The sequence below is a fragment of the Mauremys mutica genome, chromosome 16 (genome assembly GCF_020497125.1).
Source record: "Mauremys mutica isolate MM-2020 ecotype Southern chromosome 16, ASM2049712v1, whole genome shotgun sequence".
Taxonomy (NCBI): Eukaryota; Metazoa; Chordata; order Testudines; family Geoemydidae; genus Mauremys; species Mauremys mutica.
This window is the reverse complement of record NC_059087.1, coordinates 5,302,605-5,543,970: the sequence shown is the minus strand read 5'-3', so window position 1 is coordinate 5,543,970 and position 241,366 is coordinate 5,302,605. Positions and strand designations below refer to the sequence as shown.

General features: G+C 41.4%; 4 protein-coding genes and 1 long non-coding RNA gene across 7 annotated transcripts; 3 read left to right on the top strand and 2 right to left on the bottom strand.

Annotated features, from left to right (window-relative positions):
* Window positions 1–473: 473 nt before the first annotated feature.
* On the top strand, window positions 474–17,822 carry TRAFD1 (TRAF-type zinc finger domain containing 1). Of its 2 annotated transcripts, XM_044990351.1 has the most exons (13): window positions 499–572; window positions 1,632–1,724; window positions 2,341–2,403; window positions 4,514–4,649; window positions 4,725–4,778; window positions 5,905–6,319; window positions 7,913–8,179; window positions 9,139–9,209; window positions 9,871–10,098; window positions 12,859–12,988; window positions 14,042–14,354; window positions 16,332–16,404; window positions 16,803–17,822. In XM_044990351.1, exons 3-13 carry the CDS (start codon window positions 2,354–2,356, stop codon window positions 16,845–16,847), a joined length of 1,782 nt encoding a protein of 593 aa, XP_044846286.1. In that variant the 5' UTR covers window positions 499–572; window positions 1,632–1,724; window positions 2,341–2,353; the 3' UTR covers window positions 16,848–17,822. The 2 variants fall into 2 exon arrangements, with proteins under 2 accessions (XP_044846285.1, XP_044846286.1); XM_044990350.1 differs by lacking the exon at window positions 1,632–1,724 and having other exon boundaries at window positions 474–572.
* A 2,941-nt stretch (window positions 17,823–20,763) lies between these two features.
* HECTD4 (HECT domain E3 ubiquitin protein ligase 4) lies at window positions 20,764–129,138 on the bottom strand. Its single transcript, XM_044989845.1, has 76 exons — window positions 128,753–129,138; window positions 108,820–109,337; window positions 105,327–105,416; window positions 104,799–104,929; window positions 102,117–102,225; window positions 100,613–100,751; window positions 99,499–99,669; window positions 98,600–98,792; window positions 95,198–95,359; window positions 94,969–95,082; window positions 92,770–92,910; window positions 92,151–92,383; window positions 91,488–91,633; window positions 88,782–88,852; window positions 84,418–84,523; window positions 83,546–83,666; window positions 82,299–82,427; window positions 80,966–81,090; window positions 79,570–79,723; window positions 78,580–78,680; window positions 77,350–77,548; window positions 75,766–75,885; window positions 74,419–74,523; window positions 73,410–73,573; window positions 71,845–72,078; window positions 71,331–71,523; window positions 71,060–71,164; window positions 70,532–70,620; window positions 69,794–69,969; window positions 68,547–68,682; window positions 68,256–68,397; window positions 67,963–68,129; window positions 66,815–66,961; window positions 65,726–65,910; window positions 64,708–64,861; window positions 63,286–63,566; window positions 62,691–62,880; window positions 61,153–61,234; window positions 60,180–60,382; window positions 59,906–60,041; window positions 59,051–59,233; window positions 58,784–58,954; window positions 58,216–58,385; window positions 57,620–57,735; window positions 54,332–54,435; window positions 53,880–54,041; window positions 53,623–53,771; window positions 53,245–53,324; window positions 52,956–53,119; window positions 52,123–52,360; window positions 51,512–51,648; window positions 51,230–51,356; window positions 48,726–48,863; window positions 48,172–48,308; window positions 47,858–48,018; window positions 46,662–46,843; window positions 44,552–44,757; window positions 44,044–44,174; window positions 43,550–43,755; window positions 42,051–42,230; window positions 39,188–40,491; window positions 37,596–37,803; window positions 36,446–36,669; window positions 36,210–36,361; window positions 35,833–35,939; window positions 34,754–34,877; window positions 33,703–33,893; window positions 33,150–33,296; window positions 31,863–31,982; window positions 31,561–31,716; window positions 28,992–29,095; window positions 27,843–28,064; window positions 26,243–26,409; window positions 25,734–25,929; window positions 24,729–24,951; window positions 20,764–24,038 (listed from the first exon to the last, which is right to left on the bottom strand). The coding sequence occupies exons 1-76, from the start codon at window positions 128,912–128,914 to the stop codon at window positions 23,902–23,904; spliced, it is 13,248 nt and encodes a 4,415-aa protein (XP_044845780.1). The 5' UTR covers window positions 128,915–129,138; the 3' UTR covers window positions 20,764–23,901.
* Window positions 32,782–35,969, top strand: LOC123350925. Its single transcript, XR_006573879.1, has 3 exons — window positions 32,782–33,033; window positions 34,781–34,891; window positions 35,851–35,969. It is a non-coding gene; the product is annotated as an uncharacterized LOC123350925 (long non-coding RNA).
* A 2,274-nt stretch (window positions 129,139–131,412) lies between the features above and the next one.
* Window positions 131,413–203,654, top strand: PTPN11 (protein tyrosine phosphatase non-receptor type 11). 2 transcript variants are annotated; one of them, XM_044989871.1, is made up of 17 exons: window positions 131,413–131,489; window positions 144,987–145,036; window positions 165,310–165,432; window positions 167,741–167,935; window positions 169,168–169,360; window positions 173,293–173,409; window positions 174,006–174,119; window positions 184,634–184,730; window positions 185,259–185,338; window positions 185,468–185,626; window positions 189,267–189,398; window positions 190,826–190,980; window positions 191,153–191,220; window positions 192,105–192,256; window positions 195,717–195,829; window positions 197,239–197,340; window positions 199,897–203,654. In XM_044989871.1, exons 4-16 carry the CDS (start codon window positions 167,847–167,849, stop codon window positions 197,309–197,311), a joined length of 1,542 nt encoding a protein of 513 aa, XP_044845806.1. In that variant the 5' UTR covers window positions 131,413–131,489; window positions 144,987–145,036; window positions 165,310–165,432; window positions 167,741–167,846; the 3' UTR covers window positions 197,312–197,340; window positions 199,897–203,654. The 2 variants fall into 2 exon arrangements, with proteins under 2 accessions (XP_044845806.1, XP_044845805.1); XM_044989870.1 differs by lacking the exons at window positions 131,413–131,489; window positions 144,987–145,036 and adding an exon at window positions 158,470–158,605.
* Window positions 151,928–156,134, bottom strand: RPL6 (ribosomal protein L6). The gene is made up of 6 exons (XM_044989872.1): window positions 155,931–156,134; window positions 155,732–155,830; window positions 154,498–154,641; window positions 153,791–153,839; window positions 153,004–153,188; window positions 151,928–152,118 (listed from the first exon to the last, which is right to left on the bottom strand). The coding sequence occupies exons 1-6, from the start codon at window positions 156,108–156,110 to the stop codon at window positions 151,966–151,968; spliced, it is 810 nt and encodes a 269-aa protein (XP_044845807.1). The 5' UTR covers window positions 156,111–156,134; the 3' UTR covers window positions 151,928–151,965.
* Window positions 203,655–241,366: the final 37,712 nt, after the last annotated feature.

Genomic DNA, 241,366 nt, shown 5'->3' with positions numbered 1-241,366 from the left:
CCAGCCACGCTGCCCAAAAGTAAAAAACGGATGATCTCCTTTTCTGCCCCATCAACAGGAAAAAGTAAGGAATAGACAATTTAGAGTTTAGTTTTTCAAAGTTGCAATGCCAACAGAGACTCCCTTTCTTACTGCATTTCAAAGGCTTGTGTCTGGCACCTGTGTAATATTGTGTGTCTAGTTATACACACCTTCCCTCAGGTTCATTCCCCTACAGCTTGGAGGCCTGCCCAGGAAAGTAATTTACTGTCATTGCCTGGAATCCTAACACCCACACCCCGCTCTCATCACTAAACTGCTCATCCTCAATCCTGGTCAATCCCAGGCACTTTTTGATAAAAGGAGGGAGGGGCAATCACGAGGGGGCGGAGCCTAACTCCAGTGACCCCTGTATTACCCAATCCAGCCATGGTGTGGGCGGGGCCTAGCAGAGCTGTAAATGGCGGCTGCTTCGGCCAATCAGCTCGTTAGCCGAGTTTCAGTTGGCCAATAGGGAGGCGGGGAGCGGGTGTCGCCGGCGGGTAGGAAGCAGGGCGCTAGGCTGGGCCCGGTGTTTGGTTTCTGAGGCGAGGGTGAGTCGGGGAACGGGCCGCCAAGGGAGAATGAAATGGGGCGGGGGGCAGCGAACTGCTAGGCACGTGCTTAACCGTGGGGGGCCTGGTCCCCTCAATGGCCCCGCGGAGCAGGAGGCTGGGGGCGCTCGGCCCCGCGCCCCCCCCCGCATCCCGCCCCCTGCTCGGGCCCCCGGGGGGCGCTCGGCCCCGCGCCCCCCCCCGCATCCCGCCCCCTGCTCGGGCCCCCGGGGGGCGCTCGGCCCCGCGCCCCCCCCGCATCCCGCCCCCTGCTCGGGCCCCCGGGGGGCGCTCGGCCCCGCGGCCCCCCCCCCGCATCCCGCCCCCTTCTCGGGCCCCCGGGGGGCGCTCGGCCCCGCGGCCCCCCCCCCGCCGCATCCCGCCCCCTGCTCGGGCCCCCGGGGGGCGCTCGGCCCCGGGGCCCCCCCCCCCCATCCCGCCCCCCGCACGGGCCCCCGGGGGGCCCCCGGCCCCGCGGGCCCCCCCCCCGCATCCCGCCCCCTGCTCGGGCCCCCGGGGGGCGCTCGGCCCCGCGCGCCCGCCCCCCCGCATCCCGCCCCCTGCTCGGGCCCCCGGGGGGCGCTCGGCCCCGCGCCCCCCCCCGGCATCCCGCCCCCTGCTCGGGCCCCCGGGGGGCGCTCGGCCCCGCCCCCCCCCCCGGCCTCCCGCCCCCGCCTGGGGCCCCCGGGGGGCGCTCGGCCCCGCGCCCCCCCCCGGCATCCCGCCCCCTGCTCGGGCCCCCGGGGGGCGCTCGGCCCCCCCCCCCCCCCCCGGCTTCCCGCCCCCTGCTCGGGCCCCCGGGGGGCGCTCGGCCCCGCGCCCGCCCCCCCCCGCATCCCGCCCCCTGCTCGGGACCCCCGGGGGTGCTGGGGCCCCCGGCCCCCAACTGACTCTGAGGCCCAGTAGGTGCCGCTGGGTACACATGCAGCTCGTGCACAGAAGACCCTGCCCCTACCTTGCATCGGTCTACGGGTTGCGTTATTCCTTCCAGTTTTTATACTAGAAATGCCAGACCGTGATTATGGAGACCAAAATCCTGCCTCTTTCACCTGTCTCTAGGGTAACTGGAAGTCTTGAGCAACGTTTTGGCTAGAAGTGGCTTTTATACACTGGAAAAAATCTGTTCTTTGAAAGAAACGTCACCTAGTCTATGTTAGTGTTTTTTTGTTTTAAATATTATTTTTGGTATCAAATAAATATGATCACCTGGGGCAGGAGTCAGGGCTTTTCCAAGTAAAATTTTCACTTATCTTTACTAAGGCTTGTCTTCCTTAAGATATTTTTGTTGATCTCTTGAGTGGTGTCTTAATTCTAGGTCTTGCTGTATATATTTTATTGGCTAAATTATGCTTTACTGTCCATAAACAGTCCATAGATTTGCAGAGTTAATATTTTACCCTTCTCTCTCTCTCTCACACACATTCATATATATATATGAATGTGTGTGTGAGAGAGTGTTGTTTTTTTTTTGTTTAAGATAACACTATCCACATCTCAAGGAACAACATCTGCAGGAGATCATCCTCACTAGCTAGCTAGGGTTCCTTACACTCTTAAGAGCTGCTTGAAACCATGTTTAATAATACAATTTGTTTCTAAATGGTGGGAGAGTCTTGCTCATTGCTTGAGAAAGCAACAATTTGTAATAATGGAATATGTGATTTAATGCCGGAGTATCTGAAGAAACAGGAAGTAGCAGAATGAATAATTGTACTTGTTCTTATGAACAGAAATGAAACTGAAAATGTTTAATTGTCCCTTGCTCCAGCTTTCAAAAGAACATGGATATGGCTGCAGTTAATGATCAGGAAACCCAACTGTGCAGCAATTGGTAAGAAACAAATGTCTGGCACTATTGGCACAAGTGTATTGTATGTTGTTACAATGTCCCTACATAAACTCATAGAAACATGCTGTATTGCTGTCAGATGTCTTCAGAGATGGAAGCACCAAGTGGTATATAAAATTGTTTCTAATGACCATACAATAATAGAAAATATTCTGGTAGGCACTTCACCGGTATTCAGAATTTGCTGTGTCACCTTGAGAACAGCAGAATAATATTAATGGAACCTGCTGCTAGTGGTCGCCTCTCCTACTCCACCCTAGAAGAAGCAGAAATCAACTAAAACTATTGGTTCTCCTTCAGAGAATTTTTTAAAATGTTTCTTTAAAATCAGTTTCAAGAAAGCTGAAATATACAGGATTTAATTTTTGTGGCTTATTATAGCTGTGTATTTGTCATACATACAGAATATCATTTTGCTGATGTCTCAGCCTGTTGTGGTCTTAGAAACAGGTGGGATGAGAATGAAGGGTTATTGCTGTTGTTTTGGGAGGGGCTAGGTTTTTATCTTGTGGCAGGGAAGGTAAAAATAATTGTCTTGTTTGGGGGCTGATGAGTTCACTTCTGTGCTTGTGAACATTGTGTCCCTTAAAAGTCAAACTCCATCTTGAACTTTACTCTACTTCCTCTATCAAGTTGATAGTGGGAGAAGTTAAAGTACTTTGCTTCCACTTGGACTGATTTGCCATCTTTGCTTTTATGGCATGGGTTAGCCTTTCAGGCACTCTCCTCTGTTTCCCCTCTCAGGACTCCTCAGGAATACTTCTCCAGTACTCCTAGGCTCAGAATATTCATACTACATAGTGGCGGTAACTTCAGAGGCCCAAATAAGCAACAACACAAATGACATCCACCCACCTAGGCTTAATAGAAGTCTCTCATCCTTTCTGGGCTTTTCCCATCTCCCTGCTCCTCGGCTGGGACATCACCTGCAGGGGTGCTGCCCTCTGCCTTCCTCTTGCTCTAGAGCAAGGGTTCTCAAACTTCATTGCACCATGACCCCCTTCTGACAACAAAAATTACTCCACAATCCCAGGAGGGGGGACTGAAGCCTGAGCCCACCCGAGCCCCATTGTCCCAGGTGTGTGTGTGTGTGGGGGGAGGCAAAGCCCTAGGGCTTCAGCTCCAAGCAGGGGGCCTGTAACCTGAGCCCTGCTGCCCGGGGCTCAAGCTTCAGACCTGGGCCCCAGCAAGTCTAAACGGGCCCTGGTGACCCACTTTGGGGTCCTGACTCACAGTTTGAGAACTGCTGCTCTAGAGACTCCTCCTCCCATGATCCAGGCCTCCTGGTTTCTGACTTGTCTCTCTAGAACCTGCAGAGTTTTCTGCTTCAGCCCATCAGAGCCCCACCTCTGCTTTCTGTGTTCCTTTCCTTCCTGGTTTTTCTAGTCTCCCTCCCCTTTAGGGCCCAGGCTCTTTCTCTTAAGCCCAGTTTGGGGTCAGCTGACTGGTCTCAGGTGCATTGTACTCTTCCCTCTTAAAGGGCCAGTGCTACCCTTACACACTTTTCAAATGGCTGAATGGATTTTTCCCTCCTGTAAGTCTGCCTGCACATAGCTCAGGATAGAGCAATAGGTTTCTCCGCAGTAGAGTAAGGTAGGGATTCCTCACTTCAGAATAGCAGGGATATTGCATCTTTTGTTGGTTGAACCATTGATCAATATTGCAGCGTAGCTGAAGAATCTGTTCTCTAGCTTTGCCCAGTGGAGGATTGCCTGACTTTTACACTATGGCGGAGTGCTCTTTGCAGAGTCTGTAACTGTTACTCCTGGTCTGAGAGCCTGGATCTGGTGGTGACTGCCTGAGTATGCTGCAAGGCTTGTCTGTTTTCCCCAAAGCTGGAGTTGAACAGAGTTTTGACTTAATTTGATGAATTGGGAGACTTTGGGTGTCTAACTTGGTAAGTGTGTGTGTTCTAGGACTACACGTTGTGTACAGTCAGGTAGGCTTTTTTCTTTTACAAACCTGAATACATGGAAACTATGAATTCCTGAAGGGCTTATTTGCTTTTCAGGCAGCTCTCTTGAATCCTAAATCTGTTTGAGTTTATTTTCAGTGTAATTTGTAAAGAGTAACTTTTTTTGTATCCTTGTAGCAAAAAGGCTATACCTGTAGCTAACTTCACCATCCATGAAATCCACTGTAACAGAAATATTGGAGTGTGTCATTTCTGCAAGGAGTCTGTCCCTAAATCTGAAATAAAAAACCACATTGAATCTGAACATGTGCAGGTAATAAAATAAATTCTACTCTAAAATAGCTGATTTTCATGAAGTGCATTTAATAATTGTTTCTGTTTATCCTAGGTTACTTGTAAGTGTAATATGAAGATGGAAAAATGTCACTTAGAGGATCATGAGGTTGGTATATTTGGTTTTTGCTCTTGATAATACTCTAGTGTATTTCCAGTACTGACACTAGAGCCTTAGTGTTCAGATTATAGCTACTGTGCTAACTGATCTTGGGTCTGCTCTGCTCATGTTTAATCTGCTTTCTAAATCCATGCTAATCAGTGATACTCTTGTAAGAGGCTAGCTGTATTAGTTTGAAGTGGTGGTACTCACATGCCTAATAAGCAGCTCCAAGCCCCTCAACAGGAGGGAGTTTATGTACATCAGTAGCTTAGGTTGGTGGCCTAGGTTTGTCCCTAAATAGTAGTTAAGGCTAAAAATTCTGCCTGTAGCTATAGTTGCATTGAGCTTGGCAACTTCACTTTTCAGTTTCGTCTTTATCTCAGGTGTGGTTGTTGTTTTTTTTTTGTTTTTTCCCACCCTGACGTTTATGCAGGACCTAAGGATTTGTTTTGTCTAAATAGTTTTTAAAAAAGCATGGAACAATAAACACTTACTTCCTATGATTTTCTTATTTACAAATTGTCACTGGAGTTAACATTGTCAGTGGAACAAAAGTGTGTCACAGGAAAATGGGATTGTGCTTCAGCATAAGCATCAAATGCAAAGCTATGGCATGGGGAGGGATGCAAAGGGAGTTGGACCACGTGGCTTATTTTAAAGCATGCAGTTTTGATCCTCTTATTTCCTGTTGCAGTAACTTACTCAAAGCACTTCATGCACTATAACTATTAATGAAGCAATATGAACAGTGGCGATTGGGACAGTTAAGTCAAAAACACAACCAAAAAAATCCACTTTGAGTGCTTAGTTTTTTAGGGGTGTTATGTTGAAATATGATGTCTAGTAAATGCATGCTTCCTTTTTCCTGTATAAAATACACTGAACTTCCAGTGAGACATACTGTGTATAACTACTCAGGAGTTTGTACCCCCTGTCTTAAGTAGTAACTTACTACTTAAGTCTTATTTTATGGGCTGGTTGGCTTCTAGCTGAAGACACAATCTCTAAAGCAATTTGGAATGCATCTCTCAGTAATAACACAGTGAACTGGGTACCTTCTTTGGGCAGTAAGTAAGCCTAGCATAACTATAGACTGGGCATATATCAAGAGTTATTCAATTTTATATTTTAGGCATCAGCATGCCCTCTGCGTCCTGCAGTTTGCCAACATTGTGAGATAGAGCTTGCATTCAATAAACTTCAGGACCACGAGGATTACTGTGGAACTAGGACTGAAACATGTAGTGAGTGCGGTCGCAATGTAATGGTGAAAGATCTGAAAGAGCACCCTGAAGTTTGTGGGAAGGAGGTGGAAGAAAAAAGAGTTAGCCAACCAATGTCCCGTTATAACTATAAAGATGAGGCTGCAAATCTGTGTACCTTTCAAACCATCAGAAACCTTCTGAGTTCAGATGGCTATGCTGGGCCTCTGCAGAGGATGTCCGGCACGCAGGAAGGCCGATTTTATAGCAGTTTTGGAGGAGACCAGGCTTCTAAGAATATTAACAGAAGAAATGCATCAACAATGCAGAGAGATCAGAACCGAGGTAAAGTATGGACAAGGGAAATAATTATACATTCATAAGTTTTATTTTTACCTTTAATTTAAAGTTAGGTAACTAAGTGGAGTGAAAGCTCTATACTTGTGCACTGTATGGCAGTGTTTCCCAAACTTGGGACGCCTCTTGTGTAGGGAAAGCCCCTGGCGGGCCAGGCCAGTTTGTGTACCTGCCATGTCCGCAGGTCTGGCCGATCGCGGCTCCTACTGTCCATGGTTTGCTGCTTGAGGCCAATGAGAGCTGCTGGAAGCAACACGGGCCAAGGGACTTACTGACATCACCCATAAAAAGATCAAATACGCCTTTTTTTATTTTGATCTCGTATTCAGCTTGTCTAACTCCCAGGAAATGCACATGCCAAGGCTGCTGTTGCTGTTAATGACTGGCTTGTGTTTAATGGTCTTCAGAACATCATCTCTCATTTTTGTTTGTTTGTTTAATTCATCACCTGGAAGTGTCCTGTACTTTGTAAATACATAGTTTAATGGGGTAGAGTCTTCCAACACAGATGCGTTGCTAAAGCATGTTTTAAAGTAAAGTCCTAATCTTATTGAACACCTGTATCTTCATTTAATGAGAAACTAAGAAAGCTGAGCTTAAATGGTATAAAGAAATGTGCCTTTTAAAAGAGATGTACAATTTAAGATTGCAGCTTCAGTGCATAAATATAGGTCTCTAAAATCATGATCAGCCATATCTTGTATATTAAAAAACACTTGTTTTTTAAAAGTGAGTCACTGAAGGAATTGTCTCAAGCCACAGGGGTGCAGAAAAGTTTTCACAGCTTGCATGCTGTTTTACTAAATGTACTGTATCAAATTGCCATACTAACTTACAAAATAAAGCCTATTGTTAGAACCCCACTGATTTCAGTGTACTGAAATCTCCATGTGGGTGCAGAGATCAGAGCATGTAAATGTCATTGCAGGCATTTAGAGTCTGAATACTCCTTCCTGAAATGTTTTTAGAGGCCTCGCTTTGTACGGCCATAATCCCACTAACCTGTATCTGAGTCAGGTGCTTGCATCAGTAGGTGAATGGACTTTTCTCAGTGATGGACTGAAAACATAAGACTGGTTACAGGTTCATAGATCTTTATGACTAGAAGAAACCATGCTGAACTACTGTGACCTCCTGCATGATACATGTCATAAAATCTCCTCCAGTAGTTCCTGCATCAAGCTTACAACTTCTGGTTGAACTAGAGCTTATTTCTTAGGTGTTTAATTGTGATTTAAAGACTGCAAGGGATGGAAAAAACATGATGTCCTTTAGTAAGTTCTTTAATTTAAAAAATTGTATGGCTAATAAAGCCCCTCCTCCTCTCAGGCTGGGGCGGGGGGGAATACAGGAAAGGGCAAGGCTTAGCTTCCCTTAATTCATCCCAAAATGTAAGTCATGAAGTGTCTTTCTGAGGCTTTGGCAATCTGTTTTTAAAACTAGAGTGCTGTGTGTGGGGCCCAGTTCTGCCCTCGTTTGCATATGTGAACTTCTGTTTTATTTACTTAGTCTGTTCTTAAAATCATAATTACTTTTAAACTATGTAGTTGATACTTACAGCTTCTGATATTTTTGTTTAAGAGGATGAGCTAGAACGGCTGGAGAGGAATAAAAACACGGAGTCCTCTCTGTATGGAGAACAGAATTCCAATTTAGACTATATGTTAGCCCTTAGCCTGCAACGTGAGAATAATCCACACAACAATATTGCAGCTGAAATTCACAGTGACTTCTGGAAGAACTTCTACTCCAAAGAGTCCAAGCCATCTGAGCAGCTTAATGAAATAAACAAATCAGATACTTTCTCCCATGATCTTTTGTCTATTAACACTTCGGATCAGCTAAAAAGTAAGTTCTTTAAAAGCCTTTCTTCATCAACAAAAATCAAATTAATTTTTTTTTATCAGGGGGACTCTGATGACTAGCTCCTTGGAGATATTCTGACTTTCAGTACCAGAACAGTAGCACTTTGAGACTTTCTAAACTGCTTTAGATATCTCCTGCATCTGATGTAGAAATTCTCTGAATGTGCAGAAAAGCCTTCCCTATTCTTGGAGACTTTCCTTCCTTTTTGGAACTGTATCTTCAGCTACCTCAGTTTTTGACTGTACTGGCTGCTAAAATAGCAACATTTCTATTTATAGACAACAACTCTTAAGAGACTATTAAGTAGTGAAATTTGATATTGGTATCTGTCTATCCCAAAGTTCCTTTCTTACCAAAAAGATTTTAAATGGATAAGACGAGAACAGCATATTAATATGGGAAGGTAAGTGACTTGTTTGGAAAACCGTATACTAGCAGATTCAACTCACTGTAGTTCTGCCATGTCTTTAAAAAATAAAACCAAAACCACCCTTATTCCTGCTTGTATGGAGATGTAACAACTGAGTAGGTGACGTTACATTTAAGATTAAACATGCTAAAGAGGAACTCTCCTGTATTATCCAAGTGCCAGATTATTTTTAAAAGAAATTGTGTGTACTGTGTAACATGCATAGGCAGGCAGATAATAAGGTTTGTGGGGTTGTTTTTTTTTGTATTGGGCTTAGGAACAGTGAGATTTTGAGGGCAAAAAATCCTTTTCAAACTTTTTTCTAAAAAGTGACCTTTTTCCCCCCCACCCCCGCTTATAAAACTCATAAATGTGAAAGTAGAGTGACTACTGCCCTGAGACTTCCTATAATCCCTCCTCTGTCATGCAGAACGAATGATCTCATGGATTAGAAATTCTGAAGACAGGTTGGTTAGTCTGATTGTTACCCCTTTTTATGGTAGGGGGTTTAATCCTTTTACTTACCTCACAGATGATGATATCATGTTGCCATGTGAATTCTGTGAGGCACTCTACCCTGAAGAAGACCTGATTCTCCATCAGGTTTGGTATTTCTGTATTCTATAATAATAATAATACTTCGCTCTTAAAGTGCTTTTTGTCAAAGGAGGTAAGCATCATTATCGACATTTTATAGGTGTATATGCAGGAGGCTTACTGAAATGGATGCTAGCACTTCTGAGTACAATTTCTATTTAGAAACTGAATTTTGTTGGAGCAGTTTAGCATAGTTAGTGGGAACACACTCCAGCAATGCTTACAGGATGCTACATCTGCATAGAACCTTACAAAGCCTAATATTGAAATGTCTTAGTAAACTAAAAATACTAATGCAAAACTTTCATCAAAACATCCACTGTGCTGTTCCTTGGATTAGCACTAGAAACAAATTTAACTTTCTTGTTCCTGCAAAGTGAAATGCCAGTACAAAACCATATACATTGTGAAAAATAACATCAGTAGTTTTTGAATTCACTATGCATAGCAACTTACTTTGAACCTTATTGTCCCATTGACTGGATATCTGAAGTGGAATATAATTTTGGGTGGCTTATAATACTAAGGGTATGTACTGGAAATAGAGGGTGGATCTGTTTTACTCTGTGAAATGGCAGTATTATTGTCAGTGTTGAAATATTACTTAGTACACGAAGGCTTTGTAAGTATAACTAATTCCTTCTTTCCAACATTGCCCATGTAACAGACTGGCTGTAACCCAGCAAGCGCCTTTGCTTCGTTCAGTAAAAGAGGTTCGTCCCCAAGTCAACAAGAAGAATACAACAGACATGTTAAAGATTTCTTAGACCAACTGCACAGCAGCAGATCTACATATCCACAGCAGCAACAAGCTGTACAGACCGAAGGGAGCATTATCATTCCATGTGAATTCTGTGGCATTCAGTTAGAAGAGGAAATACTCTTCCACCACCAGGTACAAATGCTATTTATAGGATGGAATTCTACAAGACCTAGCAAATCTGACTCCTTAGTAGTAAATATTGAAATCATGGTAATGCTCAGAGGCTGCAGTTGGGATTGCAGATGCCAGGGATTCACATATTTGTCATTTGAATTTGCCCTCTTTCAACATAGGGGTTATGATCTGTACCCCAAGATGTTGGCGCATACTGGGGCTCATGTTAAAGAAACAGTTGTAGAAATAAATAAATAAATATAATTTCAAATAATGGAGTCTGAGCAAACAGCATTCAAGCAATATAGCATAAATCCTCACATTTTAGGAGCTCCTGACTGCCACCTTCTCGCTCCTTCACTATAATACCTTCCTCTGCATGACCACTTTCCATCTCTTAACAGTGAGGGCAAATCATTCCGCATAGAGAACCATAATGTCTGAGTTCTTGAATCTTTCTCCCATTGGGTTCTTCTGAAGGATTCACAAGAGACCTATTTTATTTCCCTATCCAAACCTGAACTCCTAACATTTTAATTGTCTTACACTTCATTGTCTTGGCCTCTTGCTCATGCACCTGTTGAATTAATGCACATGAATGAACAGATTCAATTATCTGATGCAGAACTTCTTGAAAGGGAAGATGACATGCGCACAGGTCATCTGAGACTAGAGTCTGACCTAAATTCAGATACTGTTGGCTGATGTATTCTGACTTCATGATGTATTTGGGTTTAACTACAGTTCAGTGAAAAGCTGCCAAACAGATGACATTTTGCCATAATCACACTGTTGCAAACTTTCCTGTCACAGTATGTTCAGCAAGCGCCTTTGCTTCGTTCAGTATGAGCTGTAGACTGTCAGAGGTGTGACAAAAAGGATATATTTTGCAAACTTATTTAAACCTTCCTATGCTTTTTTTTGTCAAGTGAAACCCTGTCCCGAAAATGTATCGCAGAGTTTATACAAAGGTTGTTCTGCTACTTAACTCAAGAGTCTGCCAACACTGCTGCAGCATGGCTTCCGCTTGTTTAAATCGGGAGGGGAAACGTGTGTGTGTGAGAGAGACACACTAGGCCCACTAATTCACTCTGGCAATCTCTTGAAGAAAGGCCACTGCCATCAGTATGAAGGGATGAAATGTCTTCCTATGAACTATATTTAAATAGTGCTACAAATATACAAAATGTCATCTTCACGGAATAAGTCAGTCTCCACTGTGACGAGCTTAGCTTAACACAGACAAGATCAAGCATGGAGTAGGAGCTAGGGGCAGGCAGGTATGAGGGCTCTGGTAGAGGTAAGACTGGGCTGAGTGGCCAGTTACCATGCAGGTGGGATGGACCCAGCCAGAAGGGGTAAACTAACCTGCAAGGTGTGAAACTGAGAAGGAATGAGGGGAAAGTAAGAGAAGATGAGACCAAACCTGCAGTCTTTGTACCTTCTACCTCCTCATTCCCACATATAGATCACAAGCCTGGGAGACAGAAGGTAATGGAGACGTCTCAGGTGATAGAGAAGGGAGGATATTGAAAGGAATTAAAGTGAACTGGAAAATGCATGAACCAACATCCTAATGGGATGGTTTTGTAGTGTCCAAGTATGTTGACAATTGTGCCATGCAAAACAATGGAGTGGGGAGCAGTTAAAATGTTCTTGTCCCTGTGTAGATCAGTTATGCATTTATTTTTCTAGGAACAGAGAAGTGGTAATCTTACCTCCTTGACTTTGGTAGTAATCTTTCAAAGTTAATTTGATAAACTTGCCTAGCTTACCTCTTTGCTTTATAGCATGTGCTCCATAGTAGAGGGAGTTTCAGTGCATCTTGGATCATTGTTGAGGGCTGAGGTTTTCCACATCAGGTTGATTTCTGCCTTTTGAAAGTAGAAGGACATTTGGATAAAGTGCCTTTGTGCATCTGATCATAGTATGCAGTTTGGGGCTCCTTCAAAGTATCTTGAGTGACTGTGATTGAGCCACTGTCACATACAACTTTCTCGTCATCTTGGCCTGTGGTTCTCAGATTTAAAAGGGACACCCTTCTATTTACAATCCTCATTTTTGTTTTTAAACCTCTTGTGCTATAGGTAATCCCTAATATGTGTAACTGAAAGATGGCAAATATGTTCTGTTTTCAGTTTGTGCATTTGACAGCAGCTAGTGCAGTCAGTTTCCCCTCTTTATTGAAGCTCTTTCACACAGCAATAGAGGGAGAGAAACTATATTATTAAAAAAAAAAATTGTAAAACTTAGGGAAACTGGCATTAATGCTCTGGGGTGGGAGTAGCACTTGATGATACTTCTCACTTGGCTTTTTAAGCTACATTGATGTCAGGGTGACAATATTCCTTCTGACTTTCCTGCTGATGAGGTGCAAGGTTGCATTGTCACTATAGCAGCAATGCAGATTGCCTGCTCACGTGCTTCAGCTGGCTTGGAGGGATCATCTCTAAGGATGACAGGCTAAGCATTGACTGGACATGAAGCATGACACCAATTATGGTGTGGTGACTTCTACTATAGGAAGTAGACTGAGGTCATCAACTCCATCTTGCATAGACCACATGTCAACTAGTTACTATTTCTGGGCTGTACTTCAACAGGTGACCTAGAAGTGAGGATGTGAGCATGCTGTTATCAAGCCAGTCTCTCATTCTTTTCTCAAAACACATCCTTACTTCCCCATGGCATTTGAGGGAAGATGTACCCTTCAAAGCTTTCACAGGAATTAAGTGTTCTCTAAGTGTCCAGAAACTATCAAAATCTCTCTTGCACTAGGACCAGTGTGATTTACGCCCAGCCACTGCCAGCCCAGGGGCGGGATTGCCATCCTCGCAACTGTTGCCTCCCAAAGACAACTTGGAGAGATCAGAATCGCCAGAATCTAGAAGACGCATCCGGCATCAAGGTATTGGCAAAGTACAGATTTCCAGCCCGTGCTTCTTTCTATTCATGCTTTTAAGATAATTTTCTCCAACTGCAAAACAGAACAAGAACAACACACGTTTTAATCTAGATAAGGACTAGAATTTCCTAACTCCACCCATATACCATTGTTCTGTTTCACGTGGCGTAACTTGCAACATACATTAAAAATGCTACTAAATCATAAGCATGGAGCCCCACACAAACAACTAAGGAGAAACTTGAAATTACTAAACCCTGTGCAGCAAGAGTGGAAACTGACAAGTCTGATTATAGTCTGCGTATGTTGCTAGCGCCATCTGTAACTATTGCAGTTGTGGGGAAATTAATGAGGGGGTGAACTTTGAATTTCTTGCCTCATCATCAGTTTTTATTGCACCCTTAGGGTCAAATTATGTAGTTAGTTGCATGGAGAGAGGTTTAAGTGACAGTAGAAATCATACATGGATATCAGAGGGTAGAAGCTGATCCTGAATGTTTACTAAATTAAAAAAACCCAACACATCACAGAACAAACTCCATAGCGCATGTATTATCTTAAATTGCCAAAAGGAAATGGACTAGTTTACTTAACTTGTGTATGGGGTCACCCAGTGTGTTGGTTGAAGTTAGTATGTAAATTTAACTGCTATGGCAGGTAGTGACTTTGCCCATAAGCCAGTTTTAAAATGCAAGTAAAGCAGCTTTTTATGCTACCTTCCCTTAATGAACAGATGCCCAGAACTTTGACCTAAATGCAATCACGGTACCATGCTCTGTGTACCCTTTTAAAACGGTACTACTAAAGGAAGTTGTCTAAAGCTGCTTGGAATTTTGGGGGAATTGTACTAGTCAGTGAAGACAATATTTCTATGGTGCAGTTCTGTTTTCCCAGACTATATGGTATTGCGTTAAAAATCTGGGCTATTGCTTTGAAATCCAGAAGCTTTTATCAAGGTGTTTTGTTTTTTGCCTCTTGTTCTGATCTTTGTTCCTTGCTTTGATCAGTTATTTCATTGCCGTTCCTAGTATGCTTTATTTACCGACTTTCCTTTAGGAGAAATTTCACCTCGATATCTAGAAGACTTCAGGCAGCAGAGCCTTGCCCATGCTGTACGAGAGAGCCGATCACTAAGCAACTTGGCAGTTGCCAGAAGCGTACCCTTGACCTCTTTTAGTGCTGTAAGAGCTAATGATGCTCTGACTCAGAAAGGGAAGTCCAGCAACTTAGATGGCAATGACAGAAGACTGAGAAGCAGAGGCACAGCTGAATCTGGAACAGGCCCCAGGCCAGTTGTGCGATCCACGCAAAACATCCACCCTGAAAGCTACGTTCCCAGTTTCCCAAGGGCATCTCCAACACGACCAAGGTAGCTTCTCTGCTCAATGTGGTGGTGGAAAGAGAATTTTTAGCTTTAAGCGATTCCTGGGGATGCATCCTTATGAATGGACAATTAGTCCATTCCGATCTAGCTCTGCTATGGTGAGGGTGAGGCAGTGCTTCAGGGCCTGTTTCTGCTACTGCAGACATCAAAACTTGACAGAAGGAGAATTCTGCGTCCACTGGTGGTCTCATCACCCCACCACAGATTCTTGTACATTTTGCCTATGGCTGGGGTAGGCTGCACTTTGACTAGCTGATGTCTTTTTGGGTTTGTAGTAATGAGTTTAAGAAAACAAGTTTTCTAGGAAACTGTTTTATGGCACCTATTTCTAGGGCTCTACCAAATTCGTGGCCATGAAAAATGCATCAGACCGTGAAATCTTGTCTTCCCCCATGAAATCAGGTCTCTTGCATATTTTATGTTAAGGCTGCAAGTTTGTCATGGAGGTCACGGATTCCATGACTTCTGCAATGTCCAGTGCAGCTGGCCTGTGAGCTGCCTGAGGAGCTCGGGCAGCACCTTGGCCAGCAACAGCGGCCGCTGCTGGAGCAGTCTCAGGCCACTGCCCCATCCCCTCCCCAGCAGCAGGAGGAGTTTTGGGTTGGGAGGGGGGCAGGGTTTGGGGCATGGCAGGGGGTGAGGGCTCTGGGTGGTGCTTACCTTGGGAGGCTCCCTGGAAGTGGTGACATGTCCCTCCCTGAGTTCCTAGCTCCATGTGCTGTCTCCACCTGCAGGTACTGCCCCCATAGATCCCTGCAGTTTCTGGCCAATGGGAGCTGCAGAGCCGGAGCTTGGGGTGGGGGCAGCGTGCGGAGCCAGGAGCTGAGGAAGGGACATGTCGCTACCTCTGGGTAGCTGCCTAGGGAGACTGCCAGCCCCTCAAGCACCTGTGGTGTCCCCTATGAGCACCCGTGGCACCCCTGGGGTGTGCCCCCTCCTCTCTCCCAACTGCGTCCCTCCTCCCCCCCCCCCCCAAAAAAAATTTAGTCAGGGGTATATCGTACAAGTCCTGGACAGGTCATGGGCCATGAATTTTTCACTGCCTGTGACCTGTCTATGACTTTTTTTTACTAAATAAAAATACCTGTGACTAAAACGTAGCCTTAACTATACAGATTTCATGGGAGAGACCAGTGTTTCTCAACTTGGGGGTCCTGACTCAAAGGGAGATGCAGGGTGGGTTTACAAGTTTTTATTTTAGGGAGGTCGTGGTATTGCTGCCTTCAGAGCTCGGTGGCCGGAGAGCAGCAGCTGTTAGCTGGGCATCCAGCTCTGAAGGCAGTGCCCCTCCAGCAGCAACACAAGTAAGGGAAGCAGTACCACAACCCGGCCCCCCGACAATAACCTTGCAAATCCACCCCTACTCCCCCCATAACTCCTTTTTGGGTCAGGACCCCTTCAATTACAACACCATGACACTTCAGATTTAAATAGCTGAAATAATGAAATTTACAGTTTTTAAAAATCTGACCGTGGAAATGGACTGAATTTGGTAATACCCTATGTATTCAGGTACATCTTTTACATGCACTCTCCTTTTTCATGGAAAGGAGTCTAATCTTGTGTGGAAATGTCATCGTGGTGGTGGGTTTTTTTTTCCCTTCTAATATTTCAGTAGCATTCTTGCTATTGGGATGCCACTGGTTAGAAATAGTTCTGTCTTTAACACCTACGTCCCTTGCTCCTGGGTTCAGCCTCCAGTATGCACGGCCGAAAGCTCTGCGAATTCTGCCCAACATTTAGTATCAAAGTACCCAAGGTGAAATAGTGAGACACCTTGTTCTCTGATCCCAAGATTCAGCAGCTTGGGATACAGGCCAAGGGTGAGTTTTTGGGGGGTTTATGATGGAACTCTTGCTCATTTAGTAGGAGGACTGTGCTCTTTTCTTAAACCAGTTCCCATAAGAGGATTGAACTTGTAGAGCTGCTTCATCTAATGGTGTCAACTTCTCTCCTCTGCAGTGTGAGAAACGAAGCAGGCAGGAGTCCTAGGACTGCAAATGTTCCCGTCAATTTCAGAAACAGGAGCACAAAGGTAAGTTTTTTTCAGAGCTCTTCCCCGATACTGGATGGCCTCTTTTCTGCGTTTCAGTGGCCGACTAAAAGGTTTAGTTTATTTTTACTACTGTCTTTTTTGAGCAGCCCGCATCAAGCATGACTCTAACATGCAACACAGGTCGTTGCTAGTGACTCACTCACTGCTAGTAGAGCTCACACTGACTGTCTGTTGTCCTCAATCTCACCTGGATTGGCGAAGAACCACCCTTTCTGCTAATATACCATTGCTTGGTGTTTGCAGGAGTCTGAACTCCTATACTTCCTTATAGGACTTGGGGCGCTGTCCTTGCTCAAGTCTGAGAGAGCATGTTGTAATTCAACTTGTCTGTTTTAAAATGACATGTACGTTTCACTTACTGTTTCCTCCTTACACAGGCAAAATCCCAGAAACCAGAGTCTGGCCATCTTGAAGAAGAATAATCGATCTTTTTATGAAGCGCATATTTAGCACTTGAAGCTCTCTCACTATGCACTATAGTACTTATTTATCCCAGCGCAAGTACTTGCTTTGTTGCCACCATCAATGGGGACTTTCTATTAACTTTACAATTTTTAGGCAGTGATTTTTTCTATAATTGTTTGTTTTTAAAAGTTTGTGAGTAACGCATACTATAGCCGCTGTACAGAAATGTCAAAGTGTAAATTTTATATTGCTGCTATCTGGGTGGTTAAAACTGGCAGTATCCTAAATCAGTCAGTACTCAGAGGACCAGTCTGTTTTTATCTCATCTGCTTGTGTATGTTTCAAGAGGGATTTCCTTTTAATGTGCTCGGCCTTGGCTCAGCAGTGTGCAGCAGAAGTAATCCATTGCTTCATCACTGAAGTAAATGAATAGATGTCTGAGCAGCAACCCTGTTAATCAAACCCAAAACAATCAGCCAGAACTGCTCTGGATGAAGAACCTGCCATAGTAAGTTACTGTAGCATTCAGTACTTGTCTGACTCCTCAGAGGTCAGTTGCAGAACACATGTCTCTGTAATGAGCAGTTGATCTTAATGATGAACTTCAGTGAGGTTTGGGATCAGGGGATGAGTTTAGTGGCTTGGCTTTAAACCTATTTCCCCTTCAGTCATTTAGCTTGCTGCTGTTGGCAGTAATTCTGCATTAACTATTTCTACAGTCAAGACTTTCCTGAAGCTTTCTATCTGGTCAGACCTGGCCTGGGAATCAGGTGGGGAAAGTCATACAGATTGTAACTTACGGTGGTTCTGTCTTCCTATCTATAAGTCTATTAAATACCAGAAGTGCCCAGTATTCCTAAGGGCATCCTCAGATGAGATTGTGATCCACAGTGTGGCAGCTTCAGTCCCACGGGCTTCCATTCTCAAACTGCTCTTTTGCTGTACTGGAGCCCTTACTTTTTAAATTCCTTGTAATAAAATTTGTATCTACCGATCTGTCTCTTGTTCTGTAAACTGAAACAGTCTAGGCAGACACTAAAAGTGACTGAAAACTCTGCTGAGCAGAATGGGTTGGGAAAACTACTCTTCTGGGGAGAAATTTGCTAACTTTTTTCATCAGCCATCTTTGGTTTCAAAATGTCCAGCTTATTCTTCAGTTTAGCCATAACTGTGATTGTGGCATACTATCTGGGCACACCTACACTGTGGCTATCTTTCATTGCAGTGTAGACAGTTGGCCTCTGTTTAGCCACAGTGGCACTTTTTTGGTTCTTTTACTATGTTTTTCAATTTGGGGCTTACATTTAAGTGAGCCTCTATTATGGTGTCTTTAAAAAATTTCCATACAGCTTGCAGGGATTTCACTTTTTGTGCTGTGCCTTTTAATTTCTGTCACTAACTTCCTCATTTTTGTGTAGTCCCTGAGATTAAATGCTACAATGTTGGGCTGCTGTGGTGGTATCCCTGTGGCAGGGAAACCACCACAGCAGCCCAGTTTCATTACATTAGGGTCACTATTACCAAGTAGTCCAGCTATATTCACCTCTGGGACCAGATTCTGTGCTCCACTTAAGACAAAATGAAAAATTGCCTCTCCTCTGGTTGCTTCCAGGAGTAGTTGCTCGAAGAAGCAGTCATTTAAGGTGTCAAACTTTCTCTGCATCCCATCTTGAGGTGACATGTACCCAGTCAATCTGGGCACATTTTAAATCCCCCATTATTATTCAGTTTTTTATTTTAATAGCCTCGCTAATCTCCTTGAGCATTTCAGTCACTATCACCATCCTGGTCAGTAATCTGTCCCTACTGTTATATTCCTATTAGCGCATGGAATTACTATCCATAGAGATTGTGGTACAGTTTAGTTAATTTTAAATTTTTACATAGTGCCACTCCCCCAAGCAGCACAACCTGTTCTATCCTTCAGATATATTTTGTACCCTAGTATTATGTTGTCCCATTGATTATCCTCATTTTACCAAATTTCTGTGATGCCTATTCTATCACTAGCCTCATTTAATATGAGGCACTCTAGTTCACCCATCTTGTTGTTTAAACTGCTAGCACAAGTATATAAACACTTTAAATACCTGTCACTTTTTAGCTGTCTACCATTATATGATGTAATTGAAGGGGACTTTTTTTCCATTTGACTTTCTCATCAGATCCTCAAGATGGGATGCATAGATAAAGTTTCCCAGAGAGTAGTAGTTAGTGGTTCAGTCATGCTGGAAGGGCACAATGAGTGGAGTCCTGCAGGGATCAGGTCCAGTTCTGTTCAATATCTTCAATGATTTAGATAAAGGCAGAGAGAGGACACTTACAAAGTTTGTGGACAATACCAAGCTGGGAGGGGTTGCAAATGCTTTGGAGGAGAGGATTAAAATTTGAAATGGGCTGAAGTGAAGTAGGATGAAATTAAAAGAACAAATGCAAAGTGCTCCATTTAGGAAGGACGTTGCACCCATGAAATCTGCCTAGGAAGGAGTACTGTGACTGGAAAAGGATCTGGGGGTCATAGTGGACCACAAGCTAACTGAGTCAACAATGTAACACTGTTGCAAAATAAAAGCAAACCTCCTTCTGGGATGTATTAGTAGGAGTGTTGTAAGCAAGACATAAGTAGTAATTCTTCTGCAGTGATTAGGCCTCAACTGGAGTATTGTCCAGTTCTGGGCACCACATTTCAGGAAGATATGGAGAAAGTGCAGAGAAGAGCAACAAAAATGATTAAAGGCTAGAAAACATGACCTCTGAGGGAAGATTGAAAAAACTGGGTTTGTTTAGTCTGGAAAAGAAGACAGAGGGGAGATAAGTTTTCAAGTATGTAGAAGTTGTTACAAGGAGGAGAAAGGAAAATTGTTTTTCTTAACCTCTGAGGATAGGACAAGCAGCAATGGGCTTAAATTGCAGCAAGGAAAATTAACTGTCCAGGTGGTTAAGCACTGGAATAAATTACCTAGGGAGGTTGTGGAATCTCAATCACTGTCTAACCTGCTCTTAAAAAAATCTCCAAGCACATGTCAGGAATGCTCTAGATAGTTAATCCTGCCATGAGTGCAGGGGACTGGACTAGATGACCTCTCAAGGTTCCTTCCAGTTTTATGAAATATCTTCCATCCTCTCCTCCTTACTAGGGCATAGAGAATCTCCATTAATAGAGCCTCTCCTGTCAGCTTTCCCCCAGCCCTTAGTTTAAAAAATGTTCAATAACCTTTTAAGTGCCAGCAATCTGGTTCCATTTTGGTTTAGGTGGAGCCCATCTTTCCTGTATAGGCTCCCCTTTCCCCAGTTCTTAATCTAAACCCTAAGATAAGGGTTCTAAAATGTAAACTAGTTTTTTATAGGCACATCTCAGATTAGGAATTAATGGATGAACAATACAAGTTGTAAATAGTAAAAGTAGCCACAGGTTTCAATGTTTGCAGGGAAGCTGCTTTCTTAGAGCAGTTGTATTTTAGCAATGGAATGGGAACTGGTGCCAAACACTGCTGTGTAGACAAGCCCCCGCTGTAACTGCTTTACAGCCAAACTTCTGAGTGGAATGAACAGCAGACAAGCTGCTTGTCACTCAGTACCATCCCTTACGGCAGCTGTTGCTGCAGGACTTTCACTGCAAGGCACCATTGTCCACACAGGATGTTATTCTGCAGTCACACAAGGGCTTGCCAGGCAGAAACTTGTCCTGGGGACAAGTCTGTACTGGTGCCATTCAGTGTTATGCCTGGGTTACAGTGGCAGATGGTACTGATAAGGAGGGCTCAGTCAGTGTCAGGGAGGTAGCACTGTCAAAGGTTTTCCTTAGAAAAGTCACATAACATCCTTGGTATTACGTAAGTTGCTTCTGCCAGCAGCACACAATGTAACTAAAGCCAGAAGAAGCAGAGAACTAAGATCTAAGTTTAGAAATAAAGACACTGTCAGGATGCTTCCACCCAAAGTAAGCATTTATTAAATACAAGAGAAGCCAATGAAAGGTATTAAACAAGTGGCAATCAACCTGGCAATGGTAGTTTCTGGGGCAGAATACTATGGCTACATCTCTCATTCTCTAGATGAGGTCTAATTGAATACCTTAGTCATGGGGAAATGGTAGGGTGAAAACTTGGAATAAATTAACTAAAAGTGCTGAGCTGCCACATGGGTTTTCTCTACAGGAGCTGTACTGCATTCTTCCTCTTCAAGAGAAACACTACTAGGGTCTGGACTTGACTTTCCCTGTTGTAAAAAATACTTACACCTCTGCTGGAAAGAAATATAAAGAATATTAACCCATAGAAGTAGGGTTTAAAGAAGAATTTCTAGTAGTTTTAATTCTCTCTGAAGACGCAACTTCAAGGTCAGGTTTTCTATGTCCAGCCTCAAGTAATAAGGACACAAAATACAGCTAAAGATGGCTGTGGAGCCTCGTTAAGGCTGTGTATGGTACCAAGATGGACTCCTTGCAGGTACTAGAATAAACACCTGACAGTTTCCACTGCTCTGGATATTTTTACATTCTGAATGAGTATCCAAGTAAAATAAAAAAAAAATCACAAACTAAGGTGTGCTTAGAAAGACAGGCTTACTCCAGGGACTGCCAGGTTCACTGTGAGCACAAGGAACTAACCACGATTAGAAAAGCTTTAGTTCAAGGTCATTGTCACCGAAGCCACAACAGCATTTCATTCCTTTAACCTGTTCTTCCTACCAAGGGATCACACCATTCTTCAAATCAGTCAGAAGTAGATGAAGGTTATTTATTGTTGACACACTTTGCCTGTAGTAAGAAGCTTCATTTACACAGCAGGGTGTAAACAGCATTGACTAAAAGTTTGTTAAATGCAACCATAAATAACTATAATAAATAATATATATCAAGTAACTTTACAGCACACATTTCAGGGCCAAGATGTGGATATGCTTTACTCACATGTGCTTTCTGGAAGGAGAAGCAGAAACATTAGCAGCAGTTATCTTACTCACAGCTGTAATCATATCATAGGAAAGGATTGGCATACCAAAGTCCTCAAACCCCTACCAGTGAGGTATTTGACTGAATTTTGAGTCCACTCAAGTTGTTAGGGGTTTGAAAGGAGATACTTAAACAGTACAAAAATGCTATTCAAACCCCAGAAAGAAAACCAAAGCATTTAATTGTCAGCAAAAGTCGTTCTGCTCTGAAACTCAGATGACATTGTTCATGTTCCCCTTGCTCAGCATCTGTTTGAGAATGCACTTTTTGGATGGGAATAAAGCATTTCAAGCAACATATTGTGCTTAGTTTTCCTCTGGTCTTGGTAAACTTTACACGTTTGCCTTACTTGGAATGATATTTCATCTACATCTATGCTTCTACCAGAAAGTGGACAAGATTCAAGAGTATATATTATTCCTACGTGTTTCTCAGAGGCGAGGGGGAGGGGAATGCTATAGAATGGTGACAGTTCTCCTAACAGGATTTGGAGCCATTGTATGCCAACTACTACTACAGCTGTTACACACACACCCCTTTCCATTCAGTCTCAGAACAACACACACACACACACTTAGTGCCTTTCTCTGTTCTCACACATCCAGCTCTCCAAACATATCACACATCATAATTCCCAATATTCACAGTAATATACAAAAAATACAGCTTTTCAATTCCCATTACAACTGATAAGCCAAACAATTAGTGTATGTCTGTCTTCTAAAGAGACACGTAATACCAACCTTAAAGTACAGTCACACACACAGTCATAGACCTTATGTGGTTAGATGTGCACCAGCAGGAAAATGACTAATCTGTAGCTCAGTACTGGCACTTAACTTACATATAGTACTGAGCCAAGAAGTACAGCAGTAATTTCAGTGTTCTCTTCGGTTCTTGAGCACAAATAGGTTTTTCATACGAGTTCAGTTCTAAATGGTTTATGAAGTGATGCCTCACTTTAAATACACCCAATAAAGGGCAACACTTGTTTGCATTACTGAAGGAAGCTAGATGTGGCGTGTTTTACCGCTGCAGAACACATTCCATAACATACAGAACTGTCACCTCCCCATATTACACCATTATCTTTCTATATAAAATAGAAGCTACATCTTCAATTCAGCAACCGTATGTCTTTATCCCTCTTCTAGGTGTCACATTTTTAGGATAATTTGCTTCCTTTTAGATACATCATTTTTGAGTACAAAAACCAAATCACAGGTGCTTTAATCACTTACTGGTTAATATTTTGAACATGGAATGTGGTATTTTATACACCATAGAGAGAATCCATTCTTTCTTCCAGTATTTAAAAATCAAAGATCAGTGAAGAAATTTTTGTTAGTAGGTTCAGTATCAATCCAGGAATGGCCCGATTAGGACCTAACTATCATATTCTTCCCTGTTCTGGGTTTTTCAGAGTTATCCAACTCTGAAGAGGAAAGTTTGAAAATAAAACATTGAAATTTACTGTGGCAGTTACCAGTGTGTCTGATTTGTATTTAACTAGTTAATCAAGAACATTTCAGGATATGTAAACACCTGTAATTGGGAAGCCTATTTTCTGTTACAAAACCTGTGTGTGTGCGCGCGTGCTGGAAGTTCAGTGTATCGAGTACAGAAAATGAACTCTCAGCTTTCATATGAGAGGGATGTTGTGATTTAAAAAAAAATAATTCTATTTTTGTACTCAGAAATGTTTTAGAGGGAGAATGAGCTCTAATCATTTAGATCTGAGCTCTCAACCTCAGAATAGCCAAGTTTGCTGTGTTTGCATGGGCAACACAATTTTAAATTACAAAATTAGAAATGTACATGTTCAAAGGTCTTTTAAAATTAAATTATACACATCAAACCAGTCTGTACTAAACTATCCTACAAATATTCCACAAACAAGGCAGCAAAATAACCAGTCCACCACAAAATCTACAAATACAAAATGTAAGTCTTCCAGTAATTACTGTAATGGGAACAAAAGTTCAGAAAATAAATTAGTCTCCAATTCTTCATGTACTGTCACTGGAGGTATTTTCAGGTGAATCACAGGGTTTCCAACAGAGCGGACTCATGAAATGAGTCTCCCAAAAGCATCCCTAGTCTTGGTCTTGCCCAACTCAGCCACTAAGTGGATCCTCTCTGTAGTGAACAGCATACCGGAGCTTTTCGAGCATTATATCCAGAGAGGAATATTGAGGAAGCTTTATCATGAACATACATGTTTCAACACGGATGTACCGAGAATCTGGGGAACCTGTAAAGGAACCACATGAAAGACTTGTTAACAGGCTCTGCACTTTGAAGATCTAGTTAAGTTTCTTTTCCAAGAATGTAATTTTCACACTGTTGATATTGACATGTATCAAAGTAATGGAATCCTGTAAATTCTAGGTTCAGGAGACCCACCAAAAAGCCCAATGGAATTTATACTGTTAAGTTTGGTAGGGCCGACACTTGGCTACAGTATCGTCACTTGAAAAGATATTCTGCTCTAAAGGAGCCACATCACGAAATTCCACCACATTCCCTGCCCCTGCGTACATGGCCAAAGGGCAGGTATTTGGAGTCTTCAGAAGATTTATTTTTGCTTGAAGCATCTTATTAGGGCATGGCTTAAAAACAGCCACATTATCTCTCTTGTCATAGTTACAACCATTTCCTAACTGCAATGTGCTTTCTTCTGCACCCTTGTCTACACAGTGGGGTAATGCACACGCTGGGGGTGTGATTTCTAAAATACACTAACGTGTGTGCTAACTGGTCCGTGCACTAAGTTAAACAGCACTCCATATCACGTTAGTGCACTTTACTCCACTGTGCAGACAAGCCCTGAATCTGTCAGCCAAAGAATGTTTTAAAAGGCAGTAAGGATTTCAAATCTAAAAAAGGTCACAAGGTACGAGAGGCTGATTTTATTTATACAAATGTACAGTAAACAACATACCTGCAGCTCCATCTGGGGGTGCAATTTTCATGGGATAAGGTGGGACATGTGCAGTGTCTGGCCCTCCATCTTTACATGGACATGTAAAGGGGATTCGTTCCTGGTTGCAGGCAAACTTGATGAATTTGCAGAGTTCTTCCTGAGTAAACATTTCTAATGCACCCCAGAAAAATTCAATATGTTGGTCTGTTTCCATCAGCCCCACCTGGTACATGGTGTGTGCCTACCAGAGGGAAGGGGACAGGACAGTGAAATTAGATACAGATGAAGAACATGATGTGTATTACTCTCCTTTTCACATCTTCCATCACTTTTATTTTAAAGCAGCAGCGATAATGGAAATCAAACACAGCAGGGTATCCTAACCAATCAGTTTTACCAGTACAAGTTCCACTAGAAATCGATTCACTCAAACTGTTGCACTGTGTACAGTGAGATGTGCCTGGAATTTTGTACCATTCTATCCCAACTGCTTCTATAACAGACTGACCTTTACACAGACCCTTTCTAAACCGCTTCCATGCTGTGTTTTTGTGCACTGTTCTATACCAGCTCAAGGCTGCTGCTGTTGCAAGGCAAACACATCTGAAGAGATCGCACAATATTTTAATACAACGAATTAAAGGTGTTTGATAATGTAAGCCAAAAAAACAACCCCTCTTTGTGGTGCATTGCCTATAACATAACATTAATGTACTTAAAGACCAATGCCAACTAATTCTGAGAAAGTACATTTGCAGAAATTATCCTGCTATATCCCGTGATGGAATTTTAAATAGCTAATGTAATCTTAGCCAAAGAGGCAGATATTGAATAGAGTTTGGTGACGTGGACATTTTTAGAGTTTGATAATTTAAATATTGATTTTAAACAAATTTAAGCCCTGCCTGAAAAACAGAATTGTAGTTTTTGTTGAAACAGAAGCAACTGTGCCAGAAGGTGCTTACCAGTTCGTTACCTTAACTTTAGACATGTACGTTCCAAAGGGACCTCAGCCCAACGTACCTTCAGGAACTCCAGGTTAATGTAAGGTAGCCCACATGTCCTTAGCTCCATTTCTAGAGGAGTCAGTGTTGTTAGAAGCTGCAGGGGTATAATCGACCCCAGGCCAGCACGCACAGCTGTCATGCAGTCAGGATTCTGCAGTTCATGCAGCCTCAGATTCCGGATTGCTGTTGCATATATGTCCTTATTTTCCCAGCTGACATAAGGGATTCAGAAAGAAATGAGTCAGAAGAAAAGTCTTACTCCCCATTACAAGCTGCAATCCCATTTCCTTGCTTTCATAGCTGTGACTGCACACACACAACATGCAGCTATGACTACTAGGAAATGGTCACTGTGCAGTACTGCTCAGCCCTCCATTATTTACAGATGCACAGCGGGATGCTGCAGGTTCCCAGCTCCTGCCAGTCAAAGGTACCGGTATTCCCAGCTTTCACCATTTAGCTGGTGGTTGAAAAGCCATCACATTTACCCTCATGAAACACCCTCCCAACAATGGTGTTACTCACATTACGGGAATGTGCCTGCCTCTAGGACACAGCTCCACCTCCTCGCCGGTCATGCTCAGGTAGGTGAACTTGCAGCACGGTTTGTTAGGACAATCAGGGCTCTCTGTTGCTAGATGCTGGGATGCAATTTCAGCACACAAGGCCTCCAGTTCGGTCTCATCGTTTATCTAGGATGACACGTGATAATATCTAGTAACTTGCACTTTACTGTGCCTTGCTCTTGTTAATCTCTTCAGCCATCACGCCAACATAATGAGTAAAAGGGCAGGTGCCGGCTTCCTCATTTCCCCAGGGGTGCTCGACCCCTGCCCAGCCACAGGCCCCGCCTTCCACAAGCCCCACCTCTTCACCCTGTGCTGCCCCCTCCCCTGAGCACACCCCGCCGTTGGTCTGCCCCCTCCCGCCGTTGGTCTGCCCCCTCCCGCACACCGGTGAACAGCTGATCCACAGCAGGCAGGAGATGTTGGGAGGGAGGGGGAGGAGCTGATCAGTGGGGCTGCTGGTGGGTGCTGAGCACCCACTATTTTTTTTCGATGGGTGCTCCAGCCTCGAAGTGCCCAAAGAGTTGGCGCCTATATCATCCAATGACCATGGCACAGGCACTGAAAGGCACCCTGTCCACGGGTAAGTGAGCGCACGTGGGTACGAGGCGCAAGCACTGTACAGATTACGAATGTGGTATGAAATTTCACATGCTGCATAAAGTAAAATATTTAAGAAGGATAACGAGCATGTCACTTGAGCTGCATTCCAGCTGTGAGGATCTGCTGGGGACTCTCTTAGAGGTTATGCTTTAAAAACCCCAAAACTATCCCTGTGACTCACAGAATGTTTTAAAGATAGTGCCAGCCACTGCTGCATTTCCTTTACTGTGCTAACAGCTACTTTGTGCTGTGCATAAGGACAATTAAAATGTCTATTAGAAACGTGGGGTTATGGGAAATTAACATTTGCCAAGCAGAACACCAAGTTATTAGGAAAAGCAATGTTAGTTTTCACATTTTTAAGGGAATATTATAAAGAGTAATTTAAAAACTAAAGGGCATTTCACAGACCATTTAAAGTTACTACTGTTTTATAGTTCTGCTGACAATTGTGCACCGTACTAACATTTGTGCATGGGATCGCCTACTGCCTGCAATGTTTCGAAGCTAAGAGCTGAATTATGTAATTGATTCACAGCATTAGGTTTCTCCAGATTACTGAATTGCTGGCTAATGAGTAAAACCTGTTGCTACCTAATGTGGAAGCCCTACCACAGTTGATCGTGGCACCTACAGATAAATTGTAAAAGTTAAAAGTTCCTAGTCTCACTGTAAGCAGAGCATGGCCATCCTGGGAGGGATGACAACGTATGATTGAGCGGCTTTCCCATGCCAGCAGGATGTAAAATGACTAAAACTCAGGGTTTCATCCTGCAGTTTCATGCATGATGACAAAGCTTTGCACCCACATGGAGCCGTACTGGCCTTTAACAGGAGTTTGAAGGATCAGGCCCTCAGGCAGTACAATTATGGCAGGGTTTGCTATCAGCAGCTAAGGCCCAGTGCACAAGGGCTATGGGTAAAGAAGACAAAGAAGAAAAGAGGGGAAAAATTACATTTTCAAATTTTTTGACATAATTGTAGGTAAGGATGTCAGCTTCCTGGAGATCAACATCTGGATCCAGTGGTTCTCCTACTAAGGTCTTCCAGAAGGAGGGTAAGAGATCCAGTGGAAGAGGAACGTCAGCTCTAACTGCAATGCCCAGCAGCTGTCCAAAGAAATGAAGCAACTGCTCTTCCGCATAGGTGATAGGACTAGGTGTCAGAATATACTTCCCCTTAATAAAACAAACACAAACATTGAATGATTAGAGAAAACGCCAGAGGTGAATATTTTCAGGAAGTAAGAATTGGCAGATAAGAGGTTTTCAGCCACGTTGAAGCCTCGTTAGTTGCCTGGAACAGAGTTTCTCAAAGCTTTGGGCCCGAAGATACATAAATGTTGGCCCTTAACAACACATTGGGGTGTTGAAGGGGGCTCTGCTTTGAAAAGCTTGGGAAATGCTGGCCTAGTTTTTTTGTATTAGCTTTAATAGTTTAAGGTCTGAAGCATGAAAATGGTAAACAGCCCTGCGGTAGTTTGCATACAGAACTGGATTGTGTTTCTGTTTATGCAGTCTGCTCTGCCCCACCTCAGCAGCACTGCAGGGAAGGAACCATGCCTCAATGTCTGAGCTCTCTGGGACAAGGACCATGTCTTGTCTTGTTTCTGTAAAATGTCTAGCACACAAAATAGGGGCCAAATTCCAATACCCTCACTCACACTGAGTTGGGTCTTACTCCACAAGTAGCACTACTGATTTCAGTGCGGACACTTGTGGAGTAAGAGTGGCAGAATCTGGCCCATAAATAACTTCTCATGAAGAAATACAAGGGACACTCTTGAAATCCAACACTTTAAAGGGTGCTTTGGAGGAGATGAGCTTTGTTCTCAGGTCAGAACTACAGCATGTAGCAGACAGACAAGCACCTTACTTCTTGTGGCCATTTTCTAAACACCATGCAGGGGAACTCACCTACACATTCCCTCCAGTCATTAATGGGAGTTGTATGGCTAACTCCCACATGCATCACTTTGAACCCCCCACTAGTTGTCAGCAATTGAGAGCATTCTAATCCTGCCCTAGTCACTGCGTGCTGATAGCGAGTGTGTCCTTAGTAAGAGGAAAGCACTTTTCTATGAATTCGCCATGGGGATATCGTACCTTATTCTTATTGACTGCAGAGCTGGGGCACAGCAAGAGCAGGGAAAGCGAGGAGCTCTGTAACTCCTTACAGACTTGCCACAGGAAGTGACGAAACGAACCACCTGAAAGAAAGAGGCAACACTTTCACTCTAAGGGTACGTCTACACTACCCGCTGGATCGGCGGGTAGCAATCGATATATTGGGGATCGATTTATTGCGTGTAGTGTAGATGCGATAAATCGATCCCCGATCGCTCTCCCGTCGACTGCTGAACTCCAGCAGTGCGAAAGGTGGAAGCAAAGTCGATGGGGGAGCTGCAGCCATCAATCCAGCGCTGTGAGGACGCAAAGTAAGTCATTTTAATTCGATCTAAGATAAGTCGACTTCAGCAACGCTATTCTCATAGCTGAAGTTGCGTATCTTAGATCAATCCCCCCCACCCAGTGTAGACCAGGCCTAACAAACCACACACTCCCTCTGGCCTCGCTCCTGTTGCCTTCTTGTCCACAGTGTACTATCTCCCTGAAATCAACAAGTAACTCCAATTTCTACAGGTGAAACATGTTTCATTGTGTGTAGGTGGATAACCAAGAGTGAGGAAGATGGCAGCCACCCGTAACCTGTTCATGTGCATGTCTGCACTGCCGTTGTTTAACTGCAGAAGAGAACATTCAGTGGATTGCTTTCCACTGCATTCTCAAGTAATGGTCTTGTCTTCAACCGCTAGCTGTTTATTTAAGGTTATCTGGAGAGATGCAGAAGCAGCAAAGAATCCTGTGGCACCTTATAGACTAACAGACGTAGGCTGTGGCTACACTTAGCACTTCAAAGCGCTGCCGCGGCAGCGCTTTGAAGCGCTAAGTGTAGTCAAAGCGCCAGCGCTGGGAGAGAGCTCTCCCAGCGCTGTCCGTACTCCACCTCCCTGTGGGGAATAACAGACAGCGCTGGGAGCCGCGCTCCCAGCGCTGGGGCTTTGACCACACTGGCGCTTTGCAGCGCCGCAATTTGCAGCGCTGGAGAGGGTGTGTTTTCACACCCTGCTGCAGCGCTGCAAATTTGTAAGTGTAGCCAAGCCCGTAGTATTGCATCTGGAGAGATGCAATACCTTTGTTCTTCTGCTTAGACTTCAAGGAGAATTCATAACCTTATTAAGATGGAATTTATTGTCATAAAAACAACTAGGAGTCCAGTGGCACCTTAAAGACTAACAGATTTATTTGAGCATAAGCTTTTGTGGGTAAAAACCCCAGTCCTTGTTGTTTTTGTGGATACAGACTAACACAGCTACCCCTCTGATACATCATATTTTCATAGTGATGGAACATGAAGGCAGTGTACTCACAATATAGTTAAATACAATGGGGAAATACTGCTAGAATCTTAAAGCAAACCAAGTTAAGTATGCATCACATCAATCTATTTACAGGTATTGTTAGTCATCATAACTGTGTGTCTTAAAAAGAAAAGATGGATCTAATACTTTGAGGGGATACTTCAAACAGCTCTTTAATGACATTTCTGTGCACCTCCAATAACTTCCTGCCATTTGATAGAATTGAGTAGTCAGTAGTGGGGAAAGTTTAACTAGAATTTCCATTTTTCCATCTCCCATGCTATATCCTGTCATTAACCTCCTAAGACAACCCATTAGAATCAGTACATGGAGACTGCACCAATCTAGCAAACAGGAATTGATTTTCTTTTCTCAGATAGTTTGTTCTTTAAACCTCCCTTGCAATTGCATATACCCCGAGGATGGCAACAAATCAGTAAAACAGGAAACTTCTTCCTGGCTCTTATACCAGTATCTCTTGGAGATGCCACCCAACAGTATGTAGCACTGGGGAAAGTGTCTCTAAGCCAAAGTTTAGTGATGAAGTCATTTAGATAAGCCTCTCCCTAAAGTCAGTATGTTCAGAAAACTAGTTGGCCTCAGATATGATGTTTTCCCAATTTCTTTCTAGCATAAGAATAAAGCATACCAGGGACTAGCATTTCATGTCTCCAAAGAAAAATCTGTACTATATAGCAGATTATATAAATTAAATATAAAGGTCTACTCAGATAAACCAAACAACTATCTGATAGCTTAGACCCCAAACTTAGGCTTTTGTTTTTCCCCTTCAAAAAAAGGGAAACTTTTTTTTTAAAATTAGCTTAATTTAAACCTTTCCCCTGAAGTGTCTGCAACTCAGCTATTGTAACATGTGGTTAATCAAAAAAAACAAAAAGTGAACCTGACCAGTGTACTCTCACTGTCCCAGCCAAGTTGCACTCAAATATCTAACACAAAGTGTTGGGAGAAAAGGAGACATATCACAGAGTCAGTCGTCGTTTAACAAAAATAAAAAGTTCTTACCTAACAAACATTCTTTTAAGTAGAGCATCGCTGTTGCGTCACTCGGGTTCTGTCCCTGTACTACTTATTCAGTCTAAACAGTCATTAACTTTTATGGAAGCTGGTCCAAGTAAAGACGACAAGCTCAAGTCATCTCTAGCATTAGTTCTGCCTGCCTCCTTTGGGTACATTCTGATCAACACGCCCAATGCTACGTGTCACTACTGTTCTGTCAGACTGTAACTTACTTGTTCCATGAACCTCCTCTCCAGTGAAGCGAATGTTAAAGGCGTATGTGGGATCACCACCACTGGCTAGTTTAACACAGAGCTGAGAGGACGGCACACAGGCTAGCTGCCTAGCTGCCTGGCAGAAGTAGGAATTTTCTGAAGAACGGATCTCCCCTATTTAAAAGAAACATTTTTTAAAAATGAATCTACTTTGAGTATTTTGTGTTCATAAGCGAGTGAGCTTGGTTATTTTAAGACCAATTTGAAATCATAGGCAGTAAATGAAAATAAATTTTAGAGAGAATAAATCATGCACATACCTCCCACTATTTCTAATGGATCCAGTGTGATTTCTGGGGCTGCATGATCTGCTGTTCTTTGCACAGTGGCATTCAGCACTCGATTCATTACAGTCACCTTTGTGTCATAAAAGATTAAACCTAAATAAAGAAATACATGTTTATGTCTACAATTGGTCCTTCTGTAATTTTATTTCCTGAAATAGTCTGATGAACAACATTTTGGGACTGATTTAATCTTCTGTAAGCCTCAGTCTAAGAGCTGGCCAATCCAAACAAACCTTTGGACACTTTTTGTATTCAGAGTTAATATTTATTGGAAGACACATGTCAAATAAGTACTTTATCACGATATTTCTGTACAACAGATTTCTTATATTAGATGAGTATTTCCTGTCAGCCAAACCATAAGCTGTGCAAGTAAGATAGAAAAGCACATTTCTAAATAGCTTTCTGAAATCTGGCATGCTCTGAGGGTGATACTAATGACAAGAAGATATAAATAAGTGTGTCGCATGGCATCCCAAATCCAGACGCTACGCACAGACAGAGACTGTGAACACTCAACTTTCATACCTTAGGTTTGCAAGTGCTCTTTTCTGGTTGGGTAGAAGCAAAGATCCAGCATCAGCTATTTCTCCAGAGTAAATGAAATGACTGATCTGGCTAGGGTAGCCTAAATCTTTTACTCATTTTATGATTATTGGAGAGTCTCATGAAGGCTTCTATCTTTGTAAGCCTATCACTTCTGCGGCAGTTAGCAGGCTCACCAGTTCTGGAACCCTTAACTATATTGTATGCTCCTGTGACTAACATACCACTTCAGCCTTATTGTCAGTTCTATTGCGGTAGCACATGGAATCCCTAAGCAGGACAAACGTCCCTTGTGCTAGGTATTGCACACAAACGGAACAGCCTGTCTCCATCCCCCAACCTTACAATCTAAATATTTATGTTTGTAGTGAGATACAGCAGCCTCCTCGTTACAGCAATTTCTATTATGTTTTCAGGGTACTTCAGCAAGGTCATTTGAAACATAGCACTGCCCTGGTTGGTTCTCCCTTACTCATGTGCTCACGTCGTTCTCAGACAGTCACCCCATTCAGTCAGCATACTGGGTTAGCTGGTTGAGAAGCAAAGTCAAGGAGCTTTTGTCACTATGGTGATCAGCTCTCTATCTCCGATTTCCAAGGTAAGTGTGGATTAATATTTTCTCCTATCTGTACCAATTAGAGAATCCCCAGAACATGCTAACTTCCCCCAAGCATCAGACATTCACAGAACTCATGCAGTCCTAGAGACACTGACCTTTGGCCTCTTGCAATAACGCAGCAATACTATTAGTGTACATTTCTGTCTGTCGCAGCTCCACCAGTGGTAGGAAGAAGGTCTCCAGCATGGTGTTCAGAGACTGAAGCAGTGCAAAACGCAGACGTAGACTTTCAATAGGAACGTCTAAGATGGGGAAAAAGTTCAGAAACAGAGAGGTAAAGGACAGGACAGGAGCCCCCAAACTCATCACACCAGCACCCATTCTGGCATAGTGACCTAGTGACCACAGACTGCATGGGCCCTGCAGAACGAACTACCCTCATGTCCATTAGAGGCAGCCCCCGCAGGCTAGGGTAGAGACACACTGACAGGGTTTTGTGTGGGGGAAGCCTGCACTGCCATTGCTTATGCTGTTCCTTTTCTGTGGTGACCCAGAGGACTTCAGTTTCCAGGGCTGTCAATTCAGTGCTGAATTCACAGCCCTTCACTAAGTGTTTCACACTCAATCCATAAGCAATCTATAACCACGAACTGAAGAGGAATACAAGTGTATGAAGTAATAACTAGAAACCCCCCAATTTGTGCATACTCAGCAGACAAGAGACTCTGGGATCAGCTGCGTCAGCTGGATCCAAGTAAACTTCATGTGGGTGCAGTCGTGCTGGGGTAATTGCAAGATGGCGGCAGAGTCGGTTGATGTACTGCACAAGGGCTACGTCCATTTCCAAAGTCCACTTCCGGGATGCTTTCTGGGCATGTCTCGTGTCAATGCAGGCACACCTGAAGAACAAGGGGATTAGAACTGCTACATGCAAATGCTCCCCTGGACTGTATTAACCATGAAGCCAGGGGGTTTTAGGTCTCTCCCTTTCCCTAAGTACAACTCCTTTAGCCTAGAGATTACAATGCTTCAGCTATGAGGGAGAACGAATCATTATCATCCCCCCTTGCCTGACTTTCATCACCTGCCTACTAGGCTTACTGCACTGGGCACTCTCTACTCTGAGCTCTTAAGCAGACAAGGGAGTGGGATATAGCAGGCAGGCAATTTGCAGCTCAATACCAGGGAAGAGGATCAATCCATTTTAGGGACTTCTCTGCTTTGAAATGGTAACAGGGAAGAAAGTAACATGATGACTAAACATTCTACTCTGTACTGGCTCCTTCAAAACAAGTGGAGAAATCTACCGAAGCAGTTTCAATACCAGGATGCACAGAATGCAGGTCCGATGTAGCACAAAGCCAGAGAAGGCCAGTTTAGGCAACAGCTGGCAGTGCACTTTTTGACAGATCAGTTTATTGGGGATTTTGGAAGTAAAAGGGACAAAATGAATTAATTTTGTTTAAACCAGGTTTCCACAATTCAGGTGTGATCCTCCTAGCTAGCATATGCATGTGGGAGCCAGGAACATCATCCTGGCAGCTGAATATGAATCGAGTAATATTCTAAGAAACTTGTATCCCTTAAGTAACATTCTAAGAAACTATTTAACAATTCTAGGTTGAGGCATTGTAGCCATGTCCAGAAGTGTACTGAACGTTAATACGTTTCAGACTACCTGTAGTAAAACTGATCCATTCCAAATACGTTCAGATTAAGCACTGAATTCTATACCACTTTTACAAAACATGTATCGCACCTTTCAAAATGAAGATCATATCCACAGGACAAAATAGCTCTCCAGACACTACGGATGTCCTGTTTGGCTCGATCAACAACAAATCTGTGAAATCCATCCAGTGTCAAATACTTCTCTTCTGGAACTGACAGCAGAAAGGTAAGTATCACACAATTAGTAATTTACCAGAAAAAAATGTATATCAGGCAGGCTTATTTCCAGAGTGTTTGCTTTTGTCTGGCTACCCTCAACTCACAGCGGAAACTCAAGCTACCTGCCTGCTTCCCACTGGTCTTGTCCTCTCCACAAGGGACAACTCCAAGACAGCCCTTCCCAGAAGAAAATCTGAAAACATCAGGGTTGCTAGGGTTTAATCCAGTGTTCGTTTCTCCCTTATCAATGACTCCATCAAGGAGCATTTCTGCCTGAGAGGGAACGCTATGCTAGCTTTCCTATAACCTGACCATGTGTTTCCAAAAGCGAAGGGTGGAGCCACAGAATGAACCCTCATTCTCAAGCCTTGCTGGCCCGGGAGTGGACTATCAAGTGAGAGCCTTGCACTCCATTCCCCTGCCTGGCGGTACCAGACCCGAGACTGCCATGCTAGTTACGCAGCATTTCTGAAGCTTTTATTTCAGCTTAATAGATTACAAAAGTCTTACTACAAAGAAACCAATTCCACACTAAAACTGAGGAACACACAGGGCAAGTCCCATTGTTCAATCACATTCTGTCTCCATTACACATTGCCTTTATACCCGAAGCTCTTTGGACGTAGAGGAAGACTAGTTCCCTGCCCCAAGTGCTTAGTACGCCGCTGGCGCTATAATAATCATCACGTGTCAAGTTCTGCCCTCATTTACCCCACGGACTCCAGATTCACACTGATACAAGTGAGAGTGGAAACTGGACCAACATTTGCCATTAGTTTAATCTTTTAGACAACATGTAAATTAACCTCATTTAAAAAAAAGACAAGTGGTCTTTCATTTTTAGTCTAGAAATACCTGGCCAATTGACATGTTTGAAATCTTTAGCCTTTGATAGATAGCTTGTTTTCAGAGATAAAGGAATGAGAAGAATTTCTACATAGCCCTTACCTTCTTGTTTCTTTGTAGGAGACTTCTCTGGGTCCTTCTCATCAGGTTTGCCCTTCTCTGGAGATTTTGGCTTTACAGTAGGTTTTTTCTCACTTAAAGCTGTTCTGCTGTGGGACAGAAACATTTTTTTGGTTAGACTGGACATTTCCTTAAATGACCGAGTGTGGTATCAGTCTAAAATATGAAATATTGTTTAACGTAATAAATGATTTATGCCCTCAAAGCCATGAGTTATTTTAGGTCACCTCTTGATTTTTTATATTTTCTTTTAAAATCATCTTCTGCACACCAGTATGTCAGAACACCAAAAAGGAAAAGCTAGTTCTGTGCAGAAAAGTCAGCTGTTTTAGGACTGCAGAAAAGTTCAAGGCACTAACCTGACACTATTGAGCACAGACTTTTCCTTTGCAGGTGGTTTAGTAACCGGACGTTTGGAGCTCACAACTTTCACTGGATGTTGCTCTTTGCCTGCCTTGTTATACTTGCTCTTGTCAAACTTAGGCTTGGGGACACCGTATTTCCTTAAAATCTTCCAAAATAGAAATGAATGATTAGCCAATATTTTCAAATTACACCAGGAGAGTAATTAAAGAGGCGTTTTACACACAGCTACCTGAGTGAGTTGGTCCTCCAGCACCTTCTTTGGTGGGCGGACATTTGTGAAGAAGACATGGAGAAGGTTTCCAGGAGTCTGGGAATTTATTTGCTCTTTGCTCAGATAAATATCAGCAACTTTAATGGGTTTCGCTGGAGTTAGGCTCAGCGTTTGTTCAGAGTGAACACAGCTCTTAAATATTTCTGAGAGGACTTCTCGAGCACCTGGGACCAATTTCTCACCTAATACAAAAAATTGCAATACAATACAAATCCAACATAAAAAGAGAGTTTAGAGTCAAGACACTGGGAAGATGTGTTTCTATTCATTCACTATATTATTAAAAAAAACTTGTGCTCTAAAATACTAGACAGCAAATAATTTAGAAAACAGTACACAAAGCAGTCATGACATTTTTAAAAGTTCAATTTATGGTGCTGCAGACTGTGCCTTCCATTTATTTTGATCCACTACATTAGTGTAATTTTGAGCGACATCAACAATTGATTTAGTTATCCAGCAGATCCCCGGGTGCACATCACAATTTGCATAGATAGTGTTTATGTCAATAATTGTTTATGACAATAGTGTTTATGTCAATAATTGAATTAATTGTTCTCTGAGGCCAATTCCCCCCTGCCTCCATCCCCCGATTAATCTTTTCTCCCCTTCATTTAGAATTTAGGCCCCATCCAACTGATATAATTTTCTATAACTTTCTATGATTTGATTCAAGAGGTTTTGATCACATTGTTAGAATAAAATTAACCATTGATTGATGTAAGTCGAAGACTATGGGTAAAATTCTGCTCAGTTACTCTGGATTTGCCCCAGCGTAACTCCGTTCAAGTCAAGGAATAGTTTGGTCTAATAATATTTGCAAATGGGTTAAAATCACAATTTTTTTTCCTGTCAGCTATTAAATAAGTTAATCATGAATAATATTTTATTTAGTATCTGACCAGCTTTAGCGATTGTTGAATGTGCTAATTGTCACAAATCCCCTCCCGCTAATCTATTGGCAAGTAATTTATATGAGAACAATTTTTTCCATTGTCAGTCAGTCTGTCAATGAATTATTCTGGATTTACACCAGCATAAGTGAGAAGAATGTGACCACTGCATAAAACATGGAAACAAGGTATTTACCAATATGAAAGATACACACCTTTTATCGATTTATCATTAAAATAGTCTTCTAGGACTGGGCTCCCTTGCGTATCAAATAAACTCTGATTTACAGTAGATACAGTTAAAATCTCCTCAGTTGACATTTCCATTAATTCATCTTCACCGTCCAGACTTGACAAACCAATCAGATCACTACTGTTAAATAAACTGGCTCGGATTTTCTCTATTTTAGCTCGTGACCTTATCTGTGTAAATAACGAAAGTAGTTACAAGGAATTCTGATGGGGAACAAATTATCTGTCATTTATATTGGTTAAATCTTGCGTTCTCTTTTCTTGCAGAGGTTTAATGTTACACATGTGCTACACTAATCCTCTGATACCAGAATTCAGATTTACCTGGCAATACATACACTCTAAGAAGTGGGTTCTTTGAAACCACCACACCCTGGGTTAATTACACAGGCCTCTGAGCAATGACTATTCCATTTCTTACATTTGGAGGCAACTCTCAGAAGCCTTGAGATACGAAAATATTAGTTCTAGATCAATGTGAAGGTTTCAGGTTCACCTGCAGTTCTCCTCAACTGTGCAGTAATTAGAAAATAGCTACATAAAATTGGCCCTTGGAACCAGAGCTATTGTTCCATCTCCCTAACTTTCTTGGAAGCTGTGAATATCAGTAATGCACCATTACTGGAGTAGCTACAGACCAGTTGTAGGGTTCAACATGATTATGTTACCAATTTCCTTGTACAGGGTCTATTGCTTGTTTGTTTCAATGTTAATATCTTTGGCTCAATTAAAAATTAAGACAGCTGAATACATTCCTTTGGAGTAAACTATATTTCCTTCTGTAAGAGGAGCTGAAACACAAGCCTAATTCTGAAGCTGCAACAAACTTGAGGCAGATGTTACTGAAAGCATCTGGAAGCCCGGGGGAGATTTTTCAAATATGGGATTTAGGAGCACTAGACTTTCAATAGCATTTGCAGTCCTTTGGAAAGGAGAATTTTAAACAAGCAGATGTTAGCCCAAGCATGCCACCCTTTTGGCAACAAAGTTCAAAACCATAATACTGATGGAATCAAGTACATTCTTCAAGTCTACTAAAGTAACAGACTCTAAAAACCCGCAGTGACTCTACACTGTTGCATTCAGAAAGGATGTTGATTTGAAAGGTTCTGATAAAGGCAAGAGAAAGTGTTTAGAGTCACTGCACTGTGATCCCTGGGGCAAATCTGAAGATAATTTAGTACAAGAAAGCACAGCCATCAAATTCTAATTGGAATGCGTTTTATGCTGTGTCCTAGTTTGACAGCATAATTTGTGCTGAACTATTCCTTGTTTATAATACCTGCCACTCTCCATCCAACATACAAAAGTGAATTATTCAAGTTGTAGTATTACCCCCCCACGGGTCTACATGGAAAGGAAACACCCTCTTTGGCCCTGTGAGTCACCCCCACAGTGTGGTATAGAGAGAAGTGAGAAACAAGATTTGTTTTGTTTTTGAGTTTGGGGGAAGACGGTTACTAGAATTGACAACATTCATTTAGGACAAAATCTGACCTGACTGCTGCAAGAAAGGGAGCTACAAATGAATCCCTCACTGCCTGAAAGCTGTTACCTCCACTACTGCAAAACCCTTGATTGGCCGTGACATCAGTGGCTGGTTGTCCAGTGACGTGACAGTGTACATTGATCCAACATCAGATACAGACGCTGTTTCTACATTGTCAAGTGGTTCCCCAAGACTGCCAAGGCTGCCAAGGCTTCCAGTGCTGCAAAGTGAAAGATCTAAACTCTCCTGGCTGGAAACAACATGTGGCTCTAGCAGTCCTGGTGGAATGGCCAACTCCAGTGAAGCTTGAAACTGGTCTACAGAAATATCGCTAATTGTCCGAGAGATACCCTGCGAGCTGCAGAGGGAGGCCTGGCTTGTTGAGGCTGAGGCACTAACACTCATGGCAGGTGTGACGCTGCTAGAACTGCTGATATCGAGACTGTCTGCACTACTAGATACAGTTGGTTTTTCCAATTCAGTCCTACATTCTCCTCCTCCTGCTTTGTCCTTGATTTTTTTGGGGTCCTCTTCCTGCAAAGGGATGTAGATTTCATCTTTGAAGACTCCACCATGTGCGTTACATGCCTTCCGGATTGCACTTCTGACAATACCCTCCTCTAAGTGAGTTGGTATTCCAGAAATCACAAGTAACCGACTATGAGCTGTTGCACCCACTAGTGCCTGGCAAGCATCAGCTACAGCATCATTTGTCACACCTAGCCCTTGTGGATCCTTTTTAGTTAGGTGTCTGAGAATTATAAGTAAGGTCAGTGCTCTATGAAACCATAACATATCCTCGGGTTTGCTTCCTCCTATATTGAGAATTGCAGTGTCAGTCTCAGCAGCTCGGGATGAAGACCGTTTACCTGAAGACGATGTCTTTTCCCGCTTCATTTTGACCTTTTTCCTCTTTGACAGGAGGCTTGGGCTCTGGGGCGTCTGCCCCGGAGAAGATGAAGAGGAGGAAGATGAATCACTTAGATTTGGGGCATTTGTGGATGACATCACACTAGCTGTTACACTCATGTTGATTGGCAGAGTCACTTCTGCTACAGCTAGACAGCCTTCCATCAGAGCGTGAAAGTAGGTTGAAAATCTTCCCTGGTCAGCCACTCCCACACCAGAGCCACCACATGCATTTCCAGACACCCAGTTTTGAGTTTCTTCATCGTATAGTTTGTGCAGTTCTGACTGAAGAGCCATAAGCATGGCTAGACAGGGATTTAGCTGAAGTGCAATGGAAGAAGACAACCCTGCTGGGTTCTTTTTCTGTTCCAGATTATGAATTTTGCGAAGCAACTCTCCCAAGAGATGAAATATCAGTTCCTTCACACAAGCTGCCATGTCTGTTGTCCAGAGAAAGTTCCCTATGTATGGAAGACAGACAGACATGGGAATTAGATTTATTCCAATGTGACTGGATTTATTACATTAATTATGACAATACCATTCAATGAGTGTAAAATCAAGCGAGGCCACTTACAAATCCATGGGGACATTCTTCCCACAGAGACATCTTCATGCAACCAACAAATACATAATACTAGAAGGTCCTATGGCAAAACAAACCTACATTTTGCATCACTCAAGTTCAGCAGGCTTTAAATGCAGCACCTTCATTAAAATTAAAAAATGACAGAATACAACCTGATCAGTGGGCCTGTGTTTGCTGTAATGTGATGGATGTCTCCACATTTTCAGTTTTTGTTATACTCCAGATTTTTCAATTCACAACACATAATTGCATCACAAGAAGCCGTTAGGGGAAGCTGGAGGTACTGGCAACTGGGTAGGGATAACTGAAGCTTTGTGGCATTTGGGGAAGTGTCAGAGAGCATTTGTGATTACGGGCAAGGCTACAGTGTTCAAAGTAATTGTTAATTTTAATAAAGTTTGTCAAACCTGCAGTGATGACTCCTGTGAGCCCGGCTCCCTGCTCTGGGCGTTATGACCTGCCCATGGGGTCACAATGCCACTCCAGTTTGGTGCATACAACTGGCTGGCGATGGAGATGGAGGAGCGGATGTGCCAAATCTCAGTGGCGCTGTGACCTAGTGCACAGGGTTACCATGCCCAGAGCGAGAAGCAGGACAGGAGCTGCCACTGCAGGAGGGAGCGGTGGGCTCACGCTCCAACAACCCCACGTCTCTCTGATTTTTTCATGACTCTGGGTTTCTCCCTCTTGCACCTCTGCTGTGAAATTGACTAAAAATTTGAATGAAAAATCATAGATTTAATTTTGGGAGAAGACCATGACCTGGATATTTTCTTAAAATGATCAGTAGAGAAGCAGTTAGTGTTTATAGAATTTCCCATCTTTAAGGTTTCATAGTTAATAAAAGGAGATAAATACAAGTTCTATAAACTGCCACACTCATGATTTTAAGCCTTCTGGAGACTTAGGAGGACAGCACTATAGCAGTTTACACTCTATTTAGTTTTACAAAATTGTTTTCACAACCGTGCATGCTAGATTTTTTTTAAATGAAAGCTCAGAACGGAGGCTTCTGTGGCAAAAAGTTGGCTGCAGTACTGGAGAATACACAGGGTCCTGGTTACTAAGTAACATTGTCAACACATCCGTGCATTGATGAGATAAGGGGTAAAATTTTCAAAAGCTCTTAAGTGACTCTTAAGTCTCATTTTCAAAAGTGATTCAGGCACTTAGGTGCTCTTGAATATTTTAACCAATGTACTTAATAGATATCAGCTGGAAAATCTTCATGTGATTTTTCTAGTACTGAGTTTATTTTAGAATTTGGCATTATTAAACCATGCGAATGCACACTATTTTAGAGTTTAAAAACCATAAATTCCATCATAATTACTAAAGAAAGCTTAAATACTGTATTTTTTTCTTTCTGAACAGTCCAGTTGATCAGCTGTTTCATTGTAATTAAATACTCGAGAAATGCTGTACTCTCACCTAAAAGTTCCACCATTTGCAAGAGAACTGAAGCAGGGATAGTATCCAGCTCATCTTCTGATTTCACATCACCATCCTCTGATTTCCAAGTTAACAGCTGTTCTGTAAACGCCAGAGCCAGAGGGAACTCAAGCGGAAGAGAGTGCAAAACTAAGACAGCTCCAGGAGGGGGGGATACTCCTTAAACAAGATGACAGAGGAATTCCCATTACAATTCTATAAACTAGAAGGCAACAACTGTGTCAAGAAAAAGCAACGTCTTATTAGGCCAGGTTCAAACACTGTTTTACATTTTTCTAAGCTCAAGAGTTTGTTAAGTGAGGTAGTTCATTAAATCGACTAATCCTCTCATTAAACAGAAATGAAAAGACAGAAAAGGAAAATATTAAGTTAATGCTGTAGCCCAGGGAAGCCTGAGCAGGAGCCAGAATTTACCAATGTACATTGCCAAAGAGCCACAGTAATATGTCAGCAGGCCTCCATCAGCAACCCCCCTCGTCTCCCAGCGCCTCCCGCCCACCTGCCGATCAGCGCCCCCCCACTTCCCTGCTCCTCCTGATCAGCTGTTTCGTGGTGTGCAGGAGGCTTGGAGGGTGGGTGGGGAGGAACGAGGGCATGGCAGGCTCAGAGGAGGGGGTGGGAAGGCGTGAAGTTGGGGCAGGGCCTGTGGCAGAACCAGGGGTTGAGCAGTGAGCACCCCCCTCCACATTGGAAAGTTGGTGCCTGTGGCTCCAGCCCCGGAGTCGGTGCCTATACAAGGAGACGCATATTAACTTCTGAAGAGCTGCATGTGGCTCCGGAGCCACAGGTTGGCCACCCCTGATGTAGCCAATGGTTTCCTGAATATTGGCAGGACATTCGTGCTACTGCAAAATGGAATACAGGAACCCTAGTGACCAGGAGTGGTGAGACTTGGAAGAATTTATTGAAAGAAAACTTGTTCTTTTGCCCTCTTTCCCCCCACCCCCATGATTATAAACAAACCAGGCTATTTCTTCTACAGGCTGGAGGGAAGAAGGAATGTTATTGCTATCGAAATATTTTCAAGGGGCCCTGATCCTACAGTGACGAGGGCCAGCCATATAACTATCTATGTAGATAAAACTAGGTTAAAATGTGGGATTTCAAATAACAAAGCACCAACCTGGGGCAACGGTTCAGGACTGAACTTAGCAGAAAAAGTGCTGCCTGTTCAGTCACCAGTCCCAATTCCTGCAGCGTGCAGAGGGGAGACCCCCCTGAAAACACCAAGTACTGACTGACTTCTGAGAAGTGATGAGATTGCAGTGTGAGGGGGTGTAAGTTTAGAACTGCCCGGACGAGATCAAGCCTTGCCTGTTTATTTAGTGATGGTAGATTCCTATTGCCTGGTATTTTCTGATACCTTGCATAGCATAGTACCCACATGAACAGAATGTAGGTTTGGTGCTGCCTGAGGAAACTCTGAGAAATAAGGTGATTTAGCCTGTCCTCATTTTGAAAAGACTAAGAACATTTACCTAATTTGATGTGGACCTTGTCAGTGGAGATAATCACTGAAGGATACTGATTGGTTATTGGGGGTGGTGTCAAGCCTGTGTTGGTTGGAGAGGCATCCCGAGGGTAACATACTGCCTCAGTTAGGTTTAACTGACCGTTCCTTTTTATTTTATGACCAAGACCATAGACAAACACTCGAGCCCACGGAGCCTTATACAGGGAGGAGCTAGAAAATAACCAGAAAACAAATTAATTAATTAATTTAATTAATTAAAATTCATAAAAACCCAAACTTAAAAAGGACACAATCAAGGGGTACTTCACATCCTTCTGCACTATCATCCCCCACCTCTCCAAGATAAATCCTTGGAAAGGTTTGTGTGGAAAAATTAACACAAGCATTACACAGAATTCCCAAAGAGGTCTTAGAGAAAGGCAGATCACTACCCAGGCCCAGCAGCCTACACAGGGGCTCTTTATAACTGGTTGCTCTCCCCCTTCCTTAATAACTTACTCTTTGCGGAATCCAGACTGACTTTCCTTACAGGACACAACTACAAAAGCAGCCCCAGGAAAATTAACATCCATATTGACTTTGGACTCTGAAATAGGGAACTCTTCAGCGGGGAATTGTTCTGGTGCAGTCTGTAAAATGACATTTAACAATGAAAGCCTCGGAGAAGCAAAGCAATAAGCCAAAACCCCTTCCTTGCCCCTTATTTTACAGCTAAAAATAGTACTGCAGACTAGTTAGATAACTTGAGAGCATTCATTTCAGTACTACACAGGCTATCCCCCTGCACGTATTCACATGACCAGACAGCACTGCAGTGTGTGCAGAGAAACACTGCACTATGATTAACAGTATTATGTATTTAAGGACAGTAATACTGATGTAAAAATATTCTGGCAAGAAGAAAGGCAATCTCTCTAGAGGAAAAAGATTAATACATATTTTAATAAATTCACATTTTCTTTACATTACTATAAACATTCGGAAAGCATCAAAAAATATCATTTACCTGCAAGAAGGAACAGATTTGTTTAGTTAGTTCTAACAGACTCTCCTCTCCTTGATGTAGTGTCCGAGTGATGGCTACAGTCAGCCACTCCCTGATTTGCTGTGAATTGCCCTGGTAGAAAAGGTCTGTGGCAGAACAGTTCTGGGAATGGATACAATGCTGTAGGGACTGGGCCAAAAGAATAGAACTTGAACTGATTGTTCCATCTGTAAAGAACAAATGCAATACACTGCATATTTTGGAAGATCTCTGAACTTATTAGTAGTCAGACAAAGGAACTCTCAGATCACAAGCCTTTATATCTGCATTCCTGCCCAAGTGCAAGTCCTCCCAAGGTTTAGCAGTATAAGGAATTCTTCCAGGGCCAAACCTGTGCCCCTGACACTGCTGACACAGAACTGAATGGAGGGTCGAAGGCCCAGACTCATTCTGTCCCAGCAGTATTCCAATCTCTACATGGATTCCCCCAGGAAGAAAAGCAGTGGAAGGGCTCCGGGGCCACCCAACTGTGCCCCACCCTGGAAGCAGTCAGATAGCTCCCCACCCCACCGGTCAGATATGGAGACATTGCTTCCCCCAACGCCGCATGATGGCCAGGGAGACAGAAGGGGCCGAGTAGCCCCAGTTTGAGGGGTTCTTCGAGGCTGTACAATGAGTCCATGGCACTTGAGGTTTCCCCCCGCTCATTCGATGAGATGAAGCGGGGAGAAGTGGTGTCCCTGACCTCAAACTTCTCCCACCCACAAACAAGCTATTTTTAGAGGGCTCCCTATCACTGCCTCCCTTACAGACTGCTGCTGTCTACTAAGTTACTGCAGGAGCTATGGAGGGCCAATTTGCAGTGCATGGCGGCACTAGACAAAGCAATTCCTACAGAGCCTGTTTGCAGAAATCCCGCTCAGCGAGGTGCAATTATACACATTAACATGATGCAAATTACTCACAGGTTAGCTAAACAAGGCCAGAAATGGAAAAAAAATATTGCTAAGAAGGTAGGAGAAGCAAGGAAGTATGGAGGGAGGGTGTGTGCTTAATTACGAGTATTTAAATTGTAATCTAGAAAAGGATCCCAAAGCCATGCAATTCCTCAAAATACTCTGTACTCTGCAGAGGAGTCACACATGATGCAGCCTCTGAGAGAGCTAGTCCAGTCTCAGAATGATTTGTGGGAGGGAAGATCTTCAAGTGCTTTAGATTAATTTTAGGTATTAACCACCTATTTTTAAGCTACTTTTTAGTTCCTCCTAAGTGCCCTGCCATGTTGTGTGCATCTCTTAGCATGCATAATGGCATCTGACAGGTTGATTTCCACCACTGACACAGTTAATTTAACCCAAGATCTTTTCCCAGAATTCGGCCACATGCATTCTCTTAGACTCATGAGGAATTAGTTATCAGATTCATAAAACGCGACAAAGAGTCCTGTAGCACCTTATAGACTAATACCCATGAAAACTTATGCTCCAATCCATCTGTTAGTCTATAAGGCTCAACAGGACTCTGTCGCTTTTTACAGACCCAAACTAACACAGCTACCCGTCTGATACTTGTCAGATTCATGATTCTGTTAGGAAAAGGATGAACTGTTCTGTATAACTGGAGACGAGTTGAATTTTGAAAATGAAGTGACCCAATGGCAGCTATATACCTATACTGAATTCAAACTGTACAACGTTTTCAGTTTCTCACAAGTATCCCACAAACGAAAAGAATAGCAACATATTAAATGGAATCTATTTGGGGGAGGAATAAGGAGGGAGAATTCCTTCCTACAGCTTACTTTTCATGAGATCATCAATAAACATTTGCAATGAACACACCTCAGTTTAGCCCAGAATTTACTTAACTGCTTTACATGGTGGTTAGCCCTTTTTCTACCTGCTCATGAATCTAGTAAGAGATTGCTTATTTCATATGTTCATGCAAGTTTGAAAAACTTAATTTAAAAGCAATAGCACTTCAGGGCTTCATGAAACAAATTGAAAATTGTCAGTTTCAAGAAACTCCTAAACTTAATCAGTCTTTCACACAGTTCTTTGTGAGCACACACATTGCTATACTACGGTATCAAACGCAAATGAGCTGCTGCACTTTTCAAGTATTATTTTACCAGGAAGGGGTGGCGCAAGAAGTTGGTTGGACAGCAGCTGCAGGTGCTCCAGGGTGATGTCACGGATAGCAGGAATATGAAATAGACGAGTAAACATATGTGGAGATTTGGGGGCAAAAATATTGAGGAGAGCCATGCGGCAGTACAACCGCGCAAGTGAGGCTTCACATCGCAAAAGTTCTCTATAAAAAAAGCAAGAAACAGAGTTAATTAAAATAGGAACTATACCTACCAGCTTGATTTTTGGACCCAAAACAGACGTATGAACTTAAAAAACAGCAATAACTTATTAAGTAGAGCCAAATCTTCCTTATTCACTTTGGAAAGCAAATCATTAGTGACTGAATAGGTAGATTCTATATGAGAAACTCTAAACTTCTCACTACTGCTTATCCAGTGTTAGGGCACCACCAGGCCACAAGTTTAAAACCTCTATGGTGCTCTTCATAGTTGTGGGGGCCCATATGTACGGATCTGATGACAGGAACAGAGTCCCCTTTACTCGCAACTCTGATACAAGGGCAGTGAACAAACACTCTTCTCATCTCTAGAAAGAGATTAACTAAAACTGAGGCATCGATCACTTTATGAGCTGATAGCCCTTTTTGGCAAGGTAAAGGTATAAATTCTTCCTACCTAAAATTCCCTTTGCTTTCAGTTGGGACCTCAGATAAGTTAGGTATCTTCTACTAGTGGTCTTTGCTCTTACCACTTGGTCCTTCAAGTTACGAGTTCAATCCTGTGAAGGGCCCTGAGGTCCCACTGAAGTCAGTAGGAACGTGACGTGTTCAGAATCACACGGGATTGAGCACATAGATGATAAACAGAAATTACCACCAACACAATAAGTGATCATACTAGACAAGATGTTTTTGCCCTTGCCAGAGCTAAATATTTATGAATAATTTAGAGATCATTCTTGTTTTAATAATGCCCTAATCAGATCATCATAACTCCTTTTATAAAAAGATGATCTAGCCAATACTATGTGGAGATCCAATGACCTCTATTTAGGTCTAAACCTAGTGAGTGTACTAAGAAGGTGTCAGAAGTTTACTTGAAATCTACTATTTAATGCAAAGCTGCAGTAAGTAATTAATTTTACAGTTATGAAACACTACGTTCATCCAAGTAATAAGCATGGAAATACTGATATATTATGCGCTCTAAATACACTAAATTAATTTCTTATTTACCTGTGAATTTGGATGTTTGTATTATCCAGAGTAACCAATCCATTTGTTGCAGTCCTCCTATAGCCAGCAGGTGGCCTTTCTAACATGTCAATAGGATACCAGTATCTTACCAACACACCTTCACTTCTGAGATAAGTCTCTACTTGCACCAATTCATTTACCTGAAATGTCAAACACAACGCCATCTATACACTGGACACATCTTTACTCAAAGAGCAGAAAACAGCATCTTACATGAACTAGCATGTTTTACCACATAGATCAGAGAAAAATGCTGTAAACCCATTAAAAAACTTAAATATAGCTTTACTCACTGAATCAACGTCCAGAACAACACCATGGAGACCAAATGTCTTCAGCATCCCACGAATAGCAAATTTAGGTAAAGCCGTTCCCACAGCATTGCTGGCCACGTTGTTACTGTCTGGGGAGCGAGTCACCACTGTGAGGCCTGGAGACAAAGGAATAACATGTCTTCAAAACATCATTTACAATGAGAAGGTCCTGAATAAACTAACAGTATATACAAGCTGACTCCTACCACCCAGAGTCCGATAGACTAATCTTTGGCTCAGAATGCACAGGCTGTAGCCTTAGCACACCCGATTCTGCTATTTGGTGGGTTGTTTAACATTTTCACTTTGTGCACAACACATATATTGACAAGTGATTCACTTTTTTAAAAAGTTATTAAAAAGGCAAAACAAAAGCAGTGATTTAACCCCTCCAGCTCTATCCATTTATTGAACTAAAAAAGTTGCAGCCTTAATTCAACCAAATAATGATTTTGTCCTGTGTGCGCCAAGGTCAAAGGGTGTTCAGTCCTAACTTTTCTCCTACTGGCAAATAAAGATTGAAATAGACATACCTTTCCGAACTTTATCAATAGTGAATTTATTTGCTTCATCTTTGATATCCTCAATGGTAGGAAGATAGAGGTCTCTTGGGATACCACCATTTTCCTCATAAAGGAATTCTACTGTTTGTCGGGCTATATCGACCATTCCTGATAAACAGAATAGCATCTGGATTAGACGCTGGCCTTGGTCTTGTAACAAACCACACAATCTTACAAATACATTAAAACATAGTCTCATCTACTCATTACAAGCCAGATTCCGCCACCTCACTCCACACTTTGGATAAGAGACAGCAAAAACTGGCCTAAAGTCTAGCACTCAAAAAGTCTAAATCAATATCATACTGATTTCTGGAGAATATTTATAGAGCTAATCTGTTTCAGGAAACAAGTTTGTTTACTACTGATGATAACTATTTCATAGTTAAACTAAACGTTTACCTGCAGACTATAAACAGAGTTCGGCAACCTTTGGCACACAGCTCACCAGAGTAAGCCCCCTGCTGGGCCGGGCCGGTTTGTTTATCTGCTGCATCCACAGGTTTGGCCGATCGTGGCTCCCACTGGCTGCGGTTCGCCGCTCCAGGCCAATGGGGGCTGCTGGAAGCGGCGCGGACCGAGGGATGTGCTGGCCGCCGCTTCCAGCAGCTCCCATGGGCCTGAAGCAGTGAACCGCAGCCACTGGGAGCCACAATCGGTCGAACCTGCAGATGCGGCAGGTACACAAACCGGCCCGTCTCGTCAGGGGCTTTCCCTGCACAAGCGGCGGAACAAGTTGGGAACCACCGGATTAGAATAATCGCAAAACAAACTAAGAAAGAGCATTATAAAGGGAAAACCACAGCACAGGAGCTTGTTTTGATTTTATCAGAACAGAAATGTTTATCTACTCAATTGTTCATGACTTTTTTTTTTAAAAGGAACATTTTATTTTAATCTGCATGAAGAAGTGACTAGGAAGCTCAGTGTCAGGTGACTAGGAACAAAGATATACTCAGTCACTCACATGCTAGCTGCTGGATAACTTTGACCTACCAAGTGCAATTAACTTGTGAGTGGCAATGAAATAAAAAAAAAGACTTCTAAAGCACCGAGGAGAAAGACTTATTTACAAAGCACATTTGTCATGGAATATTCAGGCTGATTGGTCCCCCATACATAAGCTGTGGGAGAAGGCTGTTGACTCTCCTGCTGAGCAAATAATTGCACGTGAGGCAGAGCTGCCAAACTTGTACTGAAATGAAAAGTCTTTCTGCAGCATTCCACTGTGTCCAAATCACTAGTTTATCATGGAAGAAGACACATCTTGGGAAAAAAACCTAACACTAGAGCTAAGGTTTCTAGCCATAAAAATAAAATGAATTAGCATACATCTGATAGAGGTTACACTTTGCCAATAGCTCCTAAATAGCAAGTAAAATCAAGTATCAAAAGCAGATACACCATCAGGAGTTCATGAAAACTGTGCAACATTTTGTCAAGATCTTTTGGTCCTTAATCAAGTAATTTTGATTGAAAGAACTTCGATAGAAAAGTAAATGAAAAAATCTCTGATAATACAAGATTATACAACTAAAAATAATCGGTCATAAAATAGAGAAAGTAAGGTACCAACAATAACAATTTTAGTGTTCAAAATTAGCCAAATTAAGCCCTGAGGTTCCCATCCTTGCCTGGCAATGGTTTCCTGAAGAACCAGGTTAACATGTCAGCAACCCGTGTCTATATTATAATGGTATCTATATTATATTGTAATGGTTAGATCTTTGCAATGAAAAATGTAGAACCCTTTTTTCAAATGAAAGTAGTGACTCTGTCGAATACAGTAGAATGTAGCAAAAAATGCTAAACTCCCCTTAAATCATGTAATACATTATTATTGCTGCTGCATTTGTGACCTTTTGTGCCTGGTGCTAAAGCCTGGTTCTGGTTTTTTTGTGGGGAGATTTCAATGTGGTACTTACACAAACTCCCTCTTACAGGTTGTCCCATCAGCCCCTATTCCTTGCCCAACTATCTCATAAGGGGGTAGAATGTTATTAAGCTCTATTAAATGCTAAAAAGCTGCCAACCATTTCAATCATCTATAACCTTTCTTCTTTCTAAGAACACTTCCCCACAAGTTTCATATTTCAGCCAGTATTGATGTAGCTGTGTCTAAAAAGTGTGTTTAGGTGGCTTTTTAAAATCCAAACTACTACATGTTTTTCTGTTCTCAGAGACTCGTAGCTCATAACCTAAAAAACAGAAAAGATGTTGCAGAAACTTTCCACAATTCTCTACCCCCCACAAAATATCTCACTTTTGAGCAGAAACCAAGCTTGGAAAATATTTGCCCAAAAGAAGAATGTTTTTGTAAGTTACAAGCATGTGAAAAACAGAAGACAAACTGTTTTGCAGCCTTGACTCTATTAGGTGCAACAAGACCAATCCAGCTCCCCCAGTTTCATTCCTGCACCTGATATATGCCACAAAGAATTATGACCCTAAAAAAAAACATTTGATAGTAATACCTAGCTGTAAAGCCCCTTTAATCTGGTCTAGACCAGACTTCCTCTCAGCTTCATTGCGAAACCGTCTTCTAATTGTAGGGAAAACTTTAGTCTCCCAGGCTTTAACCAAGAGAGCATAGTGATCCTCCTGGGAAGAGAAGTCAAACAAAAAACAAATGGCATTTAGAACATGAGATTTAATGGAAACTATAGTTTCTCAAATAAAAAAAATCAGTCTTTAAATACAAGATTTATAGTTAGAGAGCAGGCTCTGTAACATGTGAGGTGTCCCATCTTCCTTACCCGGGGGATGTCGTCATCATCATCATCATCGCTTTCGTCGTCTGCAATAGCAGGGGGATGTGGATCTGGGCCTGATGTGAAGAAGTTCTCATAGCTGAGTTCCATTTTATAATGACAAGAAGTGTCACTGTCATACTCTGCAACCAACCAAATTGAAATAATGAACTCCCAACCATTGCTAGACATGCTGAAATATTTCATGACGTTCTTCAGATATGCTGCATTCTGTGGTCTCTCTCCAATCACTTGGTGGAAGTTACTTAAATGCATTTTGAGGTAGCGTAGCACATTGAATAACTCAATCAAGTGAAGCATCTAACTACATTGAGAGCCCTAATAAAATAATTTTTCATTATGGTTACTTTAATTCAGAACAATTTGAATGCTTTATTCTATATAATGTAAAAGAAAGATAACTGATATTTAGACTGCTTTGTCTAAAATGAAATGAGCATTTATCTGCCAATGTCTATTGTGCTTTTTTAACTATTATTGTATTTTATCTGGGCAGCACACTGAGAATTTCAATTAGAGAACATTTAATTGGATTTAGATTGTTTTACTGAAATAAACTGAACATGCTATTTAAATGTTATGAATGATCACTTTACGTTGCTGAGCTGTGGCAACAGCAGCAATTCTACAAGGAGGTCCATGGGTTCCAGGATCAGAAGCTATGCTGGTACCAGCATCATTATCACTATCGGAAGCCATGGCAAAAGGCAATGCTTCAAAGTTGGCACTTATTTCTTCAGCTAGGTCAATGCACAGATCAGCAGCATTCCTGTGAGCTTGTCCCTCAGCATAGGCAAACTGGCGAGATCCAAAGTTAGCACGGACTTTTGTATTCTGTAACAAAATTCAAATAAAGCATAAGAGAAGCAGCTTTTGTTTTAAAGTATTATTTTAACCCTTTGATATGATCTTCCTATTCTAAACCTTGGCCACAGGATGAGATCCCCACTGGTTACTCCTCTAGTAACCATATCCTCTAGTGATACGGATTTCCTTGCATTATTGACCATAAATTTTAAAGAATAAGTGTGATAACACACAATTGCTAAGTATAAGCCTGCTCAATACAATCTTTAAGTTTTAATTGTTCAGCCTGGTACTTTCAAGATACAGTCACTGGGACAAATGCCATTTTCAGCAAGGTCACTGTCAAGATTAAAGTGAAGTAATAGCCAAGGAAGGCCTATTAGTATATAAAGATTAACTCAGTCTCCTCATCAGACCAGCTCTACTTTATTGTCCTGATGGGTGAGACTAGCTCCCATTAAAGGTATACGCACATTAGAAAGAGAACACAAGTTTTAACCCAAATCAATAAATGAAGGTGAAAATGATATTAAAAATATTTTATGGTTTCCACACAAGAACATTGACTAGTGTTGATGAAAGTCAAATGCATCCCAAGTACGTGTTTAATTGTTAAACCTGCCTTTTTCTGAATGTGCACCACCGGCCACATTCCACCAGAGACATCCTCCAGATAAGGCCCAAGTCGCTGTCCACAATACGTGAAGTACACTCTTCCTTTAGCTGGCTGTCCTGGAGGGGGAGGAGTGCCTTCTGTTCTCTCCCAGCCAATTCCTGCTATATCACCTAGAGGAAAATAGAACACGACCAAAAAGAAACAAGGATTTTTCTGTTTTTCATCCATTACCTTGTTTATATCTAAGAGGTGTTAGGCTCTTTCAGCTAAGTAAATAAGCTGAATTCTGACATACCAGGAGAAAGGGTCACATCCAGTCGAACACTCTTCCACTGTAGCAAGCTGGAGCCATTGTAATGCACAGCTCGTCCATTACTAAGAAAGTAAATGTGAAGAAGAAAGTTAAACATAAAAGAGCAGCCCTCTACGGTAAAAAAGTCATTGTAAATGACCATCAGTTAGCACTCAGGTGGTTGGTACATACTGCTAAAATGCAACTGGAGCTCTCCTCATTTTGATAAGGAATTACTATATTTCAAAACTTTAATCCCTCCATTGAAACTATCCATTCAGCACTATTCAGGAACAAAAAGCGAGCCAGTCCAGAGGAGCTTATACTCAGTTTATGTAGTGTACCAGGCTGTAATTTTTAATGAACACATTTGCAACATACTTATGAAAAAGACATGTGCCAACAGGATTTGTCCACGCGCCGTCCCGCTTTTCTGCTTCAGTTGCAAACCCAAATGAAACTATTGGACCAGTGTCATCATCTGTATCTCCATAGGAAACTATTTCAATCTCCCAGTAAAATGATGGGGCCTAAGGAAACAGCCATACAGAAAATTTGTTGGTCATATTTAAAAAAAAACAAAAAACAACTGAAGGTAAAACACCACAGAAATTTGCTCCATCATTGTGATTTCTTACTTGTACTGGAACTGGGGAGGTAGCGTAGATAAACGTGCCACGAGGCAGTCCCCCGCCTGCACTAGGGTCAGCCAAAAAGGTCACAGCTGTAAGATGTGATGAGAACATGCATGCTCGCACAGGTGGAAACACTCTAGAAGGGCTCCAAGTAATCTCCTTGGGCTGTAAAACAGGTAAAGAGTGGTTTAGTCTGACTGCATTTGAGGTCACAAGCTAGATTTCATTCTACTGAAATCCAGTGTCCAAGATCTGCTATGGAATGCATACTCGACCCAGCATATAACAAAAGTAACCAATATGTTGCATTCAAGAATGTTTATGTGTGATTAATTTTTCTTTTTTCCTTTAAACCACAGTAATGGTTTGACTCCGGTGATCCTTAGACCACCATATGAGAAGCTGAATCCATTAGAGAAAGAGCCAGAAAAGCAGCACCTTGTTGATATGTTTACCTGTCTTCGGTCTGTCTGGAGTGGCGGAGGTGGGGGACGAGCACAATCTCGATACAACATTCTTAACCTTTCACATTGCACTTCTACAACGAGAAGCCTCTCCCCTGTAACAGTACAAACCAAACCAACACCATTAATACTGGGAACATGAGAGTTTAGCTGGAGACAGTCATTTGAGATCTAAAGATTACACCTATGCTAACAATCTCTAAATGTCACAATCAGGTCCATTTCAGAAATTAATCTTTCCCTCACTTCTTCCCCCGCCCCATTCCAAAATCAAAAAAACCCAAACTGAGTACACCTGAGAATGGAGTACACCTGAGAATGGCTTATATTTCAGCGAAAGCCTCATGTATGAGGGGAATTAAATGGAAATTATTTCCAAGTAACAGCGAAATTTCATTTTAGGTTAACAAAAGCAGTTGATCTGCATTAAGGGCTGTCACTCCATCTTTATCAAGCATGAATGGTAAAGAAGTACTACACTGCACTACAGCACCTAACATCCATACTGTGGAAAGACACCCTCATACCTACACCCCACCGTCGTTATTCAGAATGTCCTTGTTTTGTTTAATTTTCCTTATGACAATACATGTTTGTGTTAAATTTATTTAAAATAAAATCAGTGAGCTTGTTACAGCTGCAAATGAAACTGACTAATACACCATCAAATCAAATTATCCTGTTTGCTGTTAGGTAGTCAAGATGCTTCAATGCACTGAAGTCTGTAGGATATTTTCTGGTAAGGGAACCTTGAAGTTATAGTTTGTCCATTTGATCATGGCCAGTGGAGATACTCACTAGGAATAGAATAGATTGCTATTAATGTTAAGCACAGTACTGCATTGTTTGTAAGTATCTAGAGATTTGGGGTACCAAGACAGATATGGAAGGTGTTCAACATTTTCTGAAAAATGAAGCTGCGTTAAGTGTCAAGTTGGGTGCCCAAAAGCTGAGACGCCCTAAATCACTAGTTATTTAAAAAACTAGGCCACGGAGCTTTGGCTGAACGAGAACAGATAAACCTTCTCTCCTATTAAAATATTTAACCTGCGGTTGAGCTGACACTGGCATGAAGTGCATGGCTCCCCTAGAAGCTGAGTGTAGATAGTGCTTGAGCTCTTCAGGGCCTAGTTAACATTTCCCTGAAGGTACTATACTGTGCACAGACCTAACTCTGGAAGCCAGGGAATTCCTGACCAAGGAAAACACTGCATTTGAGTTGAGTAAAGGGGATTTAACCTAATCTTCAAATGACTACAAAGGAAGCAAACACTCTAAAACTGAAATTTAAGTTAGCATCCAGAACAGTAAATCATACTTTTAAAATTTACATAATATTCCTTTTAAAAACTGAAATGAGTAAGAAAAGCTGAAGGTGTAAAGTAACAATTTCTCCTGGCTATTAACTATTGTTACTTTATCTGTAGGTTTGTCTGATACATAAGTCAACATGTTTTCACTAGTCCCTATACAGATAAAAAGATTGGGTTAAAACTCTCGTTAAAGAAACTACGCTATTTAAGTCACCTGTAATTGATTCAAAGGTTTAAACTTAATTTCTGATTACATTTAGATTTGGAACATTAGAAGCCAATGAAAACAGTATCTCCAAGACAGCATCCGCTTTGGGAAGCAGGGGAGCCATGTCAGTGATATGGGGAAGGGAAACCTTAAGGAGAAAAGACAAATTTTGTCAGGCAGGAAGAATTATTTCTTTTGTGTTTTATTTAAACTAACCACACTGAGTATATTCACTGCCGGGAACAGTATCATATGTCATAACGCAGTTCTACAAAGCCAATATATTTTAAAGTGAAAGATTAAAAACAACAAACTTGTAAGAATAAAAGTTCCAAAGACATCAGTGGAGTAACCTGAATGCTGACTATTTTTATATTACTGTTAAACAACAGTTGGGGAGAGAAAGATTTACAAGACAGAAAAAGGCAGAAATCAACACCAAAGTGACTGATAATCTCCCTGAAGTTTCAGTAAGACATTTCAATGTTAAAAAAAAAAAACAGTCAGATTCACAGCACCATTTAAAACAAAAAATATTTGGAAATTTACATCACCAAATCACCCTGAAACTAAATTATGTCAGGAGTCGATATCACATAAAAACGTACAACAAAACAATGTCACTTATTGCAGGTTGTTCCACAGTAACCAGCAATCAGGTGTTGAAGAGGATGAATTAACTAAAAAACTTTGGTTTTGTCTGCATTTAACTTGTAGTGTCTGGTCACCAAATATTTATATTGATAAATAAATAAAGATCTACTGGAAGTTAGTTGTGAACCAATAACCCAGCATGAGCATGAAGCTGGAAGTTAATTTAGGGCACAGGAATAAATTATGCACACCTAATTTCATATCGGAAGCCTAACAGAATTCCATTTGGTTCTACAGTCTAACAGCTTCCTTTTCTTCAGTCCTTTTCCTCCACTTAAGAAGCTCTGGCTGTATCCTTAATCTGTGCTCGACCCTAGAACTTCTGCTGGGTCCAAGTGCCCACCCATAAACAGGAGAGGAGATCGGGAGGTTAAAAATAAGGAAAGAAAATAAGTGTAGTCTTTAAAATAGGCAAGAAGAGAATAATGAAGGAAAAACAGCAGCTTATACTCATAAAAAAACCTATGGCGAAATTAAAAAAAAGTCCAAGATTTAGAGACTTCCCTTCATCTCAGTTTGTACATTAGTATGGATGGATACGTTCATGTAAATACCACAGCTAATAAATAAATCACCATTGCAGCTTACTGATAAAATTATAACTTTTCACAGTTTTGAGTAATTCATCTGCAATTTCATTCAGTCTTGACTTTGCTATTGACTAAAACTGAGTATACTTGCACCCTGATGTACGTATCAATACAAGAGAGGCTTCCTGGGAAAATTCTGATAGTCTTTATCAAAAACAAGACACAAAACCAGTGAACCAGCCATGAGACCAGAGTATTATGAGGGGGGGAAAACTTGGCGGCCGTATTCACACTAGGTGTAAATCCACTGCCTTTATACCTAAAACCTAATTTTAAGAAGTCAAGCTATTAGCCACCATGAATTTATTTAGATCTCTGCAACTGTAATAAGCCACATTGTATTATATTAGTAAGTGCTATTAATACTGTCTTCCTTTCCTTAGTATTTAAATAGTTCACTTTTATTTGGGATATAGCCTAGTATCTAAAGTTTAAAATTAACCTTACTTATCTGTTATCTCACTGCACTGACAAAATACAACAGTAAAACTGTATGGACATGTTAAATACATACCAGGGCTGCACTCTTGTGCCACCAGGTTAAGAACTTCTACAGCAGCTGGACATTGTTGTATGAATTCTTCACAAAACAAACTGTCTTCTAATAGCTGGGCCATCACCAGGCATGCTCTTAATGTACAAAAAATAAAAATAAATAAATAAAATGTATATATGTGTATAAACATTAAAAATGTACATTATATGGTGAACTCGATGTCAATACTTGTGAAAATAATTTCAGGACTAGCCTCAACAAAATGCGTATTCTTGTCTACTTCTGTTTGTTTAGCTGTTCATTGGGACTGCTGCAGAAATGACTTGACCAGCTTCATGTTAATAAAACACCCAGCTCAACAGGTTGCCAAGTCCACTCCTGGCTTTGGGCTCCTTATTAGCAGTGAGGCCATTGTAACAAAGTCAGTTAACTTTATTTCCTTTTGGAAACTAATATAATTCTTTATTAAACACACAATTGTTCCATGTAGCAAAATGCCAATATTTACATAGGAAAAACAAGCCTCAAGATGACCTCAATTGGCTGGAGCATTTACATTTTGTACAGCACCTTGTACACTTAGAGCCCTTTATAAATAATGAACAAAACCTCACCTTGTTCTTATTTCTCCAAGGAGCCGGACCACTGCCATTACTGGAGTTGAGCCATCTCCTGTTGCAGGAAGTGAGGTATGAATAGATAGACTTCCCTCCTGAGGAAGCAACATGGACTGGACTGCCTGTACTACCTTCTCAGTAATGGACAGTTTATGAAGAGGCAATGCCTGATGGTGGTGGTGGTGGGGGCACGGTAAAAAGTTAAATTCAAGTAGTTAGTTTCTAAGACATGAGGGCGTTTCATCACCTGGAGTTAATTCTCATTTTGTACTATCACAAAAACAGCACCAGACAAAAATCACAAGCCAAAAGGAAAGGTAACACAACATGCTATGGAACATCCTTAAGTGCTGAAGGATGAATAATATAATGTTATTTGGATGAGAAATTACATATAAACATTGCTATGAAATGTTTAAAACAATGATGTAAACGTCACAAGTCATCTTTAACCAAACATGAATTAGGCTTTTACATGCTGCAGATTGTTGTCGTCGTTGTTTTAAATCACAGTATAATTACAATTTGTTATTACACTTAATGTTGGATTTTAAAATGACCTTACCTCAGATCTTGGAACACAGAGCCTAGATAATGGAATAGTTAATGTGTCTGATGCTTGTGAGGTCTTTCTACAGTCTATACTGGCAGGTGGAAATTTGACAGTTGCTATACCTTCCTGTTCATTAATAGAAGCCACCACTCCAATGCTTCCTGCTATTCCTCTACCCAAAACCTACAAAAACGAACAAGGAAGTACAACTTTAAAATTGTAAAATGATCAAAAGAATCACCTCTCATTTGAAGTATAAAAGGAAAAGAAGTTAATTACCTGCACTTCAGAACCTATTTTAATTGTCTCTTTAAAGCCACCAAGAGCACACAGTGCAGCCACTGCCTGTCGAGCAATTCTTTGAAGTTTGGCAAGTTTCCTGCCACTGCTGCTCCCATTCTCCAAGATACTCTCTGCATATTTCCCAAGTTGTGGAATGTACATCAGAGCCCGAGACAGAACCTAAATATTCAAAGCAGAAATATCGGTCAGGAACGTGTAGGCACTGAGGGCACAGCTGAATTTTTTAAAAATACACCAGAGGAACTATTTTAATTTTCAAGTAGTAGTATGCTGTCATACTTTAAAATAAGATCTTTGATCAGTGAGTAACAAAGCCAGATTCCATTGCTGATTCCCACATAACTGTTAGAAGTGCAATGATGTGTCATCCTCTCTCCAGCATATAGCATACATTGTGGCTGCTCAGGCTAAGTGCAGTGATGTGTCGTCATCTCTCCAGCACATAGCCTGAGCAGCCACGATGTATGCTAAGCGATCTGGAAGCAAAGACTTTGTCCTCCAACCATTATTTTGGCCCTTAGGGATCCGGGTGAGAGAGGATTGGTCTGTCAAGGCAGGATGACTGCCTGAATAAACAGTCTTATGAAGTATAAAAAATGTAACACTGCCATTTATCAGCAGTCAATTCCTTGTTTCCAGATCTGTTTGGACAAATTCTTTCCCCCATCCTCCACCCATTATTAGGACAGATAGTATCTAACTGGATAGTGACAATTAAAAAATATATATTAAACACGGAATCAGGAGAGGAAGGAACGGGCTCAGGAATGCCAACAGTTAAAAGTTGTACTGTGCATCACACATTTAGATATCTAATCCTCCATTGCTTACCTTTTCAGCCGTTGTTGTCCATATTTGAGCTGCATTTGATTCTGGTGCCATCAATAAGCTGTGAAGCAGAGCAATCACCTCTGCTGCCATACTGTTTGCTACATGACCACTGATAAATGGGCGCACAGGATCTGTTCTGTATAGAAGAAAAATGTCACTTGCCCAATAAATGCTTCAATTGTTACCCCTGCCCAACACAAGTGACTAAAAGTTACTCTCTACATTCCTACAAAGACATTCATGTTATTTTGAAGACTCCACAGTGAGTTTCTACCTGGCAAGTTCAGAATTCCTCTCCCTGCAAATGGAGGTTTGAGCAGTTTTCTTTTTGTCACCAGTTGACAGCCCACTAGTGGTTTCTGGACTGATAGATTCAATAGGTGGCCCGACACTAACAATTAGGCCAGATTGTGCCCACTTGGTAGCCTTTCGAAGAGCTGCAGCAGCCTCTTCTGTAATAACCTCACAGCAGCCACTCTGAAAAAGAAATATGGAAGATATTCAAAGTGACTATTTAATTAGCTCTATTCAGACCAGTCAAAACCCAAGCTAGCCAGAGCTAAGGGAAATCATTTATCTGACAAATTTTAGCTTCCCCCCAACCCCCGTTGTGGTATAACCATAAAGAAATCAACACTTCCTCAGACTGTATTCATTATTCACATTGGACAGTTTTTTGTTTGATTTCATTTTTTTTAATCGATGACTTGATCAAGGAGTGGATTCAATACTATTCGTTTACTCGGTCAGATAGTCACATGGTGGTATTTCTGTTCTTTGATCGAAGAATGCATGAGTACTTCTGACACAAATACTCATGAGTATGAATTTAAAACCAATTTCCTTTAATATTCTAACATGATCTTTGAAATTTACTTTTTATGGATTTTCATCCCAGTAAAACTTGGTCTCCTTAAATACTTGTGAAAGAACACAAAACCATGACACAAACACGTTTGAGAAAACATTAGTGGAAATATTTTTGCAGTAAAACACAACACCTGTTTTTCAAGGATTTACATATGCATGTCAATAACATTATAATGCTAAAGTTTATGAACAAGTTTTCTTGAATTTCACTTGTTTAATATAAATATTTAGCCAATAATTTATCTTTTTGGAAGAGAATTAAATTTAGTTTTCTGATTTTTTTTTTACAGAAGGCTTAAGAACACTGGGGTAGTGAAAATGTTGACTGTCTAATGATTTCTAAGTTGTTAAACAATTATCTTTATTACTTTCCTTACTTTAGTCATGTCCCGATCCATCTTCACTACTTTCTCCATGTTAGCTCCAGTGCCAAGTCGGAATGGTCGACCTTCTGAACTACTACAAATGTACGAATAAAACCTATTAAATGTGGCTTTACTATGTAAAATTAGTGAACTAGCCATGCTTTTGTTCTAACAGATCTCAAAGCACTTTAAAGCCTTTATTTACATGAAGAACTCAACCAGCTCTGTAGTGAAAAGAATTCTCTCCAGTTGAGCTGCTTACTATCACAGCAATTCTAATGAGTTAAGGACACATGATGGGAAGATTACCATTGCACTGAAACTGCAGCAGAAATGGAAGTATATAGAATGTAGTTATTCACACTGCAATTTGGCGATGCTACTGCAGTTAATTCCCCTATTTTTACAAAAAAAGTATCATGAGTTTTTTTTAGTGGCCATGAATGCCTAAGAGTCTTGGATTTACATTTCATCTGAAAGAGAGCACTGCTGGCAGGAATGGTTTAAGAACACTGCCTGTTAACATTATACTGAGGCAGTGGCTCAAGGCTGACTCAGAGCCAGGGGTGTCATCTAATTAACTACCAACATCACTTCCTCCAACACGCTACTTTTATTTTGGAGGGGTCTCTTGTGAGTTTTACAGAGATCAAAGTCTGAGTTGGTATGACTGAATACTAAGATCACTTCTGTAGTTCTAACAGAATTATCCTAACGGAGGGCCTTACTGAGAGTAACATTTAAAATAATTTTTCTTCTGGTGATTCTACTATTTGTAATATCAGTTTGTGTTGTGGACTTACAGGAAGATCTTCAAATTTTCTGACAGAGTACCATTTAAGTAGTGGGTCCTGTTTTAATTCTTTTTAAAACACATTTGAAAGTTTTTTTCTGCTCTCCTGCTGTGGTTTCTGAGCAGATCAAAGAGCAACACTCCCATAACAGGCTGTGACTTCTCTACCATCTCCCTCCCTCTTTGCATATCTGCCTCTGAAGTTTCAGCTTTGCTGCTGTGGTCACTGGTTCACACACTCTTGCAGGTCCTGGGGAAGAATATGAACATACGCTTCCCATAGATTAGTGCACAGATAAGGTCACTATATTAGTGAATTAGACTTGAAGTGCATTTGACCATCAACAAAGTAATGAACCTGACTATACACCAGGTGCTGTCAAATAAACAAAAACAAATTGGTGAAAAGAAAAGATTTTTCTTCCTCTAATCTATAAGTAAAGTACAAATGGAAATTTGATTTTTGAGCTGATGGTGTCTGTGCATCAGTGGGCCAAGTTTGGGGAACTGTGGTTTAACACTCAATGTAGGTGTGTGCATTTCTATTTATGTAGCTGCACATCACCAAAACTCAATCTTGGATAAAAATCCCACTATTTACGAACAGCAACAGAAAACAGAAGTTGAAGCATTTTGCTTTTGCTCAGTTATTATCATCTCCAACACAAAATCTTCTTACAGTTCTGGCACTGTATAGAAATAAAGATGGAAACCCCCAAATTGCTTTGTTAATTCTAATCCACTGAGTTAAAGTTACCTCAGTAAGGGCTGAAGGACTTCATGGGATGACTGATCTTCCCGTTTGTGAATAAAAATAGAAAGTTTACCATCCACTGCCTCACTCTCTTCTCCAGGATCTTTATCTCCTTTTATGGAATTTTTTGGGCTGGTTTTTGCCAAAGTGGTATCTGGTTCAGACGCAGTTGGAGACAGCACTGTCTGACATCCTTCAAGCAGAAAAGAAAAAGCACAACAGTCAGATACTTTCAGGATTGTTTTGAAGTCAGCTTCCTTAACAAACTTTCCTGGCTTTAAAAGCATTGCCTTTAGATTTATATGAGCTTTCTTTCACGTGTCTGCAATAAGCACCCTATTCAGAAAATTGAACTACACTGAACAGTCAGAATGCCAGAGTTATAGAAACATGCCTACTTCTAGATATTCGAACTCATCCTGCTGATAAATTTTCGGCAAGTTAACCTTCTGAACACTAACATTTAATACCCATTTATCCTAATTGTGCCTTTTGTCAACACACACCTCTTGCACAATAATGCATTATTTCTCAAGCTTGTGACACATTTATTACACATAATAAGAACAAACATTTAGACATGAGAAACGGTTAGCACCTGGCACCACATAATCTGCCAATTTTGCTAAGAGTAGTGATGCAATCTTGGAGGCTGGGTCACTGGGGTCATCCTGTTCACTGTTCAGGGAGGGCACAGAGTAACTCCATGGGGGCAGTTCAACATTTCCACAGTCTTCTACACTCATGAGAGGAAGCGCAGCACGACACAGCTGGAGGATTATAAGGACGAGTTTTGGAGAAGGTCGTTGGTCCAAAAGCAGTGAGAGAAGTTTGGACACACAGGCTGGCTGGCTCAGGATAGCTTTACCTATGTGACTCCTGAGATAAAAGAGCATAGTCATCTCTCTGACTGGAAAACAGGAAAGTTAAATCATACTCCTGAAATCAAATACAAACTATAAGATGACATCCTGCCACGGGTAAAGGGATCTTTCTGGAGATACAAGATTATGTTATTAAAGCCTGTACTTAAAATTAAACACATAAAATGGTCCATCAGAGTTAAGCAGTAATCAATTTCAAATGCAAGATGAATGATACCCCATTATTTCTCTTTGGTGTCTGGAGCCTCTTATACAACTCCCATAAAAAATGTTTGCCTGTTTCCCATATAATCCCTCATAAAACAGCTCTTGAAGATAGTTCCATTATTTGAGATTTCATGACAAATTTTAGAGCAAAACAGCTTAAATGTTGCTATTTTGTCCCATTAATCCTCCAACTCAAAAAAATCCAAGAAAGCTTCCCTAGGCACCAAAGCTTATAAACATAAGAGCAACTATGAAGTCTGTGATATTCCGCTCCACTAATCGCCTTTGTAACATGTAAGTACTGTATTATTTCAGTATGTACTCCACAGCCCAGAACAAATACGTTCTTTAGCTATGGTATTACTGCAGCTGGGTGTCACTTTTCATCAACAAAAAGACTCCGTACACAGTAAGATGCCAAAAACAATACGTGAGACTGCAGTCTTCATATTCAATCTTTCAGTTGTTCCCAGTGTACAACTCCTATTGAGGTTAATAAAAACTATACCAAGGACAGCAGGGTCAGGTTTACAACGGCATTATACTGAATGGTTTCATTCTTAATGAATAAACTATTACTCCGTTACAGCATCTATCTTAAAAATATGCAGGCATGTGACACACGTAAGCTCATTAATGTTGTCAAACAAGTCACTTGACTCTGCCACACAGAGTATAGATTTCCATTTCAGAAAGTACTACTGGACGTCTGCACACCCTCACCTGCTGTCAACAAGGGATTGATCCTAAAATTTAACAAAAGTGTGTTTATGCTGCAGGCCACATTTCAAAATAGCCCCAAGCTTTTGGAATGGTATTGAAAGAGGTGTCATTATCTTTAATATTTCCATTAGAGGAAATGAAGTGCTTTCCAACACTGGACAGTAATCCAGAAAAAAAAAAAGACTTTATTGAAGTACTTCCAGTACCTTGACAGGTCATTAAGAAGGCTAAGTACATCTTGCAGTGCATCATTTCCAGCGGCCTGATTACCACAACATTCTGTCGCTCGTGCCAGGTGATTGGTAAGAAGGCTGGAGACTTGACGAGCCAGACCAGAATGAACAGCCTCTGTTGAACCACCTTCAAAGGTAATGCAAGAATGTACAATTGTAAATGTATACATAATAAAAAAAGTAATATATTGGAAAAACCTAGACACATTCATTTACAGTACAATAACTGCTTACAAAAAATCATTTTGAGTTCAAGTCAAACCTGCAATAACATCTAGTTGCTAGGTAACAAATGGACATTCAGTCTTATGACACAGTGTAGTTGAACATACTATTCTATTTATGTGGATAATATTTAAGTGAGTAAGTTTCCCACCAAAGTAATTTTGCTAATTTCACATAAAGACACAATTTAGAGAAAACCCAGGCTCCAGAAATTTCAGATGGGTATCTAAACGTACGTACTGGTTTTCTATAAATATAAGAATACGAGAGTCAACAGAACTTTTTCAAGTTCACCAACAGCCTGTCAGATTAAAAAAAATACTGAAATGACAAAATTATTCCATTGGAGTTACACCAAAGAAGAATTTGAGCCATTGCATATACTGTTGATTAAACCTGACGCTAAGCCACTCAAGCCTCTCCCCTTTTAAAAAATTCTAGAATGAAAAATTTCGATTCATTTACAAACACCATCCCTCCCACTCATTTTAAAATCCCATCTCAACACTATTTGTAAATAAATAATAACTAATATTACCTAGCTCTTATCCAGCCCTTTTCATCAATAGATGTCAAAGCACTTCATAACTTTTAATATAGATAATAAAATATTTTATATTTAATAAAAAGAATTATTCCTAAATGTCAGTGGCTGGTCAATGCAAGATTTAAAAAAAAAAATCTATACTATTTCCTCTCATACATGAACTCAATGTCCAGCAGCAATTTTAAAATAGACAATATGTAATATCAACACTGCTCATACCCTCTTCTTTTTCCCATTCAACACAGCGATTGGCTAGGACCTGGAAGGCAGCCCAAGCCATAGTAGCCACCTTCTGTTTTTTAGTCTGCTTTTCATTTGAGCTGGATTCTGTCTGGCTGCTTAAACTACAGAGCCTGTCCATAAGCTGCACCAGGCCACTGCGTACCAAGCACTTCTCTTCACTCCTGTTCAGAAGAACAAAGAATTAAGTATCAGAGGGGCAGCCGTGATCGTCTGGATTTGTAAAAGCAGCAAAGAGTCCTGTGGCACCTTATAGACTAACAGATGAATTGGAGTATGAGCTTTCGTGGGTGAATACCCACTTCGTCAGATGCAAAGAATTAAGGTTGTACTGCAGTAACTTCTCAACCGTTTTCAACATACACAAGCTATCCCACATTTCTCAGCATATGTACTATATCTATTTATCAGATCTTTCATTGTAGCATTAGACAATTCAATGTTTCCTCCATTACTTTAGCCTTAGAAGGGACAAAATGTAACAGGATATTCTCCGAGTTTGTCATCCAGCATTATCTCTGAATGTCATGGTGCCAAGCTGTTCCTAGTAGAAGCTTAAGTGCTATATAAAGGGTTATTAAATCTATATGCAGTCTACAGAACATCATTTTGAGTTATGCCACCTGCTAAAAATGGAAGACATATTAATCATCTTTATTTCATGCCTCACCATTAACAACAGTAATATTTTAGATTTGTATAGAACTTTATAGGTTCAAAATGCTCTCATGATGTTCATTAATCCTCACAACACCCCAAGAGATAGTTGGCTAGGTACTATGCTTACTTTAGGCAAACCGAGAAAGCTAAAGTGTCTTGCCCATTGCTACAGAACAAATCAGTGGCAGAGCCAAGACTCTCACTCTCCCAATGCTCACCCTTGTGCTTATTCCGCCAGAATACACTGCCAGGAGATATTACAGGATGATTTTTAAAAAACAACAACAAAGTCCATTCCACCCTACATAATAATACTTCCCTTTGAAGCAACATGTAACTATATGGCACAACTCTATAAAAAGAATCTAACCATTCTTTTCACTCTCCTTGAAGCAAAACCTTTCCTACCTTGTATATGGTATAGTGCACAAGAGGCCAATGCTATTTGCACAAGCAATGGGGTAACGAGCACACAATGAAACCACCGAGGTCATGGTCTCTCCAAAGGCTTCTTGGACTTGTTCCACCATCCCGCCACACGTGAGTTCTTCGATTCTGTTGGAAGTTATATATTTGAAATCATGTCTTTTTGCGTCAAGTAAAATTAAAAACTTCCAAAACAAAGCTACAGGAAATCGCCACAATTTGAAAGAATTCATGAAAGATCTGAAGACAAAATTCTATACCAGATTTATATAAAATGTAAGAAATGCTTAATGCTACGAAATACGGCATTCTTGTTCTGCTCCCCAACATGCATACAAAATACTGACTTAAATCACCATTCTGGCTATACTGCCTAACTGAGAAACTGGCTCCAGACGCCCAACAAACTATTTGAATTTATTTTTACAGTTACATAAAAAAGTTTTTATAAAAGAGCCTAAATCCGATATTGTTACCTCATGCCGTAAAACCCACTCGTTCAGATCTTACCGATTCATTTTATTTGGTGTGTGTTTAGATTTAAATCACAAATGCAAAATAATCTCTCTCATGCTTTATGTGTTCTTGCCGTTAGTTGAAAACACGTCATACAATTGTTAACACCTGAACATTTTACCTCCCTAGCCCTGCACACAGCCACTAGGCCGCAACAACATAATACAAACCAAATCACTCAATTCTCCTAAGTCAGCAGTTCTCAACTAATGGGTCATTGTCCTAAAGTGGTTGAGAGGTGCAGCAGGGATCGTGGCGGTGGGGTTACAATTCCTACTTCTTTCCCTGTCTTTAGTTATACACTGAGATGAACTTGCTAAAAATCACTTGCAGCTAGTCCTCAAATAGCAGTATCCCATAAGACTCTGTGATACCTGTACTTTCTGACAGGTGATAGGACCTACCAATTATTCTGAAGCACTGTGGGAAACATTAAAAGGAATTCCAAGATGCCTCACAAGAGGACTGGTCATAACAAAGTCTGAGAACTCATGCCCTGGGCATGGAAAGCCAGTTATCTCCTTAGTTGCTGTTGGTGTAATGCAGTACCACTCCTTGCACAAAGCACACCATCCAGCCCCAAAAGTTTAATAAAGTTCTGAGGAACAACTTACCTTGGTCCTCCTTGAAGTACCATAGTCACTGGACCCACAAGATGTGTAACACCACCAACCCGAACTGCTGCTGTTAGGAGCTCTCTCATATGCACCAGTGCCTGTTTCCTTGTGTTCCCACGACGCCACCTGGTCTGAGCAGCTAACAGAAAACTGCTACTGGATACCTTATAAAGAAATGTCTATGTTTTACTACATAAGCCCCGCATCTGTACCTTTCAACTTAGATTAAAAACTGATGTTACATTTGTGCTTGGGCATATAAGGGATTTAGCATGTTTAACATGACATACCGCTTGGTCAGGATTTGTCCCAATGAAAGCAAACAGCTGCCCTAACAAGACACTGTATGTAGGTTTATCTCTGCTATCTTCGATGGTCAAAGATTGAAGAAGAGTAAAAGAGCTACTTCTATGACTAGTAACATGGCGCCGCCTATGGGAAAACAGCACTTGTTAGAGAATTTAAGAATGGGCTGGTCTATGAAAAATTTTCTTCTAAAAACATGGTACATTATTAACAGAAATACAGAATATACTTTTAGGTGTTTCATACAGCAATTTAGTGGACTACCATCTGCATACCTTTGACTTGATCTAGTGAATTCCAAATCTTCATTTCCAATCATTTCTAGGTCAGAAGGTGCCGACATGCTACGAAGGAAGACAGGCTGGCGGACAGCATGAGATATCACTTTTGTTTCAGATGCTGATTTACAAGCTGCAATGTTATAAAACAAAGTTCTGTCACTGCTGGTCTTGAAGTGTAAAGCAATTTCTAAACAAATTAGGAAGCAAATTAAAACAAAAACAACATACACAAAACACCAAATGCATTTCCCCTAACCCCATGCAAGAATCTGAAATTCCATTTAAATGGCTTTTCTGCTGGCAACCTCATACATTTTTAAGTTTTATTTCAAGGTACCTGGTTTTATTTGGATTATGTGTTTTATTATTACTGTGTGTAGTATTTACATTTTAGGAGACTGCAGTATCATTGAGTCAGCTTTAGGTAAGGAAAGTGGAAAATATGTAATTTCACTTTTATTTTACATCAGCAATTCAGAGTGTACCTAATAAGTTTTGGATGAAAAAGAACAAATAGTTTCTATAGACCCAGAAATGTTAATTAACACTGGGTCACTTCCCTTAGAAGTTGTCTTCCATCCATGTTTATCTTAACATTTCAAGACCATCTAATTAACGAGTAATTCTTAAAGTTTCTGCATTTCATTTTTACAGCCAGTTTCTACATTAAGGCAACCTCTGATAGAAAAAGTTATTGTAGACGGGCTACCAACCTTCTTAATCCTCTCTCTTTACACCATCTAATAATAGTCTTATAATGAAATATTTACTTATAACGTGAAATTGCAGAACCTGGAATTATTTATCAATAGGAAAGGAGAGGAATCAGAGGCGATTTGATTGAGGTGTGCAAGATTATAGTAATCAGAAGACGTAATTATTTTATTTTTAAAATCAAGCTATATAAATGAGAAATTTAAAAGACTAACAGACTATGTTTGCAATATAATTATTATTAACGTTGCAAATTCCACTTATTGGTTTTGAAATTAGTTAACACTAGTCACAGAGCTATGCTGGTAACATGGTGACACTGGTAGGCAAATAGTCAACAGAGCCATGTTAATTCATTACCCCTAAAAACAAATTCACTGCTTGTTAAATGGAAAAGGAAAAATAGGTAGAGAAATGTGATTTTAAGGGGCATTACAGATGATTAATTACAGGTGTCATTTATATTCATAGCAAATAATAATAGCAAACATTCAGGTCTAATGATCAGATGCACTGTAAATTGGTACCTGGTGTCTCAGCAGGGGTACCGGATATACTTCTTGTGATACCAGCTTGTGCTGCAATAGTAACATGCAATAGTAGCTCTGCTCTATTCATCAAGCTCTTTACTAATGTTTTTGTTTTAGCCAAGGGATGTAAGGGCTTCTGAATCAGAGAATTGACTTCCTGAAAAAATTTCTCCCTAAAATGGTGAACGAAAAACCAGTGTAAACTTAGTTGTTCTTTATGCCTCCTGATATAACGTATCTTAACTGGTAAAATTTTAAAGATGTCCCTCTTGTAATCTCTTTAATTATTGTTTTTGAGTTAAGAAATGTATTCAAATAGAAAACAGAATAATCCTATTGTTTTTTTCTCCCTCCCCGTTACATAACATCCATAAACAGTTAATTATATTTATGTCTCCAGCATTTCTAATTTTGATTAACTTTGATCTTCCCAAAGATGACCCTCTTTATGCAGAGTTACCAGCAATTTGAAGAGGCCTTTCAATTCTATTTTCAAAACAACAATCTAATCAAGGCTTCTGTTTCACTTTAGTAGGTAAAAAAAAATCATAGAGAAGTTTCATACAAGACTTAGGTCTTGATTTGGAAAGACATTTAACCACATGCATAACTTTGAACCTGTGGGTAGTCTTACCTAACTCAGTAAGACTTCATGTGATTAAAGTTATGCATATACTTAAGAACCTAGGCTGAATCAGGGCCTAGAACGCTCAGCTAACAGATCCAACTACTAACCTCAATGACAGGACCATATTCTCAAGATCACTTCCATCAAAGGAAATTTCTTTCATTGAACACAAAAGTTCCAATTCTTTCATTTTGCTCTAAAGAAGAACAGGGTGAAAATGTATCTGATTCAGTGGGATAATGGAAAAAAAATTTTTTTTTGCACGTATGCATTAAAAATGTCCATGGTTACAAACCAAGAATATTAATCACTCATATCTAATTGCCAACTTTTTAATGCAGATACAGACACTGGGAAATCATAATACATTTTTGGGAGATCTTACTCTTTTTATATTCCTAACAAAAACTACTCCAAAAAGCAATAGCGATCAACATTTATGATGAATTCCTATTGTCACCATATACATTAGACAACTTGAAAGCATGCACTATAATTTTTAGTACTAATAAACTTACACACTGAAAAACTTAGCAGTAAATGAAAGAAAAGAGTAATTATACTGCAGCCTAGAAATGGAAAAATAAGAGAGCAAACTTATCTCTATAAACGAATGGGATAAATGCAATGCTTACCTCATTGAAATGATAATCATAAAAGAATGGAACATTGTTTTCCAGCTTCCCATGTATGGCATCATCTACCTCATTCTGCCATCTCTGTTCTAATTCAGCTACACTCTAGTAAAGACACAAAAATATTGAACATATATGAGCATCCATTTATCTTAGCTTCAGTAAGAGAAAAGGGGTCTTCAAGAGCATTTTGAGGGTTTTTTTTTTACATTTCTATATTAGTAATATCCTTAGTAGTTGGTAATAAAAGTTATTTCTTTAGCAGTCTTACCTGCAATTGTCTTTCCATGGCATTTAGCTTCTTAAAGGTCTCTCCCATAATTTTACACAGCAAATCATATTCCTCAGCATGTTCTTCCTGATACTGGAAGTTTATTAGGGACTGGAGTGCATCAACCAAGTTCAAATGTTTAATAACACATGAAACTACCATCTCTTCCATTACATCTGGCTGAATCACTTCTCTGTTACAGATGGAAACCAAACTGATTAGCAAGGATACAACATCATTTATATTTACAGTTCACCAGCCACGGTATTCAAGAAATTTTGCTTTAGGAACTACTGAATGCACACCAAGTTGAGAATTATCTATTTCCATCTGATATTTCTGTGCTTAATATTATTGTTACAAATATCATCCTACATTACTACTACCACCGAGTGACTGCAGAATATTTTTATTTAGTTTGTTTGCTTTGTGCACTAGACAGCACTTTGTGTATCATTTTCAATAATAATAAAACATAAATTAGCAAAATAGTGGTGAAGAAACAGTTACTTACTTGATACTAGGTCTAAACTGAGGCCGAGCACGTCCAGATATTTCCCTGAGTTTTATCATGATTCCTGGAGGTAACCTGATCCTAGGCAGATCAAAGTAATGTCCTACAGGAGGCACTAGGACATCAGAAGGATATGTGAATTCTCGATCCTCATCTATAGTAAGAGGCAGTGGAGAAGGACTTGGAGTGAGGGCTGGAGATATTACCCCATTGGCTTCCACCTGCCACTGGCATCTGAGAAAATAAAGATAAAGTTTCCCATATTAAAGAGCCTTTAGTTTCTTTCTAGCTCTTACTCTTCAGGTAGAGAAAGGCATAGTGCAACACCCTGCCTAAAAATATTGTATATATGGCTTTACTTCAGAACATGAAGAAAGTATGAGGTTCATGCTTCACAAGGGCTGGATACCACACCCATTGAAACTAATGGAAATTTTGCCACTGACGTAAACGAGAACAGGATCTGTCTTATAATGCATAAACCTGAAGCAGTCTTTATTGAGTCCAATTTTGACAAACCTTTTACCCCAAGGTTGTAGTGAATTGTCACATGTCAAAGTTTGGAACAAAACATGAATCCAAAGCCCCACAGTGCAGAAAAAGTCTACCTCATGGATTATGAGTAAGGCTACATTTTAGTCACGGGTATTTTTAGTAGAAGTCATGGGCAGGTCATGGGGAGTAAACAAAAATTCATGGCCCGTGACCTGTCCATGACTTTTACTAAAAATACCAGTGAATAAAACTTGGGGGGGGTAGGGGTGGCCAATGGGAGCTGCGAAGCCAGCACTCTGGGTGGAGGCAGCCCACAGAGCCGCCTGGCCACGCCCCCACCCAGCAGCTGAGCAAGGGTGAGGCTGCCACTTCCAGGGAGCCCCCCAGGTAAGCACCGCCCAGAGCCCGCCTCACCCCATCTGGTGCCCCAACCCCGTCCCTCAACCAAACCCTGCTTCTGGGGGGCAGGCAGGCACGGTGGCCCAAAACTGCCACATCAGCAGCCAGTGCGCCTGGCACAGGGGCTGTCTGAGCTGCCCCTGTGCCAGGCGCACTGGCTGCTGCAGAAGTCACAGAGGTCATGGAAAGTCACGGAATCCGGGACAAACTCACAGCCTTAATTATGATTACACCCTCTTCAAAAGACACTGGGCTAACAGACAAGTTCAGAAAACATAATGCATGCAAACCAAGTTGATAATTTGTACCAAATAACCTCACCACATTTTGGGATCTGGCGCGGATCCTTGAGCCCATGTGTCTTTGTGGACAAGTGGGGGCTTTGTTCAGCATGGCATTTTTGGAGCTTTTAGGATCAGCAAACTAGTACCTTGGTCCTCTAAGGACTCTTCTGGAAGAACTTTGGAATTGAGGGGTACACATTGCAGGGATGATTGGTGATATTAATCTTGGAGGTCAAAGATGGATCAAGGAGGCCGGGGCAAACCCATTATTCTATAGGACAATGGCGAGCCCGAAATCTGCCCTGTCTCTCTAATCTGGGACCAACACTGCTACAATTACACTGCATGCAATTACATTAAATTCAGATTAAAACCAAGATTTTTTACCTCTGTAATAGTTTAGACCTTAAGAGTTCCTGGCATGTTTCCTCGTCTTTTGTAATTTCTGGTCCATTATATAATATCCTTAGCATGGAGCAAGCTAACACAGAAAGGCCTAAAGCCAGGTCAACCAAGAATGGTAATCCTCCTGACACATCTTCTGAAGACTCCTGCAGTATTGACAGGGATAAACCACAACAATCCAATTAACTTTAAAGTGGCTCTCTAAGCAATCTACTTCAAAATATGGCATGCATATCATACAGTGCCACAATAAAACAAGCTCTGGGCATTTTATTTATTTTTTTACTTATAGAACACTACAAATCAGTATGTGTAAGAACTGAATTTGAATACTAGGAAATTCATGTGCTTACCAAACTGGAAGCCACATAACCCAAAAGGACTAAATTATTTTTTTTTGAGGGCAGGCAATCCATCACCTCTGAAAACTCCATTTTATCTTCTCTCAACCAGATTTTGTCTCATCTCCTGGGCACAGTAGTATGAATTTTTCTTCATAGTACTTGATCCCAGTTTCCTGCCTCTCCTCCCAAGTCTGGTCTTTTTCTCTGTCCTAGAGCCATTATTTATACCTCTGATGCCCAGCTTACTAGTAGGTACTCAACACCCCCATTGAACTCATATCCTACAAGCCTGGATGGATATCTAGTGGTCTCCTCCAAGTCCAGCACCATTGATGCTTCATAACAGATAAGCAGAGAGTACTTAGAACTGTCATCCATTGTTCCAAAGTCTAACCATACAACAAAGTGTGCCTAACCATATCTAGCCAATGAAGAAGCGAGAGATCTAAGGCAGTAGCTCCCTTCCATTGTAAAGAGATGGCCGTCCAAACAGCTCTTCTGGTTTTTTTTAACCCAAACCCCAACATTCAGGTCTGTTTCATAAATACAACCACCATTTCTTTTTTTAAATTAAAATACTGTACATAATGTAAATCAGAAAAATTTAAGTTCAGCCTATCTGACAACACTGGTCATATTGACAGTACCTGTGCTCGAACAGTGCAAGCAAAGCCCCACATAGCTTTGTCTGGGGTGTTGTGCTCACGGCCACTCCTCATTTCAAAGGAGAAGGTGACTGTATCCCCTTCCACCTTAAATTTTAAAAGGAGGGGAAAAAAGACACTTAAAACAATGCAAACACTTTTTTTTTAAAATAAAACTGGCTTATTTTATGGATTAATTTTTAAAAGAATGACAGTTGCTTTATTTTAAAAATTCTCTTTATTTCCAATTATGTATGCTAATTAAGCTCTTCCCCTTTTCATGCAAATATCCATTTCTGATTACACCGTGGTTAGGTTTTGCTGCTCACTGCCTATAGCGGGGCAAAGGAAAGAATGTGTTGCCATATGGCTACTATGATAGCTAACCCAGGCAGACCAATTTCCATTAAAACATTTCATTTTCTTTTTGAGAGCACAGGGAAGAATCACCAGCTCCTTTCCTGTGGCCAAACAGGCAGGCAAGCTCTTCAAGTAGAGGAAGCTAGTAAAATAACTTAAGTAAACAGCAGGGGCTGCTAACAAAACTATGTAATTTCTGACAAAATAACATTATCGTCCCTAATTTGAGCCACTGGAACAGTGTGTTCCCAAGACTAGAACTTCCAAGTTGAAAGTCAAAGCACTGCTGTCTAACTGAACAACCACCTCTCGCTTTCCTTTTTGACAATGTCATATGTTTTATCAAGTACACATCCAATTTTAGTATAGGACAATACTCAGGATTACACTTCACCACAACTACGTAAGTCACCAATCTTGATAGAGCTCTGGAAATTCCTATAGGTTTCTGAGAATTTCAGATTTCTATTTCTTGTTAAATGTATGTTGCCAAAAAATGCATATTAACTGATTTAAAAAAAAACAGACAAATGGGTAGGAAAGCAGAAATTGTTATATTTAATATTTTTAGTGGCTTGTGTGCAGTCCTAAAACTATGCCCCTAAGGTCCTTGAGACTATTTGCATAGCGTTAGGGTCAGCAGGAACTTTTGCTATATATACTCATGGGGAATGGTAGTGTCTTGAAAGTCTCCGAGATTGGAAGTGCAGTTCTTTCCTGATTCCCCTACAAGATGTTGATCATGAAATGCCATTACTGCCAAAATGAGTGCCATGCTCCTATAAAATAAGGGCAACTGTAATGTTGTATGGGACAAGAGTTCCTTCCCCAAGGACATAAACACCATCTTAGTGAGTGCTCTCAAAGATAAGCTTACACTAAAATATTTGGGTTCCACTGCTAAAAAAAGTAAGAGTTAAAAATAATCTCTATGCAGTTTTCAAAAAGGGACTTTTCTATGTGAAATATTGTTGTTTTGTAATACTGTACCTTCACTAAGTCTTTCGGCCAACCCGTTCCTAAGACACTACGGCTGCCATATCCCAGTGTATTGCCTCCATACTCAGCAACCTTCCTACTGTTTGTGTTAGGACCAGCATAGATCACCAACTTCAAAACATAAAATACACTGTTAGACTGTAAAAGAAAAACAAAAAAATCTAATAATAATACTTAGCACTTACACAGCGCTTTACAACTTCAAAGCGCTTCACAAACATTAAGAAACAAATGCTCACAACAGCCTTGTGAGGTTGATAGGCAGCCAGGCAAGTATTATTATCCCCATTTTACAGATGGGGAAACTGAGGCAGAGAGGGCTACGTGACTTGCCCAAGGTCACACAGGAAGTCAGTGGCAGAATTTGGAATAGAAATCAGGAATTCAATCCTAGCTCCCAGAGTCCCATGTTCAGCCCACAAGAACATACTGCCTCTCTAAATAAAGGGCTGGATCCTGCTCCTTTTGAAGTTAATGGGAGTTAACAGTTTGCAAATGACTTCAATGGGGACATGATGAGGCCCAACTTTTTAAGTGCTTAAAAGTTACTGGTGACAAAACCAGTAAGTCTAAGATTAGGTATCACAGGACTCAAACTACAATGTTAGAGAATACACAGCAACAATTACTAAGCAGTGTAAGTGGCTTTTAGCGTACACAGAAAATAAGGGTGGTATTTCATTAGCTATATTCTTGAAATTGAAAAGACATATTCATATTAATCCATGTAAACAAGCCATTTATAATCAGAAAGTTATCCTTTCCAGTTCTGCCCAGTTTGAACAAACTGTGCTGATCTACAAAGGAGACAACTTAATTAACGTTAAAGAAATAAGGAAAACTGGATGACCAAAAAAAGGAGAATGAACTCAACACATTTTACAATAAAAAGGAATAATCTAAGCGGTCATGAAATGGATGTCAACAGGGAATGTTGGTCTGGGTTTGTGGAGGAGGTAACCTTTCTGAGGGTTATTACATTTCTTCCACTGAATTACCATCACCACATTCCAGCACCTTAGGAGAAAAGTTCTGTAGGGAACCTAAATTCTTTAAGGATCTACCAACTAAGTTTCGTTAGATAACAGTGACATTCACTGTATGTTGCGTTCCAAAAATGTCCTTTGTAAATGTTTAGCCCATACTTTTTGACCTTTTCTTAATAGAATTATAGAAATTATCCCCCACAAAAATCAGAGATGGAAAAGAGCTATTAAATCATCCAGTCCAATTTCTCTGCCATTTCAGGATAGCTCCTCATTGTATATTTCCTAGTCTATAATGCAACCTAGTTTTACACATGCTAATAGATGAGACTGACACCTTTCCCCTGAGAAGTTATTCACAGCTGCCTACTACCCTAAATTTCTTTTCATCTCTAAATTCTAGGATTCTAGGGACAATCAGACCTTGTGGAATTACAGTATGTTAATGTTGCTGTTAGTAAAAACCTCCCACATCATCCTCATTACTAGTAATAAGGTGCCATGGATGAGGAGGAGCAGCAAAGATGCAAATGAGAAACATTAATGAAAGACACATAATAAAGAAGTTTCTGTCCTGGCTCTTGCTTACCTTATCATAATCATACTGTGAAGAACATCTGCTATCAAATCTAAGGTATAAACAGCGGGCTCCTGGAATATGTACAGTTTCTTTAAACTTATAGTTGTCCCTGACAGGATGCACTGTTTCTACAGTTTTCCCAGCAGCCCACGGAGCTGGGATTTTCAAGCCAGTGAGAAAACCTGGCTCCTCTTTCTCTTCTAGCATTCTGAAATTACAGAAAAAGCTAAAAGGTAGTACTGAAGATGAACACATATCATTTTGTATTATATATTCAAACACCACCATAAAACGCTTTTAAAAGCCTAATAATTCTCTTTGGGTTATTAATGGCAAACAAAGTATTTGTCTAATCACTTTAAGCAGGTGTGTGGAGGGTACAATGGCATCTTAAATAACCTAAGCTCTTTAAATTACAAATCAAACATGTCAAGCTGTAACCAGTAAACTTGGATATGTCATAGTTATAGAAATCCCTGGAAAAAATTATATCTAACAAGTAATGTATTGTACTATAAACTGGTTCTAGTCTGAATTTTAATACATAATCCATCTTCCCTCCTGGGATAATGCTTGATAGAAGATAAGATCACCATAAAAGAATATATATGTAACATTTCATTCAAGTCTGTGTAAGTCTGGAGTGCAAAGGAAGTGGTTGAATTTAATGTATCTCAGAAAAACTGCTTTCAAAACTACCAGTGCAAATAGGAAAAGCTAAATGTGAAATTAAACAAAACTTGCACACGATAACTGGATGTACGTTGAGACTATATTCTTTTCATTTGTGACCCAAGATTTAAAACCAGGACTAGCGATAAATTGCCCTTTACTACTTAAAAATCACAACGAATTGAAAATATGCTGCTACAGTGAACCACATTTTGTTATAAAGCTCTCTATGATTCTATACATTGACCTGGGGCTCAGGCATGCAGAAATCCTTTTCAAAAGCTAGAGAGAGCACACACACGCACGCTATACTTCATCTAAGCTTCCCATTAGACCCATATTTCAACTCTTCATGGGAAATTATTTCTTTTCAAAAAATTAAATGCACTTTGTAAAGTCCTGTTATGTAAAATTGCTTGTACATTCAGACTACTGTAATGCTGACCCCTTAAGATTCTTGCTTCTATGAGTCACTCTTCAGCAATGATCAGACCAGGAGCAACATAATTAAAAAAATGAGTGTTTTCAATATAAAAGTCGTGAATATTGGGAGTAAGAGGCAATCACCTCTCATCAGGGAACAGCTTGCCCTTCTGCTCTGATGTACCACTGGGGGAACTGCCCACCTCTGAGAAAACTGGAGACTGAGTTTTAAGCAACAAGGCCGTCTGCAACAAACACAAACAACTTTAACAACACATAAACACCACGTTTCACTGTAAGAACCATGTAGGTTTCTGAAGCTTGTTAATATTACGCAGCATAGTTATTAATGCTGTAACTTAAACTAGATGGGGCACAATGGATAGCATCTGTTTCTGTTACTAGTAGTTGCCAAGCAGCAGTTCCTGAACTGTGATCCATGGACCACTTGCTGATGGTTTGTAGAAAGCTGGCTGGAAACGTGCCTACAGCTCTCCTCATTGTTTCTAGTGGCTAAATCACATATTTTTTAAAAAGCTAAAAATAAATTAAATGCTTTCCTATTATTACTTTTCCATATAAATAACTGCTATAGTTGCCACAGGGACATTGTGAAATTGCCCATGCGAAGGGAAGTGGGTGTATGAAAATCTCTTGTAGGATATGATCCTCACCATGAAAGTTTGAGAGCCCTTGAGCTAACAAACTAAGAGAAAAACGTATTTTAGTTAATGTAGCTGTGTAAACACTATCACAAATTAGAAAATTCTCCATGTGTTAATAATTTGGAGAAATTTGCTGCTAGCTGGAATGTAAAAGGACTTGGTCTTTTCACCCTAGACCTTAAAATGCGTTTCCTTGTATGTGAACAACACAAGGACAGCTTTGATTCAAAACAACAACAAGTGATTAGTTCTTATTACATTTTTATCAATCTTGGTAATGTGGAAGAACCCCACCAATAGCACAGCTCGTTTTGGAGAGCTAGTATAGATAACATTTCACCACTATTCTTTAGTCTTGATATTTTAGCCTGGTATCCTTCATGAGAATACCACTGATAAGTTTAATATTTATGTGTTTAAATTTGTTTTAAAAATATGTATACTTCAATCCACTGTATAAAGGCCATACCTGACTGGTATAAAGTACCAGCTGTACCAGCTGAGGCATCAGTGCATCGGCCATGGTTAGCGTCTGTAAATTTGGATGCATCAGAGATGTCAGTAATACCGGAAGCAGGTGACCAAGCATAGTAGCCTTGGTAACTTGTTCCAAGCCTTTTAACCTGCAACAAAAGTCAAAAGTACACGCTAGCAATTCTTTTCACAGACCCACTACTACTTTTATTTAAAGAAAAGAAGTTAATACCAAATCAGATTGAGTAAGTAAATGATTCAAAGTGCAGCAGTAAACTTTTATGTGCAAGTGTACTGAGAAAAATCTGTCTATTTTATTATCTACTGAACACTCCAGTATCTCATAACATATATGATAGGGTTCACAATCTTTTCTGTTAAGCAATTCCTATTAAGCAATGACAGTCCTAGAAGACTGTTTGCTGAATGATAATTAAATTCTTAATATACTGTAGTACCGAGAGACTCTGCTTTGGATCAAGGCCCCCAATGTGCTATGCATTGTACCAACACAAAGGTAGACACAGGGCCCAGTCCACAACTCCTTACAATATAAAAGTGCTGTAAGACATCCAAGTATCCAAGACTATGTATGAGGAAAAAACCCACATAAAACAAGTCTGTATGTATGACAATAAGAGAGCAGTCCAAAAAAAGGGCTGTATTCCAAAAACACGCTACAGACCCTATGGGTGCAAACCGAATATGCAGCTCAAAGCCTAGAGTCTGAAACAGGATTTTTTCTAGAAAAGCCTTCCTTCATTCTGGATATTTTCAGACCTAACTCTTCTTTTTCAGAACCCTCAATAAGATTTTGGGGAGTTTTTTGTTTTCCAGTCCCAGTTTTCACTTCCTGTCCAAAGGAAGAGGGTGCTGCTTGGATGATATATGAAGGGTATTAGAGTAGCACCAAGGACTGTAACTGATACAAATGCTGCTGCCAAGGAGATCTTCAGGAGATAAAGACCCTGAACTACAGAATTTCTAGCAGGATGGATTCCAAAAAGATGTTGGCAATTAAGGTTGTTACCAATTATTATAATGTTTATAGTGCTTAGCCAAGTAACTGGACTAACTATAGAGCTAAAGAGACTTACGATTTTCAAGTCTCTCTGCTGATCTGTATATTATGTTAATACGACTGAAATCAATTTACGGAAAGCCCGATTCAAAGCTCTCCAAAGAAAGACTGCCTTAGGGATGCCAAAGGATAATTCATATTAAGAAATAGCTCCAAGCCCTTCAATAATTTGATCATTAAATTAAAAACAAAAATAAAGGGAGGTAAGAATTCTGATAGTATTAGCTTCCCTTTACTAAGCAAGCTGGTTCACACAACAGGCAGCAGCTCATATATTTCAGGCTAAAAGTATGAAATCAGGTTGTCTTACCTCTGCTCTCTGTCAGAAATGTCACTGTTTATAAGAGCAGTAGTGACCTGTTGCAGCATTTCTAAAACTTCATCACATCCAGTCAGGATTTGTGTAGCAAGAGCCAAAATACTGGTCTTTAGCTCCTAGGTACAAAATGTTATACAATAATACTTAAATTCCTAGAGAACAAACAACTGACAACTGAACAAAATGATGGGTTTCCAAATTAAATAATGATAATGTGACCTGGAAAGCCTATGGGAGTGGATTCCTCCAAGACTTAAATTTGATTTGTAATGCTAAGCCCTAAAGTGCTGGGAGAAACCAGGTGCATTTTACAGGATGCACACACAGTTTCTATGGAGGGAAGGCATCTCCAATCCAGCACAGGAAAGTAGCCAGCCAGAATACTGCAATGGTGATAGAATGTCCTAGAAGGTATGAGGATAACTGTAGAGAGAAACTGAACAATGAGAACATGGGTGAATAGTGAAAAAGACAGACAATAGTACAGAAACATTTAGAATTTACTCAATAAGCTTGAACATAAATGGCATTAGATAACAAGCATACAAATGCCTATAAAAAGTAACAGACAGACACAGCCCAATGACATTAGCACTACAATTGGTAAGATTATGAGATAAGTTACAAAAACAACCTGAGCTTTGGGACAAAACTGATAATTATCTACTGGCAGCACTACTCCAGCAGCAGTGTAAATGTAGTCACAATTTAGAAAACCTCAAATCATAATCACCATAATCCCCCAACCTCACCTTTCCCCCAGCTCCCTCTGGGACAGGGAGAAAAGATAGGCCTAGCAGCAAGCTCTGAAGATTAGCAAAGTCATGCTAATAGAGACCAGGGGAAAGACCGTTCCATTTTTAGTTAAAAAACAGCAAAAATTTTATGAGTGAAGTCAATAGTTACAGAAGGCCAAAACATCTTCTGAAAGCAGTAAGTTTATATATAAAAATCTCTAGAGTTAATGTTTTCTAAAATTGTATTCCAAAACTAATCTAAATATGACATTAAAAAAATACATGAAGTCCAGAAGACACCTTACATTCTTTAACAGCCAAGTATGAAACAGCTTCACACAGAATTTTAGAAGGGAAGTGCTGGCAGACTCTAACAACATAGTGTCAAATGAAACTATACAAAGAACAATCACAGATTCTCAGCTGAAGTATGAGACAGTATTGACTTCCACTATATAACTTCTTCAACACAACAAAAACTGACAACACAAACAGATTCTACCAGTAAGTTGCACTCCTGAAACATAAGAACTGTCAGAAGAACACTGGCCGTAGAAAGCAGTACTAGAATAAAACTCGGTGTTTACCTGTACCTTCAATGTCTCTCCCTGCAAGGAGCTGTCACTGTCATCATTTTCATCAGGTTTAATCAAAATAGTATTACTCAGAAGGTGGTTCTGTACAGCCATCAGATACCGCAAGCATGAAGATGCAGCCTTTAATATAAATAAGCACATTTTACATTATCTGAACTCTTTAAATCAGACTTGGCACAGGCAATCCTTGTGCTTTTTTAAAGTATGAAAAAGAAAACAAGCAGGGGAAAAAAAGTACAAGAAAGATACAAAATTCCTGCTATTGAACAAATTATTGTCACTGAGTTACATAGTTCTTGTTAAATCAGCAGAATCTCACCAATTCATACTTAAGGCTGGGAGACCAAAGTATTTAGTGAACTAATAAGTAGGTGAAGCATTTAAATAGAATGAAGCATCACAAAGCACTAAGTTTGTTTCAAAAATGTAGTCATAATTAAATACTAAATGTGTATGTGTTTATGTTTGCGGTGTATATAATAAAAGTAATGAAGTCTTAACATGAGACCTAACTGCAGAGCTCAACCATGAAATCTTTGCTGAAAGGAGACGCACAGTCTCTGGTGTGAGATTCGAGGAGTGCAGGTCAACGAGACTGAAATGAGAATTAGTAACTTTACTAACATAGTAAAGTACTGTAGTAAAACTGAAAACAACAGATCCCAAACCTCATCCCACTTATTACTTCCCCATTACTGCAACCTCATGTTCTCCTTCTTGTTAACGGTTTTGCAAGAATAACTATGTGAATTTTTACTACTAAAAATTTCAGCTCTTTACTCATCTCCCAACTCTGAGCATACAGTATTCCTCTCTGCTTGTATGCATAATTAAACACAACTCTAAAAGGCTCTCTCTATTCTAATCCATTTTGTAAATCACTCTGTGAAACTCTGAAGGACCTTATACAAAAATAAATGTTAAGACTGAAATAGTTTGCAAAGTGCCAGGGAAAGTGTATCAACATGTAAACCTGCTTTCACACTATTATACAAGATCTCTTTGTAATGAAAGTGTCCTGCCCCCCTTTCTATTCATGATCATATTAATTCAGTAATATTAATCAGGTTTTATTTTTGCAACAATATGCACTTAAAAACTCCCTCACCTATTCTTTTTCAAGACTGTATTATTGTATTCATTATACTTTTACATAAAAGGGAATGGATGGCTGGAATCAAGAAACAGAAAGAAAACTTAAGCAAATGGAATATTTTCAACAAATACATTTTACTTACAGGCACAGTTGAAAGAAGTCTTTGAAATTCATCTTTAGATACAATTTGGCACTTGGTGATTAAGAAGCAAGATTCTCGAACAACAATCTTGAGAATGTAGTGCAAAAGCTCATCGTTTAGTCTTTAAAAATGCAGGAAAGACATGAGGAGATGTTGATGATTTATAATTAAAGAAAATTAATGACTGATACACATTCAACACACCTGAAAAGTCTTGACAAATCATATTACAAATTAGGTTACACTGACTGAATGACTGCATTAGAGATGCTCAAGCACTAATATGCTCAACCAAAGCACTCTGATATCAAAGATGTTTGAAAAATAAAATGTCTCTTACCACAGTATAATACAAGATAGATATAGCTCTGGCTTGTTTAAAATATCAGTACATTCTGCATTCATTTTGCTCACTGTACCTCCAGAGAGTCCATATCAAGTGAAGCCTTCTTTTTTAATAAAAAGAAAACCCTTCCAAACTTCAATCTTTAAGTAAACGTTAGAGCTTCTTGAGGGTGATAGTCTTAGTGCTGAAGAGTGACACTTAAAACACAGTAATATGGAGTGCAGTGTTAGATTATAAAACGTCATCTGCTCTCATTTAACTATCAGGAAATTCACAAAAGTCTCCCCCAAACCACTTATGTAGTTCTACAGAAATCTCCGAAAGTTCCATAATACCTCAAACCCCCAAGGGAATTCAGTGCTTTTAGCAAACGGTACAGTATGTACACAAGGCTAGCATTAGCTCAAACTGCAGTAACAAACAGAATAAGTTGTTTAGACAGAAAGTAGCTCAGTTTACAATAATGCTGACAAGCCAAATGCACTTCAATACAAATTAATAACACAACTGTGTTATTTCACTTTACCTGTAATGATCATCATCTTCACTTCCAAATCTGTTGTTCTGAAGCTGTTCAGCTAAGTTAGTGAGGATCACATCACGAAGTTGGGAGAGCCCACTATTTCTCTCTCCTACAATGGCAGAATATGAAAAACGTAAAACAGCCTTTTTTAGATACAATTTTTATTAATTCATAAGGAATGTTGCCGGACATACACTGCAGACTAACAGTAACTATGCTTACAATTTATTGTGATTCTCCACAGACATACAAGCAGTTTGGGACTTACTACATATGCAGTACTGTTTTAAATTTGAGACAACTCACTGAGTTTAGTTGAGTGGAAGATACCACTACCGTGGTCGACAATGTAGGCTCTCTACACACATGCATATCAAAGCTTATTATGTCTATTTTAAGATGAAGTATGATATGCAGTTGTCAACTGTTGCCATTTCCACCATCAACACATTAAAATGACCACTTTGAAGTATTTGAATTTGTTTCTATTAATTTAAAGATTCTATGTATTATTTCAAGACATAACATTGGATTTCTTTGTGACGTCAATGCATCACAACAATCTAAAGAGTAAAACAAAATCTAATAATAAACTTGTACAGGTATAATTGGATGTATGGGACCCCAGTAATGAGCGAGTGTTGAGAGAATGCAGAATCGGTCAGTGCTACGCTCGGCTGATGCAGCAACTCATGGTGTTGGATGCCATCAGGTGGTCGAGCGACATCTACCTAGAACACCTCACTGGATATTGGCAATACCAGGAGAGATGAGCTGGAGTGCTGATGAGAAGCGAAGTGAGGAAAGTAACTGAAATACTTTCTTCATGGATTCACAGACGTTTTGGAGCATGAGCTTTCGTGGGTGAATACCCACTTCATCGGATGCATCCGACGAAGTGGGTATTCACCCACGAAAGCTCATGTTCCAAAACGTCTGTTAGTCTATAAGGTGCCACAGGACTCTTTGCTGCTTTTACAGATCCAGACTAACACGGCTACCCCTCTGATACTTCTTCATGGATTGTATTTTCCAACTGGACAATCTACCCTAAATGCTCAATTACTGAGGGACACTCTACACTCATTCCTATATTTGCTTTCTACAACCAACTCTCTGTATAATTTTTCATTAGTGATGCACCCAAGTATTCGGATTCTAATATCTAAACTGTATTGCTAAACTTATTCACCTTAATGTCAGTTATTCCTGATTATGCACTATACATCTTATGACTTTTTAAAACAAACTTTGTATTGTGGATAATCTAAGCAATATACCCAGATGTAGAGACACTCTCTTCTTAACCTGTGTGCTATATAACTTTCTTTTTTTTAGCACTGGTGACATTTTTAGTTATCATCATCATCTTGTTCATCATTATGATCTCTGTTGAGAGTGAGGGGGTTACCATAGTCTTTACTGCCTTGGCATGTACATAGGTCTATGCAGGGAAGGCTGTCCTGGCTACAGACAGTTGACTGTGCAGTGACCCCTACTGGTACAAATAAGGTCTTATAAAAACTCAGATGCCATTGGGCCCTTGAAGAATACAGGAAGTAGTTCATCATCCATATTTTTCTACCCATGCTGCAATGGTGATCCAATATCTGGTTTACTTATGTGCAAAGACATCCAAATCTTTGTTTGACAAGATGCTCTTTTGACAAGCTCTTCAAAACTGTCCTCACATGGTGAGAGTTTGGCCAGTGACTTGTCCTTTTTGATGGCTAGATTGAGACACAAGCAATTCAGGTCTCTGTGGATCTTTTCTTTTTTCGTCTGGCCACAGCACTGCTACCAACTTCCTTGCTGCAAAAACTGTGGCTTGTCCAGCACTGTTTTCCAATTTGGCAAGTAGTAAGTTCCCTTTGTTTTGACAATATTGAACATAATTTTTTTCCGAGCACCAAATAGGGATGACATAGTCATCCTGTTAATATGTACAACAGGAAGTATGTGCATCACAAATTGCATGCACGGGTATGAAGCAACGCTTGTCAGCTGTGCTGGTAATGGTACCTGTTTCAATCCGCACATTATCTGTATCTTCCATTCTTGGAAAGAAGAGAACAGCAAGGATCAAAACATCTGTATCAAGTGACCTAATTACTACAGTTTCTTTGATACAAAGAGACTCAAATGCCATATTGGTACATACAGCATGCAGAAGCATCCTTCTGTCCACTTCAGCTTGAGTGCTGTGCAAGTTCTGGGCTTCTGCAATACCTCTACTGGTGATGGACTTTGCTCCTTCACCACTGGAAAAGACTCAATCAAGGAGTGTTTGTGCCGGGTGTGCTCCTACACTGTCAGGTAGATTTTGAACCATAAATTCACAGAGGAATTTTACAAGTGACTGCTTACTGGATGATAACTTTAGAAACTTTTTCACTGAGGCACAGGATGTCCACCAATGGCCTGGTATTTCTTGTATCCATCCTTAAATCCTGTCCAGCATTGTCTTTCTGCAGTTTTCACAGAGTTACTGTTGTCATATTTGTCACAGACTTCGACTACAGAATTAGCTTTGTCAAATCCTTTTTGGACCTGCCTCAAATACTCAGCAGCCCATTCATCGAACGTGTGGAATTTGTCTTCAGTCATCATCTGTATGACAACTGTGGCATCTCGGATGTACACTGTGGTTTCTTTGTTGTATGCTCTTAGCTCATCAATTATTCCAGCTTGATTTTACAGCTGGTACCCTAATTCAGCTTTGTCTGTTCTTCTCATTGTTCCATCAGCAGGGCAAAGGCACAGGTCTTACTGGCTGACTAAGAACAGTTCCCAATGAAACATCATCATTGCATCTTGCAAAGGACAAGGCTCTGTGGAAAACTGGTATCTGCTGTGACTGTGCCTCCCTTGCCAGGCTTAAATTTGTTCTTCTTGGCCATGTCAGCAAGTATTTTAATGCCAGATTTCTTGACTGGGCGGCTGAAGCAGCTGTGTCTCTCTTCAGAATCAAGTGCACCTCTCACAAATCTCTCCATTTGTTCTTCATCAACATCTGCTATTTTCAGTAGAGCTCCTGTAACACTGATGTTACATGCAGTTTAGCAGATATTTTGATAAGCACCCCTGGATGTGCTTCAGGGTCAAATGGTTTTGTCATATTGTTGATTACATGGTTGGTAAGAGCTATAACATGCTCTCCATCCCTCTTCAGTGCAGAGGCAAGGACTTGTTTGTGGACTTAGTCTTCATTACTTCTTGTTAGGTCACTTCTTTCTCTCATAGTTTTTATATATTCATAATATGAAGCTGTGTACTGTCATCTCTAACTCTAATACTGACCTGTGCATACATGTAACTGAATTAAAAGCTAATTTCTAGAATATTTCAAAGGCTAGTACTGCATGCATAGGCAATTACAAATTAAAACCTTCTATCAGGCAGACTAGATGCTACATTGTATGTACAAAATCTTACAAATGGCAAAGCATTATATTAGGAATTCACATACATTTATATCTACCCACTACACAGTACGAACTATGAACACAATCTACTGCAACACAACCTTCAGTGAGACTGATCTGGTCAGCAAATTTCAATTGAAAATATAGAGAACTATTAAAATCACTTATGAGATATTTTGACAATTAAGAATATGCAATGTGAAAACAATTCATGTTAGCATATTGCAAAATGTTGGTTTTCACCATTTTTGCCACATGCTAAACAGCTTCATAATTTCTGGGGAAAATAAATACTTGCCCATGTAAAACTAATACACATATTTTACTTCATTGTCGTGTGGTAGCTTTGACCAATAAACACCACATTAAGATACTGAAATTAACTTAAACAGTAAAACTGTAGTCAGCGATGTTGCAATGTTTCTGGAACAGCAGAAAAAAATGACATTCAATTTGGGTCTCATTGTTTCACCTCACCTACAGATTTACGACACCACTTGACAGTTCCACATTGTCCCTCATCTACACATACATAAAATAATTTTTCAAATGATATACAATGGAGATGTGTGTATGACGAGGGCCCTTTCTGAGGAATTGCTGCATAACTACTAGGTACGATATTCAGGCAAGACAAAGTACATTATGAATAATGTCAAAACAGATTTGTAAACTTTTCTAGTTTTAAGTTAGATTTTGCCATTACTCTGATACAGAGTTTCCCCTTCCCCCACACATCCAGGCAAAGCATTGAGAACTTAAAACATTCTATAACTTCCAAGGAAGTGCTAGTTTATGATGGTCTAACATTCAACCACTTTCCTGAACTTCTTTAATTCCAGAAACAAAAAGTACTACCAGGAAAAAAGACAAAACTGCCCTCTCTCTGCATAGTATTTAAATTTAAAAAAATTATTCTCCAGAGTACCAATAAGAACTCACCTTCTGTCAAGACCAACTTAAGTAAGTTATTAATTTCCACTTCTCCAGGATATAGGATATTTAAGCCAGAGCTAAAAAAAAAAAAAAACAGTGGAGGGAGGGGGGAATCAAAAGTCGAATTTAACATTTGTTTATAATGAGTGAAAGAAAAATAGTTCCATTATAAACATGGGAAACAGAACATTAAAAATTGGAGCTTACAATTGTATAGCTATCACCCCTAGAATTATTCCATATGGTTGCCTGAATTTTTATAAAGAGATATTTTTATACTAAGGAGAGACGTCCAACACATCTTAACATTTAGATTAATTTATCTGTCATATAATTGCAATGTTTCCTCTGTGATTTCTGCTAATCAAAGAAGTTTTGTTGTATAAGCAGAGGATTTCCCCCCCTCTGAGCCATCTGCTCCCTCCTAACAAATCCTACAATGAAGTCATCATTGTAACATACGATAGCACAGTCATTTCTGTAACAAACAGACCAATGTCAAACACAGGATGATGGCTTTACTGCAAATCCAAGCAGAACAGTGGTGGAGAGAGGGAGAAAGCAGCAAATCAAATATCTGAAATGAGAACTATAGGAAATGAAAGCCAGTAGCCAAGAACTTTTACTTGTATTAACTCATTTAACCTCATTAACCTTTGACCCATTATGGAAATCCTTCTTTAAACTAAGTGGGGAGCCAGAAGTACAGTAGTGTTGGAACTGCACTGCTATAGATACACCTCCAAAAAAAAGCAAGTAGTCTCCCCCCATTTAATAGTTTGTCCTCTCTGCATAAATTATTCACCGTATCAAGGGTAAGAGATCACCCTTGTGCACAGGCGTGTGCTCCTGATTGCTTATACTGTTAAAGGAGCAACTATATGGAAATGTTTTACCTTATTAAATGCATCTCATACCAAACATAAGTGTGTGGTCTACTGTTCATTTTACAAGAGTGAACTGGAGCCAAGATTTCTGCAGTTTTTTCCCAACTCAGTCACTGACTCCAAGACTAATCACAGTCAAGTCACTTTGAAATGTAGACTTAGAATAGCCATAACCACATAGAGAGTCTACATTTCATAGTACCTTACAACACAATTTATTTAAGTCAGAAAATATGAACCTCAAAGTTAACTTGGAATTTATTATTACTACAATAAGAAGAAATCCTTCCTGATCTTTACTGATCTGCTCCTTTGCTTACATAAGCTACAATGCTTTAATATATTTGCTGACCAAAACCAATAAATCTAGTCAAATACTGTAACAACTACTTAACTGTTCTATCAATATCCACTGTGTAAACAGTCAGCAGCATATATAAAACCTGAAAAGACGGCCTTCAAACCAAAGACATACTACTATTCTCTTGTGCATTTAAATGGCTGTATACATTTTGTAACTTAGTGGTTTATAAGAAAGGCACACAGGTTGATCTTTGGAAGATTTTGTTCTCAAGCTTTGGAACATTTCCCACTTGAAAGCAGATTTACAATCTGTGATTAGGACACCTGAGACAACATTATTTGCCCTTGAGATGCACATTTTCTGATTCTCTTGATACACAATTGCATTTTTTCCACTTTATTGTCCTCAACTTGGTCACTCTGCTGTCATGACAAACTACAGAAAAGTTTCACAGCTTGTAGCTCAAATGAGACAGCAGTGCAGTTCGGGCTCAATGACACTGTTCCTTCAGCACTAGTGCCCAGTGTGCTGGGGAGCTGAAGCATCTGCTTGGATAATACTGTTAGGTGCTGATGCAGCAACACAAAGACATTGGGCTCACCCAATCCCAGGATGCCTATATAACACAGGTTCCTCATCCCTAAACACAAGTCTCCTGCCACCCCAAGCCACCTGGTAATAAAGGTAATAATTGGAGATATACCAATCTCCTAGAACTGGAAGGGACCTTGAAAGATCATCGAGTCCAGCCCCCTGCCTTCACTAGCAGGACCAATTTTTGCCCCTGATCCCTAAGTAGCCTCCTCAAGGATTGAACTCACAACCCTGGGTTTAGCAGGCCAATGCTCAAACCACTGAGCTATCCCTCCCCCCATCCTTGCAACCCATTTCATACTTTTCCAAAATCATCCTCAACCTATAGCATCCCCAAACCCCACTCACTCCACTTGTCTCCACACCCCTGGTCACCCCCACCCCCAAAAAAAGTCTCAAATTTGCTTTCTGAAACATTGCTCTAACCACCATCATTTACACAGATTCTTTCACCTCAGAGCATATATAAACCACACACACACACAAACACACTGTACCCATCACTGAAATGCAGCCAAGTCTTGGGTGAAACATTACAGCTATTTAACACCATACTCATGGTTAGGTTAAAAGAAAAAGAAAAAGTGTAGCCAATAGGAACTGCAGGAGCAATTTAAAGTAGGCATAATGTAGTTATTGCATACTGCATCACCATCGCCACTTAACATCCTGCATTTTTCTTCCCCTCCAAACCAACCAAATTTGCAAGATCTGATCATATTTATCTAAAATTTGCCACAGGCATAGTTTACACACAGAATCCTGGATTCTTATAACAAAGTTCAGATTAGCTGTATTTTTAACTTGAATGGCTCAGTGAACTAAGAAATAACAGTAAACTAAAATTACGGCCAGGTTATGATTTTTCATGACTATCATTAAGATCTTAGTTTCACTTCATTTTGACAAAGTAACATTGATATTTACCTGATTGCTAGACAGACCTCCTTCTGAATTTCAGGGCAAATCTGGCTCTTTGGTGCCATCAGTAACTGCCAAAGTAAGAGGCCAGACCTTCTAACAATGTCTCTGTTTCTCTCAGTTTGGGGGCTGAAGAAAAATTTAAAAACCACCTACAAAAACGATAGTTAGAAAATACAGCAATATTAAAAACAAATTTTTCTCTACTCAAGGGAAGTGCTTCATACAGGAAAGCCTCTATAACAAAGTGGCTCAAATGGAAGCAGAGTTAGGCCAACTTTAAACATTTTTATGGCCACTCTAAATAATTTCTCCAAGGTTGCTCAAAGTTGGTGGTAATCAGGAATTGAATCCAGATCTACTGAGTCTGCGATCAGTGCCTTAACAAAAACCTAGACAAACCACCCTTGTCCTTGAGCAAATAACTTAACCTCTCTGGATCTTATCCAATTTGTAAAACATAGATAAGAACTCATAGGGTCTAATTTTAGGCTATAACACATTCTAGAAATGCAAAATAAGAAGTTATCTCTAGGTTAATGTCCATTAGCTCTTCTCTACTCAATACAAAGTCACCATTCATTTTAAAAAAGGCTTACTTGTTGGTCTGCATTCTTAAAGTCTCCTTTACAGAGTTTATTTTAAAATATATTTAAGATTTGTTTATACCTGAAAGACAACAAGGATGCAGCGTATAATGCAAGTATCTCCATTCACCATAGCTTTCTCCATGATGTCGCAAATACTGCTGAGATGGTGTGCTTCTATGGGATGTTGTTTGCCCAAAAAATTTGTTATTGGGAGATTGTTACTGGCTGCAAGGAGATTTAGTTGGTGTATGCACATGGCACCAACATGGTGCAGTAACTGGTTGATAACCTCATTTGTGGTTATATCATCTCCTGAAAGAAAGAGAGAAAAGTATGTCCATTTCTTTATGAACACAGAGGTGCATGTATCAAGTTTACATTCATTTTTAAAATATGTTATGAAACCATCATTAGCATCAATGAAATTCTGCAGCCCTTTAGAGCTATCGTCTGCATTAAAGGTAAGAGATTTCTGTTCAAGTTTTTAGAAGCGTTAAAGGCAGAAGTCAGAAAACCAATAAACATGCACAAAAAAAAGCTTTTTTCTTATCTTCAATAAAGATCAAGTAATTTTGTAATATGCTGTAACTAACCTTGTGGCTTTCTGAAGAAAGTATGTTCAGTGCTTAAAGTAGTCTAAACTCACATAAATCTCATATTTTACTTACACTTATACAAAGTGCTGACTATATGCTCACCTCTAGGCTCTGTGATGATATGACTAACTCCCAGTCTCTGACAGACATAATGGAATGCTTGGTTTCCAGGATTACACCATTGATCAATATAGTCATTAGAGCACGTCCATATCATGTTATTCCTAGTATCATAACATGCACCTGAAGAGAGAATATACAAAAAAAAAATCAAAATAATTTTTATTTATTAAAAAGTTGTCTGATGATAGTATTTTCTATTGGATTTTTTTTCTTGGAAAGCAATGCAAACATTGCTATATCAGATGTGGATTTAATGTGTTTTCTAAAGTTAATTCAATTACATTAGGTGACACATCAAGCTGCTTAAAGATAAGGGTTAAGAATAACAATCTTTTAAAGCAAATTTCCTAATGTGGTTAGTGCAAACCCCTCATTCCTCAGTGTCCTTATCACTCAAATTGCCTGCTACCAATTAATCAACTGCCTGAAATACTGGGGCTAGCATCTTATGCTCAGGAGTTGGCACCACCATGTTGCATGACAGACACTTGAGAAAATTACCGTACTTAGTGATGGACATGGGGGGGGGGGGGGAGAATGTTATGTCATTCGTTTTTTTTTTAAAAAGTTACCATGGACCTCAACATTTTTACCCTTGCTTATGCTGCTGTTCAAGAAAAATAGATAAAGAAGTTTCAAATATTTTAGCTCTCTCTATTCATAATTAATTGGATTTGTTTTTAATTTAATAGCCTTGCTCTTACTACTTTGCAGGTTATTTATATAGCTAGTGACATGTATGGTGCTGTGCAACTGGTGAAGAGTGGTAAGCAAACAGACCTCTGGCCTGAGCAGCTTACAAGTCGGCACAATACATCATAAAAACAAGAATTGTGTAAGAGCGTCATAGCTGGATCTTTAGAAATTATATAAAGGAGAGAGAGGAAAAGTATGAACTTGGCAGTATCCCCACTGCATGAGATTGCAGAAAATTCTTCTATAGGCATCAAGTATCAGAGGGGTAGCCGTGTTAGTCTGGTTCTGTAGAAGCAGCAAAGAATCCTGTGGCACCTTATAGACAAACAGATGTTTTGCAGCATGAGCTTTCGTGGGTGAATACTCACTTCTTCGGATGCAAAGTGACTTGGGTATTCACCCACGAAAGCTCATGCTGCAAAACGTCTGTTAGTCTATAAGGTGCCACAGGATTCTTTGCTGCTTCTATAGGCTTGTCTAGACTAGGATAGAAGATATTTAAGCACATTTCAAAACTCAAGCGTAGATTGGACTAGTTGTATTGTGACAGGCGTTAAGCGGACTGTGGTGAACTATCAGCTTGATTGATTAACATGTTAACATACTCCTAGAGTTATTACTGCGCTAGAGTTTCAAAACTTGTTGGCCAAAGTGTTTTAACGAACATTAAAAAAATTATACTTTTGATCCTTGTCAATGGGAGTCCTATACAGATCCTAGTTAATTAAGCATTGTTTAAAACCTGTTGGTATCTATTATATACCTATCTCATAGAACTGGAAGGGACCTTGAAAGGTCATTGAGTCCAGTCCCCTGCCTTCACTAGCAGGACCAAGTACTGTCCCTGACAGATTTTTGCCCCAGATCCCTAAATGGCCCCCTCAAGGATTGAACTCACAACCCTGGGTTTAGCAGACCAAAGCTCAAACCACTGAGTTCTCCCTCCCTGCTTATCTAGCATAGCCAGTGTTTAACAATTTATTCCTATTCTATTTTGTATCCTTCTGACTATTGAGCTGGCAGAAGCAATCCAAGTCCAGAATGCAAATGCAAGTGAAGTCGTGAAAACCAAAGTCACAGGTAAATAAGAAAATATAAGCAGAACATCTTCCTGGTTAATATATTTATTTTTTAAAGTAAAGATAGGAAAGTTCAAATCTTCTAAACATTGACTCTTTCTTTTAAAGAGTCTGTAATACAACGGATATTAAAAAAACCTTCCAAGTTCTCTCCATCTAAGGTCAATACCTCTTCTCACTGTCTACAAGAGAGAGTGCACCTTCAAAACTTGCAAACCAAATCATAAGAAACCAGGAAAAAAGCTTTCCTTCAGAATTTTCACATCACATCTTCTAAGTTGTAATTTTATTTATTTTTTTACAAAAAAAAGTGGAAGTTACTGGAAATTGAAAGAAATAATTTAGAAAATGGAGATTGCTATCTCCAATACTGAATGTCCCTAAAAATAAATGTATTTCTTACCAAGTCCTGGTATTAGAGCACCACGTCCCAGTGAACTTCCTGCGGCATCAATGAGATCTGCTCGGCTTGTGAACTGCCCATCTGAAATATTGTATACCAAGCTAGAAGCAAGAACTTTAAAAAAAATAAAATAAAAAAAAAATCTCCAATTAATTTCTCAAACGTTTAAAATATGATAAAGAAGAGAGTCTCTGAAATCTGCTGTAAGGATAACAAAAAAACAACTTACTTTTCAAAGATGACAAACCACTTGTCCCACCAAACAGTGATCGTGTCGCAGAGCTGCCTGACCCACCTGGAGGTGGGACCAACATCACCAAATATGTTCCACATGTGTACATTGGAGTCTTTCGTAACATTTTTAGTGGTAGCCCACAACTAGTGTTAGCAGCTGAAATGTTAAATAAAGCAATGAATCAAACAATTATTTCTCTAAACAATTCGTAAGATATGGAGAGCAAGCAAGACAGAAGTCCTAAATATAATCTGTTTTGGAGTTTAAATAAATCCATCAGAAATACTGATAAATCTAACATTTTTGCAGGCTTTGGAAGTTACTTGTGGGTCTGGCCAGTGGACTCTAAAGATCCCCCCACACACACTCATTAGGAGATAGTTCCTCAGAGGGCATGCACAGTTTCAGTGGCATTTTAAAATATAATTTGAATAAAACGATCTTTAAATATGAATAAAAACAATAAACCCTAGTTTCCATAATGACAATGACAACAACAACAACATCAGAAAAAAATAGAAACCTAAAAGCTAATAGAAGGTATAATATACAGAGAAGCAAACAAAAATCTGTCCTAGGGATGTCTAAGATGGTAAAATATCACGAGCAACATTTTAAAGCCCAAGGAAATTAAGACAAGAGGCCCTCTGGGATTCACTACCACTTTTTAATCCCTTGAAATCCCCCTACCCTGGGGTCCCATATCCAGTGAAGCATGATGATCTAGCCTCCAGCCAAGAAGGTGAGGGTGGAGCTCCAGCCAAAGCTGATCAACATTGCTCTGAATACTGACTGTTCAAGAGGAACCCATATTTTATTTTCTGAAGCACTCCTATTCACTACTAGGCAACATATAGATTTTACAAAATCTCCATTATACCTCTTTCCACTCCCTATCACAATCTAAAGGGTACGTGCAAAAACACTAGGAAAATATTTGCAGTGGTGTAAATGTACATTCCACTGGTTAGAGAGAGCATTTTCTTAACTGAGGAACTTATAACAACATGTAACTGGATCCATGAGATATTTTAAAATCCATATGCATACAGTAATCTCACCATTAGTCAGTGAACCCAGGGTTCCAGGTTGTTTAATGCATATTTGAAAAAAGGGAGAGAACTATTCAAGACATACCCATAGAAAGTTTGCCCTGAAAAGGAACTTTAAAAAAATCCTCAGAATGCAAAGAAAGTGATCAGTACACTAGTTTAGACAGGGTGTTTGAATAAAATGAAACTTAATATAGTAGTTTCAATAAGGTAATAAAGAACAGTAATACTGTAATATATAAACAATTAATCAGTATACCAATAACAATGTCACACACATTTGCTATTTCATCAATAATGAAGAGGTACTGCGGAATAGTGCCCAAAAAACAATTCCAACAGTGCTACAGTGTGAAAAGAGTACTCGATGAGTGCTTTGAATGGGAATTGGACCTGTTTATTGATGTCCCAAACAATATGGTGTATCACCACTGGAGTATCCCTCACCTCAATATGAGTTTACACAAGTATAATGAAATTTCATAACACACATGGTCACTGGCATAAAAAATAAGAATATGATTAACAATTTCTACTGCCAACAGAAATGTTAAAGTTCATTTTGAGAGCTTGGGACACTTACTGGAAACTGATTTAGGATTTTCTGAAGTATCCTATTCATAGTAAGGATTAATAATGCCAGAAGAAAATAACCATGCTATTGTTACAGGTTTGTCAATGGTTCCATGTAAGCCTTTATTTATAGCCTAAAAGTGAAACATCTTCTGAAGAAAAAGATCCTTTCGGATTTCTTGGAAGACTTTTAAGGCCTCTAAGTATTGCCTCAATGTACTATTAATGCCATTTTTAAATCCTTATAAAATCACTTATGCATCTAGCCTCACCTCATTTTCCTCCTATCTTTATCTCACTGGCAATTCCATTACCCCCTTCCCTCCCAACACAGGCTCACAATCCTGGAGTTATTTTTACTCTTCCTTCATTTTCTCCCCACATCAAATCTATCATGAAATCCTGTCAGTTTTCCTTCTACATTATCTCCAGAATCTAAACTTTCCTTTCTATACCCCCTACCAAAACTCTGGCCCAAACCCTGATAATCTTACACATAACTACTCCAATGTCATCTTTGGTCTCCATGAAAATTGTATGATCCTCCTCAAATCAATTCAGAATACATCTGCTAAGCTCCTCTTGGTTGCCACTCCAACCACCATCTGCTTCTCCTCAAATCCCTTCACCGGCTGTACCTTCCCATCCCCATATCAAAGACAATATCTTGGTCCTTTAAGGACAAAACAACAACAAATAATCACTTAACCATGGAGTTGACAATAAAATTAGTTTTCTGGGAGAGTAATCAAGTCAGTTTTGTCTGACACACCAGTCCCATAGTTTAGCCATTAGTTTTATTCTTGAACGTTCAATTTTCCTATAGATCTTTTGGAAATGTACAATTAAACAGAAGAGAGGAGCTACCTGACTAAAATCAAACTACTATGAGATCTTCAGTGAAATAAGTTTCACCAAAATCTAGGAAAGCTTTATAAGTTATGGCTGATGAATTTTAATTTTTAGCCCAATTAAAGGAGTTTATAACAACATCGAGATAAAGGGATCCAGATGGCCTGTAAAAATAATTCAAGATCAATCTGCAGTACAAATTAATTTGATCTTTGCCCTACTTTTCTACAATTCCTACATTTAAAAAATGAAAACCCTCATTCTGAAATATTTAAATTGCTTCTCAATCAAAATTTGCATTTTATATACTGCAGTATGTTATGCTGAATGTAAAATTAATCTAAAGAACCACTCATACTGAGCTTTAAATTAAGTTTAAAATGGTTTAACTGTTCCTACTGCCAGGGCCAGCTCCAGGGGTTTTGCCACCCCAAGCAGCCAAAAAAAACCCCCAAAAAACAAAAAACAACAAACAAAAAACAAACGCGATCGCGATCTGCGGCAATTCAGCAGGAGGTCCTTCGCTCCGAGCGGGAGTGAGGGACCCTCTGCCGAATTGCTGCCGAATACCTGAAAGTGCCGCAGCAGCAGTGTATTTTATATGAATATGAACTGTTATTTTGCTATTAGAACTTTGAATGTTAAGCACTTGCACTGAAGTATGTATTTGCATGAAGTATTCCAAAAGCAATTATCTTTACAAGAAATTCACACAACTTTCAAGAATTTTAATAAATTCTAAGAAATTCATAACAGTAATGTATATGATGGCAGTTTAAAGAGCCTAAATTAAAAGACTCTATATGTACAGGTATGTAGGATTTTCAAATTCTACAGTTAGAGAAATAATTTTGTAAATATGCATCACTGCAAACAAAAAATGAAAAATTATTGTAAAGGAGAAGAGAACTCTTCTGACCTGCTTGGTCCTCTTTCAATGTATTGGAAATTGTAGAGCCAGTTAAAGCAGCCAGTGTTGCTGATGGGGAGGCTCTGTACCTTGAAAGCCTGCTCAGAAGCATCTCATTTATACTCTTTGCAGATTCTCCCTCTTTTCTCATTAGTATAATGCGCTCCTGTAGAGGATTTGCTATACATATATCATTTTCTACCTATGCAAATGAAAAAAAAAATCCTTAGATATTTAAGTCCCTAAGAGATTGAGGATTTTATTCCTCCATGCTCGCAAAATGAGAAGAGAAGCAAAAACCAGATCCAGATGTATGCAAGGAAGTCTGATACCAAGGTGATTGGTGTGACTGAAATACCTAGAAATACAGATTATTATATCATGGCCAAAATCATATCATGACTGATCATCTTTAGACATTTTTTACTTTGGAAAATACAACAGTAATAGTCCAGTTGCTATAAATAAATTTCCAGAAATAAAGTTGAAGTTAACATTATACAAAACCCAGTATTTAGATGATTTTTTAACTATAGCAAATAATACAAAGTAAGCAGTCTCCACGTAGTATATGGCACTTACACTAAATTACTGTTTCAGTATGAAACAGAGTAATAACGATGCTATAATATATTTCACACTAACAACACATGTTACAAGCAAGCCTGCAATATTGGAATGTCCTTTGGAAGTGCAGATTTTATAGTATGGCTTTTCATCCTGTTAAACACTATGTCAACTGCTTGTAATATTTTGACTGTATTCCTGAAGTTATGTACTAGCACTCAAACAATTAACATGTCCAGTAACTTTATTAAATGTTACTATTTTAAGAAGTGTTATTCATGTCACTAAACTAAGTCTGCTACAAATAAACAAATTGCTAATTTAATTGAAAATACACTTACTATAAGTTCAAAAATATCCATAAAGACAGAGTGTCCCTTTGGTGTTTTTTCATTCAGGCTTGCAGGAGACCAGATCCAATAGAAATAGGTACCATCTGAAGAAAGATGTACTGTGGTCATAGTACTGCCAACTGGGAAGTGATTTACTGGCATGGGGAGTATGTGACATACCTAGAGATCAATAGGAAAGCAAGAAAGAAGGAGAGTTCAGTTCACATTTTGAAGCTGTTCTTCAGACTATTAATTTAAAAAGTTAGTGTTTTTAGTTATTCTAGAACAAGGCTCATTAGGCTTACTTATCTAGTTATAATTTGCTATGATTTGAGGGAGAATACAGTTTGCCAAATAAAGGTATTGTGTACTAACAAATTCCATGCTAGCAAGACACAGTTATCCATCTAAAAATAGACAAAAGATCATGGTTTCAAATTGCTGAAAAATGTATATAGTACCATCAGCAAAATGTTAATATTAATATAGTTATATGCTTTATCCTACTTTACTGAAATGTCTGCTCAAAATTCTGGAAGGAAACTCATTTAATGAGGAATCCAAACACTTAATTTGAGGAAACATATTGTATATGGCTGGAAACAGACAAACAGCCTTACTCCTTATTCTTCAGTGAAACTTCTTTAAACCACAATGGAAAAACATTGTCAAGAGGGATAGTTGCTCGTCTGCAAAACACAATTATAGCGAGAAGTGAAGGTGCCAACCATTCTTGTACTTAAGAAAAATGGAGGCATCGGAGGGGGGGGTAGGTATGCTCTAAATATATTTGGTTTGAAGATAAAGATCATTTTGCTTTGTTTTAAAATACTATTAATTTGTAATGTGTGCGCATAAACACTGTAACACAATGTAACTTGTAAGATGGTTTGTGAGGCAGGACATGCAACTCTACCAGTGGGAATCTGCAGAAGCAGTTTCATGAAGGGAAAAAGCAAACTCTCAGCACAAGAGAACTAATTAAATTTAAATTAGAAATTTTGCTGAAAGTACATCAGTATTATTATTATTTTTGACAATTTAAGAACATTTCCTTACTATATTACGATTATGAAATAAAGGCATAAGGGTTTTGGTGGTTTTTTTGTTTTTGTTTTTTTACCTGAAGGGTATTCTGGTCAATGACCTGGAAAAGGGAGTGAGGCTTATTATCAAAAGAGACAGGCCGATGAAGAAGTTTGCCATTGCCAAAAGCAACCCATCCAGTCTCCAACTCCTCGTTACGACAGTATACAAAGCCTCTGGGAAAAAGCAGGACATTACAAACCTTTAAATATGCTGCACCTTTTCAAACATTTCTTGAGCTTTGTTTGAACCTGGCTACAAAGGCATGTATTTATTTAACGTAGTAACACTGGTTTTAAGCATGTGAAGACTCTGAAGATTCAAGAATCATAAGCAAGGAAAGAATGAAGAGATAGAACAATCTCAGTGCTAATAATTTGTATTGTGAATTGCACAGGGCTGAAATTTGTAACATAGGCGATATAAATTCCTAACTACCAAGGTTTGATGCGGACATGGTGGTGAAATGAGATGGATGGATTTTAAGCAGCAGGCCGCGACTTTTATTAAACTTAAACACAAGAAAGTGGCACTACCCATCCATAATCGATACTCTCCTATACCAGGCATTCCATTGGTTCCAATGCAGGAGTCCTGTAAACCCCACCATACAAACGGTAACTTGGGGTAGGCTCTCCTCAGAGCTCAGCTTGTTCCGAGTCCAACCACCCACCCATCCATGAGGGGGACGGAGGGTACAGAAGGAACATGACCTCGACCCATGAGGGACTCGCCCTCTCCCATGAGCCCAAGGCCACCACCAAAATCCCAGGTTTTTTACCTCTGGGAACCATTAATTTTATCTTTTCAACTCCACTGGAAAAGGGCCGCAAGTTGCAATGAATTCATAACTCAACCACGTACCTCATTTAGGTACTATGCCTATTCTTACTCAGCCTACTGTGGCTTGAAGGTGCTGTGAGGAAAGGTGAAAAATTCCTTGGTCCTCTCCCAATTGGCTCATGGGAGAAAAAATTCCTTCTTGACCCCCCAAACGGGTGACTGGCTAGTCTCGCGGTACCAGTCAGGCCACATTCCCATGCCTAGCTCAGGGTGGAACAGAGTCAAAAGAGCTCCACATGGCCTCCTCATGGCCCCTGTCTCAGGTTAAATCCTGGGAGCTAGTGAATGCTGGTCAATCAGCTCCCCTTGCTCCATCTGGCCAATGGATATCAGAGACTCCAATGTGGGGGTAAGCTTCCTCATGTCCCTCAGTGACAGTCTCGTTCCCTAGGTACAGAGGCTGTCCCACTTGCCACTGTCAACTGCTCCCAGGGAAGAATAAATTTATGCCTACAATATTCTATAAAGGAAAACATCTCAAAATATGGACCATGTTAGACGAGGAAGATATTTAATGGCAGTAATTTTCAATATAAGAAGGGGGGAAATCAAATCACTAAATCTGAATCACTGAAAAATGATTTAGTGAAAAAAATATTAGATGTTTCATACACTTATCAGGTCCTCTGGTGACAAAGATTTATCTAGATAGGATAATAGATCTGCAAAGGCAGAAATATCACAATACTGTGGCTTACCGTAAAGTACCGTGTAATCCAGATCCTAATTTGCTTATTCCTCTGCCTACTGAATTAGTTGTATAAAGATAAAGTCCATCTGCTGCAAGACAGCGCCCTAAGTCTGCATCTGAAATAGGAAGGAAGCATTGAGTGGAGACCTTTTATGGACAGCAAAGCTACAATGATCATGTCGCTGCTGCTGTTAGGACAGTGACTGAAAACCAATGAGAGCTCCTCTTCTTCTCTGGTCAGAAGAGGTAAAGTTGATATTTATATATAAATTATTATTTGTATTACAGTCACTTCTAAGATGGCCAATCAAGGACCACTGCCCCATTTTAGTAGGCACACTACCATGCCTGTATCCAGTTATGCATAACTATATATTTACAATTTACCCACATTGCTAATGTATATATATTAAAATATGAAATAAATTATACAAAAAATGTGAAGTGCTTCCAAGCAACTTGAATGAGAACAGTGTAACATGCACCCAGCTGCTTATTCAAGTATGCAAAATGGCGTCAGGTAACAAACTGTTTTCTCAGATATGGATGATATACACATTTGAGAAGTTCCCTATTTCTGTATTGCTTTCTTATCTGTTATGCAATATGGCTCAGAGTTTAAGTTCTAATCTTAAATTCCTCATATGTTCTGATTCAGAGTTCAGAACCTGATCAGAGAGCCCCTGCACATTTTTGGCTGCACACTATTCAAGTCTGACTATGGTGCAAGTTAGAATGCTGCATTTAACCATGCTTAGTAATAGGACATGATCAACAGGACTCATTTTAGATGAAAATGCTTTACCTTCACTACCAGAATCTAAAATTATTCCTTACAATACATTTTAAACATAATTTTCAATTAAATACTTTCAGAAGGTTGTAATGGAGCAGAAGACAATTTTCTTTTGTTTTGCTTGAAAAGAATAGAAGGATTTAACTCCTGTTCCTAGGGTATCAAGAAGAGGCTACTGTTGCTCACACATCAGCATACTGGAACGGGAGATAACACCCAAGGTTTATGAATATGGCAAGCTTTTCTGCTCAAGACCACCACTGTAACCTTAACATACTGTTTGTAACTATGTGAAAAAAAATCTAACCCAGGGCATTTAAGATGTAATTGTTGGTGCCAGTAAATGCTGGTGGAACTCAGTATTGCTCGTACATCTAGCCATTTGTGTCTCAGATCTTTGTTAATTGAGAGAAAGATCTTTGATCAAGAAGGATGAGATCTCTACCAAATCTTTTAACTCAAATACATTAGAAGTAGAAGTAGAAAACTAACAAGCAAGCAAAAAAAGATGGAGGGTGGGGGGAGAATGGAAAAATCTGGCTGCAATGATACATGTATGGCACACACAATATAATATTAATGCAGGAATGTCAAATAACCAGCCCACTTAATGTATTTTGGTAGTTCAGATTATATACTAAGATCACAGAATCTAAGCTTTCATTTTTTTTCCGAACAAGTGACTTCCTAGCTCTCATGGTTGCAAACATAAGCTTCCAAACATGCATGGAGTGTAAACCAATATATTTGTCTTCCTGAGTCTGTAGGCAAGCTGAGACAAATGACTCAGAGGTGTGAATTCCTTTCATCTCCAGTGATCTCACTGAGATGTCAACTCAAGTCTGATGACACTTCAACACCAACAATAACTATTTCATTGCTTACCTTTGTAGCAATAGAATTAGGGAAGTGGTGGGATTGGGAATTGCTGCAGGCAGGGAAATACAGAGTGAAGAACAGGAGAGGCACAGAAAGAGATAAGTCAGAGCAGAGGAAGATGGGTAAGGCAGAGAAAGGACAGAAACATTGGCAGTCCTAAAGTTAAGCACTTTCCCACTAATGGATGCTTAACATGACAATAATGCATTAGACAAAAAACAAAAGTTTCGTTATAAAAGCTATTCTCAATTTAATCTTTGTGCAAAACTCCCATTGAAATCAGTGAATTCTGCTATGCATATTGCTTGATAGACTCCTAAATGTATACCCCAGATCACTAGCCATGATAAAAATGACATTCAGTCCTTAACAGTAATTGAGTTGTATCCATGCATTGAAGCCAATAGCAAGTGTTTAGTAAAGTGATACAGTCCATTGTACTACATCAATATGCAGATTTAAAAATTTCCTTTAGCCAGATAAAACTTTATTAATTTTAATACAAGTGGACTCTTTTCTTCCATTTAACCTCCTACTAAAAAAAAAAAAAAAAAAAAAGCAACCAAAGGAAGCTCTATTCCCTCATGTACCCATCTCCATCAAGTTTACACGATTGTGTACTACAAAGATTGTGTACTATTACAAAGATGACCCAGTAATAACAGGCTCCCTGTAAAATTAAGTCCATGCCCATTAGTCTGTTTTTGAATGTGCAAGTTGGAAAACTGGGTGCCTACATAGCCATCTTCTTGCACAAATGTGGGGTTTTGCAGATATAACAAGCGCCTGCATGTTCCTACAGATGCCCAAGTACGCTATCTTCTGAAAAAACATGGCCCCATGTGTTCTCTTCATTATGCCTCATGACTGCTTTTATACTCTTTCCAACAGAAAGAAAGAACTTCTGAAATTCTAGAGCTTTAGATAGAGAAAAAAAATACTCCGTACAATCAATGCAAAAAAAATCTGATCCTCTTAAGTGATTTTAGTATAGTCATAAAACAAACTCTTCACCTTTGTTTTCAGAGCTGGAGCCACTGTTGGCATCAGGTGCAGGTAACATATCTTCAAATCCCCAAGATACCATGTGTTTTCCCCCAAGCAAACAGGAGGGAGATCCAGGCCCGCCTTCCAGAAGCAGCAACCTTTAAACCAAAAAGAGTAAAGAGTAAGATACATAAAGAAAATGTTTTCAGAATAATGATAAAAGCAACAATTAACCAGCTTGAACATTAAGATTAAAGATATTTTTCAAATGAGAAATTTCTTATCTCTATGTTACAGTTCATAATTAAGCCATTTTAAGGGAACTTTAGGAATTTATTTTTTTTTAAATTAACACACATTGAGAAATAACCTTTTATCATTATCCTTCTTCAATTAACCAGATTTTTCCTAGGGCTTCAAAATTTTCATTTTAGTAACTATAAAGTCTTGGATTTGTCAATGGATCACATTTTGAGACTAATCTTTTATCTTTAATATTTACACATTTTCAAGGTTGATGCAAAAGAGCTACAAATTAGAAAAGTTATTACCCACCTGTATAATACATCAGCCACAGGCAGGGATCCCAGATCTGTCTGTTTCTGTAATAGATGTACTGTGTGAACAAAAGTTTTCAGTGATCCCCTAGGAAAATAATTAAAATAAGAGTTAGAAGTCTTTGTTCATGGAAAATACACTAATTTGTATGCAAGGCAACAAAGGACAACAGATATTTAAGACAATGTCCAGTGTCCTTGTAAAACCTCAAGGATGTTTTCTCTCTCAACGAGCCAACTTTTTTTCCTGTTTGCATCCTTCTTCTAGATTACTTCCACTCAACTCTGGGGTAACACAAACAAAGAGGGGGCAGAAGGAAGGATGTTATCTAACTGCCAGCCCTGAACCCACTTCTTATTTTGGGCATCAGCTGCCACAGGCAGCTCCATAAACAATATACAAGGGAGGGCAACTGGGAATCACCTTTAGAGCATCTTAGATTCTTTTTATTCATAATTTAAGAAAAATAATGACATCTATGCAGCCTGAAGGACTATATTTGGTTTATAAGTGTTGCAAATGAAGGCTTCAAAGGGAGAGTCAAGTGCTTTCGGCAATTGATTATCCTTAAAAGGAATTTAAAAATCTCAAGCCTAGGAAATAGAACTTGGGGTATACACTTGCAAGTGTTTGTCAGAGAAGTTGAACGGTAGAGATCTCCTAATTGTTTAGGCCACTACCAAAATGTTTCTTATAATGGGTTCTTCCCCAACTGAAGGGGCTCTTTTTAGTAGCTTCTACAAAATGTTTAACTTGCAGGTGCATATAGAAACTAAGAAAGCGGATTACCAGTACATTAGTTTTGTACAAACTTTAGTGCTACACCCTGGAAAAAGCCTCTAATGGTTGACAGTCCTTTGATATCCCGTCTTTGAAATGCTCAATTTCAATTTCCCCCCAAGAATTTTAATCAGTTTTTTAAAACAATATTCATCCCATTGCTTTTGTATCCTTAGGAAAATGAAGCACCCAGGATTGAAAAAGGATTATCAATATTAGTCTTCTTTCAAAGGCTTCTTTCTTTGTAAATGGTGCCCAATGCATGGAGGAGTGCATGGCTTTTGTAGGTAAACACAACACTGTAGGTAGCATTATGTAGATAATTTTGTAAAGACAAGCTATGAAGAAGATCTTCAATTCAATGCCTTTGGTTCATTTTGGTTCCTTTAACCATTTAAATTCACAAAGACATTATCCATGCCTTTTGATAATAACTTAGACATGCCAGATAGCAACCACTGACCCCCCAACTGGTGCACAAAACAAATGTAATCTGTCACATACATTTTATTTAATGCATTTAATAGATTATAAACCCTGAAGATACTACTGTGGTCATCTAATCTGACCTCATGTATAACCCGGCACAGGAATTCCCCGAATTGATTTGTGTTTCAACTATAGCAGATCTTTTAGAAAAAGTTTCAATCTTGATTTTAAAATTGCCACTGATGTAGAATCCACCACAACCCTTGGTAAGGTGTTCCAATGGTTAATAACACTAACTGTTAAATAATTGTGCTTTATTTCTAGTCTGAATTTCTCTAGCTTCAACTCCCAGCATTTGATCTCATTATAACTTTGTCTGCTAGACTGAAGAACCCATTCTCAAAGTTTTGTTCCCCCATATAGGTACTTCTAGAGTGGAATCAAATCCTCCCCACACACACACACCTTCTCTTGGTTAAGCAAAACAGATTGAGCTTCTGGAGTCTATCACTATAAGACACGTTTTCCAATCTCTTAAATCACCCTCATGGCTCTTCTCTGAAACCTCTCCAATTTATCGCATCCTTCTTGAAATGCAGACACCAGAATGGGAAACAGTATTCCAGTAGTTGTCACATCAGTGCCAAATACAGAGGTAATATAACCTCCCTACTCCTACTCGGGATTCCTATTTATACATCCAAGGATCACATTAGCCCTTTGGGTCATTATGTCGCATTAGGAGCTCATGTTCACCATGGCCCTCAAGTCGCATCCGACGAAGTGGGTATTCACCCACAAAAACTCATGCTCCAATACGTTTGTTAGTCTATAAGGTGCCACAGGACTCTTTGCTGCTCTTACAGATCCAGACTAACACGGCTACCCCTCTGATACAAGTCTTTTTAAGAGTCACTGCTTTCCAGGAGAAAGTCTCCCATTCTTTGTTCCTAGATGTATAATTTTACATTTGGACTTATTAAAACTCATACTGTTTGCTTGAGCCCAGTTTATCAATCGGTTCAGATCAAAGTAATTTTTAAAAAAATATTATGAGTTTATCTCAGCTAATCTTTCCTAAAACTGGCCAAAGACACTTTATGTAGAAGGTGATTATTCACAGCAGAAAGAATTTGAAAGATACAGTAAAACAATATGGTGTTTATATTCAAATTCAGGCTACCTATAAGCCAGTAGGTCAACATCAGTCTTTTTCCACAGGTAGCCTTTATAAAGAAACCTATTACAACAGCACCTGATAACATTTCTCTAACCATTTGCAAGTTTCCATTATAAAACATACTTTTCTTGTGTTTATAATTCTACATTCGCACCTTATTCAGTTAAAATTGGCAGACAACATCTCAGCCCAGAAGTATTTAAAAAATTTATGTCAAGATTTTCAGATGTGACTAGCGATTTGGTGTACATTAGAGGGTCACGATTTTCAGAAAGTGCTAAACACCCAGTCCTCTAAAAATCAGGAGCCTTTAAAGTGAAGTAGGACACAAATAAAACAAACAATCAATAAATGGTTAATTTTGAAAGTCTTAGCCTACACCATTTTTTTGTCCAAGAAAAACGGAATTAGCACAATCTACTTCCTTTGAGGGCTTCTCTATGTAAAGTGGCAATTGAATGAAAAAGACCTCCTTCAGCAGATGACAGACTGAAGTACATTGACCTCTATATAAGCCCTTGAGGAAAAATAAGCAGCAGGACCAGGGTCACAGAGCACAGGGAGAAGTCAGACAAACCTTTCCCCATTTATTAAAAGAAAGAGAATAAAGAGAATGTTTAGTATCCTGTGTCAACCATCCTTATAGATGGGTTCAACACAGTAAAGGAAACCACATGCACAAGAGTCAGTCCTAGGCTAAATCTTTCCTCTTCCACACGAGCTAAGCATTTATATTTTCTGTATTGGTTTCACCTTTTCCAACCAATTTTTTAATATGAAGAGACTACTAGGTAGTGTAAAATGAAAAGCTTTTCCACAGCATGACCACATTATACACCTCTACCTCGATATAATGCTGTCCTCGGGAGCCAAAAAAATCTTACCGTGTTATAGGTGAAACTGCATAATATCTAACTTGATCTGATCTGTCGAGCACACAGCCCCGCCTCCCTGAAGCGCTGCTTTACCGCGTTATGTCCAAATTCGTGTTATATCGGGTGGCATTATAATGGGGTAGAGGTGTAATTTCTGCCATTCTTTAGCACAAACACATGCTACCCTCATTAACCATGACATCTGTCTAATATAGACTCTTCTTACCTTGCACAGGCCAAGGCAACAAGGGCGGCAGCAGCATTCTCTTTTTGTTTATATGGAATCTGTTGGCCTGAGGCAGATGTTTCCTCCAACCAGGAGCAGAGCAAAGATTCAATTCCATTAAGACAGTCAGCTGGTTCCTTAGTCAAACTCAAAGGCTGGCAATCTCGAAGGCAATTCAATAGTACTTCAGCAGTTATGTTACAGAGAGAAGGGTCTGTTCTACTTTGAGACTGAATGAGAGGAAAGACCAACAGAAGTCCCATCCGTGAAGTAAATGGTGCTTGCTCAGGTTGCTGTAACAAACCCTGACGCTTGAGCAAGGCCAACGTTTCTTCATCCCCAGAATTTTCCCGTTCATGTTGTTCTTCCAAGGCTAGCTGGCGCTGAGCATTCCAGAGTCCACGCAAAGCATTTAAACGGTATTCAAGCAGACGGGCATAGGCGTTGCTCTGGTTTCCGCATACAGAACGCAAACGCTCAGCTAGTTCTGTTGGATTCTTAGTCTCAAATGTTAGAATCTAAGAGGAGAACAAGGTCACATTTACTAGTGCAAACAGGTCTGCTTTTATTAGAAATGCTTTAAAAAAAGCCAAGTCCAACATAATACATGTAATATAACTTCTAAATATTAGATTGGAACATAATGCCAATCTAAAGTGTTAGAATATTTTTTAAAAGAAAACATTTCACGTCTTAAGTCCACGTCCCAAGAAATGCATGATTATTCCCTGAAGTACATTTTGTAGTACTTTCTCCAGTTTTAGAACATTTCAAGTGATGGAGCTTCCCCCAATGTTCTAACCTCACAGCTCCCTCCCACTGTGAAGTTTTTTCTCCCTGCTATTCATCTCACTTTTATCCCATTACTCTGTTACACCTGCTTCAAATGTTTGCAGTTATATCGTGTTCTCTTCCTTACTGATAGCTGCTGTCACATCAAACACACACCTTATGATCAGATGTTTCTATGAGGAGAAAAATGTCTTTATCTTGGCACTTCCAAATAAAATGGGAAACAAAGTGGGAACAACAAAATCAAGCAACCCTGATGGAAAGCAATTTTTGGAGAATTCTTCCAAGTACTAAGCCAGAAAACCATTATTTCTGTGAGAGAAGACAGATCTCTTTTCCTCATTACACAGTACCGCATCTGAGATCAGCAGAGTCACTCGAGCTGGCATGCCCTCAATAGAAATAAGAGGGAGCTGCTGGCAGAGCATTTTCTGTGATAAGTCCTTGGATTTATTAGCCCTCGGGAATGCTACAAAGCCCATATTGTCTTCTCTCTTTACTCAGGCTATTGAGGAGAGAAAGGGTTAAGAGTAGGGGTAATTATATTGACAGGCAGTCCTTCTATATTTTGTGTTTTTTAACTTACAGGATAGGCATACAGAGTATACAGTAGGAAAATAAAGATAAATTTTATAAATGTGATGAACAAGAATAGATAAATCACTTCAGGACATGTCATATTGACCATTTTCATGAGTAAACCTACTGAAGTCAGTGAAAATACTTTACCTAAGTATAGTGAGCAGGATTTAGTCTTACTAATAAAAGGGTACGTTTAAAAAAAATGAAATTCTTACAGAATTTACATTAGCAAAGATACATTTTAATGGTTAAATATTAGCAAGTAAATTTTGTATATCAATATTTCCAGTCTAAGAATGTTAGTTACTAAACTATACATTACACTGAATAATACATTTACGATAAATACTGTTTATATTAAATTGTTCTTTTAAAGTGCTAGGCTTTGTGTATTCTCTCGCCTCCTATGGCAGAATATTCTATTAATCTGTATTAGAGGTTGTCATACTTTATAATGTTTTGTTCCAAAAAGTCAAAATTTTATATGCAGGAAACGTGTTCCTTGTAACTACAGCCCTGCAAATCTGCAGATATCCACTTTATATCCACAGAACATGTTTGCAGATCATGTATCGGATGCAGATACAAATTTTGTATCCACACAGGGCTCTCTACTTGTAACTCAGGAGGATGGATTCTCAAATAGAAAGTAACAAGCAGCAGCAGCAGCAAAGAGGAAGAACAATTAATGAAGATCAATTCTAAAAACTAACATAATATTTTTAAACAGTAGGTCTTACAAAGAAAAGGTGGCTCCCCTCAGGAGTTAAACACCTAAAATATTATTGGTGGTTTTTTTGTCTGTCTGTTTTTTAAATGCTTGCTAGACAAATGTCACAGGCAACACAAAAAATAATCATTACCTGCTTACTATTTGGGTTCTCCTTTGATAATATGACAAACACTAGATCATTTAGTTTGATTTTTTTAGATCAAATATGTTTTGCTTTTTTGCTCTACAAAAATAATAGCGTCTTCAAAGTGTGTGCCAGATTGTACCTCGCTAAGCTATTGATTCAGAACTCTCTCCAGCCTTTCTGGACTATAAACAAAGTCTATATTTAATTTGAAACACAGTTACTCACTTAGTGGACCTAAAGCATGAGATTCAAAGTGAGAATGACAGAGTACAGCTTACTATTCCGTTATCTTATTAATGTATATGAAATGAAAACCAAGGAGGAAGAAGAAAAGAAAGGAAGTGAAAGAAGACAAACTGTTTAGATTGATTGAGTGGAACTTTCAAATCAAAGCTCAATTTCAGCCCAAACTCAACATCTTGTCTTAGGTCAGTTAAAATGTTATATACTAACGAATAAATTATACAGCATTGATAGCCTTAACAACAGGGGAACAGCTTTGAGCGTAGACCTTTACAAGGAGGATCAGTAAGGCAGCTCAATGACATCACGCCATATACTGTAAAGCAAAAGCTCTCCAACTTTTTAATTCTGAAGACCAACTTCATGAGGAGAAAGAGCTCTAGACCCCTGCGTGGATACAAAAATTGTATCCGCATCCATCCGCTATCTGCAAACGTGGTCTGTGGCTATAAAGTGAATATCTGCAGATCTGCAGGGCTCTAAAGATCTCCTCATGGACCATCAGATCAACCAGACCAACAATCTGTCACAGTACAATTCCCCCCAAATGTTACATTTAGCACGCCAGTAGGAAGGGCTCTCTGGACTGCTGTTGAATAGAAAGTCGTGCCTTAAATTCCATTTCATTCCTAACCTGTGAAAAATAAGCAAAATGTATGCACCCGCTAATCTAAAGTGTCCTAATTGTGTCTGAACAGCTGGAAGACAGTTTAACTTTTTCTTTCCCAGAAGAATGTTGTTGATAATTGATTTTGTAATTATTCTGCTTTAATAAACCTGATACATTGTGCATATGTGCGACACATACATTACTTTGTGCTTTAAATTTATTAAATGTTTATCAATTCATATTACACAAAGAAACCACTGAAGAAATCAAAAACAAGCTTTTGCAAGATCAAAGAATTAGAACAAGTTTTGTTGCCATGTATTTTTATGATCAGGATCAAATTTTTAAGTTGAAGTTTCTTCATAACTATTCTGACACTTGTGACTGGGTATTTTTAACTTTAATTCCAAGTAAATATTAAATTCCTATTTTAAGTATCGTTTTCCAGACAGAAAACAAACATAATTAAATATCTTCATTATTCTAGAAAATTCCTGGTTTTGCTATTTGTGTATCTTTTGTAAGGGTACATTTTTAATATACTATCTACAAACAAAAAAGATTATTCTGAAAAGATTTGGGAGATAATTAACCAAATAGACATCCTATGGTGCACACACTTAAGTGACTGCTACATATATTGATTTAGCAGTGCCCACAGGTTACTGACCTTTAAAAATCTGTTTGATTGTTCAGAATTAGCCCATTTTAAATGACAGGTGTCAGAGTAGCAGCCGTGTTAGTCTGTATCCGCAAAAAAAACAGGAGTACTTGTGGCACCTTAAAGACTAACAAATTTATTTTAGCATGAGCTTTCGTGAGCTAAAGCTCACCACTTTATAAGCAATAGGAAGAACATTTATTAATAAAGTTAGGTTGTTCTTCAGACACTGATTTCTAGAGTAAGAAAGTCAGCCTCAAATATTTTTATAACAATTATTTCATGCTTTTTCTTCTCAGCAAATGTTGAGTACCTTTTCTTTTTGTAGTCTATTCTCATGCTTAATAAGCATATAAGGCCTGTGACAACATTTAAAGCTACAAAATAAGTTTCACCCTGGGCTCAGATACAGTCCCGTGTCATTGCAACCAGCCAGGGAGGTCACACGCATTTTACAGGGAAAACAAACATTAATACTTTGTTATTGTAATCAGTCAGGTGAGGGAAGGGTGCATAAGTAGTAACTGACTACAGAGACCACCCTCATCATCTCTGCAATAGGTCAGATTTTCCAGTTTTCCTGTGCAGGATTCAACATAACTGGGCAAGTTGAAGGAGCACTTACCCTCAAACTTATCAAGTTTACCATTTTCTTTTAAAACATGATTGCAGCACACAAATATCAAAGAAATCATAACTGTGGAGCCAAACCTGAAAGACTCCAAAGACATGTTTCTTATCCACACAGGAAAAGCCACATAGATTTTTGGTATTTGTGCATGAATATGAAAGCAGTAATCTTTGAGGCAGCATCTGAAACAACATTTCATTCCACAATTAATCAAGAATTTGGCAATTAATCTTTGATTATCAGCAGGTAAGTATGCCCAGTGGTCTGTGATGGGATGGGATCTAAGTTACTACAGAGAATTCTTTCCTGGGTGCTGGCTGGTGAGTCTTGCCCACATGCTCAGGGTTTAACTGATGGCCATATTTGGGGTCAGGAAGGAATTTTCCTCCAGGGCAGATTGGCACAGGCCCTGGAGGTTTTTCGCCTTCCTCTGCAGCATAGGGCACGGGTCACTTGCTGGAGGATTCTCTGCAGCTTGAGGTCTTCAAACCACAAATTTGAGGACTTCAATAACTCAGACATAGGTTAGGGGTTTGTTATAGAAGTGGATGGGTGAGATTCTGTGGCCTGCATTGTGCAGGAGGTCAGACTAGATGATCATAATGGTCCCTTCTGACCTTAAAGTCTATGAGTCTATAAGAATCCAAATGGCAAACTAGCCAACTGAACATCTCCAGGATGCGCTACTTAGCTGAAGTAAAGATCGATCTAACAATTAAAATTACACTTGTCACTACAAATGGCAAAAGCATTGGTCACTTGACCAATCTAACTAATCAAAGACTAAGACTGGGTTCTTCCCCTCAGTTTTCAGGAAAAGGTCTCTGTGTAGGAAACAAGATGAGGAACAGGAGTTAGAAAATTTTTAATTATTGCTTGAATGGTTTATTTTGGCATTATTCTACAATAATCTACCTCGGATTCCTATATGCAAACGATCATGGTCCAGATTCTCAGCAGATGTTAATAGAGCTATGCTAATTCACATCATAGGAGCTATGCTGATTTATACCTGTTGAGGATCTGTCCCCAAGTCTTCAAAGATTGGAAGTCAGAAGATTAACCAAGTGAAAATTTACTTTTTCTAACAAAGTAGAGCACGGCACTTGTAGAAGTGAACATCTAATGTCAAAGTATTAGCTAAATTTTAATCTTTTTTTTTTTTTTTTTAAAACACTGCTTACTTGACAGTCTCTAGTCTTAAATCTCTAAGGATTGCTGGATATGGATTTGCATCCATACATCTAGTCCTGCTTACATCTTTTGGTTTATTAAAGTATACAGCTTCTGAATTTCAGTTCATAAGGTTTCCAGGGAAGTTCTCAACTAAATTAAGGACGCTTCCTGCAAGCTGACACAATTTATATCAAATTGAATTACCTGCGGTTTGTGGGAGTCCCTAGCTCCTTTTCTTTGGTATGTTTCTTTACTTTCCTCTTAGAATCACTGACAGATTAGACTATCATTTGGATGCTGATAACATAGAGCTGTACTGCTTTGCTGCTGAAATTAATAGAAAGGTTGTATCTGGTTTGATCTTAGAAGCATCAGTTTTTACAAAATTCCCTACCTTGAATGCTTTACTTCTTCTAGCCATTTTCAGAATCCTTATCTGCCACAAACAGAAATGGACACATCTGCTTGGTCTTGCTCTTATACTGCAACATCTGTGCACATTCCTCAATACAACTCACTCACTAACAACTGATAAAGTTGAGTGAACTGTCAAAATAGTACTTCTGATATTCCACAACAAACAGCTAGTTCTGTAAGTGAATTGTATCAATGCTGAAGGCATTTCTTGAACTGGCTACAAAAATATTTCTTTTTTTGCAAAAGAATTCAGAGGTTTTATTACTTGACATTTATCAATAGGGTCCTGGTACAGTCTCCATCACTGACAATTTTTATATCAATATTGGATGTTTTTCTGGAAGATCTGCTCTAGGGATTATTTGGAGAAGTTCTAGGGCCTATATGTTATACAAGAGGTCAGACTAGAATGATCACAATGGTCCCTTCTGGCCTTGGAATCTATAAATAGTTTTCAAAGTTTCTATTGCTGGCATAATCTGTATTTGGTAAATCTTGGACACAAATGTCATTTGTTGGGAGACGGGGTCTGCTACAGAAATACAAATTTAGATGATTTAATTTTTTAATTAGTTAGTAAAGACCTATAGAAAAAGTCATTTCTTTCATATATTTTGTAGCCACTTGGCATCTTGGTAACTTATATTATTTGTTTTTGAGAGAAGTTAAAATACTCACTGCATAGGATTTTTAAAATAAAAAAAAGTCTGCAGTACAGACAGATGTCATATGATAATTTATAGTAAAATTCAATGATTTAATTGAAGTTGAAAAGAGCTGATTTAAAATGTTTACTCACTGAAACACAAAACTTTAAAAAACGTGCTGGGTTCCATATTTTGTAATAAACTGTAAACATAAACCAGGTTGGCTGGAAGATTCACTAAGCCCCTACCTTTAAAACTATAACTGAGTCAGGGGACTCAGTCTTAATATGGTTAAAAGTTATAGTATTGATGTCTCGTGTCTCCACAACCTGATAAAAACTTTGGATCCCTGAATTGGTTATCACTGTAGTGCTGATGGGCCTTTAGGGCATGCACCTTTTGGCAAACCTGGCCCAATGTGTGATTTTCTTTCAAAATAATGTTGAAACCATATGAAACCTGGTGGGTTCGACTGATTGCTTTGATATTCTAGCTCCGATTACCATGACATTCAATGTTGAAAGAGCGCACAGGTATATTAAGGAGAGTACACACGCAGCAGTTTGTTTACTGTAGTCTGTAGTAGAACAAGCAAATAAATCTAGAAGTCTGTACGCTCCCCTTCTCCTATGCCTCCTTCAGCTCCTTATACCTCTTAATGCCGGATAGACTCACAGAGCTCATGGCTCAACTGCTGCAACTTCTTGGCTCAAAGAAAGAATCCAGATGCTGGGGAGCAAAATCCTTCAGGGCTCCACAGGCCTCTGACATGGACTCGACAAGCAGATAAATATGACACTTGAAGGCAGAGCAGTCCTCTTTAAACTCCCAATGTGAAGACAAGGGGAGTTTCCAGGACTGTTAACTTAGCACCTTTCATGAGCACTAAAGTTCAGTTAGGGACGCACAAGCTATAGTTTTCTTTACCAGAGGCAGCCAAGGTAAGAAAACAAATGATAAACTGGTATAAATAATATTTACTCCATGTGTTGTACAGGGGAGAGCACAGACCAACACTTACAGATATGTCTACATTGCAAAGAAAAATCCATGACACCATGTCTCAGAGCCTGGGCCCAACTGAGTTGGGCTTGTGGGGCTAAAAAATAGCAGTGTAGTCTTTCCTAGTTGGGCTGGAGTCAGGGATATGAAATCCTCCCACCTCACTGGGTTTCAGAGCCCGTCTCCAGCCAGAGTGGGAAAATCTATACAGCTATTTTTGTCCCCGCACTCCAAGCCCAAGTCAATTGACCCAGTCTCAGACTCTGTGTTGCGGGTTTTTCTTTGCAGTATAGACATATCCTTAGTTAGTATTGCAGAACAGACACTAAAAAGACTCACGCTATACATGCATAGAGAGCTTGCAAAAGACTATTTCCTAAATTGCAAGTAATTTCAGTGAAAGATAGTAAAGTGAGAAGGAGAAGTTGAGCCACAGGCATAGTTTGCTATTTAGGGAGAAACTTAAAAAGAAATAATTCATACTACTACCCACTGCTGACAAAGAGAGCAAAGGAGAAATTCATTAAAATGTTGCAGATAGAGACCAGGCTTTTAAGAGTAAGGGATAAAACATTTGTTATAAATAACTAACTTTTTTTAAGCTTTCAAATCCCGTCAATATTACCGCAACACAATTTTTTCTATACCCAGAAAAGCTTGAAAGAATAAAGATAAAAAATAAATGAACGCTGAAGATGTTAAAAAAAATCCCACAATTTCTGAAATAGATATGTTCAAATTCTTACATAAAGTACACCAAAGATTTTTTTATATAGATCCAGTGCTTTGACTACTAGGCACTTCAATGTCAAAGCTTTGTTTGTTTAATCAATATAAGCTTCTTAAAACATAAGTTACAAATGCCTAGACCACTTTTAAATACATTTAAGGACCTCCACTTCCATTCACAATTGACTGTACCACCTCACCTCCAATTTGGGATCACAAAACTCTGTGTCAATCAAAAGTACAACAATTGCTTACATGAAAAAAACTCCAAACCCCAAATCCCTTCACCTATGAGTGACTGACTGAATACATTGCATTCCTAACAAATGGAGAAAAGAATCTGCACATTCTGCAAAGACTTATTTACACTTCTACCCTGATATAACGCTGTCCTTGGGAGCCAAAAAATCTTACTGTGTTATAGGTGAAACCGTGTTATATCGAACTTGCTTTGATCCACTGGAGTGCGCAGCCCCCCCCGCCCCGAGCACTGCTTTACAACGTTATATCCGAATTCATGTTACATCAGGTTGCGTTATATCGGAGTAGAGGTGTATATTACAGTACCACTAGAGCCGCAGGCAAGACTGATGTCTCACTCTTTTAGACACTGTACAAACACATAGGCCTGGTCTACACCTAAAACTTAGGTCGACCTAGCCATGTTGCTTAGGGGTGTGAAAATTTTTCTCACACATCCCCCCTCTGACAGACAGAAAAATTCTACTGTCCATCTAGCTACTACCTCTCACCGGGCTTGATTTACTACAGTGATGAAAAACCCCTTCCATGGCTGTAATAACTGTCTACACTAAAGTGCTGCAGCTGTTCCTCTGTAGTGTAGACAGACCCATAGTAAGAGAGAATTCCTGACCTGAAGAGCTCACAGTTAAAATATGCAAGGTATATAAAGGTTGGGAGGGGAATGAGAGAAAGAGAGAGAATGTGACTTGTATGAGTTCACAAAGCTGGTCTGTGGCAAAGAGAACCAAAGCAGACCAGTCACAAATTATAACTGTTCCTATACAAGTAGGGGGACTGAATAATGAAATGGAACAGTCCATAATGAAAAGCTGAGTCAAAATCTTAGAACTCTCATCTAGATCTGCTAATATCCCCAAGTCAGTGCCTTAAGAAGAAAGGCTATGGGATAAGAGAAAGTAAACCCACTAACAGATGTTTAGAGCTTCTGCACTGCCTCTCTCTTTCTCTCATGCATACCTAGTGGTCAGGCTGTATTGTTATTTGCTTGTTTTAGGGGCGAAAATGATTCTCTTGCTGCATAAATATTATGGCCTTTGTTAAATAAACAATATGCACCATAATGTATAATTGGGCATATTTTGAAATCTAACAAATAAGCAACAAGACCAAAAAAACAACAAACCCAGCATCAAAAAGACAATTATGATTAAGTAAGCAACAGTCCCAGTATCAGCTACTGCCCTACTTACTATAAAGGATACTTTGACATATTGTTAACATTAAAAGGGCTCTTTTAAAATCAATTTCCGGTTCCTGAATGCCAAGTGATAGTGTTTCGAGAGCTGGTACAGACAGTAGGGGATGCTGGGATTACAGCTTACTTCAGGCAGAGGATCCTGAATCCTGATGTTAAACAAAAGGGTCAGGTGTTTTCAGCTCTCAAGCAAATATCAAGAATCTGATTCAATTTCTAACCAAGTTGTCCTGGGTGATATGGAAGTCTGAAGAGACACTGGGCTACAAGAAAGAGTGGGGACACTGAGTCATCTTGTCCCAATAAAATATCACGTAGGGGTGGATCTGCCACATGTGATCCCAACTCCCACACCCTTCTGGCTGAAGTGATGGTTACAAGGAATGCATTTTTGAAGAATAGCTCCTCATAGGCTCAAAGCGTGGCTTCCTCAATGCACTGAGAAATAGATTAAGGTCCCAAGGTGGAGCAGGCTCTCTAATGTGAGGAAAAAGATTGGTCACGCCCTTAACGAAACTTGAAGTCGTGGGGTGTGTGAATACTGATAACTTGTCAACTGGTAGGTAGAAGGCTGTAATAGCAGACTAGGTAGCCTTTGATGGAGCTATGAGATAAGCCCAGGGTTTTTAAATTCAACAAATATTCAAGTATATGACTGAGGTGTGACTTATGAGGTGATAATGCTCATTGGATGCCTCAAGAATGGGAACAATTCCACTTCTGCAGGTAAGTCTCTCTTGTGGAGAGTTTCCTACTATCAACAGCACATTTTGTACTTTGAAAGAACAATCCCTTTCTATGCCCAAGAACCATCAAGGAGCCGGACCTTGAGATGTAGCAAGGAGAGGTTGAGATGAGTTATTGTGCCGAATTCTTGGGTCAGTAGATCTGCTGTCAGGGGAGGTGAAGAGGTGGCTGCAGAGTCAGGTGAATCAGGTCTGGGAACCACACCTGCCTCAGCCAGGCCAGTGCTACAAGGATGATAAGCACTCTCTCTTGCTTCAGTTTGCTCAGGACCTTGAGGAACAACAATGTTGGGGGATAGGCATATAGGAGAAAGGTGCCTCCTAAAGAATTGAGACCTTGACCTCGCCAAGGGTCGATAACCTTTCAGAAGTGGGGTGCCGAGTCTTCAATTATTCACTCTAATTTAAGGTTTTGCATGCCAGTAATACATTTTAACATTTTTAGAAGGTCTCTTTCTGTAAGTCTGTAATATATAACTAAACTATTGTTGTATGTAAAGTAAATAAGGTTTTTAAAAAGTTTAAGAAGCTTCATTTAAAATTAAATTAAAATGCAGAGCCCCCCAGATCAGTGGCCAGGAATTAAATTAAAACGTAGAGCCCCCCAGACCATGGCTCACATTGACTACTTAAAGCCAGGAAGTGTCTTCAGTAGGCTGTCCGAGCAACCGTGCAGACTCCCGGCTGCTGCCGCACTGGACCCTGTTTCTGCCTGCCTCCTGAAATCCATATCCAATCCTATTCCTGCACGGCTCTTTACTCCTGCCTCACCCCTAGCTCCCTCTTTGCTCTGGCTCTGTGCCTGATCCTTTCCTCTTCTCTGATTCCTGCCCTTTCACCTCCCTCCTCACCCTCAGCTACCAATCCTGGCTCTGAACCCCAGCTCTGACTTGACTCTCTGGTATCTGGCAGATGACTCTGGTTCTGATCCTCGCTTCCATTCCCCAACCTGGAAGCCTGCTCCATCCACTAGACCTAACTCCTGTTCTGACCACTAGGCCAGATCTCCTACATTCTGATCCCTAATTTGATGCATCATGCAGAGTCTGGTCTTGGGGTTTTTCCTTTCCTGACATTTGGTTTTAGATGATGCAGTACTTTTTTATTTTCCTCAGACCTACAAAATGTTGCACGAGCTTGTGTACAGAAAAGATTATATTTCAAGAAAGTGAACTATAGCAAGACTGGACCCTCATAAATCTGCAGACAGCAATACACTGTGTGCACATATAACATAAGCAGATACATTATTTCTGCTGCAATATAAAAACCATCACCAAATTTTTACAGTCTGTGCTGAAACCGACTCTCTGTGCTCGATTCTCTCAGTGATGCTGGTGGAATTTATATGCCTGTATCAAGAGCAGATTAAACCAATTTTAATTGTGCAAGAATTCCTGATCTCTCAAGAACAATGGCATTTAAGCTTTGATTAGTACTTCTAGGATAAAAGAAGAAAAGCAGAAGTAGTTGAATACATATCTATTCAAATTACCACAAGGAGTCTTAACTGCTTCTTAGTGCCTTATCACTAAATTTGTCAATTTCCTTGCCCGTAAACGAGATTACAGAAAATAATAAAAACCATGGCAAAGAAAGTTAGCTTCCCAAATATATCAAAGGGTATATTGAACAGGTGGTAAGTGGGGGGAAGGTTGCTACAAAGGAATCTATTCATATAGCCAGAAGAGAGGTTCTAAATGTAATACTATGAAAATTGTCTAGTAATTAAATCAAGTATGAAGCTTAACTATCAATGCAATAAGCATTAATATATTTTGCTTACATACATGTTTAGAAATATTTCTGCAGACCAAAGATCTAGAGTAAGACAATTTTCACATATGAAATATATTAATCTCAAACTTTATAAATAAAAATCCTGTCTTGTGAACTGATTAAGACATGTTTTCAAAGTGCTCTAGTGATGCAAGACTTTACAAGCATCAACTATAACATTATAGCCACTGCTTATAGTATGAATTTTCTCTTTTTTTTAAATCTGTTACAGCCTGAAGCCCTATCACCTCTAGTGGTGACTCCATGCAACTTCACAAGCCAAGTATCTGGTTGCTTCTGATACAGACTTCTATAGAAAGCAACCATTTAGCAGATAGCACTGTTTGCTTCCAGTCAGCACTACACCAATGCTTAAGCACAAAAATAAGGCCCAGCATGTTGCCAAAGATGTCATCTTTTGAAAGAGAACAAAACAGACCCTCTTCCACTGATATTATTACTAGGAGACTGTAAACCAATAAAGTAGACAAAACAGAATTTTCCCTATAAAGAGGAAACAAAATATGATGGCAGTTGCCCTGCCAAGAAAAGAGGGTTCTGACTTGCTGCCTCTGGGTCAGCCAGTGGCTAATCTTCCTGCAGTTTGATAAGGGGGAGGTATGACCCTAAGAGCATCTCTATGCCAGATGGTAAGAGACTCCCTGGTATGTAGCAAGAAAGAAAAAGTCTTAGCCACTAGAAAGTGTATTTTACTTTTATTTGCTTGTAACCATTGTGTCTTTATCCTTTGTACTTGAACTCACTTAAAACCTCTCTTTTCAATTAAATAAACTTGTTTTACTTTTATTCTAAATCAATTCAGTGCTGTGTTTGACTTGCAGTGATTACTAACTCCAGTTAAAGAAACAAGCTGCTGCGCTTTTGTCTCTTTAAAGGAGCAATGCCTCTTAATACTCCTGTGAACGTTCCAGGAGAAGGCTGGACATTTCAGGACAGATGGTTTTGGGGAAATCTGGGACTGAGGGTGAGGGATCACACTGCAAATGGTAAGGAAGGCTGGTGGAGACCAGGTTGGGGCTGTTGTGCTGTAGGCAGGCTGCTGGGGTCAGAGTGCTGACCCAGAGCTGCACAGCACACAGACGGTTAGGGAACAGCATGCTTGTCTGCTGGTGTCTGGCCTAGAATCTCTAAAAAGCATTACTCAAGTGAATTTCTTGGTTATAAAAGATTGTGTTCATTGTTATTTGCAAATACTAACAGAATTTCTATATTTCATTCTTCTTAGATCAATATTATTGTATATGGAAAATGTTACTATAATATTGCAATTACATATGATGTATATGTACACATGTAATATTTGGCATTTTTCAAATCTGAAAATACATACAATTTTGAAATTGTTACATAATACTCTTGCTGTATTCCATTGCTCCTAACAAGTCTTTCAGCTACTGTAGCACAATACATAGCAGGATATACCTTCAATTTATAATCAGAGTTCAGAGATTGCTCTAGTTTTTAAAAATATGTCAAGTAATTTTAATCATATCTCCTCCTTCAAAATCTCTGATTCATATTATGCTGTATATAGAAGCATGATTAACTGCTCAGCTAAAAGTGTGAACCATGTTTCCCTTGTGGAAGCACTATAAGTTTAATCACTCACTTTGAAATATGCCATAGGAGAAATAAGAAAATAATTAAAATGTATGCATACAATTTAATATTTAAAACATCCTTAGTATCCTTCACAGTATATAAAAAGAGCACACAAATATCAATCAAATGTAATATAATTTTTCTACCTGCACTTCCTTTGTTAACAATCCTACTGTCTCTCAGCACAGATTTAAAATACATACAGACATTAATAAAAGAAAAATCTATGTGGGAGGTTTTAATCTATTTTAATAAGAAAATATTGATTTGGGTTTTTTTTATTATTTAAATATTTGGATCCAAATTACTAAAGGAGGGGGGGGAAATCCAGACCCTCATCCTGCACTCACTGCAGAGCATAGTGTTTACTGCAGTAAGTAGTCTCATTGAAGTTGGTGATAAGCAATATGCTTCATAATAGATGTTTGCAGAATAAATTCCAAAAAATATGTTCTCTAACATTTTCCATATGAGGTAGCTAGATTATGATTTAAAATGAAGTTCTACAGGCTACTGACCTATAATTTGGACTAGTGCCTTTCAGAATTGTTTTTTTAAATGTGACTGAAATCTGAATAAAGGTAACTGGTGATACAAAACATTTAACAATAGCATCCACACTATAGAGCAAGTCAGACCGTTGGTGGGACAGGCCAAGATTTCAGGATTACTTTCATAAGAAAGAATAAACAAAGAACGGGATGAAAAATCCTTTCACAAAGCAAGCGGATAATTTGCCCTGGTGAGTGAGAGTATTGTCAACTTATATAGAATTTAAGCTTTCATTTATGGTGACAAAGATAACCTTCCAAATGTGAGCCAAGCAGTAAACTGATCCAGTGTCATCCTTCTAGGCAGCAATGCTACTTTTGAGAACCATCATAATTTCATACTGCTGCTGCTTAGGAAAGCTCTGAGCACCAGCAGAGACAGATTCTGGAGTATTTACAGTGGAAGAGGATCTGAAAATCAGGGGCTATGGTAGGAGTAGAAAAGGTACTCATATTACAGTTATAAGTATGATGTAAATGCCCAGATAATAGAGAACCATCCCCTCTTTCTGCAGCCAGGGAGATAAGAGACTTTATAAATACACCAGCTAAGCCAGAGGATATTGTGAAAGAGAGCACCCCAAGAAAGTTCCAGGAGCAGCATTCTGCTATAAATCCTAACACTGGAATTAAGGTGTTCAGTTTCTCACAATGGTACTGCCCCTTGCTAATGGGGATCCCACCCTTGTCTTTTATATCTATTCACTGACAAAAAGAACCTCCTTAATGCAGAGTTAAGGTTGCCTGGTGCTATCTCGTGTCCTTCCAGAACATCCAGTTCAACAAAACTCAAACCTCTGAAAACTAGGAAATATAAAGTTACACTACACACCAATAAAACATTAATTTTGCCACCCTCAGAGCTGACACTCATTAGGAGTTATATGCATGCCCCTCAGCTGCGTTCCCTGTATTAAGTGTAGCCGTCTTGAATGGTGGCGGGATTAGTTGGAGAAACTTGGCAGAGCTGTGATTGTGATATGAAGCCATCTGGGGGCCTTGAGCACACCAGCTAGTGTCAACCTTAACTATAGCAGAGCTTCAGAGTAGTAGCCATGTTAGTCTGTATCCGCAAAAAGAATAGGAGTACTGTGGCACCTTAGAGACTAACAAATTTATTGTAGCATAAGCTTTCGTGGGCTACAGCTCACTTCAGGTACATGCATCCGATGAAGTGAGCTGTAGCCCACGAAAGCTTATGCTACAATAAATTTGTTAGTCTTTAAGGTGCCACAAGTACTCCTATTCTTATAGCAGAGCTGACGCTCCCCTATAATCTCAAGGGTTAGTCCATCAGCTAGTAAGCATCTGGGAAGTTTTTCAAGTCTGAGTAGTAGATATGGCTAACCCATGACAAATGGTTAATCCCAGATGGGTCAAACCTAAATTAACTAAAACAACCTACTGCAGATCTCAATGTGGATGATTCAAGCATTGACTACAACCTATGGCTACTGCAACAAAACACACAAGATCTGAACAGCAGTCTTGCTATCGCTACTCTCTCTCACACAGGTAAATAAATGTCTATGAAAAGCACTATTCCAGCAACCTACCCCACTGATTCTATTCATATCGCAGAAGGGCACAGGTAACTAGATCCTCATCAGATGAGGACAGAGACATGGCCTAGGTGGCCGGCTACAGGTGTAGCAGTATTTATAGCTCCAAGTACAAGGTCCTTCGGATTTTCCCAGGCTAACCCTGAAGACCATTAAGAGAGGATGTCCCAATGACTGCTGTTTTTCTTAGGCAGATAAGTGAAGTTTAAAGTTTAAGAATTAAGACAGCAGTGGGACCACTGGCATTTATATTTTACTTAGTCCTATGACTAACATAAAAGAAACTGGACTTTTCTCACATTTATTTCCCCAGTGGAAAAGTTTCAAAGTGCCATTTTACATTAACTAAACCTCCCACTTGTTAACTCTAGAACTGCTGGCCTTCCACATAAGTCACTGACTGGTTTGAATCCAACCTACATGGTACAGAGCAAAAATGTATTACCATTTGATGGGCTATATGAAAAAACATTGTAATGTCATCACTTGTGCACTGGGGCTTTGACTAAGCCTAACAATCTCCATTGCTGGCACCCTTGTTAATCTCAGAGAAGCCAAGGACTGAATACACCTTGAAACTCTCATCCCGATACATCAGGGTTGAGGAATATTAGCGGGGAAGCTTGTACAATGACTAAATGTTGTATATATTCTTTTGGCAGAGGACTTCATTGTCAATACTAATCACTGCAGCAGCTTTTTTTGTGATTCACTTTTCACTGAAAATACAGACTTTTTATAGTACATATACTTACTTTGCATGTGCACAGATATACAAGTTTAAAAGACTGCTTATTTAATGAAACACTGAAATTTGGAAATTAATCTTTAAAGGATACTGCAAGGCAGGAATGCTGGAACAATTTTTATAACAGGGTTGCTGATGATGGAAACCATGTATTTGGTGTCTGTTATTACTACTTCAAGCCAGGGGGTACAGCAGCACCCCCAGCACCAGCACCACTGCTGCAAGAACATATTTTCTCCTTGTGAGTGTAAAGATTTCATAACCTTCCATTTAAAACCCCCAACAAAATCTTACAGGAGTGGGAATGTCAGGTTTAAACTTTAAATATCCTGTTTCTTTTCAATTTGTCACAATCTTAGTGTTATGTCAAGGTTTTTTTGTTCTTGTTACATTTATTTTAAAAGAGAATGAGACTTTAAAGAACTACAAATAAACATACAGAAAAAACCAAAGTAACTTATTTGGATGTTATTCTCTCTCAGGTAAATCCTGAGAGATTCCTAGAATTAGGGATATCCATTCATTTATATAATTGTTTTAGATGTAAAGACTACCTACCAAACAAGCTTCCATCCAGAGTTGAGTGCCCTTTGCCAAGTTTAAAAGTGTAAATAAAAGTTAATTAATCAAAGCAGCAGCAACATATATCTTCCCTATCCCCAATCATCTCACAACAGATGAGTATTTGGACAGCTGAAATTTGTTTATTATGCATCAAATCAGAATAGCAATGGCTCAATTTACTGGATGAATATATAGCCAGGCATCAAAATATTTTTAATATAGTCACTATTGGAACAAATCCAGTACAGTTTACCAGGTAAGGATAAGAGTTATATATAAAATGCACAGTAGAAGTTGTATGCAAAGTACTGAAAATCTGTAGTAGGTAGGTACAGAACATTTTTAATAGTCACTTAAAATCTCAACTGATCAAAATTCTGCACACCCCAATGCCAGAAGCATTTAAGTCTGCATACTATACTAATCCAATTTTTAAAAATAAGGTATCTTTTCATTTTAAGGTCTTCTACTATTTTCAGTGTCACAAAATACACCTCTACCCTGATATAACGCTGTTCTCGGGAGCCAAAAAAATCTTACCGCGTTATAGGTGAAACTGCGTTATATCGAACTTGCTTTCATCCGCCGGAGTGCGCAGCCCCACGCCCCCCCAGAGCACTGCTTTACTGCATTATATCCGAATTCGTGTTATATCAGGTCGCGTTATATTGGGATAGAGGTGTATTGGTGTCTCAGCGCTCCCCAATTCAAGATTACAAATTAACCAAGCAAAGGTATCATAGCAGACTGCTATTTATAAGGTTTCATACTAAAAGCACACATAGCACTCATACTCTAGCCTTCCCATTTCAGAGGGTTTTTTTTTTGTTATTTTAAATCACACCCACACCGTGCTTATAGCGCCTTACACAACTGTAATAAAACCACAGGATAGCCTTAAACTTCATTTCCTGCTCTGCTCCACTCCTCCCCCACTAATAATTTTATGGCAGGTCATTTGAAGTTTTAGAGACATATATGGCTCCAATACTAAGGCCCTTCATGTCAAGTTTCATTTTGGAGAAATGTTCATGATTTTACAAACTAGACCAGAAACTAAGAGTGTATCAAAGAAAAAATAGGAATCCTTTACTACTGTATGAGGGAACAAGCACACTAGAGATCTAGGCATGCCCATGAGACATTCTAGTACAGTAATTAGATGATTTGCTCACTACTGCTTCCACAAGTATATAGTGAGGTTTAAATCAATTTCTGAATACGTTTCATTGAACATCGAAGTGGATTCAGATCACAAGATAGAGATATAAAAAATAAACAAACAGAAGATATCACACAAACAGGAAGAGCCTTTTATGGTGGGTGACTTGTGCAATATCCATTTCATGACAACTGGTCAGTGCCCCTAGACCCACCCCCAATGACATCTCACAGAGAGGAAAGAGTCAGAGTCAGCAAAATAATAATAATAAATAATAAATAATAATAGTAACCTTCCTTTTTTAGATAAAGCTGGAGGAAGTTTTCAGAAACAGCAAATTTAGCTTCCTGTCACCAGAATCTAGCAGTGATTTTGTCAAGACTGCAGGCTTCTGCACTTGCTGTGGCTTGTGGGTTCTTGGCAACACCTTGATATGCAGCCAAAACCTCACTAAAGGGATTGCGGCCTAAATACATGCCTTTGACCTAACACAATACACAGATAAAGCTGCTGAACCATCCCCACTTAGATAACACCACTCTGCTTCTCTGACAAAGACCCTGTGTCATTGCAAGCTACACTACCAGGGAGAGAGGGTGGGGTGATAGAGGGAGAAGGAGAAGAGAGACATACAGCAAAAGATGCAGTCTACCGAATAGATGCAATCTACACACAGTCACAGGAAACACCACTAAAAAAAAAAGATGCATATTTTACAGAATACACAAATACACACAGCTGCACAATTCGCCTTCCACCAGAGCTACCAACATTTGTGGGAGGGGCAGAAGCTGTGATGAATAACCCAGCTGTTCGCCTTGCTTTTTAATAATAATCATTACAACAGCCTAAATACTGCACCTAGATACCCAAGTATCCCAGACGCTTTGCACTAAGGCAAATAGATTTAATTGCTAACTATACAAAAACAACAATTAAAATAAGGATAAAATCAATACATCAAAGGCTGTTCTAGAACACACCGATTTTTTTTCTAACTCTGCCGATTTCAAACAAGGAGATTTTTGCTTCAATCCTTCACCCTCCATCTTCATTCCCTCTCTAGCCCCATCACCATTAGGTAGGGGCTGATTAATACCCTGAACCACTTCGATCTCTGGATCCAGTACCCCCCAAAATCATCCATCACCTTCTTGCATCCACCATTCTTCATCCCAACCTCCATCCTCCCTCTGTCATCCTTTCCCCTCATTATCACCACCCTCCTCACCTTGATTCCCACCACCTCCATCCTCGCCCAGTCCCCCCCAAGCCCTCACTGGGCATCCTTCTCCTCTTCCTCACCCCCCCACATACCCTAACACCCCCGCCCTGCCCATGGGGCAGCCCCCCTCCCGGCAGGGGTGTGTGGCGGGGGAGGGGGCTCACCTCCAGCTCGGTGTCCCCGGGCTCGGCCACCCCGATGATCTCGCTGGGCAGCTCGGCCAGGTCGGTGACCCGGATCAGCCCGTCGTGTAGGAAGATGGTCTCCTCCTTCACCGAGAGCCACTGGGCCGAGTCCGCAGCCGCGGCGGCCGCCGGGGACCCCATGGGGCTGGCACCGGGCGACCCTGGGGCAGAAGTGAGGCGGGCCCCGCTACCCCCCCATGGCGGGGGGAGACGGGAAGGGAGAGGGTCCCTCGCGCGCTGGGGGGAGGGAGCTGAGCGCCGGGGGTCCCTGCGGGGAAGCGGGGCCGGGGGCTGTCAGCGGGGAAGAGGGGGGGCTGGGATCTCTAGCGGCGGCCGTGCCTGGGGCGCAGCGTCCAGCTCCTGCTCCCCTCCTCACACACACAGGTGACAGCACGACGCCATGTTGCGGGCTGCGGCGGGCCCGGCATGCCCCGCGCCGGGAACAATACACCCTCCCCCGGCGGCTCCCCAGCGCCCCGCCCCCTGCGCGAGGCCCCGCCTCCGGCCCCGCGGCTCCTCCCCCCGAGAGCGCCTCCCTCAGGCGTGAGGCGACCCCTCTGCTTTGTCCTTCTCCGCCGGCAGATAACTCCCCCTCATCCTCCCCCGGCTGCCTCGACAGCTCTGCCCCTGCTTGTCCCGTCCCCCTCCCCGTCTGCCCCACTCCGCTCCCTCTTTCCCCCGCCTGCACTGCACCCGCTCCATTCCCCCCCCCGGGCTCCCCGCCTGCCCCACTCCGCTCCCCCTTTTCCCCGCCTGCCCCACTCCGCTCCCCCTTTTCCCCGCCTGCACTGCACCCGCTCCATTCCCCCCCCGGGCTCCCCGCCTGCCCCACTCCGCTCCCTCTTTTCCCCGCCTGCACTGCACCCGCTCCGGTTCCCACCCCCACGGCTCTCCGCCTGCCCCACTCCGCTCCCCCTTTTCCCCGCCTGCACTGCACCCGCTCCATGCCCCCCCCCCCGGCTCCCCGCCTGGCCCACTCCGCTCCCCCGTTGCCCCGCCTGCCCCACTCCGCTCCCCCTTTTCCCCGCCTGCACTGCACCCGCTCCGGTTCCCCCCCCCCGGCTCTCCGCCTGCCCACTCAGCTCCCCGCTCCGTTCCCTCCCGGGCTCCCCGCTTGTCCCGCTCCACTTCCTCCCTCCCCGCCTGCCCCCATTCCACTCCCTGCCTGCTCCACTTTCTTCCCCGCCCCAGGACTCCCTGCCTGCGCCACCCTGGTGCTCCCCCCCCCCTGCCCCTACAAGTCTGGGTCCCATTTATTCCTTCTTACCTTGGCTCTGTGACCCCCTCCCAGCCTGAGCTTCCTGACTCCCCCTTAGTTCTACCTCCCTTGGCCTTGACTGTCTTTCCTCTTCTTCCCATAACCTCCCAGCTCTAGCACCTTATTACAGGACACCTAGGGACCTCGGCACACATACTTGCAGACAGACACATTTATCTGATTTATTTTGATTTTATTCCTATATGTTGGTCTCCACACCAAAGGGCACGGGCAGTTTTGACATACATTTAAAAACAGAAGGATATAGGGGATTCAAAGTAAAAACTGACCCAGGGTGAAGCACTTCTTCCTTTTACCCTACTGAACATCATTTCATTACCAGTCATATAACCAATACAGCTTAAATTAAAAAAATCAGGCTCCCACCAAATCCTACCCTCAACTGCTTCAACCCTCTGCCAATGCAAGTTCAGAGACCAGTGTGCACACATGCACACCAAAAAGTTCAGAGGCAGGTGTCTGCACAGATATGCACATATACAGCCATGACTGTAAGTATACTATTGCTTACATCATAGTAAATGTTCTGCAGTGTTTTATTTTTTTTTAAATCTTGAAGCCATAGTAATATGAGACTTATTCACATCTCTATCATGTATTAAATCTTTGCTGAGAGATGAGGGAGACAGCTGGGTTCTGTATGGGAATTGTCATATATCAGATTAGCATAGTACAAATTAGTGAGGTTCTGCTGTGTATATATACACCTGAGGAGTGGGCTTCAGAATTACAGGCCTCTCTCCACTTAAATTATCAGCTTTTCTAGCTCAGCACACACAAAAAAAACACTCTATACCTATGAGTTCAGCCATGAAGCTGGGGGATGGTATACACCATTACATTACACACACCACCCGGTTTGAACGCAGCTTGTCCTTGAACTCTGTAAAGTAGGAGTATGTGGAGTTTACAGATTCAATCCAACAGTTGGACACTGTGTAAAAAAATATACAATATTTCAGATCACACCACTGCCACATATCTCCTCAAGATAGAGGAGTAGAAGAAGCTGCTGCAGGAGAAATGTGTTGATATACAAAGGGATTTTCTTTTCCTTTGCACTGCACATGCAGAAAGTTGGAGCTGGAAGGTTTTGTGGTAGCTGAGAATGAATTGTCATTCAGGGGGTCCTTTTTAAAAGGGAAAAGTATGGAATGTTGGAATAAGAAGGTTTAGTGACAATTAGGAATAGTAGTTCATAGATTCGTAGAAGGTAGTTGTATGTTTGATCAATGCAAAACACAGAAAACAGTGACCACAGTGGAATGTATCCATTAGGCCACCTGGTCGCCATTCTGGAGCACCTTGTATAGTTGGAAGTGGTGGAATGTTGTGGTTGGAAGACTCTATGGCAGTTGGGGGCTGGCAACTGCATCCTGGCCGATTAAACAAGCTGCTCCAACAGCATCTCCCTGGAGAAATAGAGAAGCTGCTGAGGTTAGTTTAATTCACAGTGTTTGGTTACAAAATAGTAACTAGGCCAAGTGTTTTGTAACCAGGTATGGGAGTTTTACTTTTTTAATTAATTTCTATAAGATAGGAACAAAGGAAGGGATCATAAAAATAAGTATTCGTATATTGTAGTGGAAGTAACATTGGAAGAACTAATGATGACTACCTATCTCGCTTTCCTGCATATGCTTCCACCCATCACATTAGTATCTGAGTGCTTTCCATAGCAATAGCAAAATTCCTAGCAGACTTCTTGGGATCTAAACTCTGCTTGCAGTATCATTTACATATATACATAATTTTTTTTGGTGGGGGTTTGGAATGAGAATAGAGGAGGATGTTTGTATTGTGAGCATCACTTATAGTGGGAAAGCTTTCTTTAAAAGGAAGCTTTTGCAATGCTTCCCAAAACTGGCCAGACTAATTTGCCTAATCTCTTCTGGATGGCTGTTCTATAGCTGGATCCCCTAGACTGAAAATTCTTTGTCCCCAGCTCTCCCAGGGTTCATTCTGTGCCTTGTGATCTGCATTTTGCGAGAGGTACTCCTCTGTCACCGTGTTTTATATATTGAAATTCGTTCTTTGATGTAGCTGGGGCTTGATCCATTAGTTGTCTTGAAAATTAGGCCCTAGGCATTATATTGTCACCAGAAGCTGACAGGGAGGTACTTGCATATGGGCCTGATATGATCACAGCAGCCCAAGCCATGGAGAAGCTGGCCAGCCACATTCTATAACAGCTGATTCCCCTGCACTGTCTTCACATTTGACTGGGGACAAGCCGACAGGTTCTCACAGCTCCAAGCTTCCAGATCAGCAGCTGCTCAGGCTCCAGATTTCCATCCCTACAGTGGGCCAGTCTCCAGACAGCCTGATGTTGTGTATCTCCACAAGAGGTAAGTAATCTGACCTGCACTTTGGGCAGTAAAAAACCACTGAACTGTAAATGAGAGACAGTGCTAGGATTGCCAACTCCCTCGGATTGTGCTGGAGTCTCCAGGAATTAAAGATTAATCTTTAATTAAAGATTATGTCACGTGATGAAGCCTTCAGGAATACGTCCAACCAAAATTGGCAACCCTGGACAGTGCAGCAATTTTAGAAATCCCCTTTACTGAAATTTGACTCAGTACTTTGCCATATGAACACTAGGGGTTGTTGCTATTCATCATTATATATTTGATCTTTGTGGAGAGTTTGGTGTAATAGATTGTGCAGAGAGCTATCATTAACTATCAGTTGTTGAATTAATATATAGCAGTAGGTGCGGGTAATTTATCCTTTGTTAGTGCAGCTCTGCCTAAGTGCAAATTAATACAAAATAATTAGTAAATTTAAGATTATGTTCTTCTTGTGTTCTGATATCCTAGCTGTCTCCCATTCCTAGATGGGGTAGGAAGAGGGATTATTTTACGTAAGTATCATTGTCTAGCTATGCCATGTGAAGGACAGAAGACACTGGATGTGGTTTAATTAGGCTATAACTTATTCTTAAATGTCTGGGAGTATTTGACAGATAAAATTGTACAATGCAGGTAATTTCATAATCATTTATATATACTCGGGGGGCTGCTTGCAGCTTTCCCCCTTACCCACCCTGGTTCCCAGCCAGTCCACTCCTGGAACCCTGCCATCCCTATCTTGAAGGAGGGTTAAGGGGGACTATAAAGGAGGGGGGGTTGGCTCCCTGCTGAGAGCCTTGAATCCACCCACCCCATTTCTGTTCCTTTAAAGAATACCTCCTTTAAAACCTTTCCCAATCCATTTTATCTGATCACCATATCAATTCCCTACACTGAACATCTGCCCAAAACTTACATAATGAGTTGTGACATCATAGCCTAACCCTCCCTTTCATTCTTTGCCCACCACTAAACCCCCAACCCTCTGTGAGGAAAACGAAAACCAGTAGCTCGTCTTGGCCAATGTGGCAGTGAGGGAAAAATTCCTTTCCAGCCCCACCGAGAAAGGAGTGACTAGTGTAATGCCCTCAGCGTATCATGATGATACCTGGTATTTCAACTACTTCCATTGGTGGGAGTAATAAAACTTCAAATATTAGGTGGGATTCACTAAAATCCACTAGTAGACTTGTGCAAAAAGTCAGAATGATTTTACTGCTTTAATTGTTTCTGATCTGCTTGGTTTTCCACCTGCCCACTTTATCTTTATTTCCATAAAAGAACCTCAGAAAAAAAATGTCTCTTGGAGTTTCTTTAGTTGTAGTTGTGTCTGCCCCGGTAGCCTGATTCTGGAATGAAGTTAGCCAAGCGGCAGAGTCCCCAGTCCCATAAGTGGATGTGTAGTGTTTATGGCGCGCACATCACCTTCATGGCTCACTGGCAGCAGCACATTCTGATGATCTGAATATGGAACCTCCCTGCTCTCACCTGAAACTCACTCTTGCTTATTTTATAACTTCCTTTAAAGGAACATTGTTGAGGCCTCCAGTTTCATTTACCTTAAAATTGTTAATACTTTGGATTCTTAGTGTTTTTGTTTTTAAATGTACCATTGTGGTATTAAAAAGAAAAGCAATAGTTGCTGTTTTGTCTGAGCTGAAGTAAATGATGTTTAGTGCTCTACCTCCTTGCTCTTCAACAGTAGGTACCTAGTAAATACTATTCATAGAGCATACTGCCATCATTAATAACACTGATGCTCAAGAAAGTCTGTGTTTTCATGATAAGATGTCACATGAATTGAAGCAACTGTTCAACAAATTAAATAAATACAGCCTTGTCAATTTTTGCTCCATTCAGAACATAGAGGGTGGGTAAATCAGTATTTAACAAGGAAGAAGGGACAAAGTTAATAGTGAAAAAAATAGTTTCAAACTTCTCTCACATAACTGCAGTGAGAAAAAAGTAACATCTCTTTCATTTGGATTTAGTAATGATAATCTCTGGGTAACTCTGTGTTTGATAACAAGGTATGTCTGAGAAAGGGGAAGAAAGACAGAAAGAGATATTAAAAGAAGTGAGAACAGTTTATTATAGAAAACTTTAGTAATGAACGATCTTCCTGGCAAACATTTTAATGAAATGTGTATTTGACACAGAGTTAAATGTGAGAGGAACTGGAAGCTAATATATTTTAGTGCTATAATAAAACTGTGGCATTGTAAGGTAGCATTTTACAAATGTAACCCTGTGAGAAAGCAGGTGTTTAACATTGCCTTTTTATTATCATCTGCAATTTTCACATTCAAGAATTCAACTAAAATGGCTCTTTTAAGGAAAGAGGTGTTTAAATGCCACCTGTTGGTGAGGAGGGTGCTTGGGAGATGAACAGATCCTTAAAATGTGGCATGAATTTCAAAATCTCTAATGTCCCCAAAGACTTCTTATTAATGTCCCAAAATAGATAGATTTTAAATAACTATTATTTGATGCAGTTTAAAATGTAGCCTTCCTGTAAAACTGGTGCAGTGGAATGAAAAAAAAATCCTACAGATTCTCCCACAACATTCTGCCTGATATTATCAAAAACAATTATAACAAGGGGAAGGCACTCTGTTCATACTCATTATTGCTCAGCCCACTATTAGATGACATTTCATGGTTTCTTTATTGTATGAACATTGTTATGTCTGTGCTCTAAAGATCCATTATAGCTTGGTTGAGATCTGAGAGGGATATAAATTGCCGTTTCCAGGAATCAATTGCAAAAATATTATTTGGTTAAATCCATGTATGTTGCAAAATCTGCACAGTTTCCTTCCTCTTGTGGAGTAAGCAAAGGACTACTTGGCAATGCTGGTATGCATTGGTAAGATGCTAAAAAGGTCTGCTTATAGGCATGGTTTAAAATTTGGACACAAATCCAAAGTGAATCTTCCACTAGAAATATCTGTGGGTTCATATTTGGTGCTTATTTTGCATTAAGTGTTATATAAATTTATTGGAAAGAAAACAGCTCCATATGCTGATCTTCTGTTAATATCTCAAGAAATAATTCAGTTTTTCACATTCGTATTTCTCTAATTATCCTTGTAGATTGGTGGAAATGTTAACTGACATAAGCCTAAAAGCCTCTGTGTTGTAGACAGGAGAGAATTCCAATGCTTGTTCACACAAGATAGTCTCTCCATTTTTCTAGGATCATTACCTTTGTTCTTCATAGATATCTTTTGTTCTAAGTTGAAGACATCTAGAATGTCAATCATTGCAATACTGTATCTGTTAGATAACACCTTGTCTTTGCATTCAGTTAAACTTGTGCAATTTTTGTGTGTAGATCAGCTCTAAGTCATGGTTTTGAGATCTTTCTTCTCTGATGCCTAAGAAATTAGGGTAAATCAGTTAAATACATTAAAACTCCCCCAAGCTTTCTGAACCTGAACACCCATTAAATACAAACTTATCTCTCTGTATGATATAATCTGAAATGGCAAAGGACAGAGACTGCTTTAGTTGTCATTTGTATTTCATGGGAAATTGCAGTGTCAAAGTCACATCGGCCGCACCATGCAGAAAATTAGGCTTATTAGCCAATTTCATGATGCCACTGTGACAGGGTGTAGAGGCACTGCCTGAAAACAGGCAAACAGGATGTTAACTCCCTATCTAACTCTCCTGCAGGTGAAGGGTGGAGTGATCTGCCAGGGTTTGTGTCTGACTCATTATGTTCACTCAGATGCTCAATCAGGACAAGTTTTAACAAGCTTTCAAACCTGCAGTCAGAGGTCCTAGGGGAACAGGAGGATGTCCCCACCACCAAGGACCAGTTATAATACTACTGTTCTGTTTCATTTGCTTGCTTCACTTATGTGTGTTTTGAGTGTAAGGAGTTTTGTGCTGAATGAATGGTATGTGGTACCAGAAGCTGGAGCCTTCAGGAAAATCAGGATCTCTCCTTTCCCCCTCTACTTGTGTCTACACTGGCATTTTAAGAAAAATGTAGACCTGGTCAAAATTTTTGCAACTCAATGTTTTTTCCATTGGAAAATGCCAATGTGTCAGGAACTGGAATTTCTGATCCATGGGACATTCTAACATTTTTTGGGGAAAAAATTATTTTGAATCAGAACAAAAAGCCAAAATTTCCCACTAGGCAAAATTTTTGTGAAAAAATGTTTCAGATCAATCAAAATATTTTGATTCTGACTTTTTCTTAAATATTATATTATTTTTAATATTACATATATATTTTTGTTACTTTTATTTTATATTGTATTATTGTATTTGATTTTATATTTTATATTCTAATTTATAATATAAAGTCCATCTTTGAACTAAAAGGTATTTTGAAACCTTCCATTTCAACCTTATCAAAACTCATTGTTTCTGTTTTATTATAAAAAAATTAATCTGAATTGGCACATTAACATGGAATGTTTTGTTTTTGACAAGTAGGCATTTTCTGATGGAAAAACATTCAGTTGCAAAATATCCAACCAGGTCTACATTTTTCTTCAAACTTCCCACTGCTACATCACCCCTAATTCAGCTCCACCAGTTATAGCAATGACATGAGCATGAGAGTAAATTGGATGCAGGATTTTTTTTTATTATCATGTCATCAAACCTTACTCATGGCAGGTGTACATAACACAGTGGTAAAAATACTCATGTCTACTCTACACTAATGCTCCCATTCTTGCTACCACTGGTGGCGGCAAAGTGGTGGCAAGGGGGATTTTAAGGAAAATGCCAGTATAGAAAAGGTGTTTGTCATGGCCCTAGCTAGAGAACATCACACAGTTCTCTTCCTTCGGTTTAATAGAAAAACTTCATCCACTGTTAGTCTAACAAACCCATATGCCACTGCTGAATTCTTTGTTGCCTTCTCCCAAGCCCTAGTAGGTCTGACCTTTCTGCGGCAGAGCAAAACAGGGTGTGGTATGATATGGTTGCATCTTAGAGGAGCTCACTGTTTTGAATCTTGGGTCTTACAGCTGGGAGGATCTGATAAATGGTTTTGCAGAGGTGTCCCGGATTTGCTGGAACTGGCCCATCGCTGAATTAAACCAAGAAGCTCTATAAAACCAGCTGCCTGGTTGTGAGAAGAGGAGAGCCTGCGTGGAAGCAGGAACAGAAGAACTGAGTTGTTTTGTGGCTTTCCTCTTTCCTGCTGTTGTTTAAAAAATATGTTGTTTTGCCTTTTTCCTTCCAGCTGGGAATTCTGATTACTGTAAATATAAATTCTAGGAGAAACAGCTTGGTGGGTTGGCCTTTAGAATGACAACCCTTCCCCCCCCCCCAAACCTTGGTGGGTTGTACCTACGTATAAAAAGAAAATCCATTCTGAGTGGTTTGTACCCAGGGCCGGCTCCAGGCACCAGCAAAGGAAGCAGGTGCTTAGGGCGGCCAATGGAAAGGGGTGGCACGTCCGGGTCTTTAGCGGCAATTCGGCGACGGGTCCCTCAGTCCCTCTCGGAGGGAAGGACCCGCCGCTGAATTGCTGCCGAGGAATGAAGCGGCGCAGTAGAGCTGCCGCCGAAGTGCCGCTGATCACGGCTTTATCTTTTTTTTTTTTTTTTTCTTCACTTCGCCACTTGAGGCAGCAAAAAAGCTGGAGCTGGCCCTGGTTGTACCTCCCTCTGATAAGTACTGGCGGGGTCTGTCACTTTGGCAACACTTGTACAGCTCATCATACCAATAAAATCTTACTGAATTGGGTAATTATCTAGGGTGACCAGACAGCAAATGTGAAAAATTGGGGTGGGGGTGGGGGGTAATAGGAGCCTATATAAGAAAAAGACCCAAAAATTGGGACTGTCCCTATAAAATCGGGACATCTGGTCACCCTGTAATTATCAGAATTAAATGAAAACAAAGAATAAGGAAAACATACATAGTCTGGTGTGCTCATATCATTTGTATTTTAGAACAAAGGTTTATTTCCAATGTATCGCTAAGGGAAGGCCAAGAAACTTATGGATTAACCACTAGGATTCTTCTGTAATTTGCTTTTTCCTACTTAAAAAGTCCAAGCACATATGTTTGTCTGGTCTCTAGTTTTATCTCTCAGGCAGCTCAGCATTTTTCTGTTGCACTGAATAATTCTGATCACCATAACCAGATTTAATGCAATTTCAATGAAGAGGTGGCTATTCACAAGTAAGAATGTTCGTTTTCCTCTATTACACAGTAGAACTAATCATGAAATAGAAATGGATGCATCCTGGCTTTTTTATCCAAGTGACCAAATTGCTGTACAAATTTCCAAAGAATATGCTGATAAGAGTCTTGTTTCATTACAGGACACAATCCAAGAGTAGAATAAATTACATGTTTGCAAGGCTATCTGGAGCCAAGAAAGTCATAATGTCTAAGAAAGTATTCATACAATTCAGCATAATTTAATTTAGTTCATACTTCCCAGAGAGGATCCATCACAAGCTGAAGGCCTGGAATGTTTGACATTGAGATTTAAAATACATACAATGCAGTGAAATAAATATAGAAAAATGAAACCTGAGAATGGCTTGTCAGGTTCAGAGCTGTGATTACTCCTGGTCAGGAGCAGGAGTAATCACAGCTGTTATATTTATTTGTTACTCCATTTCCCCTTCCATGCCCAGTTTTTGTTTGTATCATCCACATGTTATATCTTGTCTTTTAGTCTGTAAGCTCTTTGGGAGCAGAGTCTGTCATTTATTATAGACTTGTACAGTGTCCAGCAAAATGGGACCTAACCTAGCTATGATCTTTAGGTGCTAGCACAATATAAATGTTAAGGAATAAGAAAAAAAATGTTTTTCAAAAGGGGCAGGGGGAAAATATTCCAGGTGCCCCTTAAGTGAAAGAACAGCTCTCTAGCCACATCCATGTGCACCCTCCAAGTGTGAAAGGTCTATGAATTTTACTTACAACCAAGGGATCATACAGGGTGTAAAAGCTCAGGTTATAAAATGCGTATTGTTAGCAAAATGTCATTTATGTTGAATTAACTTTAACATGTACTTTATTGAACTACTGTGTAGTGAATAAATGTTTATGGTTTACTCGGAAAGGCTAGATTTTGCAGCTGAAAGTACTATTAGGTAAAAATTTACCAGACACAAAAGCTACTCATCCACCCTTACCATGATGATGATGGTGGGAAAAAACACAACTAATTATATTTTACTCATCCAGAAAATTACTTCTCCTAAGTGAGTGGGAGAGTGGAATTAGCGAGGTTACTCAAGTGACTGGGGTTTCTGAAATAACAAGCTGAAAAGGGAAGAGTTAAAATGATGAGTGGCTTGGGGTATTTTGTTAAGCTTTTATTACTTTCATCCTGTCCTTGAAATTCAAAACTTCTGACAAGGTTTTGTGAGGTTTTAATTAACAGATTCTCACAGGGCTACTTCAAATTGCAGCACTGCCTTGTTCCCTGAGAAAATGAAGCCATGCTGGTGAAATGCCTGGTGACCTCACGTATGTGCTTCACTCTTTACTGATGTGTTCTGCTCTCTGGTGACACACATTTGAATCCTAAATTAAGAACTGAAAGCCACTTTGATGACAACTGAAGCAATGTAGTGCGACATAGAATGTGTTAGTCTCTTCTGGAGAGAATTATTATTCTGTGCATGGGGTTGATTTGGATGCCCAGCATTTCCAAAGTTGTTGTCCCCTCGAGGCTTACCTTTCATTCCCCTCCTTTCATTCCTGCACTGTTCTTTCAACGCTTTCCACTGTCTTCCTCTTTCCTGTTCATATAATCTCAGTGCAATAATGTGGCTGTAAGAGAGAATTGAAAGCTACAATGCTATGATCTGAGGATAAAGTCACAGCAGGTGAGCAGCTTAATGGGGTGTTAAATGGGGAGCAAAAAAACTTACAAAGGATGGACAGAAAGTGTATACTGGGGTTTTATTGATGAAGGAACAGTACAAATGATGAGCTCTGTATCAGAGACAAACTGACCATATTTCTGCATGCTTTAGTCTTTTGTTATGCTCACTATGAGTCACCTGTTTTTTTTCTCTTGTTCCTTACAGCCAGATGGTATATGTGAATACAGTCCAAATAATTCATCACACCACATACCTGTGACATAATGGTATCCAGTCTAGTCTATGGTGGATGAAAATTGTCTTTCCATGCCTCGACATATAAGACAGTCCATGTACTAGCACAATGTTGTAGACTTGGAGTTGTAAACACTGTGGAGGAATGTTCAAATACTAAAAAACTTTGTTGTTGGTTGTTTTTTTTTTACATTTTTTAAATCTTAACCCATAGCGCACTGTCGTTTTAAAAGGTGGAATTTTGTAACTGGCGTACCAAAAAAAGTCATGAAGATTATCCTTCAACTAAAATAACTGAATACAATGACCAATCAGCCCAACAAGCGACAGCAATGTCATCTCTATCAGTTATCCAAAGCCAAATGTCTAGTGTTTGAAGGACTATACAGCATCACCTCCATCATTAGGCTATTTGTATACATTTCACATACAATGCAGAGAGCATAATACATGTATTGTGTTCATTCCTGTGCTTCCAGATTGTTGTGACACAGGATAGCTGTTGATTGTGCATGACAAGCACATATGAGAAATGTTTTCTATGCTTGCTTATCCAATTTGGTCGGCTTACACTGGCTGCCAATCAAATGGCATGAAAAGTTGCAGCACGAGTTTTACATGAAGAATGACAAGAACTCTAATAACTATTTTTATAATTCTTCAAGAGACAGCTATACTTCCTGTGTTAAACTCATTGGCCCACTCTTCTCATGTAGATGTCAAGCCATCTGTCATTTACTGGATGAACTAAACCCCAACCAAATTGCTTCTGAGTGTATTGTTACCCCTTTTTGACCCAGGTGGTGAACAAAAATTTGGTGTCTAGTGGGTTGTTTCTGTTAGGAGGGGAAACTGATGATGGAGTCAGGTATTTCTTTGCTGTAATCTTGTTTGTTTAGAAGGAATAATGTACAAAGCCTTGTTCCCCTGACTATGGGAGGAATCAAACAGGAGAGAGTTTCTTTTCTCACAATTCCAAATCTCTTTCAGTCAGCACTCTGACCCAAAAGCCCTCTCTCTAGGCTTTTTCTCAGAGCCATGTCCCCAGTGGTGGTTGTGCTGTCTCCTTGGCTTTCTGTTCCTTCTCTCTCTATTTCTGCAGTGTTTCTCTCACACATGGACACACAGCTCCAAAACCAATTAATCCCCAAACACCTGATTGTTTCTTAAATGGAGCCTAAATGAAGAGAGGTGGTCATGTCCACCAGCTTCAGTGAGACATTGCCCACAGAGTTACAGTATGTTTGCATCGATAACTTTGAATATTTACCCTTACGTACAGAGTGAGGGATGTTTGTGCTTGGTTATAATACCCTTTCGAAGACTCTAATATTAAATTGTCTAGGGAAAAACCCTCCTCCTTTATATGTAGCAAAGACATGAACCTGTTACATATGACTATTTTTGTACCTTTATCTTTTTTTTAATACCTCGTGAGAATGAGCATTTTGAACAATAGGATGCCAAATAAAGGACTTTTTGATATCTGAAAACTTTAATTTAAAAAACAATTACATCTGTCACATAAATGAAAAACCTGATATCTGAAAATATAAGCTCTTTTATTTTAATCTCATGTTTTCTTCATGAATAAAATAGAATGAGCAGTAAACTGGGATTGGGACCTAGAACTAGTTCTATTCCGTGCACTGCCACTGTCTTGCTGAGTGGGATTGTGCAAGTCCATTAACCTTTGGGCCCCAGTTTCCCAATGGGGATAAACACAATTTTTACCTCAGCTGGGTGTTGTGAGTCTGGTTTAATTAGCATTTGTCAGCGGATTAAAGGTGCAGGCAAATTACAATGATTAATAAATTCTTTAGGCAAAGAATCATAGTCAATCCGGGCCCTGCTAGTTGTGAAAGAAGCTGAAGTCTAAAGCTCCATCAGAGATTGTCAGTCTCTCAGCTGACTGTTCTTGATTTTTCTTTACAAATCTAAATATGGACAGCATCCTGCAGAAATGGACTTGGTAGCTCTGCACTGTGAATTGATAACAAATAAAGAGGATTATAAAAACTTTTAAGTTCTTATACCACTTAAGCATCATTCTTCAAAACCCTAGTCACATTTAATTTATTTTTTTTCTAGTACTAAATACTGGTATTTAGATAAATACTTTCACACTAGAGAGGAGACCTTGTAAAAGAACGGGCAAAATTTGGCTCTCAGTGATACTCATACAAATACTTTTAGTTCTTTTCTTATTGATTTTAAGCATTTGTTTGACACTTATCTCTGTAGAATCTGAACATGTCACTAATCTGAATGAATTTACCTTTGCAACGCTGCTGAGAAATAAAAAATGATTATCCCTATTTTACAGGTGAATAAACCGAGGTACAGTGAGGCTGAGTTACTTGCCTCAGATAATATGGAAAGTCTGTAGCAGAGCTGGGAAAAGAACCCAGATCTTCTTACTCCAAGTCCCATTTCAGCCACCCTCCTTCATGAACCAAGTTCTGATCCCGGGGTCTCTAGGTTTGCACAGAAATAACTGAAGGCAGAATTTGGGTAAATGTGGGTAAAACTTATGCAACTCTTGGAAAATTTAGAAGAACTCCAATAATAACAATACCCATCTATCTAAGCTAATTATATACAAATGCCTATTGTTTTGTTATTGAAGCACCAAACAAAATTGTGAAGAACTATAAAAGGCTAGAAGAAAAATAATTTACTCTCTTGGCTCTTCTGGGTTTGTGAATTTCTGTATGAAAGAATTTTTTAAAAAATATTTCTTAAATTGTGTCATTCCTGGGGAAAGGCTTTACTGAAAAGGTGCGTCTGACACTCACGCTGACTGAACGGAGTCTGGTATCTTCTGTCTGGGGTTCCATAGTTAGGGACATGGCACTAAGAACACCACTCTTGGCAGTCTAAATGAGTCTCTCTCCATCTGTGCTGATTTTGTGTAGTGCAGTTGAAGGGACACAGAAAGTGGGCAGTTTCTGAGTATGCTAAGCCTCAGTCTATTATGGTCTTTGTAAATTAACACCAGGGTTTTGAATTGTGTTCTGAAGTGAAGAGGGGAATCCAGTGCAGCTCATGAAGCTCAGGTCTGAAATGTTCACAACAGCCTTTCTTTATGGGTTGTCTTCAGCAGAGAAGTAACTTTTTGTTCCTATTAACTCACCCCCACCCCTCCATTCAGACATGCAGGGCAGTGCATGAATTTACTTGCAGGGCTGTTTGCTTACTTGGTGTGTCCCTAGTGAGAACTATGAAGTGTGCTGCTGAGCAATGTACCAACTTTATCCTTGTGGTGGAGGCTGTGTTCTTAGTATTTAGCATGTTTTGTCTTCAACAACACCCCTTATAAGGGTATTTATTATTAACAATGTCTATAGTGTTAACTATAATGTAAAAATTAGGCTGTGTGTCCATAATGGGTTTAATCCAGCTCCCATTGAAGCCAATGAGAGAGCTGGGTTCAGTGAAAGCAGGATAAGGACCAAGGGCCAGGTTTCCAAAAGCATTTAGGTGCCTAAAGATGCAGATAGGCACCTGGAGAGATTTTCAAAAGCATCTAGGCACCTAACTCCCATTGATATGAGCTCGTTGCTGCTACTGATTTTAAATATTGTGGCAGCTGCATTGTTTTAGCCTGCTATCTCTGACCAGAACGGACAGGGATTTTTATTTTATTTTTTGTTTTTTTCTGAGAACTGTATTAGCCAAATCCTTCTATAGGTAGTCTGTAATCCCTGTCTACATTGGTCAAGGAAACCTTGCTAGCAATTACCATGTTGAAATATGGTGTTGGCTGTTGCAGTTCTGATTCCAGAGAGGACAGAGTTTTAGTGGAATCATTTGACTAGTCATCTGTCCACTTCCTTTCTTTTGTCACTGTGAGCTAGTGGAATGGCTCAGCAGGAAAAAAAAATAGAAAAATGTATTTGTGGTTCAGCAAGAGCTCCTCTAGAGATCATACTTGTAATAAGAAAGTAAAATAAGTTAACGTAAGTAGAAAAGAAAATGGAAATCTGCCCACCTTGGGATTCAGCCCAGGACTATGACCCTGAGGTAGAGCCTGGCCATCCCAAAACCATGTTCCCCCTCTGTCTCCTAGACAGTCATTCTTGGAACCATTCCTCTGAACTTCTAAACTGAGGTTCACCAGGAGCCAGGTAGTGCCCTTCACTGGATCAGTCTGTTTGTCAGGTCAGTATAACAGTGAGAACAAAGCACTAGTTTGAATGCCCTTTTATACATCGGTAAGTTACATTTTTACTTTGAGAAATACTGATTTTTCTTTCATTATTTACTGATAATTGCGTTTACAGTCAGTGTAGTGTGAACCATGGTCAGCACATAGACACTACTGGCTGTGGGTACGGTATATGGTCCATCGTGTGCAGAGTGTGTGAAATAATTTCAGTTGAGAAATATGAAAATTGTGATCCAGGGGATAAAACAAGCCATTGGTAACTTATCAAGAAACAGTTGCTAGTGGGAATGAATTGATAAAAGGAAGTGAGCTGGACAAAATGCTTTTTCTTGTCTCTGTCTACTAGTGGGTGGAACTGGTCTGGCATAAGAGAACATGAAGAAATCAACTGAACAGGTAAGAAATTATCATTCCTGTTGTATGGCAAACTTGCTGTGTTGAGTTCCGCATGCAGCCATCATAGACTAACCTGCCCTGGTGATTCAATTGAGACAAATGTTCATTACAGGTGATGGGGCTGGCTCACGTTGCCCAATTAGTGTCTTCCTGAGCAATACAGTAAAAGCAATCAGAACTATTATGAGTAAAGTCCTCTGGAAAAAAAACATGTCTCTCTTCAGCAGCATAAACAACTTGAACTGTGGAGTGCCTGGGCTGATCTAGTATAGGAGGACCTGGGGAAACCAAACTAACTAATAAGAAGTTATCCTTCTCCAGTCTCCTCCTATTCCTGCACAGGTCAGTGGGAACTTCAGCAGCTATACTTAGCATGCAAACCAAAACAGGTGTGAGTAACAATTAATATCGTAAAGCTAAATGACTGTGACATCCTTGTAAGCTGCTACTTCAGTTCACTAGTAACAGGAGAAAGTGTATAGTGATACTCATATGTTTGCCCCTAAAGGACAAAAACTGCTCTCTAGTAACAGAATGGACCTTAGCTGACGTTTCTGATAAAATCTCAAAAGTCTCTGAGACTCAGAGCCTGTATATAAGCCACAAAGTCCTACTTTGGACCTCTAAACAGAACAGTCAAATTATCGTAAGAACATGAGAATAGCCAAACTGGGTCAGACCAATGGTCCATCTAACCCAGTATCCTGTCTTTTGATAGTGAGTGGTGCCAGATGTTTCAAAGGGAATGAACAAACTGGCAATTATCAAGTGATCTGCCAGCCAGAGGGTTAGGGTTACCCAGAGCATAGGATTGCGTCAATGACCTTCTTGGCTAATAGCAATTGATGGACCTATCCTCTATGAATTTACATAATTCTTTTTGGAACCCAATTATCATTGTGGCCTTCACAACATTCCTTAAGTACTTCCTTATGTTTATTTTAAACCTGTTGCCTTTTAATTTCAATGTGTGACTCCTGGCCCTTGTGTTATGTGAAGGGATAAATAACATTTCCTTCTTCATTTTCTCCACACCGTTCATGATTTTATAGACCTCTCTCATATCCTCCCTTAGTCGTCTTTTTTGTAAATTGAATAGTCCTAATCTTTTTTTAATGTCTCCTCAGAAGGAAGTTGTTCCATAGCCCTAATAATTGTTTTTTGCCTTTCCCTGTATTTTTTCCAATTTTAATACATCTTTTTAGAGATGGGGCCACCAGAACTGCATTCAGTATTTAAGGTGTAGGCATATACTGAATTTATATAGTGGGATTGTGATATTTTCTGTCTTATTATCTAGCCCTTTCCTAATGGTTCCTAACATTCTGTAAGTTTTTCTGACTGCCACTGCACATCGAGCAGATGATTTCAGAGAAGCATCCCTGATGACTTCTGGATCTCGTTCTTGAGTGATAACCACTAATTTAGACCCCATAATTTTATCTGTATAGCGCCGATTATGTTTTCCAATGTGCATTACTTTGCAATTATGAACACTGAATTTCATTTGCCATTTTGTTGCCCAGTCACCCAGTTTTGTGATATCCCTTTGTAACTCTTTGCAGTCAGTTTGGCCTTCAGTATCTTATGTAATTTTGTATTGTCTGCAAACTTTGCCACCTCACTGTTTATCCCCTTTTCCAGATCATTTGAGTACGTTGAACAGCACTGGTCCAAGTACAGATCCTTGGGGGACCCTGCTATCTACCTCTCTTTTCTGTGAAAACAGACCTTTATTCCTATCCTTTTTTCCTGTCTTTTAATCAGTTACTGATCCATGAGAGGACCTTCCCTCTTATCCCATGACAGATTACTTTGCTTAACAGCTTTTGGTATGGGATCTTGTCAAAGGCTTTCTGAAAATCCAAGTACACTATATCAACTGGATCACCCTTGTCCACATGCTTGTTGACCCTCTCAGACAGTTCTAATAGATTGGTGAAGCATGATTTCCCTTTACGAAAGTCACATTGAATCTTCCGCAACATATCTTGTCTGATAATTCTGTTCTGTGGTGTTAATCAATTTGCCTGGTACTGAAGTTAGGCTTACTGGCCTTTTTTTAAAAATTGGTGTTAATTAGTTATCCTTCAGCCATCTGTTACAGGTGAGAGGTTACATATCACAGTTAATAGTTCTGCAAATTCATATTTCAGTTCCTTCAGAACACTTGGGTGAATACCATCTAGTCCTGGTGACTTACTACTGTTTAATTTATCAATTTGTTCCAAAATCTCCTCTAATGGTACCTCATTCTGGGACAAATCCTCAGATTTGTCACCTAAAAAAGAATTACTCGGGTATTGGAATCTCCCTCTCATCCTCTGCAGTGAAGATTGATGCAAAAAATTCATTTAGCTTCTCACAATGCCGTTGTCTTCCTCGAGTGCTCTTTCAGCACCCCGATCATCCAATGGCCCCACTGATTGTTTGGCAAGCTTCCTGCTTTTGAGATACTTAAAATTTCCTGTTGTTGTTAGTTTTTGTGTGTTTTGCTAGTTGCTCTTCAAATTCTTTTTTGGCCTGCCTAATTATACTTTTACACTTGATTTGCCAGAGTTTATGCTCCTTTTCTATTTTCTTCAGTGGGATTTGACTACCAATTTCAAAGGATTTTTTTTTTTGCCTCTGCCTCTTTTACTCTGTTTAGCCCTGGTGGCATTTTTTTTGGTCCTCTCTATTTATTTATGCTATACATTTAGTTTGAGCCTCTATTATGGTGTTTTAAAATAGTTTCCATGCAGCTTGTAGCCATTTCACTCTTTTGATTGTTCCTTTTAATTTCTGTTTAGCTGTCTCTCTCATTTTTGTGTAGTTCCCCACCCTATTGTGGTGAGTTTCCTTGGTATTCCTCTCCACCTCCATGTTAAATTTAATTACATTATGATTGCTATTACTGAGTGCTATTCAGCTTCCTACTTTGAATGGAACCCTAAGAGAATCCTAAATACAGTCTTCATGGTGAGACAGGGACAGAATAAGAGGACTCTTACAGACTCCAGTTACAGCAATTTTTCCCATATTAAACATTCTCATGTGAAAACTAAAATTACTACTATAGTTTCCCAGATATTTCCTTAGAATTTATCAACACACAGTTTGAACAACAGATTCTCAATCTCGAGACATTAGGGGAGGAGCATACACAATATTACTGGATGTGAAAGAATTAGACCGTTGCTTGTACCTGCCTTGTCCTATGAAGACTCTTCCCCGGGGGAGATTTTTTCCCCATTGTTTGGATTTATTTTGAGCAAATTTGGGGCATATGGAGGTTCTCCCATGCTAATGATGATATGCTTCCCTTTGCACATAACTTCAACAGGAGTTCTACCTGAATCACTGAGGACACCTGACCCCAGAGAGGTAAGAGTCACCTCACAATTTGTGATGGGCAATAGGATTTAAGTGAGATTTTATTATTTTAAAGGTAGATAGGGTTGTGTTTTTTCCCCCCAATCTTGTCAAATATTGTCATATGACCGTTCCTCAGCTAGTTTAAGAAAATGTTGAATATACCCCGCCACACACCTCAATTACCCACATACCTTGACAGGGGCGGCTCTAGACATTTTGCTGCCCCAAGCACGGAGGGTCCGCTGGTCCCGCCTGCGGGAGGTCCGCCGAAGCCGCGGGACCAGCGGACCTTCCGCAGGCAAGCCGCTGAAGGCACCCTGCCTGCCACCCTACCGGCGACCGGCAGAGTGCCCCCCGCAGCTTGCCGCCCCAGGCACACACTTGGAGCGCCGGTGCCTGAAGCCGCCCCTGTACCTTGATAAGTCACTGACAAAGAGTGCATCTAGTACACACTGATTCTGACAGGCAGATTAAAAGAATGGGACAAAAGAGAGAATTATATATAGATGTTCTAGAACAGGGGTTTTCAACCTTTTATCATTTGTGGACCCCTCAAATATTTTGAATGGAGTACAGACCCCTTTGGAATCTTAGACATAGTATGCAGATCTCCCAGGGGTCCGCAGACCATTGAAAACCATTGTTCTATAGTAACGACAACCTTTATGGAGCCTAGTGGTCTGACTATATCTAGGGCTCCACAGACCACAGGTTGAAAACCACTGCTAGAGCCAATGTACAATAATATGTGGTATTTTCAGAGACATCAGGAGTAGATAACACACAGGTCAACCTGCAGCACTGAATGACAGGGCCTAAAATGTTTATTGGCCCCACCTGCTTAAGGGTGGTTGAAAACTGCTCATCACCTCCCCCTGCTGTATAATGTACTATTATATATGATCAGCAGCACGGAGCCCAAGGCCAATACTAACTAAAGAAAAATAACATCCATTAAGTAGGAAAGCCAACTAAGCAGGCGTTTCTGCAGGAGGTATTTGAAAGAGAGTGTTTTTCCTCTGCAATTGGGCAGAAAGTTGATTGCGAATCTGTGTATACCAGGGGTTCTCAAACTGGGGAGTGGGACCCCTCAGGGGGTCACAAGATTATTACATGGGGGATCACAAGCTCTCAGCCTCCATCCCAAACCCCACTTTGCATCCAGTGTTTTTAATGGTTTTAAATATATAAAAAAGTTTTTCATTTATAAGGGGGGGTTGCACTCAGAGGCTAGCTATGTGAAAGGGGTCACCAGTACAAAAGTTTGAGAACCACTGGTGTACACAGTTGTGAATTTTGAGAGGAGAGCTATTTATATTACTAATGCCATCTTCTTCCAGATATTTCTGTGCAATTTGAGATGGAAAACTGGAACCAATCAGAGTTGACCTTTCTTCATTTTAGAGCAATTTTCTTCTGTTAATAGAGATTGAATCTGATGTGCGTACATTCATAGGAACCCAGAATTCTAGGTATTTGTAGAATAATGTATCAGGTTTCAAAATAAACTCAGCTATGCTTATGAGCAGAGGGTCCTCTTTGCTCGGGCTAATGAAGTAATATCCCATACTGGGGCCAGGAGGGAATAGGGAGAAAGCATAGGATTTTAGAAGAGCTGGCATGTTAGGAAGTTGGTCAGGATAGAGTGAAACTGCCCAAGTTGCACCATTATTTACATTTTGCATGATTCCACTTGGCTAGGATATCCTGTTTTAAATGTGTAGTATCTAGCTGCTGTGGCCTGCAAGAAAACTGGTATAATTTGAGATTTCTACAGTGAGTAGTGAATGAAAGGTGCATTATTCAAATCCTAGCTGAACAAAGCTGTCAGCCAACCTTAAAATGCTGGTGAATTATGTAGCAGTGGCTTAGAAGGGGCCCTGGTTATTCAGTTAAGGATACCTGAAGCCTTGGTCAAAAGCTAAGGGCTTGTCTACATACTGGTCTGAGAGTCCTTAGCGGGAGTTTGTAATAAATCAGTAAACTTCCCTACGTGGAGATCCTCGGACTAAGCATTTGTGATTAAACAGACAGAGTTTAATTCTAGCTGCTAGTTTCTCTTGTACTAAAACATGGTGCTTGTTAGTGGAAAGAAGGTGCCCCCCCCTCAAGGCAAATGAGAGGTTCTATACTGACTAGAACAGGAGCCCCCCTCACTTTGTGGAGAGCCAAAATCCAGTTTTACTCAGAGGGTGGGGCACAAGTTTGGGCTACGTCATGCCTTCTAGCCACAGGGCCTCTCCTGTATTTAGCTGTAGTGTACTAGGGCCTAGGAGCCCCGCTATACCAGGCACTGTAAAAACAGCAAAACACTCCCTATCCCCCAGGGTAGAATATTGCCTTTGTCTTGTAACTTGGCAATTTGTTCACTTACTATTTCAACTCTGCTCAGTTGGCAGCTCATACTCACCTTTAGGGGGCCCTATTTCTGCCTCCTCCACCTCTCCCTTCCCTACAGCAACTCCCAGCTCACATTCCATCTGCTAAAATGATCAGCAATGAAATAATGAATGTTGCTGACTCTGGAAGAGATCACTGCATTACTTGACTTGGGTCACATGTGAAGTTATTTCTGCAACCATGTGGGCTGCCTTTTTTTTTTTTTTAATATGAAGATTTTCTAAAATTTTGCAGAAATCTGAATGTCATGAAGGCAATAAAAATACATTGAGTGGGCTGCCATCTCGTCTGTGGCTCAGGAATTTGACAGCAGTGGATTGGAGTGTATTTTGATAGATGCTAAGGTGTACATTTTTAGACAACTTTGCCCTTATGTAGCATATTTTTAAAGAGGTCCATCTACCTTGGCCAGTGAGCAAGACTTGCCGTAATGGTCCAGTGCTGCAACATTCCAAGCACTTATGTACTTGGCTGAACATCTCAGTAGGCCTACGGACTTCTGTGGGACTACTTGCATAGTTAAGTGGTTTGTTGGATCAGGACCAGAGTGCTCAGCACTTTGCAGGATCAAGCTCTTGTATGTGAACAAATGGAAGCACCAGGCTCGGGTGATTTGTCAAAACACCCCCAGCAAGTCTGTCAGAGCCAGAAACTGAAACCAGGACTTACTCCCACATCATCAGTAAGCAAATATACCAGGGAAGTCACACATACACATGTGAACAATAAAGTTAATAGCTATGGATAGTTTCCTGTCAAGAGAGACACTTAGTCCATTTATGGCAGGACGTGGAAAGTAAGAACAATGACTAAAAAGCCTGAAAAAGTTTATCCCAATTTGTCACTAGTACTAGCCAGAAGCCATAAGGGCCTGTAGAGGATATCCTTCCCGAGTAGCGTGAGGACCGAGCCTAGCACTCCTATCATTATAAATGGGACTAATGGTTCTAACAGTGCATTTCTGAAAGCTGTCATTCGCTCTTACGTCATGTAAGAAACTCCATCTGTTCGAAATGCAAGGTCACATTCCTCAAAATAGCACAATTTAAAACCCCTAGCAGTTTTCTAATTCAATCCAAACTGTGTTAAGATATGCACATTACAAAGTTAACTATAACCGGAATCAGACAAACCTCAGTTTTCCCCCCAATTTTAATGTGTTTTCAGAAAATTTAGAACACCAATTTGTGAGGATAAACTCCATTGGAGAGAGAAAATACAGAACGCAGGTAGCCACGGAGCTGAGGCATCTTCTTGATTCTTGGCAGGATTTGAGAGTCCACTGTCTTCTGGTCTGCCTTGCGTTGTTCTGTTATCTCATATTTCTAAAGAACAAAATTGAGAGTTAAAATACTGCAGAGATTTAGGAACAGTTGGTTATCCCTACAGAGATAAGGCTGGCTTCTTGTTTCCTGCCATGGCAAGGGCTTTTTTCACTGAGTAAGCATTTCTCAGCATTCACTTGGAATTTTCATTCCAGGGAACAACAAACAAGAAGTAGTTCTATTGGGGCCACAGGACTCAAGTCACCTACAATAGATAATTAAAGCTGTTTGAGTTTACACAACTGATGATATGTTTAAAAGAGTAGGAATAGATCTTAGCTAAAAGAGCTGTTGCTAAATTTAATCAGCTGATGCTATGGTGCAAATGGAGTCCCTAAAATCACAACACATGGAACACTTATGGACAACAGACCATGGAATGCGCATTTAAGAAAATTCAGGGCTATTTTATGAATCAATTTACAGAACAAGATTGAGACCATGCACACAGGAGATGCTGCGTTAAGAACCTGTGTTCAAGCACCTCCTCAGTATGGAGTTATCTTGATAACAGCAACATTTTAAGATCTCTCTTTCCCTCCCCCCCAAGTGTTAGACACACACACTGGGGGAGGTAACATCTGAAAAGCACTATATCTCGAAAGCCTGTCTCCCTCACCAACAGAAGTTGGTCTTAAAAAAAAAAAAAAAATTACCTCACTCACTTTGTCTCGAATATCCTGAGACCAACACGGCTGTACCACTTTCCCCAATGTTGTCATATTCATGCATTTTAGTGGACTTGACCTTGCTTTCTTTTAACATGTTCTTATTCTTAAACATTAAATCTGTTTCATGGAAAGACGTCTCCCTCCCCTTCCACCTAGGCTACAAACACTGAAAAAAACATTTGCAAATAGGAATACTAATCATTGTTATCCTTACTTCTTTCTCAGTGTCAAAGATCTCGCCTTCTTGATGTTTGGGCTTACGCAGCCTCTTCTTCTTAAAGTAGGCATCGGTGAGATGTTTTGGAAGTTTCACCCCAGAGATATCAACCTTGGTAGATGTGGCAATAACGAATTTCTGGTGAGTCCTGCGCAGAGGGACACGATTGATAGCCAAGGGTCCTGGTGGCATAGAAAAATGAGTTGCAATGTCACCTTATCACTGGAGAAATAGTACTCCCTTTCTAGTTTGCATCTTTAGCTACACTAAAAGGAAGGTCACTTTCCATTAGGACGATTAGTTTGAAGTGGTTGTGTTCTTGCACAGGACAGTTGGCTTCCCCTACTAAAATCTGAACTAATAAAGAAAATTAGGAAATGCCTTTCTCAAGACTTCTGATAATGCTAAGAGCTTCCTTGCATTGTCAGTATTTTCAGATGTTAAAGCACAATGATACTTTATTACAAAGAAGTGTTAGCACCACAAGGCTTAACTGCAAATTATTGGTACTGTCAATGAGGTACCCTCTTTTGCTAAAGGAAGGACACTTCACTCCCTTTCTCAGATTTCAAGTGCTATCCAGTGTTTCTAGCACTGGAAGACTGAATGATATCAGAACTTAGAACAGTCACGTCATGGGTACCTCAGGTTAGTCAGAAAAATTTCTATTCCCAGACAAGTACAACAATGGCAATCATGGTAGAGTCTGAAGACAGGCTGCATGGACAGACTTACAATGCATTGAACAGGAATTCAACAGACTTGAGTGAATAAAGTTTCTTACCTGTTACCAGCAACAGGCCACTAGCAAGCTGCTTCAGGAAGACCACACGCTGAAAAGCAAACACAATAGGACATTAGTCTCAGACAGCAATGCTAAATGCAGTTTGATGTCTGGCAAAATATCAGGACCCAAAAAAAGTTACAAAAGAGGAGAGACACACTTTAGCCAGAAAGGCAAAAGGCATAGTAGTACCAAATCCACAACACTTGAGAACAAAAACTGTTTTAATTTGACAGGACCCATTCCCAATGGTTAGGGAAACCAAACTAGAAACCTAAGTAGCTGGACTATGTTTAATTGTCTAGAACAGATTTAAAAAAACTGGAACAGGAACTGGCTTGGGACCCAACAATTTCATTCCCAAGTAGCCCCTTTTGTAAGTTACATGGGTTTATATTGGGTAAAGTCTGGCAATCAATCAACTGCAAGTCCCTCCAATGTTTTACCTATCACAGAGGTATAAGCAAGGCATAGTCTACACTTATAGGTACATCAATGTATAAATTGTCAGTCAGGGGTGCGGGGAAAACCCCTACCCCAGCACTGACTGAAAAACTCCTTCTGTTGGTATATGCTGCATTTATAATAGGGGGCTATGCCATCATAGGTTCTGCAGAGCATACAGAAACTTCTAACAGACCAGCCAACCAATATTTTGAAGATCAGATGTGGCATGGAAGGATATATGAAAGACAATTCTCCTTTACCTTGCCTCTGTGGCGACCGGTGAGAATGATCAGAACAGTTCCTGGAGTAATAGAAGCCCGCAGTTTCCTCTTGTGTTGGCAGAAGGGCTTTTTGCCATGACTCAAGAGCTTGCGAGGAACGTCTTCAGTTGGATAATATCTAGGCTAGGGAAAAAGCAGCAAATTAGCAGCCAAAACTGCACTTTTACTATTCCATCAGCGAATTTAGCGAAAACAGTTTAATCTGAGTTTTGATCCTTCCCCTTTTAGTGGATGCAACACCTCTTCTCTCATGGGAAGATTATTTTTCCTGAAAGGCCATTTCCACCCTATCCCACTTTAGATTTTTTGTTTGTTTCTCTGTTGTGCACAGGAGTCACTTTGCTGCAGGCTAGTGTTTTACAGAAACTGGCACTTCTGAGTGATATGTGTTAGGTACACGATTTTGCATCAGATAGCTAATCAGTTACACAACATAGAAAAAAAAATAAAGTAAATGCATGTTATTTGTGATTGTATTTACAATTCACATGCCAGAGGAGCCCTATTCATTCATAGGTTGTCCCATGGGAATATCCTTAATGCTGAATGCAGTAGTCTCCTTTACATGTCAACAGGCAATTAGCCCAGTAATACACACCCAGAAGCCAACTGTACACGTTCTCTGATTCAGGCCACGTCTACACTGCCCAGAGATGTGAATAGCAGCGCTATGCTGTAGCTCCCCCATGTGAACACTGTGGGTGTGAACTAAAAGGTTCCTAGTTTGCCTGGAACAGCTGCTCTCCAGCTTTATTGTTAAGTGTGCCACCTTCTTTAATAAAAAATTATTGTGAAGTAAATGTATGGAACATCAAGCTCCCATAGTATCAGCGATGCATGCACCAGTTATGGAACGCCTGTTCTAGAATATTGCAACACAAAAGTCACAGTAAATATAAAGATGTGATGCGCATCTCTCTTTAAAAGCAAGACTTACCCCCCACCCCACTTTTTTTAACCCCCCCCAAAAAAACCCAATATATAAATAAATCACTAGCTTAAATGATAGTACCTACATAACAGTTTTACAGTGCTATACAGACAACCTTGCCCAGAAGTACATCAATAGCAACACTAAGGACGTTTTTCATTACAGAATAGGAAGCATATTCTCTTGTCATCTACATCAATGCAACTCTGTAACTCAGTGTTTAGCAGGAGAAAAATTCTGCTTGTGCAATTTAGTTAGTTTTTTCCACTAATCTATTCTTACCATTTTACGAACTTTTACCACACGGTTGCCTCCATTCTTATCTCCCCCAACTGGTTTTGTGAGGGTAGCCGGTGCTTTCTCTCTCTTTTTCTTTTCTATCTATTGACAAACCAAAAAATTTTTTCAGACAAGTTAACTTATGAAAGTTTGAGACACAACCTAATTAGTTAATAAACATGGAAATTCATTCCCTTTATACCTTTGTTTCTGGTGCTTCATACTTGCGCTTGTACATGGCTTTTCTGGCATACATCGCCGATCGGGAATATTTCCCAATTCCTCGGGCCAGCACTGGGTTCCGGCTTGCATGGTGCTTTTTAGGCTTCTTTGCCTTCTTCTCACCTGCCTTCTTCTCGTCTGCCTTCTTCTCGTCTGCCATCTACCAAATATCAAAATAAATTATTAGTGATGTGTCACATTAAACAAAGAAACTGCACAGAAAAAATGTAATGGCTGCAAAAAACAAAAGCAAATTATACTTAAAATATCCATGGTACACCTCTACCTCGATATAATGCTCTCCTCAGGAGCCAAACAATCTTACCGCATTATAGGTGAAACTGTGTTATATCAAACTTGCTTTGATCCCACCGGAGTGCGCACCCCTCCTCCCCCGGAACACTGCTTTACCGCATTATATCCAAATTCGTGTTATATTGGGTCACGTTATACCGAGGTAGAGGTGCATTCCTACAGTGGTCTTGAGACTATTCGGGTATGTTTACTGTACTATCTTTTGCATCAAAGCCATCTAAGCTACATGGAGCCTAATCAAGATGCACAGGACACCACATCCACTGCATCTTGCTTGTAACACAAGGCCACGTATATAGTAAACACAGGTGATACAATTCATATACCTGACCATGTCCAAAAGTACTAAAGCAGAGATCCCAGGGAAGAGAAACATGCAAATACAAGTTGGGGCTGCAACTGCATGACTGCCCATAGAGGGAAGTGGAGAGAGGGGCAATAACCAGCTTCTCATGCCCAAGGCCAGAGCCACATGGTGACTTGGGGCTTTTACATGCCCTACAGAGTCCCCAAGCTGGCCAGGCTCAGATATGATTTACCGCAGGGAGCAGAGACTGGAGGCGAAGGGAGAATCCCCGTCCTGTGTGTGCCTACCGCCCATACGATCCGATCTGCCGCTGGCTGGAGCGTCCTCACACGTTTCAGAGCAAAGGCTTCAAGCCGGGCTGGGGCTGCACTTTACAGGCTCCCAACCGCTGCTCTGGCCGAGTCTGGTCACCGCCCAGGGAAGGGGGCTCCTAGGATCGCCCCCCACCCGGGGAGTTATTCAATCCATTACGGAGGCTGCCGGGTCCCCATAGCGGGCCATCCGCGGCCTACCGTCCCCGGAGTTACCGGGGCCCGCGAACCCCGCACATACGTGCCCCCCCGCGTGCATCCGGGCCCCCCGGAGCCACCGAGCCGGACCCGCGGGCCCTTCGGAGCCGCCTCACGGCAGATGGCGGCAGATAGTAGCTACCGCTCCCCCGCTATGAGCGCCGCCCCTCCGCCATTCTTACCTTCCTAGAAGGGAAAGGGAGCAATATCCGGGAACCCGGCTCTAAAGCGAGCCCAGCGTCTGACGTCACCCCGTCCACTCCGGGGCACGCTGGGAGATGTAGTCTGTGGCCTGTAGCGGTTTCTGGCTGCCTGTAGGTCTCACTGCGGAGCGGAGGAGGGTCAAGATCTGGGTCAAGGGGAGGACACTCTCGCCCTCTGGTTATAGAACGGGGTAGTGGGAGTTGGTCACGAGTGGGACTGTCTGGATTCTATCTTGGCTGGGGTTGGAGAAGAAGGTATGTGATGTGTTGAGTAGTTACAGGGCTTGTGGGTTCTGTTCTTGGTTCTGCAGATGACCTAAGGGCCCCCCCCTCCCCCCCAATGTAGCAAACAGCCAAGTGTTTAACTTCACTACCTGGAACTTGTGAAAGTTAAGTTTGTGTAAATCTGCAGAATTGGGGCCCTGATTAGTAATAGGCCTACACATGTCAGCGTCGTGGTTCTATATACTTTAGTTTCCCCATCTGCATATTATGTCAAATAGCTACTTCGCAGAGTTGTATAAGGTGACACTATTGACTTGAAAAACACAACTGTAAACAAAAATTGTACCTACTCTTATGTGTAACCCCCAATTATAAATGAAAGAGATCAGAGAAAAATCTTTCATTTTAAGTTTCTTTGAACTTTTGAGAGCATTTTGAATATAGTAAAGTATTTTGTTGATGGTTAGTTGCGCTTCCCCTCTCATGCAGTAGGATGGATGACTCCCGCATGGGAGTAAGATGCCGTATATTTTTGGAAGAGGATTTTTTTTTGGAATAACACTGTTTAAAAAAGGATCTCGATCAGCAAACTGATTTTTTTAAAACAGTCATTAAAATCAAGTGACCAGTGTCCCCTCGGATCATGTCTGTACAAGATCTAGATGAAAGGTGCTACTTGAAGTACCATGTGTTACCATGGGACATTTAAAATCTGATCCTGCGCACGCGGAGAGTGCTCAGAAGAGGCACCTCCGGGTGCATGCGGAGCTCCTCTAAACCATCCAGCCATCCCTCCCTGCAGCTGCCCCGTGCCCGCGGAGCTCCCGGGATAAGGAGATGCAGCCAGCAGCAGAGCCGCAGGCCAGGCCGCCCAGCGCGCGCCAGCAGGGCCCCGCCCCCACCCGGTCGCGGGCGGATGACGTTGGCAGGCTGCGCCGGGGTTCTGTGTCGCCGCGGCCTGGCTGCGGCTGCTTCTCACGCTCCCCTCCGGGTCCCCCAGGCCGCGTCCCGCCGGGGGAGGGGCCCCCCCGTGAGAGGCCGAGACTCGGGGGGACGGGCAGCTGCAGGCGCCGCGGGGGAAAATGACATCGCGGAGGTGAGGCGGGGGGGGCCGGGGCCACCTGCCCCTTTCACTGTGGGGGGCGGGGCCCCATCTTCCCCCGGAGCAAAGGGCCCGGCGGTGGGCGGCAGAGGCTCCCCTGGGGCAGGGCGAGCCCCCGGTCCCCCCCCTTGGTGCGGGGCCGCGCTCTGCTGCGGTTAATTAAAGGGCAGCAGCACCCCCCCCCCGGTGTTCTTTGGTGTAGGCGGGGGCCCTCCCCCTGCAGATCACAGTTCAATGTGTTCAGCGACCCAGTCAACGGTCCCTCTGGCGATCCAGGATATGGAGAATTCACCCCCTGTGGCAGTGGCATTAGCAGCAGATGCATTACCGAGTGTGCGGGTTTGTGAATTAAAACGTGAAACAGCTTCTACAGTTATTAAGTGCAGGCTGATGTTTTAGGTGCCTATACGTGTAGTTTAGCATCGTACAATCTACTTCCAAATACCTGCAATATTGCTGGATTTAGAATTTGAAAAACTCAGTTCAGTTTTTGTTTGTTGTAGATGTGTATGTCTTTCCGCATCTCATTTTTACTTTGTAGAAGACTCTTGTTTATACTTTGTCAGTACATTTTCCGTTTATTTTCTTTTATTCACTCTTTTTGGACTGGCAGTCTATCACAATAATTGAATTAAAGGAGCACTATCAAGATAGAAATATCATATTTAAATTTTACCTGTATTTAATTCCTTTGATTATGAAAGCTGACAGCATTTTTTAAGATCTGATTTGCTTTACACTGTCTGTTTACTTTTTCTTTTTCAGTTCAGAATGATGAAGCTAGATTATCAATTTCATTTCAGGGTTCTCTTCCCTCCTAGCACCATATTATTGTGTTTGGATCTCCAGCAGCTTGGGTAGATATTTAAAGTGGGAGGGAAATTTTAAAATTGAAATGGGACGGTGGAATCTTAAGTATTTCTTTTCATATCAGTTTCAGTGACGCTTTCCCACCCCCCTTTTAAAATAAAGTCTAAAATACATGTGCCTGCATTAAAGTACCCATTTTACAGTCTTTGCTCGCTGTCTGACTCTTGAGAATTAGCCCTCTTAGCCCATACAAAAGTTAAAATTAAAAGGGGTTCATGAGAGAGAGTGAATAAAGATTAGAAATACAGACAAACCAGTGAGCCTGTAAGTAGGAATAATTGAACTAAAACTCACAGCTTTCCCAATCTGTCTAGTTGTGTCAGCCAAAACCCAGAAGCACTCTAATCTGTTCTGCAGTCAAAACGGAGATCTGAGTAGCCCAATCATGAAATGGAGAATCATATTGATTTTGTTTCTCTTTTCAAGGTGGTAAATCAATACTATGCTCCTCTTCCCTCCCTCCCTCCAAAATTTTGCTGACTATTCAAACTCTAATCAGAAAAGAGAAATACACTGTTAATGTAGTGTGTGATTCAAGAATGTCCTAAACCTTCTGAGTTTTGCAAAGCAGGCTTTTGTACAGTCATACCCTGATTCTCCAGAATATTTCTTTATCTGAAACAAGGGCATGTTCCCTGCGCGTGCTCTCTCTCTATATATATTAAAAAAATACTCTTGGAAAAGGCCTTCTACTTATCCCCATTGTCCTTGTTGTAAATGATGATTGACTGTCTCATTGGTTATCTTTCCACAAGCATTTTTGCCTTATTGTAAAATACCAAGTAGAATGCTATGTGGCTGAAACCATTAAATCATGCTTTGGGGAACATTAAACCCTCTGTTCTCATTATAGGCATAAATAGAATATGTTGCTATGTATTGGGTTTTTGACTGTAGTATAGGCTCTTGGTCAATTTTACACTAGGAGTAACTCCTGTGTCTGCTTAGAACAGAGCTAGAAAAGGAAAGCAGAAAAAAATCTAAAATACATTTCCTTTCATAGGAATGGAATGCAAGTGAAAATCCTCTATAGGGTTTATATTACTCTTTGCTCTCCCACCAGTGTTGGAAAGGATGTGGCCAGCATGGTTCAAAAGCGCAAATGTGGTGGCAATATGCCAAACGAGGTTACCCTGATCACCAGTCCGGAACCATTTAACATAGATCACTAACACCCCCATTTTTTTCTATTTGGGGTGGTTGACAAATGCATCTTCCTACTCAAAGCCAAAAATACAAGGGTGAGAGAGCAGGAGAACCAGTTACCATTAGACCAGAAGTTACAACATGTGCAAAAACTTGATCGCTTTCGTGGATGTACCTTTTTTGGTCCCAAACCCCAGCTTTGGTGGGCTACAGGAAGAAAGATCCTCCTTTCACAATCTCTTACATGATTCCATGACCAATTTTCAAATATGTTATATTAGGGTCCCTTCTGTTCACTGAGATGTATTGTCTTTTGGCATAACTTTACATGATGTGTCTAACTAGTAATGTGGTGGTATGTATATTTGTGTACTTGGAGGGCCAGGCGTTGCAAGTAGTATGTGTGGAAATTCGCAGTGAAGTTAATGGAAGTTCTGCATGTGGCATGCTTGTAGGATTGATTCCAGTATGTTCACATTCCTGTATCTATGCTTCACTTTTTCATGTAATTATAACTAAAATTCAATAAAATCTTCACTTAGACCCCACATACATTAAAAATTCCTGCATGGCAATGTTTTGAAACTATTACTTCTCGTAGAAGTTACATAGTGGGGTGTGATTGTGGGAAACCTACATATCCAGATTGTTCCTTGGAGTACATTTTCTAGCATCCAGTCCAGTCTGGTTATTAAAATCCCAGGCAATGCGGCTTGCACTGCTTTTCTTGGCAGACTATTCCAAAGATTAATACATTTCCCCATCAGGAAACTTTTCCTGACATTCAGGCAAAATTTTCCCATTATTAATTTCATCCTAGTTCTATCCCTGTGACTCCCTGTATACCACATACAATTCTTCTTGGAGTTTACACCTTCCAGGTACTTGTAGAGTGTTTCTGTGTTCTCCACCTAACTGCTTAGTCTAGTTGTACACATTTAGGACCAGATGTTTAAAGGTGTCTAAAGATATCTGCTTTTGAAAATTGTACTAGACGCCTGCCTGCATCTTTTGGCATCTAAATACTTTTAAAAGTCTAGCCCTTGGTCAATATAATCTTTCTTCATAATTCAATCCCTCTGACCCTAAGATTTTTTTATTTTATTTTTTTGGCAGGGTCATCTTGTCTGTCATTCTGTTGCCACTTAATGGCTGGTCACCAGTGTGGGTTAAGTCCGTCTTTCATAATGCACAGTCCACATAATGCACACTATGTGTTAACCATACATTCCTCTTTTCTAAGCAAGTGTGGTGATCATCTGGGGTCCAGAAGAGGTTAAAGTTATCAGTTACTTAATTGGGTGAAAGTGAGTAGCAGACAGTCAGGTCATGTTGCTGGGTTTAGTTGGTGATGGTAGAAACTTGCCAATCCAGCTAACAGGCTTTACTCTCTTCAGTCTTTCAAGGCAACTATGTTGAATATCATGCACGTACCGTGTGTATTTTTCAAAGGAGATGAGGAAAGATGAGGTCCTGCGTGGGTGTTGAAGATCCCATGAGTCTCTTAGGGAAGAGTAGGGGTTTTCCCCAATTTTCTTAGCCAAAATGCATGTCTCGCTGTTGTGCTGATTGATTACTGCCCAGAAGCAGCTGCATTTCAGTGGTATTGCATATTTATAGTTTGAAGAGCTTTGAGGTCTTTCAGGATCATGAGCATTGGATAAATGTAAGATTATCTGTCAATTGATTAACTCTTGTCTGTTGTGATAACGCAAAGTACTGTAGTTGGATTTTTACTTATATTTTTCTGGTTTGAGCTATACTCAGAGTAGTTTATTTTTTTGGTGGCTCTGCTAAAGGTGAAATATTCTGAAAGGGGTTCTCTTGGTTAGATAGGATATACACAGGCAGATCTAAGGTTCCCATGTAGAATTACTTCCTTTTTAAGTTGCACTTGTGTACCTTTACTTCTAATTTCCATGGGTATATTAGCTAGACTGACTCTGTTGGGGACTTGGCTGTTTTGGAAGCTCTAAAAGTGTCCAGAGTATTCTTTGGGAAAAATTTGCCAGAGTAGGGAGTATGGAATATTACATTATTGGAATAATGATAACAAGTCTTCCTCAATTTAAGCTGCCTTTCAAGAATTGCTGAACCAGTCAAAAGAGCTGCCCTGTTTAAACATGCACTTGCGCAGCTTTCTGTTATGGCAGCTTACTGTGAAATGTGGATTTATGTTGGGAATAATCAGAAATGCTATGTACATTTTTAGTTATAGTATTTTTATAAGTGTAACTGAGCAGATTTCTGCCAAGCAGCCAAGTGTCTGTATTGCTGTGATGTTTTGCTTTACTCAGGGAAAAACTGGGTTTTTCAAGAGCAGTGGATTCTGCTGCTTTCTCTCAGATATGCTGTTTAAGTCTATAATCAAAGTGCATATGTCCAGGGGTGCATGATTTATAGCGGTTACAAAAATAATGAAGCCTTTCAAATGTCTAGGAAGACTTCAATTTCAAGAGTTGAGGTGAAAATAAAAACCCAACAAAGTAGTCTGGCAAAGCCACTGGAGTCAAATAGTTGCACGCTGTTTGCCCAGCATTTTGCATTTCTGTGACAGTGCTGTATTTTGTTCTGTGTTCTGTCTTGGCCATCTGGGTGGCAGTGGAGGCAGTCTTGCTTTTAGTTTCTCAGCTTTTAAAACATGTCTGGGTAAATTGGGAACTCTCCTCAGACATCTGTTTCTCCATTGCTCCAGTTCTACCAGGGTAGTGGTCCCCAACCTTTTTGGTCTGGCGGGCACCAGATTACGAGCCGCGGAGGACCATGGTGGCGGACGAGCATCTGCCGAAATGCTACTGACAAGCAGCAACGTCAATAGGCGTCGCTGCCGAAATACTGCCAACAAGCAGTATCATCCAGAGGTGTCGCCGCCGAAATGCTGCCGCCGCTTCTGGATGACACTGCTTGTCGACTGCATTTCGGCGGATACTTGTCTGCCGGCCAGTACGCGGGCACACTTAGATGTCCCGGCGGGCGCCATGGCGAGGACCCACTGTACCAGGGGAATCAGACTTACCTTTTGGACCAAAGCATAATGGAAATAGTAGATATTTACAGCTATAATTAAGTTTCTGTTGTAACTTTCTGGAACACCTTTTGGTAGGAATTTTCCATGCTCAGTCTCTGCATGAAGGTGAACTCATCTAAAAAGTGGGTTTTTTTTAGTATCATCTTTGTTTCTGAATTTTTGGCAAAGGAGCTGATCTTATTAGTATGTGTGCAATTTTTATGTGTCTTTAATATACATGTCGGTATTGATTCAGCTTCCAGCCTATATTTCCCTAAGCCACTTACTTGTGAGAGAGCATCCTTTGGCCTGTACAGGGGAGCTATGGTGGAGAGGGAGATAATGGATAGTGAGGGCTGATGCAAACCTCAGATTTTCTCTTCAGTTGATTGCATTGATAGTATAATAATCCTAGTCTCTCCTTAGTTCACCAAGCATGTGCCTGGATATCATTTCCAGTTATCTAAATCATAGAATCATAGGACTGGAAGGGACCTCAATAGTCCATCTAGTCCAGTCTTCTGCACTCATGGGAGGACTAAGTATTATCTAGACCATCCCTGACAGGTGTTTGTGGCCAGTAGAGTTGCTGGTCATCTTAATGTTGCATTACTTCTGTATTGTAGCAGAAGAATAAAACTTGTACGACGATACGGAAAACATGGACTTGTTAACTAAATCACTACGAATAAGTCTGCTGAAATGTAATGCCATAGGTGGTGATGCTGAACTCTTTAGTTATAGATATAGGCCATATATGGTTCTCCTCCGGCGAGGTCCACTGTTTTAGTCATTCAGGAGGCTGCTTGTGGGTGGTGAAAACCAATATGATGTTCCTCTGTGTTTTGTATTTTAAGAGTGTGATATTTTAGGACCATAGGAACTGACAGACCAGATCAGAGCATTGCTCCATCTAGTCAGGTAGCCAGTCGCTGGCAGTGGCCAGTACCAGATGCTTCAGCGGAAGGTGTAAGAGAGCTATATTTTGGACAATTGTGGAATAACTTGTCCACAAGGGAAGTTTCTTCCTGACTCCCCGTCATCAGTCGGTGATCGATTTATGCCCTGAAGCATGAGGTTTTGTTTTATTTTTACTTTTTAAATAAAACTGTCTTAGTGTTACTTTGGATGTTTTCAGTATTCTTATGTGTCTAATTTTTTCTTCAGTTCTAATAAGCTGTAGACCTCCATGGAATCCAGTGGCATCGAGTTCCACAAGTTGTGTGTATGCTGGTGGTGAAGAGTGCGTGTTTTTGTTCTTATTAGTTGTCTTTCAGTTTCATTGAATGTGACTTTGCTGTTGTTATGAGAGGATAAATATGAGCGCCTGACTTCCCTGCTCTATACCATTTGTTTTATATACTTTTTATCATGTCTCCTCTGAAATAAACAGTTTCCAATGGTGTGGCTAGAGTACTTTCACTTATATGACATCTCTTATCAGAGGATCTTCATGCTATGTAGAAGAAAACCTACTTTTAACTGGTGACATGAAAAGTACAAGTTAGAATTATATTGAAATTTTTTAGATGATTTTTTTCAAAGCATAACAATTCTTTAAAATCCAATATTGCATCCAGTGATTTTTAATGTTATCTGATATTTGTGTGGCAATGTGGCATCAGCTAAAGAGAGATTCCGGTTTTAAATTATTTTTCTTCTTTATCTTGTGTAGATGGTTTCACCCGAATATTACTGGAGTAGAGGCAGAAAATTTACTGCTGACAAGAGGCGTTGATGGCAGCTTTCTGGCCCGGCCCAGTAAAAGTAACCCAGGAGATTTTACACTTTCTGTTCGGTAGGTGAAGTGTTTGAGAGGCTCTGTCCTTAATACCCACTTGGACATATAGAAGTCTCCAGTTGCCGTTGTTCTGTGGAGAGCAATGCTGTTTGGGTAGAGAGATGAGACTTTTGTGATCTACATGTTCTTCTCTATTTCTGACTTCTGGGTCTGTTATGTTGATAGTTTTACATTTTCTTCTGCATAGGAACCCAAATGTCTTTGGTTTTCCAAGTTGTGCAGAGCTTGGAAGGCTGTGGATCCTGGCTCTGTAGTGAGCCAGAAAGGTAGAGGTGAAGTGGCAACCAGTTCATAATTTCTCCATTCCCTACCCTTTTAAAGAAATCCATTAGGGTTCCTGTCCAAAAAGTAGCAGAGCTGACAGCATTAGTAAGATCATGCAGGTAAGATCTGTGCTCCTTTATACTGCATTCTGTCTTCTCTTCTCCCCCTCATCACCCCGTTAGCTACACTGATAGTACTTAAAAACTTGCCAGTTACCTAAGGCTACGTCTATACTACCCGCCCGGGTCGGCGGGTAGCGTTCGACTTCTCGGAGTTCGATATATCGCGTCTCATCTAGACGCGATATATCGAACTCCGAACGCGCTCCTGTCGACTCCGGAACTCCACCACCGCAAATGGCGGTGGCGGAGTCGACGGGGGAGCCGTGGACTTCGATCCCGCGGCGTCTGGACGGGTGAGTAGTTCGAACTAAGGTAGTTTGACTACCTTAGTTCGACCCAGTGTAGACCAGGCCGTAGATAGATATTTGCAGTGTAACTTAATGCCAAAAATGTGCTTGGCACTGTTCAACACAGCATGCAAATATAGTTTTTGCCCCAAGGAGCCCACCCCCTAAAAACCCATACGTGAAAGGGTTCGTGGAGAAAATCCAAAGGAGGGAATAACATAATTTTTCTTCCCTCCGTAATGTCTCACTTCGTAGGGATCGCAGAAGAAGTGAGGGGGATTTGAATGAGAATAGGATGGTGGCTTGTCAAATAGAAAGAGATCATTCCACACACACTCAAAATACTTTCCTATAACATGAATAAGGAAATATTTGAGGTACTCTTGTTTGTTAGGAGAAATGAACAAGTTTTTAAAGGCAACTCAAGTATTCCAGCTTCTAAAATGCACCTCTTGGAGCACATGTCCTCTGAGACAATGTGGGGATGGGGAAGGGGAAAAGGGCATGTCTGACACTTCATTGTTGCCTTAGATTTTAAGGTAGTCTTAGTGGAGCTGAGTCAAGGGAAGGAGACCTCATCAAAGATCTCTGCATTGGAGGGGTGGCTGAAGTTTCCTGACTGAGAATTCCATTTAAGTCCTACCTAGGGTGGTCTTAGGATGGCCGTTGATCTCTGCTCGTCATTGATATTAGTGGCGGTAGAGGCAAAGTGCTTACATAAATGGCTATCCTTGACTGATTGTAGGGAGCAGACCTGTCTTTAAGGGAAATCCCCATGCTGGGGAACCATGTTAGGATGTCTGGGTTGCTCCTTGAACGTGACAGTTGGAGTCTGTCCAGCCTTTCCTAGAGCCTGACTGCTATACCAGGCAGAGCTGGACTCCACTCTGAAGAAAGTGGTAGCACAGAACCCCTAATGAGGCATCTTGTGAATGATGAAGACTTCCCTCCGTCATGAGAATTGCGTATAGAGGACAGGAGGTCTGTGCAGCTTCTATTGGACAATGTGGGTATATCTGCACTGCAAAAACAGAAAAGCCCCAATGGAAGTGAGTCTCAGAGCCCAGGTCAACTGACCCAGGCTTGCGGGACTCACGCTATAGGGTTAAAAACAACAGTCTAGACATTTGGGCTCTGAGACCCAGGGAGGGAGAAGGTCTCTGAGCCTGGGCCCCAGCCCAAGCCCGAACGTCGACACTGTTTTTAGCCCTCTAGCGTGAGCCCCGCAAACCAGGGTCAGTTGACCCGGGCTCTGAGGCTTGCTGCCGTGGGTCGTCTTTTGCAGTGTAGATTTACCCTGTGGGCTCATGAAGACTGTTATGGTTCAGTGGAGCCATTAAGTAATTATGGAATGAAAAAAATCTTATTTCTATACTGACTGTTAAACAACCACTTCCTCTTCCTGTAATCCTTGATGCTGTTTCATTGCCCTGCTATTAGATGTATTGTTGCTTCACTCATAGTGTGCAGTAATTTAGATATGCTACAATTCATCTGCTGGAAGGTGACTGACATATAAAGCTGAACTACTAAAATTTCCAAGCTAGTAGAGTGGAATATTTTAAAGTGATTGGTTTGAAATTGGCGAACTTGTGTAAGTTGCCCCTTTTTTTGTGTGTAATAAACATTTAGGCGAAATGGAGCTGTCACGCACATCAAGATCCAGAACACAGGAGACTACTACGACCTGTATGGAGGAGAAAAATTTGCCACGTTGGCTGAGTTAGTCCAGTATTACATGGAACACCACGGGCAGCTCAAAGAAAAGAATGGAGATGTAATAGAGTTAAAATATCCACTGAATTGTGCTGATCCTACATCTGAAAGGTGAGAGAGATAAATAGTGGTGAAAATATGGAGTCCATTCTCCTTTCCACGTATGCATATAATCCCTATTAACCTTAAGGATTTGCTTTTACTCAGTGTAAGTAAGGGTGGCAGTACCTTTCCTTGCAAGTAGTCCTACTGTTTTCTGTGGCACTACTTGCAAAATAAGCTATTACTTAACTTGAGTAAGGGTGGGAGAATCCAGACTGAAGAGGATAGACCCTATACATTGCAGTAACTAAAACAAAAACAAAGTAAAATACGCAACCCACTTTCCTATCCTTTTTGGAAAATTTCATTGGTTGCAAAAGCTTCAGAGAATTATTTGTGTTACTGCAGTGACTTCAATATATATTTCAGAGCATATTTTTATCCTGGTAACGCTGTATTGTATGTGGGTTTAAGAAAACAAAAGTCAAATGCAAATACACAGATTGCTGAAACTGACATTTTTAACAAGACAGCACTGATCAGTAAGATCTCAGACTTTGAATACTTACTAAGGAAGTATAGCGAAGGAACTCTTCAGAAATGAATGTAGTTAGTTGTCTTTGGAAACTGTAATTAATTAGTCTTGACCCATTATTCAGCATTACGGCCAGTAGATGTCAGTTTATTCTCAGAAGTGAAAAGCAGGGAAAAATAATAGAACCACGCCATCATAAGGTCTGATGAAATTGTATCCATAGTGTCTAAGGAAAACTTTCTGTTAACATAAGAGCACTGAATTCATGCAAATGCATAAAATAAGCAATGGCAAAAAATACATGAGAGAATTTTGAGGTATCTAATTGCAGTAACTGAAATTTTATTAGAACCCACTTCAGTTCTTGCTGACTTTTCTCTTAGGATTTCTTTCTTGTGATCTGTATAGATTTTTATTAAGCAATGGTGGCCTTCTTCCAAGGTTTAAATGCATAAGAATTGAAGTATCTTAATCAGTTTTCTGTGTATGCAAGTTCTGTTTTGAGAGTTATTTTGTGCATAATGTTTCATTACTTCTGAAGTATTTCTGTATGTGCGAACACACGCCCTCTCAATTCATATTTTTTCTAAGTTTGTACTTTTCTAGGTTTTTGGGTACCTTTAGCGACACTTGTGGCCCTTGAGACCTCAGTTTAGTATGAACATTTTGGCTTGTTATAGCTCTTTAAGCCAGCTGGGCCCAGTCATGGGTACAGTGAGGAGAAGGGCAACTATATTTATTTTATTTTTTTTATTGTGAATTTAAGGTGGTTTCACGGGCACCTTTCTGGAAAAGAAGCTGAAAAGTTATTAACAGAAAAAGGAAAACATGGAAGCTTCCTTGTGCGAGAGAGTCAGAGCCACCCAGGAGACTTTGTTCTTTCAGTCCGGACAGGAGATGATAAAGGCGAGAGTAATGATGGGAAATCGAAAGTGACCCATGTCATGATTCGGTGTCAGGTACAACAAAGCCGGAACTTCTTGACTGTAAAGGCTTCTTTCCTGGTTTGCATGCTTATTCTGTCAGGAGAGGCATTACAGACTTCTCAATACTATTCAGTCCACTGATTTTGGTCAGACAAAGCTGTATGTACAGCATATTGTTTGTTTGCTCAAACTGACTTCTTTGCTAATTTCAAGAATTCTATTAGCATTTTATTTTTTTCACTGAATCGTGCCATTGCATATCTATATTGCTGAGGAGCTTCTAGGAGGTTTCCCTTTGACTGCATCAAGAGTCTGTCTCAAAGCCTCTGCTCATGTAGCCTTTCACATTCATGAATCTCTCTTAAGCTTGTTGCATTCTTGTCTTGCTAGTTCTCTTTTTATATAATAGATCTGAGAATCCATTCAGGTGTGTGGGGGGTTGTAGCTGTACTATGGAGGCTGGTTATTTTGTCTTATTCATAATGTCTTTCCATAATAACAAACAAAATACAGTAAATATTTAATTCAGGGAAACTTTGTCCTACAGTTTAAACTTCAGATAGGGTAGTTTGCCTTTACTAAAGAATGTTTAAACTATCTGATGCCAGGATTAATTCTTGATGGCTATTTTTAATCTCAAAACATTTTAATGTGTGCCCAAGTATTGGTGTTAAAGGGTCAAATCTGCTGAAAGTACTTTAATCCTTTTTAGAAAATACAGTTCTTGTAATATCTATAGTTGTCTTTTAAAAAAAAAAAAAAAAAGCAAAAACAACCCTCCCCACATGCCTAGTATAGAGAAATCAGGAATTTGGGGTGGAAATGGTGCAACTGAGTGAGAGTGCCTGCTAGAGGTTTTTGTGGTTTTGGCTGTGCATTCAGTAAATGCCGTCAAAATTTCAAGGTAATTTCCTGCCTTTATTTATAGAATCATAGAATCGTAGGACTGGAAGGGACCTCGAGAGGTCTTCTAGTCCAGTCTCCTGCACTCAAGGTAGGACTAAGTATTATCTAAACCATCCCTGCAGGGGTTTGTCAAACCTGCTCTTGAAAATCTCCAACGACAGAGATTCCACACCTTCCTAGGCAATTTATTCCAGTGGTTAACCACCCTGACAGTTAGGAAGCTTTTCCTAATGTCCCACCTAAACCGCCCTTGCTGCAGTTTAAGCCCATTGCTTCTTGTACGATCGTCAGAGGTTAAGGAGAACAATTTTTGTTCCTCCTTCTTGAAACAACCTTTTATGTCCTTGAAAACTGTTCTCATGTCCCCTCTCAGGGCTTGGCTACACTTGCAAGTTGCAGCGCTGGTAGAGGCTTTCCAGCGCTGCAATTAGTAACCGTCCACACCTGCAAGGCACATCCAGCGCTGCAACTCCCTGGCTGCAGCGCTGGCTGTACACCTGGTCAGGTTGGGGTGTAGCGATTGCAGCGCTGGTGATCCAGCGCTGCTCATCAAGTGTGGACACACACCAGCGCTTTTATTGACCTCCAGGGAATAAGGAGATATCCCAGAATGCTTTTAACTAAATTACTCTTTGTTTTGTTATGCAGCCTCTCTTTGTTTTGTTGTGAACTCCGATCGGAGCTCCGTTGAACTGCTTATCTAAAAAAACAAACACTGATCACAGCAAACAGGAGCTATCTGTACCTGGCTGTGAACGATCAAATGAGAGGCAGGGAGTGAATGTTTGCTTGACAGAGAAACAGCGTTGGATGCAGGCTGTTTGCAATTAAGACTAAGGGTTCACGAACATTTTGTGATTTTTCAATCCAGGAAGCTAACACACAGTGTTGGCTCCAAAAATCCACTCTCTCTCTCTCTTCCCCGCTCCCTGTCACAGTACACCACCCTCCACCCCCCTCTTTTGAAAAGCACGTTGTTGCCACTTGAATGCTGGGATAGCTGCCCATAATGCAGCACTCCCAACAGCGCTGCAAATGCTGCAAATGTGGCCACACACCAGCGCTGGTAGCTGTGAGTGTGGCCACACACCAGCGCTGTTCCTGCACAGCTGCATGACCAGCGCTGTAACTCCCAGCGCTGCAACTTTCAAGTGTAGCCAAGCCCTCAGTCTTCTCTTCTCCAGATTAAACAAACCCAATTTTTTCAGCCTTCACTCGTAGGTCATGTTTTCTAGACCTTTAATCATTTTTGTTGCTCTTCTCTGGACTTTCTCCAATTTGGCCACATCCTTCCTGAAATGTGGCGCCCAGAACTGGACACAGTATTTCCAGTTGAGGCTAATGACCATGGAGTAGAGCAGAAGAATGACTTCTCGTGTCTTGCTTACAACACCTCTGCTAATACATCCCAGATTGATGGTTACTTTTTTTGCAACAGTGAGACTGTTGACTCATATTTAACTTGTGATCCGGTATGAATCCCCAGATCCCTTTCTGCAGTGCTCCTTCCTAGGCAGCCATTTCCCATTTTGTATGTGTGCAACTGACTGTTCCTTCCCAAGCAGAGTGCTTTGCATTTGTCCTTATCGAATTTCATCCCATTTACTTCAGACTATTTTCCCAGTTTGACCAGATAATTTTGAATTTTAATCCTTTCCTCCAAAGCACTTGTAACCCCTCCCAGCTCGGTATCATTAGCAGACTTTGTTCTCCAAGCAATTATCTAAATCATTGGGGAAGATATTGAACAGAACCAGACCCAGAACTGATCCCTGCGGGACCCTACTTGTTATGCCCTCCCAGCATGACTGTGAACCACTGATAACTACTCTCTGGGAATGATTTTCTAACCAGTTATGCACAGTAGCTCCATCTAGGTCAGTGGTTCGCAACCAGGGGTCCGGGACCCACTTGGCGGCCGCAAGCAGGTTTCAGGGGGTCCGCCAAAATAAACCAGAGAGCAGGAACCAGCATTAGACTTGCTGGGGCCCAGGGCAAAAAGCTGATGCCCATTGAGGGCTGCAAGCCAAAGCCAGAGCAGCTTAGCTTCACGGGGTCCTCTGTGGTGTGGGGCTCTGGGGAATTGCCTTGCTTGCTATCCCCTAATGCCAACCCTGGCTTTTAATCTCCTGGATATGCAGAAAAACAGGTGTTGTGGCACAGGTGGCTGTAGAATTTTTTTAGCAAGGGGGGGATGGCCTCTGAAAGAAAAAGATTGAGAGCCCCTGATCTTGGTTGTATTTCCCTAGTTTGTTTATGAGAACGTCATGCGACACAGTATCAAAAGTCTTACTGAAGTCAAAATATACCACATCCACTGGTTTCCCCCGCATCCACAAGGCTTATTACCCTGCCAAAAAATCTATTAAGTTGGTTTGACCTGATTTTTTTCTTGACAAATCCATGCTGACTGTTACCTAGAAGATAATAAGGTGATAAGTGTCTGCAGATCTTTATGTACATTTATCTTTATGTATATTAGCCATTTTAACATGTTTAATTATTTGAGTTTATGAAAGTTTGGGAAATAAAGTTGTTAGAGTTCTCCATGTCCTCAGTTGATCTGTTGCTAACCTCATAAATGCTAATGGTAGATGAGATAGTAACGATATTGCTGACTTGCTTTTTAAACAAGGACTACAGTACAAATACCTGTGTTCCAGGACCTAATGTTAGATTCTTTTGTGTTTTTGTTTTGATTTATTCATAAATTCACGTCTGATTCTCTGATTGTATCCCTCAAGTATTCTACTTGGGGTGAGTATCAGATAGGGGCACTGTTATCCTTTAAAAAAAAAAAAAAAAGAGTGGGGGCAGGTAACATTAAAATGTTCTAATTAGAAATGTATTACAGTCATATTCCACTGAAAAGTTGTAGCAAATTATTTTTTATCATTTCAGTATGGAATGGCAGGGGATAGTTAAATAGGTTTCTGAGTACTCATTTAAGGGATCTTGTGATTGGTTGCACATTCTAAAGAGGTAATTAATGCAGACTTTATTTTGATGATTGTGCACCTTGCTATGAATGAGCACATTTTGAATATCTTTCTTGGAAGGAGCTGAAATACGATGTTGGCGGAGGGGAGAAATTTGACTCTCTAACAGATCTAGTGGAACATTATAAGAAGAACCCCATGGTAGAAACTTTGGGCACAGTACTACAGCTCAAGCAGGTGAGCTTAGTAAATGCTAGAACTTTGATCATAAACAGTATTTAACTTCAGGACATAGAGGTGGGAAGGGTGGTGGTGGGGGGAGCTCAACCTTTTTCTTTCATTCTGTAAAGTGTTGAAAGACATTCATTCAGCGTTAAAGCCAAAAGTGAATTTACCATCCTCTTTTACAACAGCATCTTAATCTTTCAGGGTGGTCCAATGATTGGATTTAAGCTGCTATAGTTGTTTTTAGCCATCTATAAAGGACCTAATTCTCCATTTCTGATGCATCTAGAACTCCCCTTGGCTTCATTGAGAGTTCTGGGTCTACAAGGATTTTAAAATCCTGTCAAAAAGAGAGGAGGAGAGGAAGCTTAATGCACTGAAACTGGAACCATGAAATGGTGTGACTGCCACCACATGAATCTGATTTAAAACAAACAAACAAACAAACAAAAGCGGGAGGGGGCTTCAAAATCTGGAGTGAAGCCTGGGTCCTAAAACTCTGAGTGGTACCTACATACTCTGTTTAATACAGGAGATCTGTGTAAGCTAACTTTATCCTGTTCTTATTGCTGTGCTGTGGTTTAATATAAAATATCTTTCTTGATTAGCCCCTGAATACAACCCGTATTAATGCTGCTGAGATTGAAAGCCGGGTGCGAGAACTAAGCAAGCTAGCAGAGACCACAGATAAAGTCAAGCAAGGCTTCTGGGAAGAATTTGAGGTAATTTAAATGTTTCAAACGTAAAGCAGGTGTGTCTCAGCGATAGACCTATAATTTTACCACAGTTTCCCAGCTTCTTAGGGCCCTTTGCCCCTCAAATCTTTCTTCTTGCTCCCCACTCCTGTGCCAGATATTGCATCTCCCCCAGTTTGCCCATTGCACTCAGGCGTCAGCCAAAGATGAGTGCTCGAAAGGTTCCTTTTCCTTTAACCCTGAGCATTGGCCCCCACCCTGTGTCGAGCTGATACTGTGCTGGGCTAAGGTAGACATTGCTTAACAGGAATGGCTGGGATGTTGGCACCGACTCCTGTTGTCTTTCAGTGGGAATTCTTCTAGGCTCTCTTGAAAGTCCCAGAGACAATAATTTGGCATTTCTCTAATTCTTCTTATGAGAGGATTTCAAATTACTTTACAAAAAAATTGAGCCTTGTGACATCCCAGTGTGGCAGGTAATTTTTTCTGATGGGTAGAGAGAGGCAGAGGTACTGTAGTTTGTCAGTGGCAGAACCCAGGAGTCCTGATGACCAGTTCCCCACTCTAACCACTAGATGACACTCCCTTCCTTACAAGTGAAGTACAAACAAGTTTGGTATTAGATGGCTGGTTAGCAACTGCACTGGATGTAATAGTCAAAATAGTGACTTTTGTTTATGCTTTTATAGGATTTGACTGTGATTTTCAGAGGCGCCTATGGGAGATAGGTGTCCAACTCTTATTGAAATTTGATAGGATTTGGGCATCTGAGGCCTGGTCTATACTAGAAAATGAGGTTAGTTTAACTATGTTGGTCAGGGGTTTGAAAAATCCACACCCCCTGAGCAGCATAGTTAAGCCGACCTAAGTTCCATGTAGATAGCGCTAGGTTGACAGAAGAATTTTTCCATCGATTTAGCTAGTGCCTCTTGGGGAGGTGAATTACATATGCCGACAGGAGAACCCCTCCCATTGGAATAGGTGCTGTCTACACTGCACCACTGTAGCATTTTGTAGACAAGCTCTAACTCTACACAAATATTTAATTCGCAAGAAGCTGGGAAGTGAATACCCTGCACTAGCTTGCCATGGTCTAGTTGTCTGTGTGGACTCTGCTGGCCTGTATTAATAATTGCACTTTGATGTACTCCCATTTCAAAGAGGACTAGATCAGATTGTTGATGTATGTCATCGGGGACAGCTAGTCTGCGGCTGGCTAGCGTAGGGTAGATTGACATCCCATCTTGCTGTAAGCTAAGTGTTCATGCAGACAGCCTTTTGATTCTTTTTTTTGAAAATCCCTGCTTTTCTCTTCTGCAGTAACTGCACTTTGCATGGAGAAAATTGAATGCAGTTGTTCCCCAAGAAAACTCTCTGCTTAAATTGCCAGTTGATTTGAAAAGATTTTTTTAAAACCATACTTGATGGCAATAGAAAGTTTCCAGTTTCTTTAGATTGGAGACTGCATTGTTTTTACAACTACATGGTGTTAGCCAATGCATATATGTTAGGCGTAGGGCATACCATATTAATATTGTATTACATCCAACATGTGGGCAGTTAACTGAATTGTATTATGTCCTTCCCACAGTCCTGTCCACTTTGCTCACTTATGTCAAGAGATGTATATCCCACAACACTCTGCAAAACAAAATGTAGCTTTTGGCATTAGCAAATATAAAGCCTGTCAAAGGCAAGATATATTTGTTCTGTGTCCTAATACAGGTACCTTCACAGGCAACTGGTTTAAAGTATCGTATCCAAAGCAGAGATAGGGAAAGATCTAGAACAACAAGTTAAAGAACTGGTACAAACTGGGTTGAATCTTAGGTGACCTATAAAGTGCTTTCTAATTTGTAAGCAATTGTGTTATAAATATAAGAGGGTTTAGGGGTGTATTTCGAACCACACTTACTGTGTAAGGTGACCTGAACAGCGCTGTGAGAAACTGCTTCCCAGGAAGATTGGTATTGTATTAACTTTTTTTCTCTTTCTATACTGTTCTGCTATTGATTTCAAGTATAAATTGGCTATATTTGTGTAGTCAAGCAGTCGTCTATGCATGTTAAGTAACAATGGTCTTGTAAAAATAGAATCCAGGATAATCTTTCACATAACTCAGCTTACTGGAAATTTCAGGAGAATCCATAAAGTTTTTGCTTAAGCGGTTATATGCAGTAGAACAAAATGTCATACCTGAATTTATGCCCAGTAAATACTAGTAAAAATTTCCAACATAGCCTGTTGCTTTTTCAGTGTTCCTTTTGGTGGTAATAAGAAATGGATGTGTGAATAGTGATATGGCTGCAAATGGGGAAAATAATCCATTTAAAAGCTGGCCCATTCAGTTTTTTATATTATACCCCTTTAAACTGAGGGGAGAGAAATAAGCAATTTAGGAAACAAAACTCCCCAAGTGTTAGTGTGCTGATCATGGCAGGATCGTGAGGGATAACTGGTCAAACACACTCACTGCAATACAAATCTTCCTCCCCAGCTATTTATATAAAACTCTCTCTTGTCCTTGAATTCATTGCTTCTTTGACGCTCACATTTTGGGAATGCTAAAATAAAACTACTGCAGAGGGACCCTTTGAGCCATTTTCCAGGTTAATTTTAAATAGTGTTGGGATGACAGCTGTATAATCTGTATGCTTTGCTTAGGAATTTATTATTATTTTGTTTGGGTGCAACCCCTCCATCTGGAGCTAGCATTACCACCATCTTACCAGAAAGAGAGTAAGGGGGGCATCTCTTCCCCTCCATGCCATAGTGTATGCACCTTCTACATTTTTAATAGCATCTGGTGCTGGTTTCTTCCTTTAAAAAAAACAAAAAAACCAAACTATTGATTTGAGAGTGATTCTCTATACGTAAATTACCAGTTTCAACAGTATTCCCCATTTTTCCCCTCAAACGGAAGAAACATTAAATATAACCACTGTATACCATATCCCAAACCACAGTGAGACATTCCTGGCTCCAAAGCTTTCTCTACCAACTGGAGTGATTCAGGAACAAAGAGGAAAAGAGTGGAGATGATAGCCGCTTCTAAAGGCCCTGGTGTAAATGTAGTGAAATGGTTCCCGTAAAACAGGTTTATATTGACGAACTTCCTTAACTGATTCTGGAATATATATTGTACCACCAGCAGATGGAGACAGGAAATCAAGGAATCCTGTGATGTCAACTTCTTTTATAAAGAGGCCAGTTCCAGCTGCATAATACTGTTTGAGAAACTTCTTGAACACTCTTGGGGTTTGAGAGTGGGTGGGGAGAGTAACTACCGTTTCTCAGATAATGAGGATATATTTGCAAATGCATTCACTAGCTGAATAAAATCCGCATGATGATTATTCAGCCAGCTGGGCTTCATGGGAGAATTAAACAAATGAAAAGCACAAAGGAGCGTCACTAGCTGAGGTAGGAAATTGCTCTCTACCAACACGAGAGTGAAACAAACAGTTTGTTGGTCTTGCTCAGACAAAGACAAGAGGAAGAAGGAAACAGAGTTTCTGGTCACCATTCTGTCAGAGTTGAGTGTCTCCTCTTCCCACAAATTCTCTGCCCTCTGCAGTCAGAAAAGGGACTGTCAATAGAATTATCTCAGCTGATCACTGTAATGAGGGAAGGTGGAGAGAGAGGATGCAGCCTTGGGTAACTAGGGCCCAGGAGATATAAGGATCCGTGTATCAAACTGTGTATCATTGGCTTCCATACAGAACAGACAAATATGCTCCACGTAGCTAATGACACAAAGTAGGCAAACAGCCACATTCTGCTCTAGCTAAATTTTCCATGTGGATGTGACCAAGAGCATGTATGCAGAACCGTGGTCAGTGGTATACTGCAATAGCTGCCATATCGTAGCATTTAAACTGTGTTGCATGTGACAGCTACATGACTTGGTTTGAACCCACAATAAATTGGCTGAAGAACAAAAACATGTGTTGCAGTTAGGGGACTCTGAGTTTACCCTTCCGGTACTCAGACTTCACTAGCAAAGGTCCCAACGCTATTCTTGATTTCCACCTCCCCCCACCCGTTCTAGTTGGTGCTGGCTGATGAGATGATTTTGGTGGTGGTATTATGTGGATTAATGTCTAGCTGCCCAGGAATGGAAGAGACTGGTTTCCGCCCTGTGTGCCAATATTGGTGCAGGAGGGATGTAATGTAATGTATCCAGAGGGATAAGCATTCCCATACAGTGTCCTTCTGAATATATTGTTGACTCATCTATGAAACCACAGAGCTAGCACTGTTAATGTACCTCTTGCTTCTCCTTCTGGCCTGGCCTGAGATGATTTGTGGCTGGTGGAGTACTGGAAGGGAAACTCATAATGTACCTGATTCATTGTGGCAGGCCCTTGGAGAAATGGGGCAAATACATGCGCTGACTTTCCTGAATGCATATATTCACCGGGAAGCCAAAAACTTACGAAAGGGGAAAAAGTTATAAAACCAGAAAATCTTTATTGTGAGCTATTTTATTGTGAGCTTCTTCCTTTCACCTTCACTGCCTTTTGGAAATTGCTGTATTAATCCTAAATGTGTCTACAGTGTCATGTGGTGGTCTCTGAAATGAAACCATCTCATAAAATGTTAATGTTGCTGTTTAATTCAGCTCTGACAGCCATTGGTTGTCTATCTCTGTGCAAGACTCCAGGATGTCCATGAAACTCTGCATGTACCATTTATGGTCTTACTACCCACATAGTGCTTATAAATTACTTTCTCTTTAAGTATATTTAAGGATGTAATCCCTCTTTTCCTGTGAACTACTGCATGGAGATGTTGGCAGGGTTCCTTACTCTTTTGCTTCTGAAAAAAGGCTTTTTGGTGATTTTAGTGCTTGGATGGTCTAGTGAATTGAGAACCTTCATTTATTATTGCAACCAGATTTATTATTGCACTATGTACAACTTTAATGGGCTAGCTACAGGTCAGTGCTGCTTATGGGTCTCTCCTCAGGGATGCACAGAGCAATAATAATGAATTGTATGGATCAAGGACATGTTTGTAGTCTTTCCCGTTTGAATCCCATGCTGAAAGAATCTGGGGGCAAACTTTCCTTGCAGATTATAAAATGGACACAGTTAAATGTGCAGTTACGGTAGCGTCAAAGTGCTAATTATACACAAGGTGTTCAGTGTAATTGGCTTATTCAAGCACCTGAAGAATCTTGCAGTATGCCAGGCACGTGTTATCAGCTGAAGTGAACCTTCTGTAGAACTTTGCACCATAAATGATTACTACTACTACTACTTTGTACTAATACAGCATCTTCTGTTCTTGGCACTTTGCAAACATTAAGACACTCAACTCCCCTATGGAGATCTTATCTTGATTCTAAAGATGGGGAAACTGAAAGGCAGAGAGGCTCAGTGACTTGTTCAAGATAACACAGGAGTTTTGTGCTGGAGTGGGGAATTGAATCCAGGTTTCCCAACTCCTAGGCTAGTACTGTAACCACGGGACCACCCTTCTGCTCACTTGAGCTATGTCACCATTTTCCCATCTGTAAAAAGGGGTTAATAATACTTGCCTCCCTTCAGAGGGATACCTCAAGGCTTCCTTAAGGTTAAGCATATATAGCACTTTTCATGCAAAACCGTAAGTCCTGTTCCTGTGCTGTGTGCTAATTTTGCTCTCTGGTCCTATTGTAGCACATGTCTGCCGTGATTATTTTTATTCTAGTGTGGCATGCATTAAGATGAGAGAATGGTTTGTAACAAGACTGTAATATCCTTTATTTTCAGGATGTTTCTTCTTGTTATCACCTTCCGGTTTTCATCTAGAGTTGCTCATAGAGGGTCTTTGTTAGTTTTTCTCTTAACACTCACTCCCAGTCTTCCCTCGTTATTTAGGATTTGCCTGGCTGTTGCTTACAAAAATCCACTCCTCTTCTCGAAAGCTTGTGTTGTGGCAATGCAATATAATCTCTGGCAGCTTGTCTCTGGGACTTCCCAGCAATATTGCTACATACGGGTAGTGCCGGAAGTGGAGGAAGAAAGCCAAATAAGGCCCAAAGGAATCCAGTTCAGGTAGAGAAGTCCAGACCACAAAGTGCCACACTGTCTTTATAGAGTGCTCAAATGGTTACCAAAGTTAATTGTTGTTTGCAGTGTGGTTGTAGCTGTGTTGGTCTCAGGATATTGGAGGGACAAGGTGGGTGAGGTAATATCTGAAGAAGAGTTCTGTGTAGCTTGAAAGCTTGTCTTTTCACCGATGGAAGTTGATCCAATAAAAAATAATATGTCGCCCACTTTGTCTCTCTAATAGTTAATTATTAGCGGCATTAAAAATAGTACCAGGCTGCTAAGCAGACTTTCTCTCCTCCCTTGAACTCAGCAGCTGGGAGAAATATAAGCAAGTATCTTTCCACTGCTTGCATCCGAAGAAGTGGGTATTCACCCACGAAAGCTCATGCTGCAAAACGTCTGTTAGTCTATAGCAGGGGTCTCAAACTCAAATGACCCCGAGCGCCGCATGAGGACTAGTGCATTGGCCCGAGGGCCGCATCACTGACACGCCCCCTTGCTGCCCCTGGCCCCACCCCCAATCCACCCCTTCCATGAGGCCCCGCCCCTGCCCTGTCTCTTCTCCACCTCCTCCCCTAAGCGCGCGGCTCCCCGCTCCTCCCCCCTCCCTCCTGGAAAGTGCTAAGCGCCACCAACAGCTTTTTCAATGCACTCTTCCAATCCTTGAAATATGTCACGTCCCGTTGTGATACCCTTCAGTGGCATTAAGTCTAGCAATTCTTCAGTTATATTCAAATTGCAGTCCACACCTCTAATGAACACTGCACACTGTGCGGTATCTGATACATCTGTACTCTCATCAAGAGCAATTGAAAATACTTCAAAGTCTTTTGCCATTTGAATCAATTGTTTTTGCACATTATCAGCTAAATCCGTTATCCTGCAGGCAACTGTATTTGCAGGCAAGCTTATGCCTTCAAAAACTTTCTTCCTATCAGGACATAAAATTTCACTGGCCTTCATAAGACATTCTTTTATGAATAAGCCTTCTGTAAAAGGTCGCAATGATTTAGCTATCATTTCGCTTATCACAAAACTTGCTCTTACTGAATCTTCGCTAGACTTGTTAATCCCTGAAAATAAATTTCTTTGCTTGGCAAATGCTGCTTTAAGTTGCTGAACTTTTTCCTCTCGGATTTTTCCGGTGAATGCATCATATTTTTCACGGTGCATCGTGTCATAGTGCCGACGCACGTTATACTCCTTGGGAACAGCAATCGTTTGCTGACAAATAAGGCATTGAATTTTATCTTTTACCTCTGTGAAAAAATATAAATTCTCCCATTTGTCTTGGAAAACTCTCTTTTCTTCCATGAGTGTTCTTTTTTTTGACGAAGTCATTTCCAAGCAGTTTTAATAAATATATACACTCAGTAATGCACCTCACTCAAAGGACAAAACACGTACTTAGATTTACTGCCTAAGGCTCTGGGAGGGAGTTTGGGTGGGGGAGGGGGTCTGGAGTGCAGGCTCTGTGCTCGGTGCAGGCTCCAGGCTGCAGCAGGGGGTGGGGGTGCAGGCTTTGGGACGGCGTTGGGGGATCGGCGGGGGTGCTGGGGTGAGGGCTGTGGGGCTGAGGGTGAGGGGTTTGAGGCATTGGAGAGGCTCGGGGCATTGGAGAGTCTCAGGACTAGGGGAAGGGCAGCCTGCCCTGGCCCTAGTGCAGGGGGGCGCTAGGACCCTGCGGCAGCAGGTGATGCCGGAAGCCGGCATAGGGAGGAGGAGTGGAGTCAGCAGGCTACCGGCAGTGAGGGGGCAGCAAGTGGGGGCTGGTAGACACTGGGGGGAGGCGTGTGGGGGCGGCAGGTGGGGCCAGGGGAGAGACCCGGCCCCAAACATTGGGGAGCAGCGCGCGGGGAGCTTAGGCACAGAAAATAACTCGGGGAGGGGGGCGGGGGTGAGGGGAGTTTGGTGGCGACAGGAAGTAACTGGGGGAGCTCCGCGGGCCGCAGGGAAGAGCTCCGAGGGCCGCATGCGGCCCGCGGGCCGCATGTTTGAGACCCCTGGTCTATAAGGTGCCACAGGATTCTTTGCTGCTTCTACAGAACCAGACTAACACGGCTACCCCTCTGATACTAAGTATCTTTATGTTTAGTTTAAATCTTACAAGGAGAGTTCAGCCCAACCCCCAATGATCTGTGGCTCTGTTCTTCAGACCTACTTGGCAGAAACTCTGCTTGGCTTCTTTTCTTCTCCTCATCCTCACCCTTTCTCCTTGAGGACCTCCACTCCTTAATCCACCCTGTTTAATTTCCTTCTTAACGTATGCAGTTATTCTAGCAAAAATCTAGTATCGTCTGGGCAAAATGCTCCGTTCCTTTTTCACGTCATTGAGGGAGTGGGGTCTCTCTTGGTTGCTTTAATTGTATTGGCACTTCCCCTTCAAAGCAGTGTGAACATTGATTGGTACTCTCAGCTCTCTCTGAGGCAGTAGGGTTTGCCCCTTACTTCTCAAGATGGAGAGAGATGCTAAAAGACTTTCTCTGTGTCCCCCATTGAGTCCATATCAGAGACGGGGTTAGAACTTGGTGCTCCTTGGGTCCCATTTCTCTGCTCAGTCCCCTAGACCACATTTCCTACTCTTGTGTGAGTCGCTGCCTAGGAAACAATAACTAGCTGTGTGTTAGCTGGGGACTTCAAGTTGAGATTCCTGGATTGTCTTCTGGGCTTTGCCAGGGTCTGTGACTTTGGGCAAGCCCCTTTAAATTGTTCTCTGCCTGTTCTTTCCATCTGCAAAATGGACATAACTATGTCACTGGTGTGTTATGAAGCTTGGTTACCACTTGGAAAAGCATTTGCGATTCTCTGGTTAAACCGCTTGGAAAATCCCAGCCCAGCTTCTTGCTTCATATGATGATACAAGTCTTTGGGAGGTCCCTTTACTTAATCTCACAAAACTAAGTGATTGGGCAACAAAATGGCAAATGAAATTTAATGTGGATAAATGTAAAGTAATGCACATTGGAAAAAATAACCCCAGCTATACATACAATATGATGGGGGCTAATTTAGCTACAACGAGTCAGGAAGGAGATCTTGGAGTCATCGTGGATAGTTCTCTGAAGATGTCCACGCAGTGTGCAGAGGCGGTCAAAAAGGCAAGCAGGATGTTAGGAATCATTAAAAAGGGGATAGAGAATAAGACTGAGAATATATTATTGCCCTTATATAAATCCATGGTACGCCCACATCTCGAATACTGTGTACTGATGTGGTCTCCTCACCTCAAAAAAGATATTCTAGCACTAGAAAAGGTTCAGAAAAGGGCAACTAAAATGATTAGGGGTTTGGAGAGAGTCCCATACGAGGAAAGATTAAAGAGGCTAGGACTCTTCAGCTTGGAAAAGAGGAGACTAAGGGGGGATGTGATAGAGGTATATAAAATCATGAGTGATGTTGAGAAAGTGGATAAGGAAAAGTTATTTACTTATTCCCATAATACAAGAACTAGGGGTCACCAAATTAAATTAATAGGCAGCAGGTTTAAAACAGATAAAAGGAAGTTCTTCTTCACGCAGCGCACAGTCAACTTGTGGAACTCCTTACCTGAGGAGGTTGTGAAGGCTGGGACTATAACAATGTTTAAAAGGGAACTGGATAAATTCATGGTGGCTAAGTCCATAAATGGCTATTAGCCAGGATGAGTAAAGAATGGTGTCCCTAGCCTCTGTTCGTCAGAGGATGGAGATGGATGGCAGGAGAGAGATCACTTGATCATTGCCTGTTAGGTTCACTCCCTCTGGGGCACCTGGCATTGGCCACTGTCGGTAGACAGATACTGGGCTAGATGGACCTTTGGTCTGACCCGGTACGGCCATTTTTATGTTCTTATGTTTAAATGCTGAATGGCCACATATGGGCAGACTCCATCATTCCTGAATTCTTTGTAACATGTTACTACTAAATAGTGGATTTTAGGAATTAGACTTGAGGTGATCCTGTTTTAATGCTTGCCAGAAGATTTAACACTTGGAGGATCTGGCTCACAATTCAGTGTGTTCACGTTTAGGCTTTTGCTTTCATTTTGCAGTTGGCTTGTTTGGGTTTCCTTCAGACTGCCAAACTTCTGCATTAAAAAAAATAAACAAACACATTTTATGCCAGGTTTATGTAACCAAATATTGCTTCTGAATATAAAGTTCCATAAGAAGTTGAATTTAAAAAAGACCAACCTGTATATGCAGATATCTGCCCCAAAGCAATAGAATGGAAACTTACCGATGCAATGGTTACTTGACTTACAAAAGTTTGGATTCCAGACATAAGCTTTTGCCTTCAAAGTCATCACATATTATTTCTAGTAACTCTGTAATTTTGAATTTCGCAACCTTATCAAACCAACTTGAATGCTGATGCATGATATTTCATTTTTCTAATGTCTAGTATGATAGTCAAATGTCAGATTTTTCTCGAGAGCCACCACTGTGCGTGCTCTGTATCGTCATTCCCAATGTGGTGCAAGTTTTAGTAAAACCAGTTGTTTGTGCCCTTTTCATCTAGACTTTACAACAGCAAGAATGCAAGCTTCTGTATAGTCGTAAAGAGGGTCAACGGCAAGAAAGCAAAAACAAAAATAGATACAAAAACATTTTACCTTGTAAGTAGTATTCACTTTTTTTCTTGTTTCACTGTTAACATTGGGCTGGTACACTCACGGATCCTTTCACTGGGAAGCTAATCATTATTAGCCAGTAATACAGTGCAGTTCTATTAAAATACCAACAAGCTAAACTATTGCTCAATGATCAGCACTAGTGCTCAGTCAGTTTAAGAGGATTAATTTGTGCTGTAGGGGTGCAGGACAGAATAATTATATATACTTTTTATATATCTCATATTCAGATTAATTGCAAATATGAAGCACTGACTAAATAAGAAAACACAAACAACTTGATGTTTGATTTTAATTTCTTCTGAAATTTGAAATTGTCCTAGGGAGCAGGGAGAGAGGAAAGGTTGAGTCATCTTGCCATTTTCTTAGCTATTAGAAATGGTAAGTAGTCAAGTACACGCGAAACTTGACCTTCATGTAGTTTGTTTGGTACTAAGGAACCAATTACAAGTTGGCTAGTTAGCAGTCACAGAATCAGCAGTTTAACATTCTGTTTACTTATCCTTCCTCTAGTTGATCATACCAGAGTTGTTCTACATGACGGAGATCCAAATGAGCCAGTTTCAGATTATATCAATGCTAATATTATTATGGTAAGTGTGTTATTGCCTCCTTCAATCTGTCACTGGCACAGAGCATGCTTGCTATTGTATTCCCTCCTAAAAACAAATTAAAGTCATTTTACAATCACATCATTCATTGATATTTGTTTTGACTTCTAGCCTGAATTTGAAACTAAGTGCAACAATTCAAAGCCAAAAAAAAGTTACATTGCTACTCAAGGCTGCCTACAGAACACAGTGAATGACTTCTGGAGAATGGTATTCCAGGAGAACTCTCGTGTTATCGTTATGACAACAAAAGAAGTTGAAAGAGGAAAGGTAAAATGGAACCTCAGGCGGGCCCCAGTAAAAGTCATTAAGTTTCAACACAAGTAAGGACTAACCAGACTTCAGTCACATTGCACAATATCACCATTTTTAAGCTTGTAAGTCAGCCACAACTCCCATTGGAGACCTGGGCCCTGATCTGCGAGATGCAGAGTGCTCTCTCCTCTTGCTGATAGCGATTGGAATCAAGGGCACACTCATCTCACAGGATCAGTCTCTTGTTTAATAAAGGCTGACTAAGTTACAGCTGCCTTACATGAAATTACTTACTGCAAAATTACTTGGGGAGGGAGGGGACAGTGAAGGAACTGGTGCAGCCAGGCTGGCACACTGTACACTTTAAGGGAGTTAATGCCGTGTGCTTGAAACTAAACTTTGCTATTTATTGGTATCAAACCCAAATTCTATTAGTTGCAAAGCCTTTGTGGATTCTATTTGTAGGTTGGGGGGGGAGGAGGCGGTTATTACTATGAAAATAAACTTATTGGCGTGCACCAGTCGTTAACTAGAAATTTCGACAGTGTTAAGTGAAATTTTCTGCCATGCATTCATGCTAGCCTGAGTAGCATTTATGAGACTACCAGAATGTGTTTCTCTTCTTCCTTCTTTATTTTCGCTACTTTCCAGACTTGGTATTGATAAAACTCTTTGGGCTTGTACAATGAGCTAGTCATTTGCATTGTAACTGCATCCAGATGAGACTCCCCGAAGCAGGAGCGATTTAGCACTTTTATTTCTAACATCCTGTCGTCTGCCTCCAAATGCAGTCTCCGAGCCATGTTCTGCATGAGCACAGGTGCTCACTCAACCCTAGTGACCTGTGAGTCAATAGTGAACTGCTCTGGCAGTACCAGCATGTGTATTACTTTGAAAGAGAGAACTTTTACAGTTATGTATCCCAGAACCTTGTCTTGTTTCTTGAAATGCAGAGAGATCTCGTTTGTTCCCTCTCCTGTGAACTGGGGCTGTTACTCTGTTTCTGGATCCTAAACTTGTCGGGTGAGTGGGTCGACGAGGGGAAACAGAAGAAAGAGAAATGGCTCACAAATCTTGACAGAGGGGCAACAGTAGTACTCCATTGCTTGTGTGCAGCCTGGTTTTCTCTCTCAGGAGTCCTTTGCGTTGGATTTTTGCAAACACTTTTGCTGATGGTCTGTACTTGTTCTCTTAGTTTCTGTGCTTTTTCTGTGTTCTTTCCTCTCTCTCTTTGTGAATATAATACTTCGTGTTTGAATCTTATACATCATGTCTTCAGTAAAAAGAAAATATCCTTTCACTCAGTATGATGAGGGCCTGGAAGAAGGCGGAGTAAGAAGACGGCTAGTGCTCTGTTATGTAACAAATAATTGACAATGTTTTTTCCTTTGCTTGACCATATGTAATGAGGAATTTTAATAATCTTAGTACAGAAGTTGGATATTTGTAGCTTTTGTTGGCATTTCCTCCCACCTTAAAGTCTCCAGCCTGCCATCAGCAGGGCGGTGGGTTAGCGATTAGTTTTGACTTCTGAGTTGTTAAAATCCTGCCTGCCTTTAATTAAAAAAAAACAAAACAAACAGAACCAAACCGAGACCTCTCCCTGGCTGGCTTGATGATGTGTGACAGGTTCCCTCTGTTCACAGTGCAGTGAAGAAAGACCAGCTGGCTCACTGGAAGGAGCTGTGCTTCGGCTTCCTCACTCCTGGAACAAAACGAAGAGATTTTGGGTGATTTCAAAGGAGTCACGCTTCAGAGCACCCTCAGGATCCTATAACTTCTGTGATGTTTGATCAAGTGGGCCAGGCTCATCTTGACTTTCAGTTTTTGATCTCTGCTTTTCGTAAAGGGTTGCTAGATGTTGCTGATGCGCCAGCAATAGCTGTTTTGCAGAGGCTTCACTCCTTGTTCCACAAGTCAACACTTCTGCTGCACATTCCCCAAGTTTCTTGGCACTTCTCTCTAAATCGTGCCAGTCTGCTCTCCACACTAATGACATAGCCCTTTAGCGCTCCGATTACTGAATCATTTTCAAGTACTGCATCATGTGCCAAGTGTTTTTGAGATACGCTTCAGCCTTTTCTCTTCAGTAGACACTGATTGCTGGCCTGGTTGGATATGAAAGCTTGTACACCCTAGGTCAAGATGCTTTTGATCTGCAGGAGGTAGAGGGAAGCATCTTTCCCAGAGAGGATGACTTTAGGAACAGTTTGCTTCAGGCAGTAGGGGATCCTGAAACTGTCTCAGATCTATCTAGGACTCTTCAGACTGCAAAATATGCAGTAGGCAAAGCAAACTAAAGTACATAATTACAAATGAAAATAATTCTCTCTCTCTTTCAATAATTGTCTCCACCTTGTCTCTCTCAAATTAAAGTAATGCAGTCTTGGAAGGGATCCACTGAGCTGATGTACAATGCGTCCCCATTCCCATACTGATGACTCTTTAATATTACACATTACCGTTGAGACTCTTTATGCCAACAGATGCTTCCTTGTTCAATATCATGCATTAAAACTGCAAATTGTTATCTCTGTCTACTTAAATACAAGATGTGGGTTTCAGTGCAGCTTGTGCTTTTTGCAGAAAATACAAACAAACAAAAGCTTAGATCCAAAGCATCCTGGCAAATGAGTATGCATACATCCCTCATCTAGCATAATATCTTCTCATGTTGGCAGCAAGATCCTTTCCTCTGTTGTGTTTTCTATCTGCTGTTGAGTTTTGGCAGTGAAATTATTGACCTTCAGATGCACATTTATGGGGAAGTTGTTCCCTACAGTAATCTGTGGGTGGTCTGCATTTGATATTGCTAGAAAATCTGTCCCTATATCTACTACAGATTGTTCATCCTTACAGTACATGGACTAGGCTTGCATTCTTAGGTTCTCAAGAATCATTGTATCTAGCTATTCCCTTTTACTGTTTTCACTTGGTTCTGGAGGACTTGCTCCTTGTTATACGGAATACATCATCACAGACTATAGAAGTCTTCCAAGGGAAGTGGAGCACTCTGAACCAGGCTTAAATAGCAACAGAGACAGCATTCTGCACCCCATGGAGAACAATTCCTCATTGCTTGATGGATGACCTGAAGAGCCCAGTGAACCTTCTGTGCTTTGATTTCTAGATGAGGTGAAGGGCAAACTTCTTCCAAGATGCTTCTATACTAAAAATGGCCAGTTTCTTTGACTAATATTCATAGCTTTAAATATTAGGTTTTAGAGCTACTTGTGAGGTTAATGCATTCCTCTTGAACTTCTCCATGTATTAAAACTACTTCTGAGGTGAGTGTGTCATATGCTTCTAGGCTTTCCTCTTCGCTGTCACTGTGATGTGGGTGTTTGTTTTTTTTTGTAATCTGTTGAAGCTAACAACATCAGGAATGCTGCTGGAAAGCAAATCCCCCTCCCCCAATTTATCCTTATTGTCTTGGACCCTCTGAGCTTCCTTACATTCTCTTTTCTCCCCCCCATCTTGCACAGGAAAAAGAAATATCCACCTTGAATGGACATTGGGTAAGACAGGCAAACCTAGCTTTGCCTGTTAAGCTAGTCTTAGCCAATCTGCACCATGCTAGTAACTGTGTGAACTGGGTATTTATATAGACCATGAAATCAGATAGTAATTGCTTTTTTTTTCTTCTGTCTTCCAGAGTAAGTGTGTCAAATACTGGCCTGATGAATATGCATTAAAGGAATACGGGGTTATGCGTGTTAGGAATGTTAAGGAAAGTGCAGCTCATGACTATACGCTAAGAGAACTGAAACTTTCTAAAGTTGGTCAGGTAAGTATGTCAGTAGCTTTCCTTTTTTCCCTTTTTTGGTTAGTCCTTTTAGAGTTTCTAACAAATATTCATCTTTTAATTTAGGCTGCAAAAAATAATTGCTGAAAGGACTAAACCTTCTATTGGCCACAAAGGGACAGTCCAGGAACAGGCTTTTAGTTTTAATAAATTAAGTCCCTGTCCTGCACTTTGAGGCTCGAGTTCTAAATCAAAGAATTTGGTCTTTTGACCTTGGGATAATGTCTTTATTTTCCATATTCTTGTAGCCATTATTTAAGCACTTCAGCAGAGAACGTGTCTCTGTAGATTTATTGGGAGACCTGAAGTTAAGGTGGTCTTGCCCTTAAGTGCAAACCAAACCATCCTTCAGTCTATTTAGGTGCTCACATGTGCCCCTTCACTATAGTATCTGAGTGCCTTGCATCACCTTCATTCTTAAGGCACCTATGTAATGACTGTTGTTAGTCTGCTCCTGATGTGGGAGCCTCCCTGTTCGGCAGTACCAGAGCAATTCACTACTGCCATATTGCCAGGTTTAATTGCTTTACTGTTTTATTTTTCTCATTTATTCTGCAGTACGCAAAAGTATGCTAAGTTTGAGTGTATATAGCACAGGGTCACTGCCCTAAAGAGCTTAGTCTGTGACAGAAGGAGCTGCATACCAATGGGGTGGCAGTGAGGGAGGAGATAGCCTGGGTTACTGTATGTGGTTACTCAGCAAAGGCATGTGCATAGCATGCTTGACCTGTATATGAATGAAAAGGAAACTGACTCTACTTGAAGGTGTTAGAAGTGACTCTCGAAGGAGGGATTTGAATGATGGGAGGGTATTAGGTTGGCAAACCAGTTCAGGCAGAGCATTCTGTGTGCAGGCAAGTGTGTGGAAAAAGGTACAAAAACTGCTGAGGGATAAAGCAAACAAGCCGGTTGCTTAGGCTCATGTCACTGACAGAGTGAGACCATGAACGGTGGGTGCCGGTGGGAGAAGAGCACAACGTGGTAAGAGATTAAGACCCTGATTCAGCAAGTAGGAAAGCACGCAGATCATCCCACTGAAGTCAGGTTAGGGTCTAGGTCAGGGACAGAGTCATGCAGCATCCTGAAGGTGAGGACAAGAAGCTAGAGATTGATGCAATAGAGAAGCAGGGAGCCATGAAGGGATTCAAGGAAGCAGATGGCATGGTCAGATTGCCAGGCCAGGAAGAACTGTCTTGGAGGCTGTGTTCATTTGGAGTGGAAGGGAGCAGTGTGGGTGTTGGGGAAGTTACTGTAATCAAGAGGAATGCATGGCCTTTTTAGTTTTTTATGGTGTTAAGAAGGCCGTTGTGTTTTCCTTTTTTAAACCAAGTCTGATTCATCTTGAGTAAATGGACGCTTTTGGTTGGGTTTCTCTGGATATACTTAATTTTTTGGTGGCTCTCTTTCAGGGGAACACTGAGAGAACAGTCTGGCAATATCACTTCAGAACCTGGCCTGATCATGGAGTACCCAGTGATCCTGGTGGTGTCCTGGACTTTTTAGAAGAGGTCCACCACAAGCAGGAAAGCATCGCTGATTCAGGACCTGTTGTGGTGCATTGCAGGTACAATAATGCAACTTATCTCCTAGCTTCTGCAATAAGCTTCTTCTTGATAATACTGTCTGGAAGTCCAGTACATCTTTATATTGGACACTTATTTAGGTTGGGCTACTCTGACTTTATTGCCTATTCAGAAAGGAAACCATAATCACGTCCTTATTTTTTTTTTTGATAGTGCTGGGATTGGACGAACAGGAACTTTTATTGTGATTGATATTCTTATTGACATAATCCGAGAAAAAGGTAGGTCCCCAGTTTAGTTTCTTCACAAGTGCTGTAAAAGTGCATTATGTGATCTGTGAGAAGGAGACAATTGGTGAAGATCAGGAAGAAGTTGCAAAGTTGTATGTTTGTGCCTGGCAGAAATCACATCCTTTAAGATGTGCTCCCATTGACTTCAAAGGGAATCATAGGGCCAAAGCCCGGAATGAGGATTTTGCATCTCACCTACAGTGATTTTGTAAATTCCATATTTTTTGCTAGCATACCTGCTTTTTGCCAACATCTTTATTCTGCGACTATCCATTTGTACCTACCGTTTGCAATCTTTGCTGTCCAAAGCATTTTAATGATCTTGGTTTCCTATTTGCAAGGACAAGTTGTGAGGTCCTCTAAAGTTATAGTGGACAGACAATGCCATGTTACTGTCTTTTATATAACTCAACATAAAGTTAACACTAGACTGATATAAGGTCTTTCCAGATCAGAAGACTGCTCATCACGTGTCTCCTTTCTCAGCTATGGTCAGGTGGACTTTTTAAGTTCCAAGTATTCCACCTCTACTTTAGTGCCTCTGTATTATGATGAACATTTTCAGCTGAAGACTGGATGTGACTTCATTTGAAGTCTAATAGAGTAATGCAAAGTGATGGTTCTTTCGTCCTCCAGAACAGCTTGGCATCTCGTCTTTACAGTACTGCAAGTTTATGTACAAATGGCTAAGCAAGAGTCTCCAACTCAGGTTTCCACACCAAATCATAATTACAGTAGCACCCAAATGTGCTATGTGTTATATATTCACAAGGGAAAACAGAGTCTCTGTCCCAAAGAGTTGGCAGCCTCAAAAAAAAAAAAAAAAAAAAAAAAGCATGTTACACTGCTGCACTAACACTGGTGGTCTCTTCTAGGCGTGGATTGTGATATTGATGTTCCAAAGACCATTCAGATGGTGAGATCGCAGCGGTCAGGGATGGTTCAAACAGAAGCACAGTACAGATTTATTTACATGGCAGTACAGCACTACATTGAAACGCTACAGCGTAGAATTGAAGAGGAGCAGGTATGTTCGTCCCAAACCTACCATGGTCTTTGTGCAGTGATGCTGATTAGGAGCTTGCTGCGATGATGGGAATGAGCAGAATTGCCCTGTTGCTGTCTGACTTTTTGAGGCATATCTACTGTATGTTGATTGTATACATCATGAAAAGGATTGTTCTCTTACACTATTCGTTCAAAGAGCTTTACTATCTATTTCAAGTCACTGTCTTAAAAGACTTATTGAAACTGAAGGATTTAGGTAATTCTAAAGTAGTAAGAACATTTATTGGTAGTTTTTCAGCCATCTAGGAGGGGGGAGAAGATTCCTCCATCACCATTCCTACCTACAGTATTTTCATGGAAGGTGCAACAACGTCTGAGGCCCAGTGCTGCATTCCTAGTGCACTCAGAACTCCCATTAACTTCACTGATCAGGTTAGGATGTGGAAGGAATGAAAAGTAAGACTCTCAGTCTTAATAAAGAAGACTCCCTTATGCTTCATTGTGCATAACATGGATTTCAAGAGTTATTTCAAGTCTCTCCATTAAATCTCTATTTGAAGTGTAGTAATTGTATTTGATCAGCAGTCACGGCAACACCTGTTTTGGAAGTCGAACATTTTAAGCGTTTAATGATTAAAAGGTGATTATGTTGGACTTAGATTAAGTCTTTGGAAAGAAATCCTTTTTAAACAATGGAGCCAATGTTATTGCAGCATAATAGCCAGGGAAGAGAGAGCATTTGGAGCAGAGACCCTCGTAACAAGGCAGAGTGACTGCATTGGAATGAGCGTTGGTGAGCTCAGGATTAGTTAAAGTGGAATCATGGAGGTATTCCTTGCTCTGGAAAGCTCCAGCAGCCCCAAAATGCCTTTGCAGATTGTTCATATTGTGTTGTGATGGAGAAAGGGTGGTTCTTTTTCTGTCCGTTTCTTCATTGGTGCTTTCATTCTTTCAATCCTTACCCTAAATGACTGCCATCCTGGATTCTTAGCCTTGTCTGGAACAGCAGGGGCTGTTCTCCTCTGCAGTTCTCCATACTTCTGCAACAATTATATAGCTAAAGCTACTGATGTTTCTCCCTCTTCCAAGACCATTCACACCATCTGTTACCCACCTAATCACCACCACCTGCAGAACAGGAGTCCTCAGGCGCTTCAGACATTTTTCTTTTATGACTCTGCTATGTCATACCTTGCCTTAAAGCTCACTGAAGTTTGAAAATGCATGGAGTTCTCTGCAAAGCTCTTACCCTCAAATATTATATATTGTTCAATTCACTTGCAGCCCTTCACAAAATTGCCTCTACTGTCTCTTGGCGTTTGTTTTTAGTTCCAGTGTAGTTGTTCCAATATAAATGGAACTAATACCGTTACAATAGCGTCTGATACTAGAACAGAGGAATCTCTCTCTCCTGTGATGGTCAGATTAAATCTGTAGTCATGTAAAATGTATACTACTATGCTAAAATGGTAACGAGACTTAAACTGGATTCTAAGCTTTTCTTTACTCTAGTACAGTAATAATGCTTCTAATTTTGGACTAAAAAGCCCTTTGAAGCTCTTGTAGGAAGCTAATGTGATCCTGAGCAGCCTTGTGATGACCTGATGTGGTGCCGCATGTGCAGTGAGAGAGAGGAACAAAAATGGATGGAAATGGGTTGAGGGCATCAGTAGAATGAAGGAAGCAGCTGAGTATCTTCAGTCCCCAATTTGCAGTTTATTTGGGGGGTGAAATTTACTGTTTCTGTCATCCTTTCTACCAGTGGAACAACCCCCCCTCCCAAAAAAATAGTTGTGGAAAGAAAAGCTGATGTGTAAAGCAGATTCAGTATCATATTCTTGCCCTAATTTAGAAAATGTGTTGAGTCGTTTGCCCAGCTCTGCTCTAGAAATATTCCCCGTTTCCTTTTGGCATTGAGAACCTCGGGAGTCTTGATGTAATCAAGTAGTGTGTTAAATACTGCCTATCTCTTCCCTATGTATGAAAACTGCAAAGTAAACTTGTTTGGTTAATTTTCTTCTTGGAAGCAATATATATATATTTTTGTAACACTGAAGTAACTTGAGTAATTGTTTCTAATTAGGAATAATGGAAATGTGGTAGCAATAATTAAACTGAATAGTAGGAATAATTATAATGAATTAGCAAAGTCAGAGGAAGAAAAGCCTTAGATTTACATCTTCATGGTTTGTTTTCTCTAGTTTAGTCAGCTCAAAGAACAGAGCTGACTTTGATTCTCCTTCTCTGCTGCTTTTACACTTAAGATACGCCTGCTGGTTGAATTGGCATTTATCGCATAGTGAGAAGAATTCAAAATCCAATTTTAGGCTGCAGCAGAAAATTGACCTTTACTAGCTGTGTCCAGGTGAGAGGTGTGTACCTCACAGATTCTAAATTTGGGCAGGGTCTGAACCTTTATTCCCCTTAAATCTGATTTTTGAAAGGTTCCAGCAACAAAATAATTGTTTTCGAGTAGGGTCCCTGCAAAGTGATTTGTCAGGAGCAGGTGGTAGGAACATCCCATTTCTAGAGCCAGCTGCGTATAGCAATATAGGCTGAGATTTTCAAAGTTGCCTTAATGGGAATTAGGAATCCAAGGCTATGTCTTTATTTAAAATGCTGCAGTGCTTCAGTGTAGACACGACAGCAATGGAGGGGTTCTCCCGTCACTGTGATTAATCCACTCGAAGGCGGTAGCTAGGCCTACCGAAGAATTCTTCCATCGACCTAGTACTGTCTACACTGGGGACTATGTTAGCATAGCTATGTCTCTCAGGTATGGTTTTTCCACACCCCTGAGGGACATAGCTATGAGGATGTAATTTTTCAGTGTAGACCTGCCTCTAGTCTCCTAAGATGCTTTGAAAATCTCAGTCATAGGATTGACTGGATCATTAGGTGCTGCTGGTCTGAGCACTTCAAGAATACACCTTGGAAAATGTTTGGAGTGGGACTTGCACTCGTATTTGACCATTTAAACCTTGACTTTGGTGTATATTTAGCTATTGTTAATGTCTATCCTAAACTGGAGAATGATGCCCATTTGCCCTAGAGACCCACTGGCTGACACTGTCTACTGTACAGTGAAGGGTGGATCTTTTTGCCAGGTTTGGATAAAGAAAATACGTTCACGTGTGTGAACTCACAAAGTTGATACATCTGGTTTGAGACTGGGGGTGGGCAGGCAGGGACCGAGCATTCTGTGAAGATTTTTAACAAAAGCTTCCAGTAGTTAAAGATAACCTCTACTTCTAGGAATATCCAGATTGCATGTTGTAGTTACAGAAGTGAAATCTTTCATGCTTTAACTTTTTTATATAAAATAAAAAACCTCTTTTCTGAAGAAAACAAAAAAAAGTAAGTTTGGCTAATTTATATTTAATTTCTTGAGCTTTATATCTATTATCTTCTAAAAATGTAGGTTTCTGTTTTTATTGACAATTCTAAGCCTGTTTAATTTTTGTGTTCCCTTTTTTCAGAAGAGTAAGAGGAAAGGGCATGAATACACAAACATTAAATATTCTTTATCGGACCAGACAAGTGGGGATCAGAGCCCACTTCCACCATGTACTCCGACCCCAACGTGTCCAGAGTAAGTAGCAGTTTCTCAAAGTAATGCCTGTGAATTCAAGCAGATCCGGCAATAGAGAGTCTAGTTGTGAACTGTTTTCCTTGTAAAAGTTTATTTCTAATCATGTAACAAAGAGGAATTTCCTGAGCAAACTCTTGCTCTCCTTCTCTACTCACTTTCACTTGAGGGTCCTTTATTAATTTTTTCTGGTGTCCCCACAAACGGAATTTTTCAATCCTGCACTGATTTTTTTTCATTTGACATAAATGGGGCCTTGGTGATAAACAGTGGTTCTCAACCAGGGGTTCGGGCCCCTCTGGGGGACCGTGAGCAGGTTTCAGAGGGTCCGCCAAGCAGGGCCAGTGTTAGATTTGCTGGGGCCCAGGGCAGAAAGCCGAAGTCCCACCACATGGTGCTGAAGCCTGGGGCCAGAGCCCTGGCACCCGGGGCTGAAGCCAAAGCCTGAGCAGCTTAACTTCACGGGGGCTCCTGTGGCATGGGGCCCCAGTCAATTGCCCTGCTTGCTACCCCACAATGCCGGTCCTGGCTTTTATAGGCAGAAAACCAGTTGTTGTGGCACAGGTGGGCTGTGGAGATTTTTATAGCATGTTGGGGGAGGGAGGTGGCTCAGAAAGAAAAATGTTGAGAATCCTGGCGTTAAAACATATGAAAAGGTTATCCTGGGTGTGAAGTACTTAGATATGAAAAATATACCGGTTGCTCTATTCATGGAGCACAAATTATACATGGGTCCCTGCAGCCCCCAATGAATAGAGGAACTGTTTAGCAAGCATACATTAGCATTGCCTAACAATAGTTTAGTACAGGAAGTAAAGAATTCCATACCCCATTGAAATGATCTGTCTGTCTTGTGTATTTCTACGGTGACAATTACTATGGTATCTGAGCATAGGGGAATGTAGGTTGAAAGAATTCAGTGACCTAGGTTAGAATTTAGCCAGGACACCGAGGTTAATACCTCCATACTTGGGGGTGCAGTGGTGAAGAAAAAGGCCCCTGGTTCTCAGAAAGTTGTCCGGAAAGGTGGAGGAAAATCTGTTAATACTTTGCCATTCTGTTTCCCTACCATGTTGGGTTTTCTTGTTAACCTCCTCAATGACTAGAATTGCAGTAAGATTACCCTATTGTAATCTTGCCTTCATCCTGTCCCAGGTTTTGTGCTGACTTAACTCTGTACAACTGTAATGATGTTAAAGTGGGCAACTTCAATGCTTGCATGGGGTGGAGTTGTCGCAGAATCTGCCCCATTGACTGGGTCATGCAGAAATCACCAATATTCTGAATCCAGATGCTCTGTGTTTTTGAAGCGAATTGAACAAGTTATTATCTAACTTAATTGAATTATGTGTATGTATTTATTTTCTAGTAAACCTGACTTTTTCCCCCCCTATAAAAATCTGTCATTTTAGAATGAGAGAAGATAGTGCTAGAGTATATGAAAACGTGGGGTTGATGCAGCAGCAGCAGAAAAGCTTCAGATGAGATGTACAGAAACTTCCATGCAAAGGAAGGTACGTAAATTAGAAATTCTAGTTTGATCTAGCCTAAAGCTTTTTTTATTGCACCATGGTATGTTTTAACATAATCACAGTTTGATCATGAAATGTATATAAGCCAAGAATCTTTGCCATAGTTGGTTTAGCAGCTAAAATATTCAACATCATTTTCACAGCAACTTGATTTACCAATTGAGGAGGGTAATATTTTGGACCCAGCAGAGCCAGATCTTAATGGAAAGAGTTCCAATTCCAACACATAGAAGTCAGGCCATTCAGAGCAAAGACTAGAGATCAGAGCTAATACTCCATCTTGCTTATAAAGTTTGAAGGCAGACTCCCATTGTAAGTTAAAATTGGTTTTGATTATTGCACATTGGCAAGGGTTGCAGGATCTGACTGAAACTTTAACTGCTAAACCAACTCACACTATGGCAAAGATTCTTGGATTAAATACATTCCAGAATTGAGACGGGGGCGCTCTTTGAGTCTGAGAGTATTAGTGAGCGTTGCTGGGTTGGGCTGTAAGTGATTTAAAACCCTCTCATTTTGAACTATTGACCAAATATATTATATGCTCATGTTAGCATTGCTGAGATGATACAGTAGGGGAGGGTGCTGTGGATGCTGTTCTGCCTCTGACTAGAATCTCTATTTTCGGCACAGATGTAAGAGGCAAGCAAGAATCAGATAAACTTTCAGATCTCAGGGAGAGTCTGCAACACCAGCCACTTTTGTATCACATTGAATAATTTTGGACTTGTAAACTGGGCCAATTTGCTCTGGAAGTCAGTGATAAAATAAATATAGGGGGTTCATGATGGCATTTGTACATGGAGCCCCCTTTCAGAGAAATAACTGAACTTTAAAACTTTCTTAAATTTAAAACTTTGTACAAGATTTTAGCATATGGGTTTAATATGCTTATGTGATAGAACACCTCTGCTTCAGAGAGGTGACTGGGCCAGGGATCTGCAAGGATGCGATTTATGTAGGCCTTTGTATGACAGATTGATTGTAATGACTCTATCAGAGCCATTATGGCATATACAGGACACAGCACCCGCCCTGACCCAATAGACTGTAACCCGTATCAGAGTTGGAAAGTGGTCCATAAACAAGGCATTTGTTAAATAAGTCACGGTCTGATGATCTGTTTGATGGGTTTTTGCAGGATATCCTGTTTTGGAGTCTACATTTCAATAGCTCCCTAATTAGTATTCCCTACAACCAGGGAACAGTACACATCTTAAAATCCTCTCACTTATGTATTGCCACCCACTCAGCCCTCAAGGGAATTAACTACTAAAACCAATTTTAACTTACAATGGGAGTTTGCCTTCAAACTTCATAAGAAAGATGGAATATTCACTCTGATCTCTGGTCTTTGCTCTGAATGGCCTGAGTTCTGTGTGTTGGAATTGGAATTCTTTCCTTTAAATTTATGTGAACTGGGGGCTTACAGAAGATATTACATAGAATGTTTTAGTCTTCAGGACTATCTATCTCTGGAACAGATCCAACATAGACAGCTGCAATGTAAGCTTGCCCATGCTGCTTTGCAAGTATGCTTTGATCCTGGCCTACACTAGGGACTTGGAGACCACCTAAAGAGGCAAGGCTGCAGGCTGTCTAATCCTTGGCCTCTTTACTGACACTGTCAGAAAAGTGCCAACTGTGTTTGTATGATGTGGACAGGTGTCCGCAAGGAACAGGACTGAAACCACTAACTGACTTCAGGTCACAATTGGATGTGAATGACTTTGTCACTGCCAGCTATGGGCAGATTGGAGCCAAGGCTCTGGAGTAGGAAGTGAAGGGTCTTCATCGTATTATTGATCTAATATCACTAAACTAAACCATTACCATCACTCAAATAAGTACTTGGATTTTGTCTTACACTATATTGAAATACCTATCATTTTTTGGCTGCTCCCCAGTCAAATGTAATTGAATATATTTGTTTCACTCTTTCTGGTTCTCATAAACTAGCCTAGTGCTGCAGTTCTCAATTGGAAACATTGCAATTTGAATTTACGTTTTAAATGAACTTTATTCTAAAGTTAGGTTTCTATATCCTTTTGATTCATTCTTACGTTTTGGGCCAAAGCTACCTTATGGTGACCCTTTCAAGAATTAACAGTTTAGGCTTTTTTATTGTCCAGGCCAACTGAAATGCAAAGTGAACAGTGTAAATGTTGAAAAGTAAATTAGATCTTGATTCTGTCAGCTTCTGCTCTAAGAAGTTGGTAAATCTGCTTCCTTTTTTTGCTTAAAAAAAGGACTTCCGACCTGTCTCTGTCCCTTTGATAGAACATGTTTACAATTGTAAAGTGAACATGGAAAAGATGGGATACGCCACTCAGTGTGAAAGTTGGGAGAAGACCAGACTATATCTCTTTAAACTGATGGATGCCTCTAGTTGTGTGAAATTCCATCTGATATTTTAGATCTAAAATATCAATCACTGCTGTTTAAGTGTCAAAATGAAGTATTTCCATGTAAGTTCAGAATGATGAATTATTATAGTATATGTTTCTAATAAGCTTTTAATTTTTTTCCCTTTCCCAGAAGTGAATATTGTTTTTTAAAAAAGGTCAAGAAAGAGATGGAACAAGCTTCACATGAAGAATGAATTTTGAAGGCTTGGTACCTTTTTATTTATGGTGTTTAACCCTTCAATAATAAGCAAAACTTAAGACCATCTAAAGATCATGATATCCTTTCTCTCCAATACCTGATTTACAATTGCTCATTTTTCAGATAAAAAGGAAATCCTCTCTACAATGTAGAAAGATATTTTGTAGAATCTTAATTGTGAATCCAGCCAACTGTTAGACTGGTGCAGATAGCATTTTTGTTTCAAAATCTGGTTATTAGCATTATTTCTTATCAGAGCAGTTGTGGGGAATTTTTTTTTGAGTGGGGAAGCAATGATGTGGGTGAATCCATTGTATAAATATAAAATACTAATGGGAACAATTCTTGATTGTTTGAAGACAGTGGATCACCCACATTAATAGTCAGCTAAATGATAAAATTAGTCCTAATGCATTTCAAACTTGGTCTGAGTTTGACAGGGGTGAGCAGTTAATCTTTGATATGAAGATGTTTTTTGTGACAGCTGATGGCTTTGATTACTTCTTAGCTGAGTTGCTGGATGGGCTATTTTTGAGTAACTACAAAAGTAGTCTTTGCATCAGACGAACGTTCTCTAGATGACCTGTACCCAAGATACCAATTTACAGCCACTCTGTCCCAAAAAAAAAGGCAGCTGTCTAGCAGCCGTGAGGATGCTGCCTATATTAATTTTTCAGTGTTCATTTATAAAGCCGGAGATCTGACCTGTGGAGTTGAGACATTTTAGGAAGCTCCACAGTGACACTTGACATCGTATTAAAACAATGAAACTAGTAACCCCCTGTGCAGGCTGTTATCTTAGGCTGAAGTGAACCTCGTCTTAAAAAATACAGTTATTGGGCCTTCTGGTTCTCAGTAAGGCCTTACACTAACGAAGGTAGCCTGGGGAAAAGGACTATATGGAAACTAGCTATCACCTAAAATTGCCTTAGTGAAAAGGGCAGCGCAGGTACCAGTCAACAGCAGCTTGTTCTGGTCTATTTCATCAGGCAGGAGTTTCATTAACATTCTGCCTAAAGTGCCTTTCAGAGCCACATCCAATTTGCTGTCCATGTTTTAATAAAAAAAAAAATACTGCATCTATCTATAAAAACACTTTTGATTGTTATTAATGAAACAAAATCCTCCCAGAGTGACGCCAGCAGTGAGCGATGCTGTTATAGTGCCATAGTTACCTGGGTTTCTTCATCTGCAGAAGAAGGGCTGTAAACACTTCTCAGTTTCCTGCATTAAAGAAACTTTGCCCTGTCCTGTTGTCTGAATCTGGATCTCCCATTGGAGCCTGTAGTAGCTGAGTGTGTGCTCATGGCAGGATCGGGCTCGAGGAGTAGGTACCAGTGGTGTCTTAGCAGCATCTTTCCTCTCACTGATGGTGGAGTTCTGAGAATTATGGGGAAGCCACCAGGTGGTATTGTGGAATGTTCATCATTTTTATTTAGAGTATGCAGATAATGGTAATCACTGCGTTGCATTTCTGTATGTGCAGTAAGGGTGCAGGAGTAATTAAGTTACATTATTGGTCATATTAGTGAAATTACACAAAAGCCTGGAATGTAATTAGTGTAGCATTTGTGTTCCCTGCATTCATGTGGGGATTGCATTAGCTTTCCCTGAGAACGCTTTGCAAAGTCAAATGCTTCACATTTTGTGTTTGTCTGAATTGAATGAAGGCGCATCTTAACTTTAAGCTGAACTTCGTTACTTTGCCTCTTGTACTTTGTTATAATACCTCTTGTCTTCTGGTCTTGGAACTCCTGTCACCAGCACACCATAATATTTGTGTCTTAATGTCATTATCTCTGGCACAGTCGTTAATATTTGTACCCTCTGTAGATCTAAAATTCTTACGGCTTGATGAAAGGATGGTCAGTTTTCATCTGCTTGTGTTCAGTCAGTCACAAATAGAACATTTTGCTTTTTATCACCTTCCTTCCCCAGCCTCCGTGTACCGTTTCATCACGTTGACTTTTTCTGCAAAGGTTAAATAGGGATCATTTAAGTGCCGAGTTGTGTTTTTGAATTGAGTAATTCAATAACAGTCTAAATATCTGTTAATTGAAAATTTTGTGTAGCATTATGTGGTGCTATATTTCCTTGGATGCTGCCAGGTTTTAAATCAGGAGGAAATGAAGTGCATGTTCAGGATTAGAAATGCTTTGTACCGAAATTAAAGTTCAAAGGAAGATCCTCTAAGCAGTAGCTTATGAACTGCACTAATGTGACCTGTCCTAAAGATTGACTTGTATTGGCTGCAACCAATAACATGGTGATGTATTCAGCATAAAGCTGCCTATCATAAGATAGCATTTAAAATCTGTGGAACTCAGCTCTGTAGTTATTTCTTCTTGGAACTGGGGAACTCTTATTTGTCTAGAATGTGTGTTAATCTTAGGGAGCACATGATGGATGAATTTTGTTTTTGTTTTGTTTTCTTTAAATTAGAAAAGATTCCAAAAGATTGTATGCTAGAGAGAGCTGTTTCGTTTTTAATTGGAGTGTCTGGCCCTGCTGAAAACCAAAGGGTGGATCTTGCAAGTTACAAACCAGCTGCCTTTCAAACATAGCCGACAGAGGGGTAACTCTTAGTGTGTCTTTCTCTTTTAATATTATTTTAAACATTGGTTGTTTTATTACAAATCAATCAAAAGATATAAATGTTCAGTGGTACAGGGGAAAAATGGATACTTGAGTTTCATGTATTTTTAGTGGGTTTTTAAAAACTGATTTAACATCACTCTACAAGCTATTGCTGTAACAATGGAATGGAAAAGGGCTGCAGTTTTGAAGTGTTCTATTGTAGAAGACTTTATACCACAAGGGAAATTTAAACCAATTCCGAAGGCACAGTATTGTATGTCAGCAAGAATCTGCTGCAGACCCTCATTTACTGAATGTTTTATAGCATACACTTTCATTTCAGGTAACCTTTATTAGGACTGATTAGTTCTTCTATTGACCAAACTTTTTTTTCTCTTGAGGGATATGTGTTCAAAAATACAACTTCGTTAGCTGTATCCTAGCTATAAAACTTGTTTCCTTTTTCATGGTAGGGATGGGATAAATCAAACAGTTGGTACTAGGACTATTTTTTCATAACTTCATTATTTCAAATTAATTTTTATTTTTTTTCCATTTTAAAATAGCAAAACATGTAATTAATTGCAGACCTGGTTATTTATGACACTATTGTGATTTTTTTATTACAGTACTAAAGGCTAATGGAAAAAGATCCTTTGTTAGGTGGACTAGACCGTACATTTATTTTTTCCTGCAACGTATGAAGTATTGTACCAGAGTATTAAATGAAATGTAATATTTTATTGAAAATCTCTATCCTTTAAAAGGAGGACATTTAGGGTGTCATCAATTTGATGTGAATCATGTAAATGTTAATGATGATGCGCTGTTTTATGATACGTTTAGTGTTTCAAAAGACTCACTTATTGCCTTTTGCCCACATACATTCTGTAGATCAATTACAATTGTCAAAATGTGACATTAAAAGAATAGCTCATGTATAGCAATACTAGTGGTTGTTCATTGTTTTCCCTGCTGGTATTTATGGGTTTTAGTTCAGCTGCTTTGCGAGCTGCGCTGTGATTTTTATTGCTGCAAGGTTATATTATCAGAATAAAAGCATATTTGTAAACAGCAGAATTAAAAATTAGGAATAAAAATAATTTTTCTTATAAGATGGTTTTGGACCATTACTCCGATTCTTTTTCTGTAGCGCTTATATTAAAGTCAAGGTTTCTTTCGTTAGGTAACCCCCACTCTAGACTGGGAAGTATTTCTGGTCTAATTCCAGTCAACCTCCCTCCACGGTGTAGCTCTGTGTTATGTAGAGGGTCTTTGCTCCCCCAAGATGAGCTTGAGCATAGCCAAGCTTTTTTTGTAATATATGGTATTTCAGTGTTATTAACCCACTGCTTTTACTGCCCACCGCAAATTGGATAGCCCTGTAGCAAAACACTCACTCCTTCCTCAGTACAACTCATCCTGGTAACTTCCAGAGGCCTGTGATTTTTTTTGTGTGCGCCTCATTGGACATCTACAAGAGAGTCTGGTTTCCCTCCTCTCCCTTTGTGGACACTTGCCTGGTTGACTGGACCTGTGTAAGGCTGCTGCTGTTTGCATTCAGATAGTGCAGGAAAGATCCCTAAAGCCATGATGTGCAATAGCTTCCTCTCCAGCGGAACGTTGAATGTGTTACTGAACCCTTTGAAAGGGCGAAGGGAATATAAAGTTCAATGGGGAGGAGAAGAGAGAACAGCTGTCCCACCCCTCCCTTTGTGTATCTGGGGACTTCAGTTGAGTTCCGTAGGGGGAGGGAAGCTGCTGCTTTCATTGATTTCTGATGCTTTCTTCTCCAAGCTGCTTCCTTGTTGCTTGCAGAGATGTCGACTGTAGAGCTCACGTCTTCAGGGCTCTGATGCACCCTGGGATCCTTGTGTGCCGGCTCCACACACTGATTCAGAGGAGGTGCTGGTGCTTCTGTGGGGGCTGTGCTGCACCTCAGGCTCCTTTCTGCCAGCTGCTGCTGCGGCACTTCAAAAGCTATTGAAATCCTCGGCTCTCCGAAGCACTTGGAGCAGGGTACAGTTAAAATCCAGTGCTCTGCCTGGGCCCTGGAGTGGAGCAGAGGATACACATGCCCCCAAGTCTAAATACAGCAGCTCGGTCTAATTTTAGGCCTGCCAGCCCAGGCAGTGTCACACCATAAAAGCAACTGGGAACAACGCTTACTAGGCCTTTTGTTACCATTATTGGCTCTCCAGAACCAGGCAGTCTGCAACACTGAGTCTGTTTCACAGTAATAGGAACTAATTCTAGTGAATGGAACAATGATACTGAGTTAAACCCCTTGGTAGATTGGGCTTACAGATGCTGATCTGTGGAAATGCAAAAGAGCCCATCTGCGCTCTTTAAGAAGCGGGCACTGTGTTGCAATACGGACAGCGTGAGGAGATGCCAGTTGGACACAGAGCAAATATCAGCCACGTTTGTTGTAAAACAAGCTCAGTCTCAAAGCAATGGAAAAGCCTAAAAATAATCCACTGAAATATCGGGAAGAAAGCAAATCTCCCCTGTTAGAGCCTTTGTGGGTTTAAACACAAGCGGAATTCAAATGAGGACAGTAGCCACGTAGGGCATCTCCGTTTGAAGATTATAATCCTGCCTGACTGTGTCTAACAAGGGTGCGTTGGGTTTGGCTCCACCTTTGTGTATTGCATGAGAAATGCCTACCACTGCGGGGGCTGGAGTGCTTCAGTCCGGTTTGAGAACTGTACTTCAGAATCGAAATAATCAGCAAAGGAATGAGTGTCCTTATGGTCAAGGTATTGGGCTGAGACTTAGACTGTTATAATAATGGCTCCTATCCTGTTCCTCTGACCTTCACCCCATGACTTCCCTGGGCAGCTTCTAGCAATACCTTTCCTCCCACACTTATTGTCTCGATCTGTTTTATAGACGTGAACCAAACTCCTTAACCGAACCAAACACCCAGCTACTCTTAAGTACAAACAGGCTCCTTTTACTTTGACCGCCCCATCAATCTCCACTCATTTGTATCATCCACTAGTTGCAGCTTGTCAGTAACTAAGATTATAAGCCCTGTTGGGCAGTGACTATTTCTTTACGACAGGTGTGTGCAGTCACCTTGCACACTGGGGCCCTCTCACTGAACCCTTCAGGCTTTACCGTGATACAAGTGAATATCTGGTAAGTTATAGGAAAATCCTGAGCTTCCCTGAGGGTTCCCCCTAGTGTTCCGATGCAGTGCTGATGAATGGAAAAAAATACAACTACCTAGATGGGTGGTTAACTAGTTAATGACAATATTGTTGTCTTTCCCCTTGAGACTACCCACCCTCCTGTCTTTGGTAGAAACCATGACATACAGGAAATTAGGCCCAGATTTTAAAAGGTACTGAAGTGTTGCTGCACTCAGCATTGCAATGCCTAGCTGGTTTAGGAGCCAAAATCTCATTTTCAAAAGGGATTTCGGTGCTTAGTGGCCAAAATCCCATTTACTGTCAATGGGGTTTTGGTTCCCGAGTGCCTTAATTCATCTGGGAAATGAGGGTTAGGTTCCTAAATCAGTTAGGTGTTGCCATGCTGAGTACATCCCTGCCTTACTACAGGGGTGGCCAAGCTGAGCCTGAGAAGGAGCCAGAATTTACCAATGTATGTTGCCAAAGAGCCACAGTAATATGTCAGCAGCCCCCCATCAGCTCCTCCCACCGCTCCCAGTGCCTCCCACCCACCGGCAGCCCCGCCAATCAGCACCTCCCCCTCCCTCCACACCCCTCCTGATCAGCTGTTCCGTGGTGTGCAGGAGGCTCGCAGGGTGGGTGGGGAGGAACGAGGGCACGGCAGGCTCAGAGGAGGGGGTGGGAAGGGGTGGAGTGCGGGCAGGGCCTGTGGCAGAGGCAGGGGTTGGGCAGTGAGCACACCCCTCCTCCCCCTTGGGCACATGGGAAAGTTGGCGCCTGTGGCTGCACCCCCAGAGTTGGTGCTTATCCAAGGAGCCGCATATTAACTTCTGAAGAGCCGCATGTGGCTCCGAAGCCACAGGTTGGCCACCCCTGCCTTAATACCTTTAAAAATCTGTCCTCTAGTGTTCAGGGTGGGATACTTTGAAAGATGGATTTCACTGATATTTCTTTATACATTTACCTGTACAAAGGGTCATACAACCATATAGGTAGCAAAAGAAACCTGAAAGGGCCATTGGGTTTCAGAAAGGTGGAAAATGAAGGTATCTTTTACCCAGTTTATTTGCTGTTAAGCACAGCCAGCGTAAGTCCAGAGGCTGCTATTTTGTTTCCAGGATGACGTACTTTTCATGTGAAGTCCTTGTACACTACATTGGTCTGAGCCTTTAAGCACCCCGACACCTAGTCTCTTTGTTTTTATAACCATCTTCAGGCATGTTGTATAGTGTCCCTGCTGCATCTGCCTGAAACTTTGTCTGCATTTTGTTAAAGGGCAAACATAATATATGTATAAACCTCTCTTCATGATAGTTGTGGAAGAAGTTACCATTACAAGTCATCTAAGGAGGTGACGTTCCAGCCATCTCCAGAGCCACCGTAGGCGCATGTCTGACCATGGAGTAGGGTTCATAACAGTTCATTGAGCAAAACTCTGCATGTGAAGAGAACACAGCTCTCTTGAGGAATGTCATCGAGGGGTCATATGCTCTGCTGTACTTCTCATGTCATTTTTATACCGTGCTATTTCTCTGAACTATAAGTACATCTACCCCTAACATAAGGGAGATCCCCTGGATCTTGTCATAATGCTTTTCCCCTGTCTCCCCTCTTCTCCTTGTTGGTCTCATTGCTCAGTGGGTGGGTGAAATTCTCTGCCCTTTGTTATACAGGAAGTTACCATAATGGTCCCTTTGGGCCTTAACATCTAGTAATTGTGTTGTGTCTAAGCTTAGTTTACAGCCCAGTCTCCTATTTGTCTGTACAGCACGATGCATTGTTACCTTTATATATAAAATAAATTGATTAGTAGTCTGGTCTTAGTAACAATGAAATAGACAGGATTAGTGAAGCTTGGTTGCCTTATTAAGAAGTTGCTTTTATTATTTAAGAATAGCACATAACAAGGAGCGAGATTCAGTACTCAATCATCATGGAACCACATTTGCAGCTGACGACCGTCCGAGCCCAGTTCTGTTTGCTCTGATCAATAATGCAAACTTACTATCTGTACCTTCCCTTGTATCATACACGCAATTGCGTGTGTTTCCCTTGTCTGGTACATGTTGCATATTTTTCATTCCTAATAAAGGCGGCACAATTTAACATACTATTTTTAAAGCTTGCTCGGGGTTTTGCTCAGTGAATAGGCCTTTGCTTAACAATAGGCCCCTTGGCCTATTGGTCAGCAACATGTGTAAATGATATGTGCTGGGTTGTTGTAACTGTGCTGGTCCCAGGGTCTGAGAGACATCCACCTTGTATCAATGATAGTTACACAGCTTCCCATTTCCTGCTTTAACCGAAACAGGAGAGAGAAGAAATAGTTAAGAAGCACAAGAGGTCGTGGTTATCAAACTGGCAGGTCTTGTGCTCCTGCTTTCCCCTTAAGGCTCTTACAGGGAGAGGGGTTAAACATTCTTAAAATAACCAATGGCTGCATCCTGGCTGCTGCTTTCAGACCAAGTATGCAAAGCAGCTCACCAGCTGGCTGCCTTCGCTGTATGGATTGATAATGCTCCCGGTCGATGATACGGCCGGTTTAGCCCTGCCCAAGGAAAGCAAATCTTGTGTTGGTATTTTTAATTAATTTTCTCCATGTTGTAAATCAAAGTTTATAGAAAATGTTCAGCTTTTTGTTGTTCCACCGTAATAAGAAGCTGGGTGGGGAAAACATAGTGTCCCTAATAAAATCTTAATGGAGACTATATAGCTTATTGTAGAAGAATGTTTTCAGGTGCATTTTAGATAAAGGACAAGCTTTGAAGGGTGAAATCTACAGGTTTGGAATGTTAGTTAAATTGTCTATTTTTTTCTTGCTTAATTAAATACTTATGGGGTGTGTGTGTGTGTGTGTGTACACACGTACTGTGATGGACTCAGGCCAGAAGGATATAAGAGGGTAGTGGAAGGCAGGTATATTAGCCTCAGAATGAGCAGGTCCCTGTTCCCTGGATAGCTAAACAAGCCAAGGGGCTACTCCAGGCCCATGAAGACACCTGATGCCAAGTTAGCCAGTTAAGGCTGTTAGGCTAATGGAGACAGCTGGAACCAATTAAGGTCCCACTTATACTGCTTTAAAAGCTCTCCTTGCCAGTTCTCTTGAGAGGAGTCCAGGTGAAAGGAGCTGGAGGAGAGGAAGCATTACTGAGCCCTGAGGTAAGGGTGAAGCTTGGAAAAGGGGACCATGGGGAAGTGGCCCAGGGAATCAAAGCAGCGTCATTGGAGGAGGGAAGCTGCTAACAGCTGCTATCATTAGGGTCCCTGGGCTGGAACATGGAGTAGAGGGCAGGCCTGGGTTCCCTCCTTTCCCCCCCTGCATGATCTACAGAGATCCCTTTGAAAGGGGAAACAGACTTTGGTCCAGGCAGGAGACCAAATGGTGCCTACAGAGCAACAGAGACTGTGGGTATTCCACCTTCCCATCTCCCATACCAGCCTGTGATGAAAATAGCTCAATAAGCTGTAACCTTTGCCACCACACTGGGAAAGAGAGGTCATACTGAGGGCCTTAGCCAGCTTCTGAGGCCATGGTATCCACCAGGAAGCACGGGACCCACCAATACAAGCTCAGAGCTTTGTCACAGTACATATGCATCATCTGAATTTCTGGTACCAGATCTTGCATTTTTTGTTTGTGCCTCTGGCTGGACATGGTGCTTCCAGCTCTGCATCACCAGTGAACCAAACTGACTCAGTAATGTACATGTTAGGCATTTGGGATAAACCATCCCTGTGGGCTCTTACTGTCTTTCCCAATACTGTGTGTGTGGTGCTCCCTGCCTGAACTTTGCTGCAATGAAGAATATATGAGATATATCTATCTCATAGAGCTGGAAGGGACCCCGAAAGGTCATCGAGTCCAGCCCCCTGCCTTCACTAGCAGGATCAAGTACTGATTTTGCCCCAGATCGCTAGGTGGCCCCCTCAAGGATTGAACTCACAACCCTGGGTTTAGCAGGCCAATGCTCAAACCACTGAGCTATCCCACCCCCCTATGACCCTCTACAGGCGGGAAACAAACGTGAGAAATGCAGTGCCTCTGAAGAAGAGCTCTGTGTAAGCTCGAAAGCTTGTTTCTGTCACCAACAGAAGTTGCTCCAATAAAAGATATTACCTCCCCCACCTTGTCTCGCTCATACATGGAGGCAGTTCCCTTCTCCTAAATCGTTGGAATAGGATGGATTAGTTGTCGAAGCAGCAGTTTTGAAATTCCTGTGATCCCTGGAACCATGCAGTTCAGCTCCCAGATGGCTGACTCAGCCATTCATAGAAATGAGTACCATGCCATTTACAGTTTATGTTCCTCAGAGGCACCTGAAAAGCTGAGGTCCTGTCTCTTGTGCGTACATGTTCAAGCTCCCATGGCTCCTCATAAGAGGTAACATAGTTTGCTCTGGTTGTTTCACTTTCTCTCCGTACTATAATGGGCAGTGGGTCAATGATTTACCTGCTAGATGTTCTCCACCCAGAAGTATCTGAATTTGGTGGGCCTTGGATATGTGATTTGTGAGGAACTTTGGGACAGAAGGTGCTTTAGAAATGTAAACAGTTTAACTAGCAGCAACTGAGCAGGCAAGAGAACATGGCAATGTTTCTTCACACCTCCACTGGAGAGTAGCAGACTCTAAAGTGAGATGGGTTTCTCAGCATCTAAATCATTGCTCAGTTTCCAGGAACTTGCTTGATTGTAGGTTGCACAAATAATGTCTTTGTCCTGTTCCCTGACATGTGAGAAGTGTTCCTGCTGGTGATCATGTCCAGCAATGAGCTGGGTGTTGCAATCCAATGGTCATTGACATGGTCTCCCAGAATGCCCCCTTGGCCCTGCACTCACCTGGCTTCCAGGACTCTGGGTCCGGGCTGTTAGCAGCACAGGTCTGGGTGAGGAGGACTGCAAGAGTCTTTCCCGTCCAAGGCTATGAAAGGTCTGAAAAGAACAACCCACTGCAACAAGCCGGCAGCTGGCTTCCCTCCCCTCACGGAGCCTGCAGCAGGTCGTTGTGCAGTGCCTCTGGCAGATCACTTGTAAAAGTCTTACAGTAATTCTTTGGGGTCTGGCCCACTTTCCCTTCAGGGGGCTCAGACAGGCAGTGGTTGTGTGAGCAGCCCCTGTCCTCAACCATGCCCTTCTCTGGGAGCTGGGGTCTGAAGGTCTGTTCCCTTTTTATGCCCTACCACCAGGCCTGATACGCCTTACAGAAGTCACAGGGTGGGGCTGCTTGTGCCTATAGCAGTTCATGAACCATTGCCTGGCAGCTCTGGGGTTTGTGCACCCCGCCACATCAACATACAAACCTGGACACCCATCCTGGTCGGGTGCAGCATCTTCCGAGTGGAGCCAAAATCTGGTGTCAGGCTCTTTTAAGATCCAGAACTCCCACCCAGTCCACGCTTACTTAGCCCTGAGTTGCACCAGCTATCTCTGTTGCTGTGTGTACGGCTGATAGTTCACGTGCACCAAGCGGAGGGAGAAGAAGGCAGCTCCTAGCCAGACCCTGCATTTCCTCTTCCTAAAGCTGGGCGCCACGTGCTGAATTTTAGCAGGGTACCCTGCTGCTCTGGAAGGCGTCTGATGAAAGGGGTGTTTCTTCGAATGGGTATGATCTCCAGAAAAGTGCACTCCAGACTGCTTGGATCCATTCACTTGTCTGCACCACAGGGCGCTCGTTCCGTTGAGTCTTTTGAAGCCGTTCAATGCATTCTATTGACTCTGTACTGTGAAACGTCAAAAGATGACGGAAAGCAGGGAGAGCCGTGTTAATACTAAAAACAAGACACAAACCAGCCAGCTTTGTGGGAAATACTGTGCCTGTAACACCTTGGTTTGGCTGGAGACCAAGAAGCCAAGCCAGACCTTCCTGCTTTCCAATCTTTACTCTGGGACAGACACTTCTCATGGCCTGCTCTCAAACCGAGGCCCAGGGAGCGTCTTGGTGCCCCTGCTTATGGCAGGTCCAGATTGTTAGCGAGGAGTTAGAGCCTCTACCTCAGAAAGTGGGAAAGAGAAGACTGGGATTTTCAGCTTGGAATAGAGAGGACTAAGGGGGGATATGATAGAGGCCTATAAAATCATGAATGATGTGGAGAAAGTGAATAAGGAAGTGTTATTTGCCACTTCACATAACACAAGAACCCGGGGCCACCTAAGGAAATGAATAGGGAGCGGGCTTAAATAAAAGGCAGTAACTTCACCCCACAACACACAGTCAATCTGCAGAACTCATTGCCAGGGGATGTTCTGAAGGGCAAAACTATAACGGGTCAAAAAAGAACTAGATAAGTTCATGGAGGATAGGTCCATCAGTGGCTATTAGGTATAGTTCAAGGCTGGTGGAGCTAGATTCCTAAAGAGAGACGGAACCAGACCCATGTTCTCCAGGACCAACTGGCAAGTAAGAATTCTCTGTAGCTAATGCACAGAGCAGAGATTTCTGAACTGGAACTGTGCCAGGCCATTCATATTCCCCAAAGGTGAGTCTGATTTTTAGATTATATCTCCTCTCCCCTGGGGCACCTCACCCATCACATGGGCCAGAGAGGTGGGTACTCATGGTCATCTCTGCTCCAGCTTCTTTTGCATTGCTGCTCTAGTCTGCATCCCACAAAAGACCCGCTTTACACTGATTAATGTTGAATTCCTGCTCCTGCTCTCCTGCACCAATTTTCTATTCCCTGCATAGCCTCCCGATCTGTCATTTACATAATGCCATGACTATGGTCTCTGTGTAATAAAGAGATTTGGCTAACCGTTATATGAAATTTCAAAGCTTCCACGAGGATCTGTCTGCAGATTAACCTCTTGATTCATAGCAATTCATAATTGTACAAATTATTGGTGACTGTAAATTTCTATGGCTTGGACCATTTCATAGGCCTAGGTCTGCCTAATGTTATAAATTTCAGGACAACATGTTCCTGTGAGAAAGCAGAACAAATTTAAAGGTTCTATTGAGCCCTGATTCATTGGTATAGGACTTAACAATTTCTGCATAATTTAGATGGGAGGTGGGGGCGGGGAGACAGACCATGTACTGAAATTAAACGAATTGTTGTTCCTCTGTCTGGATCATCAGGCATAGCCTGGACTGTTGCTTTTAGGATGGGTGAGAGAGAAGGGCAGAGCGCTGCACTCTCACATATAGTCCTTACTTCATACCTGCTGTCGATGGCTATCAGTTTTGCCAGAGGAAAAAGCAAGTGTTGCGTATCATCACATACAAGTCAACTTAAATAACTGTTTATCCCTTACATGTGATAATTGTCCAACTGCATGTGAGTTCCTGCCCTCTTCCAAACAAACCAGTAATTACTGAGAGTTGTTTAATGCAGACATCCAATCAGACACACTTTGCTTTCAAAACAAGAAGCCTCTTAGTGTGGTTAATTAGAACAGGCTGTAATCAACATGGGGAAGAGACTATAAACTCCAAGAAATCCCTGTAACCATGAATGGAGAGGTCTTGGCTAAGAGGCCAAGTGGGAATTGTAGCAGGGCGTGGGGTGAGAGGATGCCCCTGTGTGGCGCTCCTGGCTTCTTTCTATCCTACAGCATTGCTGTGTAGGAGGAGAGGGTATCCTTGGAGCTAGGATTCCCTCGAGGAAGTAATGACCCATTTTGGTTGGTACATCATTGAAATCCAGTCTTGCATGCTGTATGGCCAAAGGCAAAGGATCATTCACACCAAGCAGAGCTGCGTTCAAGCTTGCACCATACTCTTAAAATGGGCTGCTTGTACATGGATGAGGATTTTGAGTCCTTGTTTTACCTTCCCAGCAGACTGCCTGGGGATCTAGAGCTCTCCTGACAGAAGATCCATGATTACACATGAGACACAGAAGCAGGCCTTCAAACCTGCACAGAGTATCAGTGATGGCTCAGGAAAGACCGTGAAAAGCAGAGTGCAGACAGCATTTCTAATCTTCTATTTTAGCTCAGTCACTAATGGGCGTGCCTTTTTCTTCGAGGTTGGTGTGTTTAAGTATTTAATTTATTTCAGTGATAAGGAATTCTGAGTATATCATGATGTGGAAAGAGGAGATACTTCCAGCAAGGACCCAGTTCTGCTCCTGTTGACATCTCTAGCGAAACGCTAGCTGCCTCTAGTGGGAAGCTGGGAGGCAGGGCGTTTACACTGCTATTGCTGATCCAGTAAAAACACCATGGAACAAACTCCAGGAAGTCTCATGCTGCCGGATGTCTTTGAATCAGCTGTAATTTTACATGGAGACTAAAGCCATGTTGAGGATGATTTTCCAGACCAGGAAGAGAAGGGTGAAACAAATCATCATGGAAAGCGTCTACTGGAAAGTTAGCAACACGCTCTATTATTTATATTGTCATGATGCCTAGAATGTGCTAGGGCTGGACAAGCACATACAGAGGCATGATTCTTGGCCTGGACAAGTCACCCCTGAAAAGTCAAGCAACCAGTGCAATGTTTGAGCAGAGAGGCAGGCTGGTGGTAGTTCCATAGGTTTGATGTGATCTGTGTGTGTGTCACTGGGACTAAATAAAACCACTAACTGTCGAGAGCTAGCAGCTACAAACGTCCATGTGACGAATGCCTGACAGCGGGGATTGAACAGGAGCTGCCCAGAGCTCAAAGTGTGAGTCACTGCTGCTTGAGCTAACGAACCCGGCTCTGTAGAATGGGGCTGTACTGTGTTCCCAACAGGAACCTAAGGGAATGAGTAACATCCTTTTGCCATGGGGTTACAGTCTCACTTAAAAAAAATCACTCCTTTTATTTATTGAAGTGCCCTGGGTGAAGATTAACTTTCTTGTGGTTCAGGACCTGGGACTCCAGAGGTGTGGGCTCAGTTCCCTTCTCTGCCACAGCATCCCTGTCACGTCATCTTTCTGTGCCTCAGTCCCCCTATCTGTGATATGGGTATAACAGCACTGCCCTACCTCACGGCGGTGTGTGAGGATAAATAGGCTCCAGATGGCGAGGTGCTTGTCTGGTCCTAATCACCGAACAGACCACTTCACTGGTGCTGCTCTGCAGCATTCTCTAGTTTCCCTGATGCCTCTCTGAGAGCCCCACAGCTGGAGCTAGAATGTCGCTTTGTCCATGCAGTTCAGTGTCCCGTCCAGCAGCATTATAATTCAGGAGACAACTGCTGCTCCTTCTTTAACAGCCGAAAAACAGGCTGGTCCCAAGGCAGGACTAATCTGTATTGATCCCGACACAGTACTGCCCATGAAGTCAATGGGCTGAAGTCTGCATTCAAAGTGCAGTTCTAGGTCCCTCCAGCTCCAAGCATGGACTCTAATGGGGGCACCACCCCAGATCCCTGCAGTTTCTCATCTCCCTGCCTCACAGGACGCAGAGCTGGAGCTCCTAGGGGTGGAGCAGCAGTTTACCAGTATGGAGAGACAAGAGTCAAAAATGAGGGTTAATCTTCTCTTGCTAACAGCACAAAACAGCTTTACACAGTATCTGAGTGTCCTTAAAATAATGTTGCCTCATTCCTCATGCATGATTAACATTCATTCTGGAAGGGTGTGCATGCACACGCACCGTCTCTCACACCAGGACACACAACATGCTAGACAGCTGTGTGGTTATTATGATTTTAAATAAAGCATTTTACAAATCTCTCAGAACTTAGCAACAATTGCCATGGATACCAATCACTGAAATCCCTCTGTTACCATGGCAACACTTTCCCCATCTTGCCTATTTACCCTGGAACTGAACACATCATTTATCGTGAACGATAGGCAGGGCATTCGAGAGCAACCTTCCAAGTGTGGGGAAGCGTAAAAATCCTCATGGAAAAATGTATCATGGCTTAGACTTAGGTTTCATTAAATATAGTCTCTGGGTGTGAATGCATAACATTGTGTGATATATACAAAATGTAATCCTCATCCAAAATATGTTCTGTCATGAAAATTGGCCAGTCAAAACGTTTGTCACAGTATAACAAAATATATATACATGCCGACTGCTGACAATATGCATGTGATGTGATATATTTATACTCCGATGATATATTCAGTTCTGTATTTTGAGCCTGTTTCAGATTTTAGCACACTTAAAATATAAGCAATCAATGTTACAACACAAGTTGATTCATTCATGCCTCCGAGGGACTCTGGCCAGATAGTGCCTCCACATTTATTTTCCATGAAGCTGATTCTGTCTGAGTTACCAAAGACCCAAACGAACAAGATAAACTCATCCTCCCAGAGTTTGTCTAGAAAGGTAAGTTTGGATGGACCTGAATGAGAGCACAGGGTTCCTTTGTATCTGCAGCAAACGTGCAAGGTTCTAGTGGGACAGCATTGCATACGACTTCTCAGATGCATCTTGCAAAGGTTGCTGTAAGCCATCTGCCCTCTGATCCTGAGATTGCGGAAGTCTGAACCAGACCTAGCGCCAGTTACAGCAGCCACAAGGCTGCTCTATTTTATGTCACCCTGAATGGTTCCCTAGGGGCTGTTACGCCAGCCAGGGATCTACAGAGCACATTGCACTCCAGCCCAGGCAGTCCTCACGTACCTCCTGGCTAGCAGGGGCTGATTATACCAGATTGTTGCCCCTCCAATGCCAGGATAACCCTCAGACACTCTTCCAGGGCAGGTTTATAGTACCTCTACCTCACTCCAATGGCACAGAGACTTAGCAGGGGCAAGGCTCTGCCCTCTGAATTGCTTACTGCCAAATTCAATCTTTGGCCATTGCAGGTGAATTTCACCAAGTTATTGCCAGGGGTTGAACTGGGGGGGGAAAAACCCACCCGAAGTCACAGTGGTTTTTGCTCAAGCCCATCTCCCCTGCTGAGGGTCACTTTGTGCAGATTCACCAGCTGGCCTGTGAAGCTTCCTGTCTGGCTTTCCAGTTCTGTTACTGAACTGCCCATTCTGCTTCTTTACAGCCTGCGCTCGTCCTTTCTGGGCGTACGGTGCGTGCTGTCTCTGAGCAGCCTGCCGCCGCCCTGTTTCTGGGATTTATTTGGATTTGTTGTCAAGCTGTGCCTTGGGGCATCTAAGTGGAGTACATAAATCATCTGATGAGTGACAGAATTAGTGTTTTAGGAGGGGAGTGAGAATAGGAAATAGCAGGAAACCAGCACATTCTTGTGGCAGTTTTTGCTCTTGATTCATTAAAATGTATCTGTGTCCCCCCCCCCGCCCCTTATTTCTCATGCTGTGATGTGCCTATTGCACAGGGAACAGGAAATCAAGGGGATGCGAATCCTTTTTAACTGCAGAGACGGGAGCTAAATTCTGTAGGAGAAAGGCACAGCTTTCCCCTCTAGTTTGCATCTGACATTCAGGTAAATAACATGACCCATTGGCAAGGTGTCTGGTATTCATTAGGAGAGGTTGGGCAGTAAATGAGATGCCACAGCTTTGACAGCGCTCATGCCAGGCGGGTAGCAATTCACTTGTGGCTTGATGTATATTTTCAGAGGCAGGTGCTGGGGCCCCATGGCCCTCGATGCTCAGCACCTCTCAACGTCAGCCCGTGTTTTGATGTGTCAGTGGAGCATTCTGGTGGAGGCTTTCATGTCACCCAGGAAGAACAAGCAGAGAAGCAAAAGTAGATTGAGAGAGAGAGAGAGTGAAAAGTGGTAGGTGCAGAAAACGGAAGCGCAGCCAAAGAAGACTGGGAAAAAGTAGGTCAGGAAGCAAAAGTCTAACATAAGAATTGCCAGAAATATCAGAGCCCCAGTCCAGTGTTTGGGCTCTGACAGTGACCAGGGCTTTAGAGGAAGGTGCAAGAAACACTCTACTAGGTGGATGCGGAGTCATCTGCCTCCATGAAGGCCTCATTCGAACTCCTAAGAGTTAGAGATTGGCTTAAACTTCTGCCCTATTGGGTTTTATGCCCCTTCCCAAATGTTGTGGTTGGTATCAGTATTGTCCCAGACCAGTCTTCTTATTGATTTAAACCGGTAACAGTTACCAGGTGCCCATTTATTACTAGTGAGCAAGAGACGGGGGTTGAGAAGATGCCCTACCATCCTGGGGGGAGAGGCCACTCTTCCCTGGCAGCCATGCTGAGGAGGCAGCTCGGGGAGCTGCATTTGCATGCACATGGCTAGATGTCTCAGCTTTGTGTTTAGAAGCAGAGCAGCAGCAGCTGCTGGAGTTGAAGTCTGTTCCCTCCCAGCAGGAGGGCTGGAAAGAGGCAATAATGAGAGTCAATTAAATGGCTCATTGTAATGATCCTACAGGCCAGCCGGTGACTGTTTTATTAGCAGGGATGGAAAGCGATAGGAACCTGCCCTTCAGGGACCAGGCTGGCTCTTGTTCCTTCTTTTAGTTTTACTCATGATATAAATATTTAACTCTTCAGTTATGGAAAAGCTTTGAAATTGAATCCAGGGGTTGTGAAATGGGTCAGACTGACGGCTCTTGAGAATGAAGTCCCCTATTATTCGCCCTCGGAGCAGGTACAATGCAGTCAGGGACAGTGAAAGCTGGGCAGGCCAGTTATTAGAGCTGACAGGCTGGTTCGCTCTCAGCACAGCTCTAATCCATCTGGACACCTGTCCCGCTGGGACCTGGACTGACACCAGAGGCTCCTTTTGCCCAGGCTACCCAGCATTAGATGGTAAAGATTTTTGGTCAATACGAACATGGATTGAATCTGAACCAGCAACCCAGAGGTGATCAAACTGCAGCCCGTTACCTGTGGCCTAAGCGTGTCCCCCAAGGTAAAGATTTAATTTTCCAGAAGTCATTAAAGAAAAAAAATGACGAGTGATATCGACTGGTCCTTTTTAATAGCTCTACGTTTTTCTTTGTTTCTGATCCCGAGTCTGAAAACTGCAGCCAATTTGCTGCTACCAATCTTTTCACGCTTCCATCTGGCAACCATTTAAGATGGTTGTCTATCTTTAAAACCCGCCCAAAACTATTTTATATAGCACAGTATTGTGCCAAAACATCTTTGTTGGTGTCAATTTAACCATCTGTTCCCTTGTGAGTTCTGCAGCAACAATAAGCCAAGTACAAAATATGTTGTAGGTCCTACAAAAAGCATGGCCTTGTTTGGGTATTTCTTTAGGCTGGGATCCTGCAAACACTCACATGTATTATATCACCTCTTGTATGCCCAGAGTATGAGGGTTTTTTCTCGGTATTTAAATGAATTTGGAAGAGATTTGTTAGTGTTCTTATCACTAAATACACTCGCTGTCCTTCTCTTTATTATGCAATTGTATCAGTCGTAAAAATAAAGAGGTTTTTGTTGACTGTGTGTAAAGCCATGTGCACATAGTCTAATATTTTTATACAAACCTTTTAAAATTTGTTTTTTCTTTATAGAGGGCGTACCTTTTGCATTCTATCATGATTGTTGCACCAAGTGTTTTTATATGATGAGTTATGGCTTCTAAATTGATAACAGAAAATATTTCAGATCAGTCGCACAATTGCACTCGAAAATTCATCCTCCTGAGTTGTTTCATCAGGCTCAGTTATGGAGGGTGTATTAGACTACAACAGCAAATGTTGTCTATGAACAAATCCATGTTTGATGGACTGTTATCATCATATAATCTGCTGTTTGTATTTGCAGCCAATGGATGGCTGATCATCCACTGAGCCACATCACCTGATGCATTTATTGACCAATTATCACCAACGGGAATATGCTGTACTTGGTTTGAGATAATAAATTCTTTCCTATTTCTACTGGAAACATAACCTCATTCTCCAAAGTGAGCAGCTCTGAAGTAGGTCAGTTGTTGAAAAGGAAAGATTCTTGTTTGTTTTTAAGGTGTACAACAGCTACATCAGTTTTCTGAAGAGAAGGGGTAGGCTTCATATATTTCAGAGACCAGACTGTCTATTTTAGATGAGGGATGGGGGGAGTATTAAAAGAATTCCTAGGCAGAGCTGCTTTCTCCTGGGAATATATCAAACCTTGCCATACCCATAGTCAGTGAAAGAATGAGCAGATATATGTTTGCCAATCACATCTGTAAAATGAAGTGCATTGGAAAAAAACAGAGTTTGTTAAAGGGGCTGTTTTAATTAGTCAAGTTGCTCAGCTCAATTTTCAAGCTGATAGATGTGATAAAATACTAGCATTTAGCACGGTCGAGGCTGTGATGGGGTAGGATTGTACATCATAAGAGTATATTTCCCCCTCAAACTGTGCTGACATTTCATTTAATGTTTTCAGATGTTGCATCCACTGAACTCAGCTCTTCAAGATCCACCAACACTGTAGACCTGGTTCTTCACTGCCTAGCAACGTTGGTGACCATCTCTTATTTCCCACCCACTCTGCTATCATTCTGATTGGTAGCATTGCACAGTTACTTTGCCAAGGGGTAAATGACCACCCAGGGGCAAGGCAGGGACATTCAGGACTTGTGCATGCTGCAGCAGCAGCTCAGTTTTGCCCAGAAGCTTTAGGACCAGATCAGGGCTGTTTAGCTTAACAAAGAGAAGGTTAAGGGGTGACTTGATCCGGAGTCTATAAGAATTTACATGGGGAACAAGCATTGAATAATTGGCTCTTTAATCTAGCAGCAGAAGGTCTAACATGCTCCAATGGTTAGAAGTTGGAACTAGACAATTTCAGGCTGGAAATAAGGTGTACATTTTTGAACAATGAGAGTAATTAACTAGCGGAATAATGTCCCAAGGGTCGCAGCGGATTCTCCATCACTGATGATTTTTAAATCAAGGTTGGCTGTCTTTCTAAAAGCTCTGCTCTAGGAATTATTTTGGGGCAGTTCTCTGGTCTGTGTTATGCAGGAGGTCAGACGAGATGATCACAATGGTTCCTTCTGGCCTTGGAATCTAAGAATCTATAAGGGATCGCATGAAACCCCCAGAGTGCAAAAAGCTTGAGTATAAAAATGAGGATGTCGTCCTAGGCTGGTGTGAAGCTGGTGGTGGTGGGAGCTCCCTAAGTATGAAAGAGCTTGAAGTTAGAAGATAGGAGGCACCGTTTGTTATTATTATGGATAGTGCGAGACCTGGGGTTCTGACTGGACGGTGAGTTTGGGCAAGTCACTTCACCCCTCGGTGCAGCGAGTTTCACTGAATCACCTTGCCGTGTGTGACCCAATGGCCTCTTGATCCCAACTGGCAGAGGGCACAGGGGAACAGGGATCTCCTGGCTTCACCAAATGGGATCATTTAAGGTCTCTATTGAATGCCAGTGTCACACTGGTGATCATAATGATTGTGAGATGTACGCATGGCAGATATGGGAAGAGTTATGTAAGTAGGCGTTGTAGTTTAAAGGCAGGACACTCGAAGGTAGTGGGCCTTGAGACCAACTTCTTCAGACAGGAGGTGGGAGGTGCTTATCTCCTTGGTGAACCATTGTGTGTGTTAGGTGGCTCACAAGCCTGGGTACTGCTGGGAAGCGTTACGCCATGGTGTGAGGGATCAGTCAATGTTAGTACCGTGAGAGGCAGGGTCTGTATGCAATACTGGGAGCCCAGTTCTAATACTGGATCTACCACAGATTTGCTCTGCGATCTTGGAGAGTCACTTCACCTCTGTCTCAGGCGCCCCAGTGTGAGATGAGGACAGCAAGACCCCATCTAGCCAGGTGAGGTGGCAGTGCTGGTGAATCACTTCATGATTGCAAGGTGCAAATCCTCACGTGGAAGGTGCTATATAACCTATTAATAAAAATCACCATGGTCTGCTGTCCATTTGCTGCATTGCTGTCAATGGGAGTTTTGCCTGAGGACGGACTGTAGGGTCCCCTGATATTGCCACACATACAGCTCTGAAGACCTCCATATTTCTCCGAGGAGAATTTTCGGTGGCATGTATAAACACAGAGAGCTGTCGCAGATACTTGTGAAGAGTACAAATCTAACTCCACATTTCTTTTCGCAATCCAGTGTCCAAATACAATGTGAATCTGCAACAAACCCAAGACAGGCAGTCAAAAAGTCCCTCTGCTGATTTTAAGGGAGAAATAAATTTTGAGCTAACAGGTTTTTCTGAGCTCTGTCTGTAAGAATAAGACATGGCTATTTTTTCCTGAACATTTTATCTAGCCTGGCAATACCTTTTTTTGCCCTTTCTGCATGTACGAAACAAGGGGCCAGCGTACATTCTACTGTAACACTCAGCCAAAGGAGCTGGAGCAGATATATCGTCTGAAACACGCACGGTGTTTTCATTGACACGATTAACCTTGCTTCTTGTACCTAAAATCTTTCAATATCCAGGGCCTGATCCAAAGCCCCCTAGAAGGATGTCCTCAGGCTCTGGATCAGGTCCTTAGTGGGGTGAATTTGGTTCCCAGTTAAAACCTGTGCATCCCCAGTCACAAATATGAATGAACTCCGGATGTGGCCGGCAGGTCCGCTGACGGGGGTGGAAAAGGGGGCACTTGCCCAGGGGCTCCTGGTCGCTGCTGTGGTAGTGGTGGCAGTGGCCAGGAGCCCTGGGCCCTTTTAAATCACCCGAGCGGGCCGCAGGGCTCCTAGGCATGCGTGGGGTGGTACTGGCGGCGGCGAAGGCAGCCAGACGGGCCTCTGGAAGCCCTGGCCGTGGCAGGCCCATTGACTCCGCCCTGGGGCCCAGAATTGCTGTCGGCAGGCCTGGTGGCAGGATGTAACTGAGAGCAGAACGTGGCCTGCTAGGTGCAGTGTTTTCCACGCTGTGTGTATGACCAGGAAAATTCTAGCCGCACCTGCGCATAACTGCCCAAGCAACGATAGCTCCTGAGTGTGCGTTTCAGCCCACAGAAGAGGACAGGTACCTAGGGAGCAACGTCTTTGTCTTTGTGTGATGGAAGACATGCTAAAGGCCAAGCGCTCCTGCTTCTGCTTGGCTGGCTTCATGTGTCAGGGCTTTGGCTGCTGTCTGGGCTGCGTATCCCCAGGCAGATACCTGACTCTGTCAGGCTTGGTCCATTGCCCGACGTACCTTTGGATGCTGGGTTTCAGGAAGCTGTAATACCAGGCCCTCCAATCAGCTAAATGATCTCTGTCATCCTAGAAGAGGCCAAAGAGGTAGTGTCCTCATGGACTGAGCACAGAGCTAGGAGCCAGGAACTCCTGAATACTAATCCCAGCACTGCCACTGACTCCCTTTGTGACTCAGTTTCCTCATACTGCTCGCCAACCTCACCAAAGGGCTGCAAGGATGCATTAGGGTTCGTACAGAGCTTTGGAATGATAAAGCACTGTGTGAGTGCTGAGCATTATAATTAGGTTAATTAATGGAGGAGGGAGTTGGCTTTGTTTGTCATCTTCTGCTGTAGTTTAATTCTTGAGCAGCTCGAAAGCTCGACTGTAGACTCTCTAGTGTAGGGACTGTCTTGTAAAAAGTACCTGATTGGAGCTCTGCGGCACACCCGTAGTTCACATTAATACTAAGAAGCACAGGATGCTGTGATCAGCTGGGCAGGTCCCTTCTGGACAGGAGTAAATCCGTCCCTCCTGGACTGCACAGAGGAAATGTGCAGGCCCTAATTTTACTGTCAGAGAAACTCTCTCTTTCCTCTCTGTATCAGCCTCTCGTGCAGAGGTTGTAATTAGAGCGAATGTAGGATTCTATTAACTGCAGCAGTTTAGATCTTTGGGTTAATTGGTAATACCTGTGTGTAGCGTTTCCCCTCGAGATATTTTTCGATCACAGTAATTAACCTCCACATTTGGCAGCGCCGACATTAATCATCTGACTTCTCCAGATCCTGGTGAAATCTCTCTCCATTGGCTTGGCTGGACTATCCGAGGCTGGTCAAATAAGGAGAAATGCTGTCACATAGGTTAGGATGCTTTAAGGGGATCTTCCTATAGAACATACATTAGCAATAGCATGTGTGCTGTGGGAATGGGGGCCAGTGCTTGAGACAGGACAGCAGGAGTCAGAATGTTATTGCAAGATCTGCCAGGGACCACTTGAATAAGACTCGACCACGTGTAAATATGGCAGTAGTGTTACCCTCATGGGAAAGCCCTGAAGAATTCACTGGAGAATGTTTGGACCATCCTACAGAATTCAATGGAGAATTCTATAGGATGATTCCAAGAACCTATAGAAAGGAGCTAATTTTCTGGTTTTGGAGTCATTTCTATTAAATTTCTCTAGGAACATATTGATTTAATTCCTCATAAATGCTGTAGGAATTTCACATAAAGCAAGGTCATCGATTCTTTGAAGAAGGAAAAAAGCAGCTGCTAATCTTTCTCAGGAATGAGCCCCGAAAGGAATTACTGTGGCAGCAAAATGATTTCTCTCTTCCTAGTGAACTGGTTTATTTCTCCGTTCCTTTCCTTGGCAGGATGAACCCTGGAGACCCAGCGCTGCGGCTGTTTCACGCACTGTCAGGCGCTGCCTCACAGCATTCTCATTGCGCAGCAGGCCAGTATCGGAGGGAATCTCCATAGCAACTGGTTCACGGGACAGTGTAAGGAATCAGGAGCCAGATGAGAGAGACTTTCAGCCACCGATCTTTCCTCACTCGTCCTCGATGTAATGCGGCCTCATGCAGGTATTTGCATTGACTTAAACCAGAAGCAAAGATCTCTTTGCCACACTTTGCTAAACACTTTCTATTGTATCTGTCTGGTACGTACCTGCTGCAGGGCTTGTCAGCGGGGGATGATGCACACACAGAGAGGTACTCGTGATATAAAAGTTATTCACAATACAACTTCACAATATCAATCGGAATTCATAAATTGTACAGGTATAGTCCCAATTCAAGACAATGACACTCTCTCTACTGAGGCACTCCATTTCCAGAGGAGGTTTCGGAGGGACTTGACAGATTACAGTCTACTGACACTGCTGACATGGTCCTAGGCCTGCCTACACTAGAAAATTCAGTCATCTTAACTACAGTGATCAGCTGTATGAGAAATCCCCACGCCCCTGAGCGACATAGTTAAGCCAACCGAAGTCCCTCTATAGACCATACTAGGTTGATGGAAGAATTTTTCCGCTGACTTTAGCTCCATCTCTCAGGGAGGTGGATTACCTACGCAGACTGGAGAACCCCTCCCATTGGCAGAGATAGAGGCTATGCTGAAGCAGTACGATGGCGCAGCTGTGCCACTGTAGCATTTCAAGTGTAGACAAGCCCCTGGTGGCCATTTGGCATAGTCAAAGCAACAAAGAACTGGCATGTTCTTCAAACCTGGGAAATCAGTTCGGCGAAGCTATGGAACCTTTCCATTACTTGGCCAGCGTGACCGGTCCCAAATACAAAAGGGCAGAGCCCACCTCGAGAGGAGGTGGGGCTGTTGAGGATAGAATTCAATCCTAAATTTGGTCTTTCTCTCCCAGCATTTAACAGCGAAGAGCCCAAATCTGTGTTTTGCACATGAGGTTGGGGGACTGTTGAATCGAAGAGGTGGAAATAAAATAACGGAAGACGGGGGGAGTTGAATTTTTAAAAAGCTGGCACTGAATCCGTGGCAGCTTGGCAGCAGCTTACTGTGGTTTTAAGTACATTCAGACTGGTTTGGCTGAAACCTTTCAGATGATGAGTACTTGGCACTTTCTGGAAGTCTGGCCCTCTAAGGATGTGTCAGGCTGGGTACTCTAAAATGGAGGCCCCAAAATCACTTGTTATGTTTGAAAATTCAGCCGAGTTTGTGTGCTCATTTACAACACTGCAAACTCCTGTGGACCCTATGAGCCACCTTCTGATTGACCTCAGCTGAGGGGCTGGCTCATAGGCTTACCAAGGGAATCAGATAGTGCAGTTTGCATTTAATTAAAAGAAATCTTTGTGTTTCTCTCTCTTCCCCTCCCCACAGGCTAGTTTAACAATAAAAACAGTGGGCTCTTTGCGATCTGGGAACCTCAAAATAACACCGGCCACATGTGTCCATGTGTCCCCCACAGCTACCTCTGGATGTTTATTCATTTTATATTTGTACAGCAGCTGGTGTGACCTACATAGCCCTGTCTGTGGCCAATCAGCAGAGGGTGAGAGTCTGTTACAGTTCCTATAGTGCCTGGGTCTTTAGCTACAGCTGTGGAAACTCCTGCGTTTTAGCTCTGCAGGTCTCTGGTTCAGTTCCTGGTGCTGGACCTTAGCACAACATTGCTAGTCTGCTTGTGGCCTTTAGGTCCTATTGCAATATAAATATTGAACAATAATAATTTTCTAAGCCTCCGAGCCTAGCTCCACACATCCTGCATCTTGTCACAGGCTCTAGTGCAGTTGTTTAAATTGAAATTTTACTTTTCTTGCCCTCTTGTAAATGTGAAAGACCTGAATAAGTTAACAAGGAAGAATGAAGCCTAAAGCTCTCTGGTCAGTTTCCAGGATGGTATCATCTTATATAGTCAGTGCCTAGCAGCATTGATTAGCACATGTAATTAGGCTTTGGGATGCTCAGCAGGAGAAGTATCATCTCTGGACTAATTAATCCAGTGCCCTGCAGTGTAAACTAGAAAACTACAGCTAAGCTTCCTAATTGGGTAAACTTGGGACTTAGTTTAAACAAAAATCCAGATCTTTAATCCAAATCCTGGCTGGACGGGTGCCTAGAAATGGAACATTTGGCCCAGGGTGGAATCGTGTGGTTCTTATTTAGGTGACACCCATTGTGCCTTCCTCTGAGATAATTTCCCCACCATTTGTCAAAATCGTTTGCTTTAGGCGCCTTTGTTTAAAATCCCAGGCTTGCCCATTTAGGGAGCTGAGCCATAGTTTTCTAGTTCGCATTGCAGAGCGCTGGATTCATTAGTCCCGATGTGATACTTCTGCTTCCCAATGACATGCGCTGATCAGTGCTGATGGACGCGGGCTGTGTAAACTGAGGCTGTCCTGAGACACTGACCTGCCACTTGAGGCTTTGTTCTTCCTTATTAACTTATTCAGGCCATTTGCATTTACGGGGTGCTGGGAAAGTAACCCAAGTGGCTTCTTTAACTGAGCGAATGCATCACCTCAAACCCCTGTTGGAACATTCCTGGCCCCGATGTTCACTCAGTGGCCTCTTGGTGTCTTATTGGGTTGGTCTTCCAGGGGCAGATAAGCAGTTGTGGAGTCATGTGGCCGGATTCAACCATTGAGCAGCGTGAGGGAGCTGGGCTTTTTATGGCTGTTTTCCGTTGTCTGTTTAGATTGTCCCTGCCCCTAAATGCTTACAGTTCTCTGCTATCGTGCCTGCCACTATCTAGTGCAGACATTTCTGAAACTGGTGACCTTTCCCAGGGTTGGGTTCGCCCATGGCATAGTCCAGTTTCATGCTGGTGTGACTCTGCTGAAATCAATGTATAAAGCCAGGTAGCTAGCAACAGATGGGCTGCTTGGAAAGGCTGCAGGGAGGCAGGCAGCCGTCCCTGCCTGGGAAAAGGGAGGAGGGTTTGGAACTAGTACACCCAGACAGAGAAGGGGAAACCAGGTGAGGTAGGTAGCAGCGAGGCCTGAGAGAGGAAAGCCCAGAACTGCTGAGCTGAGGGTCCCTGGATTGGAACCTGGATAGAGGGTGGGCCCAGGTTCCCCTACCAGCCACTGAGGGAGTGGCACCTCGGGCAGTGAGAGGGAAGACTGTCTAGGACTCCTAGGGGGAAAGGACTTTGCTACTCCAGAAGGGAGGACCTGTGAGTGGCCCAGCCGGAGGGCTGAGTCAGAAAGAGGACATTGCGGTTCCTGGGACGAGAGAGGAGCTGCAGACCATAATGGTCCCTTCTGACCTTAAAGTCTATGAGTCTATGAGAGAGACAGAGCAACGGTGGGCGAGCAGCAGAAGGGGGTGTCAGCCTCGCGTGTTAATCCCCAGAGTGACTAGGAGGAGGCGCCAGACCAGTGGCGAGTGATGTACCCCATGACAGGACCCCACTCTGAATCTACAGGAGCAGGCACTGCAGCTTGGTTTCCTATTCTTTCCCCTGTGTGGGTGTGACGGGGCCTTCCAGCAGGAGGCCTGGCTAATGCAGGGAGATGGCTAGCAAGGGCACAGAATGCAGAGAATTGGCCTGCCCCGAAGTATCTCTAATGCCTGAGCTCTTGTTGCTCCTTTCTAGCCACGTAGGAGGACAGTTGGCTTCCGAGGAGAGCTTGGCTCAATATGTGCATGGTTCAACTGGCTGTCACGGAAAAGAAATAGAAAGCTCAGAATGGGGGCAGGGGAGAAACAGTTAACGCAGTGCAATCCTTGCCTTCTCCCTCAGTTTTAATGATCCCTTCTGCACTCTCCGGGGATCAGAGGCCAGGCTGACTTGCCTTTTGAATTTGCAACAATAACCCCCACCCCACCAAGTAGTGTATCTTTAGGAAGGACCTGGTACTCTGCAGCCACCTTGGGTTTCTTATTATTTTCATATGACCATATAGGAGGGTATGTTTGCAGGCTGCCTCCTGCTTTGCTGCTATACCACAAAACAACACTGTCTAATTATGGGGACTTTCCACTTTCTGCTCTTCTGCTGTAGTTCTTGTTGAAAATGATGACGAATGTCTCACTTTGGCTGCAGCGAAAAAAAATCAAATCTGTAAAGGTCAGCATAAAATTTTGCCTTCTATGCGCGGCCTCCCCACCCCATCCTATTACCTTAAATGTTTTAGAATACATAAAACTAGTAGATTCGCTCTTCTGAAACTCCTGCTTTTGACTGTTGTTTTTTAAGGCACATTTCTATGAGTTGGACTATTGCTTTTTCTTTAATATTTCTGTTGTCTCCCAATGTTGGAGCAGAAGAAATTTTGAGCCTACAAGGATGTCTGTTAACATTTGGGATCAAATTCTTCCCTGGTATAACCTCACTGAAATCAGTAGATTAATTTGGGGTCTTCCGTCCAGTCTACTAGAAATAATCCTCTCGTATTATGATAGCACCTTGTGTACCCAAATGAGATTGCCGTCCCATTGTGCTAGGCTCTGTACAGACACGAGACTCTCCCTGCCCCAGAGAGTTTACAGTCTAAACAGCCAAGGCCGACAAAGGCTGGGGAACAGAAGGGTTGTTATAATCCCCATTTTACAGATGGGCAGCTAAAGCACAGGATAAATGACTCCTCCAAGGTCACACAGGGAGGCTGTGATGTTGCCAAGGACTGAACTTTGATCGGCCAGGTCCCAGCCCAGTGCTTTAATCACAACTTGCCTCACGTGTGAGGGGAATTGGTGAGCTTGTTGAACAAATCACACAGGGCTGGAGTTGTGGCTGCTTTGTGGTTCTCAGGATTTGGACTTCCCATATCTAATGATGGGTGACATGCACTTCTGGGCATGGGGTTGTATGTCAGGATTCGTGATGTTATCGTGAATGTTGCAATAGTGGGTGGTTTTTTTTTCTTAAAGTCCCAGCTCCTGTGGTCAAGGGACTACATAAAAATCTCAGCTTCCATTACAAAGAAATGTCACTAGCCCTCATGGCTGCAGAGAGAAGCTTGAAAAGGTGACCTGATCCTCCCCTAAAGGCTCAAAACCCAGAAATCAAAGAAAGGACCCAACCTGTATTAAGGGGAAACAAAACACAACAAAAACTCTCATGATCTTTAAGCCAATCTCATAATTTTGGGGGTCTTGACTCATGATTTTTCAGTGCTTGAGATTGGCCATATTGTGAGTTTGGAGATTTAGCTGGAGTAACAAATAACTGAAGCCAACAGCTGTTAAAATGAGCCTAGTTTTCATTGGGAACATAATTATACTTAGTGCTTAAACAGTGCTGTGTGGGCCAAATTCACACCTAGTGTAAGTGGATTCAACTTCAGCACTCTTCAAAATGCTGGGCAAATATCAATTCATTCAGCCTCCCAATCCCCGCATGCCTAAGGTAGGGGAGAAGTATTATCCCCATCTGAGGAAACTGAGGCACAGAGGCACAGAGACTTGCCCAAGGTCACCCAATAAGTCAGCAGCAAAGCTGGGGCAGGTTTGTCCATTCCTAATGCCCACCTTGCTTCTTCGTCCTCAGGATGGTGCCGTTTCTCACTGCTCGGCTTTTTCCATTCACGGGATTGGAGACCTTTTCCTTTTGTGGTTAACTTGCAAAAACTCCCGTGTGTGACTCCTTCGGGGAACGGTGGTTGGGAGGTCGCTGTCTCAGATGCGGTTACTGTGAAGATGTGTTGTACACTTACAAGCTGTAACAAGCACGGAAAAGTGCTCTGATAATTAGTGCCATCCACACCACAGTAACTGCGAATAATGTGCCGCACACCCCCCACCCCGACTTACAGCAATTTCATAGAGTAACGCAGCCTTTTTTCAGGTGGTTTATGGTTTGAATTAATCCTTAGTCTTTGATAGTAATCTAAAAATAACAACCACCAACGAAAACAGCCCCACCTGTACTTCCTGAGGTCCATTTTTTAAAGTGTGTTGGTGTGTGTCTATTGAGCATAGTCTTTGTTCTTAAATGGGTTGGCCAAAACCACGCCACACTGAGAGCCCTTTGGGTTCACAATGCAGTGTCTGCAAACGTTAACTGAATAGCAAGCACTAGGGGCTTCCTGATCCCTTACTCATCGGAGTAGCCTAGTTTTGGACCCTAGTTTTGCAACATTTATTTTTAAAACGAGCCCTGTTTTATCTTACCATGGGCCAGGCCCTTTCTCTCCGGAAATGATGGTAATAAAACCATCTGTTTTTGTTACTAACCCCCGGGACAGGGTGGACTGGTGTTCTGAAGAAGTACCGAGAGTTCTCTCTCCGGCGCTGGTTGGCTTCACGTGCTCAGGGTCTGATTGTCACTCTTGGCTTTGAGAAGGAATTCTCACCTCTCCACCACCCCCCGGCCTGGTCAGACTGGCATTGACCTCGAATTTGTTTGTTTTTTGCTTTCCTCTGCAGCATGGGGCTCAGCTCTTTGGCCAGGATCATCCTGAGGTATGTCACCAAATTAATTCTCTGCCACTGCAGGGACTGCAGGCATCGGTGCACATTGGTCCCTCCTACTCTCTGCCTTTGGCACACAATAGGCTAGTCTCCAGACAGCAATGACACTTTATTCCAGGTGAGTTGGCTCCATACAGGGGCATGTGGGGGTGGTTAGTGGCCTGTGATCTACAGGAGGTCAGACTGGATGCTCTGCTGGTCTCTTCTGGCCTTAAACTCTAGGACTCTATTTAAAATGAAACATGGTTAAAAGCTCAGGCTGAGATTTGCAAATAACTTCAAAGGCATTAAACATCCAACTCCTCTTGAATTTCAACAGTCTTGTGCACCTAATATGTTCCTTTGAAAATACCAGCTTAAGCTGACATACAACAAGGGATGGTTATCTTCAACTGGCTTTCACCCATTTTTCTAGTTTTAAATCTTTAAAAAATCCAGCCAATAGCTCCTATGGCACATCCCAGTCAAATGTAAATTGAAGCAGGGGGTATAAAACAGCCCAAACGTTCTTGCTGATGAGAGGAAACAGGACCTGATCCCTTAGGTAAGGGGTCTAAATGGGTAGAGACCTGATTGTGTCCTTTGGAGGCAGTGAGCGCCAAGCAGAAATAAACTGAATTGTGCTGAATGTCACAGTGGAGGAGTTTGCAAAGGGGGAGCCTCTTAATCTGAAATGAAGCGAGAAGGAGCATTAATCAAAACACTTATCTGTTCACAGTGGCACTGCTTTTGAAATGTGGCATGCTTGAAAAATACGGCCTGGCATTATTATTCCTGTGCTATGAATGAGTTTATTTAATCTTCGCCCATAGTATCTCATTACCCACGTCAGCTTTAAAAGCCTCTTGGATGGGTAAACAGCAAACAGATTTGATGGAAATCCATCAAGAGACTTTTCAGGAGATTATCCTTCATAATCTCTTTTAAAACGATTCAGAAAAACATTGTTACTTTGCAATTTTGCCCGCGCAATGGGGCCATGATCTTGGCTGGGGCGTCTGGGGAGATGATAGAAACCAATGATCACCCAGAACTGAAAGCACTCATTGGGTCACAAAAATCTGTTATTAACACACTTTTTATGAAAACAATCATTGCTCATCCTAAATAGCGAACCGACTCCAGCAGGTGTCTTCCATGTCAAAGCAAAGCTCATCTCCTGTTCTCCTCACAATGGGGACAGAATAGTTTGTATCTTACTGAGACATAATTGCAACTCGCACTCAGCAGGGATAAGTGATTATGAAGTGACTGAAAGTAATTCTAGACTGTGTTAAAGTTATTTACTTTGCAATGATTCCGTGATTACTTTTTTTATGCTACAGATGAGGGAAAGGTTTGCTTGCTGCTGACTTTCCGATCTATACTCTTCTAAGAGCCTTTTTAATGGGCTATCTTTTATTGCTCAGACCATTAAGGAGATGTGTGGGAGACCCTTACATATTTTTCCACTTTTAATTTTCCCAATTAAACTAAAACAAACAGCTAATTATTTGTGCAGATTAATACAGTTTGCCAGGAGTATATCACATTGAGGAGACAACTGAAATCATTTCAATGGTCAAAGGCTGTTAAAGTGAACTTGCCACCCAGGGTCTGTGAATAATGCTGCTTTTTAAGGTGAAGGAGCTGGAGGAGAGAGAAGGGGGAAATCAGTAGCTAGGAAAACACTAAAAATATACACCACGGAACAGAGGAATTGTGCAGCAGAGGGATGGCCCATCCTGTCTGGTATTTTACTATCCACACCAAAAGAGCGGCTATTACTAAAGAAAAAGAACTTATGCTTTGGAAAAACAGATTCCCTGCTGCGCTGGAGCTATGCATTAGTTGCACTGGCTAAATCTCATCATCCATAACCTTTCTAGGGACAGATTTATTAAACACCGTATCAGCTTGGCGATACCATTGCAACTGGTCCCTACGTGTGACTCCCTTAATGGGCACCTGCAATAGCAAGCTATTCCTGATTGGCATGAGACATGCCAATCTATCAGTTCTAGGAGCAATAGAATGAAAACATGGGGAGAGATGGCTCAGCCTAGCTGCTGATAAATATGTCAGGAGATGACAGTGGGTTTCTTGCCTGAAGCATGAAAGGCAGAAGGGGATGGGGATGTCACGTTTATTGGCTGTATGATTCTGCCCCATGGTGCTTGCTATCTAACTAGCATCAGATATTTATATGGGATCCGAAGTGAGCCAGGTGCTTTAGAGACAGCGAACAGGAGACTGTCTGTGTCCTGAAGAGCTTAACATCTAAACAGACAATTTACAGATGGAGGTGGGGGAATGGGAGGCAGCCAAATACAAAGTGATTGAGTGATGACATTGACCACATGGATGAATGCGGTGGCAGTGGCCAGACAGGAAGATATTCGGATGTGGGTAGCTATGTAGAAAGACACCGATTCCAGCTCTTGGGATGGAGGTAGATGGCTCACATCTTGCTAATTTCCCCTGGTTTTTTGTTGTCTATTTTGTCTTTATGGGGAAGCCTATAACCATCCTGGAAGTGAGCTGTTTTAAGAAGAGCCTTAACGGAAGAAAGGATGATGGCTTGGCAGACAGGGGTAGGAAGGGGGTTCCAAGAGGCGTGGGGTGCTTGGAAGAAGGTGCTGAGATTGCTGGGGAAGGGTGACATAAGGGACCATGAGCAGTGCAAAGAGATGAGACCAGAGAAGTGTCTCCAGAGAAGAAGCTAATAATTTCCCTGTTAGGAGCACCTGCCTGCAACTTCCCGCTGCAGCTCTGAGTCATTGCATCCCAGCCATCAGGGACAATTGGTACAAGCACACAGCCAGTTTTTTACAGACTCGGGCCACAGCTGCTGACTCCTCTTGAATGTACTGCAATTATGCATCTGAGTGGAAGACTAGAGCCCTAAGAAACAGGTGGGTCTCATTTGGCTAGTGCAGTTCACTTGGAGCAATGAAAATAGCATGCCCTGCCCGCGCTGGGTTATTCGTGCCCTGTCGAGCTCTGCTGGCTAGCTCCCAAATTGAGATGTAGCCTGTAAATATCGCATTCCGCTTCAGTTGCTCAGGAGATGGGTCTGTCTCACACTTTCTCCATTTCCCCAGGCAGGCGTAATGTACAATGTGCTCAGTGCTGTACAAGACTTTGATGTCAGGATAGCGCTCGCCCCAGAGATCCTGCCCCAGAGACACACTGTGGGGTCCCTGCTCCCTCCTTCCTCTTTAATCAAACTCTTTTTTCACATCGGGGGCCTCCCACGAGAATGGGGCCATTAGGCGGGATTTGAGAGGAAGTAGGGGCTTGTACCTGCCCCAGCTGTTGGGTCGGAGGCCATTTCCCCTATGTTTTTGAGAAGGTTGCCAGGAGGATGAATGTTGGTTCTTTCCCCCAACTTCACTCACCAATAAGCCTTGTGCAGCTTGCTTTGCTTCCCCTCAAAGGGCTTTCTCTTATTGAGTCCTCCCTTTCCTCAGCCGTGTGTTGAATGTCAGTCCTCTCCTGCCTGGGGAAAAGCCAGAATAGAAATGAAGGGACTTGATCAAGGTCACAGAGGGAGTAAATAGCATAGATCAGACTGTGACTCTAGAGTGCCTGGTGTCCTGTCCTAGGCTCAGTTTTGCAAACTCTTGTGATATGTGTTTTTTTTCTTGAAGCCCCAGCTCTTGGAGTCATGTGATTATGTGCGACTCTCAGATTTCTTTTTTTTTTTTTTAAGGTTAGCTCCTTAGATTCTGAGTTCCTTGGGGCATTGACCATCGGCAAGTGTTGGAAAAGTGGCTGGCACGTACTGGGAGCTACCACTAACTACTACTAATAAAACGTACATTTCCAGCCCTCAGGGTTGTGAAGAAAAATGTGAAATTGTAAACCCTAAAGACTCAAATGTGAGAACCAAGGGACCCAACTGCATTACTGTTAAAATCTCACGCTTTTGGGGGCCTAACTCATGACTTGAATGCTAGAGATTGACGATACCCTGGTCCTCACAGCTCTTCCATGACAGTGAAAGGTGCACATCTTGTAGCGCTGCATAGCCATGGTTACTATCACAAAACCCATTTCTGACCAGTCTTCCATCACTTCCCACCTTATTGCCACATTGTCTCTGCCTAGGGTTTGTACATGGCTGTATCAAAGCTTTCAAGGCATCCTTACTTGCAAAGTATCCTAGTTGCTAATGAAAGTAGAGCACATAATACAACAGTAAATCTACAGGAGAGGCATGAACACCATATTTATGGCTTCACTGCAGCAAGAATGCTTGTAAGCAGAACCATAATGTATATCTTTCAATGTCAGCCTTCAGTTTTAGTCATCATCCTAATTGGAAATAAAATCGGCCCAACAGTCAGAATCCTCTTTTCCAGACTGGAATCTTGCATTTTTAGAATCCTTTCCCCCAGTCATTCCACTCAACTGACCTAGGATGGAAACTTTTTTCCTGAGAGGAATATTTAACTCACCCTTAGTTTGATCATCTTCAATTTAACTGGGTCATTATTTAGCCACTACTCCTTTCTCGAAAGGCTCTATTTTATTCGATAGAGGTTCTTAGCCCGCTCAGCACTACAATATTGGAGCATCTCTGTCATGCATGAAGTGACGTGACTGATATCTGTCACGTGTGGTTCATTCGCTCTCTCTTGTCCTCTTTCCTGGAGGGGAAGGGGAAGAGGACGAGAAGTGGGTGCACAGTGGAGTGTTTTGTTTGGGTAGGATTTTGTTTCATGGGGACTTAGTAAAATACCCACACTGCTCTGTGTCTATCAGAGAAGCCAGACTGAAGAAATGTACCTTGTGCTTGGAGTGGAAAGTGATGAGGTTTGTGATGGTCCTTAGTTCCTGTGGGACTTCTTCCACTGGCCCTCGAGACAGCTTTGTCTCCTGCATGGGTGACCTTTCCCCTCATGGTAGAAAGTTCCATTGTGTTCAAGGAGCAGCGTTGCCGAGGCAATTTGATGGCTCCTTACTACCAACAAAGACACGTGAAGAAAATTTGGCTCAGCTCACCAAACGCTCTGCTAAATGAACAGGGTCAAAGTTTGTAACTAATATTGTTTGCATTGAATAGTTTGATCTTTCCTTTTTATTTAAAACATTGAGTCCTTTTGTTTCTGGCTAGCTGCAGAGATAGGGCTCTGAGGATTACCTATCGCTTCTAGGTCACTAGTTCAGTAAGGGCTTCTGGCTGCGAAGTGGCTTAAGTGGAATAAATTGGTTGGTCTCAGCCCAGTCCTTAACTGGGCCGTTGTGCATGTTACAAAGCCTGCTGCCGTATGGGCACAGAGCAGCTTGCTTGCTGGGAGCCTCCCCACAAGAGGCCAGTTGCAAATGGGCCATAGACTGATTTGACCCTCTTGTTTTTTTGGTTAGGAATGAAACGGACTGGGGCCTGTTCCAGGGATTGACGAAGGAGTTTGGTTTCTAGGGCGATGAGTTTGGCATCTTTCAGGAGTAAATCACCTTAATTATCAAATAATTATTGACCAATAGCCAGTGGAAAGCAGTGAGGATACAGGCTCTCCCTGGCCATCACGCCTTCTCCTCTTTAATGGCCATTAAGCATGGATTGAGTTAGGAACTTCGGCTTTTCTACTCAACACGGCTCATTTTGTTACCTTATCCTTGCACCCTTGCTGTTGGCTTGTCTGCCATGTAAATTGTAGGCTCTCTGGGGGCAGGGACTATCTTCTTTATTACATATCTGTACAGCACATAGCGCTGTGGGGCCGTGGTCCTACATTGGGGTTCCTAGGTGCTACCATAATACAAAAATTAATAGCTGCTTCCAGGACATTCTGATTTTGTTAATGGTCTGCATTTCTTAGGCAGGCTTGATGGGGCTATTGCGTGGTTTGGGCCATTAGGAGTCTGGTGGAGATGGTAGGATTTATCCTTGATTAGGGTGCATGTAGCTAGAGATTATAGTTAATAGGCTTGTGTAACGGTATGGCAACCACCTCTCATGAGCACTCCTGGTTGGGTGTGTCTGTGGCCTTTAAACAGTCCTGGCCCTGGTATCAGGCCAGACCCCCAGGGCTTTGCCGTCTTGGTCTGTTCTGGCCCTAGCTCTCCAGCTGGGCCTATTAACAGTTCAGTTCCCCTTCCAGGGTTTATTGCTGTCTGATTGTAGGTCACTTCTTCAGTGGCCTATCTGAGGGACCTGGGCCCACCCACTACTCCAGGTCCCAGCCCAGGGACCTTAAGAATAGCAGCCATGCATCACTGTATCCCTTTAATGAACTGTTTTTGGTTCCCTGGGCCACTTCCCCAGGGTTCCAGCCTTCACCAATGCTTCACCGTTAGCCCAGGGCTCTTCCTAACTCCCCTGGTCCCCGACAGAACTGAACTGTCCATGGTGCTGCAGTTCCCTTTGGCCAGCCAGAAGCACCATCTACACCAGTGGTTCTCAAATTTTTGTACTGGTGACCCTTTCACATAGCAAGCCTCTGAGTGTTTATAAATTAAAAACACTTTTTATATATTTAACACCATTATGAATGCTGGAGGGGTTTAGGGTGGAGGCTGACAGCATGAGACCCCCCCCCCATGTAATAACCTCACGACCCCCTGAGGGGTCCTGACCCTCAGTTTGAGAACCCCTGATCTACACTTCTCTGGCTCTAGCAAGGAACTACCTGTATCTATCTTCGCAGCTCCTTTTTATATGGCTCTCCTGGGCCCTGATTGGCTGCTCCCTGCACAGTCTCTCTGATTGGCTGCTTGGAGGACTTAGCTCTGCTGCTCCTTTCCTGGGACGGGTGTAGCAGAACCCCAAGGATTCCATCAGGGGGCCTCTGGGCCTACTCCACCCCATCACAGCTTGTTTATATGCAGAAATCAAAGTACATGATAGGCCTTTGAGATAAGAATTTCCATGTGCCATATGGGTAACTCAAACAACAGTGCATTAACTTAAGAACCACAGTGCAAGAGTGACCACAAGGGAACTCTTAACTGATGGAAGATACATGGCATAAGCCCGTCCAAAAAAGAATCCCAGGGTCCCCATTCCCTACTGCTCCCACTCTTTATGCTGTGGCAATATTCCAAGGGAAACAGGACTGATGTTTCAGTGGCTGGTGACAAAGGAAGCTGAAGTGCTTTTAGGGGAAAGAATTCCCAGGCAACCACCATGTTGTATCCCAGTTCATGGCAGCGACATGCTGGAAAGCATGTGCTGGAGCACATGACTTATGAGGAGAGATTGAGGGAACTGGGATTATTTAGTCTGCAGAAGAGAAGAATGAGGGGGGATTTGATAGCTGCTTTCAACTACCTGAGGGGTATGGATCTAGACTGTTCTCAGTTGTACCAGATGACAGAACAAGGAGTAATGGTCTCAAGTTGCAGTGGGGGAGGTTTAGGTTGGACATTAGGAAAAACTTTTTCAGTAGGGTGGTGAAGAACTGGAATGGGTTACCTAGGGAGGTGGTGGGATCTCCTTCCTTAGAGGTTTTTAAGGCCTGGCTTGACAAAGCCCTGGCTGGGATGATTTAGTTGGGGCTGGTCCTGCTTTGAGCAGGGTGTTGGACTAGATGACCTCCTGAGGTCCCTTCCAACCTTGATATTCTATGAAAAAAGCAGCCACCTCTCTTTGTCTCCAAAGAGGTGACATTTGCAGCAGCTGTCTGGCAGAGGCTCTCCTTCTTATTGATACAAAGGTAAAGAAGTGTGCAGATTGGTCACCAAGGAGCTCTTCTGCTTGGTAGGCGCCTTTGCGTCTCTGCTCGGGCTCACTCAAGGAGGTGACAGCTTTGCAAACGAGCGAAGCCTTGGAGGGTGACTGCGTGTGCGTGAAGATAGGTGCCCACTATTCATTTGTGAGTCATGCTGGCAATAAACTTGCAAAGATTCATGTAAAATGGCCTAAAAGGTGCATCATGCACACACCCAGCACAGCGGGGAGGAAAATGTGCTGTGAGGAGTAAAGGAAGTTTGATTCCTCCTCCCTCCCTAGTTGTTCAGAATATACTTTTTTCAGATGCCAAAAATACAGCCTCCCCAGCTCTGGTCTCTCCTCCAGCTTTGACTCCTTTGCCCTTTGCTCCTGTAGCATTGTCTGTCCTGTCCACTCTGCATCTCACCCTTGTAGCCCCTTACTCTGCTCCCGCGCTGCTGAACCCCTCCACAGGGAAACTACCTGGGTCCCTTCCACTGTGAATTCAGAGCTGCCCCCTGGCTTGCTGAGCAGCTCTGCTTCCCCTGCCATCTCCCCTCCTTTACACGCCTTAATCTGCCTCCTTCCCTCTCCATCCAGAGCCTCACTGCCTTCAAGGCGAAGAACGACAAGTTCTGGTGTGACTTTCTCCCTCCTTTCTCTGCTCTGCACCTAGTCACTGACTTAGACGCCTCTCACCCCCCACTTACAACCACTCCAACAGGCTCCTTGTCTCAGTCATAGCGTTTTAAGGCCAGAAGGAAGCAGTTATGGTCATGGAACATAGTGTGTCTGCCAGTGATTCTGGCATCCTCCAGTAACTTGCTGGTGAACCAGTATGTACATTCTAGGAAAAACATCCAATCTCCCCCCGCCCCCACCCAGAGACTGACTTCCCGTCTTCCCCTCAGAGCACTCGGTATTGTCCCTCGTGTTCACAACCAACCCTTGACACCATTGTATCCTCCAGTTATTGACCCATCTGCCTTAACTTCGGAGAGCTTCCAGTGGACTGTTTACAATGGCTGCCCTGATTGCTGCTGCTCTAGCTCATTCCTGGACCACCCACTCCCTGCCACTGACACAGCTCTTGCTCTTGCTAAAGTTTCAAATGACTTCTCCATGCTCAAAAGTCAAGGGCCTCGCCTCATCCCCAACTCTGTTCATCACCTCTCCTTGACTTCCCTTGATTATTGTGGCTCTCTCTTTCTTTCTTTCTCTCTTTCAGCATTTCCTCCCCTCTATTCCAGTTCTGATGGCTTCCGCTCAGGGTTCAGTAGGGGAAGTTTGCTCTGATTGCACCTGGGCTCTGTGGAGAAACATCGGTCTTCTCTTTCCTGGGTTGTCAATCTAGCACATTATGAGCACCACACTGACTTCATTAGTCTACAAGTACCTATGTGGGGAACAATTTTGGACAGAAGAGGGCTCTTTAATCTAGAAGAAAAAGGCACAACAAGATTCCAGGGTGGGAAGCTGATGTTAGACAAATTCAGATTAGAAATAAGTACTTTTTTTTTTTTTGCAATGAGGTTAAGTAACCACTAGGACAACTCTCCTAGGGATGTGATGCATTCTCCATCACTTGAAGTCTCAATCAACATTAGATGATGTTCTAAAATACATGCTGTAGTTCAACCAGAAGTTACGCACTTGATGCAGAATCCCTGGGTGAATTCTATGGTTATGCAGGAGGCCCGATGATCTAATGGTCCCTTCTAGCTGTAAAATCTATGAATCTCTAATGATACCACAGTGATAGGTACCACCTAAAAACTCTGTGGAGTTTTGGGGTCAGGCCACTGGGAATTTCCTTTCCAGAGCCAATGGTGGTGGGGATATGTCCAGAGCTGGGTTTTTGGGTTAATATAAATTATTCCAATATGGTACTTGTGGTAAATAAAGCTCTGCAACCGTTTTCTCTCCAATGAAGGTTGTGAAGTGGTAATGAGGCTTTGCAAGGGGAAAGGGATGGCAGCTCGCCAACAAGTGGAGGTGAGGCAGAAGGTGTCTCCTGCTTTCAGTGTACCCTTCCTTGTAGACGTTGCGGGGGAGGAGGGTGGAAGGTGCCCTGTGGTAGGTTAGCCAGGATGAAGAGAAGAGACAGCAAAATCTCCTTGAACATCTTGCTAATGACTCTGTTCCCGGCCTCTCGCAGGCGTGTTTGATGTTGGGGATAACTGTCCCTGCACCGTCACTTGTCTCTTTTCCCAGCAGCATTACACAATAACCAAACAAAATGTAATGCAAGGAGAGGGAAGTTTAGTACAAGCCTCTTAAAGTAACTTGCAACCTCTTTGGCAAATTCTTTCCCGTAGTGAATAAGTTCAAAGGGTTGGCTCATAAACCAACTGCTAACCAGCACAGGGACTAATTCAGGACAAATTGAACTATCCATTCTGAATACAATCAGCTGTAATGCTGCCTATTTAATCTTGTGTGATTCTGGTTTTCAGAGTCATGCACCTAATATACCATCTGTCCTTTCAGTATGCCTGGATGAGAAGATAGTTCAGTCTCCATGCCCATTAGATTACTGGCTTCTCTGCTGAGATAGGCTTTTTGTGTTGTTGAGTGGTAGGCTGAGGACTAATCTTTCTGACATAGCCCACCAATTGACACAGAGCAGGAGGAAAAATGCCAGAAAAATTGCAGGAATTGTTTTATTTTAATTTCCCCCCAAAACTTCCCCATTAACTTCTTGTTTGAAAAACCTAAAATAAATAAATAAAAAACCCACCTATGCACCAATAAAACTTTTTTGAAAGCTCAAAAAATAATTGACTTTTGGCTAAAACGGGTCGGCAACCTTTCAGAAGTGGGGTGCCGAGTCTTCATTTATTTACTCTGATTTAAGGTTTTGTGTGCCAGTCATACATTTTAATGTTTTTACAAGGTCTCTTTCTATAAGTCTATAATATATAACTAAACTATTTTGTATCTAAAGTAAATAAGATTTTTAAAGTGTTTAAGAAGCTTCATTTAAAATTCAATTAAAGTGCAGAGCCCCCCAGGACCCGGGCAGTGTGAGTGCCACTGAAAATCAGCTCGTGTGCCGCCTTTGGCACGCATGCCATAGGTTGCCTACCTCTGGGCTAAAACAAATTAGTTTTTTGAAAGGCCAAAAAATGTATTGGGTTCTTTTTGGCTTTTCATTGAAAATCCAGAAAATTACAACCAAAACAAATTTTCTGTAAACTTTTTTGATTTGGCTGAAATGTCATTTTAGTGTTTTAAAATAAGTTTTATATGCAGGTCTAGTGATGTATTCAAATACTCCTCC

Bases quoted from the DNA above. Each gene is read 5' to 3' on its own strand.
- TRAFD1 (XM_044990350.1), top strand. From the start codon at position 2,354: ATGGATATGGCTGCAGTTAATGATCAGGAAACCCAACTGTGCAGCAAT. The intron at 12,989-14,041 runs GTATTGGCAAAG...ACTTTCCTTTAG, and splicing joins AAGACGCATCCGGCATCAAG to GAGAAATTTCACCTCGATAT. The intron at 16,405-16,802 runs GTAAGTTTTTTT...CTCCTTACACAG, and splicing joins TCAGAAACAGGAGCACAAAG to GCAAAATCCCAGAAACCAGA.
- HECTD4 (XM_044989845.1), bottom strand. From the start codon at position 128,914: ATGGGGTCCCCGGCGGCCGCCGCGGCTGCGGACTCGGCCCAGTGGCTC. The intron at 100,752-102,116 runs GTAAGCCACAGT...GCTTTTTCCCAG, and splicing joins GGATTACACGGTACTTTACG to AGGCTTTGTATACTGTCGTA. The intron at 71,165-71,330 runs GTAAGACTGCTA...TGTCTTTACTAG, and splicing joins CCATGGAAAGACAATTGCAG to AGTGTAGCTGAATTAGAACA.
- RPL6 (XM_044989872.1), bottom strand. From the start codon at position 156,110: ATGGCAGACGAGAAGAAGGCAGACGAGAAGAAGGCAGGTGAGAAGAAG. The intron at 155,831-155,930 runs GTATAAAGGGAA...GTTTGTCAATAG, and splicing joins ATGAAGCACCAGAAACAAAG to ATAGAAAAGAAAAAGAGAGA. The intron at 153,840-154,497 runs GTAAAGGAGAAT...TTTGCTTTTCAG, and splicing joins CCGGTCGCCACAGAGGCAAG to CGTGTGGTCTTCCTGAAGCA.
- PTPN11 (XM_044989870.1), top strand. The intron at 174,120-184,633 runs GTAATTTAAATG...CTTTTCATCTAG, and splicing joins GCTTCTGGGAAGAATTTGAG to ACTTTACAACAGCAAGAATG. The intron at 184,731-185,258 runs GTAAGTAGTATT...TCCTTCCTCTAG, and splicing joins ATACAAAAACATTTTACCTT to TTGATCATACCAGAGTTGTT.